The sequence below is a fragment of the Canis lupus genome, chromosome 33, assembly GCF_048164855.1.
Source record: "Canis lupus baileyi chromosome 33, mCanLup2.hap1, whole genome shotgun sequence".
NCBI classification, from domain to species: Eukaryota; Metazoa; Chordata; class Mammalia; order Carnivora; family Canidae; genus Canis; species Canis lupus.
In genome coordinates, this window is record NC_132870.1 from 1,861,942 (window position 1) to 2,150,299 (window position 288,358).

At 38.7% G+C, this 288,358-nt stretch overlaps 1 protein-coding gene and 2 long non-coding RNA genes across 4 annotated transcripts; 2 read left to right on the plus strand and 1 right to left on the minus strand.

Moving 5' to 3' along the window:
* Window positions 1–45,931: 45,931 nt before the first annotated feature.
* LOC140623511 (uncharacterized) lies at window positions 45,932–112,318 on the minus strand. Its single transcript, XR_012023126.1, has 4 exons — window positions 112,216–112,318; window positions 77,995–78,117; window positions 77,662–77,759; window positions 45,932–46,542 (listed from the first exon to the last, which is right to left on the minus strand). It is a non-coding gene; the product is annotated as an uncharacterized lncRNA (long non-coding RNA).
* On the plus strand, window positions 62,880–195,947 carry LOC140623510 (uncharacterized). 2 transcript variants are annotated; one of them, XR_012023124.1, is made up of 5 exons: window positions 62,880–63,039; window positions 68,381–68,425; window positions 107,350–107,441; window positions 130,655–130,749; window positions 195,729–195,947. It is a non-coding gene; the product is annotated as an uncharacterized lncRNA (long non-coding RNA). The 2 variants fall into 2 exon arrangements; XR_012023125.1 differs by lacking the exon at window positions 195,729–195,947 and adding an exon at window positions 147,538–147,677.
* A 30,659-nt stretch (window positions 195,948–226,606) lies between these two features.
* CXCL13 (C-X-C motif chemokine ligand 13) lies at window positions 226,607–232,631 on the plus strand. The gene is made up of 4 exons (XM_072809985.1): window positions 226,607–226,750; window positions 228,342–228,474; window positions 231,423–231,503; window positions 231,788–232,631. The coding sequence occupies exons 1-4, from the start codon at window positions 226,687–226,689 to the stop codon at window positions 231,840–231,842; spliced, it is 333 nt and encodes a 110-aa protein (XP_072666086.1). The 5' UTR covers window positions 226,607–226,686; the 3' UTR covers window positions 231,843–232,631.
* Window positions 232,632–288,358: the final 55,727 nt, after the last annotated feature.

Sequence of the window (288,358 nt, forward strand, 5' to 3'; positions counted from 1 at the left end):
TGTCAAGTGCATATGGAACTTTCTCCTGAATAGACCACATACTGGGTCACAAATCAGGTCTTAACCGATACCAACAGATTGGGATTGTCCCCTGCATATTTTCAGACCATAATGCTTTGAAACTTGAACTCAATCACAAGAAGAAATTTGGAAGAAACTCAAACACATGGAGGTTAAAGAGCATCCTGCTAAAAGATGAAAGGGTCAACCAGGAAATTAGAGAAGAATTAAAAAGATTCATGGAAACTAATGAGAATAAAGATACAACCGTCCAAAATCTTTGGGATACAGCAAAAGCATTCCTAGGAAGGAAATACATCTCAATACAAGCATCCCTCAAAAAACTGGAAAAAACTCAAACTAACCTCACACTTAAAGGAACTGGAGACAGAGCAATAAATAAAACGTACAACAAGCAGAAGAGGAGAGTTAATAAAGATTCGAGCAGAACTCCATGAAATAGAGACCAGAAGAATTATAGAACAGCTCAACAAAACCAGGAGCTAGTTCTTTGAAAGAATTAATGAGAAAGATAAACCATTAGCCAACCTTATTAAAAACAAAAAAGACTCAAATTAATAAAATCATGATCAAAAAGGAGAGATCACCACCAATACCAAGGAAATATAAACGATTTTAAAAACATATTATGAGCAGCTATACACCAATAAATTAGGCAATCTAGAAGAAATGGATGCATTTCTGGAAAACCAAAAACTATCAAAACTGGAACAGAAAGAAATAGAAAACGCGAACAGGCCAATAACCAGCGAGGATATTGAAGCAGTCATCAAAAACCTCCCAAGAGACAAAAGTCCAGGGCCAGATGGCTTCCCAGGGGAATTCTATCAAACATTTAAAGAAGAAATCAGGGATCCCTGGGTGGCGCAGCGGTTTAGGGCCTGCCTTTGGCCCAGGGCGCGATCCTGGAGACCCGGGATCAAATCCCACATCGGGCTCCCGGTGCATGGAGCCTGCTTCTCCCTCTGCCTGTGTCTCTGCCTCTCTCTCTCTCTCTGTGTGTGACTATCATAAATAAATTTAAAAAAATAAAGAAGAAATCATACCTATTCTACTAATGCTGTTCAGAAAGATAGAGAGGGATGGAATACTTCCAAACTCATTTTATGAGGCAAGCATCACCTTAATTCCTAAACCAAAGACCCCACCAAAAAGGAAATTTTTTTATAAATTTATTTTTTATTGGTGTTCAATTTGCCAACATACAGAATAACACCCAGTGCTCATCCCGTCAAGTGCCCCCCTCAGTGCCTGTCACCCATTCACCCCCAACCCCCACCCTCCTCCCCTTCGACCACCCCTAGTTCGTTTCCCAGGCTTAGGAGTCTTTATGTTCTGTCTCCCTTTCTGATACTTCCCACACATTTCTTCTCCCTTCCCTTATATTCCCTTTCACTATTATTTATATTCCCCAAATGAATGAGAACGTATAATGTTTGTCCTTCTCCGATTGACTCATTTCACTCAGCATAATACCCTCCAGTTCCATCCACGTTGAAGCAAATGGTGGGTATTTGTCATTTCTGATGGCTGAGGAATATTCCATTGTATACATAGACCACATCTTCTTTATCCATCCATTCAAACAGACACATAGATCAATGGAACAGAATAGAGAACCCAGAAGTGGACCCTCAACTTTATGGTCAACTAATATTCGATAAAGGAGGAAAGACTATCTACTGGAAGAAAGACAGTCTCTTCAATAAATGGTGCTGGGAAAATTGGACATTCACATGCAGAAGAATGAAACTAGACCACTCTCTTTCACCAGACACAAAGATAAACTCAAAATGGATGGAAAGATCTAAATGTGAGACAAGATGCCATCAAAATCCTAGAGGAGAACACAGGCAACACCCTTTTTGAACTCAGCCACAGTAACTTCTTGCAAGATACATCCACGAAGGCAAAAGAAACAAAAGCAAAAATGAACTATTGGGACTTCATCAAGATAAGAAGCTTTTGCACAGCAAAGGATAGAGTCAACAAAACTATAAGACAACCTACAGAATGGGAGAAGATATTTGCAAATAACGTATCAGATAAAGGGCTAGTTTCCAAGATCTATAAAGAACTTATTAAACTCAACAGCAAAGAAACAAACAATCCAATCATGAGATGGGCAAAAGACATGAACAGAAATCTCACAGAGGAAGACATAGACATGTCCACAAGCACATGAGAAAATGCTCTGCATCACTTGCCATCAGGGAAATACAAATCAAAACCACAATGAGATACCACCTCACACCAGTGAGAATGGGGAAAATTAACAAGGCAGGAAACCACAAATGTTGGAGAGGATGTGGAGAAAAGGGAACCCTCTTACACTGTTGGTGGGAATGTGAACTGGTGCAGCCACTCTGGAAAACTGTGTGGAGGTTCCTCAAAGAGTTAAAAATAGACCTGCCCTATGACCCAGCAATTGCACTGCTGGGGATTTACCCCAAAGATACAGATGCAATGAAACGCCGGGACACCTGCACCCCCATGTTTCTAGCAGCAATGTCCACAATAGCCAAACTGTGGAAGGAGCCTCAGTGTCCATCGAAGATGAATGGATAAAGAAGATGTGGTCTATGTATACAATGGAATATTCCTCAGCCATCAGAAATGACAAATACCCACCATTTGCTTCAACGTGGATGGAACTGGAGGGTATTATGCTGAGTGAAATGAGTCAATCAGAGAAGGACAAACATTATACGTTCTCATTCATTTGGGGGAATATAAATAATAGTGAAAGGGAATATAAGGGAAGGAAGAAGAAATGTGTGGGAAGTATCAGAAAGGGAGACAGAACATAAAGACTCCTAAGCCTGGGAAACGAACTAGGGGTGGTCGAAGGGGAGGAGGGTGGGGGTTGGGGGTGAATGGGTGACGGGCACTGAGGGGGGCACTTGACGGGATGAGCACTGGGTGTTATTCTGTATGTTGGCAAATTGAACACCAATAAAAAATAAATTTATTATTAAAAAACTAAAAGTCATTCAAATTGGCAAAGAAGAAGTCAAACCCTCCCTCTTTGCAGATGACTTGATAATGTACATAGAAACCCAAAACACTCCACCCCAAGATTGCTAGAACTCATATAGCAATTTGGCAGTGTGGCAGGATACAAAATCAATGCCCAGAAATCCGTGGCATTTCTATACACTCAATGAGACTGAAGAAAGAGAAATTAAGGAGTCAATTCCATTTACAATTGCACCCAAAAGCATAAGATACCTAGGCATAAACCTAACCAAAAAGGTAAAGGATATATACCTTAAAAACTACAGAACACTTCTGAAAGAAATTGAGGAAGACACAAAGAGATGGAAAAGTATTCCATGCTCATGGATTAGAAGAATTAATATTGTGAAAATGTCTAAGCTACCCAGGGCAATTTACACATTGGATGCAATCCCTATCAAAACACCAGGACTTTCTTCAGTGAGTTAGAACAAATTATTTTATGATTTGTGTGGATTCAGAAAAGGTCCCGAAGAGCCAGAGATATATTGAAAAAGAAAACCAGAGCTGGGGGCATCACAATGCCAGATTTCAAGTTGTACTACAAAGCTGTGATCATCAAGGCAATGAGGGTTTTTTTTTATTTTATTGGTGTTAAATTTGCCAACATATAGCATAACACACAGTGCTCATCCCACTAAGTGCCCCCATCAGTGCCCACCACCCAGTCTCCCCAACCCCCGGTCCACCTCCCTTTCCACTACCCCTTGTTCGTTTCCCAGCATTAGGTAAGACAGTGTGGTTCTGGCACAAAAACAGATACAGAGATCAATGGAACAGAATAGAGAATCCAGAAATGTGCCCTCAACTCTATGGTCAACTAATATTCGACAAAACAGAAAAGACTATCGACGAGAAAGGACAGTCTCTTCAATAAATGGTGCTGAGAAAATTGGACATCCACATGCAGAAGAATGAAACTAGACCATTCTCTTACACCATACATAAAGATAAACGCAAAATGGATGAAAGATCTAAATGTGAGACAAGTTTCCATCAAAATCCTGGAGGACAACCCAGACAACACCCTTTTGAACTTGGCCACAGGAACTTCTTGCAAGATACATCTATGAAGGCAAGAGAAACACAAGCAAAAATGAATTATTGGGACTTCATCAATATAAAAGCTTCTGCACAGCAAAAGAAACAGTCAACAAAACTAAAAGACAACCTACAGAATGGGAGAAGACATTTGCAAATGACATATCAGATAAAGGACTGTATCCAAGATCTATAAAGAACTTATTAAACTCAACAGCAAAGAAACAAACAATCCAATCATGAAATGGGCAAAAGACATGAACAGAAATCTCACAGAGGAAGACATAGACATGTCCACAAGCACATGCGAAAATGCTCCACATCACTGGCCTTCAGGGCAATACAAATCAAAACCACAATGAGATAGATACCACCTCACACCAGTGAGAATGGGGAAAATTAACAAGGCAGGAAACCACAAATGTTGGAGAGGATGCGGAGAAAGGGGAACCCTCTTGCACTGTTGATGGGAATATGAACTGGTGCAGCCACTCTGGAAAACTGTGTGGAGGTTCCTCAAAGAGTTAAAAATAGACCTGCCCTACGACCCAGCAATTGCACTGCTGGGGATTTACCCCAAAGATGCAGATGCAGTGAAACGCCGGGACACCTGCACCCCGATGTTTCTAGCAGCAATGTCCACAATAGCCAAACTGTGGAAGGAGCCTTGGTGTCCATCGAAAGATGAATGGATAAAGAAGATGTGGTCTATGTATACAGTGGATTATTACTGAAGCATTAGAAACAACAAATACCCAGCATTTGCTTCAATGTGGATTGAACTGGAGGGTATTATGCTGGGTGAAGTAAGTCAATCAGAGAAGGACAAAAATTATATGTTCTCATTCATTTGTGGAATGTAAAAAACAGTGAAAGGTAATAAAGGGGAAAGGAGAGAAAATGAGTGGGAAATATCTGTGATGGTAGAACTCATAGTCTCTTAGAAATTGTGAGACTCCTAACTCTGGGAAACGAACAAGTGGTGGTGGAAAGGGAGGTGGGCAGGGTGTTGCGGTGACTGGGTGATGGGCACTGAGGAGGGCACTTGATGGGATAAGCACTGGGTGTTATACTATATATTGGCTAATCGAACTCCAATAAAAAAATACAAAAAAAAAATCCCAAACCACAAAATGGATTAAGGACACCTAGTTGTGAGACCAGAAACCGTAAACCTCCTAGAAGAAAACATAGGTAGTAACCTCCTTGACATGACCATGGAAACATTTTTGTAGATATGTCGCAAGCAAGAGAAACAAAGCAAAATTAAACTTTGAGATTGCACTAAAAAGCTTTCACACAGTGAATGAAAGAAAAAAAAAACACAAAGACAACATACTGAATAGAAGTTATTTATAAATGAAATAGTTGATAAAAAATTAATATCCAAAATATAGTTCTTATACAACTCAGCACCAAAAATCCCAAATAATCCAATTAAAAGTGGGCGGGACCTGAATAGACATTTTCCCAAAGATGTACAGATATCTTTCAGGCACATGAAAAGCTGCTCAACATCACTCTCAGGGAAATACCTATCAAAATCATGAGATATCCCATTACACCTGTCCGAAGGGCTAAAATAATAAAGAAGTGTTGAGGATGTGAAGAAAACACAACCGTCATACACTGCAAGTGGGAATGCAAATTGGTGCAGCTATTGTGGAAGAGAGTATGGAGGGTCTTAAAAAACAAAAGCAAACTTAGAATTATCATATGATCCAGCAGTTCCACCACCAGGTATTTACCCAAAGAAAACAACACTGATTCAAAAAGATACATGCATCCTATGTTTATTGCAGCACTATTTACAATTGTCAAGATGTGGAAGCAAGCCAAGTAAGTGTCCATAGACAAAGAAAATTATCATATGGTTTCACTCATGTGGAATATAAGAAATAGTGAGAGGACCATAAAGGAAGGAGGGGAAACTGAATGGGGAACAATTGGGGAGACAAACCAGGAGAGACTCTTAACTCTGGGAAACAAACTGAGTGTTGCCAAAGGGGACATGGGTAGGGGGATGAGGTAACTGGGTGATGGGCATTAAGAAGGGCTGTGATGTGATGGGCGCTGGGTATTACACACAACTGATAAATTATTGAAAACTACATCAGAAAATAATGTACTATATGTTAGCAAACTGAATTTAAATTAAAAAATGGAGGAAAAAAGATGTGATATATGCAATAGAATATTACATAGCTGTAAAAAATGAGCTTTTGATATTTGCAACAATATGAATGGACCTAGAGAGTATAAGTGAAAGTCAGAAAAGGGCAAATACCATATAACTTACATTTGGAGCTCAAAAAATGAGCAAAGGATAAAACACACACAAAAAATATCTAAAATACAAAGAACAAAATGTTGGTTGCCAGAGGGTAGGTGAGTGGGAAATGGGTGAAATGGATAAAAGGGATTAAGAATACACTCATCTAGGTGAGTAATGTATATAATTGTTGAATCATATTGTATATCTGAAGCCCATATAACGCTGTATATGAATTATTCTTGAGTTAAAAAGTTTTATAAGGAAACTTAAAATAGTATAAAAACCACTGTGCCCACAGCTGCAATGGGTCCCTAGGATGTAATAGGTATTATTCATCTCCCTCATTACCCGTTCTAGATTGCTCTTTATCTTCTGCCAGCATCACTGTTGATCTAGATGCTTACTCATAGGAGGACCCAGTTGTTCCATATCCATGAAAGTCTGAACATATGATATGGTTCCCTTACTCTACTTAGATTGTAGTTGTGGCAGTATACGTATCTGTCACCACACAGTGTCACTAAGAAGTACCCAGCCAATTTCAAGTCTAGATGAAGTATCCCATTTTGTAGGATATTTCTTCACAATGCTCAGGGTCAATGACCCATGCTGTATTAGTAACTTCCCACTTGCCTATTGGCCAAAGGCATGAGATGCCTTGCATGACTAATTGTTTTAGGTTCTCTGGAGCTTATTTTGTATTTCCTGGTGGAAGTCTTTCCTCTCTGGGGGCCGCTAATCATGTCAGGCCTAAAGTCATGAGAACAGAAAGTACCCCATCTCCAATCTGATCACAAGGTGTATGGTGACATGAACCATATTACTTCTCTCTTGGTTATGATTACAAGTATTGTATCTCTTGGGAGACACAAAATACTAAGTCCTGGCTTCCTTCAACTTAGAGTAAATTGGGATATGATATTGGGGATATTTAAATGTTGGTTTGAAATCAGATGAAACATTTCATCAATCAACATTAGGCAAAAGCCCCAGGATCCTGGATAGCAACTCCAAACAGGAAAGACTATAGTAAAGTCTGCTGAGCTCAGTGGCCCAAGTTGTACTTGAGGTTAAGCTTCCTTCCTGCTAGTCTGGGGCTCCTCTTCATATGCTGTTGTGGTCAGGAAGTCACTTATCTTAAGGTCTTTCACTCCTTCAGGAAGTAGTTCTTCAGGAATTCATGAGGATGGACATAGTCATTGTTTTCAGCCCAAGGTATGTGGTTCCCATGGGGCCAGGTTCAGATATTTGTCCGTGTATCTGGGTGTGACCTCATTCATTCTGGGAAGAAGAGTGAAACTGATGGGTTCACGTAGTGACTTCAGAAATACTTGGGTTCCCTCACAACCTTCTTCTGTCAGGCCCCAGAGAACGTGGTTCATGCCCTCTAGGGCCACATCCTTGTCAAACTACACAAACTTTGTAAGTGGTAGGTAGATCGTGCTCAGATGCAAATTAACCAGGTGGTTGATAGCATCCTCTGTGCTGCTGGAGCTATTCATGGAAGTTTGTGGTGAGGGATTGATGCTGTCTGTGAAGGAATTAGCTCTGCCGAGGGGTTGTGGGTATAAAGAGTATGTATTCAGTTGGGTGCTCTGGAAGCAAACCCTAACATGAGATTTTGTGAGTGATAAGGACTTAAAACCAAGTAAAACTCCATTGGGTAGTAGAGAAGTAGGGTAGGCAAGAGGAGGCAAGGCAAGGGCATGATATAAAGCAGAATCCAATTGATGGTAAACAAAGGTCTTTATGGCAGAGGACCTCTGCAGGCAGTATGTTATACCTTAATTCTTTCAATAAAGGGAACAGAATTTAATTCCTTCTACTCCATTCATCATTGGTTAAAACTTGCCATTATAAGGTCTAAATTCCCAGGTTCTTTGAGTTCTTCCAAAGGCATAGTCACTGGCTGTTAGCAATCAGATCACCAGAAGCTTCTGTGCCAAATATGGAAGAAGGATCTAAGGATATAGGGGTTGAGCAGGGATAGACTCAGAGGATATTCTGAAATCTGGAGCTAGAAAGGAGAAGCTTTCCCCTAGTCTGCTCCTCCAGACACTGTTTAATCAAGGAGCAGATCCACAAAACTGAAAGTGTCATAAGTTTCCATGACTTTAAAATGAGAACAAGTCTGTTTAGTTTGGTTCCCTAGAAACAGACCATGAGAGATGTATGTGAAAGTAAGTGTTCACAAGGGAAACTAGTGAAGGACTAGGGAGGCAGACAGGAGTTGGTAGTGAGCCAAGCAAGGTTGTGATCTCTGGCAAAATTTTGTGTACTGGATTCTTCATCCAGATCCCACAGAGGAGCATTAGACTACATGTTAGTCGTGAGCGGGGCTTTCACACTCCTGTAATTGCTAGTGATTATTACTGGCTGCCCTTGGTTGGAGGAGAAGTATAAACTCTTGGGCATTCTGGATCCTTGGGTGTGCAAGCAAAACAAGTCCAATAATCCAAGGGCAATGCTCCAAAACAGTTGTAGGGGCTGGTCTTTGAAGATACATGACAGCCAGGTTGAGGGCCACAGAGTAAAGTTTAAAAGGATTTTTGAGGGTATTTAGGTATGGCCCCCACATGTTTCATTAATGATTTTGTGGTTAGAGGGTGGTAGAGACAAAACAGGTAATAATTATGGTTCTTTGGTCTATTCCTTCAAAAAGCACTTTGTTACATGCCTGTTGTAGAAATGTAACCCCCCATGGCTTGCAGTCTGGCCTTTAGCCTTTATCACAAGGACAAAGTTCTGTCAAATACTGTGGAATCCTTGTTCCCTTCTTTTAAGGCTAAATAAGATATTTTGGAAGATGGTGGTGTGAGAATTTGTAAGAGTTAAGGAACCTTCCAAAATAGCCCATATTTCTAGAGTTCTACATTTCAAATCATGATAACCTTCACCATCTATAAGCTGCAGACTTTGGCAATAGGGTCTATTTGTACTATTTGTATGGGGTTTAGGTGCCTTTCTCTTTAGTTTTAAACTCCTGGGCATGTGTTCTGAACATTTTTTGGGGGGAGCACTCAGTAAATCCACTTCTAGAAACGCAAGTAATAGATGTTCTGTATTTGGAAGATTTTTGATTATTGGTTCAATTTGCTATTATAATTATGTCCAGATTTTCTCCTTCCTGATGCAGCTTGGAAGCTTGTACATTTCTAGGAATTTTTCCATTTCTTCTTGGTTATGTAATTTGAAGGGCTGGAGATTTCTGTGCCTGGGCTACACCTTTGCTTCTATTCCATCTAAGAGCAGATTAGAGCATCATATTTATTTAATGGATGAACAAATCTTGTGTTCATGTAAGTGTCACAGGATAAGTGTCTAGGGTCCAGGGCAGACTTTCCACTGGAGATGAGAGGAATTCTCCTGGAGTCAACACCTTGAAAGGGAAGCAGAATTGGACATAGGGAGACATTGAATCTCAGTCCAGATCAGACGAAAGCCTGAGGTATCCCTGTGGGGAGTTGTCAGTCTGGGATGACCCTTGAAACTGCCTGAGTTGGGATAAGAGGTCTGGGTTTGTATTCTCTCAGATTGCTAAATCATTAGATGCCAGCCACCATGGAAGGGGTTGTGACCTTGAATGAGGGGGCTCTCTTCAGCTGATCTAAGGCCTGAAGGAGCTGATGGCTGAAGGCTACCTGTCCATGACATTCCCAGTGGCTGGGAGAAGTCCTTCATTACTGAATGAGGGGAAATGGGTACTACATCACAGTGTCTACCATGGCATTAAATGTTGTAGAGCAATAAAAACATCCTAAGACATACCTAAGAGTAATGAACCTGATACAGATAACAGACGATTTCCTATTAGACCTTTAAGAAAATTCAGAGGACTAGGAGAGCAGGCCATTGTATAAATACAGGTACATTCTGGTGCTTCAATTGTTTAAGTGTAGAGTCTGCCCACCTTGGAGGCTCTGGAATTCTAGTACTTCACTGGGCTAAGGGCTGTCTGCTTTGACATGAGGGGACTAAATGTTCTTGTTTTGAGCAGACAACTGGCTGTTAATTGTCCAGAGGGTACCCCATCCATGACTGGATCAGATGCTCCTAGGGAAGCTGCCTAGAGTCTCAGCTAGTCATCATAGTGGAGAGGTAGACAGATTGATATGGAAACACTCCCTCCTGTTTCTTGATGTATGCTCCACTTTCTTAACAATGTTTCCTGGCACAGGTACTAGTATAAATATTGATGTCCCACCAGTCATTTTTGGTTGTTTTGAAGTTTGTTCTTCAGTAGATTCCAAAGTAAGGGATCATTGGAACAGTATTCTGACTATTATATATTACCATCTTGTCCATTTATTCTTAAAAGCTCTGGGTTTTTTGGAATATATATATATATATATATAAAATTAAGTAGGCTCTATGCCCAATGTGGGGCTTGAAATCATCACCCTGAGATCAAGTCCCATGCTCTACTGACTGAGCCAGCCAGGCACCCCTATTTTCTTGATAATGTTCAAATTTGTCTTCTGGCTTAATATTGCTGTTGAAGCTATGAGTGACTTGGTGGTGGTGTTTAAATGCCCAGAAATTTTTGGTATACTCTGAAGTCCAGTGTGCCCCATGTGTTGGCCATTATGAGTAGAGTTTTCTTGGCGATCTTGCTGCCAATTGAGGAATCTATGTCATCTTGGTTCTGCCCAAGTGTGGCAACCATCTATGCAGGTAATCAATAGAAGACATAAGTTGAATATAATGGACTTAATACAAAAAGCAATGTCTTCTCTGCCATTTTGCTTTTGATACACTTTGGGGCTTGTTTTTTGTTTTTTATGGTAGTCAGACATCATGTACTGGGTAAAAGAAATTACTGTAAATAGAACTTTGGTATTGCAGTGAGGTTTGAGAAAAGCATTCCATGATCTTATGATAAAGTCTCAGTTGCTCTGTAACTTGAACCTTAGGACAATGAATTTCATAGGTATTCATGGCTGTTCTTCTCCCCCTGCAGTTAGGACAAATGGCTAGGGTAGGGTGCAGTTGAGTATATCCCTTCCAGATCAGTTAGGCTCTGATAAAACCTCTGCAGGTTAGGTTTGGTGTACTAGTTCCCCTTGAGGAAGGGAGGTCTTTTTTAGAAGAATAGAGTGCTTTGGCATATTTTCATTGGTTCCTCTTCTGTTTCTTGTAAATACAACAGTGAATTTCCTTAGGTTCTTATTGTGGAAACCTAGTCAAGTTACTGCAGATAAATCATAAAATACTTTGGGCAGGCTTCCTGGAGTCTTTATATCGCAGATGTACCTGCACTGAACTTCTCAAATTGGTCATATGCAGTGCAAGATTTCCTTTTCTAGAGAGAAAATGAGTGGGAAATATCAGAGAGGGAGACAGAACATGAGAGACTCCTAACTATGGGAAACGAACAAGGGGTGGTGGAAAGGGAGGTGGGTGGGGAGTGGGGGTGACTGGGCAACGGGCACTGAGGGAGGCACTTGATGGGATGAGCACTGGGTGTTATGTTATATGTTGGCAAATTGAACTCCAATAAAAAAAATTTTCCTTTCCTATTCTGGTTCTCCCTTGGGTCTCTGTGAATGTAAACAGGGACTCCCTGTTTTTGGCTGTCTCCAATCTAGGGGGAACAGTTTGCCCTGTGTGTTCCTGTCAGGAAGAATTTTACAGTCTGTTCAGTATTTTATTTGTTGGGACAGAGTGGCAACCTCCAAGCTCCATACATGTGGAACTAGAAATCCAAAGTCTCTTTGGCTGCAATTTTGAATAGCACCTGTTCAGTTTCTATTAGGAAAACAGATTTGGGTACCTTAGAGGAAATTGAACTTTGGTGTACAAAGAATGTGAAGAATGAAAAAAGCAATAGTTAGATCTCTCTTAAAACCATTGCTTTTGGCTGAGTAATAATCCATTGTATACATAAACCACATCTTCTTTATCCATTCATCTTTCGATGGACACCGAGGCTCCTTCCACAGTTTGGCTATTGTGGACATTGCTGCTAGAAACATCGGGGTGCAGGTGTCCCGGCGTTTCATTGCCTCTGTATCTTTGGGGTAAATCCCCAGCAGTGCAATTGCTGGGTCGTAGGGCAGGTCTATTTTTAACTCTTTGAGGAACCTCCACACAGTTTTCCAGAGTGGCTGCACCAGTTCACATTCTTAGGGACCATTCTTAACCCAGCAGGCAAAAGAATCCAGTTGGAACTCCATGTGAAGACAAGTCTGCATTTATTATCTTTATAGTTTTTTTTTTAGATACTCTCACCTGATTTTTTTTTTTAGCTAAATGGGTTAAACAAATTGTTCTATTTGAGCTAGTTTCCTCTGTAACCAAAATGGTAGTGGAGTCTAGAAATAAGTTTGAGTCCATAGGATATTGCTATTAACTGATTCTCTATCATATGTCTTCTAAGATGTGGATGTCCCTGAGTACCTCTCCCATTCCTGCTGGAAGTGCATGTGAGAGTATCAGACAAGGACCAATGGTGAACTGTGGGGTAGACATGCTGGGATTATGTTCAGCATTTTAACCAGGAGATGGTGACATTCGTACATGTGGTGGAGCTCTGTGTTCTCTGAGACTCCTTAGGTAAGGTAGAGCCTCAGCTGGGCTATTTTTGAAATGACTTCTGTGTGGAAGGACCAGCAGTGATTGACTAGTTGGTCTTAAGGGAAATCCTGAGTATACAGCACTGGATGGAGGCAGTTTTTGGTAAAGAGAATGAATTAAGTGAAAAGGAAGATGGATCTCTGAAGATGATGCAAAACAAAGCTCTCTAGCAGCAAGAAAACCTAAACAGATTCTTACGGCTAAAGCAGAAAAGAGTGCCCCAGAGAAGCAAGTTAGTTCTCATCATGTGTCAATGACATACGCATATATTAGTGGATTGTGTCATAGTAGTAGAGGATATCACATTTTTAAATGTACCTATGCTTGAACAACATGGTTCCTTTTCTATAAATACACTTGCATGTTTTTCTCTTGTGCATAGAGAAAATGGACCACCAGAAGCAGAAGCATATGGCTAAGAATGTCTTCTTTGGGTTCATCTTTTGGAGTGTGTTTTATCACATTCATCTCTTCCCTGAACATAGGAGCTTTCCTAGGCCTCCAGGGTCATCTAATTTTCCTCCTTACCTGGGGCTGATAAGGGACAAGACACTGTAAATTATACAATGTTAACATGAGGTGTGGATCTTGCCAGGGGAAAAAGCAGAGAAGACAAGCAGCTCATCACCATCTGCCTTTGCAGCATGTACAGCTGGATTTGTTGGTGTGCACCCACAGGTTCTTTAAGTGCATTTTCTTTTTTTTTTTTTTTTTTTTACAGTTTTATTTATTTTTTATTGGTGTTCAATTTACTAACATACAGAATAACACCCAGTGCCCGTCACCCATTCACTCCCACCCCCCGCCCTCCTCCCCTTCCAACACCCCTAGTTCGTTTCCCAGAGTTAGCAGTCTTTACGTTCTGTCTCCCTTTCTGATATTTCCCACACGTTTCTTCTCCCTTCCCTTGTTTTCCCTTTCACTATTATTTATATTCCCCAAATGAATGAGAACATATAATGTTTGTCCTTCTCCGACTGACTTACTTCACTCAGCTTTAAGTGCATTTTCAATTTGCATAGTGACTCCTGGGTAGAAAGACTGCCAAAAATAATAAAGTAAAAATGGTAAAATTGCAAGGAGTATCTCTGAATGTTGGTTCAAAAAATTCTGAAGTTACAACTCTTCCTGAGATCCTGGAAAATTGAGATAGAATGCTAAGGTGCTTGTTAAGGCAGTTCTTCTAACTCTACCTAATTTTTCCCACTTTGAGGCTGGGGCTGAATTTTACTTCTATAAAGTATAGATTAACAGTAAGGAAATAAACTTGGGTGTTAGGACTAGGTAAAAACAACAACAACAAAATAATTCTGACTTGGTCTAGCATATTTCACATTAAATTTACATGTGTGGAGAATGCATCTACATTTTTTTTTAGGTGTCATGGAAATTGTAGCAGTACAGCGTGTAGATTTCTCTGAGCATTCCAGTGGTGGAAACTTGCATGTCTGTTATCTTACCTTCTACTAATGGTCACTGTGTTGGGATCCTCCATGGAATTATAGAACATGTGGAGTCTATTCTTGATCTTTATTTAAACCATTGGCCCTCCGTGAGCTGGCTTTTCTCTAACCTTAGGCGGTAGAGCAGATTCAGCCTTTTATACATTTGTGTTTGGGCTTGATAAATGACAGACAACCAGATCCCCAGCTGAGGAGCTAATACTAGGTAGAAAATCAGGCCAGAGGATAAAAATTATTAGAATCTAGGGCCATAAAGATCAGTAAAAGTTTGCATGTAACCTGAAACTAAGTATGGAAATCCATGGTGTGTCCTAGAGGTGCCAGAACAATTCTTAACTCTGAAAGGTTTAGAATTGAGAAGGGCTGTGTTATGATGTTGAAAAGGCAATCCAGGCCGGAAAGAATGGAATCATGTTCCTTCATGTCCCTTTTGCTTAATGTTGCAGGTTGGGTTTTTCAGAATTAGATAGCAAGGTGGAGTTTGGCAGAAGGATTCCTGCTTAGATGAAATCCTATATAGGCAATGTGGAAGGATGCACGATTAGGTTGCAGTTAACTGCCGTGTAGACATAGTGTTTGGCTGGGTCCTGGGAGCACTGGCATGTGTTGACCCATCAGAATTCCTCCGTGGTGGCCTGAGATGACTGGCCTTTTTATGTTCTCTGTAATCAGTAACTGTAAGTGGGCTGCCAGAGGAAGGGCATGCCTTTGCAGCAGAGACAAACATTGAAGGAGGGGGCAGGGACTCCCAGGAATCAGAACAAAAAGCCCTTTCCTTAAAGGGCATAAGATGTTGCCTTTCCCAGTTCCCTATATCCGGTGACCTGTTAAACCTGACTATTATTTCTAATGTCTGGCATCCTTTTACAGAGGGCTGTGTGCTTAGCATAGCTTTACTCCTGAGGACCACTGACTTTACTACAGAGCCCCCAAAATGAAATCGATATTAATTACTGGATGTTTGGTAAGTGAGACAGAAACCATAGGGGACTAGCATTCTTTCCTTCTATTTTGAATGAGAGCCTTGCATGGTAAAGTATTCTTGGTTGCATATTTTTCTCATTTAGCACCCTGAATATATCATGCCAGTCCTTTCTGGCCTGCCAGGTCTGTGGAGAGGTTTGCTGCCAGTCTGATGTGTCTACCCTCATAGGTTACAGACCCCTTGCCCTGAGCTGCTTTCAGGATTTTCTCTTTGTGTCTGAGATTTGCAAGCTTCACTATTATATATTGAGGTGTTGGCCTATTTTTATTGATTTGTTTTTTGAGGGGAGGTTATCTGTGCCTCCTGGACTTGAATGCCTGGTTTCCTTCCCCAAATTAGGGAAGTTGTCAGCTATAATTTGCTCCAATACGGGGATCCCTGGGTGGCTCAGTGGTTTGGCACCTGCCTTTGGCCCAGGGCGCGATCCTGGAGACCCAGGATCGAATCCCACGTCGGGCTCCCGGCATGGAGCTTCTCCCTCCTCCTGTGTCTCTGCCTCTCTCTCTCTCTCTCTCTGTGTCTATCATAAATAAAAATAAATAACTAAATCTTTTTAAAAAATTTGCTCCAATATACTTTCTGCCTCCCTCTCTTTAATCTTCGTCTGGAATCCCAATTATTCTAATATTGTTTCACTTCATAGTATCACTTACTCAAATTCTCTCCTCATGATCCAGTAGTTATCTTTTTTTTCTCAGATTTTTTTATTCTCCATCACTGTCTTTTATCACTAATTCTCTTTTCTGCCTCATATATCCTAGCAGTTAGAGCCTCCATTTTGTATTGTTTCATTGATAGCTTTTTAAATTTGGACTTGATTATATTTTAGTTCTTTTATTTCTCCAGAAAGGGATTCTTTAGTGTCTTGTATGCTTTTTTTCAAGCCCAGCTAGTATCTTTATAATCATTCTGAACTCTAGTTTCAATATCTTACTTATATCCATACTGATTAGGTCCGTGGCAATCAGTACTGCCCCTTGCTCTCTGTTTTGAGGTAAGTTTTCTGTCTTATCATTCTGTCAAGAGAAGAATAGATGAATGAGAGAGAACAGTAAAGTGGCAACAACCACCCCAGAGAAATATATACTAAACAAATTAGAAGAGACTTGAAACAATATTTTTCTTAATCATTCAGGTGAATAGAACAGAGCAAATACACTAGATTGGATGTATTTTTATTTGTTAGAAAAGTAGATTCCAAAATTATAAAGAAAGAAAAACTTATATGTACAAAAGTAAAATTCAATGAAAGGATAGAATGTAACTGTAAAAACAAATTAAAAGGTAAAAACAAAACAAAACAAAGGCATATAAACAGGTGAAGAGAACAGAGCAATACACTATCTCTTGGGTTTATTTTGGTCTGTTTGTTAGAAGAAACTATATCACAAAGTTGTAAAGAGAAATTTCTTGTACTTAATATTTTTGTATGTTTTTCTTCTAACAAAGATCAAAATAGAGAATCTAGTGTTTTGCTAGAACGGAACACAATTCACCTGTCTGGTTACATTCTCTTTTTTAAAAAAAATCTTTAATTTCCATTTTTACAGTTACATTCTAATCTTTCCTATACATAAAAACAAATATATTGAAGGGATAAATGTAACTGTAATGATGAAAATTTAAAGACTTAAAGTTGATAAAATAAGAAATTGGTCAAAAAGGAAAGAGAACAAAAATTTAAACTGAAAGACTAAAGAATCATGAGAGAACCTATGAATTCCATATACTATTTCCCCTAGCACTGGAGTTTTGTAGTTCTGTGTGATGGATAAACTTGGTCTTGGCCAGGTGTAGTGCTGATCTTTTGGGGGAGGGGCCTATTGTGCTGATTCTCAGGTGTCTTTGCCCTTGTGGAATTGCACTGCCCTTGTTAGGGGGCCAGGCTCAGGGTAAGTGGCTGGAGATTGCTCTATGTATGTGGTTTTTGTTCCCCGAAGGCTTTCTGCTGCAGCTTTAGAGGATGAGAGTGAAAATGGCTGCATCCCAGTCTCCAACCTCAGAGCCGAAAGCTCTGGGCCCCTCTCCTCAGTGAGCCCTCAGAGAAAAGCAGTCCATCACTCCTCTCTCCCTCGTCCCCATCCACACTCTGCTCATCCAGCCTGTGACTGACTGAGCATTTTTATCTCAGGCACATGAGCCCTCTTAGTCTCCAAACTTTACAGATTTCTGCAGCTCCAACCCATGCTGCTCCTCCCAGGGGAGGGAGGGTCTTGCCAAGGTTTTGCCACTTACTAAGCCCCTGCTTGGAGAGGGCTCCCCTGAGCATACCGGGGTTTGAGGCTTTATGGCAACACTGAGCTGAAAGTCCACTCCAGGGTTCACTGATTGCAGCCAACTTCCCTGCTCTGATGCTTGGGGAACTCTGCTGCACTCAGGTGCCCCCTGTTCTTTCTGTCATCCTGGGGATCCTGACACCACACTGTCTCACCAGGGATTCCTCCCCACTGATTCACCACCTCAGTGCCTTTCTGGCAGGGACATCCTTCACCAGAGTAGACTTCTAAAAGTTCTGATTTTGTGTTCCGCTGCTATTTCACTTTCTGTTGCTGGCTTACTAAGGCTTCCTACCCACCTCCTCCCACAGTTTATCTTCCCACACATTGCCTTGGATTCACATCTCTGTGCCTCCTACCTGCAGAAAGTGATCACTTTTCTATTTGTCTAATTGCAGCAATTCTTTTCTTAGATCTCTAGTTGCATTTACAGGTGTTCAGAATGATTTGATAGCTAGCTAACTAAGGTCTCCTACTCCTCTGCCATCTCGGACTCTCCTTTTGGTCCCTGCACCTTCAAATTTACATTATCACAGGTAAAATGGGAGAAATCTGAATAGATCAGATTATATTGATGTCAATATCTAGATGTAATACCACGCCATTAGTTACAAAATTCATTCCTTCCTTAAATTAGTTTCTTAGAATTAAGTACATTTTTAAAAGCTTCATAGGTACTTGTTAAAATCTATGCCAGGCTTTTGAATCCTTACTTCTTAAGTGTTTTATTTGTAAGTTTTTTGAAGATTAGTGTTATGGGCCTCAGTCTATAACATGTTTTCTTTTTTTTTTGTATATATATTTTTATTGGAGTTCAATATGCCAACATATAGCATAACACCCAGTGCTCATCCAGTCTAGTGCCCTGCTCAGTGCCCATCACCCAGTCACCCCAACCCCTTGCCCACTTCCCTTTTCACCACCCCTTGTTCGTTTCCCAGAGTTAGGTGTCTCTTATGTTCTGTCACCCTCACTGATATTTCCCATTCATTTTATCTCCTTTCCCCTTTATTTCCTTTCTTTTTATTTATTTATTTTTTATTGGAGTTCAATTTGCCAACATATAGCATAAATTATATATATATATATATGGAAGATGGAAAGTTAGTTTCTTCTAGAAAGGGGAACTGGGTTGCTTGGGAAAAGGAAATTGTGAGATTAAGTTTATGTCCATGATGAATATAAGAAATAAGAAAATAAAAGACACAGGAAGATACATAGCCAAAATTAACATTAAAGTAAGCTGGGATAGAAAGCATGTTATAGGCAAAGAAGAAGTCAAACTCTCCCTCTTTGCAGATGACTTGATACTGTACATAGAAAACCCAAAACCCTCCACCCCAAGATTGCTAGAACTCATACAGCAATTTGGCAGTGTGGCAGGATACAAAATCAATACCCAGAAATCAGTGGCATTTCTATACACTAACAATGAGACTGAAGAAAGAGAAACTAAGGAGTCAATTCCATTTACAATTGCACCCCAAAGCATAAGATACCTAACCTAAGCATAAGAATAAACCTAACCAAAAAGGTAAAGGATCTATACCCTAAAAACTACAGAACACATTTTTTATTTTATTTATTTTTATTTTTATTTTTATTTTTTAAACATTTTTAAAAATTTATTTATTTACGATAGTCACACTCAGAGAGAGAGAGAGAGAGAGAGAGAGAGAGAGAGAGAGGCAGAGACACAGGCAGAGAGAGAAGCAGGCTCCATGCACCGGGAGCCCGACATGGGATTCGATCCCGGGTCTCCAGGATCGCGCCCTGGGCCAAAGGCAGGCGCCAAACCGCTGCGCCACCCAGGGATCCCCAGAACACATTTTTAAAATAAATTTATTTTGTATTGGTGTTCAATTTGCCAACATATAGAATAACACCCATTGCTCATCCCATCAAGTGCCCACCTCGGTGTCTGTCACCCAGTCACCCCCACCGCCTGCCCACCTCCCCTTCCACCACCCCTAGTTCATTTCCCAGAGTTAGGAGTCTTTCATGTTCTGTCTCCCTTTATAGAACACTTCTGAAAGAAATTGAGAAAGACACAAAGACATGGAAAAATATTCCATGCTCATGGATTGGCAGAATTAATATTGTGAAAATGTCAATGTTACCCAGGGCAATTTACACATTGGATGTAATCCCTCTGAAAATACCGTTGACTTTCTTCAGAGAGTTGGAACAAATCATCTTAAGATTTGTATGGAATCAGAAAAGATCCCGAATAGCCAGGGAAATATTGAAAAAGAAAACCAGAACCAGGGGCATCATAATGCCGGATTTCAAGTTGTACTACAAAGCTGTGATTATCAAGACAGTGTGGTTCTTTTTTTTTAAATTTTTTTATTGGAGTTCAATTTGCCAACATATAGCATAACACCCAATGCTCATCCTACCAAGTGCCCCCATTAGTGCCCATCACCCAGTCACCCCAACCCCCCGCCCACCTCCCTTTCCACTACCCCTTGTTCATTTCCCAGCATTAGGTAAGACAGTGTGGTTCTGGCACAAAAACAGACACAGAGATCAATGGAACAGAATAGAGAATCCAGAAATGGGGCCTCAACTCTATGGTCAACTAATATTCGACAAAACAGGAAAGACTAACCACGGGAAAAGGACAGTCTCTTCAATAAATGGTGCTGAGAAAATTGGACAGCCACATGCAGAAGAATGAAACTAGACCACTCTCTTACACCATACATAAAGATAAACGCAAAATGGTTGAAAGATCTAAATGTGAGACAAGTTTCCATCAAAATCCTAGAGGACAACCCAGACAACACCCTTTTTGAACTTGGCCACAGGAACTTCTTGCAAGATACATCTATGAAGGCAAGAGAAACACAAGCAAAAATGAATTATTGGGACTTCATCAAGATAAGAAGCTTCTGCACAGCAAAAGAAGCAGTCAACAAAACTAAAAGACAACCTACAGAATGGGAGAAGATATTTGCAAATGGTATATCAGATAAAGGGCTGCATCCAAGATCTATAAAGAACTTAACTAAGCTCAACAGCAAAGAAACAAACAATCCAATCACAAAATGGGCAAAAGACACGAACAGAAATTACAGAGGAAGACATAGACATGGCCAACACGAACATGAGAAAATGCTCTGCATCACTTGCCATCAGGGAAACACGAATCAAAACCACAATGAGATACCACCTCACACCAGTGAGAATGGGGAAAATTAACAAGGCAGGAAACCACAAATGTTGGAGAGGATGTGGAGAAAGGGGAACCCTCTTGCACTGTTGGTGGGAATGTGACCTGGTGCAGCCACTCTGGAAAACTGTGTGGAGGTTCCTCAAAGAGTTAAAAATAGATCTGCCCTATGACCCAGCAATTGCACTGCTGGGAATTTACCCCAAAGATTCAGATGCAATGAAATGCTGGGACACCTGCACCCTGATGTTTATAGCAGCCATATCCACAATAGCCAAACTGTGGAAGGAGCCTCGGTGTCCATCGAAAGATGAATGGATAAAGAAGATGTGGTCGATGTGCCATTAGAAATGACAAATACCCACCATTTGCTTTGATGTGGATGGAACTGGAGGGTATTATGCTGAGTGAAATGAGTCAATACAGGAGTTCGAAGTAAGTATTATGTTCAGTTCTCTAGAATCAGACCCTAGGATGAGAATTTGTGAATGGTTAGACTTATAACTAAGAATAATTCCATAGGATAGTAAAGAAGTAAGATAGGCAAAAGAAGGCAAAACAAGGGCATAATATGGAGAAGAGTCCTATGGATGGTATACAGGGGTCAATATGGCAGATTACCTCTGGAGACCATATAGGTTGTACTTCAGTTGTATCAATCGAGGCCAAGAGAAGGGAAGTAGTTATCTTCTCATCCCATCTGCCGTTAGTTGAAGCCTGCTGGTGGTGGGGACATAAATTCCAAGTCCTTTGAGTTCTATAGATAGCATCTCCAGCAAAGACACAAGTGCTGGTTATTAGCTGCCAAATCGCAAGGAGCTATTATGCCAAATATGGGAAAGAGATTTAAGGAGATATGGGCTAAACACTGACTGCTTCCGATATAGGGCTTCCCTGAGACCTGGAGCTAGAAGAAGAAAACCCTTCCCTAGTCTCTTCATTCCAAGCATTGTTAAATCAAGAAGCAGATCTGGAAAACTGAAAGTGCCATGACTTGTGATAAATTTAGAGTGAGACCAAATATGTGATGGGTTTTGTTTGATATTCCCACAAAATACTGAGAGAGATTCATATGAGCAATTAACGTACTCCAGAAGAAATAAGGCAGAGAGAGGCAGGATAGAGGTTGATAGGTAAGCCAAAGAAGACTGATCTCTGGCAAAATCCTGTGCACTGTACTCTTCATCCATTTTCTATAGGCGAGTATTAGACTATAATGCCCACTTGATTTTGAGTTGGACTTTCTTCTTTCTTTCTTTCTTTCTTTCTTTCTTTCTTTCTTTCTTTCTTCTTTCTTTCTTTCTTTCTTTCTTATTTATTCATGAGAGACACAGAGTGAGAGAGGCAGAGACACAGGCAGAGGGAGAAGCAGGGTCCCCATGGGAAGCCTGATGCAGGACCCCATTGCAGGACCCTGGGATCACACCCTGAGCTGAAGGCAGATGTTCAACCACTGAGCCACTCAGGCATCCTATGAGTTGGGCTTTCAAAGTCATGTATCTAACAATCACTAGTTAATAGCTTCCCTTATTTGGTGGAGGTGAGGAAGATTAAACCCTCAGGCACTTATGAATCTTCTGGTGAACAGGCAAAACAGGTACAATAATCCAAGGATGATGCTCTGAGACAGATGCATGAGGTGGTCTTGGAAGTCCCATGAAAACCAGAGCTGAGGGGATACAGAGAAATGGTAAAAAGGAATTTGAGGGAATATGGGCATGGCCTCAAGGTGGTTCATTAATGATTTTTTTTCATTAATGATTTCTACATGCAACCTATCCTAGGAATCTGACTGATTTATTTATTTATTTATTTATTTATTTATTTATTTATTTAGCAGACCTGCCTTTGAGCTTGATTATAAGAAAATTATTTCCAGGTAGACTTGTGAAGTCTCTTGCTCTGTTATTATAAGATATAATTAAGCATCTTCTAGAATGCTCCAGTGTTTCCATCAGGGCATGCTGAGAAGTTTTCAGAAGAAATGCTATAGCCAGATAAGCCACTGTCAGGGAGCCACCTGGAGGCTGATCTTAGGTCATAATGGAGGAGAAGTACACAATAAATCAATATAAACACTTTCTGTTCTCTGTATATTTTAGCACTGCTTTCTGGCCTGGACACTAGTCTTAATATTGGCAGATCACCAGTCATTTTGGTTGTTCCAAAGCTTGTTCTCTAGTGGATTTCAAAGGAAGGGATTGTTGGAGCAGTATTCTGAGTCTTGTTAACAGTATCCTTTAGACTCATTTGTGAAATGTTCGGTTTTAATTTTTTTTAATCTTTGGGTCATATTTTCTAGCTAAAGTTTCTACATTGTCTTCTGGCTTAGTATAATTGTTGAAGTTATGAGTGACTAGATCTCGTTGCTGAAAAGCTGATTTTGTTCTACTTTGAAGTTTAATGTACCCATGCACATGCTATTATGAGTAGATGTTTCTCAGGTGTTATTGGTACCTAATGAGGAATCAGTGTCATCTTGGTTCTGCCCAAGTGTGAGAATCATACCACAGAGGGTTCAGAGGAGATTACTGGTACCAGTGAAGGGTAGGAAAATGGAGGAAGAATCCTTGGCTGTGAGCTATATCTGTTCTGCAGCTCCCTTCATTTTTGCCTGAGCTACTATGCCTACCAGCCCTTAGTTACAGTCTTGGCCCTTATTTCCACTTCTGGGACTCTTCTGGTATAGACATGGTTCTACAGATAACAGAACAGGGCATGAAATGAAGTTGTTGGCATCTCCATCACTTTGGTCTAATGTCTCCTCATAACTAGTTTTAAAGGGAACCCTTACTGGGCTCTATATCCTTGGGGGAAAACTTACTGTGTTGGGGGAGATCCTAGGAGAAGCATATTCTACAGTAGAATTGAGTGTGCAATAACTCATTAGAAGAAACACCTGTGACGAAAGAGGCATCAGAGGCAGGAGAGACTTCATCCCACAACGGAAGTAAGGAGGAGGGTGGGTAGAAAGCTTCAGAGTTCAAGGAAGTCCTACATGTGTTTAGGTGGGCAGATAGAGGCTTTTGACTCAAAGTTGCTTGAGAGAAGTGCCCTGTGTCTTGCAGAAATGGACTTGCCTTAGACTGTCATGGGACATGAGCTGGGGATCTCACACCAGAATGATATGCCCAGCTCATGTCCCATGACAGTCTAAGGCAAACACTCAGTTTACCTGAATATATGGCATTTTTATAAAAACAAGGCAGTGCTTTAAAAATGGTATATTATGAATAATACAAGTCTAGACGATTTAGTAAGCTACCACCACTTTGGGAACTTCTACCTAGAAATGACTAAACTTAAAGCAAGGATTAGATGAGTGATATCATAGTTAAAAGCATCAGCCCTTATGCTGGCATTGATAGTATAGAGTCCACACAGGTACCCATCAGCCTGGATGCAGTGAGCCTAGAATCCAAAGGAACAGATCTGAGTCATCATGTCATCAGTCAGTCTGGTTCCCTTAGCCCTATACATTTCAGATGCTCAGTTTTTCAGCTTCTTGGGGGCAGGATGACAAGTGGGGTCAAAGATAAATATGCATATCTGGGATAGTGAGGAGTGCGTCAGGGTCAATACTGGAATGAAATAGCATATGGTAGAACATAAGACCAGAACAGAAGAATTCAAAGTAATTGCCCCAAGAAAGTATGAGGTGGAAACTTAGTTTCCATGCTTTCCTAATGTTTATACTTGACTAACTTTTGGGCATGTCTCAGGCATCCTATCACTATGGGATATAGTTAATATCCATAATGTTGAGGTAATTCAGAATCTGCATGTAGCTACCTCTCCTCTGCCTTGGATGATTCTCTTTGCTCCAAATGGAGTAGCCTTAGGATATCTATAGACCTATACAAACTTATTTTTACATCTAAATGGATTAAGTTGCTTAAATTTTTATCTGAGACCCAAATTTTTACACTATTGGTTTATATCCCTTGAGATGCAAATGCCAGGATGAGATTAATGTTCAAGAATTTTTTTGTGGTGGGAGAAAGATTTGTGAAGGAAATATAGAGGGATCTAGAGGATTCTTGGGAGAGGCATCAACCACAATGCAAGTCTGACTGGGTGCAGGAAAGAGAAGGATGAAATGTTGGGTAGGAAGTGGCTTAGGCGGTGGTGTAATGCTAAGATACTTGGCATCAAAGGAAAGTAACAGATCAGAAATCACCCTTCAGAGGATTCCAAGTCTCCCAAGGATGGGACTTCAATATTCTGTTGAACTCAGTCATTGGTTGGAATCTACCTATGGAAAGTGTGGCATCCTAATGGCTACCAGTCGGCCCTTTATGCTGACTCATCCATTTCTCTACCTGGGTCCTCAGAGCAACTCCATGGTTTCCACAGGCCTCTCTTCCAAAGGGGGAAAAGAAAATCAAAGGTTGTAAGTGAGATGAAGTACAGCTCCCCATGCTGGAGTTGATCTTGGGTTACAACTGATACCCATTTTGTCCCTCCTCTACTCTGCACTCTGAATTCTCTTTACTCTTGGCTATTACTTCACCTGAAGTTTGACTTACCTGGTGGTGTGAGTCAAACCATCATCTTAATGAGTCTGAACTCCCCCCCCCCCCTTTTTTTTTTTTTAAATATTTTATTTATATATTCATGAGAGAGAAGCAGGCTCCATGCAGGGAGCCCAACGTGGGACTGGTCGGATCAGGCCCTGGACTGAAGGCGGCGCTAAACTGCTGAGCCACCCGGGCTGCCCTGAACACTTTCTAATAAACCCTTTTCAAGCATGGGTTGCTGAATGTACCTTAAGGTAGGAAGTATGACGAGATAGTTAAATGGACTATATCTTGGGTTTCACACACTTTTTTACTTTCCCCCATCATGTAAGAGTAATCCAACCTCCTTTTGCTGATCAGACTGTTATCCCTGGAACTATGATGATTCACAAAATAACACAATATGTCATTTGGAGTGATGGAATGTGGGATGGTCCTAACTTTCACCTCCTGATTCTTGAATTTAGGAGTCTTCTTACTAGCAATAGAGTACCAGATGTAAAGACTGCATCATGATGGGAGGCATCTTAACCTTACAGTGTACCAGCTTTGAGTTAGTGCTTCTGCATGCTATCTTAAGGCTCTTTAAACCTGCTGCTGAAAGAAAGGTTAGCTGCTTTTGCTCATTGTTGCATGTTTTGGGATAGATCGGTAGATCCTAAGATCAGAGGTTTACTCTGCATCTTTCCTATAAGTGTATTATTGGTTAGGTGCTTTGATTGGGATTTCATGCCTGTGGCTGGAACATTGCAGAAGGCCCCAGAATGGTACTGTTTGAGGATCTCCAAACCCATACCAAGATTAGATATCTATTCCTGGAAGGTTGAATTTCTGGCTTTTCTAAAATGGGAAGGGCCTTAAGTAGTCGATGTAATCAACTTGCTACCAAGTGGTCCTTTACAAATAATGCTATAGTGGCCATTCAACATTCCTCTCTGTTAACAGTTGGGACATTCAGAGGCAACAGTAGCTAAATTGCCTCTGGAGTATGACATTCCATGTATTTGGTCACCTATGTAGCTTCCATGTGTGTGACCATGCCCATTGTGATCATTTGCCTATTGGCTGATTAAGGCTGGCTGCTGTCACCTGGCAGAGACATTTTGTCTGGTCATTCCACCCCTCTTCTGTAGTGGGTGCTTCGTAGTAGGTGTAACAGGAAATATGAAAATATGCGTATGTTGTATATCCATATGCCTTTTCCTGGATCTCTTTGTCTAACATTCCAGTCCTTTTCCATCTAGACCCTGACTAGATGGCCAGGCTCTTGGCCTCTGTCAAGGAATCAGTATATATTCTCCTTTTCTTTTCTTTTAAAGATTTTATTTGAGTGAGAGAGAGTAAGCGAGCATGAATGGGGGGAGGGTCAGAAGGAGAGGCAAAAGCAGACACCCCGCTGAGCAGGGAGCCAACATGGGGCTCAATCCCAGGACCTTGAGATCATGACCTGAGCCAAAGGCAGACACTTAACTGATTCAGCCACCCAGGTGCCCCTATAGTCTCCTTTTCTTTATACTTAAAGTTGACTTGCAGTGCTGCGGCTGGAACTGTTGTTAGTCAGCTATTATTCCCTAAGTAGGCAGTTCCAAAAGCATATTTTTAAGGCTGTTACAATCCTAGAGCAAGCTGTGATGCTCTAGTATTGGAACTAGTATTTAGCTACCGTTTGCAACATAATTCTATCTCTTCCCTATCGTCAAATCACTGTTAGTGATGCTGACAACTTTTTATGCCTGAAGAATGTATGCATGTGAATTAAGAACATAACTACCATTGGTATCTGGGCCATTATGACAAGGATTGTGAAATCTTTTGATTATTTCATAATGAGGAAGTTACTGAAATTGTCATTCTCATTTATTGGCAGAAGTTGAAAGATACAAGCTGGCCCTGGAGTATTGCAGGACCTGGTCAATACTAGCTAGGCTTGATGGCAGATCCTGTGTCCTAAGCAGGTTAGAAAATGAGAACTGAACGACATCTGTCAGTTTGGGGCAGGGTGGGTGGTGGTGATGGATATCTTGTCCAATTGGTACACCCTGACATCCAGGCCTGTTTAATTTGTCATTGTTCTTATCTTTCAGGACTCAGATGGAAATCAGTAGTGACAAATTACGTCAAAGGCCTAATATTCTCTTCTAGGACACTGTATGTTAGCTAACTGAAGGCTTATCTTCCACATTTCCTTACAGGTAAGAATTCTAATGCAAAGTAAACCTTAGAGGTGATAAAAGTATGTCTGGACTTAGTGGACATAGAATGTACCTGCCTTTCTAGCCCCGTGGGTCAGTGTGCCAAACTGTATCCAGAGTTGGGAACTCTGTGCATGGAAAATCCTAGATCACAGACAGGCAGGCTTATGATAGTGAGGCAGGGGCCTGGGCCCATTCAACTCCAGTAGGGGCAACTGGACATCCACAGGGGAGATGCTAAGAAGCCAATTCTGATGTCACTGGTTACAGAGTGGCATATTATTGGTGTTACTGCTGTGATAAAGCCATATTTTTGACATATGTTTCAAACTAAGCAATTATGTATTGTAAATCAGGCTGAAGACTTAGCCTTGGTTATAGATTCAGGAGAGAAGATCCTTGAGCCTTTGGTAGAAATGTTGCCTTTCATTTGTCAATTTGTCTTTGAGGGGACGCATGGGAAAACAAGAGTTCATCTACTCATGCAGCTCAATAAGGGTATACTCTGTATACTTCGACCAGTCCCATATAAATATATGAAGCTTTCTTAAGAAGTCTGGTTTCTACCTACTGTCACTCTGGAATTAACCTTACTCTCACTGGCAGCAGGAATCATGTCTTAAAATTCTATATGAAGGCAGATCTGCACTTAATAACCTGGATAGTTCTTCTGTAGATACCCTCACCTGGCTTATTTGACTAGATGGGTCAAAAACCAGGATAGGTGGGCACCTGGGTGGCTCAGTGGTTGAGTATCTGCCTTTGGCTCAGGGTGTGATCCCAGGGTTCTGGGATTGAGTCCCACATCAGGCTCCCTACATGGAGCCTGCTTCTCCCTCTGCCTGTGTCTCTGCCTCTCTCTGTGTGTCTCTCATGAATAGATAAATAAAATCTTTAAAACAAAACAAAATAGGCCATTTACGTTGGTCTTACTCTGTGAGTGAGGTGCTTGTAAAGTCCAGAAATGACGACATGTGAGTTCATAAGTCATTGTTATTGGCTGGTTTTCTAAGAACTATGCCTTCAAAGATGTGGAATTCCTGAGGTCTTCTCCCATCCTAGCTGGAGCATGGGTGGAAAATTAGAAAAGGCCCAAGGGTAAACCATGGGGTAGACATATGGGGATTACACTCAGTATTTTGGCCAGGAGATGGTAGCACTCAATCATACAATAGAGCTCCATGTTTCTTTTTTAAAATTTTATTTATTTATTTTTTATTTTTATTTTATTTTTTAATTTTTTTTTTGCGCTCCATGTTTCTTGAGACCCCCATCTGTTTGGCTGTTTTTGAGATGGCTTCTGTGTGGAAGGAACCAGCAGTGATGGACTAGTTGGTCCTAAGGGAGATCTTGGTATACAGCTCTGGATGAAGGCAGTTTTTGGTAAAGAGAATGAGTGAAAAGGAAAAGGGATCTCTGTAGATGAGGTAAAACAAATGCTGTTAAGCAGAAAGAAGGGGACCTAAACAGACTTTGAAGGCTAAGGCAGAGCAGAGTACTCCCAGAGAAGTAAGAATTATCTCTTGCCATGTTATCAGTGACACACACCTAGATGAATGGATTGTGTTGTCGTAGTAGGAGATATCGCATTTTTAAACCTACCTATGCTTGAACAGCGTGGTTCCTTTTCTACAAATACACATTTTTCTCTTGTGCATAGAGAAAATGGGCCACCAGAAGCAGTAAGTGTATGGCTAAGTATGTCTTTGGGTTCATCTTTCAGGATGTTTTATCACGTACTTCTTCCCTGAACACAGGAGCTTTTCTAGGCCTCTAGGGCTCATCTAATTTTCTTCCTTACATGGGGATTCAGGACAAGACACTGTAAATCCTACAATGAGAACATGAGGTGTGGACCTTGGGGGTTGGGGAAGCAGAGAAGACAGCAGCTCATCACCATCCACCCTTGACCATGCACAGCTGTGCATCTACAGGTTCTTTAGTGTGTTTTGAACTTGCATAGTGACTCCTGGGTAGAAAGACTTGCCAATCATAATAAATTACAGATGATAAATTCAGATTGCAGGGGATACCTCTGTTTGAACTTTGGTTCAATTTTTTTTTTTTTTTGTATTTTCCACTTTTTTGGAAAAGCTGTAAAATAAAAGATGGAATGCTAGTTAAAGGGCTGTATATTAGTCAAGGCAGTTCTTATATAGTTCCATAGGATTTTTTTCTTCTCTGGGGCTATGATCTGTGACTATCTCTGGAAGTTATAGGTAAAGATCTTCAGGTAATTCAGCTTGGTGTGAGACTAGGTATAAAACCCAGTTCTCTGTGTATTTTATAGACAATGTTAAATTTACATGAGCAGAGAATACATTTACATTTTCTCAAGTATTCTGGAAGATGTAGCAGTAGAGTTTTCAATTTCTGAGAACTTCAGTGGTGGGAACACGGATATTTGGTAACTCATTTCTCTTTGCTGGTGGTACTACCCTCCTTGACATTACAGAACATATGGAGTCAGTTCTTGAATTCTACCCAGACCACTGATGATCCTTAGTGGGTTATGCTCTCCCTTAACTCTAAAAGAAAGATTTAGCTTTTTAGACATTTGTCTATTTGGGCTGGATAGAGAAGATACAGAATCCTTAGATGAGGTGCTAACATGAGGCAGGAAAGCATAACAGAAAATAAAATTATTGGAATCTAGGGCTATAAACATCCATAAGAATTGGCATGTAACTAATAACTAGAGGAGTCTGGAAATCCTAGAAGTGCTAGGTCTGTGCCAATTTCTTAAATTAGAGGTTAGAGTTGAAGCACCTTGTAATGATAATGGGTAGGTATCCTGGAAAGACAGAGTGGAATCATGTTCCTCTAGACCCCTGTTGCCTAATGTTACAGGTTTTGGTTTTTCAGGATTAGATATTGAAGTGGAATTTAGCATAAAGAACTCTGTAAAAGGAATGAAAAAGAGAGCAGGATTGGGAAGTGGTTGCAGTTAACTGTAGTGTAGATACAACAGTGTTTGCCTCAGGAGCATGGGCATGTGTAGGGTCCATCAGAGTTGCTCCATAGTGGCCTGAAGTGGCCAGCTTTTGTATGCCCTTTGCAGTCAGTAATTGGTTATAGGCTGCTAGGGTAAGGGCGTGACCTTATAGCAGAAAAAAACCCTTTGGAGATGACACCTAACAGCACTCCCAGCAGCTGGAGCAATAAACCCTTTCTTGTGGGGAGGTTGTGTTCTTCCAAGTCCTCTGTATCAGTGACTTCATGAACTTTATCCTGTCTAGTGTCTGGCCTGTTATATACATGAATGTGCTCAGTGTAAGGTTTCCTCCTGAGGGCTACTGTCTTTCCTATAGAACCCCCCCCCCCACCCCACCCAAAGTGGGATCTGATTTTAATTACTAGATGCTTGGCAAATGAGACAGAAGCCACCGGGGACTAGGATTAGTTGTGTCCTTAGGAGAATGTGAAGATTTTTGGAGGGCAACTAATCTTTCAACTTCTTTCATCCTACATAGAATATAGTTTGTAGGAATCTAACTCTTCAGAACATATAAAGCACATATTTTAGGAATATTCTGCATATTTTAGGAATATTCACACTTCTCTTAAGTGTGGCCTCTGTAACTTATATAAAATAAGATAGTTCAACATATTTTCCAAGTGCCAGATGGTTTGGACTCAGTGCAAGACTTGTTTTCCCTGATCTGGTTTGAAAGTCCTAGGACCTTTGGCAGAAGGCAAATCTGCAATGGTTACCCCCTGTAGCCCCTCTCCAGTAAAATAAAGTCCAGAATTTGTCCTAGTGCCTGGACAGGAGCATTTTAGGCCACTTGCCCAGTCCTCAGTTTGGAGTATCATCCAGGGCATAGCAGCCTTATGCTAGTAGTCTCAGAGGCACAAGGAAAAGAGCAAACCAAAGTGGCTTTACCTGTGACAGTGACCAGAACTTTGTTTGCCTCATGATAACTTAAGTCATAAGCTTTGAACCTGAGCTTTCAGGACAAGAGAAAGAGCCCACAAAGACTCCTTATTGAAATAATTATCCTAGTGTAAACATGGGGGACTGATAGGGGCCATATGGGCTGGTTAGAGGTACCAGTGATCTCTTATGGGAGGATCTCCTAGATGAAGGCCAATGTATCAGCCTCACAAACATGAAAAACATCTCTTAGTTCATAGTGACATTGTAAAGGGCAGAGAGGTTATGTGTTAATGCAATATAGGAAAACCAACTCCTGGCCCACATTCTGGGAAGTGTCAGCCCATATCTTTATCCACACTGTTCCTTACTTTCAATTATCTAACTTTCCTTGTAGTTCATCAACAAGGTAAAGCCTATTTAAACCTAAATAGAATGGTTGCCTTAATATGCTTAGAAATCTTGGTATTGTCTTTTGAAAAAGGGATTGGAGGGAAGTGGGAATAACACAGAGTACCTTCCAGAGAGCAGAGCAGAACAAAAAGGAGCAGGCATACCAGGGCCTTGCCTAGAGCATCCACAGCCTGGATGGCCACCCTTTTGTACCACTATAGATATCGGCCTCCTGATACTTGGGAATTGTTTTCAGCACAGGGAACTACCTCTTAATTGCCTTCAGGGCAGCTCTGTCCAATAGAGAGATAATTTGAGCCACGTGTTATTTTAAATAGTTTTGTAAGCATAATAAAAAATAATCAGATGAAACTTAAAAATTATTGGTTGAATTCAGATTTACGTTCAAGTCTCAACTACTCCCATTTTTTAGTTGTACTTGTGATTTTCATTTAGAAACGTCTGGCCTGCAATTCCCTGTGTACTTAAAGGGAACTGCCCCCACAGGCTTTCTGAAGATCAGCTGATAAAATGCCATCCCTTCCTAAAATGTTCCAGCTTTTAGGGATCTTGGTAGATATTCTAAAAGGCACAGTGAAATCTAAGTGCCCCTATTTTTCAATGGGTTCGGGTGGGGGTTTGGCCCAGAAGAGTTAACTTTCAAGACTGAGAGTTGACAATTGTCAATTCTTATGCTGTTCAGTTGAGGATGGATAGTGACTCTCTAGAGAAAATGTGGTTTAGAGGTGGCAGCAGGGACTGGGTCAGCTGTGGTGGCAGCCAGTGTCCAAACAGTGAACAGAATATTGGCAGCATTCACCAATGTGAGGGCCACCTAGTTTTCTACCTAGGAGGAAAGTACGTTGGAATGGCATGCACTTGATTATTCACTTCCAAGTGAAAAAAGTGAAAAAAGCTAGCCTGCACCTCTGCAGGGTAAGGGTAGATGTGCCATGATGAAGTGTGCCAGTCTCACCATGGTAAGGTCTGTGCAGAACTTTTCAGAGAAGTCTTATTGTTTTGGATCTAGAGCTCAGATTTATGTGGCTTTGGAGTACGACGGAGGGATGCTTCACTAATGGTTAATTGTTGAACGACTCAGAAGAAACCTTATTCTCTGCTTTCAATTGGCAGGGAGATTTTGAATGAGAACTGATCTTGAGTTGATAGCTCATGGTGGACAATCCTAAAGTGGACCCACTCCTTTAGCCTGAACTCCCTACCTCCCTACCTCCTTGTGTCAGGTGTGAGCTATAGTCATGAAAGTTATATATTGTGTGCTTACAATGAGACAATTCTATAAACTAGGATTCTTTTTTTTTTAAGATTTTGTTTATTCATTCATGAGAGACACACAGAGAGAGGCAGAGACACAGGCAGAGGGAGAAGTAGGCTCCCCAAGGGGAGCCCGATCTGGAACTCCATCCCGGGGCCTGGGGACTATGACCTGAGCCAAAGGCAGACGCTCAACCACTGAGCCACCCAGGTGTTCCAAAACTAAGATTCTTGTACTAACCTCACACATTTGGCTGTCAGGACTTCTTATGCTTTACTTTTTAGAGTAGACCTAATGCCAGCCTAACATTTTTGTTTTGTTTTATCTTATTTGTTTAAACTAGACCTAGTAGCAACAGGTCAGGATGGCATAGTCTGGCTGGAAAGGGGGCAGAAGTACAGAAGTACTTTAAATACTAGCCCCTTGACCTTCCCTGATGCTCTGCCCTGACAGGCATATGACCACCTGAGCCATATGTCCTACTCAGCCTTGGGGGTGTCTGTGACAGAAAGAGAGATCTTCTTACTAGAAGAAGGGCACAGCTTATTTTGGTGCTTGGCTTTTGTTGTCTTGTGATACGTTCTGCTAGTTTCTAGTAAGAAGTATCTTGGAGCTAGGATATTGGATATTTGGGTGCTAGTCCAATGTTTACCACCAACCTATTCTGAGTCTTGGTGAATTCTACTGGATAATTAACAATTCAGAAAAGACCATACTGGTTTAGTTACCTCTTTACCTCCTCTACCTTTTCATTTCTTCCCAGGAACTTCTAGAGACTACTACCACATTTGTCCCTTAGCTTCTCCAATCTTCAACTTTACTTAATTCATATTGGGCCAGAAGCAAAAAGAGTCCAATTTGGGCAATTATTGATATGGTTCATGTGTATCTTCATCCTTCCTAGCCCAAAGGTTGAAGATGCTTTTTATCCAATAGATTTCAGCTGAAATGTTGCTGTCTCAGCTTTAGGTGCCTCAACTTCATTCCTTGTTTACCACCTTATTTGCTACTTCCCACTTATTTATGAACTAAATATATTCATTAATTTACTTTCTTCCATCAGACTGAGCATCTCAAGGATAGATCATGTCTCTTGGCAACACTCAAGTTTGTAATGTGTAGCTCCATGTTTTAAACACAGTTATTTGTTAAAATATCAGAAAGGAAGCTGGACATTAGATAACATGCTTGCTGGTCCTATGAAGGCTTTTGGACATTATCTTTTATATGTAATATGGAAGCTAATAAAAAGTTTTAAGTATAGTTGGTGATAGAAGGTACATTTATGACAAAACTTCTTTTTAAAATTATTCTTGGGATATTATAGAAAATAAAATTGGAGCAAGTTGTGGGCAACTGATATCCATTTTGACTGAGTCCTAGTGTGAATAGGTGGTGGCTTGGACCAGCATGGCAGGGTTGAAAATGGAGGAAATGGACTAGCAAGAAGAATGTTTAGGAAGTGTAATCAACTGGATTTGACAGCTGGTTATGAGAAAACATCTTTCATGGAATTCATGGGATTCTGAGCAGAGCTTCTTTGTGAATGGTGGTATCATTTACTAGGACATAAGGCATGATAGAAGGATCTGATGTTTACATTTAAAGGCAGCTATTCTTGGGGTGCCTGGGTGGCCTAGTGGGTTAAGTGACTCTTGATTTTGGCTCAGGTCATGATCTCAGGGTTGGGAGATTGAGCCCCCACATTGGGCTTTGCAGTCAGCGGGGAGTCTGCTTGAGATTCTCTGTCTTTCTCTCCCTCTGGCACTCCCTATATGCTCTTGCACTGTTGCGCTCATAAATCTTAAAAATAAATAAATAAATAAATAAATAAATAAATAAATAAATAAACAAACAAACAAACCAGCTATTCTCAAAACTAAATTCCTTGAGAATGGACAATGTATAGGGTGAGGGATTAGCTATATAATTCTTTATCAAGTAAATCATAAACTTCTATTGCATAAATCACCAGTATTTCATTCAGTTCCTCAGGGAAGCATTTCCCAACTCTTTAATGAGGTCAGCTCCTCTCATTTTTTAGGAACAACCTTTCATTACCTAGCAAGATTGTGACTAGTATGTTGTACAAACTTTGAATGACTTATATTTGTCTACTTCTGGGAGACTACCCTAAGGAATTAGGGCAACAGAGTCAAGATTTAGGTATACTTTCCAATTCTTTTATGTTAATTGCCCTTAGAGTTGCACTAGCAACAGGCAGGCCCACCTTCCTGCATCCTGTCCAATTCTAAGTGACATTTCCTAATCCTTGCTATCCTGAAAGTTGAAAAATGAGAAAGCACATTTCTTTGCTTGCTTGGGGAATTGAGTACAATTCATAATGCTTAATGCCTATTTGTTTCTCCCACAAGTTACCTATGCCTGTCCTGTACTCCTTACCTTTTGAATATTTTATTCGTAAGATTTTTGAGTATTGGAGATATTAGTCTTTTACCACACTTTTTTTTCACCAGCTTATCTTGACCTCATAATTTTTCATCTTTTGAATTTCATGATATTTATATGTAAATCAATTACTCACTGAAAAATTTTAGTCTCTTCCCAGTCTTTTCCCCTAGCAATCCGACTCCTCTTTCTAAAAGAAATCATTTTTATTTCCTTCTACAGGTTCTATGTGTATACTTAATTTTCTACAAAGTGGAATCCTAGTACAAACACTATTTCATACCTTAGCACACTAAAAATAATTTATAATTCTTTTCAACATATTGTAAAGATCTTTCTCTGTCAGTACATCCAAAGCTTTTTGGCTTACTTTGGATTCTCCAAAAACAGAACCTGATATCAGGGGTTTAGTAATTTTTCCATCATGGGTTCTATATAGGTGATAATGTATGATATAAAATGGTATGGTTCTTGGTAGCTCATCTGTCAAAAAATCTAGCCTGTTGGCTGTAGTTGACATCTATATACAAATTTTTAGCATTTGAGATTTTCCTTTCTTGTACAATCACTGTCACAACAAGAAGACCTTAGCTTACTGTGCCAGCTACCTCTATAGGAGTAGATCTTAGTTGCCTCTGTCCAGATCTAGCCCTTCAGGGTTAATCAGGTGCTCCTATGTTGTTAAACCAAGCTCAGTCTCTGGTGTGAAGTTAGACTAGTTTAGCCATAGGCCTAAATGTCCAAAAGCTTAAACTGTTAGCTTCGTAATTCTGTGGTATAAATGAAAATAATTACATACCTGGTTAAGTCAATTATCCAAATAAGGTAATATAATATAAGCAACCATTTTTGGAATTTATAAAAACTGTTACATAAGAAATGTAGCATTTCTAGATAAACTAAAGCTAAAGCAATTCAGATGTCTTCTATAACTGTAATTTCAGTTTGAAACCATGATATGGTGATTATTTGGGTGTAAATGGATCTGAGTTAAGAGTCCATCTTTATTTAACTGCTATGTGACTTTTTCTTTCCTAATCTATCAAGCATTATACTTAATCTACATGACCAGAGACTACCAGTGTAAAGTGATAAATAAAAATACAACCTAAATGCTTTTCTATGATAATGTAAAAAAAAAAAATCATTACAAGGAGCAAGAGAATGTGAAATCTGAACTACAGTTGACTCCTGAACAATGTGGGGGATAGGAGTGCTCCCTGGCTGTGTAAAAATCTCCCAAAACTTAACTACTAATAGTCTACTATTGACTGGAAACCTTACTAAGAACATAAACACTTAACATGTATTTTGTATGTTATATATATTACATGCCATGTTCTTTATGCTAGAGAAAAGAAAACATTACTAAGAAAATCATAAGAAAGAAAATACATTTGCAGTACTGTGTTGTTGATCAAAAAAATTCATGTATAAGTGGACCTGCATAGTTCACACCCATATTGCTCAAGGGTCAACTGTATATTCAACTCTCCAAAGTTGGATATGCTTTTAAAGGAAGAATGGCAGAAAAATTACACCTTTTATAGACCAAAACTTGCTGGATTCCTTCAATTAATTGGGGGTTCACTAGACCCTGTGGTTGGACAAAATAGATCTTTTTTTTTGTATTTTTTGTATATTTTTTTATTGGAGTTCAATTTGCCCACATACAGTATAACACCCAGTGCTCATCCCATCAAGTGCCCCCTCAGTGCCCGTCACCCAGTCACCCCGTCCACCTCCCCTTCCACTACCCCTTGTTCATTTCCCAGAGTTAGGAGTCTCTCATGTTCTGTCATCCTCACTGATATTTCCTACTCATTTTCTCTCCTTTCCCCCTATAATCCCTTTCACTATTTTTTATATTCCATGTATGAGTGAAACCATATGATATTTGGACAAAATAGATCTTAAAGTGAGGCAGGTCTCTGTTACATGCTGGAAGACCTTAAGCACCTAACAGTCTCAGACCACCCACTTTCTCACACCACAGTATGTGTGTTCTGTCACTTGCATTCTATAATGAAATAATAGTGGTAAAAGTCACCACCTTTTTATTTGGGCTTAGAGCTAAACCCAGACATGGAAACCATACAAATAACCAGATGTGTGCACAAAAGCTATTTGAGTGTGCCAAGTAAAAGAAGGGGAAGTGAAAATGACAGCAAATATTTCAAAACGTAATCGTTCAGTAATAGTCAATGCCAGACTCCAGTAATCTACATGTGCCTTTCTCATTGGCAACCTTATTTAATATAGCTTCCTTCCTCTCACTCCTCAGTCCATAACCTGTTGTCTCCTGTATAGTACTCACAGTACTACCTAATTGTCTCCACCATTACAGTTCAAACTCCATGAGGGCAGAGACTTACTGTTTATTGCTGTATCCCTCAGTGTCTACGATCACACCTGCCTGATACCCAGTAGAGCTTGATATATTGATTATTGGATGCAGTGGGCAGATAGGCTATTATACAGAATATTAGTCCTTTTTTGGGAGGGGGGGTCATTGCTTAGAAAATGAATTTTTGTGCTTCTGAGATTTTTTTTTTTTTAACCTATGTTCTCCTAGAAAAATCCTGTGACAAAACTTAGGTACATTAGTTTATTGGGAGAAGATGTGTGTGACCCTAGGGCAGAAAAGGGGGGATTGGGGATGCTTGGATGGCTCAATCAGTTAAGCATCTGCCTCAGCTCAGGTTATGATCCTGGAGTCCTGGGATCCATCTCCACGTTGGGCTCCCAGTGCTCAGTGCGGAGCCTGCTTCTCCCTCTCCCCACCGCTCATGCTCTTTCTTACTATCTCTGTCACTGTCTATCTCTCTCAAATAAAATCTTTAAGAAACAAAAGAACTGGGATTAAAAGTGAGGAAGGAGTAGAAGGAATGCACATAAAAGGTGTTGGGTGACTTGAGCTGATCATAGCTTTATAAGAATACATATGGCTGCTTATGTCATCCAGATGGAATGAAAAAATGAAAACATTTTGTGGGGTGGAGCATATTTAAAATTTTTGAAGATGGGATGCTTGGGTGGCTCAGTGGTTGAGCATCTGCCTTTGGCTCAGGGCATAATCCCGGTGTCCTGGGATAGAGTCCTGCATTAGGCTCCCTGTGGGGAGCCTGCTTCTCCCTCTGCCTATGTCTCTGCCTCTCTGTGTCTCTCATGAATAAATAAATAAAATTAAAAAAATAAAATTTCTGATGAAAAGTATAACATACAGGATATAGTCAATAAGATTGTAATGTTTGACAGATGACCACACTTACCATGGTAAATGTGGAGTTAAAAAAAATTCCAATAGTATTGGTAGATCGATCAATTTCTCAATTTTTCAACTAAAGTAAGTTGTAAACTTAAGCCTCTATGAATCTAATAAACTTAAAATTAATTTCTGGTGAAGTGAAACTTGTTCATATTAGGTAATGACCTTAAGATAAGTAATGATCTTGATTTTTAACTATATACTACTATTTTGTTACATTACCATTATCTAATTTTCCAACTTTTTGCTTTAAAAGTGACATACTTAACGCTTAAGGTATCAGACATTTGATTATCAAATGCAAGTATCCAAAGAATCCAAGCCTGGCAATTTTACTCTAACCAGAATTCTTAGAAATCACAGAGGTCAGCTTAACATTCTACTTTGTGCTTTCTGTTCTGCTTTTCTGCTCTAACTCTGATATCCCTGAGTTTCAGAAAAAGCAAAAAGGTGCTGTGTTACCAAACTGGTCATTCTCTCATTGATCCCATATGACCTCTCTCATGGCTTGGATTCTCTTGAAGTCATTGGTTTGAGGGACATTGGGTTCAAGAATGTCCACCTGTGAAAGGAAAGGAAAGGAGGTAGAGCTAGGCAGAGAGAAAATGAAATGTGATTCAGGCCAAAACCTTGACCAACAGGGTGGGGTGCTCTGGAGTTAATATTGCTCATCAGTGTCCTGTCAGGACTCAGTGGCCAGACACCAAATGCAGGCTTCCCTGGGAGAGTGCAACCTTAGGAAAAGGAGTTCTCTGCAGCTGTCACTTAGGGGCTGTCTGATAATAGTACTTCTCCAGCTTAGAATCAAGCCCTTACTTGAAGCAGAGTCTGGTTCAAGAATCTCCATATCTACCACCACATCTATTTCCAAAGTATGGTGGTTCCTTGTGGTTGGTATGGAGGAATGAAGGTGGGATAACATGCTGGATTCCACTTACCCTTATTTCCTATTGGTGTCAAATCTCCTGCATTTTGAGGTTGTCACTTGGCCTCTGCAGGAATGCTGGAAAAGCTAGATTGCATTCTCCACAGTGCATGGTGTTTTGCCCAAGTCCACAATGGTAAGTGAAACTACAGACTCTGGATCTTATCAGGTTGGGTTTGGGTTCTTGTGTCTCCTGCCACAGTAGATGCTATGGACACAGGGTCAGAGTCCAGTCTCTCTGGGGGGAATCAGGTGACTGATAGAGCTGGAGATGAGAAGATGATGGCAGTTGGGACTCTCCATTGCAGTCAAGCACCAAGAAGCAGGTAGGTGTGAGCAAATTTGAGAAGTGTATTCATTTGGTATTTGTGAAATGTAACTTCTTCTGTTTTAAAAGTTCACAGGGCATGGTTTAGGTAATATGTACAATAGTGGCCACAGTTGATATTATTCTAGGCCCCTTCTCATAAACAAAAACAAACTTGAATAGTCTTTTCAATATTAGCATATCTTAACAAGGAAAATTAATTTTTACTTTCATATTAAATATTACAAATAGGCATAATTATGATATTAACATAACATTTAAAAATAACTACAACTACAGCAAGGCAAATGACTGCTTATTTTCCATCTCTAAAATAATCTATCACTAGGATAGAAGACACATTGATTGCAGTAAAGTCTGAGTTCATAGAATAAGCAGTGAGAGAAACAAAGCAGTATGAGAATAAGAATCTCTAATGTTGCTCTCCAAGGTCACACATTATATAAATGGAGATTACTTGGAAAATAACTCCCCTCCCCAAAGAATTGCCTTCATATGCTGTTATAGGCAAAACTTGCTGCAGGAGTTAATCTATATTTCAGTTGGGTCAGATTTCAGTGAATGCTATGTCATTGGTAGAGATTGTTCACTATAGAACAAAAATCCCAGGGCAGAAAACATGAAGGGAAGAGAATCTTAAATTATTTCTTACCACTAAAATGTCAGAAACCTGATGAACAAGCCTTAGGAAATCTTTCAGTTAACCTTTCTCTCTCTTTTTTTTTACTTTTAAGATCTTATTTATTTGAGAACAGAGAGGGAGAAGCAGATTCCTGCTGAGCAGAGAGCCCAACTCAGAACTTGATCCCAGGACCCCAAGATTATGACTGAGCTAAAGGCAGACAGACACTTAACCAACTGAGCCACCCAGGCACCCTTTCAGTTTTCTCTTAGCTTATTGCATCAGGAATGAAATTTCCCATATGGACTATGAATTATATATGACAGATCAACTGGAAGCAAATTGTTGGGAGAAGCAATGGTCTCTCAGAGTTCGTTGCCACTCAGTTATGGGCCTTGAGTGTTCCTATATGTGTTTGAGTATTCCAAGAATGCAAAGCCCTGATCATTCTTGACCTGGACCAAGTCTGAGTTGTATTTTCAGTGAGCAACTCTGAAGGATGAGAATGTTCTCTTTCCAGGGAAAAGAACAGGTTTCTTTACCCTTTGCTCTAAAATAGTGGGTTTCTGAAATTGAGTGTTCTTTGGCTGCAATGCAAACCCACTGCCTGTGACCTATGCCTAGGTTCTGCCACATTTTTCTCATGGGATATAGGGAGGCGTAGGGACGTGGAACCAACATGCTTATGTTGCTTGTTTTACTATTAGTATAAAATTCTTGTCTCTCATGTCTCTTTTGTCTGTTACATTTAAATATTTTATTTATTCATAAGAGACACAGAGAGAGGCAGAGACATAGGCAGAGGGAGAAGCAGGCTTCCCGCAAGGAGCCCGATGTGGGACTCGATCCCAGATCCCGAGATCAGGACCTGAGCCAAAGGCTCATGCTCATGGATCAGGGGTCCTCTCGGCGTCACCTGGGAGATGCGTTCAAGCCGGACCCCAACAGCAGCAGCTTCAAGAAGCCCACTGGGGAGATGAATATTGCCTCTGGCTGCCCAGTGTTCGTGGCTCAAACTGTGCCATCTTGTGGTTGTAGTGGCAGGTGGGAGGTTATTAGCATCCCTGATAAGCAACGAGATGGAGCCCATGGCACTTTTTTTCTTCTCCGTCTCTCCTTCCTTTCTTTCTGTCTTCCCTTCCCCCTTTCCCAAGCAACAATAGTTTTGCTTGTGGTCTCACTGAGCATCCATAAAATGGTAACAAGCAAGCTTATTAGCTTGCAGGAAGGGTAAAATTCCAAACCCTGACCAACATGCCTGACTTTAGACAAATGTGATGTCCAACTGGAAATAGGCAATATATTGTAAAATAAGTAGTGGCATGAGAAAGTGGCATAGGTAGAATGATGTGAGAACTGATGTGATATTGGAAAAGGGAATGTCTCTTGCAGAAATGAAATGAGATGGTACAAAAATGAATCTTGGAGTTTATAAGCATTGTGCTTTGTGAAAGGGGATTTTTTAAAAAAAAGATTTATTTACTTAGAGCACAAGTGGGGAAGGAGCAGAGGAAGAGGGAGAGACAGAGACAGAAACAGAGATAGAGAATCTTCAAGCAGACTCGCTGCTGAGCACAAGGCTGACTCAGGGCTCAATCCCATGATCTTGAGATTATGACCTGAGCAAAGTCAAGAGTCTGACACTTAACTGATTAAGCCACCCAGGTGCTCCTGAAAGGGGAATTCTATGGATGTTTCTTGGCTGTACATAAGTTCAGTGGTGATAATTGAGGGAATCATCCAGAGAGAGTTACCTATAATCCAAGTTTGTGGTAACATCAGAATTATGGATAAAATGTCTGTTATAAATGGCCAACAGACACATGAAAAAATGCTTCACCATCACTCAGCATCAGGGAAATACAAATCAAAACCACAATGAAATGCTATCTCATACCAGTCAGGATGGCTAAAATTTCCAACTCAGGGAACAGATGTTGGCAAGGATGCAGAGAAAGGGGAACTCTTACACTGCTGGTAGGAATGCAAGCTGGTGCAGCCACTCTGGAAAACAGCATGGAGGTTCCTCAAAAAGTTAAAAATAGAGCTTCCCTAAAACCCAGCAATTGTACCACTAAGTAGTTACCCAAAGGATACAAACATAGTAATCCAAAGGGGCACATGCACCCTAATGTTTGACAGCAATGTCCACAGTAGCCAAACTATGGAAAGATCCCAGATGTCCATTGACAAATGAATTGATAAAGAAGATGTGAGATGTATATACTACTCAGCCATTAAAAAATTAAATCTTAGCATTTGCAATGACATGGATAGAACTAAAGGTTATGACGCTAAGCAAAATATGTCGGAGAAAGATATGATTTGATTTCACGCATCTGTGGAATTTAAGAAACAAGACAGGATTGTGGTAGGGAGGGAAAAACGAGACAAAATCAGCATGAACTTCTCAGTGGTAAGACTTTGGCCTGCAGGTCAATGTGGGTCAGAACCCTGATCATCACTGTAGTGGTACTGCCTCTCATAGTAATTATACCTACCTTTCTTCTGCCAGTTAAATGCTGACTTGTGGCTGCTGCTATTCTACAGCCCTATGCTATCCACGGAATACTCAGTGCTATAATAGTGCTCCTTTTTGTCATCAATGTTTTGGGCTGCATTGGACAGCCAACACTAAATCTCTCAAAGATTTCTATCTTCCCCTTGCTACCACAACTCACAATGAGCGAAACCATATGATAATTGTCTTTCTCTAGTTGATTTATTTGACTCAGCTTAATACCCTCTAGATTCCCCTTTGAGGAATCACTTCAAAATCCCAGCTACTAGGGGTATAATCTCCAGCTGTTTGTTTGCCCTTTCAAACTTTGCCTCACCCACAGAGACACTTTACTCAAAAGTGTGCTCTTCTAATCAAATGGTTGATTCTATTAGAAGTATAAAGACCCAGCCATTTTCATCCACCGTGGGATACGTCTAATGAATTGTACATTCTCCAGAACTCTCTCTGGATTTGGGTGAAGTTTGTTTCAGGTCTCCATTGCAATTCAACTTTTCCCTCTGACCAACTCCACTACCTACCCCTCCCTTACATACCTGTTCATTTCTTTCTTTCTTTTTTTTTTTTTTTCATTTCTAATAAATATCAAACTTTTCTCAATATCTGTCTGGAGAACCCAGCCTAAGACAGTTGGTACCAGGAGTGGTCCAAGAAAGCAGATGATATATTATACTCAGGCTAGATTTAGGATGGGTTGTTCACTGTCCAGATCATTTGGACTTTACCATTGTTTTTTTTTTTAATTTTTATTTATTTATGATAGTCACACACAGAGAGAGAGAGAGAGGCAGAGACATAGGCAGAGGGAGAAGCAGGCTCCATGCCCTGGGAGCCCGACGTGGGATTCGATCCCGGGTCTCCAGGATTGTGCCCTGGGCCAAAGGCAGGCACCAAACCGCTGCACCACCCAGGGATCCCTGAACTTTATCATTGTTAATACTTGCACAGACAGCCCTGCCACAAGCTAAGGTTCCAATTGTTAAATGGTCTCTCTGGTGGTGAATTAAGATGATGTACTGGTAGAGGGAAATGCATAAGCTGATACTTCTCAAACATACCATGTATTGTATCAGAGAAGTAGTCTTGATTCTTTTGGCTAAGCCCCATTGACATTAGAGATCCAGAGTGTCCTCATGGCTCCCCTGTTATGGTAGGGGCATTTTAGGGCCAGGTTATGAATGCAGTCCTGGCCAAAGGTCAGTTTATGGTGGGTCATTTTTTCTCTGGACCAGCCCAGTAATCATGTCTCTATTCCCTGCAAATAAGTGACAACTTATAGCACCCCTGCAATGAGTTCTTAGCCTTCTCCACCTATAGGCCAACTTGAAGATGCTGGAAATCCTTCCAAAGAAGGGATGGTAATATAAGTGCCACGGTTGAGATTAAAAATAATGCAGCATTGGTAGTTCTTATCATAACTCCATGGACTTCACAAGTCTGACCCCTTCAGAGCTCACATGAATACTGCAGGATAGTAGTAGACAAGTGTAAACTCAGGTAAGTACTAGTCTCAACTGTAGTCACTGTTCTAGATGGCTGTCTATCGTTGATAGACAAGATTAATATAGACTTAAGTGTGTGATATGGGCTGTTTCGGTAAATGCATATTTGTATTCTGATTAGAAAAGAACATCAGACAGTTGGCCATTCATATGCAATATAAAAGAACATTCAGGGACAGTTTTGCCTTTGGCCTATATTAACTCTACAATTTATTTGATAATATAGTCTGAAGAGATTTGGACCACTTGGTCATCCCACAGAACGTTACGCTGATCTATTACATCAAAACATCATGAGTGACTAACTAGGAAAAACAAGAGGTGGCTAGGATGCTGGAGGCCTTGGTAAAACACAAGTGCATCAGATGGTGAGGGAGAAACCCTATGAAGATTTAGGGACCTCCTCCTTCAGTGAAGATTTTGGGGTTCAATGGTTACGGGTGTTCCAGGATATCATTCCAACATAAACAACTGTTTCTTTTATCTCCTATTTTAGAGAAAGAAGCACAAAGCCTCTTAGGTTTCTTTGTGTTCTAGAGGTACCACATTCCAAACCTAAGAATACTGCTCTAGCCTCCTACTACTATTCTATGTTGTATCTAAATTTACAATTGACTCATAGTAACTGTGATGCAACAGTGTGCTAGGGTTATTACCCTGCTTTTTTACCAGCCTAGAGCCCCCTTTTTGCTACTTGACTAGCAAATAATTCACTTTTGGAATCCTTTTCTTAAATATCTCATTTTAAAGATCATTTCTGTAGCCGATTGGGTTAGTTTGGGCAGCCCCAGAAATAGAATCTGAAGCCAGTTTTCAAATATCTGTGGTTTGTTGATTACCTTCCCTTTGCTGTCTCAATCTCTCATCCCTTACTGGCATTTTCCTTATTTCAGAAATAGAGTGCATTATCAAGTTTGTTGCTATGAAAATGACTGAAGTTTAATTCTGCTGGGAAGCTCAGGTGCCACACGTGACTCAGAATCATTCCAACTTGAGCCAAGGGGATCTAAGATCTCTATATACTATTTCCCATCATTCATTGCTTGAGGGTTATTCCAAGGGGGTGTTGATTTCCTGACATTTTTCAGTCTCCCACGACTGCTTTGATTCTAAGTGGACTTTGGGCAAACAAAGATGCTGGATGATGTGCACAGAATTGGTAAGTGGGAGGTGACATAGATGGGGCACCAACAACATATGCTATAGCAAACTTGACCAAATTATTTACATAAATTTTTATGTTTAATAATTTTAGCTAATTCCTTTTATTTCTTTTCTTGCTCTCCATTGGGTAAGTCAAATTTTCTTTTGCTAGTTTTGGTAGTTATGCATTCTATTCATGTGCATTAAACCTACATTTTTATGGCTATAACAAGTGTCTTTCCCCCAAATAGAAGTGAAATGTTATGAAAGATTTTTTTGGTCCATCTTCCCTCCATCATGCCCTCCCATCCGGATTCAATACATACACAGTGTTATTGTCTTGAATTTTGGTTCTGAGTTGGTAATGCAGTACTGTTCATGCTTGCTTTTCTTTCCACAAAACTTTGTGGTGAAAATGTAACAAGTAATGAAGTTGGTTGAGGAATCCAGGAAGTATTTAGAGAGGTGGCAAGACAAGGGAGACAAGTAGAGCTGTCAGCTCCTGTCACTATTCAATGTGACCAGTTCATAACTTTGACCATACTTCATGGGGAAGGTTGACTCTAGAGAAAGAGCAGAGTAGAATATGGCTGGAGACTTGGTAGATGTAGCTCTGGAGTCAGGTGACTGTATCACAAGTCCCTTGAATAAGCTCAGTAGTCGCTCCCAGGAAGCCCCAAAAGGCTTCTATTCTTCATCTCTAACTTCTTCTCTTGACTTTTCATATGAGGAGCTAAAACAAGAGGGAAGAAGAGTGAACATGCTTAGTACCTCATTACCAGAAGTGAGTTCTTACATAGTTCTTACATATTCCCTTACATAGTTCTTACATATTCCCTTTCTTACCCTAACTGGACTCAGGTCACTTTAAGTTATTATGAAAGTTTGGGACCATCTGAGTAAAGAGAGTATTACTTTATTCCCTGACCTCTATCATGTTGTGTTCAATTTCCTATTTTGTACTTCACAGTACAGACGAGTTCAGTAAACTGGCTACAAAGGACTATATTTCTTTGCTCATCCTCTGCAACAGGTCCAAAACTCCACTTGCCATGCCGCCTCAATTTTTGTATCCCTTCTCCTTCGTCCCATCCTTTGTATAAAACTCAACTGCATCTGATTGTTCTTCCCTCTGATCTCAGGATATCCTGGGGTCAAGGCCAACTTTTCTAGTGTTTTAATGTTTTTAACATTTCCCACCTAACACTTAACTCATCAGTTATGCATTCTCTTCAGATCTCCAGCCCCACTTGTCTCTTTCTCAGCCCATAAATAAGTCTGTCTTTCTACTTATTTCTTTTTTTCCTTCTGACTTTTCATCCTCTGCAATCTGGCTCAGCACCATACCACAAATTATAGACCTTCAACTCCCCCAATCACAAATAAATGCATTTCATTAATGAGGTTTAAAAAAGTGCCTACTCCCTGTTATTCCTCTATGCTAATTTTTATATGCTAGCTAGCCTACAGTCCTCAATTATTCAAAGACTAATCTAGGTGTTGTTGGAAAGGTAATCAATAGGTGTGATTAAGTCCATAATTCATTGTTCAGGATAATATCACTTACTTAAAATCAATCTAATGAGCCTAATTCAATTAGTTAAATGGTCTTAAAAGCAGACCTGCGGCCTCTCTGATGAAGTAATTCTACTCATGGACAGAAGTTTCAGCTGTGCTTCAGTTCTATTCTGAGTTTCCTAAAAGCTTTTCCTATGGATTTGAAGTTGCATAGCCAGCCTTTGCAATGGGGTACTAGCACAGTTGGATACTAATAATCAAATACATATAGAAGGTGAGGTTCTAGATGACCATGTATTTGCTACTGTAACACATTTTTGTCAAATTAGGAAGTATAATGGGGTTGGCCAAATGCTTTTGACTGTCCTAAAGAAGTGAAAACTGCTCAAGGCTTTAAATTGCCAGCTAAAACTCTATATAAAATCCTGAAAATTTTCATATCTGTCCTTAAAGAAACCTTTGCCTACTGTAGCTATAGGGCCAAAACTTCTGAAAACCAAACCCAGAGTCTCATCCTATGAAGGGCCAAATCTCAATGCAAATTGAATTCCCAACCTCACAGGATATCTTCTGTTAATGTGAGTACATTGATAAAGAATGAGATTCCAAATATTGGAATGGAGACATTTGGGCAAATCCCAACAAACTGGAGATATCAAACCCCTAAATGAGTCTTCTTGACAGTAGAAGCTGCCTTTCTACCCGTCTGAGAAGGTTAGCACTTTGCTTGAGATACTTTCCTTTATAGGCACTGCTGATTCTCTTTAAGACCTGGCCCTGGAAAAAAAAAAAAAATAAGACCTGGCCCTGCCGCCTCTCCTGATTTCCAAATCTAGAAACAAACTAGACTCAGGTTCTAGAAACTCCCAAAGGATGAGATAAACAAGTGACCCATGAGGAGGTATACTACAAACATAACTGGATGATTTTTTTTCTGTCCAATTTCTACTCTAAGGAGATCTCTAAGGATCTCAGTGTGGGATGGTGATGGAAAGAATATAAAGTTGGATCAGTCTGAACCTATTGATATGGCTAAGCCTTAATTCCGGGTCCAATGTTTTAGGACTAGAAAGTTTCTAGTATTTTGTCTGAAACATAGACTGAAAGGTGGTGGCCTATACTAAATGAAATTGAAATGCCAGAATTGCCTTGATATACTATAGAAGATGGTATCCAAAGCCTTAAAGAAAATGGAATATTAGAATAGCTTTATAAGGTAGGACCTTCTCACTTACCCAAGAGGGTCTAGAGGACACAATTCTCAACTCAATTTTGAGAGCATCATTGAAGAGTTCTGTAGTCAACTTGTTGTAAATCAAATTACAATGGGAACTGCTGCCATACAACTAGTATCTCAAAATGCAATGGGAGATAATGGGATCCTGGGGTGGTAGGAGCTTACTGGCAACACTTAATCACCAAATACAGGGTAAGCATAGCTACCAAAGTAGACAGTAAAGCCAAGGCAGTAATCAGAATATTTTGACTTGCAAAGATGTGTGTTGTTGTTTAGTTGATCATGATATCCCCAGAGAAGAAACAAATGGGCAGCCTGGTAAATTTCTGTTCTATTAAAGTAGAGGGTCTACTTCTAAATGGTAAAGTTTAACTTGAATCTCACACACAAAAGTAATGGGCATTCAATTTCCAGGCTTGAGCCAGTGTACAGATCAAAAATTTCATGGAGTCTTGGTCCCTTTGAGAAATCACCTTCCTACACTGCCAGATTGAACACTTTTAATCTTTTCCCCAGCATTCCCTAAATAGACCACAGTGACGTTGAGGACCATTGTCTAATAATAATTCCTGAGAAGTCTGTTTCCTTTTCCTCAATGCACAGTCACACCGGGAAATGGCCACGGGTCCACCAGTCACAGTAGGGGCTAGTTGAGGTAATGTAATGGGATTTAGCTAAGGTATATCTCACAGTGGGTCCAGTGAATCCCAAACCCATCCTTTGGTTCTTTCCTCAGTTCTAGAATGTGTGATGGTAATAGATCTACTTAGTAATAGGCAAAATCTCCACATTAGTTCCCTGACCTATAGAGCAAAGCAACTTGTATTGCCTTTACTTACAAAAATAGTAAACCAAAAGCAATGCCACATTCTGGAGATAAGTACCACTATGAAGGACTTGAAAGACACAAGGATGGTAATTTCAACCATGTCGCTATTCAAGTTGCTTATTTGGCTTGCACATAAAACAGATGGATCTTGGAGAACCAGAATTGTTACAAACTTGGGTGGTGATTCCAAATTCAGCCAATGTTACAGATGTGACTTCTCTGTTTGAGCACATCCTCTGGTACCTAATATATAGCTATTGATTTGGCAAATGCATTTTACTCTGTACTTGTTAGTAAGAAAAGAAAAGAAAAACAACCAGAAGCAGTTTGCTTTCAGGTGGCAAGGCCAGTGATATACTTTCACTGTTCTACCTTAAGACCTCACTGTGTCATAATATGTCATAATTTAGTACAGAGGGATTAATCACCTTTTTCTTGAGACATTATGCTGGTTCTTTACATTAATGATATGCTGATTGGACCTGGTGGTCAGGAAGTAGTAACTACTTTAAAAATAATGGTAAGACATTTGCATATTAGAGGGTAGGAAGTAAATATTACAGAACTTTAAAATCCTTCCACTTAAGTGAAAATTCTAAGAATCCAGTGATATGGGGTGTGTGAGAATATTTACTAAGGTGAAAAAGAAGTGGTTGCACCTAGATTTCCTACCACTGAAAAAGCACAATGTTTAATGGGTCTTGTAGATTTTGGAAGCAATAAGTGTATTCTTCATTGGCACATGCTACTATAGCCCATTTACCAAATAACTTAAAAAGGTGCTAGCTTTGAGGGTTACCCAGAGCAAGAGAACCTTTTTCTATGCAAACTTCTCTGTCACTGGCCATTTGATCCGGCAGATGTAACGGTGCTTGAAGTGCCATTGATTGGAAGAGATCTCATTTAGAGCCTTTGGTAGGCCCCTAGAGGCGAATCACAGCACAAACACTTAGCATTTTGGGATGAAGCTCTATCATCCTCTGTGGATAGTTAATTTCATTCTGAGGAATAGCTCTTGATCTGCTACCAGGCCCTAGAAGAGACTGAATGCATAACCATGTGCCAACAAGTTATCATATGACCTGAGCTGCATCGTAAACTGGTGTTGACTGACCCAACAAACCATGAAACTGAGCATGCATAGCAACACTACGTTTACAACAGAAGTGGAACATACAAAATCAGGTTTAAGCAGACCCTGAAGGCACAATTAGCCTGAGGAATTAATTGGTCTAACTATCCAGGGCTCCCGCGGTTGCTATATTACCTTCTTTCTCCCATTCATACCTATAGTCTCATGGTGATTTCAGTTGACTGAAAACAAAATTCAGGCCTGATTGACAGATTGTTCTGCATGATATGCAGTCATTAAAAGTGACAGTGCAGCATTATAGCTCCTTTCTGGGACATTCTCAAAGGATAGTGGTGAAGAAAAATACTGCCAGTGGGCAGAACTTTATAAACAATGTACCTGGTTGTTCACTTTGCTTGGGGGAGAAATGTTTAGAGCTACGAGTCTAAACAAATCTATAAGCTGTGGCCCATGGTTTGACTGGATACAACCAAGGAAGTGAAAGACCTATACTCTGAATACTTTAAGACATTGATGAAAGAAATTGAATAAGACAAATACCATTTCTTTTATTTTTTTAGAATGATTTGGAAGAATAGGTATATTAACTATTTTTTAAATACTTGGTAGAATTTACCTGTAAAGCTATTTGGTCCTGAACTTGTGTTTGTGAGTTTTTGATTACCAATTCAACTTTGTTACTAGTAATTAGTCTGTTCAAATTTTCTATTTCTTTTCATTTCAGTTTCTTTTGTTTTTTTTTTTTTTTAAGTATAAAACATTATTTATTTTTTTTTAAAAAATGGTTTATTTAATTATTTTTATTGGAGTTCAATTTGCTAACATATATAGCATAACACCCAGTGCTCATCCTGCCAAGTGTCCCTCTCAGTGCCTATCACAAAGTCACCCCAACCCCCACCTACCTCCCCTACCACTACCCCTTGTTCATTTCCCAGAGTTGGGTGTCTCTCATGTTCTGTCATCCTCACTGATATTTTCACTCATTTTCTCTCCTTTCCCTTTATTCCCTTTCACTAATTTTTATATTCCCCAAATGAATGAGACCATATAATGTTTGTCCTTTTCCGATTGACTTATTTCACTCAGCATAATACCCTCCAGGTCCATCCACATCGAAGCAAATGGTGGGTATTTGTCATTTCTAATGGCTGAGGAATATTCCATTGTATACATAGACCACATCTTCTTTATCAATTCATCTTTCGATGGACACCGAGGCTCCTTCCACAGTTTGGTTATTGTGGACATTGCTGCTAGAAACATCGGGGTGCAGGTGTCCTGGCATTTCACTGCATCTGAATCTTTTGGGTAAATCCCCGACAGTGCAATTGCTGGGTCGTAGGGCAGGTCTATTTTTAACTCTTTGAGGAACCTCCACACAGTTTCCCAGAGTGGCTGCACCAGTTCACATTCCCACCAACAGTGTAAGAGGGTTCCCTTTTCTCCGCATCCTCTCCAACATTTATGGTTTCCTGCCTTGTTAATTTTCCCCATTCTCACTGGTGTGAGGTGGTATCTCATTGTGGTTTTGATTTGTATTGCCCTGAAGGCCCTTGATGTGGAGCATTTTCACATGTGCTTGTGGACATGTCTATGTCTTCTTTGGTGAAATTTCTGTTCATGTCTTTTGCCCATTTCATGACTGGATTGTTTGTTTCTTTGCTGTTGAGTTCAGTTCTTTATAGATCTTGGATACTAGCCCTTTATCTGGTAGGTCATTTGCAAATGTCTTCTCCCATTCTGTAGGTTGTCTTTTAGTTTTGTTGACTGTATCCTTTGCTGTGCAAAAGCATCTTATCTTGATGAAGTCCCAATAGTTCATTTTTGCTTTTGTTTCTCTTGCCTTCATGGATGTACCTTGCAAGAAGTTGCTGTGGCCAAGTTCAAAAAGGGTGTTGCCTGTGTTCTCCTCTAGGATTTTGATGGATTCTTCTCTCACATTTAGATCTTTCATACATTTTGAGTTTATCTTTGTGTATGGTGTAAGAGAATGGTCTAGTTTTATTCTTCTGCATGTGGTTGTCCAATTTTCTCAACACCATTTATTAAGGAGACTGTCTTTTTTCCAGTGGATAGTCTTTCCTGCTTTGTCGAATATTAGTTGACCCTAAAGTTGAGGGTCCACTTCTGGATTCTCTATTCTGTTCCATTGATCTATGTGTCTGTTTCTCTGCCAGTACCACACTGTCTTGTAGTACAACCTGAAATTTAGCATTGTGATGCCCCCAGCTATGGTTCTCCTTTTTAATATTCCCCTGGCTATTTGGGGTCTTTTCTGAATCCACACAAGTCTTTTTTTTTTTTTTAATCTACGATAGTCACACACACACACACACACACACACACACACAGAGGCAGAGACACAGGCAGAGGGAGAAGCAGGCTCCATGCACCGGAAGCCCAACGTGGGATTTGATCCCGGGTCTCCAGGATCACGCCCTGGGCCAAAGGCTGGCGCCAAACTGCTCCGCCACCCAGGGATCCCAATCCACACAAGTCTTAAGATGATTTGTTCCAACTCTCTGAAGAAAGTCCATGGTATTTGGAGAGGGATTGCATCCAATGTGTAAATTTCCCTGCGTAACATTGACATTTTCACAATATTAATTCTTTCAATTCATGAACATGGAATATTTTTCCATCTCTTTCTGTTGTCCTCAATTTCTTTCAGAAGTGTTCTGTAGTTTTTAGGGTATAGATCCTTTACCTCTTTGGTCAGGTTTATTCCTAGGTATCTTATGCTTTTGGGTGCAATTGTAAATGGGATTGACTCCTTAGTTTCTCTTTCTTCAGTCTCATTGTTAGTGTATAGAAATGCCACTGACTTCTGGGCATTGATTTTGTATCCTGCCATGCTGCCAAATTGGAGTATGAGCTCTAGCAATCTTGGGGTGGAGGCTTTTGGGTTTTCTATGTACAGGATCATGTTATCTGTGTAGAGGGAAATTTTGACTTCTTCTTTGCCAAATTGAATGCCTTTATTTCTTTTTGTTGCCTGATTTCTGAGGCTAGGACTTCCAGTACTATGTTGAATAGCAGTGGTGAGAGTGGACATCCCTGTCGTGTTCCTGATCTTAGGGGAAAGGCTCTCAGTGTTTCCCCATTGAGAATGATATTTGCTGTGGGCTTTTCGTAGATGGCTTTTAAGATGCTGAGGAATGTTAGCTCTAACCCTACACTCTGAAGAGTTTCGATTAGGAATGGATGCTGTACTTTGTCAAATGCTTTCTCTACATTTATTGAGAGGATCATATGGTTCTTGTTTTTTCTCTTGCTGATATGATCAGTCACACTGATTGTTTTACGAGTGTTGAACCAGCCTTGTGTCCCAGGGATAAATCCCACTTGGTCAAGGTGAATAATCTTCTTAATGTATTGTTGGATCCTATTGGCTAGTATCTTGTTGAGAATTTTTGCATCCATGTTCATCAGGGATATTGGTCTATAATTCTCCTTTTTGGTGGGGTCTTTGTCTGGTTTTGGAATTAAGGTGATGCTGGCCTCATAGAACGTATTTGGAAGTACTCCATCTCTTTCTATCTTTCCAAACAGCTTTAGTAGAATAGGTATGGTTTCTTCTTTAAACGTTTGATAGAATTCCCCAGGGAAGCCATCTGGCCCTGGACTTTTGTGTCTTGGGAGGTTTTTGATGACTGCTTCAATTTCCTCCCTGGTTATTGGCCTGTTCACATTTTCTATTTCTTCCTGTTCCAGTTTTGGTAGTTTTTGGTTTTCCAGAAATGCGTCCATTTCTTTAGATTGCCTAATTTATTGGTGTATAGCTGCTCATAATAAGTGTTTAAGATTGTTTGTATTTCCTTGGTATTGGTAGTGATCTCTCCTTTCTCATTCATGATTTTATTAATTTGAGTCTTTTCTCTCTTCTTTTTAATAAGGCTGGCTAATGGTTTATCTATCTTATTAATTCTTTCAAAGAACCAACTCCTGGTTTTGTTGATCTGTTCCACAGTTCTTCTGGTCTCTATTTCATTGAGTTCTGCTTGAATCTTTATTAACTTTCTTCTTCTGCTGGGTGTAGGATCTATTTGCTGTTTTTTCTCCAGCTCCTTTAGGTGCAAGGTTAGCTTTTGTATTTGAGTTCTTTCCAGTTTTTGGATGGATGCTTGTATTGGTGATGTATTTCCCCCTCAGGACTGCTTTTGCTGTATCCCAAAGATTTTGAACGGTTGTAGCTTCATTCTCATTAGTTTCCATGAATCTTTTAAATTCTTTTCTAATTTCCTGGTTGACCCTTTCATCTTTTAGCGGGTTGGTCCTTAAACTCCACGTGTTTGAAATCCTTCCAAACTTCTTCTTGGATTTAGTTCTAATTTCAAAGCATTATGATCTGAAAATACGCAGGGTATGATCCCAATCTTTTGGTATCAGTTAAGACCTGATTTGTGACCCAGTATATGGTCTATTCTGGAGAAAGCTCCTTGTGCACTTGAGAAGAATGTGTATTCAGTTGCGTTTGGATGTAAAATTCTGTAGATATCTGTGAAATCCATCTGGTCCAGTGTATCATTTAAAGCTCTTGTTTCTTTGGAGATGTGCTTAGAAGATCTGTCGATTGTAGAGAACACTGTGTTCAAGTCACCAAGTATAAGTGTATTATTATCTAAGTATGTCTTAACTTTGGTTATTAATTGATTGATATACTTGGCAGCTCCCACATTTGGGGCGTAAATATTCATGATTGTTAGGTCTTCTTGTTGGATAGATCCTTAAGTGTGATATAGTATCCCTCTATAGTAAAAGTGTTATTCAAACTACAAAAATGTTATTTTATGTTACTGTAAAATAATAACGTTATATTATGGGATATTGAGATATAAGCTCTAAACAAGGTGTAGATGGTTCTCTAGTTCAATACATTTTCATATTTCATCTACCTGGAAAATGTCTGTTCTGCATGTTTTCTATCACGTTTAACTTACAATATGGTGTCTATTATAATAGAAGTAGTTTTATCTGATTTTTGCTATTTATTATCCTTTCCTGCTTTTCAGGTTGAGGAGGCATTATATGTGTTCATAAGTGTTTTTCTTTCCTTCTGATATAAAATTCTTACTTTGTTCCCATTGAAGGCGCTTCTGCGCCCACAGATGGGAAGTGTGTGTGGATGCTTTGAAGGTCATAGGGATATTGCTGATTTTTTGTGTGTGTAATGTACTAAAACTCTGGATGATACTTATCTAGATCTACATCTACATCTACATCTTAGTTCACCTGATGTATTTGACCCGCACTTCTGTTTCTCAGCACCTGGTTAACTGAATATTTTTCCACTTGGAGAAGCAGACCCCTCACAGCTGAGGCCCCTCAGATGCCCTGATCATAAGGAAACCTTGAAAATACAAGGTCCACAAACTTTCCTCCCTGCATGTGTATGCATGCCCGTGTGCATACATGCGTGCACCTGCTGGAGGTTACTCGTGAAAAGTATCTTACTCGTGAAAAGATCTCTTACTACAGACTTTGGGATAAACTTTAATTTATCTGATATAAGGATGGCTACCCCAGCTTTCTTTTGAGGACAATTTGAATGGTAAATGGATCTCCAACCTTTATTTTCAGGCTGTAGGTGTCCTTATGTTTAAAATGAGTCTCTTGTAGACAGCAAATAGATGGGTCCTGCTTTTTTATCCAGTCTGAAACCCTGTGCCTTTTGATGGGGTCATTAAGCCCGTTCACGTTCAGAGTTACTATTGAAAAGTATGAATTTAGTGTCATCATGATACCTATTCAGTCCCTGTTTTTGTGGATTGTTTCCTTGCACTTCCTCTTTCTTTTACAGAATCCCCCTTAAAATTTCTTGCAGAGCTGGTTTGGAGGTCACATATTCTTTCAGTTACTGCCTATCTTGGAACCTCTTTATCTCTCCTTCTATTCTGAATGAGAGCCTTGCTGGATAAAGTATTCTTGGCTGCAGGTTCTTCTCATTTAGGACCCTGAATATATCCTGCCAGCCCTTTCTGGCCTGCCAGGTCTCTGTGGAGAGGTCTGCTGTTAACCTAATACTTCTCCCCACAAAGGTTAGATCCCTTGTTTCTTGCTGCTTTAAGGATCTTCTCTTTATCTTTGGAATTTACAAGTCACTATTAAATTTCGAGGTGTTGAACGATTTGTATTGATTTTAGGGAAGGATCTCTCTATCTCCTAGATCTGAATGCCTGTTTGCCTCCCCAAGTTAGGGAAGTTCTCAGCTATGATTTGTTCAAGTACACTTTCTGGTGTCTGTCCCTTTTGGCGCCCTCAGGAACCCCAATTAAATGTAGATTTTTTTCCTCTGAGGCTTTAATTTATTTCCCTTAACCTATACTCATGATTTTTTTTTATTTTTTATTTTTTTATTTTTATTTTTTTTACTCATGATCTTTTAATTGTTTGTCTCTTTTCTCTTCAGCTTCCTTCCTTGCCATCAACTTGTCTTCTATGTCACTCTCTCGTTCTTCAACCTTGTTAACTCTTGTCGTTAGTTCCTCCAGTTTGGATTGCATCTCATTTAATTGATTTTTAATTTCAGCCTGGTTAGATCTACATTCTGCAGTCGTGAAGTCTTTTGAATCATTTATGTATTTTTTCTAGAGCCACCAGTAGCTTTATAATTGTGGTTCTGAATTGGCTTTCTGACATTGAATTGTAATCCAAATTTTGCAACTCTGTGGGAGAGAGAGGGCTGTTTCTGATTATTTCTTTTGTGGTGAGTTTTTCTCTCTAGTCATTTTGCTCAGTGCCGAGTGGCTAAAAACAAGTTGTAGTGGAAAAAGGAGAAAGAGAGAGGGAAAAAAAGGGGGGGGGGAACAAACAGAAAACAAGGGGGGGGGGTTATCCCCTGATTCTATATACTATAAATCCCTCAACTTCCCCTGGAACTTTCCAGCACTTCTTGGTCAAGAACTTGTTCTTCTCCTGTCCTTCCAGTTGGTCTTCTGGGGCAGCGCGGGGGGGGGGGGGGGGGGGGCGGCTGCTGTGCTGATTTTCAGGTGTGTGCACCTGGGGGAGCTGCCCAGCCCCCTGCCAGGTGCACGACTCAGTGGGAGCTGTTTATCCCGAGGCTCCTTCTCCCTGGTGGCCCTGCTCAGTCTCAGGTACAAGGTGACACCAGGAGGGACAACAACACTGGCAGCGTCCAGCTCTCCAGCCCTGGAGTCAGCTCCCGCAGTCACTACTGCAGCTCACAGTCTGCTGGGGCCTGGATGCTCCGGGGGCGGGGGCGCTGATCTGCACAGCTCGGGGCCTCCGGGCAGCAGGAGCGTCCTCACTGTCCTGTGTCCTCCCGACCTCCGTCTGTCCCGAGGGGAGCGCCGGATCTTGGGCTGTGTCCCCTGGTGCCCTGGTCTCCGCAGGCCCCTCTGTGCGGAGCTGCCACCTGAGCCGCCGCCTGAGCTGCTCCCAGGCCGCGTATCCCCCTCCGCGCAGAGCTGCTGCCCCAGCAGAGGCTTGGCTCCTCCTGGGGTCCCCTGGGTGCCGCCAGCCCTTTCCGGTGCAGGTGGTGTGGCTGCTCTCCCCAGGGCGCAGGTGCTCTGTTAGTGCCCCTGGGAGCCTGAGGGCACCCCCGCCCTCCTGGGATCCTGCCTGAGCTCCCTGCAAGCACCTTTCCATCCGGGAAGATTGGTGAAGCTCCTGCTTCTCCAGGCGGGACTTTCCTGTCCTGGGGGCACCTGCCTTAGCCCGGCTCTTCGCGGGGCCCCTCCCACTTGGATGCTTTTTTTTTAAAAAAAGATTTTATTTATTTATTCATGAGAGAGGGAGGGGGAGAAGCAGAGACACAGGCAGAGGGAGAAGCAGGCTCCATGCAGGGAGCCCCATGCGGGACTCGATCCTGTGACCCCAGGATCACACCCTGGGCCAAAGGCAGGCGCTAAACCGCTGAGCCACCCAGGGATCCCCTGCTTTTTATTTCTTTATTTTTTTCCCCATCTTCTTACCTTTATAAAAGCGCGAACTCTTCTGTCTGTAGCATTCCAGCTGTTCTCTCTTTAAATCTCAGGTCGAATTCGCAGGTTTTCAGGATGATTTGAAAGTTATCTAGGTAAGTTGGTGGGGACAGGTGACTTGGGGGCCCTACTCTTCTGCCATCTTGCCTTGCCTCCTCTGATTTCAGTTTCTTTTGATTCAGAATGTAAATTCTAGGAATTTATCCATTTGTTCTAGGTTGCCCGATTTTTTGGCATGTAATTTTTCATAATCACCTCTAATTTCTTACATCTGTAGTGTTGGTTATTTTTCTCTCATTTCTGATTTTTGAGTCCTCTATTCTTTTTTTTCTGGATGATTCTGGCTAAAGATTTATCAATTTTGTTTATTTCTTTTCAAAGAATAAGCTCCAGTTTTATTGCTCCTTTTTCTTTGTCTCTCTTTCTGCTCCAATCTGTATTATCTTCCTCTTCCTCCCAGCTTTGGGCTTTGTTCTTTTTTTTCCCCTAGATTTTTCTTTTCTTTTCTTTTCTTTTCTTTTCTTTTCTTTTCTTTTCTTTTCTTTTCTCTTCTCTTCTTTTCTTTTCTTTTTTTCTTTCTTTTTTTCTTTCTTTTTTTCTTTCTTTTTTTCTTTCTTTTTTTCTTTCTTTCTTTCTTTCTTTCTTTCTTTCTTTCTTTCTTTCTTTCTTTCTTTCTTTCTTTCTCCTTTAGATGTTAGGTTGTTCACTTGAGATTTTTTGTTTGAGGCAGGCCTGTAACATCATAAATTTCCATCTTAGAGTTGCTTTTGCTGCTTCCCAAAGATTTTGGACTATTGTGTATTTTCTGGTTTCCTCTGATTTCTTGGTTGACTCATCACTCAGTAGCATGTTTAGCCTTCATGTATGTGTGTTCTTTCCAGATTTTTTTGTAATTTATTTCTAGTTTCATATTGTTGTAGACTAAAATTATATTAAGCATCTTTTCTATCTTAAATTTATTGAGACTAGATTTGTGTCCTAACATGTGATTGATTTTGGAGTGTGTTCCATGAGTGCTTTATCATTATGTAATGCCTTTCTATGTGTCTTGCTACAGTGTTTTTTAAGTCTGTTATGTCTCCTTTTTGAACTTGGCCACAGCAACTTCTTGCTAGACACATCTATGAAGGCAAGGGAAATAAAAGCAAAAATGAATTATTGGGACTTAATCAGGATAAAAATCTTCGGCACAGCAAAGGAAACAATCAACAAAACTAAAAGCAACCTACAGAATGGGAGGAGATATTTGGAAATGTATCAGATAAAGGGCTAGGATCCAAGATCCATGAAAAACTTATCAAACTCAACACCCAAGAAACAATCCAGTCATGAAATGGGCAGAAAACATGAACACACATGTCTCCGAAGAAGACATACATATGGCCAACAAGCACATGAAAAAATGTTCCACATCACTTGCCATCAGGGAAATACAAACAAAACCACAATGAGATACCACCTCACACCAGTAAGAATGGCAAAAATTAATAAGACAGCAAACGACAAATGTTGGAGAGGTTGTGGAGAAAGGGGAACCCTTTTCCACTGTTGGTGGGAATGCAAACTAGTACAGCCACTCTGGAAAACAGTATGGAGGCTCCTCAAGTTAAAAATAGAGCTACCCTATGACCCAGAAATTGCACTACTGGGTATTTACCCCCCAAATACTGATGTCGTGAAATGCCAGGACACCTACACCCCAATGTTCACAGCAACAAGATCCACAATAGCCAAATTGTGGAAGGAGCCATGATGTCCTTCCACCAATGAATGGATAAAGAAGATGTGGTCTATATATACAATGGAATATTACTCAGCCATCAGAAAGGACGAGTACCCACCATTTGCTTCGACATGGATGGAACTGGAGGGTATTATGCTGAGTGAAAAAGTCAATCAGAGAAAGACAATTATCATATAATTTCACTCATACATGGAATATAAGAAATAGTGAAAGGGATCTTAAAGGAAAGGAAGGGAACTGAGTGGGGAAAAATTAGAGAGGGAGACAAACCATGAGAAACTCCTAAGTCTGAGAAACAAAGAGTTGCAGAAGGGGAGGTGGGTGGGGGATAGGGTAACTGGAGGATGGGCAATGAGGAGGGCACTTGATGGGATGAGCACTGGGTGTTATACTATGTGTTGGCATATAGAATTTAAATAAAACAATTTAAAAAGTAAAGTCTGTTATATCTGATGTTAGTAATGATACCCTGGTTTTTAAAAATTATTTCATTATTCATGGAATATTTTTTCTATCCCTTCACTTTCATTTTATATGTATCTTTAAGTTTGAAGTGAGTCTGTTGCACACAGTGTACAGATAGATGGTGGTGGGGTTTTTAAATCCATTATCATCTTCCATCTTTTGATTGGAGCATTTAATCCATTTACATTTTCTTTGTCATTTTGTTCATTGTTATCTGGTTGTTTTTGTAGCTCTTCATTGTTTTTTCTCTTGTTCTCTTCCCTTGTGGTTTGATGGTTTTCTTTAGTTTTATCCTTGGATTTCTTTCTGTTTTGTGTTTCTGTTAGAGGTTTTTGATTTGTGGTTATCTTTGAATTTATTATAATATCCAATTTATGTAGAAGTCTCTATTAAGTTGGTAGTCATTTAAGGTTGAACATATTCTAAGAGCACTAAATTTTTATTCCTTTCTCCACGTTTTATGTATATGACATTTTACATTTTTATTTTGTGTATCTCTTGACTATTTTTAATAGAACTTATTTTACTACTTTTGTGTTATAAGTTCCATTCTGGGTTTATAAGTAATTAATCTACTACCTTTACTATATGGTTGCTTTTATCTGTGAAATTTTTTCTTTTATGATTTTTATTTTTTTTATTTTTTATTTTTTATTTAAAATTTTTTATTTACTTATTTATGATAGAGAGAGAGAGAGAGAGAGAGAGAGAGAGAGAGAGAGGCAGAGACACAGGCAGAGAGAGAAGCAGGCTCCATGCACCGGGAGCCCAATGTGGGATTTGATCCCGGGTCTCCAGGATCGCGCCCCGGGCCAAAGGCAGGCGCTAAACCGCTGCGCCACCCAGGGATCCCTGATTTTTATTTTTAGTTATGACCATTTTTTTTCCACTTAAAGAATTGTCTTTATTTCAAAGGCTGGTTTAGTGGTGATGAACTTCTTTAACTTTTGTATGTCTGGAAAACTCTTTCTCTTTCCTTCAACTGAAATGATAACCATGCCAGATATTCTTGGTTGTAGGTTTTTTTTTTTTTTTTTTTTTTTTTTAGTTGTAGGTTTTCTTCCTTTAGCTCTTTGAATGCATCATGTCACTCACTACCTTCTCTCATGCAAAGTTTCTGCTAAAAAGCCAGGTGATAGCCCTATGATGTTTCCCTTGTATGTATTTGTTTTCCTTCCTCTTGCTGCTTTTATTTTTATTTAAAGATTTGAGAGAGTGAGCAAATATGAACAGGAGAGGGGGTGCAGAAGAGAGACAGAAGCAGACTCCTCACTGAGCAGGGAGCCTGGCAGGGCTTAATCCCAGGACCCTAAATCATGACCTGAGCCAAAGGCAGACACTTAACCAACTGAGCCACCCAGGTGCCCCCATACCCCACTTGGTGCTTTTAAAATTCTCTTTATCATTACTTTTTGCCATTTTAATTATTATGAGTCTTGTTAATCTTTGGATTAATGCTGTTAGGGACTCTCTCTGTCCTCCTTCTGAGATGCCTATAACATAAATGTTATTACACTTGATGTCACAGTTTCCTTAACCTATTCTCACTTTTAATTTCTTTGCTCTTCAGCTTAGCTGATTTCCAAGATCACCATTGTCCAGTTAATTTCCCATTCTTCTGCATTCTCTAATCTGTTGGTTCTCTAGTGTATTTTTCATTTCAGTTATTGTATTCTTCAGCTCTGACTGGTTCTTTCTTACATTTTCTTTGTTGAAGTTGTTGTGCCCAGTTAACATCATTATGACCATTACTTTGAACTCTTCTAAAAAATTTTTATTGATTGATTCATGAGAGACACACAGAGAGAGAAGCAAAGACACAGGCAGAGGGAGAAGCAGGCTCCATGCAGGGAGCCTGATATGGGACTCGATCCCGGGTCTCCAGGATCAGGCCCTGGGCCGAAGGCGGCTCTAAACCACTGAACCACCCGGGCTGCCCTACTTTGAACTCTTCATCAGATTTATTGCTTATCTGTTTCATTTAGCTCTTTTTCCTTCATTTTTTTTTTTGTTTAATTTGGGACATATTCCACTGTATCGTCATTTTGTCTGTTTCTATGTATTAGATCACCTATGTCGTCTTGTCAAGAAAGACCAGAACCAGGGGTGTTTCCTTGAGTGTGCATGCACTCTCTTTTTGTGCCTAAGCCATGCTTGCTGTGGATGCACTGGCTAAAGGGGCTGGCCTTTAGCCCAGCCAGCTGCAATAACTCACATTGTCTGCTGCGGGAACACTAGGCAGGGTTCCCTGTAGTTTTGAGAGGCCTGGCTCATTGGTTGGCAGGGGTGGTACTATTTTGCTGTCTGAAATTAGCTTTTACTATAGCTATGGGCACAACAAATGGAAGAGCTTGCTCCTTGTGTAGTCAGCTAAGAGACTCAGCTGCAGAAACTACAGGTGTGTAAGTATGTGGACTTATCTCCCCTTATCTCCAAGGCAGTAATCACTTTGGGGTAGTAGTGGTCCTAGCTTGGGTTACCCACCAGGTGTTTGGGGCAGGACCTGCTTTGGAGCCATGTTTGCTGAGGCCATTACATTGGGTGGGACAGACCTGAAGGGGAATGCCAGGGCTGGTCACACAGTGCTATCTAGCCTGGGAGAGGGGAAGAAAAATGGCATCTGTCAGATTATCCAGAGAAATCTCCTACAGATTACTGCCCTCTGGCATATGTTCTAAGATTACTCATTTTATTCATATATATCACAAATGCTTTGACTTAACTGAGTTATTGATGTTACTGGCGCTTTGAGAGTGCAAACTCAGTTTCCTTCTGGCTTTCCTGGAGTTAATTCAGAGAGCTTTAAAAATCAGCAGGGCTTAAGTTCCATTGATTTTACATAGCTAAATATGAGGACTTGTCTTCTAGGATGGGTCCCCAAGGCTTGGGGTGCCTAGTGTGGGGTCTGATCTTGCTCCTCCATGCTTGTGTGGCCCTCCTGTTTGTGGTTAGTTGCACTTGGGTTTGGTTCCTGATAGCATCTCCTTATATATGTGGCCTGCTCTCAACAAATAGCTGTGGAAAATCTATTCTTCAAGTCTTTAGGTGATTTTCAGAGCTTATTGCATAGATGTAGGTATTGGCTCAGTGTGTCCATGGAACAAGGTGAGCTCAGGAACTGCCTACTCTACCATCGTCCCTAGTTCCCTCCCAAAATCAAATTTGTTATTGATTTGTACATATTCTTCAGGCTGTAGGTGTCCTTAAGTCTAAAATGAGTCCCTTGTAGGCAGCAAATAGATGAGTCTTGCTTTTTTATCCAGTCTGAAACCCTGAGTCTTTTGATGGGATCATTAAGCCCATTCACGTTCAGAGTTACTATTGAAAGATATGAATGTAGTGTCATCATAATACCTATTCAGTCCTGTTTTTGTGGATTGTTTCCTTGGACTTCCTCTTTCTTTTACAGAGTCCCCCCTTAATATTTCTTGCAGAGCTGGCTTGGTCATCACATATTCTTTCAGTTTCTGCCTATCTTGGAAGCTCTTTATCTCTCCTTCTATTCTGAATGAGAGCCTTGCTGGATAAAGTATTCCTGACTGCATGTTCTTCTCATTTAGGACCCTGAATATATCCTGCCAGCCCTTTCTAGCCTGCCAGGTCTCTGTGGAGAGGTCTGTTGTTAATCTAATGTCTCTCCCATATAAGTTAGGGATCTCTTGTCTCTTGCTGCTTTAAAGATTTTCTCTTTATCTTTGAAATTTGTAAGTTTCACTATTAAATGTCGAGGTGTTGAACGGTTTTTATTAATTTTGGGGGAGGGCACCTGTCTATCTCCTGGATCTGAATGTCTGTTTGCCTCCCCAAGTTAGGGAAGTTCTCAGCTATGATTCGTTCAAATATGCCTTCTGGCCCTCTGTCTCACTCGGTTCTCTCTGGAACCCCAATTATTTGAAGATTTTTCCTTCTGAGGCTATCATTTATTTCCCTTAACCTTTCCTTATGGTCTTTTAATTGTCTCTTTTTTCCTCATCTTCCTTCCTTGCCATCAACTTGTCTTCTATGCTGCTCACTCTTTACCTCATTAACCCTCATCGTTAGGATCTCCAGTTTGGATTGTGTCTCATTTAATTGATTTTTAATCTTGGCCTGATTAGATCTAAATTCTGCAGTCATGAAGTCTCTTGAATCCTTTATGCTTTTTTCCAGAGCTACCAGTAGCTTTATAACTGTACTTCTGAATTGGCTTTGTGACATCTAATTGTAATCCAAATTCTGTAACTGTGGCAGAGAGTAATGTGTCTGCTTCTTCTTCTTCTTTTTTTTTTGTGGTGAGTTTTCCTTCTAGTAATTTTGTTCAGTGCAGAGTGGCTGTAAGAGCAGGCTGAGTCAAGAATATCAACCATGACCTTAGTAAATTTCACCCTAGACGATTTTGCCGAGATCAGAGACCCGAAATTGAAAACAAAGATCAGAATGAAATAAAACAAAAGGACCACTAATGTGAAAAACAAATTTTAAAGCAAACTAATAAAAATAAAAGGCCAAGAATCTCAAAGAAGAAGAAAAAAAAGAGAGAAAAAAAGGAGAAAAAAGCAAAAGTAAAGAGGGAAAAAAAAGAAAAAAGAAAAAAGAGAAGAACAAAAAAAGCAGGGGGGGGGGTACTGGGAGATGGTGGTGGTGACTAAGTTGTAGTGGAGGGAGAATGTAGTCTATCTGAGGGTCCTGTAGGAGGGTGATCCTCTTGGTTCTGAGTATATTAAGTTCTGTATGTTAGAAGATGCTCAGTCCCAAATTTATATACCAGAAATACTTGTAGAAAGCTCCAACATTTACCTTCAAAACATAAATGAGATAAAAGAGGGGGGAAAACGGGAATGAGGAGAGAATATAATCTCACAGAATGAACCCGTATGGTATACCACTTGTTTCTGGGTGCATGCTGGTCATGTTTTAGAAGGTATTAACTTCTGCCATTATAGAACAAAATGAGGCAGAGAAAATAAAAAAACACAAAATAAAAAAAGCATATCTTGTATATCTCCCAAAATTAGGTTGAGTATGTTGAAGGGAATCTAGAAATGGAAAATATATCTAGGACCTTTAATAGTAGAAATGTGTAAGTCAAAAAGGAGGAAACTTAAAAATGAAGAGGTGGTAAAATATTGTAGTTAAGGTGGGAAAAGAGACAAAAAATTGGAAATTACAGTCTGATATAAAAAATGAGTTGTCCTGGAAAAAGAAAGAAAAAAATAAGAGGGCTACCCTCTGGTTCTATACACTGTAAATCCATCGACTTCCCCTGGAGCTTTCTAGCACTGCTCGGTCAAGAACTTGCTCTTCCCCTATTCTCCCAGCTGGTCTTCTGGGGGAGCAGCTGCTGTGCTGATTCTCAGGTGTGCGCACCTGGGGGAGATGCTCCCCCCACCCCCGCTGCTGGGAGCTGTTTACCCCATGAGGCCCTGTTCCCTGGCGGCCCGCTCCGTCCCAGGCACACGGCGACACCAGGAGGAACACCACTGGCGGCGGCCAGGTCCCCAGCCCTGGAGTCAGCTCCCGCAGTAACCACCCGCAGTCTCCCAGTCCGCACTGGCCTGGATGCTCCCGGGGCCGGGCGCTGAGCTGCACAGCTCGGGGGCGCCTGGTGGCAGGAGCGTCCTCACCGTCCTGTGCCCTCCCCGCCTCCGTCTGTCCCGGGGGAGCGCAGGATCCTGGGCTGTGTCCCCGGCGCCCCGGGACGGGGCCTGTGCTGCTGGAATCCTGCTCCTGGAATCCTGCAGGGCGCAGCCCCTCCGCCCGGAGCCCCCTGCCCCACCGGCTTCTCCCCGAGGCCCCGCCACGCTCCGGCCCTTTCCCGACATCGGCTGCGGGGTGGGTGGTGGGTGCGCTCTCCCCGGGTGCACCTCCTCTGCTGGTGACCCCGGGACACTGGAGGTGTCCCTGCCGCCCTGGGGATCTGCCCGGGTTCCCTGCTCAGCGCCTTTCTGTCTGGGAAGCCGGTGCGGGTTGTTAAAGTTCCCCGTCCCCGGGGCTGGGCTCTCCTGGCCCAGGCTCTCGCCGCCCCCCTTAGCCCTGCTCCTCGCGCCCCCCCCCCCGCCACTGGATTCTTTTTAATTTTTTTCCCGCCTTCCTGCCTTGTTAGAAGTGAAATCCCTCCTCTCTGTAGCGTTCCAGCTGTTCTCTCTTTAAATCTCAGGTAGGATCTGTGGGTGTTCAGGATGATTTGAAAGTTACCCAGGTGAGTTGGTGGGGCGTGAGCTGAGGACCCTACTCCTCCACCAGCTTGCCCCGCCTCTCGGCTTTTATGATATGGAGGTATGTTTCCTCTGTCCATACACTGTAGAGTTTTAACCAAGGAAGGATGCTGTATTTTGTTAAATACCTTTTCTGCATCAACTGAAAGGATCATATGGTTCTTGTTCTTTCTTTTATTAATGTGCTGTACCACATTGATTTTTTTGTGAATAATGAACTACTCTTGCCCAGGAATAAATCCCACTTGGTCTCAACGAGTAATCCTTTTAATGTACTGTTGGCTCCTATTGGCTGGTATCTTGGTGAGAACTTTTGCATCCATGTTCATCAAGGATATCGGTCTGTACTTCCCCTTCCCTTCGGTGGAGTCTTTGTCTGGTTCTAGGATTGAGGTAATGCTGGCCTCATAGGAGTTTGGAAGTTTTCTTTCCATTTCTATTGTTTGGTACAGCTTCAAAAGGATAAGTATTAGTTCTCTTTAAATGTTTGGTGGAAGCCATCTGGGCCTGGACTCTTGTTTTTTGGAAGACTTTGATTACTGTTTCCACTTCCTTGCTAGTTATGGAGCTGTTCAGATTTTCTCTTCCTATTTCAGTGGGTATCCTTATCTTGATCTTAGAGAAAAAGCTTTTTGCTTTTTACCCTTGAGTATAACATTAGTTGGGGGCTTATGTTACATAGCCTTTATTATATAAGGTACTTTTCATCTATACCTACTTTGTTGAGCAATTTTTAACCATAAATGAACATTGAATTTCATCAAATGCTTTTTCTCTACCTATTGAAATGATTATATGATTTTTATCTTTCATTTTGTTAATGTGGTGTATCATGATTTATTTGTGCATCTAGACCCATGTATTTCTGGAGTAAATCCCATTTGATAATAGCATATGATCCCTTTAATGTGTTGTTGACTTCAGTGGGCTAATGATGCAAAAATTCTCAACAAAAATGTTCATCAGGGATACTGGCCTGTGATTTTTTTTTCATTGTGTCCTTGTCTGGTTTTGGTGTGGAGGTAATACTGATCTTGTAAAATGAGTTTGGGAATGTTCCCTACTCTTTAATTTTTTGGAAGAGTTTGAGAAGGATACGTTTTGCATATTCTTCAAATGTCTGGTTAGTAATAAAGAGATTGACTTAGTAATCATAAAACTCCAAAAAATAAAACTCCAAGATCAGATGGCTTTACTGGTGAATTTTACCAGTCTAGACTTTTTATTTCTTCATGATTCATTCTTGGAAGATTTTGTTTCTAGCAATTTGCCTATTTCTTCCATGTTTTCCAATTTTTTGACTATAAGAGACTACTATATACAATTATATGTCTTTTCCATTTCTTTATCATTTGTAATTTCTAACTTTCAGTCATCTTTTTCTTAGAGCCTAAAGTGACAATATAAAAAAAATCAAACTAAGAATTGGTTCTTTGAAAAGATAAGATTGGCAAATCTTTGGTAACTCACCATTTCATTTGTTTCTGCTTTAATCTTTATTATTTCCATTCTTCTAATTTTTGGCTTCATTTCTTGTTCCTTTAGGTATAACATTTGATTGTGTATTTGAGATTTTTCTTCTTTCTTGAGGTAAGCTTGTATCATTATAGTCCTTCCCCTCAGAATTGCTATGCTACATTCCATAGATTTTTGGCATGCTATATTTTCATATTTATTTGTCTCAAAGTATTTTTAAATTTCTTCTTTGATTTCTTCATTGACCCACTGGTTGTTAAAGTAGCGTGTTGTTTAATCTCCATATATTCATGATTTTCCAGTTTTCTCTTTGTAATTGATAACTAGCTTTATATAATTATGGTTGGAAAAATGCTTGATATGATTTCAATCTTAAATTTATTGAGACTTGTTTTGTGGCCTAACATATAATCTATCCTGGAGACTGTTTTGTGTGCACTTAATGTATATTTTGTTGCCTTTGGGTGGAATTTTCCATATATATTTAATCCATCTGGCCTAACATGTCATTTAAGGCTGATGTTTCATTACTGATTTTATTTTCTTTTTTTAAAGATTTTATTTATTTATTTATTTATTTATTTATTTATTTATTTATTTATTTATGAGAGAGAGAGAGAGAGAAGAGAGAGAAGCAGAGACACAGGCAGAGAGAGAAGCAGGCCCCATGCAGAAGCCTGATGTTGGACTCAGTCCCGGAACTCCAGGATCACGCCCTGGGCCGAAGGCAGGCGCTAAACCGCTAAGCCACCCAGGGATCCCCATTACAGATTTTCCGTCTGAATGATCTATTTATTCATTGATTTAAGAGGGGGTATTATGGTCTCCTACTATCATTGTTTTGTTGTAAATTTCTCCCCTTAGATCTGTTAAATGTTCGCTTTATATAGTTAGATAATTCTATGTTGGGTAAGTAAATATTTACCAATGTCACATCTTCTTGTTTGACTTTTTAATTACAGTATTTGTTTGAAAGACAAAGAGGAACATTATCTAATGATAAGAGTCTATTTTCTAAGTATAGCTACTTTTGGTTTCCATTTTTTATGAAATACCTGTTCTATCCCTTAACTTTCAGCTTATGTCCTTACATTTGAGTTGAGTCTATTGTAAGCAGCATATAAATGAGTCTTCATCACTACTTTAAAAAGTATTCTTTTAATTTTTTTGAAGTGTAATTAACATGATGTTACATTAGTTTCAGGTGTACAAAATGATTCAGCAATTGTATACATTTCTTATTGCTCAACAAGGTAACTGTATTATTAATCCTCCTTATTTATTTCACCCATCCCTTTCACCCACCTCCCCTCTGGCAACCACCAGTCTGTTTTTTTGTATTTAAAAGTCTGATTTTTTTCTTTTCTTTTTTTCATTTGTTAAATGAAATAAATTTCATATAAGTGAAATCATATTGTATCTGTTTTTCCCTGACTGACAAATAACTTGACATTATAACCTACAGGTCTAGCCATATTGTCAAATGGTTAGCTCTCATTCTTTTTTACAGCTGAGTAATATTCCAGCATGCGCACACACATGTATGTATGTTCATCACATCTTTATTCATCTATTGCTGGACATGGGTTGCTTCCATATCTTGGCTTTTGTAAATAATGCTGGCAATAAAAATAGGAGTACATATATCTTTTACAAATTAGTGTTTTTTCTTTGGGTATATGCCCACTGGTGGAATTACTGGATCATATGGTAATTCATTTTTTAATTTTTTGAGTAAGAGCCATACTGTTTTCCACAATGGTTGCATCAATTTACATTCCCACCAATAATGCATGAGGGTTTCCTTTTCTCCACATCCTTATCTATACTTATTATTTCTTGTCCTTTTGATACTAGCCTATTCTGGCAAAACCTATAATGGTTTTGATATCTATTTCCCTGTAACTAGTGATATTGGGAATCTTGGACTATCTGTATATCTTCTTTAAAAAAATGTCTTTTCAGGTCCTCTACCTGTTTCTCCAATCAGGATTTCTTTCTCTCTCTCTTTTCTCTCTCATGTTGCATTGTATGAATTCTGTATTTATTTCAGGTATTAACACCTTATTGGATTTATCTGCAAATATCTTTTTTCATTCATCAAGTTGTCTTTTCATTTTGTTTGTTTCCTTTGTGGTGTAAAATTTATTTTATTTTATTTAGTCCTAATAGTTTATTTTTACTTTTCTTATGTGTGTGTGCCTGAAGATACATATTCATAAGAATGTTGCTAAGGCTGATGTCCAATTGAGTACTGCCTATGTTTTGAGTTTTATGGTTTCAGGTCTGACATTGAGGTCTTAAATCCATTTTGAGTTTATTTTTGTATATTGTTTTAAAAAGTGATCCAGTTTCATTCTTTTCCATGTAGCTGTGCAGTTTTCCCAATACCACTTATTGAAGAGACAGTCTTTTCCCCATTGTATATTCTTACTTCTGATGTCATAGATTAATTGATCATATATACATGGGTTTATTTATCTTCTTTTCCATTGACCTCTGTGTCTATTTTTATGCCAGCACCATACTGTTTTGATTACTATAGATGTTTATCTTGAAATCTGTGATTGTAATACCTACAGCTTTGTTCTTCTCCATCAAAATTGCTTTGGTAGTTCCAGGTATTCTGTGGTTTCATACCAATTTTGAGATTATTTTATCTATTTTGTGAAAAATACTTAGTATTTTGATGAGGATTGCATTGAATCTTTAGAGCTTTGGGTACTATGGACCTTTAACAATATTAATTTTTCTGATCCATAAACATGGGGTGTCTTTCACTATCTCTTGGTGTCATTTTCAATTTCTTTCATCAATGTCTTATAGTTTTCAGAGTGTAAATCTTTGACCTCCTTTGTTAAATTTATTCCTAGGTATTTTGGGGGTGTGTGTGTAATTATAAATAGGATTGTTTTCTTAATTCCTTTCTGCTACTTAATTATTAATGTATCGCAATGTAACAGATTTCTATCTATTTATTTTGTATTTATAAGTTTACTGAATTACTGGTTCTAATAATTTTGGGGTGGAGCCTTTCAGGTTTTGTATATATAGTGTGTCAGCTGCCAATAGGGATAGTTTTACTTCTTCCTTATTAATTTGGATGTTTTCATTTTTCTTATGTGGTTGCTGTGGCTAGGACTTCCAACACTATGTTGAATAAAATTGGTGAGAGTGGATATCCTTGTATTCCTTCTGATTTGAGAGGAAGACCTTTCAGTTTTTCACCACTGACTATGATGTTAGAAGTGGATTTGTCATATACAGCCTCAATCATGTTGAGGTATGTTTCCTTACTTTTTGAGCATTTTTATCATAAATGGATTTGAATTTTGTCCATTGTTTTTTCTGCATCAATTGAAATGCATCTATCCTTTTTGTTACTGTGGCGTATCATATTGATTGATTTGCAGATGTTAAACCATATTGTATTCCTGCATTAAATCACATTTGACTGTGGTGGGTCATCCTATTAATGCATTGTTGAATTCTGTTTATTTTCTTGAAGACTTTTGCATCTATGTTCATCAGAGATATTGGCCTACAGTGTTTGTTTTGTTGTAGTGTCTCTGTCCAGTTGCAATATCAAGGTAATGCTGGCTTCATTGAATTTGGAAGCATTCTTTCCTCCTCTCATTCTAACTATTCAAAAAAAAAGAAGAAGAAGGATAAGTATTAACTCTTCTTGAAATTTTAGTATATTGTACACTGGAACAATATTACACTGTATGTTCACTAGTTAGATTTTGAATAAACACTTTTAAAAAGTTTAGTAGAATTCACTTGTAAAGCTACTGAATTTTTGTTTTCATTGTTTTTCACTGATTTAATTTGTTAATAATTGGTCATCCATATCTTCTTGATTCAGTCTTAGAAGACTGTTTCTAGGAATTAATCCATTTCTTCTAGGTTCTTTATTTGTTGGCATATAATTTTGTGAGGTAGTCTCATAATCTGTTATATTTCTCTGGTGTTGGTGTAATTTATCTTCATTTCTGATTTTGAGTGTTTTTTCTTGATGAGCCTGGCTAAAGGTTTTTCAATGATCTTTTCAAAGAACCAGCTCTTAAAGATTAAAAGGAGAGAAAAGATCAACGATACTATTTCATTTACTTCCACTGTAATCTTTATTATTTCCTTCCTTCTACTAACTTCAAGCTTTATTGCTAATTAGTGTTCTTTTCTGCTTTCTTTAACATTTCCTATAGGGCAACTTTATTTTTTTTTTAATTTTTTTTTTTTAATTTTTATTTATTTATGATAGTCACAGAGAGACAGAGAGAGAGAGGCAGAGACATAGGCAGAGGGAGAAGCAGGCTCCATGCACCGGGAGCCTGATGTGGGATTTGATCCCGGGTCTCCAGGATCGTGCCCTGGGCCAAAGGCAGGCGCCAAACCGCTGCGCCACCCAGGGATCCCCCTATAGGGCAACTTTAGTGGTGAAGAACTCCTTTAGCATTTTCTTCTCTGGAAAACTCTTTATATTCTTTTCAAACCTGAATTATAACCTTGCTGGATAGAATAATAGTGGTTGGAAGTTTTTTTACTTCCAACGTTTTGAATTTGTCATGCCACTCACTATTGGTCTGCAAAATTTCTGAGAAATCTGGTGATAGTCTTATGTATTCATTTGTACATAGCAAGTTGTCAATAGTTAGACAAGAGAAAAATATTTTGTCTGAACCAAAGCTGAGGGCATCACAATGCTGGATTTCAAGCTGAACTGTAAGATTCTAATTAAAATGTATCTTGGTGTGGGTCTCTTTGGATTTATCATGTTTGGAAAGTTCTGGGCTTCCAGGACCTAGATGTGTTTTCTTCCCCATATTAGGGAAGTTTTCAAATAACTTTTCTGCCCCTTTGTTTTCCTCTCCTTTTAGGACCCCTATAATGTGAATGTTCTTCCCCTTGATATTGTCTCATAGGTTTCCTAAGCTATCTTACTTTTTAATTTTTCTTTTTGCTGCTCTGTTTGGGTGAGCTCTGCCATCTTATTTTTCATATCACTAATTCTTCTGCTTCATCTACTCTGCTGTTGAACACCTCTAGTGTATTTTTCTGTTCAGTGTTTCATTCTTTAGCTCTGCCATGTTTGCTACTTTATTTTCTTTTTCTTTGTTGAAGTTTTCACTGTGTTCATCGATCCTCCCAAATCTGATAAACATCTTTATGACCATTGCTTTGAAGTCTTTTTTTTTTTTTTTAAGTTTTTGTCAGGTAAATTACTTCTCTCTCTTTAAATATATTTTTTCCCCTGGGGCTTTGTCTTATTCTTTTGTTTATAACCTATCCCTGTTTCTTCATTTTGCTTGAATCTGTTTGGGAGAGGTAGCTGTTTCACCTAACACCTAGAAACAGTCTTGAGGGCTGACCCTATGTGGGCAATGAATCTTATCAATTAACCTTACCCTAATTTTTGTGTTTTTCTTAATTGTGCCTCCTAATGGCTGAGTAATATTCCGTTGTGTATATATATCACATCTTCTTTATCCATCCACCATTTGCTTCAACTGGATGGAACTGGAGGGTATTATGCTGAGTGAAGTAAGTCAATCGGAGAAGGACAAACATTATATGGTTTCACTCATACAGGGAATATAAGAAACAGTGAAAGGAGTTATAAGGGACAGGAGGGAAAATGACTGGAAAATATCAGAGAGGGTGACAAAACATAAGAGACTCCTAACTCTGGGAAACGAACAAGGGGTAGTGGAAGGGGAGGTGGGCTTGGGGATGGGGTGACTGGGTGACAGACACTGAGGGGGCACTTGATGGGTTGAGCACTGGGTGTTATACTATATGTTGGCAAATTGAACTCCAATAAAAAATATACAAAGATTGTGGGGGCACAGATCCCATTCCCCTCAGGGAGAAGTTCTGTATTTTTGAGACCCCTTCCCTCTGTTGGGTTGCCACCCTAGAGATGGGGTTTTTGATGAGACTGCATTTCTGCTTCTCTTACTCATTTTGATGTTGTTCTTTATCTTTTGCTGTGGAGTAACTGTTAAGCTAGTTTTCAGAAGAAATTGTTCTATATGTAGCTTTAAGTTTATTGTCTGTCAGAGAGGAGTTCAGGATCTTCCTACGCTTGAACATCTTGAACTGACTTTTATTTCTTAATGTAGGCATTTATTACTATAAACTTTTCTTAGAATTGCTTTTGTAGTATCTCCTAGATTTTGACATTTTTAAACAAATGGAAGCACAACATAGTTCTAGATTTTCTTTTGAATTTTTTGACACATTGGTTGTTCTGGTGTGTATTGTTTAATCTTGAGATGATTCCTAGTTTAATATCATTGTGGTTTGAAATCATACCAAGTATCTAATTTAAATTTGCCAAGACTTGTTTTGTAACCAATTATGTAACCTATCCTGGTGAATGTATCATGTGAACTTGAGAAAAATGTATATTCTGCTGCTGTTGAATGGACTGCTCTATTTATGTTGTTCTAATTGGTCTAAAGTTCAAGACCATTGTTCCCTGATTGGTAGTGAAATCCCCTACTTCTATTTTATTATTTTCTCCCCTCTGATCTGTTAGTATTTGCTTAATATAATCACATCTTCTGATGTTAGTCACAAATATATTTGATTTACCTTCTAGTCAAATTGATGCCCAGATCATTATATAATGACCATGGTTGGTTATTGTTTTGTTTTATAACTACCTCTGCTGTCTTTTGGTTTCTACTTTCATGGAATATGTTTTGCTCTCTCTTCAGTTTGAGTTTATGTGTGTCCTGAAAGCTGAAGTCTCTTCTAGGCAGCATATAACTAGGTCTTGTTTTTGTATCCATCCATCTCTTTGCCTTTTGATTGGATAATTCAGCCCATTAAGATTTAGATGACAGGAGTGAAGTGTCTTTACCTATCATTATTCTGTTTTCTGGCTGTATTATAATTCTGCTTTCCTAGTCCTCCTTTCTTGCTGCCTTCCTTTTATAAATTAATCATTTTTCACAGTGGTATGCTTTAATTCCCTTCTATTTATTTTCTGTGTAACTTGTCAATTTTTGCTTTGAAGTTTTATGTAAGCCTCAGGGAATCACAAATGATCAGTGTAAAATATAGTCATATACGTAACTTTAATGACATACAAAAATTCTTTTTACTCCCCCTTATATCACCATTTATATCTTTGTATATTGTGTATGCATTAACAATTTGTTAAAGCTATACCTATCTTTAATCTTTTGTCCCTTAATCTACTGATGTGTTAACTACTTAATTCTAATATACAGTATTACAGCATTAGGACATTCTGACTGTACTTTACCAGTGTAAGAAACATTATCTGTTTTCAATTTACTAGTTTGTATACTTTTATTTCAGATTGAAGAACTTCATTCAGCATTTCTTATAAGGCAGGTAAACTGGTGATAAACTCCTTAGCCTTTGTTAGGGAAGGTTTTACCTGGCAAATTTATCCTTTAGAAATGAAGGTCAGATAAAGTATTATTGGTTGGAGGTTTCTTTTTAACACCTTAAATATATTATCCCATTCTCTACCGGCCAGAAATATCTCTACTCATAAATCCACTGGTAGCCCCATGTGTATTCCTTTGTATTTCTTATCTCACTGCTTTAAAAATTATTTGTGATTGGCTTTAGATAGTTTTATTATGTGTCTTGGAGAAAATAGTTTTGGATTGAAATTTCACAGTGACCTATTAGGTTCAGAAAAAACAAAACAAAACAAAAAAAAACTTGGATATCCAAATTTCTCCCTAGGTTTGGGAGGGTCTCAGCCATTGTTTAATATTTATACTCTCTTCTCCCACTGGGACTCCAGTGATATGTATATTATTTTATGGGGGCAGGGCAAGTATCAAGGACTCACTCATAGTTGCAGGGGCCTTAGCTATTGGCTTTCTCCCTTGTGGTTGCACATTTAAGTGAGGAAGAGTGATAGGAGTTAGTGTAGGGATGTGCATGTGCACAACTGGAAGAAATAGCTACAGAATTGGTGTGGTGGTGCAGGCAGGGCCAGATCCAGACTCATAGCCAAATCCTCTGCAGGTGCTTATCAGTGTATTCACCTGTGGCTGCACAGCCCCTCCACCCTCACCATCGGGCATGTACAAAGCAGTGGAAGCTGATGACAGTAGTCAGGCTGGATGGCATGCAGGTACAGAGCTGGAGAGGTTAGCCCAGAGTACAGGCCCAGTGGTGGTAGTCAGCCTAAGAGACTTAGGTTGTCTTCTTGCATTCATACAACTACAGCAGCCTGAGCTGGCTTTGAGCACAGCTGCTGGGCTCCGGTGAGTACAGGAAAAAAACTTACGTGGCTGACATTTTATAATTTGGCCAGAGAGACCTTGGGTAGCTATAGTTATGGGTCCTGGACTCTCTTCGGGAAAAAGGAGTAGGGAAGGATTCAAGTGGCTGGTGTCCGTTAATTAGAATAACTATGGGGCATAAGTGGGTGAAATCTGAAAGGTGTCTGCAGTGGCTAGTGGTAGTAAGTCTACAGTGCAGGTCGCTAGGAACTGTGATTTCTCAGTTACAGGGCTCCTAGTGGTAGCTTCGTCTTTTCTTCTTTGTTCCTACCATTTCTCCCCATCCCAGAGAACTCTCTGAGAGCTATTTTTGTTCATGGATAGCTGCCTAATTGTTGATCATTGAGAAACTAGGGTCTCCTATATTGTTATTTTGGTGATATCATAGGATATTGAGTGGTTTAAAGTGATATATAAGTTGACAGGGAGTGGACTATGGTCTTTTGATGCATCAGTGTGGCCAGGCTACAGTCCTCAGTTATTCAAATATTAATTACATCTGCAAAATATCTTCACAGAAGCATGCAAAGCACATAATCAGTTAACTTTACAGGCGGGATTTTAATCTCCCTTACTTAAAGATACCTAAAATAATCAGTTTAAAGGACTTAAAAGCAGTGTTGAAGTTACCCACAGGCATAGTTTTATCTTCAAGTGAATTTCAGCCATGTCTAATAGTTCCAACTTACTCTTCCTGGCAGTCTGCCCTATAGATTTTGGATTTCCCTTATCAACCTCCAGAATTGAACCACCTAATTCGTTGAAACTGATATGTTACTTTGTCTCCTATTGGTTCTGTTTCTCTGATTAAACCTTGACACATTTTCTTAAGTATTTGATTAACTAGAGAGGGAGAAGAGTGCCTGGGTGTCTCTTCAGTTAAACATCTGCCTTCAGCTCAGATCATGATCTCAGATTCCTGTGATCACCCCATGTCAGGCTCCTTGCCCTGTGGGGAGTCGGCTTGTCTCTCTCCTTCTTTCTCTCAAATAAATAAATAAAATCTTAAACAACAACAACAACACAAAAGGAGAGAATGAGAATGACTTATACCATCTTATCCCTTACCCATCTGAGTCTTCAATGTCAGTTGTCCCATGATTTATCTTCTGCCATCTTGTGATGATACTTGGAAGTTTACAATCATGACTGCTCAAGGAATGCTCCTGAAAGTTTTTAAGAATTCTGTGAGTCACCATCTCATAAGAAAATAGGAAATCAGAGAAATGCATTTCACTTGGTTGTTATCTAAGCCTATTTCTTCAATAATTGGAGTTGAGTACCTAAATATGTAATGTGTTACCCTTGTAGCTGAAAATATACTTTAAAATGTAAACATTTTGTGGCAACACTCAGAATAAGTGTTCATTTCTTTAAAGTTTAAAAGTAGAAAAGTTATACCTTCTCTGCAGGAAAGCTTTATGTATTTATCTTGAGGTTCAAAGTCAAGTTCTTCCTTCCTTTCCCCATCCCACTCAATCAATGTCTCCTGTCAAAAGGTCCTAAGGTCATGCTTCAGAAAGGCTGAGCAAACAAAAGTGAACATAAAGGCTTGTAGAAGCACAAGAGTTATTTTGTAAAAACTTACAAAAAACATGTACATTATAATAAAGTTCCCTTTTATACTAAAAAGTCTTGGTCACTTTTCATTGAAAGTCTACATATTTCTTAATGCATGCCTAGTATTCTATACTATGAATGAACCATGATTTAATTTTCTCCTTATTGGTAAACATATAGGTTTGTCTAGCTTCTTGACAATTAAAAAATAATACACTGAACAAACTTACAACTCTAGCCTTGCTACGTGCCAATATTTCTGTAGGGTAGATTATTAGAACAGTAACAACCTCTTTTCAATACTGATGCTGAGTAACTCAGCATGCAAGAGGTAACAAATCTAGCCTAGGACAGTGCTTAAGTTTTCTCTTATATCTGTCTACCCTTCAGTTTGTACAGTTAAAGAAAAGTGTGACCATGGAAGTATTCTGTGTGAATCTCCAAGAAATGACTTTCCATTCAACTGCTATGAGTACAAATGGTGGGACAACTTCTAGCTGTGGTCCTTGAGCAAGCATGGTTTTCTTGGGTAGCCCCCAGCTGATGACAAAGCATTGCAGTTTTAACTCAGAGCAATTTCTGCCCAAATGTGTGACCCTGCTAATAGCAATCTTTAATGTGGAGGTTTCTCTTGGGTTGGCTGGAACTTTGGATCACAGTGAAGTCTTTCCCTTTCACACTAGCTAGATCTGCACAGCTGCTTGAAGGATTTCCTTCTCATGAACCTATGGCACAGGGGATTTTCAGATGTGATTATTGAGGATGATGAGATGGGGACATAGCATTGGGTCTACCCAGATAATCCAAGGTAATCACATGGGTTCTTGTAAGAAGGGAAATTGGTCAGAAGGAGAGGAGGTAGAGGTTAGAGTAAGTCAAGGCCACAAGCCAAGGAATATAAGCAGCCTCTTGGAAGATGGATAAAATAAGGAAAGTGGGTACAAAATACAAGCTGAGGTAGAACAGATTAAGCAGACTTTAAAATAAAGACTGCAATAAGAGACAAGGGCATTATATAATGATAAAGGGATCAATCCAAAAGGAAGATATAACAATTATAAATATCTATGAACCCAATATAGACCTAAATATAGTACCTAATATATACCTAGTACCAATATAGTACCTAAATGCATAAAGCAGGTATTAACAAAGAAGGAATTGATTATAATACAATAACAGGGGATTTTAATACCTCACTTATATCATTGGATAGATCACTCAGACAGAAAATCAGCAAAGAAAGTGGTTTTGAACAACACATTAGGCCAGATGATCCTAACAGATATATGCTGAACAACCCAGTCCAAAACAGCAGAAAACACATTCTAAGTGCACCTGGAACAGTCTCTAGGATCAATCACATGGTACGCCACAAAACAAAGCTTAATAAAATTTAAGAAGATTGCAATTATACCAAGCATCTTTTCTTTTTTTTTTTTTAAAAAAAATATTATTTATTTATTTATTTCATGAGAGACAGAGAGAGAGGCAGAGACACAGGAAGAGGGAGAGGCAGGCTCCATGCAGGGAGCCTGACGTGGGACTCGACCCCGGGTCTCCAGGATCAGGCCCTGGGCTGAAGGCGGTGCTAAACCACTGGGCCACTGGGGCTGCCCCCCCAAGCATCTTTTCTGACCACAATGTTATAAAGCTGGAATTACAAGAAAATAATTGGACAATACACAAAGTCATGAAGGCCTACATACTACTGAACAACCAGTGAGTCAATGAAGACCTTGAATAGGAAATCAAAATATCATAAAACAACAAAAATGGAAACATACCTCTTTTGCTGAATCCTATAGATTTTCAGAACACTGTAAGATGGAAGTTTGTTAGGCCCACTTCAAGAAATAAGATGGATCTTAATCTAAAACCTACATTTAGAGGAACTAGAAAAAGAACAAAGCCCAAAATAGGAGAAAAATAAGGAAGACTAGGGCAAAAATAAATACAAAAAAGGGATGAAAATCCAAGATCTGTTTTATTTTTTTAAGGTAAAACTTTGATAATGTTATACATACATATGGAATATTACTCAGCCATCAAAAGAATGAAATCTTGCCATTTGCAACAACATGGAACTAGATAGTATTATGCTAAGTGAAATAGTTTTGTCTAACTGCAGAGAAATATGATTTTACTCATATGTAGAATTTTAGAAACAAAACAAATGAGCAAAGGGGAGAAAACAGGCAAACCAAGACACAGATTCTTAACTATAGAGAACAAATTGATGGTTATCAGAATAGAGGTTGGTGGGAGGATGAATAAAACAGATGAAAGAGATTAAGGAATGCACTTGTGATGAGCACCATGTGTTGTATGGAAGTGTTGAATCACTATATAGTATACCTGGAACTAACATAACACTGTATGTTACCTGACTGGATTTTGAATAAAAACTTAATAGCTGAGAGGCATGTGGGTGGCTCAGTGGTTGAGCATCTGCCTTTGGCTCAGTGTGTGATTCTGGGATCCTGGGATGGAGTCCCACATCAGGATCCTCACAGGGAGCCTGCTTCTCCCTCTGCCTATGTCTCTGCTTCTCTCTCTGTGTCTCTTGTGAATAAATAAATTTAAAAACTTAATAACTGAAATGAAAAATACTCTAGGGGGAATCAACAGATTATCAGATACAGAAGAATGGATCAGTGACCTGAAGGGAGGGTAATGGAAAGAACCCAAATAGTAAATAGAAAAAAGAATTTTAAAAATGAGGAGTTAAGGAATCTCTTGGTCAACAACAAGAGAACAAACATTCACATTATAGGGATCCCAGGAGCAGATGAGAAAGATAAATGAGCAGAAAATTTATTTGAAGAAATAATAGTGAAAACTTACCTAACCTAGAAAACGAAGCAGATATCCAGACTCAGACTCAAAGCACAGAGTTCATCTGAACTGAAGGAGGTTTGCAACAAGACACATATTAATTAATTGAAATGGCTAAGGTTAAAATAAAAGAAATGTTTTAAAACATGGAAAAGAAAACACAATGGTCCCCAAACCTTTGAGATACAGCAAAAGTGTTTCTAAGAGGGAAATTTATAGTAATATAGGCCTATTTCCAGAAGCAAGAAACATCTCAGTCTTACCTTTCACCTGGAAGAGCTAGGAAAAGAACAACAAAACCAAAAAACCAGTAGAAAGAAGGAAATAACAAAGAGCAGAAATAAATGATATAGAAACTTAAAAAAAAAAAACCACACACAATAGAACAAATCAATGAGAACAGGAGTTGGTTCTTTGGAAAACAAAACAAAATTAAATCTCTAGCCAGAGTTATCAAGAAAAAAGAGAAAGGACTCAAAGTCACAAATGAGAGAGGAGAAATAAAAGCCAACACCACAAAAATATAATTATAAAAGAATATTATGAAAAATTGTATGCCAGCAAATTGGACATCCTAGAAGAAATGGATAAATTCCTAGAAAATACAACCTACCCAAACTGAAACAGGAGGAAATAGAAAAATCTAAACAAACCAATAACCAGCAAAGAAATTGAATCAGTAATTTAAAAACTACCAACAAACAAAAGTCCAGGACCAGATGACTTCACAGGTGAATTCTATCAAACATTTAAAGAGTTAATATCTATTCTTTTCAAACTGTTCCAAAAAATGGAAAAGAAAGAAAAACTTCCAAATTCATTCTATAAATCCAGCATTACCCTAATACCAAAATCAAATAAAGACTCCACTGAAAAAGAGAACTACAGGTCAATATCTCTGCTGAACACAGATGTCAAAGTCCTCAACCAATTACTAGCAAACCAAGTCAAATAATACATTTTATTTTATTAAAGTTCTGTGTTTTAAGATTTTATTTATTTGGTAGAGCACAAGCGGCGGGGGGGTGGGGGGGGAGAGGGACAAGCAGATTCCCTGCTGAGTGGGAAGACTGATATGGGGCTTGATCCCAGGATCCTAAGATCATCATGACTTGAATTGAAGTCAGATGCTTAAAAGAAACATACAGGCACCCTCAATAATAGATTTTTAAAAAATTCACCATAGTCTAGTGGGATTTATTTCTGGGTTGCAAGGGTGGTTCAATATTAGCAAATCCATCAACATGAAACATCACGTTAATGTGAAAAAGGATAAGAACCATATTATTTCAAGATGCAGGAAAAAGCATTTGATAAATTACAACGTTTATTCATGATAAAAAACCCTCAACAAAGTAGCTTTAGAAGGAACATAACATAATAAAGGCCAAGGATGAAAATCCCACTGCTAACATAATCCATAATGGGGAAAAATGGAGAACTTTTCCCCTAAGATCAGGAAAAAGACAAGAATGTTCACTCTCACCACTTTGGTTCAACATAGTGAATGCTATGGAAATCCTAGCCACAGCAATCAGACAACAAAAAGAAATAAAAGGGATCCAAATCAGGAAAGAAGAAGTAAAACTTTCACTATTTGCAGATGACATATATAGAAAATCTGAAAGACTCCACCAAGAAACTCCTAGAACTAACAAATGAATTCAGTAAATTCCTAAGATACAAAATCAGTGTACAAAAATCCATACACCAATAATGAAGCAGCAGAAAGAGAAAGTAAGAAAACAATCCCATTTACAGTTGTACCCAAAATAAGATATTTAGGAAATAACCAAAGAGGTGAAGGAACTGTACTCTGAAAACTATTAAAACACTGATGAAAGAAAATTAAGACGACATAAAGAAATGGAAAGAAATTCCATGCTCTTAGATTAGAAGAATAAATATTGTTAAAATGTCTATACTACCCAAAGCAACTCTCCTAATCAGTGCAATGCCATTAAAATACCAAGAGAGTTTTTCATGGAACTAGAGCAAACCTATCCTAAAATTTTACCCCAATAGCCAAAGCAACCTTGAAAAAGAAAAAGAAAGCTTGAGGCATCACAATTCTGGGCTTCAAGTTATATTGCAAAGCTGCAGTAATCAAAACAGTATGGTATTGGCACAAAAATAGATACATAGGTCATGGAACACAATAGAAAACCCAGATATGAACCCACAACTATACGGTCAATTAAAGTTGACAAAGTAGGAAAGACCATCTAATTGGAAAACAACTGTGTCTTCAACAAATGGTGTTGGGAAAACTGGCCAACTACCTGCAAAGAATGAAAGTAGACTACTTTCTCACCCCGTACACAACAATAAATTAAAAATGGATTGAAGACCTAAATGTGGGACTTGAAACCGTAAGCCATAGTTTTCTTCATTTATTTTTCAGTTATTTTGTTGTTAGTGTATAGTGACCTGTGTATGTTGATTGTATTCCTTGAAAATTTACTGAATTCATGATTAGTTCTAACAACTTTTTTTAGATTGAGTTTTTAGAGTTTTCCTTACATACAATTATACCATCTCCAAATAATGACAATTTTACTTTTTCCTTTCTGATTTGGATGTCTTTTATTTGTTTCTCTTGCTACAGTGTTCATTACTATGTTGAACAGAACTGAATAAAGTGATGGAGAGTGAGCACCTTTGTCTTATTCTTGATCCTAGAGGAAAAGCTTTCAACCTTCACTGTTGACCATAATGTTAGCTATAGCTTTGTCACATATGGTCTTTATTATGTTATGTTTATTTTATACCCAATTTGTTGAGTGTTTTTATCTTGAAAGGATATTGTATTTTGTTAAATACTTTTTCTACATCCTTTGAGGTGAGTATGATTTTTATCTCATTCTATTATATTTTATCACATTTATTGATTTACATACGTTGAATCATCCTTGCATCCTAAGGATAAATGTCACTTGGTCATGGTGTATGATTCTTTTAATGTGCTTTTGTATTAGGTTTGCAAATATTTTGTTGAGAGTTTTAAAATCTACTTTCTTCAGGCATATTGCTCTATAATTTTCTTGTAGTATTCTTATCTGGCTTTTGTAGCAGGACAATGCTGTTCTTGTAAAATGGGTTTGGAAGTATTCCCTCCTCCTCCTCAGCTTTTTGGAAGAATTTGAGAATTGGCATTAATTCTTCTTTAAGTGTTGGTTGAATTTACCTGTGAGGCCATCTGTTCCTGGGTTTTCCTGTGTTGGGAGGTTTTGGATTACTGGCTCAATCTTCTTGTTACTGGTCTGTTCATATATTCTATTTCTTTCTGACTTAGTTTTGGTTTGTTGTATATTTCTAAGAGTTTATCTAGGTTTTCTAGGTGATTTAGTTTGTTGGCCTATAATTGTTCATAGCATTCTTTCATAATCCTATGTATTCCTATAGTATCAGTTGTAATGTCTCTTATTTCTAATCCTGTTTATTTGAATTCTCTTTTTAAAAAATTTAGTGTAGGTAAAGATTTGTCAGTTTTATCTGTGTAAAAAAGTCACCTTTTGGTTCTGTGAGCATTTCTAATTTTTTGTCTCTATTTTTTTTTTTCTATTTCTTTAAGGCCCTGGTCTTTATTTCCCTCTTTCTGCTCACTTTGGGCTTAGTTTGTTGTTTCTCCTTGAAGTATAAAGTTATTTGAGATCTTTCTTTTTTTTCTTAATTTAGGCATTTATACCTATAAATTTCCTCCTGGAACTACTTTCACTGTATCCCATGTTTTGGTATATTGTGTTTCCATTTTTATTTGTTTCAAGATTTTCTTGAATTCCCATTGGATTTCTTCTTCGACCCATTGGTTATTTGGAAGCATGTTGTCTAATTTCCACATATTTGAATTTTCCAGTTTCCTCCCATTGTTGATTTTCAATTTTACACCATTGTGGTCAGAAAAGATACTTGGTATGATTTCACCCTTTTAAGATTTGCTGGGATTTCTTTTGTGACTGATCACATTATCTATTCTGGAGAATGTTTCCTGTGCACTTGAGAAGAATGTATATTCTGCTGCTGTTGGATGGAATGTTTTGTAAATGTCTGTTAGGTATATTTGATCTAAAGTATATTTCAATTCTAATGTTACTTGTTGATTTTCTGTTTGGATGGTCTATGCATTGTTGAGCATGGGGTATTAAAGTCCTTTACTACTATTTTAGTGTTGCCTGTTCCTCCCTTTATCTTTTAATGTTTGCTTAATATATTTAGGTGCTCTGATGTTGGATTGATAAATATTTATGATAGTTATATCCTCTTGATCAGTTGATCCTTTCATCATTTATATAATGGCGTTCTTTGTCTCATTAAAGTTTTGATTTAAAGTCTATTTTATCTAATATAAATATAGCTACCATTGCTCTTTTGGTTTCCACTTGCATGGAATGTATTTTTCTATTTCTTCAGTTTGAGCTTACATGTGTCCTTGGAACTAAAGTGAGTCTCTTGTAAGTAGCATATATTTAGGTCTTATTTATTTTTAATCCATCTAGTTACTCTGCCTTTTGATTGGAGAATTTAATCCATTACATTTAATGTAATTCTTGGTGAGGACTTCTACTGCCATCTTCTTGTTTTGCATGCTCTTGTACTTCTTTTGTTCATTTCTTCCTCCCTTGCTATTTTCCTTTATAAGTCGATAATTTTCTGCAGTGGTATGCTTTGATTCTTTTCATTTTGTGTCTATCTACTTTAGATTTGTTTTGTGATTGCCTTCTGGCTTACTTGAAGCATCTTATAGCATCTTATAATAGTCTGTTTTATGCTGATAACACCTTAGATTCAGTTGAACATAAAAATTCTACCCTTGGGATCCCTGGGTGGCACAGCGGTTTGGCGCCTGCCTTTGGCCCAGGGCGCGATCCTGGAGACCCTGGATCGAATCCCACGTCAGGCTCCTGGTGCATGGAGCCTGCTTCTCCCTCTGCCTATGTCTCTGCCTCTCTCTCTCTCTCTCTATGTGACTATCATAAATAAAAAAAATAAAAATAAAAAAAAATTCTACCCTTTTACTCTCCCGAATACATTTTGTTTTTGATGGTTAAAGGATACTTAATCAGCAGTTTCTATGTGACCATGCTGGCACCTGATCTTGGACTTCCCAGCTTCCAAAACTGTAAGAAATAAATTTCTGTTGTTTATAAACTACCCAGTTTGTAGAATTTATTACAGCAGCCCAAATGGACTGAGGCAATGTCTTTAAAATATTTAAATCATAGGGATCCCTGGGTGGCGCAGCGGTTTGGCGCCTGCCTTTGGCTCAGGGCGCGATCCTGGAGACCCGGGATCGAATCCCACATCGGGCTCCTGGTGCATGGAGCCTGCTTCTCCCTCTGCCTGTGTCTCTGCCTCTCTCTCTCTGTGACTATCATAAATAAATAAAAATTAAAAAAAAATCATAATAGAACTACAAATGAAATTCTTTTTAATATTTCCCCCACCCTATTTCATATATTAGACACTTCAGTTTTGGTGTATTCTACTGAAACCATTTTTATGCACAAATACACATATTTATGTACAGATTTTTAAAGTGTTCAATAGGATCATAAGTGCATTTGTTTAACATTTTCCCCCACCAAATGGGACATGACAGGTTTCCAAGCTAGTTCATATAGTTATGGTTCAGTATTTTTTAGATGATGTATAAAACTAGGTGGTACAGATATCACATGATTTTGTAAAACCTTTCCATGTAATGAAAATTTTGATTGTGTCCAGTTTTTAGCTTTTATATAGTATGTTCATTGGAAAAGTTACAAAATAGTGTTAGAATTTCTAAAGAAAGATTCCTAACAGTGCAACACAATCCTCTTAATTCAAGGAACTGAAATCTGGAGGACAAGAAATTTATCTAAGGCCAGATTCAAACCATGACTGATGCCAGGAATCATAAAATTTCCATGATACCCTGCCAGCCTTTCAACTTAGTTAAGAAGGAAGAAAGGATGTTTCCTTAATTAATGTGATTGATAGATTTCTTGAGAACCTAGTCATTAATTGTCATGCATTTTCATTTTGTCACTCTTTTTCTAAGTATGGTTCTTAAATGTCAGGGACATTTTTGTTGGCAAGATGAATATTACTTTTTTTTTTTTTTTAGAATAGAGATTTGAGCTTTTTTGTGACTTCAGATTTTTTTGGTTTTTGGTTTTACTATTCCTCCAAGGCTGTCTGTATTTATGATTTGAGTACTCTAGTGTAATAGCCTATGACATGAGGATATAAGAGAACTCTGAACAGTAGGAGAGACAACAAGATATCAATGCTCTATAGTAGAGATAGGGTTAAATATATAGCAGGGCTGCAAGATCAGGTAAATGGGCAATTTGGAGATTTATATAGTGGGTGATGCTTGAGTTGAGATTTGAAGGATGAGTAAATATTTATTAAGTGGGAAGTACATTCTAATCATAGGGAACAGTATGTGCAAGTACTTGGTGTTCTGAAAAAATTGGTATTATTGGGTACTTTCTATCTTGGGATTGGCAGGAGTTGTAGTGGGAAGTAAGCAGAAACCAAATCACAGAAGGCCTATCCCCTATTATAAACTTGGTCTTTCTGCCTCCAATTTTGTCCCAAGTTGTTGTGATTGTCTAGATGAGAGATGAGAGTCTAAACTATGAAATGAGACATGATATATTCAAGAGATTTAAAGATTGAACAGATGCCAGCTGAAACTTATCCAGGGTCCTAGTTCTGTTAAACCTCAAACTAATTGGGAGACAACTGGCAGCCAAGAGATGGAAAAATTGGTAGTTACCCAATTTCTTGCCTGATTCAAAATTTCCTGAGTTATTTGAGATCCATATACAAGATACTTTTTTAGGGCCTATAGAAGACATTTAAGCACACTGCTAATATTTGTGATCCTAAATTTATTTTCAAGACACTGTGAGAGCAGTCAAAACATATAAACTACATACCTAAGGAAGTAGTACATTAAGAATAGAATTCAAAAACTCGAATCCTGGTCATTTATTCATGAGAGACACACAGAGAGAGGCAAAGGCAGAATCTGGCTCCCTGTGGAGAGCCTGATGTGAGGGACTTGATTCAAGGTCCCCAGGACCACAACCTGAGCCAAAGGTAGATGTTCAACCACTGAGCCATGCAGGTGCCCCGAATCCTGGTTATTTCTAATATAAAAAGTTGTTAGGGCTTGAATCTTGATACAATTCATTTCCAATGCAAAGGCATACAATAAATTAGTTCTATTCTGTTTATACTTTGTCATCATAATAGAGATATATTGATCTCTTTTTGCTCATGCTTCAAAGACAAATACTGTAGAGGCACATTAGTACTAACTTTGCTCCTTTCTTTCCTTGTAACTTCACCAGTGTTATAGTTTGGAGTGTCCATACCAGAAGATCTCAGGCTAATCAATTTCAAAAATTGTCCAAATGAATGACATTCAACTTAACAACAAAATGGCCTGCCATTCCCTGTAAAGAGAAAATAAACTTAATTCCATAGCCTGCCCAATATCTTCTCATTATCAGAAGCAGGAAAATCAGTTAAAAAAAAAAAAAAAGACAGCTAAAAATTCAATGCAAGAAGTGACTGAAGATACAGACATCAGATCTAGGACCTCACACAGCTGGCAATGCCTCCCTCAATTAATCTGGAGCAAGCAACACTAAGAAACTAGGATACTGGAGAATTTTGACACTTTGATTAGCAGATGCACAGCACTCAAAATCCCATATGCCAGCTTTTGATTAATTGAATCTTGGTAATATGCCCATGTCCAGCTGCCAAGAGTACAAGGGAAAGTTGAATATACTTTTGGACTTCTAGGTTTATAGCAGTAGGCAAGCTCTGTTATAAACCAGGACTCACACAGGACCTAATAAATAGTTCATGCTGAGTATTTATTATCTATTGCCACACTAATGCTGCACTAAAAATCATCCCGAATTTAGGGGCTCACAAGACTGTGGGTTCATTGGGTGATTCTGCTGGTTTTAGCTGGGCAGTTCATTTAGTCTTTGCTGAGCTCACTCTGGTGGTTAGCTGTTAGCTAGTCTAGGATGGTCTCAGCTGGGATCACTGGCTCACTTCTATGTATTTCATCTTCCATCCAGATTTCCTGGGCACATTCTCTTGGCAATTGCAGATGTCTAATACCTAGGCTTGGAACTGGCACACCGCCAGTTCTACCACATTTAATTGGGCAAAGTCTGAATTCAAGCAATGGGGGAAATTATGATTTCTCCCATGAAAATGTAGAATCTACATTTTCCAAAATGTAGATTTTAGATTAGATTAATTTTGGAATTAGATTCCAAAAATAGAATTCTTCACCCCTCCTGAATCACCTCTCACTATGCCTTTAGAATGAGGAACAAAGTCTCTTGTCTACCCTTTCATCTAGCCATTCAGCTTCTTTTCTCTTAGACATTATCAGTAATTATAGGTGAATATGTATGCATGTTTCCTTTTTTATACAAATATTTACATATTTCACAGTTCTTCATTAAATTACCTTTCATGTAACTTGAAGATTACCCCCATATTCATAAATATATATCTGTAACATCAATTGTTAAAAGTAGAATTACTAGGTCAAAGGGTATACATATTTTAAAATTTAATAGTGACCAATCATCCTTCATAAGAAACCTTATATATGCCTTCTCGTCATGAAATCTATGTGATTACTTGTTTCTCCAACCCCTTGCCAAAATGCCAATCATCAAACCATTTTATATTATAAACATATGAATTTTTAAAAGGCATCTCAGTGGATTTTTAAGGTTTTACTTAAGTTTGAATTTTTTAATAAAGTTGTAAGAACAGAAAAGTACTACCATGTCCCCTTCACCAAAATTCTCCAATTATTAGTAATTTAACCTGTTTGCTCTGTAATCCTCTCTATATAAATAGCCATTGTCATCGTTTGTTTTCCAAACCACATGACAGCAAGTTGCTAATGTGATCCTCTTCATTCCTCAATACTGCAGTGTGTATTTTTGGAACACAAAGACCTTCTGTTACCTAAAAGGCCACAATACAACCATCCTAATCAGGATTTTAGTACTGATGAAACACTACTGTTTATAAATGATGCTGTGTTCTTCTCAGTGCATCACACCAGGAGACAACTAACAGTGATTTACCCCACCACTGTTGATGTTAACTTTGATCACCTGCTCAAGTTGGTGTCTGATGGATTTACAGGTGGCAAAGCCTGCCATTTCCCCCTTTGTAATTGAGAAGTATTCTGTGAGAAGATCTCTGGTGAGAAATCTCAAATTTCAACTCACCAGCCTTAGCATCCATTGATGACTTGACTAGAACCAATCAGCATTATAATGGTTGCCAAATGGTGGGTGCTTTCCCCCATTTCCTCTACATTAGTTAACATTCAATTTTAAGGGAAATTATTTCTTTCTCTCTCATATTTATGTCAGTATGTGACATACACATATACATACAATTTTATTTCATCATAATCCATTACTGCCCTTTATTTTGAGACTTGAATTGTCCCAGATCTGGCCATTGGGAGCCTCTGAAAGCTAACCCCAAGTAGTTGAGCATCTCCTGACTTTCTGGCACAAGATATCTCAGGTTCATCTTGTACTTTCCCTGACCTAGCCCTGGAATCATCCATTTCTCCAAGGGGTCCTGGTTTAAGTTAGAGTTCAGCATTTTCTGGAAAGGGCTGAATAGTAAATATTTTAGGCTTTGTGAGTCATTGGATTCTGTCACAACTACTTAATTCTGCTGTTATAGTGCAAAAACAGCCATAGATAATATGTAAATGAATGGCCACGGCTGTGTTCCAGTAAAAGTTTATAAAACCAGACAGTGGGCCCAATTTTGTCTAGAAGCCATAGGTCACTCTTTTTAGAGAAAGATTGTATTTATTTAATTTTTTAAAAATTGAGATATAATTTACATTTAACGTTGAGTTAGCTTTAGGCATACAGCATAATTATTTGATATGTTTATATTATAAAATAATCACCACAATAAGTCTAATTAACATTCACCACCTCACATAGTTATAAATTTATTTTTCTTGTGGTGATGAGAACTTTTAAGATTTACTTTTAGCAACTTTCCAACATACAATACAGTATTAACTATAGTAACCATGTGTATATTATATTCATAGGACTTATTTATCTTAAAACTGGAAGTTTGTACCTTTTGAGGATGGTATTTTGAAACCAATATCTGGGCATTTAGAATGCTCATTCTTACTGGGATATCTTTTAGGTTCTTGCAAGAAACAGAACTAGGAAATATATGTATGCACACACATATCCCTTCATCTATTTCTTTATGCTATAAAACCATAAATTCACACTGTTATCTACAACTCCAACATCTCAGGGTTCTTTCTAGCCTTCACCCCTTCCATATTTGTAAATCCCTTCTCTGGCTGTCATTATTATTTAGTTTCGTTTTATGCAACCAATTTCCAGACCATGCTGGGCACATTCTTGGCTTCATGCCAGGTCTCCAGCCCCACCTTCATGTTTCTGTCATCTTTTCAGCTACCTATTTGCCACTTCTAGGGAAAGAAAGAAGAGCTCAATGTAGTTTTAATTTACATTTATAAGTGAAGGTAATCATCTCACATGGTTAAGAGCCATTATTTTTTGTGAATTTTCTGTTCATAGTTCATACACTTTGCCCATTTTTTTTTCTCCTAGATTACTCTCATTTTACATATTTTGCCGATTTTTCCACTGGGTCATTGGTCTTTTTCTTATTACTCTATTGGAGTTTTGTTTTTTATGAATGCAGGGAACACAATCTGCTCCTAGGAAACAAAGAACGGTAAAAAAAAACCCCACAAAAATAGGCGGAAGGTGGGATCAAGATAGTAGAGTAGAAATATCCAGAGCTCATTTTTTCCCACAGACACACCAAAATCTAAATTTAGAATAGCATCTCTATATTGTTAAGACTGAATGAGTACTGAGAATGACAACTAGCAGAAAAGATCATACACAATTAAGGATATAAAGAAAAAGCCACATCAAGACAGGTAAAAGGGTGAAGATACACTTTAATCAGGACCCATGTATCCTCCAACCCAGAAACACACAAGTGGGAAGGATATCAGAACCACAGAGGCCTTCCCTGAGGAACAAGGTGTCTAAGCCCCACATCAGGCTGGGGGACCTGCATCAGGAAGATCAGCACCCACGCTGGTTTTTAAAACCAATTGTACTTCTGTCCAGGAGAGTTGAAGTTCATAGAAAACCAATACTCTTCTCTTAAAGGGCATGTGTGCTTTCTCATTTACTCCAAGTCCCAGTGCAGGGACAGCAGTTTGAAAAGTGTCTGAGTTATGCATGAATGAGATACACTGACTAATATTAGGACATGTGCCAGATGGGCAGGTTTCTACTGGAACATTCTATGGGGACAAAAGCACTATTGGGCTGCATTTTAAAAACTTCTCTTCTACTTGGGTGGCCCAGCACTGACAAGTATCATTTCTGACACTTTCCATCTACTATGCTGGTACAGCTAGCCTTACCACCCCCCTCAGCATTCCACTGGAACTTACCCCTCTCAACCCACCCACCCTGCCTTAGAGCCCCTGCCAAGTAGCTCCCTACTCCCACCACACCTGGATAGTGCGCTCAGCCAGTGCCAGAGCACCTTCCAAATGCTCCCACCTCAGGAGGGGATCAGCCCCACACAATATAATGTCTGTAATACTCATAGCTAGACCTTGCAGTAAGTCGTGCCAGAGGTCAACCCCACACACCAGCATGAGTACAACAGAGAGAAACTGACAGTAATATAATGATAGTAGGACTTTAACATCCCATTTACACCAATGGATAGATCATTTAGATAGAAAAATCAACAAGGAAATAATGACTTTAAATGACACATTAGACCAGATGGTCCTAACAGATATGTATAGAACTTTCCACACCAAAACAACAGAATATACATTCTTTTCAGTGCACGTGGAGTATTTTCCAGGATAGATCATGTCTTAGGATACAAAACAAGTCTCAATAAATTTAAGAAGATTGAAATCCTATCAAGCATCCTTTCTTTTTTTTTCAAGCATCCTTTCTGACTACAACAGTGTGAAGTTAGAAATCAACAGTAAGAAGAAAATTGGAAAATATACAAACACAGGGAAGCTAACAACATGCTACTCAACAACCAACAGGTTAATGAAGAAATCAACAAGGAAATCAGAAAGTACTGTGAGACAAATGAAAATAGACACAGCATTCTAAAATCTATAGAATGCAGCAAAAACAGTTCTAAAAGGGAAGTTTAAGCAATATAGAACCATCTTAAGAAACAAGAAAAATCTTAAACAATCTAACCTTACACCTAAAGGAACTAAAAAAGAACAAAAAAAGTCCCCTAAGTTAGTGTAAGAAATGAAATAATAAAGATTGGAGTGAAAATAAATGAATAGAAACTAAAGAAAAACATAGAAAAGATCAATGAAATGAAAAGCTGGTTATTTGAAAATACGAACTTGATAAACTTTTAGCCAGATTAATCAAGAAAAGGAGAGCCCAAATCAGAAATTAAAGAGGAGAAATTATAGCAGATACTACAGAAATACAATGGATTATAAAGTGACTACTATAAAAAATTATGTGCCAACAAATGGAACAACCTAGAATAAATGGAAAAAATCCTAGAAACATGCAGTTTTCCCAGAATGAATCAAGAAGAAATAGAAAATCCCCCAAGAGACCAACTACTGGTAATGAAATTGAAACAGAAATCAAATAATTCCTGAAAAATAAAAATCTAGGACCAGACAGCTTCCAGATAAATTCTACCAAACATTTAAAACATAGTTAAAGCTTTTTCTAATTATTCCAAAAAATTGACATAGAAAGGAGACTTCCAAAGTCATTCTATAAGGCCAGAATTGGCTTGATACCAAAACCAGACAAGACCACAAGACTGTGTGTGTGCACGCACACACACACACACACACACACACACACACAACGTAGGCCAATATCCTTGATTAATATTGTTGCTACAATCCTCAACATAATATAGCAAACTGAATTCAACAATACATTCAAAGGACCATATACCATGATCAAGTGGGATTAATTTCAAAATCCACAAATTAGCCAGTGTGATGTGCCACATTAACAAAAAGAATAAAAATCAATATGATCATCTCAACAGAGGCAGAAAAAGCATTTGACACAACATTCATTCATGATAAAAATTCTCAATAAAGTGTAGATGAAACATATCTTAACATAAAAAAGATCATATATGACAAATCCATAGCTAACATCATACTCAATGAAAAGCTGAAAGCTTTTTCTCTAATATCAGGAACAAGACGAAGATGCCTATCATTTCCACTTTTAGTCAACATAGTACTGGAAGTCCTAAGAATAGCAATTATGCAAGAAAAAGAAAAGGCATTCAAATTTGTGAGGAAGGTGTAAAACTGTCACTATTTGTATCAGATGGCATGATACAACGTTATAGAAATTCCTAAAGACTTCACCCAAAAACTATTAGAACTAATAAATGAATTCAGTAAAGTTGTAGTATACAAAATTAATATACAGAATCTGTTGCATTTCTATTATGAAATAGCAGAAAGAAAAATTATGAAAAAATCTCATTTACAATTTCATCAGAAAGAATATGGTATTTAGGAAGAAATTTAACCAAGGGGTGAAAGACCTGTACATTAAAACTATAAGACATTAAAAAATAATAATAAATAAATAAAATTATAAAATGATGATGAAAGAAATTGAAGACACAAACAAATGGGAAAATATTCCATGCCCATGGATTGGAAGAATTAATATTGTTAAAATGTCCACACTACCCAGAACAATCTACAGATTCAGTGCAATCCCTATCAAAATACCAATGGCATTTGTCACATAACTAACTAGAATAGTCCTAATATTTACATGGAATCACAAAAGACCCCAAACTGGCAAAGCAATCTTCAAAGGGAAAAACAAACCTGAATCACAGTCCTAGGCTTCAAGTTACAGAAAAAGCTAAAGTAATTGAAACAGTAAGTACTGGCATGAAAAAAACACAAAGATCAATGGAATATAATAGAGAGCCCAGCATTAAATCCATGCTTACATGGTCAGTTAATCTTTGACAAAGGAGGCAAGAACATACAATGGGGAGAAGATAGTCTCTTTAATAAATAGTGCTGGGACTGAGGGGGGCACCTGACGGGCGCGGGGTGAGCACTGGGTGTTATTCTATATGTTGGCAAATCAAACTCAATAAAAAATATATATATATAAAATAAATAGTGCTGGGAAAATTGGATAGCTGCATGCAATAGAATGAGACTGGACAAGTTTTTTATACCATTTACAAAAATACATTCAAAATGGATTAAAGACTTGAATGTAAGACCAGAATCCATAAAACTCCTAGAAGAAAGCCATAGGTAGTAAGCTCATGGACATTGGTATGAGCAATATTTTTTGAATCTGTCTCTTCAGGGAAGGGCAACAAAAGCAAAAATAAGACTATATCAAACCAGAAAGCTTATGCACAGCAAAGGAAACCAATAAAATAGAAATGGAACCTACTAAATTAGAGAAGATATTTACAAATAACATAATTTATATGAGGCTAATATCCAAAATACGTAAAAATATCATATAACTCAGTATCAAAACACCAATCAAATTTAAAGAAATGAGCAGAATACCTGAACAGACATCACTACAAAGAAGACATTCAAATGGCCAGTAGACTCTTAAAAAGATGCTTAATGTCACTAATCATCAAAAAATACAAATCAAAACCATAATGAGAGTTCACATCTGTTAGAATGGCTTTTATCAAAAAGGCAAGAAATAACAAATCTTAGTGAGGATGGGAAAGAAGAGAACCTCTTGTACTGTTGGTGAAAATGCAAAATGGTGCAGCCACTACGGAATATAGAAATGTGGGTGCCACCAATTCTACTTCTGGGTATTTGTCTGAAGAAAAATATCCCTTATGTTCGATGCAGTATTATACAACAGCCAAAATATAGAAGCAACCCAAGTGTTTCTTGATAGATAAATGGAAAAAAGATGGCATGTACATGTGCATACGCCCCCCCCACACACATATACACAATGGAATATTATTCAGCAATAAAAAGAATGAAATCTTGTCATTTGTGACAATGTAGATGGACCTAAGTGGTATTATGCTGAGTAAAATAAGTTGGAGACAAATACCATATGAGTTCGTTTATAAGTGGAATCTACAAAAATAAAACAAAACAGAAACAGACATAGAGAACAATCTGGTGTTTGCCAGAGGGGAAAGAGGAGTGAACTAAATAGGGAAAGGATATAAAAGGTGCATACTTCCAGTTATACAATAAATAAGACACAGAGATAGAATGTAGTGCATAGGGAATATAGTTAATAATCTGTAACCACTTTATATGGTGACTGACCATAGTCAGATTTATCATTGTGATTACTTTGCAATGTATAGAAATGCTGAATCACTGTGTTGTACTCCTAAAACGAATTTAACATTGTATGACAATTATACTTCAGTTAAAAAAAGAAAACTGTAAACTATGAACTAATACATTTACTCATTAACTGCCCTGAAAATGGCACTCAAATTTGTAATTATCAAGTTCCAAATTTCAAAATTCATTAAAAATTTTTACCTTGGGATCCCTGGTTGGCGCAGCGGTTTGGCGCCTGCCTTTGGCCCAGGGCGTGATCCTGGAGACCCGGGATCGAATCCCACATCGGGCTCCCGGTGCATGGAGCCTGCTTCTCCCTCTGCCTGTGTCTCTGCCTCTCTCTCTCTCTCTCTGTGACTATCATAAATAAATAAAAATTTAAAAAAAAAAAAAAAAAAAAAAAAAAAAAAAAATTTTTACCTTGTAATGAGCTTTCCTCTGACCACAAAATTTAAATGAGATTAAAGAAAGTAATGTTATAGCAGCTCCTCATAAAGGGAAAATTAGCCCTTCAGAAATGTATTTTTATGTAATCAAATTTATAAGCTCTTGCTGAATTTGCACCTTTTGTCAGCTTTGTCATGGAGGTTAGGTATATACCCCATGTGTTCTTGATACACAGGAAAACCAATTATACCAATATTTATTATGACAGAAACAACTTGGCCTTATAGCCAGCAGCTATACTGACCACTTAACAAATTAGTAGGCAATATCCAATCACAGCTTTTAAAATTTAAATTCAAACAGGCAACATATAGTACATCATTATTTTTTAATGTAATGTTCAATGATTTGTCAATTGTATATAACACACGGTGGTCATCACATCATGTGCTCCCCTTAATGCCCATCACCCAGTTACCCCATCTGCTCACCCACCTCCCCTTCAGGAACCTTCAGTTTGTTTACTATAGTTGAATCTCTCATGGTTTTTCTCCCCCTCTGATTTCTTCCCAGTTTTCCCTCCTTTCCCCTGTGATCCTCTGCACTGTTTCTTACATTCCACATATGGGTGAAATCATATGACAGTTGACATTCTCCAATTGACTTATTTCATTCAGCATAATACCCTCCAGTTGTATCCATGTCAATGTAAATGGTAGTTCACAGCTTTCTGATTATAACTGTTCATCTTCATTAGAGTCCAGAACAGATTGGGACATAGAGGTAGAAGTTGGTAATGTGAGGCTGATTAAGCTGTTGGGAGAAATGTGATTCAGAGTTTTGGTTAAAAAGACTTATGCACTCAAAATTAAGTGTACTCATCAAAGGTAGAGCTGGACACTGGCAGGTCTCCCCAGCAAGGTCCAGCCTCTGAAAAGTTTATGCCAGGACAGAGCAGAACAGATAAGAACATGCGCTTTCCTTATAGATGGGCGGATCAGAGAGAGAGGAGATGAAGCATCTCCCACATCCTTTCCCCAAACTCATCAGTCACCAGCATGGAATCTCCATCTCTCCAGTTTTCGGGTGGAGGAACTTCCACTTATGGGATGTTCCCTGTACCTTCCAAATTATACGTCTCCTAACTTCCCTTTAGTCATCTCAACCAACTAAACTATTTTTTCGGGGTTTCTTAAGCCCTTTTCCCCCTCTGAATTATTTTTCTGGGAATGAAAACAGTGGTCTGTCTGAACTATTTCAGTCTTATAAAAATAAGCTAATTTTCAGTTTTGATCAATGATAGGCATAGTGGATGATGTCTGTATCACACAGACATTTCTTTAGGAGTGAAGTATTTTTTCTTTACTGCTGAGTGCTTAGCTATAAATCTTCACATCTTGCCTAAAAGAGAGGCACCTTGCCTGAGGGCACAGCTCCTTCCTAAGATAGTCCACATTTAATGGTTGACTGAGGATTCATTATCCTCATTGAAGCCTCTGATTTTTTTTCATTTTTTAAAATTTAATTTGTCAACATACTGTACATCATTAGTTTTAGATGTAGTGTTCAATAATTCATCAGTTGTGTATAACACCCAGTGCTCATCACATCACGTGCCTTCTTTACTTCCCATTACCCAGTTATCCTGTCCCTCCACCCATATCCCCTTCAGCAACCCTCAATTTGCTTCCCAGAGTTAAGTCTCTCATGATTTGTCTTCCTCTTTGATTTTTCCCCATTCAGCTTCCCCTCCTTCCCTTATGGTCCTGCACTATTTCTTATATTCCACATATGAGTGAAACTAATGTTCATAGAAGCTTCTGCTTTCTTAACCCAATGCAGAATACTAAGGGATCATCTCAGCTTCAGAGATTCCTATGGGATCTGGCAAGGTCTGTTTAAACTGTATGGTATAGTCAACTCCCCCTTCTGTTGAATTCTGCTTTCTATCCAACCCTTGCATACGTGTTCAATTTAAGAGAAACATTTAATAGAGGCACTTGATCTCAGAGTTGTGAGTTCAAACCCCATGTTGGGCATAGAGTTTACTCAAAAAAAAATTTAATAAACTCCTAACATGCTATTATTGCCTCAGAGGTGGCTTCCTGGAACCCAACTTGCAACTGTTAGCATTGACTTTCCTGGGTCATTCCTGGTACTAAGATGGGACTCTGCAACTGGATTGTCAGCAGTTAGCTGGCAATAAGGACCCTGAAGTGAATTCAATAATGTCACTTAAAATTCATGCCTATCTAGAACCTCACAATGTGACCTTATTTGGAAAAAGCACTTTTGCAGATGTAATTATTTAAGGATTAAAAAGATGAGATTATATTAGGGTGAGTCCTAAATTCAATAAGTGATGTCTTTATAAGAAGACAATGCAGATGCACAGAGGAAAAGGCCATGTGAAGATGGAGATTAGTGGTCTCCTTGTTCATGACAATGTAGAACCCTCCACCCCTGCCGCCATATCTACACTTAGTCAATAACTAGATTTCAGTCACAACGTAACCCAGCTGGGGATGTGCTAGGCTGATTATGGAGGAAAGGGACTCTACCGCAAAGGAACTGTGGAGGTGTTTTGGGTGAGAAAGGTGACATGTGGAATTTATGCAAGCCTCAATGGGAGAATCGCAGTGCAGGCTGCTAGGGTTCTGAAGCAAGATCTTTTGTAGCAGAGAATTTCAAAACATTGTTTGGGTTTTTTTTTTTTTTGTACATTTTTTTATTGGAACTCAATTTGCCAACATATAGTATAACCCCAAGTGCTCATCCTGTCAAATGCCCCCCTCAGTGCCTGTCACCCAGTCACCCCATCCTCTCACCCACTTCCCCTTCCACTACCCCTTGTTTATTTCCCAGAGTTAGGAGTCTCTCATGTTCTGTCACCGTCTCTGATTTTTCCCACTCATTTTCTCAGCCATTAGAAACGATGAATACTCACCATTTGCTTCAACATGGATGGAACTGGAGGGGATTAGTCAATCGGAGAAGGACGATCATTATATGGTTTCACTCATATGGAGAATATAAAAATAGTGAAAGGGATTATAGGGGAAAGGACAAAACATTGTTTGAAAAGCAGCTTCTGACTTGCTTTTGGGTCTTGCTGCAGAAAAAGCATCTGAACATAGTACACCAAGTGACTACATGGCCAACATAATCCTTCATGATGTGGGTTAAATCAGAACCCACAAATCATTAGATTGGGTGGTCCCAGCAATAATCCTTTGGTGTATGGAATATAGTACATCCAGGGTCAAGCATGAGCAAGGCTGGAGGACAAAGCAGCAAAGCAGGTAGTCTGGACCTTGAGGTCATTTATCGCTGTGGCACTTGTGTCTTTCTTTAGGTCATAGGCAGTATCAGGGTACTTTCTAACTAAATGATGGAATGGAACAAAAAGGATGTCAATCTTTTGAAAGGCTCCAGCTGGCCTAAACTGCTCTGCAGGAAGGCACGTAGGAGACATTGTCTACCAAAGCAGTGAGTAATGTGCTGATGAGAGGGGCATCAGCATCACAAAGCAGTTTAAGTGGTGTCTATCTTCTCCAGGCCAGAGCTGACAGTAGGAGCTGCCATTGCAGAACTGGAGCCTCTGAGAGCAAAGGGAATTTCAGATTCTGAGACAGTAGAGGCAGGTGACAATGCATAACCAGTCAGAAGCCAGGTGGACACAATCATTATAATCAGTGGAAGATCAGAATGGCAGCCAGACAGTGGCAATCTTGTTCAGAGACCCGAACCATGAGGATGTCCTGCAATGTGACATGGGTCCATTATATCCATGATATCATGGTAATCTGACTAGATGAGGAAAAAATGTCTATGAAATGGAAAGGAAGTCAGATGAGGCTGTCAGGCTGCAATGTATGTCTAAACTCCGGTGGAAAAAAGTAAGGTTGCATGGAAGCTTCTTAGACTGGGTGCAATTCTGAGAAAAGTTTGGCAAAATCATCACAGAGTCCTTGAGCTACTTTGTTTCCCTGCTTATCCTGCCAGAGGGCCCAGTGTGAGAAAGACTGAGGGTTATTTGTCCTAGATGATAGTAGTAACAAAGTGATAGCTCCACTATTGATTTGGCTTTAGGGAGATTCCAATTCCATGCCCAGGTACATTTTGAGGGCAGATAAACTTTGTCGTCAATTCATTAGGTGATGGGGAATAGCTTTTAATAATCATCTGGCATCTCTTTAAATCTAGTGGCTTGTTTGGTACTTAATCAGGCAATAACAAAATGTTGATAAAAATTACATTCCAAGTTATTGTTTTATGTTACATAATTTGAGACGATAGAGTGATTCCAGATAAAGTTCAGTAGCATTCTTCTTTTGAATGAACTCTATGAATCAAATGTATTTTATAATTATTGTTTATTTGATTATTAAGTCCTAAGGGTAAGTTAAAGATTTTAATTTTCTGGGAAATGTATGCCAAAGCCTGACATGGAAGATTGCTGTAAAACACAAAGGATACCTAAATGATGGTGCTAACACAACTGGCCAGTTCATAAATAATATTTGCATGATTTTATAGGCTGGTTGCCAATAATTATGTTAGTCACTCCTGCTAAGGAAATATCTCATTCCAAGATATTAAAGTTAGGCCTGACTGCATAAAATCCAGAAATCTCATCATAAATTTACAGGATTTTAATAGAAGCTCATTAATCAAATTGTATGGACATGTAGAATGATACCTTCTGATGGAGGCAGGTCACGGTGGTCAAGATTATGAAGGAAATTGATGCTGTTTGTTCTTGTATTAGAATTTATTTACTATGTCAATGTACACATTTAAAAATTATGAGTGAAATCAAAGTTATAAATCATAGTTGGTATAATCATCTTTAAAATCACATGGTATTTGGATATTATGATATACTGACTATAGAAAGTATTAACTTAGATTTACATATGAACATATTTACATATAATGGGTTCTGTTCTGTTAAAACTCATGACCCTTTATAGGATGACAATCTGACAATAGCCAATATGGAATGACCCAGTTTTGGGGAAATACACCAAAGTACTACTAATACCATAAGACCACACTATAGTAATCTTATGAGATCATACCATGAGTCCTAGAAATTGAGGAAAGATATTTCCATATTAACTGTAGGATAAGAAATAACAGGTATTTTCAGACTAGGGAGAGTGAGGAGGCTTGGCATAGTTTTGCTGCTAAGCTCCATGTGGAGACAGACAGGAGTAAAAGGGAACATCCAATCTCTTCTTTGTGCAACAATGGCATTATAAAACCACTCCTTTCTGAGAAGCTGGGATTCAGAACAGCAGCTTCTAGGATGAGCCTCCAAACTCAAGGGGGCAGGCCTACATTCTAGCCCTGGCAATCCTGACATTTTGGAGGTATAGTGATCACAGTTTTGTCTTTCTGAATTTGTGAGGAGGATATCAGTTTGAGAGTCACCACTAGAAAGGACTGTGTTTGACAGAGTGACAAGTGATGAGCTCATTGGGATCAGTAACAGAAAGAAATAGCTTACAATGGCCAAGTGAGAAGCTTAGAGTAGGAAAATCTGAAACAGTCATTCCAGGGTACATGTGAAATTGTACCTATGTAAATAGCTAGAAGTCAGTGCTCCCTTCTCAACCCTATTTGACAGAACAAAACAAAACAGCCTTGTGGAGTTTAAAGGAAATGTAACAATAGCTAAAAGCTAGAGACCTCAATGGATTATCCTGTAGAAGCTGCAAGTTTAGTAACTTCAGAAGCTGGTAGAGAAAGCTTCATCCAAAAAAAAAAACAAAAACAAAAAACAAAAAAGAAGAAAAGAAAAAATTGATGCTGAGCACTTAGTGAGCACTTAGTTCAGAAGTCCCATGGACTGAGATTTCATTCTGGGCAGCTCTGGGTAGGTTGTTTTAGCATCATGGGCCTGGGGTCTCCACTCCCATCTAGGAAACAATTCCATCAGTGGTAGGTGAGCTATGTCCTCCCACTGGAGCCTGAATCTCTGACCTTTAAATATGGCTCTAAGTTCCTGATAGGCAAAGTACCAGAAGAGACAGTTACTATACTCTTATCGACTGAGAAAAAATTATGCTGTTTCTCAAGGGATATAAAGCCTTTCCTAGCAGCCAACTTCATCAGAAAATTTTCATGAGGGGCTTTCTAGAGCAAGAGCTGAAGGATGTAGTAGACCATGTCTCCCATGTTCCTAGAACAAAGAGAATAATAGATTTCATTAGCCTGTTTTTTTTTTTCCATAGCATTCCTTGATAAAAGCTGAAAGCATAACACCAAACATAGCACAGCAAATGTGATTGTGTGTGAGGCCAAAAAAATATTATCCAAATATGTGAGGGTCCTGTTCAATCTGAGGATGGAATGTGGATGTGCTTCATGACCTCAAATCAGCTTTTTACAAACATCACTTCTCTCAGTCTTTTGGAAAGAGGTAGCAGATGATTTATAATTATTTTTTTTTTTAATTTTTATTTATTTATGATAGTCACAGAGAGAGAGAGAGAGAGAGAGGTAGAGACACAGGCAGAGGGAGAAGCAGGCTCCATGCACCCGGAGCCTGATGTGGGATTCGATCCCGGGTCTCCAGGATCGCGCCCTGGGCCAAAGGCAGGCGCCAAACCACTGCGCCACCCAGGGATCCCGATGATTTATAATTAATCTCTATTAAGGGTTTAGAAAATTGGTTTGTAATTCAAACCCAATTGAATACTTTAAAAAAATCAAACGAGCATGGACTAAAGTTAATATCCAACATTATTGTAATAAAGCAATTTAACCAAGGCTTCTGATCCAGATGAATCTCCAGCTCTCTTTTGTTTGGAGGTAACCTTGGAGGTTCGCACAGGCAAAGCTGTTTTTAATGTCCCAAGTCTACTGAATACTTGGTTATAAGCTGGAGCCAAGTTTCTACATATTTAGACATTAGGCTGCAGGCCCTTTTTACCCACTTCTAGAAACCCACCTCTGACAGCTTCTTTTAACACTTGAAGGCCTGCCTGGTTTTGGGGACCTATACTTATCTGGGTACTTCTAGCCAGAGGAGCAGAGATTGTTACCTTTTGGCATCCTGAAGGAATTCCTAAAGTAAAGCTGGTGATTCTATAGGTCCTGGCAAATTTTTCAGGCAAAAGCCAGCCCTACCCAAGATGTTTCTGTGTGCCATTGGGGTCTGAGAATGAAGAACGGGAGAGAATACTACCTACAGGGTCAACTGGCTTAGGATTTAAGAACAGAATGGAAGGTCCCTCAGCTTTGAAAGAAATGTTAAATACATCATTTGGCCAGTTTCTCTTTTGAGAAAGTAGGCTCTTTATGTCTGCTAGAATCTATCTACCAAACAGATAAGCTTACAGGAGACTTTTATGGAGTAATTAATCAGAAATCTAACTCCAAAAGCTACTTTTTAGAAACCCAATCTAGTTTGGTTACTAGGTAACTGCTTAAGAAGTCCATGTAAAGACAAGTATGCATCTCAAATCAAGACAGTACTTTTAAAGATCTCTTTTAGATGACTCATTTGAATACATAAACCACATCTTCTTCATCCCTTCATCTTTTGATGGACACCGAGACTCCTTCCACAGTTTGGCTATTGTGGCCATTGCTGCTAGAAACATCGGGGTGCAGGTGTCCCGGCGTTTCATTGCATCTGTATCTTTGGTGTAAATCCCCAACAGTGCAATTGCTGGGTCGTAGGGCAGGTCTATTTTTAACTCTTTGAGGAACCTCCACACAGTATTCCAGAGTGGCTGCGCCAGTTCACATTCCCACCAACAGTGTAAGAGGGTTCCCCTTTCTCCACATCCTCTCCAACATTTGTGGTTTCCTGTCTTGTTAATTTTCCCCATTCTCACTGGTGTGAGGTGGTATCTCATTGTGGTTTTGATTTGTATTTCCCTGATGGCAAGTGATGCTGAGCATTTTCTCATGTGCGTGTTGGCCATGTCTATGTCTTCCTCTGTGAGATTTCTGTTCATGTCTTTTGCCCATTTCATGATTGGATTGTCTGTTTCTTTGGTGTTGATTTTAAGAAGTTCTTTATAGATCTTGGAAACTAGCCCTTTAACTGATACGTCATTTGCAAATATCTTCTCCCACTCTGTAGGTTGTCTTTTAGTTTTGTTGACTGTTTCTTTTGCTGTGCAGAAGAAACTTCTTATCTTGATGAAGTCCCAATAGTTCATTTTTGCTTTTGTTTCTCTTGCCTTCATGGATGTGTTTTGCAAGAAGTTACTGTGGCTGAGTTCAAAAAGGGTGTTGCCTGTATTCTTCTCTAGGATTTTGATGGAATCTTGTCTCACATTTAGATCTTTCATTCATTTTGAGTTTATCTTTGTGTATGGTGCAAGAGAGTGGTCTAGTTTCATTCTTCTGCATGTGGATGTCCAATTTTCCCAGCACCATTTATTGAAGAGACTGTCTTTTTTCCAGTGGATAGTCTTTCCTGCTTTGTCGAATATTAGTTGACAATGGAATATTCCTCAGCCATTAGAAATGACAAATACCCACCATTTGCTTCGACGTGGATGGAACTGGAGGGTATTATGCTGAGTGAAATAAGTCAATCAGAGAAGGACAACTATTATATGGTTTCACTCATACAGGGAATATAAGAAATAGTGACAGGGAATAAAGGGGAAAGGAGAAAAAATGAGTGGGAAATATCAGAAAGGGAGACAGAGGGATCCCTGGGTGGCGCAGCGGTTTGGCGCCTGCCTTTGGCCCAGGGCGCGATCCTGGAGACCCGGGATCGAATCCCACATCGGGCTCCCGGTGCATGGAGCCTGCTTCTCCCTCTGCCTATGTCTCTGCCTCTCTCTCTCTATCTCTGTGTGACTATCATAAATAAATAAAAATTAAAAAAAAAAAAAAAAAAAAAGAAAGGGAGACAGAACATGAGAGACTCCTAACTCTGGGAAACGAACTAGGGGTGGGGGAAGGGGAGGTGGGTGGGGGGTGGGTGTGACTGGGTGACCAGCACTGAGGGGGGCACTTGATGGGATGAGCACTGGGTGTTATTCTATATGTTGGCAAATTGAACACCAATAAAAAATAAATTTACAAAAAAAAAAAAAAAAAGATGACTCATTTGACCAGCTAGGTTGAAGACAAAATAATGAAGTTCAGGATATAGAGTGATTTCCCTCTGTGGAGAAGATGCATGTGGACTCTGGGGGAAATGTGACCTTTAGATGAGTCCACAGGGCAGTACTAGCAGTTAATTCTTTAAGTTCTGTGCTGTATAAGATGGGACGGACCACCTGGGGCCAAGTTCATTGCTTTGACCAGGAGATGTCAGTGTTGAATCATGTACCATAACTCACTGAACCTTGAGGCACCTTGGCTAGATGGAGCTACAACTGTATAGCTTCTGAGAGTGCTTTCTGGGAAGATATCAGCAGTGACTGATTCAAGCAGTCTTAGAGGGACATTTGGGTTCAACAATCGTGTGTAAAGATAGTTCTTGGGAGGAAAATGGCTAAGCTAACTGACTTAATCAGAGGCTGATTAGTAGAAAGAGAACCCCAGGAAGAAGAGATGCTGAACATCTAAAGTAGAGCAAAGACAAACCAGTGAAGAGCAAGAGTTGAACCAACAGCTATAGGTCTCAGAAGAGAACCAATTCTAGAGAGACCAGAGAAAAAAGACTGGTTCTGTTGGCAGAAGAATTGTGGAGATTGCCTTTCAAAGCACTAGTGCTTATGGCTCTGTTGATCTACTCTCCTTCACTAAACAAATAATACTTCAAACATGTATTGAGCTAACATAGCAGGCAGCAGGTGAGCAAGACAGATGGTCCCTGCCTCTCTTTGATCTCTGTTTTCTGGTTAAGGCACCTGACTCCTTTTGGCTGCCTTGGGAGGGGTGTACCTGACAATGGTTCAAGATCCCACCTGTGTGGGTCCCTCCTCTTTGGAGGCTGCTATCGTGGAGGAATGATAGCCCCCGACTTGTATGCACCACTTTAGAGTCTACTAGAATAGAAATGATGGTGATGGGGATAGGGCTTTTATCAGAAAAGAGATACTATGTGCCAGAGAAAGAAAATAATCTGTTAATTTAGAGCAACTTTGCCTCTAAAATATACCAGTGAACTTCAGTGATCTCTGGAAGCTAAAATATCTAAGAAAATAACCTAGTGGAATAGTGCTTTATACTTATGAAACAGTGGTTTTAAATACTTATTAAATATACTTTTACTTATTAAAAACTACTACTTTATGGCCTTGGGTTCCAATTATTTTATCCTATGGTCATACTAATATGTTACTGATGCTAATTCTTATTTAAGATAGTTGACTACTTATTAAAAAATTTACGTAATTCCATAATTATATAATCATTGACTTACTGGGGCCTGTTCTATTATTGGTAACTTCATATAGGGAACATATGAGTTAATTAATCGCCCAAGATAACTTGGCCCAGAATCCCAGGACTCCTAATTTAGTCAACTTTGTTCATGATAAAATCTAGTTTATGTAAACAGAAAATGCACCTATGTTCTCTTTTAGGTCCCATGGGTTCAAACATCAAGGTGTAGAAGTTTTGAACATTAGTTAATCCTCTGGGGCACTCCTGATAAGATGGTGATCAGGGAAACAAGGTAAACAGACTTGCTCTATCACATCCATATAAAACCTTGCTCAGGGGGATGGGGCCAGAGAAATTGGTGCTCCATCTCCCTCACCATCATGGTGGTTCTGTACCAAGAATCTTTCCAAACATCCAACTGCAGGACATGAATCATTTTTGAAGTCTGGCCAAAATATTGCAATGCCCACTGTGGGCACTGCTTTCTTCTAATGTCAAAATGCAAGGCCAACGTTGGCTTTCTTAGATATTTGTGTTTCAAAGCCTCATGGATGACAGACAAACAGAAAAACCCCTGGGGGAAAAGCCAGCAGCAGGTAGAGAGCCAGTTTCTGGGACAAAATAATCAGCCCCCAAGGCCATAAGGGACTTTTCAGTTGTCATGGAATTAGTGACTAGAGGGGTCTTTCAGGGGCATCCTGGTGGTAACCTTGGAAAGCCCTGTGATGGGGCCAGATCTGGGTAAACATGTTATCAAGGGTCTCGAATTTAGTGTTTTGCTTTCATGATACCCTGTTCTCAGATATTCCCTAACTTGCCAACCTGTTGAACCTCCTCTGATTCCTTAAGCCCTTGGAAAAGCACACATTCAGATCAGTGTGGCATCTCTTATGTGTACCATTGTGTTTTGTTTAAAAATGGCTCTAATCCAAAGGAATAACTTATTTTGAATACTTGGAATTTGGCTCAAATGGGCCATGGCACTCTCCAAATGCCATGGTATACCCCTCTCAGCCACCTATAGCTTCATTCACACCTATAGGGAACATTTAGATCTCATTCCTACTACTGTGTTCTCCAGGCTCACATTGGACCTCTTCTCTTTTTCTTAAATATTTATTCATAAGAGACACATAGAGAGAGGCAGAGACACAGGCAGAGGGAGCCTGATGCGGGACTCAATCCCAGGACCCCGGGATCACTACCTGAGCCAAAGGCAGACGCTCAACCACTGAGCCACTCAGGTGCCCCTGGACCTCTTCTGATGAGCTTGGCATTTAGTAATCCAGACCTTTGTATGTGCATCCTGGAAGAGTTTTTGTTCCTGGGGGCAAGTCTGAGAAGTCTACAAATCCATCCAGAAACATGGGAAGCTGTAGTGCAGACTTCAATACTTCATCTCCCTTAGCTTTTTCTCCTATCCCTTATCCTCTCTTATCTCAAGGTTCCCTTTTTCCACTCCTGTTACCTGGGTGCAAGCAGTTTAGGAGAAAATTCCAAGACCTTATTTCAGTCTCTGCTTTTAGGAAAACCCAAAATAAGACACAGGCCCTAGGTTCTGATTTGGGTCACTCAGAAAAATGCCTATAAGACAAAAAACTGAGTGAGAGAAAAGTACATTATAAGCTATAAAACCACAGTAAGTTACCATTCAGTAGTGAAAGAAGAGACCAGAGGTGAAGAGAATTTTTGACCTCATAGAACTTATATTTCATGTTTTAACTTTCTTCTATTCATGAAGGAATGGAAAAATTCAGCTGTAATATGCTTTACAAACTTTATGTTGTTTGAATCTTGCTGGGATTCCTCAATTCGTATTTTTTCTAATCTTTCTTTTCAATCTTGTCGGAGCCAGTGAATTCTGTTTCCTATTCTGTCTTTGCTGCCCTCTAGAATTGGTCTTTTCTCATTCCTTAAAAAGGTAACTTTTGCCCAAATTTTAAGGGAGATTTAAGATTATCTGGCAAATCTGGTTAAGAGGCTGAGGGAGACTACTTAAGGAACTGGCATCCTATGCAGAGTGTTCCAGTTTAAGATGGTGACATAGGAGGCTCCTGAACTTACCTCTTCCCATTGACACACTGAATTTATAGCTATACACAGAAGAATTTCCCATAAAAGAAATCCAGAAACTAGCTGAACAACTCCTACACATTAAGCATACAAGAAAAAAACTACATTTAAATGGGAAGTATAGGCCGAGATATACTTTCACCAGGTACCCCACCCTGGCATGGTATCATAAAATGAGACAGTAACTCCCAACTCCCAGCTGCTCCTGAGGACTTAAAAATTGGGACCCATCATGTAGTGCCCCAACTTTTAAACTTCCACCTGAGGGATGGGCCCCCAAAACACCAGACTCTGAAGGCCAATGGAGCTTGTATTCATAGGACCCATCAAACTATAGAAAATGAAGAAATAGTTCTTAACAGGCTCTCAAAGGCTCCTCATGGCTGCTCTTCCAGGGCTCAGCACAGAGGCAGAGGTTAGAAATGTCCATCTCAAGTCCTTCACTGAAAAAAAGATCTATTTGCTTATCTTAAAAGCTGAAGCCTAAGAATCAGTCCCTTAATTTAGCATGCAACTAGGAATGACTGCTACCTCTCCCAGAGATAAAAGGGGCTATTGGGAGCCAACTCCACATTCTCCCCCTATCTTGCTATGGGTTACTGGTATCCTCCTGAAAGGAGCTTGTGCACATGTCTGGAGAACAAGCTTTTGTGGCCGCTGCCCAAAGAATACACCCCTTGAACCAATAGCTCTGGTAGCCAACAGGGCTATTTGGAGGTGCCATAGAACAGTAGCAAGTAAAGAATCAGTTCTTAACTAGCTATCTCTTCAGGACTCAGTGCAGAGGGAGCAGACGGAAACATCTAGCTCCCAGACTTTCTCTGAAAGAGATATGCTTGCATACTTTAGTAGCTGCTGCCTTAGGGTCTGGTTTCCAATCAGCCAGCATCTAGGTGCTGAATGAGATTCTCCCCTTTGGGACACCAACATGTCTTGGCATGCCCTCAGCTACTGAGAGCCACTAAGACAAAGAAAATGGCTTGGAGTCACAAAGGTTTGAAATATTACCAAGATCTAAGGCCATTGTAAAGGCACTCCTGCATGAATCCACTCTTTCAAGACTGGGAGAAGTAGTTGTTTTCCCTCATTTGTAGAAACCAACATAAAGAGTCAAGAGAAAGGAAGAAACAGAGAAATATTCTCCAACAGAAGAATAAGATCAAACTCAAGGAATAGATCTTAATTAAATGGAGATAAGTGATTTACCTGAAAAAGAGTTCAAAATAATCATAAAGATACCAACATGAAGAGGATAATACATGAATAAAGGGAGAGTTTCAACAAAGAGATAAAAAATATAAGAAAGTACTAACCAGAAATCACAGAGCTGATGAATTCAATAACTGAACTGAAAAATTCAATACAGGGGTTCAACAACAAACTAGATAAAATGGAAGAAAGGATCAGAATACTCAAAAACAGGACAGAAGAATTCATCCAATCAGAACAACAAAAAGAAAAAGGAATATAAGAGTGACAGTGTAAGGGATTAAGCAGACCAACATTCACATTACAGGAGGCCTACAGGAGAAAGAGAAAGGAGCAGAAAGCTTACTTGAAGATAAATGGCTAAATTTCCCTAATCTGGGGAAGGAAATAGACATCTAGATCCAGGAAGCCTAGAGAATTTTTAAAGATGAAGCCAAAGAGATCCACACCAAGAAATAGAATTAAAGTGATGAAAGTAAAGTCAAGGAGAGAATCTTAACAATAGGAAGGAAAAAAAAATTGTTATATACAAGGAAAGACTATAAGCAGATAAGACTATCAGCAAACTTTCAACAGAAACTTTGTAGGCCAGAAGAAAGTGGCATGATATATTCAAAGTGCTAATAGGAAAGAAAAGTTCTAAACCAAGAATACTTTACATGATAAAATTGTCCTTTAGGATTGAAGGAGAGAGAGTTTTCCAGACAAGCAAAAACTGAAAAAATTTATCACCATTAAACCAGCTTTACAAGAAATATTAAAGGACTTCTTGAATTAAAATGAAAGGACACTATTAATAACAGGAAAACCCATGAAAGTATAAATCTCACTGATAAAGGTAAACACATAGTTAAATTCAGAATACTCTTAATATTGTAATGGTGAGGATAAATCACCTATGGATTTAACATAAAGATTAAAACACAAAAGTAACTTTGCAAAAGTAATTTTACAAAAGTAAAAATGACTTTAACTACAATACATTGCTCAAGGTAAAAATAAGTAAATTATGTCATAAAAACATAAAATATAGTGATGGGGAGGAAAATAAAAATAGTATGTATTTTACTTTATTCATATTTTACTTTAGAATGTATTTGAATCTAAGTTGTTATCAGCTTAAAATAGACTGTTATAAGTATAATTTATTTTATGTAAACCTTTGGTAACTACAAGCAAAAACCTACAGTAAATAAACAAAAGATAAAGAGAAAGGAATTTAAGTATTACAGAAAACCATCAAATTACAAAGGAAGGGACAAAACAAACAACAAACAAAAAAAACCAAGGGCATTACAAATAACCGGGAAACAATTAACAAAGTGACCATAGTAAGTCCATACCAATCAATAAGTATTTTAAATGTACTTCTTTCTAGTCATTTTGCTCAGTGCAGAGTGGCTAAAAACAAGTTGTATTGGAAAAAGGAAGAAAACAAAACAAAACAAAACAAAAAACCAAGGAGGGGTATCCTATGGTTCTATATACGTAAATCCCTCGACTTCCCCTGGAGCTTTCCAGTGCTGCTTGGTCCAGAACTTGCTCTTCCCCTGTCCTCCCAGCTGGTCTTCTGGGGAGGGGCTGCTGTGCTGATCCTCAGGCTGCTGTGCTGCCCCTCAGGAGGGGCAAAGCTTGGGGACGCCCGACGGCAGGAGCATCCTCGCTGTCCTGTGCCCTCCCCACCTCCGTTTGTCCCGGGAGGCTTTTGCCACCTGGCCTTAGCCCGGCTCCTCACGAGGCCCTTCCCTCAGTTGATTCTTTTTATTTTTTTTCCATCTTCCTACCTTGTTAGAAGCACAAACTCTTCTCTCCGTAGCGTTCCAGCTGTTCTCCCTTTAAATCTCAGGTCGAATTAGTAGGTTTTCAGGATGATTTGAAAGTTATCTAGGTAAGTTGGTGGGACAGGTGAGTTGGGGACCCTACTCCTCTGCCATCTTGCCCCACCCCTGTCAGTATTTTAAATGTAAAAGGAATAAATTGTCCAATGAAAAGACGCAGAACAGCTGAGTTGACAGTAAAAAGATCCAACTATGCTGTCTACAACAGACTCACTTTAAATGTAAGAATACACAAAGATTGAAAGTTAAGGAATGGGAAAATCTATTCCATGCTAGTGCAAACCAAAAGGAAGCAGGGGTAGCTATACTTGTGTCAGATAAAATAGATGTTATGATAAAGACTGTAAGAAGAGAAGGTCATTACATAATGATAAAAGAGTCAATCCAACAAAAGGATATAAAATTTATATTCATGCACCCAACATAGGAATACCTAAATATATAAGGAAATATTAGCAATCCTAAAGGGAAAAATAGACAGTAATATTTTAATAGCAGGACATGTCAATGTCCCGGTTGCAACAACACATAAAGTATTCAGAAAATCAAGAAGGAAACATTGGACATAAACGACATGTTAACTAGATGTCATTAACAAATATTTGTAGAACATTATATTGAAAGTAGAATACTTCTACCCTACGACCCAGCAATTGCACTACTGGAGATTTACCCAAAAGATACAGAGGCAGTGAAACACTGGGACACCTGCACCCCAGTATTCATAGCAGCAATGTCCACAATAGCCAAACTGTGGAAGGAGCCTCAATGTCCATCGAAAGATAAATAGATAAAGAAAATGTGGTATATATATATATATATATATATATATATATATATATACACAATGGAATATTACTTAGCCATCAGAAAGGATGAATAACCACCATTTGCTTCGACATGGATGGAACTGGAGGGTATTATGCTGAGTGAAGTAAGTCAATCAAAGGAGGACAATCATTATATGGTTTCACTCCTACGGGGAATATAAGAAATAGTGAAAGGGATTATAGGGAAAAGGAGAGAAAATGAGTGGGAAAAATCAGTGAGGGTAACAAAACATGAGAGACTCCTAACTCTGGGAAACTAACAAGGGGTAGTGGAAAGGGAGGTGGGCTGGGGGATGGCGTGACTGGGTGATGGGCACTGAGGGGGCACTTGACAGTCTGAACACTGGGTGTTATACTATATGTTGGCAAATTGATGTCCAATAAAAAATATACATATTAAAAAATAAAGATGATATCAGAGGCAAAAAAAAAATAAAATAAATAAAAATAAAATAAATAAAAAGACAGTAGAATACACGTTCTTCTCAAGCACATATGAAGTATTCTTCAGGATAGATCATATGTTAGGCCACAAAACAAGTCTGAATAAATTTAAGAAGGCTGAGTTGAGGGAGGCAAGATGGCAAATGAGTAGGGATCCTCGATACATCAGGTCCCCCAAACTTACCTAGATAACTTTCAAAACATCCTGAACACCTATGAATTCAACCTGAGATGTAAAGAGAGAACAGCTGGGCTGCTACAGAGAGAAAAGTGGTTGCTTCTGACAAGCCATTCTTCACTGGACAAAATGACTAGAAGAATTCACCACAAAAGAAAGAACTAGAAGTACTGCTCTCAGCCACAGACCTGCTAGATAAGGATTTAAGTATTATGTTAAAGATACAATTCAGAAGTACAATGATAAAATTACTGGTGGCTCTGGAGAAAAGCATAAAAGACTCTAGAGATTCTCATACTACAGAATTGAGATCTAATAAGGCATAAATTAAAAATACTTTAACTTAGATGAAGTCTAAACTGGATGCTCTAACTGCTAGGGTTAATGAGGTAGAAGAGATAGTGAGTGACACAGAAGATAAGTTGATGGGAAGGAAGACAGTTGAAGGAAAAAGAGAAAAACAACTAAGAATCCACGAGCAGAAGCTTCAGGAAATAAATGATAGCTTGAGAAGGAATAATATTCGTCTTATTGTGATTCCAGAAGATAGAGAGGACCACAACGTATATTTGAACAAATCATTGTTGAAAATTTCCTTAATCTGGGGAAAGAAACAGGCATTCATATCCAAGAGAGAAGAACCCCCCCAAATCAACAAAAACTGATCAACACTTCAACATTTAATAGTGAAGCTTGCACATTTCAAAGATCAAGAGAAAATTCTAAAAGCAGCCTGAGATAAGAGATTCTTTATTTTTAAAAATATTTTATTTAAAATAATATTTTATTAAAATGACACTAAATTCATATGTTTCAATAGTTACTCCGAACATGAATGATCCTATCAAAAGACGCAGGGTATTGGACTGGATAAAAAAGCAAGACCCATCTATATGCTATCTAGAAGAGACTCATTTTAGACCTAAGGACATCTCCAGCCTGAAAATGAAGTGGTGGAGAACCATTTGCCATTCAAAGGGTCCTCAAAAGAAAGCTGAGGTGGCAATCCTCATATCAGATAAATGAGAGTTTACACCAAATACTGTAATAAGAGATGAAGAGGAACACTATTTCATACTTAAAGGGCCCATCCAACAAGAAGACCTAACAATTATGAATATTTATGCCCCTAATGTGGGAGCAGCCAAGTATACCAATTAATAAAAGTGAAGAGATACATAGACAATAATACATTAATAATAGGAGACTCCAACACAGTGCTCTTAGCAAAGGACAGACTTCTAAGCAGAACATCACCAAAGAAACAAGGGCCTTGAATAACACACTGGACCAGATGGATTTCACAGATATATATAGAACATTCCATCCTAATGCAACTAAATACACATTCTTCACAACTGCGTATGAAACTTTCTCCAGAATAGGCTACATACTGGGTCACAAATCAGGTCTCAACTGATACCAAAAGATTAGGATTATCCCCTGCATATTTTCAGACCACAGTAATTTGAAAGTAGAACTCAATCATGAAGAAATTTGGAAGGAATTCAAACATATTGAGGTTAAAGAGCATCCTACTAAAAGATGAATGGGTCAACCAGGAAATTAGAGAAGAATTAAAAAGATTCATAGGAACAAATGAAAATGAAAGTACAAGTATTCGAAATCTTTGGGATACAGCAAAAGCAGTTCTTAGAGGAAATATATTGCAATACAAGCATCCCTCAAAAAATTGGAAAAATCTCAAATACACAAGCTAACCTCGCACCTAAAGGAAATAGAGAAAGAACAGCAAATAAAGTCTATGCCAAGCAGAAGAAGAGAGATAACAAAGATTCGAGCAGAACTCAATGAAATAGAGACTACAGGAACTGTAGAATGGATCAACAAAACCAGGAGTTGGTTCTTTGAAAGAATTATAAGATAGATAAACCCCTAGCAAGCCTTATTAAAAAGAAAAGAGACTCAATAAAATCACAAACAAAAGAAATCACAACCAATACCAAGGAAATACAAAGAATTTTTAAAACATCTTATGAGCAACTATATGCCAACAAATTATGCAATCTGGAAGAAATGGATGCATTTCTGGAAACCTACAAATTGCCAAAACTGAAACAGGCCAATAGAAAACCTGAACAGGCAAATAACCAGTGAGGAAATTGAAGCAGTAATCAAAAGCCTTCTAAGGAACAAAAGTCCAGGGCCAGATGGCTTCCCAGGGGAATTCTACCAAACGTTTAAAGTAGAAATAATACCAATTCTACTAAAGCTGTTGTGAAGGATAGAAATGGAGGGAATACTTCCAAATTTATTCTACGAGGTCAAAATTACCTTGAACCCAAAACCAGACTAAGACCCCACCAAAAAGGAGAATTATAGACCAATATCCCTGATGAACATGGATGCAAAAATTCTCACCAAGTTGCTAGTCAATAGGATCCAACAATACATTAAGAAGATTATTCACCATGACCAAGTGGGATTTATCCCTGGGATGCAAGGGTGGTTCAACACTCATAAAACAATCAATGTGATAGATCACACCAACAAGAGAAGAAAACAAGACCACATGATCCTCTCAGTAGATGCTGAGAAAGCATTTGACAAAATACAGCATCCATTCCTGATCAAAACTCTTCACAGTGTAGGGATAGAGGGCACATTACTCAATATCTTAAAAGCCATTTATGAAAAGCCCACAGCGAATATCATTCTCAATGGGGAAACACTAATTTCTTTTCATTTAAACCCCTTCACTCACCTAAAGTAAGCTCCAGCTCCATTGTGAGGTCACTTGAGTTGTGTCTAAGCAAGGAGAAGGACGTGGACACGGAGACACCCTGCTCAGATGTTTCATCAAGAAAGCAGCTGCAGGGAACATATTGACTGGCAACCTCAGCTGCTAACTTTTGGCTCCACTGTGGCACTGATTCAGAGGCCAATGGGACTGGGGTTATCCTAGCCAATGACTGAACATACTAGTTCTAGGCAAGTGAGTCCTGTCAGATGCAGTTTTCATCTAAGAGGCAACTTTGGCATAAGGACCCCCAGATTCCTGGTCACAACTTTATAAAAATTGCACTGCAGGGTGAGCTCTTTCTAATCAGCCCTTCTTTCTCATTCTCCTTTCACAGATGTCAGATTTGCACTGTGGTCCGAAAACTCTTCCTGCCTTCTTCTGCTCCTTTCTCCTTTATATAGGCCTCTCCTCCATATCTTGCATGTCTAATCCTTCCTGATATTTGACTCTTAAAGGACCTGAACTGACACAGGGAGTAACTGCCCAAAACAGACAAATGGGAGATAGTTCTTGCTCCTTCATGTTAGAGTCCTGCTTTAGGTGGCCTGTTTGTAAAGATGTACCAGAATCTGGCCCACTCTTCTCTTATTTGCAGGACTTTTCCATTTAATTGTTGCACATTTAATTTAAAAAAACTTTTTTTTTAATGTTTTAAAGGCCTAAATACCCCCCACCATGTCCCCAAGGGCCTCCTTTTCCTAGACATTTTCCTCCTGCACAGAAGCCCTGCAGCTTCTATTCTATAATACTTCTTTCAGCCATTTCCAACTGGGGTAGCACTAATTGCTATTTAAAAACAGGCCTTTTGTGAAATCAGTGCCAAACTTTCAGCTAACATTCTGTGAAAAAATTTGCTTCTACATTTATCAGGGATATTGGCTTATAATTTTCTTTTTGAGCAGTGCTCTTGTCTGGTTTTGCTATCAGGGTAATGTTGGCCTTATAAATGAGTTTGGAAGTGTTTGGTCTCTTTGTTTTGTGATAGTTTGAGAAGAATTGATAATACTTCTTTGATTATTTTGTAGAATTCCCTAGTAAAGCCATCTGTTCCTGGACTTTTCTTTGTTGGAATATTTTTGATTATGGATTCATTCTCTTTACTAGTTATTGGTCTTTTTTTCTGGTAAGTCTAGCTAAATGTGTCTATTTTGCTTAGCTTTTTGAAAAAAGCCTTTAGTTTCAACGGTCTTTTCATTTGTCCTTCATATCTCTACTTCATTTGTTTTTGCCTTTCTTTTACTAACTTCAGGCTTAGTTTGTACTTTTTCTAGTCGTTGAGATTAGATAGGTTGTTTATATGAGAGCTCCTTTGTTTCTTAACATAGTCATTTATCCACTGTGAATTTCCCTCTTAAACTGCTTTTGCTGTATCCCTTAAGTTATGGAATATTGTATTTCCGTTTTCATTTGCATGAAGATAGTGTTTTTGTAAATTCATTTTTTTGTTATTTGAATTTACTTTTTTATTTTTTGAATGCGACTTTGCATATTTGCAATATATATATATTGAAGTTTGATTTCCTAGCATATACTATAACACTCAGTGCTCATCCTGTCAAGTGCCCTCTTCAGTGCCCATCACCCAGTCACCCCATCCCCCTGCCCACTTCCCCTTCCACTACCCTTTGTTCATTTCCCAGAATTAGGAGTCTCTCATGTTTTGTAACCTGCTCTAGGTTTTTCCACTCATTTTCCCTCCTTTCCCCTATAATCCCTTTCACTATTTCTTATATTCCCTGTATGAGTGAAACCATATAATAGTTGTCCTTCTCTGATTGACTTACTTCACTCAGCATAATACCTTCCAGTTCCATCCATGTAGAAGCAAATGGTGGATATTGGTCCTTTCTGATGGCTGAGGAATATTCCATTGTATACATAGACCACATCTTCTTTATCCATTCATCTGCCGATGGACACCGAGGCTCCTTCCACAGTTTCGCTATTGTGGACATTGCTGCTAGAGACATCGGGGTGCAGATGATATAGCCACTCTGGAAAACAGTGTTAAGATTCCTCAAAGAGTTAAAAATAGAGCCACCCTATGATCCAGCAATTGCACTACTGGGTATTTATCCCAAAGATACAGATGCAGTGAAATGCCAGGACATCTGTAAATTCTTTTAATTTCTTCTTTGATTCAATTGTTGTTTAGTAGTATATAGTTTAATTTCCACATATTTGTGAAGTTTTCAGTGTTCTTCTTGTACTAGAAATTGATTTCTAGTTCATCTCACTATACCTGATATTATTTCAATATTCTTAAATTTTAAAAATGTTTTGTGGGGGTTTTTTATATTTATATATTTTTATATATATTTTTTATATTTGTCGACATATAACATTCAGTGTTATACCCATCATGTGCCCTCCTTAATAACCATCACCCAGTTACCCCATCCTCCCATTCTGCAACCCTTTGTTTGTTTTCCAGAGTTAGGAGTCTCTTATGGTTTGTCTTCCTCTCTATTTTTCCCCTCAGTTTGCCCCCTTCCCTATAGTCCCTTTCACTATTTCTTATATTCCACATATGAGTGAAACCATATGATGACTGTCTTTCTCAGATTGACTTACTTCACTCAGCATAACACCCTCCAGTTCTATCTATGTTGACCCAAATGGTAGTAGGAATTCATCCTTTCTGCAGACTAATATTCCATTATATATATATATATAACTGTCCTCAGGCCAGATGGAATATATATATATATATATATATACAAATGGTAGTAGGAATTCATCCTTTCTGCAGACTAATATTCCATTATATATATATATATAACTGTCCTCAGGCCAGATGGAATATATATATATATTAACTGTCCTCAGGCCAGATGGAATAAAAAAAAAGTATGGAGTCACTCTAGCTGGGAACCAAACTGACAAAGTAAGGCAGGGACACGGGAACAGTCACTGGATGAGGGGCTTGTTCATGGATGGAAAAACATCAGGAGGTCATGCTTGAGGTATCCTCCACAAGGGGCACCCTGCCTCTTAGGGCCTGGGTTGGGGGTTGGGGAAGGAGCTGTACTTTTGGCATCTCATCCACCTCCTCCCTCAGCTGTTCCACCATAGGGCTCTTGAGATTCTGGGAGCTTGCCCAGACCATCCCAGGTCACCTGTGTCCCAAGGCCATGGTTCCCCAGAATACTCAACTAGCATGGTAGTGGGGAGGGACTAAGTCTATCTGGACTTCCTTCTGTCTTGAACATGTCTTTACCCCTTGATTACTGAGCTGCTATGGAGTTGGAGATGCTTTGCAATATTCCAAGACAGGACCATGCATCTGTTAGATTAACAAAAGTCAAGGTGAGGAGACAATGCTCACTATTGCAAAGAGCTTCCTGCATGAACAGAACACGCATACCTATTTAGGAAGTTAAGGCAAATCCAGGGGGACATAGGGTCTCAGGAAGTCACAATATATATATGTGTGTATATATATATATATATATATATATATATATATATATATATATATACCATATCTTCTTTATCCATTCATCTGTCACAGGACATCAAGGCTTCTTCCATGGTTTGGCTATTGTCGACATTGTTGCTATAAATATTGGGGTTCAAGTGTCCCATTGTTTCACTACATCAGTGTCTTTGGGGTAAATACCCAGTAATGCAATTCCTGGGTCATAGGGTAGCTATACTTTTAACTTCTTGAAGAACCTCCACACTGTTTTCCAGAGTGGCTGTACCAACTTGCATTATCACCAACAATGCAAGAAGGTTACCCTTTCCCCCACATCCTCTCCAACATTTATGGTTTGCTGTCTTGCTAATTTTTGCCATTCTGACTGGTGTGAGGTGGTATCTCATTGTGGTTTTGATTTGTATTTCCCTGATGGCAAGTGACGTAAAGCATTTTCTCATGTGCTTGTTGGCCATGTCTGTCTTCTTTGGAGAAATGTCTGTTCATGTCTTTTGCCCATTTCATGATTGGATTGTTGGTTTCTTGGGTATTGAGTTTAATAAGTTCTTTATAGATCTTGGATACTAGCCCTTTATCTGATGTGTCATTTGCAAATATCTACTCCCATTCTGTAGGTTGTCTTTTAGTTTTGTTGATTGTTTTATTTGCTGTCCAGAAGTTTTTATCCTGACTAAGTCTCAATAGTTCATTTTTACTTTTGTTTCCCTTGTCTTAATAGATGTGTCTTGCAGGAAGTTGCTGTGGCCAAGTTCAGAAGGTTGTTGCCTGTGTTCTCCTCTAGGATTTGATGGATTCTTGTCTCATGTTTAGATATTTCATCCATTTTGAGTTTATCTTTGTGTCTGGTGTAAGAAAATGGTTCAGTTTCATTCTTCTGCATGTGGCTGTCCACTTTTCCCCACACCATTTATTGAAGAGACTGTCTTTTTTTCCAGTGGACAGTCTTTCCTGCTTTGTTGAAGATGAGATGACCATAGAGTTGAGGGCCTATTTCTGGGTTCTCTATTCTGTTCCATTGATCTGTGTGTCTGTTTTTGTGCCAGTACCATACTGTCTTGATGATCACAGCTTTGTAACACAGCTTGAAATCTGGCATTGTGATGCCCCCAGCTCTGGTTTTCTTTTTCAACATTCCTCTAGTTATTTGGGGTCTTTTCTGATTCCATAGAAATCTTAAGATTATTTGTTCCAACTGTGAAGAAATTCCACGGTATTTTGATAGGGATTGCATTAAACGTGTAGATTGCCCTGAGTAGCATAGACATTTTCACAATATTTATTCTTCCAATCCATGAGCATGGACTATTTTCCTGTCTCTTTACATCTTCCTCAATTTCTTTCAGAAGTGTTCTGTAATTTGTAGAGTATAGGTCATTTACCTATTCGGGTTAGGTTTATTTCTAGGTATTTTATGGTTTTGGGTGCAATTGTAAAATGGGATTGACTTTAATTTCTCTTTATCAGTCTCATTGTTAGTGTATAGAAATGACACTGATTTCTGGGCATTGATTTTGTATCCTGCCACATTGCCAAATTGCTGTATGAGTTCTAGCAATCTTGGGGTCAAGTCTTTTGGGTTTTCTATGTACAGTTTCACGTCATCTGAGAAGAGGGAGAGTTTGACTTCTTTACCAATTTGAATGCCTTTTCTTTCTATTGTCTGATTGCTGAGGCTAGGACTTCTAGCACTATGTTGAATAACAGTGTTGAGAGTGGACATCCCTGTCATGTTCCTGATCTTAGGGGAAAGGCTCCCAGTGTTTCCCCATTGAGAATGATATTCGCTGTGGGCTTTTCATAAATGCCTTTTAAGATATTGAGTAATGTGCCCTCTATCCCTACACTCTGAAGAGTTTTGATCAGGAATGGATGCTGTATTTTGTCAAATGCTTTCTCAGCATCTACTGAGAGGATCATGTGGTCTTGTTTTCTTCTCTTGTTGGTGTGATCTATCACATTGATTGTTTTATGAGTGTTGAACCACCCTTGCATCCCAGGGATAAATCCCACTTGGTCATGGTGAATAATCTTCTTAATGTACTGTTGGATCCTATTGACTAGCAACTTGGTGAGAATTTTTGCATCCATGTTCATCAGGGATATTGTTCTATAATTCTCCTTTTTGGTGGGGTCTTAGTCTGGTTTTGGGTTCAAGGTAATTTTGACCTCGTAGAATAAATTTGGAAGTATTCCCTCCATTTCTATCCTTCACAACAGCTTTAGTAGAATTGGTATTATTTCTACTTTAAACGTTTGGTAGAATTCCCCTGGGAAGCCATCTGGCCCTGGACTTTTGTTCCTTAGAAGGCTTTTGATTACTGCTTCAATTTCCTCACTGGTTATTTGCCTGTTCAGGTTTTCTATTGGCCTGTTTCAGTTTTGGCAATTTGTAGGTTTCCAGAAATGCATCCATTTCTTCCAGATTGCATAATTTGTTGGCATATAGTTGCTCATAAGATGTTTTAAAAATTCTTTGTATTTCCTTGGTATTGGTTGTGATTTCTTTTGTTTGTGATTTTATTGAGTCTCTTTTCTTTTTAATAAGGCTTGCTAGGGGTTTATCTATCTTATAATTCTTTCAAAGAACCAACTCCTGGTTTTGTTGATCCATTCTACAGTTCCTGTAGTCTCTATTTCATTGAGTTCTGCTCGAATCTTTGTTATCTCCCTTCTTCTGCTTGGCGTAGGTTTTATTTATTCTTTGTCTAGTTCCTTTAGGTGTGAGGTTAGCTATGTATTTGAGATTTTTCCAACTTTTTGAGGGATGCTTGTATTGCGATGTATTTTCCTCTAAGGACCACTTTTGCTGTATCCCAATGATTTTGAATGGCTGTATTTTCATTTTCATTAGTTTCCATGAAACTTTTTAATTTTTCTCTAATTTCCTGTTTGACCTATTCATCTTTTAGTAGGATGCTCTTTAACTTCCATTTGTTTGAGTTCTTTACAAATTTCTTCTTGTGATTGAGTTCTAGTTTCAAAGCATTTCAGACTACAATGCTTTCTAAGAGATATTCTTAATGCTGTTGGTGTTCCACTCAGATCCCTTTTACCATCTGTGGTAGTAATGCCACAGATGTTCTGAGTATTATCCAGTAACCATTCACAGCTGCTCCTTCTCCAGAGCATTAGCTCTGGGAAAACAGAAACCTATGGAAGGCTTCACCACTACACTTCTTCTCCCTCACCTGCTCACCTGGGCCAGACCTCGGCCAATGGCCTGTTCAGGGCATAAGGGGCAAGCCCCCTTGCTTTAAGGTGCAAGTATTTTATAGTACAATTTATGTTTTAGAATTATGGAATCAGACTAAAGTGAGACTCCACTGAGTACATTCTTGCTTAACTTTTTCATCTGCTCTATTCTGCTTCCCTTGTTCTCTTTTTCCTAAGAATACTCACCTAATTAACCACTTAAGAATCCCCATTTTGGGGGGATCCCTGGGTGGCTCAGCGGTTCAGCACCTGCTTTTGGCCCAGGGTGTGATCCTAGGGTCCCGGGATCGAGTCCCATGTCAGGCTCCCTGCATGGAGCCTGCTTCTCCCTCTGCCTATGTCTCTGCTTCTCTCTCTCTCTCTCTCTCTCTCTCTCTCTATATATATATATATATATATATACACACACACACATATATATGTATATATATTAATATATATGTATTAAAATATATATATATATAATGAATAAATAAAATCTTTGGGGAAAAAAGAAAAAAAAAAAAAAGAATCCCCATCTTGGGCCTGTCTCTAGGGAACTCAAAATAAGACCAAAGTTGGTAAAGAAAGTGTGCTTTAAGGATGGATTATGAAGTTAAATTGCTCACTAGCTGTGTGGCCATGAGTATGTAATGTAATAATAGCCCCTGGCATGCTGGAACAATGTGATTGCTAAAACTAACTGGAATGAGGTACAGGCGGAAGAGGAAGACTGCTATATTTCTATAGGATAATATATAGACCTCATCATAACCAAAACCCTGTAATAGACACTCAAAAAAATGATAAAGGAATCCAAACATTATACAAAATAAAATAATCAAATCACAAGGGAAGAGAGTGAAAGAAGAAAGGCACAGAGAAGAACTTCAAAAATAGCCAGGAGACAAGTAACAAAGTGACAATAAGTATATATCTATCAATAATTACTCTAAAAAGACTAAATATTCCAATCAAAAGACATCGAGCGACTGTATTAAAAATGACACATCTATATGATGCCTACATGACACTCACTTTAGATATAAAGACACAGGCTAAAAATGAAAGGATGGAAAAAGATATCCTATACAAATGGAAGCAAACATTAAGCTGGAGTGGCAATACTTATTCAGACAAAATAGACTTTTAAGAAAAGACTGTAATTAAACAAAGAAGGGCATACACAGTGATAAAGGGGCCAATCTAATAAAAGGATATAACAATTGAAAATATCTCTGTACCCAACATAGGAGCACCTAAATATATAAAGCATACATTAATAGATATAAAGGGAGAAATTGACAGTAATACAACAATCATAGCAGAATTTAACACTGTATTTACATCAATGAATAGATCATTCAAACAGAAACTGAGGGTTGCTGGAGGGGAGCGGAGTGGGGGGGCATCTGGTAACAGGATGATGGGCATTAAGGAGGGAACTTGATGTAATGAGCACTGGGTGTTATATGCAACTAATGAATCACTGAATTCTACCCCTGAAACTAATAATATACTATATGTTAACTAAATTGAATTTATTTATTTTTTTTAATTTTTTTTAAATTTTTATTTATTTATGATAGCCAGAGAGAGAGAGAGAGAGAGAGAGAGGCGCAGAGACACAGGCAGAGGGAGAAGCAGGCTCCATGCACCGGGAGCCCGACGTGGGATTCGATCCCGGGTCTCCAGGATCGCGCCCTGGGCCAAAGGCAGGCGCCAAACCGCTGTGCCACCCAGGGATCCCCTAAATTGAATTTAAACAAAAATTTTTAAAAAGTAAGTTTAATAAAGAAACAATGGCTTTGAACAAAACATTAGACTACATGGTCTTAACAGATATGTATAGAACATTACAACCAAAAATAATAGAATGTATGTTCTTTTCAAGTGCACATTGAACATCCTCCAGGTTATATCACATATCTTTATAAACTTAAGAAGATTGAAATCATATCAAGCAACTATTTTGACAACAGTATAAAACTACAAATCAATTACAGGAAGAAAAGTGGAAAAACTCAAATACATAGAAGCTAAACAACATGCTATTAAACAACCAATGGATCAACCAAGAAATCAAAGAGGAAATTTTAAAAATACCTTCTTAAGACAAATGAAAATGGAAACACAATTATCCAAAATTTGGGGGATGCAGGAGAAGTAGTTCTAAGAGGAAAGTTTATGGGATGCCTGGATGGCTCAGTGGTTGAGCGTCTGCCTTTGGCTTAGGTTGTGATCCCGGGTCCTGGGATCGAGTTCTGCATCAGGATCCCCACTGGAAGTCTGCTTCTCCCTCTGCCTATGGTCTCTGCTTCTCTCTGTGTGTCTCTCATGAATAAATAAATAAAATATTTTTTAAAAGAAGAGGAAATTTTACAATAATACAGACCTACCTCAAGAAATAAGGAAAATCTCAAGAATCTCAACCTAACCTTACACACCTAAAGGAACTAGAAAAAGAAGGGCAAACAAAGCCCAAAGTTAGTAGAAGTAAGGAAATAATAAATATTAGAGTGAATAAATAGAGACTAAAGAAAGAAAAGATCAATGACACTAAGAACTGCCTCTGAAAAGATAAGTAAAATTGAAACAAACAAACAAACATAACTTTAGCCAGACTCATTGAGAGGAAAGAGTGAGGGCTTAAAAAAATAAAATCAGAAATGAAAGAAGGGAAATTACAACCAACATCACAGAAACACAAAGTTTATAAGGGACTACTACAAAAGGATAATAACAAACTACCACAAAGAGGGACTAAGAAAACAATCCCATTTACAGTTGCATCACAAAGAAGAAAATACCTAAGAATAAGTTTAACCAATGAGATGAAAGACCAATACTCTGTACTATAAGACATTAATGAGGGAGACAGAACATGAGAGACACCTAACTCTGGGAAATGAACAAGGGGTGGTGGAAGGGGAGGTGGGCAGGGGGTTGGGGTGACTGGGTGAGGGCACTGAGGGGGTCACTTGATGGGATGAGCACTGGGTGTTATGCTATATGTTGGCAAATTGAACTCCAATAAAAAAAATATACAAACCCCCTCCCCCAAAAAAAACTAAAAAAAAAAAAAAAGATATCATTCCATTAAAAATAAGGCATTAGTGAAGGAAATTGAAGATGACACAGATAAATGGAATGACATACCATGCTCATTGATTGGAAGAATTAATATTGTTAAAATGACCATACTAGGGGATCCTTGGGAGGCTCAGCAATTTAGCACCTGCCTTCGGCCCAGGACATGATCCTGGAGTTCCGGGATTGAGTCCCACATCAGGCTCCCTGCATGGAGCCTGCTTCTCCCTCTGCCTGTGTCTCTGCATCTCTCTCTCTCTCTATGTCTATCATGAATAAATAAATAAAATCTTTAAAAAAATAAAATAAAATGACCATACTATCCAAAGCAATTTACATATTTAATCCAATCTCTACCATAATACCAATAGCAATTTTCACAGAACTAGAAGAAATAATCCTAAAATTTGTGAAGAACCACAAATAACCTTGAAGAACCAAAGCAAGCTTGAGAAAAAAGAATGAAATTGGAGGTATCATAATTCCAGGTTTCAAACTATACTACAAAGCTGTAGTAATCAAAACACTGTGGTATTGGCACAAAAATAGACAGTTCAATGAAACTGAATAAAGAGCCCAGAATTAAAGCCATACTTATATTGTCAATTAATCTATGAAAAAGGAGGGAAGAATATATAATGGGGAAAAGATGGTCTCTTTACAAATGGTTCTGGGAAAATTGGATAGCTGCCTGACATAGAATAAAACTAGACTGCTTTCTTATACCACATACAAAAATAAACTCAAAAGGGATTAAATACCTGAATGTGAGACCTGAATTCATAAAATTCCTAAAAGAAAACATAGGCAGTAAGCTCTTGGACATTGGTCTTAGCAATATTTTTTGGATCTGTCTCTTCAGGCAAGGGCAACAGAAGAAAAAGTAAATAATTAAGATTATATCAGACTAAATAGCTTTTTCACATTGAAGGAAACCATCAACAAAATCAAGTGCAACCAACTAAATGGGAGAAGATATTTTCAAATGATATATATCTGTTAAGGGGTTAACATCCAAAGTATATAAAGAACTCATACAGCTTAACATCAAAAAATCCCAACAATCTGATTAAAAACGAGCAGAGAATCTGAATAGACATTTTTCCAAAGAAGACATATAGATGGCTATCAGACAAATGAAAAGATGCTCAACATCATTAATCATCAGGTAAATGCAAATTAAAACCACAGAGAGGGATGCCTGGGTGGCTCAGCTGTTGAGCATCCGCCTTTGGCTGAGGGTGTGATCCTGGATTGCTGGGATTGAGTCCTACATCAGGCTCCCTGCATGGAGACTGCTTCTCCCTCTGTCTGTGTCTCTGCCTCTGTGTATGTGTGTCTCTCATGAATAAATAAATAAAATCTTTAAAAATACCCACAATGAGATATCATCTCACATATGTCAGAATGGCGAGTATTAAAATGAAAAAAAAAAGATGAGAAATAACACGTGTTGCCAAGGATGTGGTGAAAAAGGAACCTTTGTACACTATTGGTGGGAATTCAAATTGGTGCAGCCACTGTGGAAAACAGTATGGAAGTTCCTCAAAAAATTAACAGAACTACCATGCAATCCAGCAATTCCATTTTGGATATTCACCCAAAGAAAATAAAAACACTAATTTGAAAATAAAAATATGCACCCTTATGTTTATTGAAGCATTATTTACAATAGCCATAATATGGAAGCAACCTAAATGTCTTTTGATACATGAATGAAGATGAATGAAGAAGATGAAGATATATGTATCCATATGTATATCTTCATATATATATACACAATATAATATTATTCAGCCATAAAAAAGAATGACATCTTGCCATTTGCAATATGTATAGACAGCAGTTATTATGCTGAGTGAAATAAGTCAGAGTAAGATAAATACTGAATGATTATACTTATGTGTGGAATCTAAAAAACAAAACAGAAACCAACTCGTAAATACAGAGAACAACCTGGTGGTTTCCAGAGGGGTGAGGAAGAGGGGCCAAATAGGTGAAGGGAATTAAGAGGTACAAATTTCCAATTACAAAATTTAAAAATCACAGGGATGTAATACACTGCGTGGGGAATATAGTCAATAATATATCATAATTTTGCGTGGTGACAGGTGACAGCTACACTTACCATGGTAAGCATCTTATAATATATATGTGTCAAGTCACTATGTTGGACACCTGTAACTAATATAATATTGTATGTCAATTATACTTCAATGTTAAAAAATTAAAATAAAAGACTCCCTATCTTCTGCAGATGAAAGGCTGAACAGGGCCAGGGCTAGCATGAAACAAATGAAGCGCCTAGGGCACGAAATCTTAGGACACACTCTAATTTGTGGTTCTTCCAGTGCAAGGCCAATGTCTCAATGACCCTGAGAATAAGAACTTCCTTAAATTTTGTACCTTAGGTGCTTCATTTGTCTCACTCTAGTCTTTTTGTTTTTTTAAAGAATTTTTTTAAATTTTTATTTATTTATGATAGTCACAGAGAGAGAGAGGCAGAGACATAGGCAGAGGGAGAAGCAGGCTCCATGCACTGAGAGCCCGACGTGGGATTCGATCCCGGGTCTCCAGGATCGCACCCTGGGCTAAAGGCAGGCGCCAAACCACTGCGCCACCCAGGGATCCCTAACAGACAGAACTTCAGAGAAGGCTGAATTTCCAGCCTGGTAAAAAAAAAAAAAAAAAAAAAAAAAAAAATCCTACACCAAAGTTCTGGCCCTAATAGAAGAGAAGTAAGACCTTGAGATTTGGAATAGTGATATCTGGGGAGATGGACTTGAGATATTTGAATCTCCTGATCCTCTGAGCCCTCTGGGTTTGCAGAAATACTTCTCTCATCCCTTCTTAGAAGGCAGAGCTCCCTCTCTTCCTTGAATATTATGCAGAAACCTCAAATGAGACACGTGTCTAGTAAGTCACATGCTTTCTTCAGCATCTGTACCCCCACTTAATCTCCTGTCCACTAGACCTATAATTAGGGGGTCAAAACTTAGCAGAATCCTCCTGAGTAAGTGCTGGATCTGTCAAAATATATGGGAGATGTCAAATGAGTTGAAAGACTTGGCTAACATTCAGTCTGGAACTAGAAAATCCTACCTTGGAATGGATCCTGAGGGTGCTGGGCCTGCTTGGGGAGAACTATGAATCCAGATAAGAAAAAGTTGGTCATAATGAGGGCATTCTCCCTTGATATAGGACTTAGATCCTTGGAAAGGACCCTGATTAATAGTGCTGGGGTGGCTTTTGGAAGCTTAGTATTAGTGATGGCCCATGTTGAATGAAGTAGAGATGCCAGAATTGCCTAGATAGACTATTGAGGAAGGGATCATGCTAACGTGGATCTACTGCATAAGACTTGACCACAATCTACTCTATGAGAGCTAATCATGGACCTCAGTAGAGCCTATAGGACACTGTTTAACAAGATGTTAATGAATGCTCTGGTGAGAGGGCACTAGCATTGATGAAAAACTATACTCTGTGGCCTGGAACTGGCAGTAAGGGAAGTGATTATGGAATTAGGCTCCCTGAAAGCAATGGGGATGATAGAATCCCAGAAGAGCAGAGGCCAACTGGCCACATTTAACCCTCTTAACAAGGTGGGCATTATGGCCATGATGGGCAAAAAGTTTGGATGACCACTAGGGTGGCCTGACCTACAGTCATCTATGGAGATGGGCTCATTAAAAATGTCATTCCTAGAGCAACCCACAAGTAAACTTAATATAGATAATACAAAACAATCAAGAATGCATAATATGAGCAAAAGTATGATATCAGTTACCCCAGCGGGCAATTATGATCTCTTGCTACCATTTTCATAATTACACCCTGGTTAATTAGTAGTTAAGTTCGTTACCCCAAATGATATATCTTTTTCTTCCAGGTGGGACAGGGGCTTCTGTCCTTATATTAGGGATATACACCTGCTCATAGACGCACACTTTCATGTTTGCATGGGTCCACATGCCTACCACCATGTTTATGTAAATCCACTAAGGCTGTTTCCTTGCCTTGGTACTACCAATCAATTTTTCTTCACACACTTTCCCAGTCTGTGAAATTTACTCTAATTTACCACTAGATTGGAAGTGAATGTGTTTCTTTTCTGTTCTCCACAAGTCTCTGAGCAGACAGACAATACTCAGAGTGATGATATCAGATAGAAACTAAGGTTATGTTATGTTAATGTAAGTTTGAATGTTTAGATAGTTATTTAAACAAGATTTCTTTTAGGAATGTTTGGTCTGACTCTCACTGCATCTCCTTTTTGATGCTTAACACATTTATGTTTATGAGGATATACCCCCTTGATTGGCAAAGAGATGGCAATGATTGAGGCAGAAGTTCAAATGTACGACTAGCATTTGACAGACCATAATCTAAGCATGCTTGTATACTCCAAAATTTAGGGTCATTCCCTTTATTTTTCTTACCAGAAAGTGAATTAGGCTTCCTGCTAACGGGTACCTCCAAGAGTCCCATTCCTGCTGGCAGACAGAAGGCATCCAGGGCCTGATTCAGCACATTTGTGGTAAGAACTTTGAGCCAAATTAAGAGCCTCCTTTTGAAATGGGGGCCAGAGGGGACTTCCAAATGCTTTCCTTGAGGTTGCTCAGTGTCCTTAGCTAATTATACCGTCCTCCCAAATATGTAAAAGAGGAAGTAGATCCATGCAAAAAGAGTGGGATTCCCCTTTTGGTTCGCAGTGGTTTTTAAAAACTTTATTCTAAACATAATATTCATTCTTCCCCAATTCTTCTGCTTTAATCCTTCCTGACTCTTTCCTCTTTTGAAATAAACAAGGTATGATAGCATTTATGAGTCCTCCCTGTCCAGTGTTTAGATCATTCAGCAACCATCTTGGTGTGTACAGTATTTATCACCCATGCCCCTGCTGCTTGGGGTCTTGGAAGGGAGCTAAGATGGCAGGGGCTGGGGTAAGAGCTTTCTGAGGAATTTTGTGATGTGGCCCTATGGCACTTATTTTAACTGAATACTCTCAGAGAGGACAATATTTCTGGCTACTAGACTAATCAGAGAGCTGCAGGGATGTTCAGTTGGCCTGAAAAGTTCAACAGTTCAAGCTCTGTCTGCCCTAAATGTCTCACCTTTTAATCCAGGATCCTATATTCTTGACTATAAATACAAAATAAAAACTTAAGAAGGGTGGGTAGCTTGATCCTGAGAAGACTCAAAGGGCTTGCCTGATGAAACCAACCAGCTTCTACCAGAGTTGAAACTACCAAGCAGATTTCCTGCAAGACTATTTCTTGCAGAATGCAAGCCTCTTGGTGTTTAGATGTTCTTTTTGTGACCCTGCTGACCTCTAGATCAAATACACCCAAACAAAAAGTCCCCAAACACTTATTTCTAGAACATCACCCTCCCAACACAGACTTCCGAGCACAGTGGGTTCAGGGACACTGAGTAAGGGCTTTTCTGCTCCTTTCATCGACCCTCAAAGTCCAGTCTTTGGGACAGAATTCTCTATACCCAAAACCAACAGGCTGCTCTGTGAGGTCCTTAGACTTTGACCAAGTTGGCCCCATATCTACCACTCAAGTTTGCAAATGTTTCTACCTGGTTTTGTGCTTCCAAAAATCCTGCAAAGAGGCCTGCTTGATAATCAAAGAATGTATTTCTTATAAAGGAAAATTTCAGAGCTGTTATGTAGCCTGAATAAGACTGGCTCTGCACCTTCAGTACTCAGCATCTAGCTCCATTTCTCCAACCCCCAATGGATTCAGTTGCTATAGGAGTGACTATTAGCTAACAGGAGAGTCTTCCCCTTTCATCCATTATATGAATATTTCTCCTTCAATTTCTGCATCAATACTAACATTTGCATTGAGTTCACCTGTTTCCCACCTGCATTATTCTAATTAAATTGATTCCCACAACCATGTAAAGTTATAAGTCAGAAAGATGTTAATCTGTCATTAACTTCTTTATGAAAAAAAAAATAAGTACTTGCTCACAGTAACACAAGTTGTGCAGCTAGAATTCTAAGTCTGGCATACTCATTTCAAATTCAGGATTCTTCCCACTGTTTTGTGCTATTTTTTAAAAAGATTTTATTTATTTATTCATGAGAGACAGAGAGAGAGAGAGAGATTGAGAGAGAGAGGCAGAGACACAGGCAGAGGGAGAAGCAGGCTCCATGAAGGGAGGCCAACATGGGACTTGATCCTGGGTCTCCAGGACCTGGGCTGAAGGTGGTGCTAAACTGCTGAGCCACCCAGGCTGCCCCCCCCCCCCCACTGTTTTATGCTATTTTACCAGATCTAGAGGACCCCTTCCAAGGTGTTTTATCTTTTAAAAATAAATTTAAAGTTAGTTGTATGCAACTGATGAATTATTGAACTCTATATCTGAAACTAATGATGTACTATATGTTGGCTAACTGAATTTAAAATTTTTACAAAATTTAAAAACATTAAAAAAAAATAAAAGCTATTTTTTCCTATGGTACTTACAAAAGATACCTTTAGAATTATGGAGTCCACTCTTGGCCTCTTCCAAAACACCAGTTTCAGCCTTTATCATATTTTTTGATCCTTGAGATAAGATCCACATAGTCTTTTTCTGTCACAGGAAGACTGCTCAGTTATATATCTTTTTTGGTGAAGAAAACAATATCATCTCTGCTCTTGATGTCTATGAAGTTCTTCCCTTCCTTCCAACCCCTACCCTGCCTCTTCTACTAAAACATGTCTTCTACATAACATAGATGACAAACTTGTGGGAGTTGGACTTGCCTTTCCATGTTCTATTTCTCTTTCTAGATCACCCACTTGGACAAACTGAACTAAACATGAAATCCAATGTGAGGATAGGATACACTAGAGCTGTACTTGGAGACAAGAACCATACCAATTATACTATTTCTGGCTTCAGCATTGTAATAAATAGCTGGGATATCTTCACAGCATATAATGATCCCCTTTTCTCTCGAAACTATCTCTTCTTCCCAGTTTAGGGATGAGATCCTGGAAGCCATATTTATGTTACATAATTGAGTCTCCCTAGCATTAGTTGAGGTTGGGTAGACCCCATCTAATCCAAAAAGGATCAATCATATGCCCTCCAAGGACATGGAATTAAGTCAGCATGTTAGTGACTGGATAGAAATGTAACTCGTAGGCTTAAGTGTGGGGTGGCTGTATTCTATCAATAGCCTAGGAGAGCAGACAAAAATTATCTGAATACAAAGAAACAGAGATGGGATATTTCTGGCAGTTTACCAGACTTAGATTCCTGTCACCTTCTGAGGCCCAGCTGCCTTCTTAACCTTAGAGTCTGTTCAATATCCTCCTTCTTTTAAAAAAAAATAGTTAAGGTTGGTTTACTTACACTAGAGAGTCATAACTTACAGAGGGGTTACATTCAACCATAAGCTTCCTCTTTATCTTGATTTCTCATTCTCTTGAATTTCTGCCAGGATCTGGAGTAGGTAACTTACAGGAAATTGATTTTTGCCCATGTGTTTATCCCAGTTTCCTTCCTGCCTACTTCTCTTCCCCACCCTCCAAGCCACATCTTCTTTTTGACATTGTTCTTTCAACCACTCCCAGTGCCAGGTGTAACTCCCATTTTCCCTGTAAACTTTCCTTTAAAATTCATAGCAAATAGGCTACTTCCATAGTTTCTTCCTGTAATTAAAATCTGGAGATACTAATTTCTTGGTCATCCAATTGAGAAGAACCTGCCTATTCTCCCAGAAGACCTCCAAATTTGTCATGAAACTCCATGACAATGTCCTGGTTCTACCCTGTACAGACAGGATCTTCAGCCATCCCTATAGACTCCTTCAGGTACTTGTCATTATTGCTATTATCTTATGAAACCTCCCCCAAATTTTCAAATGTACACAACTCATTTAGGATTTGGGAACCTGGATATGGTCATACTCTTTGACTTGACTCCTATCATCTTTAGCATATTTACCATCCATATCACTATCCCATCCTCTGTTCTAGTCTGGTTTTGACTATGCAGGGCCTTTATTTAACACCCTGTTTTGGCAGACACTGTTGGTTGCCTGCCCAGTAGGCACCCACTTTCCTTATTGTTTCTTCTTTCAATTGAGTCTGAATATATCAGATCAATATTCAGTTATCCAGCCTCCTGGGCTACTAGCTATAGATGGCTAAGTGACCCAGTTATGGCCAAGGAGACATAAGGCAGTTTTTGGGAAATTATATCTTAACTGATAAAGGAAAGAGGCCAGTGAAGGGAACCTGAACCTCCTTTTCTACTTTTGACTTTGTCATGTGAAGATAACTGCAGTCATTTCATAGCTCTGACTAATAGCTCTGATGGACATCAGAGGATGGTAGAAAAGACAGAAAACTCTGTAGTTCTCAATGACATTCTTGAGCTTCCAAACCAGCATTGCAACCAGCTACTTCTGGATTTCTTATTACTTGAGAAAAGTACACTCCAAATATTTGTCACTTTTAGATCAGTATCTCTGATATTTGTAGTTGAAAGCAACTTGACGCACTACTGGGACACCAAGAAGCTTATTGGGAAACAAAGGAAAAGTATGAGTTCTTGCCTTTGAGAAGTTTAGTGAGGAGGTAGCCATACAAATTAAAGGTACATTATATTTGCTAGATAGTAGCGAACTATACTGTTAAGTTCTAACATAACAGAGTGTGTGTCTCTTGTTTGTTGTATCCATAAAGAATATAGTAGATGCTTAATAAAACTGAACAAAAGGAAACAAAAACTCAACTTGGGTGCCTACATGTATATAAACACGCATTGACTTTATGACTTATTTTGGGTGAGAGAAGGTATAAATTTGTGTTGAAATAGGAAGGCACTGAGGGGGGCACTCAATGGGATGAGCACTGGGTGTTATATGTTGGCAAATCAAACTTCAATTAAAAATACTAAAAAAAGAAATAGGAAGAATCTGCATTCTATGTTAGAACTCTTTAAGGAAGGCATGTGTATGAGTGATTGAGTGTGTGTGTGTGTGTGTGTGTGTGAGAGAGAGAGAGAGAGAGAGAGAGAGAAACAGACAGACAGATGGACAGACCAACCCAGTGCCCAATTTCCACTGAATGAAACTGGTTTTCCAGGTGTGATATAGTTTTCCAGTTGTTAATCAGGCCATATCATAAACTAATTAAAATTTTTTGTGTTAACAAACATAAGTATCTCTAACACAAAGTTTGAATTAAGTGAAAATGCTACATTCTAGTGACAATTTTTAGAAAGCATCCAGCTAGATAAAATTAATACGGCATATTCTTAGGTTCCCACATCTTAGCCAGATTAATATGCCAATGGTTTCAGTATGTGGTCTACTTTATTGCTGTAAAATTTTAGTGCTATTGACTTCACTTATGTTAGATAAAAATTTTTTAAAGGAGAAGATAAGAATTAGGCATTATTCATATTAAATATTGAAATACCATTCTTTTAACCTAATTATAAGGGGGAGAATATTTGTGTTGAGAAGATATATAAGTATTTAAAAATATATCCATAAGTACAACTGGAATCTCAAATGCCGGTCTGAGTAATAGTTCTATGCATTGCTCTCCAAACACCAAAATTTTCAATATGGATATAATACATAAGCTCTTTTAGTTCAGTGTGCCATGGAGCTCAAGTGTGGCACATGTATGGGGAAATAAAAGCATCAAGAACACTGAAGTCTTACAATAGAGGAGGTTAGAAATACAAATGTTAAAGTGCTAATTTCCCAAAGTAAAGGTTTCTTTAATTTATAAGAAAAACACTTAATTATATACAATCATAGTGATGTATAGTAACTTAATATATCTGCCTCTTTATCAGCTATTTGCAAATTATAAAGCACTGTAAAACAGTGGTTAACTAGGATGCACTAAGGGGCTGTGACACAGGCACCAGAAGTCTCTGCTACTGAACTTTGTCCTAGATTGTGCTGGGCTCTGGAGATATTTATTACTTGGTCTCAGGATTCTGTTACATTCTTATAAAGTATTGAGGACTCCAAAGAACTTTTATGTGGGTTGTATCTATTGACATTTCCTATACTGAAATTGAAACTGTACCTCTTGATAACAGGCATACATTTGTGAAAGAAGGGCAAATAAAGTTATATTTTCTTCCATTCAAATTTATCAGCCTCCCACAGGGCTTCCCTAAATGAGGCCTCTGCTCTTAATTTGTGGGAGGAAACCAATAGTGGCTACATTTCAAATGGATGGACCATATTGCATCCTGGAAGACAACACTGCACTCAAGCTACCAATCACATTTAGGATTTGAAAATCAGTGCCTTTGGAGATGTACTGGCTTTAACCAAGATCTAAATACCCAAGGGATTTGAACTATCCCTTCCCTAATTATGCACTGGGTATCCTCTCCATTTCTATCTTGAAGTGATTAAAAAGGTGATAACCAAAATAACTTCATTAGTAAATTGTATTTAGTTCAAACTTAAGGTGAACACAGAAAATATAAATGCCTTAGCCCTAAGAAACAGTCTGGAAAAAAAAAAAAAAACAGTCTGAGGCAAACCTTACACACAAATATATGGCTGGAGTTTGCAATCCTGGGTCAGTAAGAGAAAGGGAAGTGAAGCAGGACAATAGGGAAAGAAATATAATTCATTATGATACATTATGAAGCAAACTATAACTTCATAAAACACACAAAGGTTGCTTGGACACAACGGACATCTCTGAGAAGTTCATATGAAGGGTGCCACTGGGTCTTGGAAACTTCTGGTAGTAGATCAGGAGAGGGATGTTGAATTTGTTAGCTCCCTTCCATTTTCTGTCTCTTTTTCTATTAAGTATTTTTTAAAATTCCAATTAGTTAACATACAGTGTAATATTAATTTCAGGTGTAGAATTTAGTGATTCAACATTACATATAACACCTGGTGCTGAACTCCTAAATCCTCATTACTGATTCACCCAACCCCCCACACACCTCCCCTCCGGTAACCATTGGTTTGTTCTCTATAATTAACAGTCTGATTTTTGGTTTTCCTTTCTTTCTATTTAAAAAAAATTTTTTTTAAGATTTTATTTATTTATTCATGAGAGACACAGAGAGAGTCTGCCAATGCAGGGGCATTGGCAGAGGAAGAAGCAGGCTCCTCACATGGAGCCTGATGCAGGACTTGATCCTGGGACTCCAGGATCATGCCCTGAGCAGAAAGCAGACACTCAACCACTGAGCCACCCAGGCATCCCCCTTTCTTTCTATTTCTTTTTCTTTTTTTAGTAAAAAATTTCATATGGAACAATAATTAACCCACATACAGATTATGTTATTTGGGCACTTCAGGAACTTGCTGGGTAACCCAGAACTTCCATAGGCCAGCTTAAATCAAACTTTGCAGTGGAGCTGTCATAGCTGTGGCTATCATAGCACCAAAGAGGAGGACGTGCCTGGGAGTGATTGAGACAAGTGGTGGTATTTGGAGTTGAGGCTACTGTGGCAGTGGCCATTGAACAAGGTTGGAGTGGAGCTGGACAGATCTGGAAAGATGCAAAATCTAAGTGTAGTACAAAAAAAAAAAAAAAAAGAGGTTTCACATACACACCTGAAATTAGATTCGTTACTAGAACTACACAGGGACAGGCAGACTAGGATGAACCAGTAAGCTAACCAATATAACCATCTTTGCATCCCCCTTCAAAAGCTACCATACTTCATGCATTAAAAGACAACCTTGTTTATAAACTGTCTGAAGCTTATTTCTTGCCAAACAAGAGAGAAGCTTGCAATCAATTTTTTTTAGTTTCTTATTTTTTGAGTTCAGTGATAACTGGTACTATTTGGAACACTGTTGGGTTAAAAAATTAAAAATAGAATAAATACTAGTAATCACGACTAATGGTAAAGAGACCATTCACTCCTTAGTTGGTCCCTAGGGTACCTTTACTTTGATGAATGATTCTTAATAGTGTTACATTATGTGACTTAGAAACGGAGTTCAAAAATCCCCAAATGTCATAATACATCAGGATTTCAAGGCTTTTTCCATTTAGAGTTCAAAATATGGCAAATAAAACCACAAAATATGGATTTGGGACTCCAGGTAGCTGTGTGTTATCCTTGCCTTAAATAGAAGAGGCTTTTTAAAAAAGTTTATTTAAAATTTAGTGACATGCAAGTTAGGAGTTTTTCAAGAATGTCAATCACTTACCATTCAATTTCACTTTAGTGTATATCAGTTCTAAAGATCTGGTTTCTAAATATAGTTTAATCCCACCATCTGCCACTCCACATTCTTGAATAGCAAAGAAGAGAAATATATGGTCAAATGCCCTTTCCCACGAGGGTATTTTTATCAGAGCTTTTAGCGTGTGTCATTTATCTCATTCTATACAGCCACTGCCTCCACATTTCCTGTCCACCCACTGCTTGATCCAATCATGGCCCCCTCTGGAGGCTTCCAGAGGACATTTTATCGGATCATTCACCATGCATAATAGCACATCATCTGGCACATGTAAATGCCTAAATAGCACTCTTCAGCATTTTACTGGCTCAAAGCCTACTACTCATACACAGAGATGGCCAGCAGGCTCTGAGTCTGCAGGAGGAAGAGAAACTATCTGAGCACATGAACACTCAACAGCTCCAAGGCTGGCAATGATTGTCATTGGTGATTTTTGAGTTCCCAAGGGAAGACAACCTGCCCCCCAGCTATGCCTACCCCACTTCTACAGCATAATATTCCCTGACAAGGTAGCCTTGGTGACTGGTATCCTAATATCAGAGATGTCTTGTTTTGAGCTGAGTGGTTGCCCTTTTCAAAGTGGAGGTCTTCTGCAGAGCAGAGGCAACTATCATTGCCTAGTAGATTTATTAAGAATGGAAGATTTCTCTTATCAAAGTGTAAATAGATGAGAAACCTAGGTGCTCCTGGGTAAGACAGGGAAGGAGAAAATTGAGAGCAAGGAAAGTCAGCTCTAGTGCAGGGTGAAGTAGGTTATGATTTCTCAGAGTTATTACTGTTTGGTGTTGGAAGAAGAGACTCATGACCAATTTAACTTTACCACCTTTCCCAGAATCATCCTTGGAAACATGATTTATAAGACTTACATAAAGGGTAATACAGAAATACTGTGATCTTATCACTTCTTTCTCCTATGAAATCCCTTTAATGCCTTTCCACCAACTGTAAAGGTCTCACCTCAAATGCACACTCATAGTCTATGTTGTGAGCAACTATGTGATATAAATAATTTCTTAACAAGATAAATAATTAAAATCTCCAGCCATTTGTTCTTGCTTGGTTAATAACTTTAACAATGGCTTTGAACAGGATCTCGCCCTTCCCTGTTTCAAAAACATTTTTGGATAGAAGAGAAAGGAAGATTAATACCTAGCCTGCCTTAAGCTGCACATAAGCCACAGCCTATTTCACCCATGTGTATGAGATCACACCCAAGCTCCATAGCATGCCCATAAAGGCCTTTGGGGTCTGAGTTCAGTGATTTCTTCAACATTACTTCTTTTCACACCTCTATTTGTATTATTTGCTCCTGCCATACCAAAGGGCCTGCTCTTTTCCCAAATGTGCATTTCCTCTGACTAAAAAGCTACCCTTTTTCCTGTTCCTTAATTTTGGAATATTTGACTTTTTTTACTCTAATCAAGTGTTACTGTTCTTTAGAAAGCAAGACATCCCTGATAATCTCATCCCTATAACTACATCCTTACTCATAGAGACTCTTTCTCTTGGGGTTCTGCTTATATGTTTATCTCCCCTATTAGTTCCTTGAGTTTAGAAACTGTCTTATTGGGACATCTGGGTGGCTCAGCAGTTGAGTCCCTGCCTTTGAAGGCCCAGGTGTGATCCTGGAGTCCCGGGATCGAGTCCCACATCAGGCTCTCTGCATGGAGCCTGCTTCTCCCTCTGCCTGTCTCTCTCCCTGTCTGTCTGTGTCTCTCATGAATAAATAAATAAAATCTAAAAAAAAAAAAGAAACTGTCTTATTTGTTCTGTATGCCAAGTATCTACCACACACATATATGTTCTGATTTGCTAATTAAGGATGTATAAACAACTTATATTGCCTAAACATTTGTTTCTATAAGATGTTCAGCTTCCATTATCAAGAACTTAGTAGGAAACAAATTTAAATGGCAGAATGCAAATAATTGCGTGGTTGGACTGTTCCCACTTTTATTTTCTCTATTGTCTTTTCTTGGAATGACTATCTCAGTTAATTGACTGTAGTCAAGTGAGTTGTTTGGATGTCCCTGCTGCTGTAAATCAGAGGTACACTGAGTTTTCTCTGTGTTTTATAATTGAACACCTACTTCATTGGTAACAAGCAGTGGATTGTGAGTTGATAGAATTGCAGTGAGATATGTTGGTGTTGTGTGTATACACTTAGGCTGCCCAATTTGCTTAGATTCTGTTCCATGTCTGTCAAGTTTTACATTATTTTCTCTTAGTGCCAAGTGAAGAATTATTTCTGTCTGAATAGAGAGGGAAAATATTTTAGTTAAAAATAACTTTACCCAGGAGAAAGGATTCTGAGAATATAGGAGTAGAAAGCATCAGGAATCTGTCTCCCTACCTGGACAATAATTGCACTGGAAGAATCTGTCTGGATCTCTGGAGTCTGTTGAAGGTTTATAACTTCCAGCGGAAGTCTTGGAAGGTAAATTGTGATTAATGTCGTTCAATTTCAACTCTTAGCACAGTAGCAGCTGCTCATTCCCCACCCCTAACCCCGTGGCTGGCAGCTGTGTGTGCATTCCTGGAGCAGCTTGCATGAGCCAGGGTAAGCAAAGGGGATCTTGTCTTTCAAATATTGGGGATCTATGTTCTAATTTCTGCTTCTGATCACAGAAGTGCAGATAAAGTTCCTCCTTCTAAGTGACTACTTTAAACGTAAATGGATTAAACTCTGCAATCAGAAAACAGGGACTGGCAGAATGGATAAAAACATACGATTCAACTAGAGGCTCACTTGAAGTCCAAAGACACAAACAGCTTGAAAGTGAAAGGATACCAGACACCTGGGTGGCTCACTGGGCAAAGCAGCCAGCTCTTGATTTCAGTTCTGATTATGATCTCAGGGTCCTGGAATCAGCCCTGCCTCAGCCTCTGCACTCAGCAGGGAGTCTACTTGAGGATTCTTTCTCTCTCCCTCTCCCTTTGCCTCTCCCCCCACCAACTCATGTGCTCTCCCTCTCTCAAATAAATAAATAAATAAATCTTTTAAAAAGTGAAAAGATGAAAAAAGATATTGCATGCAAATAGTCACCAAAACAGATCAGGAGTGCCTATACTAATATCAGCCAAAATAGACTTTAAATGATAAAAGATTACAAGAGACAAAGAACAACATTATATAAAGTAGAAGTTTCAATACAGCAAGAAGATGTAACAATGATAAAGATTATGCACCTAGTGACAGACTTTCAAAAGATATGAAGCAAAACCTAACAGAATTGGAGAAATAGACGGTCTACAAAAATAGTTGGAAACTTCAATACCCCTTTCACAAAATGGATAGAATACCAAACAGAAGATAAGGAAATAGAGGACTTAATACAATAAGCCAACTAGATCTAAAATAGCATACACATCCTTTTTAAATGCACATGGGACATTTTCCAAGACAGACCATATTTTAGGCCACAAATTAAGTTTCAATAGATTTTAAGAGAGATAGATATTATACAAAACATCTTCTTTGAAAACAATGGGATACAGTTAGAAATCAATAACAAAGAAAACTGGAAAATTCACAAAATTGGACAAATTAAACATATACTTTAATTTCAGGTAGTTGACATACAATGAAATAGTGGTTTCTGCAGTAGAATTCAGTGATTCATCACTTACATATCACAACTAGTGTATAACAACCTCCTTCCTTAATACCCATCACTCATCTAGCCCATCCCCCACCTACTTCCCTCCATCAAACCTCACTTTGATCTCTGTTGTTATCTCTTACGGTTTGTTTCCCCACTCTCCTTTTTTTCTTTTCCCCCCCTCCCATATGTCATCCATTTTCTTTCTTAAATTCCATATATGAGTGAGATCATAGGGTATTTATTTTTCTCTGACTTATTTCACTTAGTGTAATACACTCTAGCTCCATCCATGTCATTGCAAATGGCAAGATTTCATTCTTTTTTATGACTTAGTAATATTGCATTGTACATATATACCACATCTTCTTTATCCAATCATCAGTCAGTGGACATTTAGGCTCTCTCCTTAGTTTGGCTATTGTTGAAAATGTTGCTATAAACATCTGGGTGCATGTATCACTTTGAATCTGTATTTTTGTATCCTTTGGGTAAATACTTAGTGAAATTGTTGGTTGGTAGGGTAGTTCTATTTTTAACTCTCTGTGGAAACTCCATACTTTTTTCCAGAGTGGCTGCCCCAGTTTGCATTCCCACCAACAGTGTAAGGTTTCCCTTTCTCCAGGTTCTCATCAACACCTGTTGTTACTTATGTTGTTAATTTTAGCTATTCAGATAGGTATGAGATGATATCTCATCATGATTTTGATTTGTATGTCCCTGATGAGAAGTGGCATTGAGCATCTTTTCATATGTCTGTTAGCCATCTGGATGTCTTTCTTGGAAAAGTGTCTGTGTCTTCTGCCCATTTCCTAACTGTTTTTTTTTTTTTTTTAAGATTTTATTCATTTATTCATGAGAATACACAGAGAGGAAAGAGAGAGAGGCAGAGACACAGGCAGAGGGAGAAGCAGGCTCCCTGCAGGGACCCCGATGTGGGACCTATCCCCGGTCTCCAGGATCAGGCCCTAGGCTGAAGGCAGCGCCAAACCGCTGAGCCACCCGGGCTGCCCCCAACTGGTTTGTTTTTTGAGTGTTGAGTTTGATAAGTTCTTTGTTGATTTTGGATACTAACACTATTAGATATGTTGTTTGCAAATATCTTCTCCCATTCTGTAGGCTGTCTTTTAGTTTTGTTGATTGTTTCCTTTGCTATGCAGAAGTTTTTATCTTTTTTTTAAAGATTTATTTATTTATTCATGAGAGACACAGACTGAGAGAGAGAGGCAGAGACACAGGCAGAGGGAGAAGCAGACTCCCCGCAGGGAGCCGGATGCGGGACTTGATTCTGGATCCCGGGATCATGACCTGAACCAAAGGCAGGCGCCCAACCGCTGAGACACCCAGGTGTCCCAGAAGTTTTTATCTTGATGAAATCCCAATGGTTAGTTTTTGCTTTTGTTTCCCTTGCCTGTGGGTGACGTGTTTAGTAAGAAGTTGCTATGGCTGAGGTCAAAAAGGTTTCTTTTTTAAATTTGAATTCAATTAGCCAACATATAGTACATCATTCATTTCAGATATAAAGTTCAATAATTCATCAGTTGCATATAATGCCCAGTGCTCACCACATCACCCAATTACCCTATCCCCTCACCCACCTCCCCTCCAGCAACACTCAGTTTGTTTTCTACGTCAACGTCTTTCATGGTTTGTCTCCCTCTCTAATTACTTCCCATTCAGTTTTCCCTCCCTTCCTCTATGATCCTTTGTGCTGTTTCTTATATTCCACATATGAGTGAAACCATATGATAATTATCTTTCCCTGATTGACTTATTTTACTCAACATAATGCCCTCTAGTTAGATCCATGTCAATGTAATGGTTAGTATTCATCCTTTCTGATGGCTGAGAAATATGAGAAATATTCCACATCTTCTTTATCCACTCATCTGTCAATGGACATCTTGGGACATCTTGGCCCTTTCCATAGTTTGGCTATTGTGGACATTGCTGTTATAAACATCGGGGTGCAGGTGTCCTTCAGATCATTATATTTGTATCTTTGGGGTAAATACCTCATAGTGCAATTGCTGGGTTGTAGGGTAGTTCTATTTTTAACTTCTTGAGGAATCTCCAGAGTAGCTGTACCAGCTTGTATTCCCACCAACAGTGTGAGAGGGTTCCCCTTTCTCCACATCCTCGCTAACATTTGTTTCCTGACTTGTTAGTTCTAGTCATTTTGATTAGTGTGAGGTAGTATCTCCTTGTGGTTTTGATTTGTATTTCCCTGATGGCAAGTGATGTGGAGCATATTCTCATGTGCTTGTTGGCCATGTGTATATCTTCTTTGGAGAAATGTCAGTTCATGTCTTCTGCCCATTTCTTGGTTGAATTGCTTTGGTTTTGGATGTTGAGTTTGATAAATTCTTTATAGATCTTGGATACTAGCCCTTTATCTGATATCTCATTTGCAACTATTTTCTCCCATTCCATACGTTACCTTTGAGTTTTGTTGACTGTTTCCTTTTTTTAGAAGCTTTTTATCTTGATGAAGTCCCAATAGTTCATTTTTACTTTTGTTTCCCTTGCCTTTGGAGAGATATCTAGCAAGAAGCTGCTGTGGCTTAGGTCAAAGAGGTTGCTGCCTGTGTTCTCCTTTAGGATTTAATGGATTCCCATCTCACATTTGGTATTTCATCCATATTGAATTTATTTTTGTGTATGGTGTAAGAAAGTGGTCCAGTTTTATTCTCTGCATGTGGCAGAAGAATGAAACACCATTTGTTGAAGAGACTCATTTTTTCCTTTGGAAATTCTTGCTTTTCAAGGATTAGCTGACCATACAGTTGTGAGTTCATTACTTTGAGCAACAGGATTTTCTAGTTTACTGAGAAGTGCATTACTTTTAAGTTCTGCCACAGATGCCACTTATCTATTTACTAGTAAATAGATATTGCTTTCTTGAGTTTCTCAGATCTAGCTCTTGAAGACAGTCAGCCAGAAGGATACATTGAATAAAACAAGGTCTTTTTGGGTTGAGGTATGAAGGGCTGGATGAAAGCTAAAGTAGAAGGGTCAGATCAGGATACTTGGATAGGAAGGGGAGTCAAACTCTGTTCTGCATTCCCACCTCCATGGCCAAGGCTGTTGTCTTGCTGCATTAACAAATCAATTAAAAGGTTACTTCAGGTTTTTTTTTGAGTGTTCTTTCATCAACCTATTGTATCTGGTCACTATTACAACCTCAACATTAATCGTATAAACTTAAATAATGCTATGGAAGAACAGCATTAGTTATTAGTTATTGAAATATCACCATCCTGTGCTGTATGGCAAATTTTAACTAGAAAGTTTGTCCTTTCTTGACATTGAAATAGCCTGTTTATTCTAGATTTTGACATAGAATAAACTGTTTCAGGCATGTTTTCTATTTGTCAGGGTGCCTGGTTTTAGAGGGATAAGCTGTGCTCAGCAGAGAACAAGAATTATACTGTAGAGGAGACTTCATCATGGAAAAAGTTACATGCATAATAACTTGATAGAGTACCAGACTTTGGCATTGTGTTATCTCCTTGGTTCAGTGAGTCCTTTTCAAATTATCTTTTTTTTGTGTGTGTCCACCATTCATTGTGAGATAGGAGAGAAGATATTATGGTCATTCCTTGGTTCTAAGCAAGTCCAGTTTGTACAATCAATGAAACATAGAAGTTACCTTTAACATCTTTTTTTAAAAAAGATCTTATTTATTTATTCATGAGAGACACAGACACACACACACACACACACACACACAGGCAGAGACACAGGCAGAGAGAGAAGCAGGCTCCATGCAGGGAGCCCAACGTGGGACTCAATCCTGGGTCTCCAGGATCACAACCTGGGCTGAAAGTGGGGCCAAACCGCTGAGCCACCCAGGCTGCCCACCTTTAACATCTTTTAAGAACTTTGACAGATACTGGAGTCTGACTTGAGTTTCCTAGAATCCTAGGGAATTGGTAAAGATGTTGTGATGGACACACACCTGTTCAATGAAAAATTTGTTGTTTCAGGTGCTGAAGTATTGGCAGACAGTAAGGTGACCAACCATTGTAGTTTGCCTGGGATTTTTCAGCACTAAACTCAGGACAATCCTAGAAACTCAGGGATAGCTGGTCACCTTATGAGGCAGTTGTTAGCTACTGGGAACTTTAGTGATTCCCAGCTGCAGTCATCGCATAACATCATGTCCTTTCCCAGCATGACTCACATCCAATGACTGATCTATGAGGGAGTATATAGGCCTAACCATCTGGGCCCAATCTCAAAACATCATTGAAGAACATTTTAGCTCCAGAGCTTCCCAGTGGGCCCAGCTGAGGCTGTTGCTGAACCTATATCACAGCCAGACTTCACCCTCCTCTCAATCTTACCTCACCCGCATCCATGCTTCTGGATCACAAGAGTGATTCTTAACAACCTAGATACCTAAACTCTGTCTTGTAGTCTGTATCCCAGGGACCTGAGCTGTACAGTTGTCCATGATCTAGGCTTTAAGCAAAAGAGTTTATACATTTATTAGCATTTTCAGCTTTTCCTAAGTAATCTCAAATATTTCTTTGCTTTTGTCTGGAATGATGGGAATGTTTTGATAACAGTGATTCTCCTGAGTTGACCAGAAGCCATGTTTAGTTATTTTATTTTATTTTATTTTATTATTTTTTAAAGATTTTATTCATTTATTCATGAGAGACAGAGGGAGAGGCAGAGACACAGGCAGAGGGAGAAGCAGGCCCCATGCAGGGAGCCCGACGTGGGACTTGATCCCGGGTCTCCAGGACCAGGCCCTGGACTGAAGGTGGTGCTAAACCGCTGAGCCACCCGGGCTGCCCCATGTTTAGTAATTTTAATACATATATATAATTATAGTAATTTAAATATATAATTATATATAATTATATATATTTCTCATTTATTTTCCATGTAAATGTGATTTGACATGCATATTTCAAAATCTATACTCCAAATGTAGGATGAATATACAATACAAGGAGTCCTTGAATTGTAGGGCACTTTTGGGTGGCATTTGGCCAGACAAGATGACGTGATATAATTAACTCAAGCTAGTTTCACTTTATGATTTTTGTGGGAAGTGGGGAGGGCTGGAGTAGTTTGTAGAAACCATATTTTAAAGCCATTTGCTTTAAGAATGGTTTTTCTTTTGGCTTTTCTGGCTGCTATAAAGTTATCTCAGGTGATAGGTTTGTAATATAGATAACAGTAAATTCCACCTTATGATCTTTCAGTGGCTGCCACTTCTATGTATCCTCTTCTCTTCATAGTAATTCCTAGTTCAAATTCCTGAGAAAGAGCATGACGTATAACATGGCCTGGCATGTAAAGATGAGCTGTATCAACATCTAGGTTTTGAATTAGTGGCCCTTTCATTGGGCATCCATTTTTTGTAGTGAGCTGATCATGTGATACCAAGCATGATCACCTACAGCTGCCTATTTACTGTGGGCTGTAAGTAGTGCAGGAACTGACGTGTCCAGTAGCAGTGGGCTAACCTTGTACATGATTTGAATTTTTATTCTAGGGACACTTGGGTGGCTCAGCAGTTGAGCATCTGCCTTCAACTCAGGGTGTGATCCCAGAATCCGGAATCGAGTCCCACATCGGGCTCCCTGCGAGGAGCCTGCTTCTTCCTCTGCCTATGTCTCTGCCTCTCTCTTTTTTTCTGTGTCTCTCATAAGTAAATAAATAAATCTTTTTAAAAAACATTTTTATTCAATCTTAAGTTTTAACTTGGAACATGGCCTGAATTTTAAAAGCATACCTCCATTTGGCTACATACCATGGCCAACTCAAAGATTTGGAAGATACTTTCAAATGAGAAATATAGCATATTTTGAAAGACACTAAGCATTATTCCAATGAAAGATGACATTGGTAACATGACCTCTATCCCCAGTTCAGTGCTAACATAGAAAGGGGAAGGAGACAAGACTTTTTTATTGTTTAAAGTCACAGAAACTTAGAAAATGTTACTTAACTCATGATACCCACAACACAAAGAAAGAAGGCAAATAGACTTTTGCTTCCCCTACCACAAAACAACCTACTGTATGTTAATGAAAGAAGTCAGAATATTCCCTACTGCTCTATGATTAGGGCCAAAATTGATTGTAAAATATTACCTAAAATTCATGTATCAGTTCCTTGAATTCTGTTTAAAAAATAAGATACTCAAGGCAGAAAGAAGCAGGAAAGAGCAGAAAATAGTCTAAAGCAACTGGTTAAAAATAATATGCAAATGTGTAACAATACGAAGTTCTTTTACCTTAAAGTAATAATATCATTTCCTAGGCAGAGAGTGAGAGAAAGGAAAGAAATAAAATTTCTGCCTTGAATCTTTTCCAGTTTTGCATATTTATTAGGTATCTTTAGGAATACTTTATAAGAGGTCTTTATAGCATTGGACCTCTGCAATATTAAATCATTAACACTGCTTAGTAAATTCTACTTCTCATAATTTTTAGTTGGTCTTTTTAGCTTTGGATATTTCTCATTTCACATAACAAATGTAGCCCAGCAAAGCTGACTGTACAAAAAAATCCATTTTGTTTGCTATAACAAATGACCCTAAAACAGGCAGTCTTCTTCCCATGAGGGAGGAAAAGAACCTCCAGAGTTTGAGTAAAACTTTGAAAAATGAATTAATGTAGATACATGGAAAAAGGAATACTTCTTCTTGTACTTTCCCTAAAACCAGGATCTTCCTTTATCTACCTCTTCTGTTTTTCTCTCCAGAGGCAAGTTTTTCTGTGCTTGTGGATTAATGGTCCCTAAGTTCAGCTTTAGTAATAATGTGGATAGGTTCTAACAATTGAACCTTGATTATCTTCTCTGGTCTTACTATTTACCTCTTTGAGTTTAAAATCATTTCTTACTTCAGCCTCTGCAAAGCTTCCTGATTAACCTCACTGCTATGGTCTGACATTCTTAGCATGGGAGAATGCCCTTCATGGTGTGGATCCTACCCACTTCAGCATTCTCAGCTCTCACTCACATTTATTTTAGCTGCATTAAACATCTTAGAGTTCAAATGTTTCATTCATGTTCCCCAGGGGCTGTAGGATATCCTGCCCTAACCTAGTGTTTCTCAATGTTGCTCATAGGCCTCCTGCATATCAGCCAAGTTCCCAGTGGAAACAGATGGGAATTTGAAAAGAATTGAGTAAAAGTACTATTTCTTAGGGTGTGGACAGGTATAGAGAAGCCACATGTATAAAGTAGTATTCTCGTGGGGCATTGGTACTGTCCCTAAACTGGAAGGGGTAAGGGGAAGGAACTCTTATCAGAACCAAAATACAGAAAGGGCCATGGAGAGAGCTAGCTAAATGAGTATGGCTCTTGGAGGAGGGAAGCAAAACCACAGGATGGCAATTCCACAGAGGGAGTTGAAAATGAAATTTCCTCTCCTCAGACTCCTCCCCTCCTTCCTTTCAGTTTCCATGAGTGCTCATCTTTGGTTGCACCCCACCAGAAGCCACAAAGCAAGGGAGCCCCTTGATGCAGTTTATGTTGGTCAGCTATGCATGGCACAGGGTGGGAAAGGGCAGGGCATGGCTTGGGAGAGTAAATGGAAGATATCCATGTGCCTTGTATCAGAAGCACCTGTGGGACTTGAAGCCAATTGTTGAGATCTGTTTCACATGCTAAATCAGAAGCTCTGTTTTTGGAGCCCAGGAAAAAGCAAGCACCAGAGACAATGATCCATCCATTGAGAAGCTTTCTTCCATTTTCACAATATAGAGTAGAGGTGGGATGTAGCTGTGTATTTGGGGACTACTTTGTATCATGATGAAGCCATAGAACAAGTTTTTGCTATTGGGATATCAGTGGAATTATGTAAATTTTACTATTCTTTTTCTCCTGTCCACCTTGACCCAGAGAACTCAGAAGCTTGATGGCACAGAGCCACAAAATTTAGAGTCAGGCTCCCTGGAGCATTATGAGGAGGAAAACATCCACCTGAGTAGAGTACTGTAGGAAAAAAAAATTGAAAAAAGTTATAAAACATTTTAGAGTACTTCTGGGGAAAATTGCAGAGTAGATGGATTCTAAGTTCAACTCATTTTATGAATATACCTGGATAACAGCCACATCAGTGTAAATAGCCCAGAAAACTACCTGAATATTGGCAGAACGGACTCTCCACAGTTAATCATAAAGAAGAATCCACATCAAATGTGGTAAGGACAAAGATGCAGTGGAGAACCAAATTGACCAATGAGACTGTCCACAGGTGGGAGGGATACCACAAGCATGGAGAAGAAAAAGGAGCAGATTGCACACTAGACATCTCAGGCACAGGGGACCTATCCTGAGAGGACAAATCCCCACAACATTTGGTTTGTTGTCAGGGGACAACACAGTGAGAACAATCTGCATTTTGGTGTGACTATAGCTCTGGCAAACACCTCCTCTGCCCCAACTCAATCCCCAGGTGGCCCTAGATGGACTATTAACAACAACATAGGAACAAATTCCTGCCAACAACAGGCAAAGAAAACCATTGCAGACAACTGGACTAAAGACAAATGTGGTTCGGCCACAATAAGGCACCCTCAACACATATAGGAGATACACTTGAAGCACTGGGTTCTGATGAACAGGGGATATTGCACTGCAAGGCACTGCATGATCTCTTTTTCATAAGACCACTACTTTCAAGAACAGGAGATATAGATGACTTTCCTAACAGAAACAGACAAAGAGAATTAGATAAAATGAGGAGGCAGAGGAATATGTTCCAATGAAAGAACAGGGCAAAAATTATATCAAGATGATAAAAGAAATGGAGATAAGCAATATGTCTGATTGAGAATTTAAAGTAATGGGCATAAAGATACTCACTGGGCTTGAGAAGAGTGGAGGATCTCCATGAGGCCTTCAACAAATACAAAACATACAAAAGAATGAATCAGAGATGATGAACTCAATTACTGAAATGAAAAATACACTAGATGGAATAAATAGTAGACTAGAGGAAATAAGAATGGATCAGTGACCTGGAGGATAGAGTAATGGAAATCAATCAAGCTGAAGAGGGAAAAGAAAAAATAATGAAAAATGAGAATAGATTAGGGGAACTCAGTGACACTATCAAGCATAATAACATTCACATTCTAGGGATCCAGAAGAAGAGAGAGTTCAGGAAATGTATTTGAAGAAATAATAGACAAAAACTTCCCTAATCTGGGGGAGGAACAGATACCTAGATCTAAGAGGCACAGAATCTCCCACAAAATCAACTCAAGACACATAATAATTAAAATGACAAAAGAGTTTTAGAGAATTTTCTAAGCAAGAGGAAGAGTTACATACAAGGGAAACCCCACAAGGCTATCAGTTGATTTTTTAGTATAAACTAGGCAGGCCAGAAAAGGATGGCATGATATATTCAGTGTGCTGCAAGGAAAATACTTGCAACCAAGAATACTCTATCCAGCTAGGCTATCATTCAGAATAGAAGAAGAGATAAAGACTTTCCTAGACTGGGACACCTGGGTGGCTCAGAGGTTGAGCATTTGCCTTTGGCTCAGGGTGTGATCCTGGGGTCCTGGGATTGAGTCCCACAGCGGGCTCCCTGTGTGGAGTCTGCTTTTCCCTTTGCCTGTGTATCTGCTTCTCTATCTCTCTCTCTCTCTCTCTCTGTCTCTCTTGAATACATAAATAAAATATTAAAAAGAAACATTCCTAGACAAAAAAAAAAGACCCAAAGAAGTTAAAAGAATTCATTACCACTACACCAGCCTTATGAGAAATGTTAAAGTGGATTATTTGAGTGGAAAGGAATGATCATAAGCAGGAGTAAGAAAAGTAAGAAGCACAAAAGCACTAAGATTAAATATATGTATAAAAATCAGTCAATTCACAAAATAAAAGGACATAATGTATGACACTATGAACCTAAAATGGGCAGGAGGGAGAGGGAGAGAAGTAAAAATTTAGTGCTTTTAGAATGGGTGAAATTTAAGCCACCATGAACTTAATACAAACTGCTATATTTGTAAGATGTTATACATAAAAAAACTTAATGGTAATCACATATAAGAAACCAGTAATAGATATGAAAAAAAGAGAAAGGAATCTGAGCATATCATTAAGAAAGTCAGCCGTTAAACAAGTAACAAAATGGCAATAACTACATACATATCAGTAATTACTTTGAATGTAAATAGACTGACTATATGCTCCAATCAAAAAACAGAATGACAAAATGGATAAAAAAGCAAGACCCGTCTATATGCTGACTATAAGTAATTCATTTCAGATTTAAAGACATGCAAATTAAAAGTGAAGGAATAGAAAAACATGCAAATGCAAGTGAAAAGAAAGCTCACGTAGCAATAAATATATCACACAAAATAGACTTTAAAATAAAGACTGAAACAAGAGACAAAGAAGGACACTCTAGGGCAGCCCAGGTGGCTCAGCAGTTTAGCGCGGCCTTCAGCCCAGGGTGTGATCCTGGAGACTCAGGATCGAGTCCCACGTCAGGCTCCCTGCGTGGAGCCTGCTTCTCCCTCTGCCTGTGTCTCTGCCTCCCTCTCTCTCTATGTGTCTCTCATGAATAAATAAATAAAATCTTTAAAAAAAAGATTTTTTAAAAATCTTTATAATCATTAAGGAAATAGTCTAACAAGAAGGTGGAACAAATGTAAACATTTATGCACCCATCATGGGAGCACCCAAGGACATAAAACACCTATTAACAAACATAAAGGAACTAATCAAGAGTAATAAAATAACAGTATGGGATGTTAACACCCCACTTACATCAGTGGATAGATAATTCAAATATAAAGTCAACAATGAAACAGTGGAGGAGGCGGGGCAAGATGGCGGAAGAGTAGGATCTCCAAGTCACCTGTCCCCACCAAGGTACCTAGAAAACTTTCAAATCATTCTGAAAACCTATGAATTCGATCTGAGATTTAAAGAGAGAACAGCTGGAATGCTTCAGTGAGAAGAGTTCGTGCTTCTATCAAAGTAGGAAGATGGGAAAAAAAAAAACAAATAAAAAAGCATCCAGTGGGGGAGGGGCTCTGCAAGGAGCTGGGCTAAGGCCCTGCGGTGAGTGTCCCCAGGGCAGGAAAGCCGGGTCTGGGAAGAAGCAGGAGCTTTACTAATCCTCCCGGACAGAAAGGCGCTGGCAGGGAGCTCGGGCAGGATCCCAGGAGGGGCAGTGGAGCCCCCAGGTTCCCGGGGGCACTAATACAGGACCTGCGCCCTGGGGGAGAGCGTGCCACACACCACGAGCCAAGCTCCCTAAATGTCTGCAGCCCGTGCCCGGCGGGGCCCTGGGAGCAGCTCAGGCAGTGGCTCAGGTGGTGGCTCTGCATGGAGGGGGCTGCGCGGCCCCAGGAGCGTGATTCTAGTGGCGAATGCCCCAGGGTGCTGGGGGGCACAGCCCAAGATTGGGTGCTCCCCTGGGGACAGGCGGAGGCTGGGAGGACACAGGTCAGTGAGGACACTCCTGCGGCTGGGCGCCCCGGAGCTGTGCAGACCAGCGCCCTCCCTCCCCGGAGCATCCAGGCCCCTGTGGACTGGGAGACTGTGGTACTTACTGTGGGAGCTGACTCCAGGACTGGAGAACTGGCCGCCGCCACTGTTGTTGTTCCTCCTGGTGTCACCTTGTGCCTGGGACTGACTGGGACCCCCAGGGAGCAGGGGCCTCACAAGAGAAACAGCTCGCACTGAACCATGCACCTGGCAGGGGGTGGGGCAACTCCACCAGGTGCACACACCTGAGAACCAGCACAGCAGGCCTCTACCCCCGAAGACGAGCTGGAAGGACAGGGGGAGACCAAGTTCTTGACTAGGCAGCACTGGAAAGCTCCAGGGAAAGTTGAGGGACTTACAGTATATAAAATCAGAGGAAAAAAAAAAATCAGAGGATACCCCTCCTTGTTTTTTGTTTTCTGTTTGTTCGCCCCCTTTTTTCCTCTCTTTTTCCAGTACAACTTGTTTTTATTTTTTATTTTTTTTATTTTTATTTTTTTATGATAGTCACAGAGAGAGAGAGAGAGAGAGAGAGAGAGGCAGAGACACAGGCAGAGGGAGAAGCAGGCTCCATGCACTGGGAGCCCGACGTGGGATTCGATCCTGGGTCTCCAGGATCGCGCCCTGGGCCAAAGGCAGGCGCCAAACAGCTGTGCCACCCAGGGATCCCTACAACTTGTTTTTAGCCACTCTGCACTGAGCAAAATGACTGGAAGGAAGAATCCACCACAAAGAGAGAATCAGAAGCAGTACTCTCATCCACAGAGTTACAGAATTTGGATTACAATTCAATGTCAGAAAATCACTTCAGAAGCACAATTACAAAGCTGCTGGTGGCTCTGGAAAAAAGCATAAAGGATTAAAGAGACTTCATGACTGCAGAGTTTAGATCTAATCAGGCCGAAATTAAAAATCAATTAAATGGGGGATCCCTGGGTGGCTCAGCGGTTTAGCGCCTGCCTTTGGCCCAGGGTGCGATCATGGAGTCCCGGGATTGAGTTCCGCATCGGGCTCCTGGCATGGAGCCTGCTTCCCCCTCTGCCTGTGTCTCTGCCTCTCTCTCTCTCTATGTCTATCATGAATAAATAAAAAATTAAAAAAATAAAGTTATAAAAAATCAATTAAATGGGATACAATCCAACTGGAGATCCTAACGATGAGGGTTAATGAGGTAGAAGAATGAGTGAGTGACATAGAAGACAAGTTGATGGCAAGGAAGGAAGCTGAGGAAAAAAGAGAAAAACAAGAGACCATGAGGAAAAGTTAAGGAAAATAAATTATAGCCTCAGAAGGAAAAATCTATGTTTAATTGGGGTTTCAGAAAGTGCCAAGAGGGCCAGAGGGCCAGAAAGCATATTTGAACAAATCATAACTGAGAACTTCCCTAACTTGGGGAGGCATGCAGGCATTCAGATCCAGGAGATAGAGAGATCCCCCCCTAAAATCAATAAAAAACATTCAACACCTCGACATTTAATAGTGAAACTTGCAAATTCCAAAGATAAAGAGAAGATCCTTAAAGCAGCAAGAGACAAGAAATCCCTAACCTTTATGGGGAGAAGTATTAGGTTAACAGCAGACCTCTCCACAGAGACCTGGCAGGCCAGAAAGGACTGGCAGGATATATTCAGAGTCCTAGATGAGAAGAACATACAGCCAAGAATACTTTATCCAGCAAGGCTCTCATTCAGAACAGAAGGAGAGACAAACAGCTTCCAAGATAGGCAGAAACTGAAAGAATATGTGACCACCAAACCAGCTCTGCAAGAAGTATTAAGGGGGATCCTGTAAAAGAAAGAGGAAGTCCAAGGAAACAATCTACAAAACAGGGACTGAATAAGTATTATGATGACACTAAATTCATATCTTTCAGTAGTAACTCAGCATGAATGGGCTTAATGATCCCATCAAAAGATGCAGGGTTTCTGGATAAAGAAGCAAGACCCATCTATTTGCTGTCTACAAGAGACTCATTTTAGACATAAGGACACCTACAGCCTGAAAATAAAAGGTTGGAGAACCATTTACCATTCAAATGGTCCTCAAAATAAAGCAGAGGTAGCTTTCTCATATCAGATAAATTAAAGTTTATCCCAAAGACTGTAGTAAGAGATGAAGAGGGACACTATATCATACTTAAAAGATCTATCCAACAAGAGGACTGAGCAATCATGAATATTCATTCCCCTAATGTGGGAGCTGCCAAATATATTAATCAATTAACAACCAAAGTAAACACATACTTAGATAGTAATACACTTATACTAGGAGACTTGAACACAGCACTTTCTGTAATTGACAGATATTCTAAGCACAACATCTCCAGAGAAACCCCAGCTTTAAAAGATACAATGGACCAGATGGATTTCACAGATTTTATAGAACTTTACATCCAAACCCAATTGAATACACATTCTTCTCAAGTACACATGGAACTTTCTCCAGAATGGACCACATACTGGGTCACAAATCAGGTTTCTCAGGTCTTTTGATAGCAAAAGATTGGGATTGTCCCCTGCATATTTTCACACCATAATGCTTTGAAACTAGAACTCAATCACAAGAAGAAATTTGGAAGAAATTCAAATACATGGAGGTTAAAGACCATCCTGCAAAAAGATGAAAGGGTCAACCAGGAAATTAGAGAAGAATTAAAAAGATTCATGAAAACTAACGAGAATAAAGATATAACCATTCAAAATCTTTGGGATACAGCAAAAGCAGTCCTGAGGGGGAAATCCATCGCAGTACAAGCATCCATCAAAAATCTGGATTATGCTGAGTGAAGTAAGTCAGTCAGAGAAGGACAAACATTATATGTTCTCATTCATTTGGGGAATATAAATAATAGTGAAAGGGAATATAAGGGAAGGGAGAAGAAATGTGTGGGAAATATCAGAAAGGGAGACAGAACGTAAAGACCGCTAACTCTGGGAAACGAACTAGGGGTGGTAGAAGGGGAGGAGGGCGGGGGGTGGGAGTGAATGGGTGACGGGCACTGGGGGTTATTCTGTATGTTAGTAAATTGAACACCAATAAAAAATAAATTTAAAAAAAACTGGAAAGAACTCAAATGCAAAAGCTAACCTTGCACTCAAAGTAGCTGAAGAAAGAACAGCAAAAAACCTACATCCAGCAGAAGAAGAGAGTTAATAAAAATTTGAGCAGAACTCAATGAAATAGAGACCAGAAGAACTGTGGAAAAGATCAACAAAACCAGGAGTTAGTTCTTTGAAAAAATTAATAAGATAGATAAATCCCTAACCAGCCTTATTAAAAAGAAGAGAGAAAAGACTCAAATTAATAAAATAATGAATGAAAAAGGAGAGATCACCACCAATACCAAGGAAATACAAACGATTTTAAAAACATTTATGAGCAGCTATATGCCAAAAATTAGACAATCTAGAAGAAATGGATGCATTTCTGGAAAACCACCAACTACCAAAACTGGAACAAGAAGAAATAGAAAACCTGAACAGGCCAATAACCAGCAAGGATATTGAAGCAGTCATCAAAAACCTCCCAAGAAAAAAAAAAAAAAATTAAAAAAAATTAAAAAAAATTAAAAAAAATTAAAAAAAAAAAACCTCCCAAGACACAAAAGTCCAGGGCCAGATGGCTTCCCTGGGGAATTCTATCAAACATTTAAAGAAGAAACCATACCTATTCTCCTAAAGCTGTTTGGAAAGATAGAAAGAGATGGAGTACTTCCAAATTCGTTCTATGAGGCCAGCATCACCCTAATTCCAAAACCAGACAAAGACCCCACCAAAAAGGAGAATTACAGACCAATATCCCTGAACATGGATGCAAAAATTCTCAACAAGATACTAGCCAATAGGATCCAACAGTACATTAAGAAAATTATTCACCATGACCAAGTAGGATTTATCCCCGGGACACAAGGCTGGTTCAACACTCGTAAAACAATCAATGTGATTCATCATATCAGCAAGAGAAAAACCAAGAACCATATGATCCTCTCATTAGATGCAGAGAAAGCATTTGACAAAATACAGCATCCATTCCTGATCAAAACTCTTCAGAGTGTAGGGATAGAGGGAACATTCCTCAGCATCTTAAAAGCCATCTACGAAAAGCCCACAGCAAATATCATTCTCAATGGGGAAGCACTGGGAGCCTTTCCCCTAAGATCAGGAACAAGACAGGGATGTCCACTCTCACCACTGCTATTCAACAGAGCACTGGAAGTCCTAGCCTCAGCAATCAGACAACAAAAAGACATTAAAGGCATTCAAATTGGCAAAGAAGTCATCAAACTCTCCCTCTTCGCTGATGACATGATACTCTACGTAGAAAACCCAAAAGCCTCCACCCCAAGATTGCTAGAACTCATACAGCAATTTGGCAGCGTGACAAGATACAAAATCAGTGCCCAGAAGTCAGTGGCATTTCTATACACTAACAATGAGAAAGAAGAACGAGAAATTAAGGAGTCAATCCCATTTACAATTGTACTCAAAATAAACGAACTAGGGGTGGTGGAAGGGGAGGAGGGTGGTGGTTGGGGATGAATGGGTGACAGGCACTGAGGGGGCACTTGACGGGATGAGCACTGGGTGTTATTCTGTATGTTGGCAAATTGAACACCAATAAAAAATAAATTTATTATTTAAAAAAAAAAAACAATTGCACCCAAAAGCATAAGGTACCTAGGAATAAACCTAACCAAAGAGGTAAAGGATCTATACCCTAAAAACTATAGAACTCTTCTGAAAGAAATTGAGGAAGACACAAAGAGATGGAAAATATTCCATGCTCATGGATTGGCAGAATTAATATTGTGAAAATGTCAATGTTATCCAGGGCAATTTACATGTTTAATGCAATCCCTCTCAAAATACCATGGACTTTCTTCAGAGAGTTACAACAAATCATCTTAAGAGTTGTGTGGATTCAGAAAAGACCCTGAATAGCCAGGGGAATATTAAAAAAGAAAACCATAACTGGGGGCATAACAATGCCAGATTTCAGGTTGTACTACAAAGCTGTGGTCATCAAGACAGTGTGGGACTGGCACAAAAACAGACACAGAGGTCAGTGGCACAGAATAGAGAATCCAGAAATGGCCCTCAACTGTATGTTCAACTAATATTCGACAAAGCAGAAAAGACTATCCACCGGAAAAAAGACAGTCTCTTCAATAAATGGCGCTGGGAAAATTGGACATCCACATGCAGAAGAATGAAACTAGACCATTCTCTTACACCATACACAAAGATAAATTCAAAATGGATGAAAGATCTAAATGTGAGACTAGAATCCATCAAATCCTAGAGGAGAACCCAGGCAACACCCTTTTTGAACTTGGCCACAGCAACTTCTTGCAAGATACATCCATGAATGCAAGGAAAACACAAGCAAAAATGAATTTGGGACTTCTTCAAGATAAGAAGCTTTTGCACAGTGAAAGAAACAGTCAACAAAACAAAAAAACAACCTACAGAATGGGAGAAGATACTTGCAAATGACATATCAGATAAAGGGCTAGTATACAAGATCTATAAAGAACTTATTAAGCTCAACAGCAAAGAAACAAACAATCCAATCATGAAATGGGCAAAAGACATGAAGAGAAATCTCACAGAGGAAGACATAGACATGGCCAACATGCACATGAGAAAATGCTCCGCATCACTTACCATCAGGGAAATACAAATCAAAACCACAATGAGATCCCACCTCACACCAGTGAGAATGGGGAAAATTAACAAGACAGGAAACAACAAATGTTGGAGAGGATGTGGAGAAAGGGGAACCCTCTTGCACTGTTGGTGGGAATGTGAACTGGTGCAGCCACTCTGGAAAACTGTGTGGAGGCTCCTCAAAGAGTTAAAAATAGACCTGCCCTATGACCCAGCAATTGCACTGCTGGGGATTTACCCCAAAGATTCAGATGCAGTGAAATGCCGGAACACCTGCACCCCAATGTTTCTAGCAGCAATGTCCACAATAGGCAAACTGTGGAAGGAGCCTCGGTGTCCATAGAAAGATGGATGGATAAAGAAGATGTGGTCTATTTATACAATGGAATATACTCAGCCATTAGAAATGACAAATACCTACCATTTGCTTCGATGTGGATAGAATTGGAGGGTATTATGCTGAGTGAAATAAGTCAATCAGAGAAGGACAAACATTATATGGTCTCATTCATTTGGGGAATATAGAAAATTGTGAAAGAGAATAAAGGGGAAAGGAGAGAAAATGAGTGAAAATATCAGTGAGGATGACAGAACATGCGAGACTCCTAACATAGGGAAACGAACAAGGGGTATTGGAAAGGGAGGTGGGCAGGGGTTGGGGTGACTTGGTGACGGCACTGAGGGGGGCATTTGGCAGGATGAGCACTGGGTGTTATATGTTGGCAAATTGAACTCCAATAATAAAAATATAATAAAGTGTAAAAAAATAAAAAGTAAATAAAACATCTCTCTAAGGAGAAAAAAAAAACAGCAATGAAACAGTGGCTTTGAATGAGACATTGGACCAGATGGATCTAACAGTTATATTGAGAATATTCCATTCTAAACAGCAGAATTCATAATATATTCAAGTGTACATGGAATGTTCTCCAGAATAGATCACATGTTAGGACATAAAACAAGTCTCAACAAATTCAAAAAGATCAAAGTCATACCATCCGTCTTTTCTGACTACAATACCATCAAACTACAAATCAACCCCAAGAAAAAACCTGGAAGAACACAAGTATGTGGAGGTTAAATAACATGCTACTAAATAATGAATGGGTCTACCAAGAAATAAAAAAAGGAATTCAAAGAATACAGAGAGCCAGATGAAAATGAAAACAGAATAGCCCAAAATCTTTGGGAGGTAGCAAAAGCTGTTCTAGGAGTGAAGTTTATAGCAATACAGGCTTACTTCAAGGAGCAAGAAAACTCTCAAATAAAAAACCCAACCCTAGATATAAAGGATCTAGAAAAAGAAAAAGAAAAACAAAACAAAACAAAACCCAAAACCAGTTGAAGGAAGAGAATAATAAAGATCAGAAATAAATGAAATAGAAACTAAGGAAAAATAGATCAATGAAACCAGGAAGTGGTACTTTGCAAAACCAATACAATTTTAGCCAGACTCATTGAAAGAGAGAGAGAGAGAGAGAAAGGACTGAAAAAAACAAAATCAGAAATGCTAGAGGTGATATAACAACCAAGATCACAAAAATAGAAATGTTTATAAAATAATATTATGAAAAATTGCATACCAATAAATTGGACAACCTAGAAGAAATGGAAAATTCCTAGAAACGTAATCTACAAAAACCAAATCAGAAACAGAAATTTTGAACAGATTGATTACCAGCAAATAAATTGAATTAGTAATAAAAAAAAAAACTCACAATAAACAAAAGTCTAGGACCAGATGGCTTCATAGTAAAATTCTACCAAACATTTTTTAAAATTTTTATTTATTTATGATAGTCACAGAGAGAGAGAGAGGTCCAGAGACAGGCAGAGGGAGAAGCAGGTTCCATGCACCGGGAGCCCGACATGGGATTCAATCCCGGGTCTCCAGGATCGCGCCCTGGGCCAAAGGCAGGGACCAAACCGCTGCGCCACCCAGGGATCCCTCCACCAAACATTTAAAGAAGAGTCAATACCTATTCTTCTCAAACTATTCTAAAGGTAGAAAAGGAAGGAAAGCTTCTAAACTCATTCTATGAGGCCAGTATTACTCTGATACCAAAACCAGAAAAATATACCGAGAGAGAGAGAGAGAGAACTACAGGCCAATATCTCTGATGCAAAAATCTTCAATTAGATACTAGCAAACCAAATCCAACAATATATTAAAAAAATCATTCACCACATCAAGTGAGATTTATTCCTGGTATGCAGGGATGATTTGATATTCACAAATCAATCAACATGATACATCACATTACCAAGAGAAAGAATAAAAAACACATAATCATTTCAAAAAGATGCAGAAAAAAGAATGAAATCTTGCCATCTGTAACATGGATGGATCTAAAAATATAATGCTAAGTGAAATAGTCAGTCTGAGAAAGGCAAATACCATATGATTTCATTCACATGTGGAATTTAAGAAACAAAACAAACAAGGAATAAATGGGATAAATAGAATAACAGATTCAAATATAGAGAACTGGTGGTTACCAGAGAGGAGGTGGAGAGGAAGAGATAGGTGAAATCAGTGAAGGGGATTAAGAATACATGTATCGTGATGAACACTAAGTAATATATAGAATTGTAGAATCATGATATTGTACACCTGAAATTAATATAACACTATGTTATACTGGAATTTAAAAAAATAAATTTAAAAAACATGTTGTAAACATGAATTAGAAAGAATAATGAATCACATTTACGCATCACCCAGATTCAACAATCAAGATTTTCCATATTAGCTTAACCATCCTTTTTATCTTTTTCTTTGCTAAAGTATTTCAAAGTAAATATGAGGCATTGTGTCCTATCACCCTTGCATACTTTATTGTATAGCTCTTAAAAAAAAAGATGTTCTTAACCACACTACCAGATCATACCTAATAAATAATTCTTTGGCATTATCTACAAGGTCCACATATTACATTTGATTGTTGTGTCTCTTGCATGTATAGTTGTCCCCCCCCCACCTTTTCCTCATCATTGTCTTGTTCTAAAAGACGAGTCAGTACCAACAAATGTTTCCCATTCTAGATTCGCCTCTTTGCTTCCTTGTATTGGTATCACTTAACTTGTTCCTTATTCCTAAATAAAAACTTGCACTAGAGACCCTAGATTTACATGTTGCCTAGAGCCAAAAAAGCAACCAACCCTGAGATCCAAAATGAGGTGCTGTATGCCTATGCAAAGGAGTTGGTTAGAGATAAGTTTTACCTCCTGTCAATATCCCAGCCATATAAGTGAGAATAGAATTTATTAAAAAGGAGCACCGGGGTGGCTCAATGTTTGAGTGCCTTTGGCTCAGGCCATGATGCTGGGGTCATGGGATCAAGTCCTGCATCAGGCTCCCACAGGCAGCCTGCTTCTCCCTCTGCCTATGTCTCTGCATCTCTCTTTGTGTCTCTCATTAATTAATTAATTAGTTAAAAGGAATTTAGTAAAAAAAAGAGATTTCTTTGGAGATGGTTATTAGTGTGCTGCCCTACATCATAAAAATGGCATAAAGGCCTTCTTCCCTTTGCTCAAGCTTCGTGATCAGGCTTTGATGAACTCAGCATTTGATCTATACACCTGTAGTTTGTGGAACAGAGTGAAACACTCCTGAAAGATCTAAAGGCAAGAAGCTGTGGTTAATTAGAGCAATAGAGCAAAGAGAGCTCAATCAAGCACTGGGAGCCAGCTACATTTTCCTTCACAGCTCAGTGTTTCTTGTGGTTCATGACTAAGAACTCCAGCTTAGAGCTATTTCAAACTCTGCCCAAAAGGACTGCCCTAGAAGGGTGGTTACTCCAACTGAGAGATGGAACATCCGATTTGGGGGATTTAAGTGAGGTGATATAAGCAGCTACTCAGAAGAAAATTTATCATCTATATCAGAAGAAGTTCCTTTGCAATTTCCAGGGATGGTCTCCTAACAACCCACAGAAGAGCCCGTCAACCAAACATCTGCCCTGGCCTGAGGAAACCTAAGTTAAATTAACTAAGTGCTAGCTAAATCCATTCCTGCCTCTAAGCGCATCCCAGGCCCCATCTTCACCTTAGTCTCTAGACTTATAGGAGCCTGAGGCATTTGAGTGAGTGGGACACGAGGGACAGTGAACTGGAGAGGGACAAACTGACTCTCTCAAAAGCTCATGCTGGAGGAAGAGGAATCTTTGACTTTAAAAGAAATTTCAGTTTTCACAAGGTATAAATACCAAAACTTGCCTTTATTTCTCTAAAAGTGACCACAGGACTTTATTATTTGAGATTTACCAGAGAAGTCATGAGAGATGTCCTAGATTTCTTCCAAGAGCCAAAGAAGAATTTGTTTTATAGAGCAAGTCAGAACAGGTAGTGGGGAGAGTAGAATAATATTCTTTGATCACAGCCTTGAGACCCCTTGTTCAACTCAGTGTCTCATGTGACTGATTCTTCCCTCAGAATGAACTCTCCTAAGGACAAGGACTACTATTCTATCCAATTTTCTTTCTTAAAAATTCTTAGTGCACAGGCATTTGGTAAAACTAGAGAATTAAAATATATAGAGTAGATATATATTATATATTAGTATATTTAATACTTTACATCTAGACCTTAAATCAGTTCCCTACTTTATCAGTTCCAAAGTGCTATAAAACAAATACCTGTATTTGTGCATGCTGAAAAGAGGAAATAATTTATCAAAAGAGTAATTACTAAACAATATTCACTGGTGAGATTGAGTTACTCTACATTTATAGTACCATTTTTTCCAACTGTTAATCAATCCCTTTATATTTTCCAGATGTAGTGCTGATAGGATTTTAACTTCTAGCCCAACGTTGTAAGATAAGCAATTAATTTTGGAACATCCCTCAAATGTATTTCCCTCTGAGATATTAGACAAGGCCTATCAAGGGAATCCAAAGTGCTGTCCATAGCATGAGAAATTTTAGTCTTGGTACCTCTCTGAGGATTCTTTATCTCTAACTTCAGACTGAGGTAGACTGCTATAAATATTCTGTATGCATATATGTATATACACACTACTCTAAGCATTTTGGGGTCTCAGTCATCTTCCTTGTGAGGATTGGCCCAGCCTATTAAAGTTTTCAGGTCCAATGGGTTTTATCTAATCATCTTTGGCTACTCTGGGTCTATTACGCTTATTCAAGGGAGTGAAAGAAGATGTATGAGCAAATTGATTCTGTTAATGATGTGAGGGGTTGGTTGTGTCAGGCCACAAACTCTAATACCTGATTAACATCCAGAGCATCATTCCTCTGGGCATGGGGCAGCCCTGGTTTGGAATTTGTTTCCAAGTAGTTGCTAAGGAACGTATGTGGTTTATCTGTTCTGTGAGTGTCAAACTAAGGGCTTGGAAGCCACATGTATAGTCCCTGGAGCACTGTGCCATGGAGCACACTGAAGATTCACTTCCAGGTAAGACGCAGGCCTTCTTGCCTGGATCACAATTTGTTCAGAGGATCAACCATTCAGTATATTTTTCTTTGACCAAGACTTTAAAAGTTCAACTTCATCTGTGAATTGTATTTTTATTTTTAGATTCTTCAATGTTAAGAAGGAGAATAATTAGCCAACTTGTTCTTTCTTCATTTATTATTTTCTCATTAGTTTTATCTCAAACCAGCTCCAAATCTATCAACTTAAGGCAGGGTAGTATTAAAGTAATTTTAGTGACAAAATTTGTAGATCATTTTATAGAAATTAGAAAATGCAGAGAATCAAACAGTAAATTCCTATAATTCTACCATCACGTATTGTTGCTGTTAGTGCTTGAATTAATTTGCTAGGACTGAAATAACAGAAATTTATTTTCTCACAGTTCTGGAGGCAAGAAGTCCAAGTACAAGGTGTTGGCAGGGTTGGGGTTTCTTCTGAACCTCTCTGATTGGTTTGTAAATAGTCATGCCCAGGTCTTTACATGGTCTTTCCTCTGTTTGTATCTGTGTCCCAATTTTCTCTTCTTATAAGGACAGCAGTCATATTAGATTAGGGCCCACCGGGATCCCCGGGTGGCGCAGCGGTTTGGCGCCTGGCTTTGGCCCGGGGCGTGATCCTGGAGACCCAGGATCGACTCCCACGTCGGGGTCCCGGTGCATGGAGCCTGCTTCTCCCTCTGCCTGTGTCTCTGCCTCTCTCTCTCTCTCCGTGACTATCATAAATAAATAAAAATTAAAAAAAAAAGATTAGGGCCCACCCTAATGACCTCATATATCCTTAAATATCTCTCTAAAGAACTTATCTCCAAATACAGTCACATTCTGAAGTCCTTGGAGTTAGGACTTCAACATATAAATTGAGAGGGAGAATACAATTTAGCCCATAACGCTACTTTAGTGCATGTTCTTATTTGCCTTAATAATATATAAACATTTTTACTTTATGAAGTTGGATTGTGCATCAGATAACGTATAAAAATACAATAAATAAAAATTTTTCTATGCTAAATATACACTTAATATGCTTAGTGGCTGAATGCCAACTCAGTCTAAAATGGAGCTTCATACTATTGAGCACCTCACATGGTAAATTATGATGCATGTCTTAACTTATTCCTAAGGATGGTGATAATGATGATAATAGATAAATTTAAAAAGGAGATGATAGAAAATACATTCAAGGGGTGGGGAGTCTGTGAAAATTTGAAACCTGGATAAAATGTCACAGAAATGGGCAGCCCCGGTGGTGCAGCGGTTTAGTGCCGCCTGCAGCCCAGGGCATGATCTGGAGACCCTGGATCGAGTCCCACGTCAGGCTCTCTGCATGGAGCCTGATTCTCCCTCTGCCTGTGTCTCTGCCTCTCTCTCTCCCTCTGCATCTCTATGAATAATAAAAAAAAATGTCACAGAAATGTTCCCATTCATTCACCAAATCAGGATTTATTACACACTTGGCATTTAGCCCAGATACCAGGACTTCAAGTGAGAAAAGATACAAGATCCCTGGCCTAATGCAGTTTACACAAAATGTAAGTGAAGACTGTGACAAGCAAACAAGTAAAACTGTAGATGAAGATAAAGAAGAAAGAAACCAGAGCTGCAAGGGAGACTGACAGAGAAAACCAACTAAAGAATTCAGGGGAAACTTTCCTGAAGAAGTTACCTTTAAGTAGAGATTCAAAGTTAAGAAGGGTGAGCCACATGGTCACAGAGCTATTGTGTTTTCTGGTCAAATATGAAAAGTTTGGAATGATTGAAATGCTGATAAGAAGCCCAGTGGGGCTGCAGTATGGTGGGTAAGTTGGTTTCCTTTTGTGAACATCAGGGACAAGAACTTTGGCAAACAAGTCCCCTTATGGTCAAAGTATGGGTGGGTAGATAAACTTCACTCATATTAAACAGTTAAAAATACACCCATAGCACACTTCATCAAAGAAGATATACAGATGGTAAGCATGTGAAAAGATGTCCAACATCATTAGTCAACAGGGAAATGCAAATTAAAATCACAAAGATAAGTATGGTTTCTTCTTGAAACGTTTGATAAAATTCCCCTGGGAGGCCATCTGGCCCTGGACTCTTGTGTCTTGGGAGGTTTTTGATGACTGCTTCAATTTCCTCCCTGGTTATCGGCCTGTTCAGGTTTTCTATTTCTTCCTGTTCCAGTTTTGGTAGTTTGTGGCTTTCCAGGAATGCGTCCATTTCTTCTAGATTCCCTAATTTATTGGCGTATAGCTGTTCATAATATGTTGTTAAAATCGTTTGTATTTCCTTGGTGTTGGTAGTGATCTCTCCTTTCTCATTCATGATTTTATTAATTTGAGTCTTCTCTCTCTTCTTTTTAATAAGGCTGGCTAATGGTTTATCTATCTTATTAATTCTTTCAAAGAACCAACTCCTGGTTCTGTTGATCTGTTCCACAGTTCTTCTGGGCTCGATTTGTTTGAGTTCTGCTCGAATCTTTATTAACTCCCTTCTTCTCCAGGGTGTAGGATCTATTTGCTGTTCTTTCTCTAGCTCCTTTATGTGTAAGGTTAGCTTTTGTATTTGAGTTCTTTCCAGTTTTTGAATGGATGCTTGTATTGCGATGTATTTCCCCCCTAGGACTGCTTTTGCTGCATCCCAAAGATTTTGAACGGTTGTATCTTCATTCTCATTAGTTTCCATGAATCTTTTTAATTCTTCCTTAATTTCCTGGTTGACCCTTTCATCTTTTAGCAGGATGGTCCTTAACCTCCACGTGTTTGAGGTCCTTCCAAACTTCTTGTTGTGATTCAGTTCTAATTTCAAGGCATTATGGTCTGAGAATATGCACGGGACGATTCCCATACCTATTCTCCTAAAGCTGTTTGGAAAGATAGAAAGAGATGGAGTACTTCCAAATTCGTTCTATGAGGCCAGCATCACCTTAATTCCAAAACCAGACAAAGACCTCACCAAAAAGGAGAATTACAGACCAATATCCCTGATGAACATGGATGCAAAAATTCTCAACAAGATACTGGCCAATAGGATCCAACAGTACATTAAGAAAATTATTCACCATGACCAAGTAGGATTTATCCCTGGGACACAAGGCTGGTTCAACACCCGTAAAACAATCAATGTGATTCATCATATCAGCAAGAGAAAAACCAAGAACCATATGATCCTCTCATTAGATGCAGAGATAGCATTTGACAAAATACAGCATCCATTTCTGATCAAAACTCTTCAGAGTGTAGAGATAGAGGGAACATTCCTCAACATCTTAAAAGCCATCTATGAAAAGCCCACAGCAAATATCATTCTCAATGGGGAAGCACTGGGAGCCTTTCCCCTAAGATCAGGAACAAGACAGGGATGTCCACTCTCACCACTGCTATTCAACATAGTACTGGAAGTCCTAGCCTCAGCAATCAGACAACAAAAAGACATTAAAGGCATTCAAATTGGCAAAGAAGAAGTCAAACTCTCCCTCTTCGCCGATGACATGATACTCTACATAGAAAACCCAAAAGCCTCCACCCCAAGATTGCTAGAACTCATACAGCAATTCGGTAGCATGGCAGGATACAAAATCAATGCCCAGAAATCAGTGGCATTTCTATACACTAACAATGAGACTGAAGAAAGAGAAATTAAGGAGTCAATCCCATTTACAATTGCACCCAAAAGCATAAGATACCTAGGAATAAACCTCACCAAAGAGGTAAAGGATCTATACCCTCAAAACTAAGAACACTTCTGAAAGAAATTGAGGAAGACACAAAGAGATGGAAAAATATTCCATGCTCATGGATTGGCAGAATTAATATTGTGAAAATGTCAATGTTACCCAGGGCAATGTACACGTTTAATGCAATCCCTATCAAAATACCATGGACATTCTTCAGAGAGTTAGAACAAATTATTTTAAGATTTGTGTGGAATCAGAAAAGACCCCGAATAGCCAGGGGAATTTTAAAAAAGAAAACCATATCTGGGGGCATCACAATGCCGGATTTCAGGTTGTACTACAAAGCTGTAGTCATCAAGACAGTGTGGTACTGGCACAAAAACAGACACATAGATCAGTGGAACAGAATAGAGAACCCAGAAGTGGACCCTGAACTTTATGGTCAACTAATATTCGATAAAGGAGGAAAGACTATCCATTGGAAGAAAGACAGTCTCTTCAATAAATGGTGCTGGGAAAATTGGACATCCACATGCAGAAGAATGAAACTAGACCACTCTCTTTCACCATATACAAAGATAAACTCAAATTGGATGAAATATCTAAATGTGAGACAAGATTCCATCAAAATCCTAGAGAAGAACACAGGCAACACTCTTTTTGAACTCGGCCACAGTAACTTCTTGCAAGATATATCCACGAAGGCAAAGGAAACAAAAGCAAAAATGAACTATTGGGACTTCATCAAGATAAGAAGCTTTTGCACAGCAAAGGATACAGTCAACAAAACTAAAAGACAACCTACAGAATGGGAGAAGAGATTTGCAAATGACATATCAGATAAAGGGCTAGTTTCCAAGATCTATAAAGAACTTATGAAACTCAACACCAAAGAAACAAACAATCCAATCATGAAATGGGCAAAAGACATGAAGAGAAATCTCACAGAGGAAGACATAGACATGGCCAACACGCACATGAGAAAATGCTCTGCATCACTGGCCATCAGGGAAACACAAATCAAAACCACAACGAGATCCCACCTCACACCAGTGAGAATGGGGCAAATTAACAAGGCAGGAAACCACAAATGTTGGAGAGGATGTGGAGAAAAGGGAACCCTCCTGCACTGTTGGTGGGAATGTGACCTGGTGCAGCCATTCTGGGAAACTGTGTGGAGGTTCCTCAAAGAGTTAAAAATAGACCTGCCCTACGACCCAGCAATTGCACTGCTGGGGATTTACCCCAAAGATTCAGATGCAATGAAACGCCGGGACACCTGCACCCCCATGTTTATAGCAGCAATGGCCACGATAGCCAAACTGTGGAAGGAGCCTCGGTGTCCATCGAAAGATGAATGGATAAAGAAGATGTGGTCTATGTATACAATGGAATATTCCTCAGCCATTAGAAATGACAAATACCCACCATTTGCTTCAACGTGGATGGAACTGGAGGGTATTATGCTGAGTGAAGTAAGTCAGTCGGAGAAGGACAAACATTATATGTTCTCATTCATTTGGGGAATATAAATAATAGTGAAAGGGAATATAAGGGAAGGGAGAAGAAATGTGTGGGAAATATCAGAAAGGGAGACAGAATGTAAAGACTGCTAACTCTGGGAAACGAACTAGGGATGGTAGAAGGGGAGGAGGACGGGGGGTGGGAGTGAATGGGTGACGGGCACTGGGGGTTATTCTGTATGTTAGTAAATTGAACACCAATAAAAAATAAATTAAAAAAATAAAAAAAAAATCACAAAGATATAGCACTACCTACCTATTAGTTCAGCTAAAATAAGAAATAGCAATGACTCCAAATGCTAGTGAAGATATGGAAAGATTGGATGACTCATACATTACTGGTAGGAATATAAAAAGATACAGCCAACAGGGAAAACAGTTTGGCAGGGTTTTTTTTTTTTTTTAAACCAAATATGCAACTACCATACAATGCAGCAGTTACATTCCAAGGTATTTATCCCAGACAAATGTTTGTATACAAAACTCTGAATATGATGTTTATAAAAGCTTTATTTATAATAGCACAAACTGAAAACAATCCAGTTGTTCTGCAATAGGGGAATGGTTAAATAGTGGTACATCCATACCATGGAGTACTACGCAGTAAGAAGAAGAACAAATTGATACATTTGACAACCTGGATGTGTCTCCAGAGAATTATGCTGTGTGAAAAAAGCAAATCCCAAAGCTTACATGCTATATGATTCCACTCATGTAACATTCCTGAAATGACTAAGTGAGAGAAAGGGAGAACAAATTAGTGGTTACCAAGGGTTCAGGTAGGAGTGGCATAGAAAAAAGTATGTGTGGCTATAAAAGGGCAATACAAGGGATCCTTGTGGCAAAGAAAGTGACATAGATATTGACTGTACCTATGTCAGCATCCTGGTTATACAATTGTACTATAGTTTTGCAAGATATTATCAATGAGAGAAACTGAAAGCATGTCCCTTAGAGTTGCATGTGAATCTGTAATTATCTCAAAATAAAAAATAATTTAAAATATACATCTCTGAAAATAATGGGGACTTTGACTTGGGACGTATTCCAAATTTTTCAGAATTGACAAGAGTCCAAGCAGTGTAGACCTTAAATGTGTCACTTCTCTTTTCCTGCAAAAATTTCCATGCCTGAAAAATAATGGACTTGGGCCATAAATAGGTTCTAAGGTTCCTTTTTGCTTCAATAATTCCATGACTACAGTGAGCTATACACATTTGTGGACCTTGTTTTTAGTGTTATCCTATTTATCTATGATCCTGTGAAAATGTTTATGGAAACAGTGCTAACGGCCTTTCTAACATCACTCCAGAATAATTAGATCCTGCCTTTCTACCCTCCTAAAAACTGCTTTGCATACTACAGCAAGATTAATGGAGTTTTAAAGGGGGAAACACTGAGTATTTTTTCCTGCCTAGAAAGATCTCCCCACCCATATTATCTCATGATATCCTCTTTCAGAGAAAGAGGGAGAGAGAGAGAGAGAGAGAGAGACAGGGGAAGAAGAAGGAAAGAAGTTCTTTGAAAGGACACACACACCGTGAGCAAAACCATACATTTACACAAGAGGAACTGGGGGTATTTTAGGAACTCTGTTCTGAGTCCAATAATTTATTTTCAAGCCCTGGGGTACTCTATATTGGTTGTATGACATACTCTTTCTTTCCACATTTTCATAAATTCTACAGTATATTTCTTTCCCTTTTAGCCATGGCTTTCCAATTGAGCCATACTTCTATAAACTTCGTCCTCTAACTTCAATCTTGTGACCCATTGTATTTTCCAAAGATGACTACAAGATCTCTCCCATCCATATGCTTTTCTTACACTGTGACCTTGACATTTCTCCTATCAAGTGTTGGCATCTTTATTACTTTCCCTCGATCTTGGCAGAGCTTTGTGATTATCGTGCCCAAGAGAGGATGATAGAAGTGGCACTATACAACTCCCAATGCTAAAACATAAAAAATCCATACACTTCCATCTGCTTTTTGGGGGACAATCAGTATGTGGAACTCAAGTGTTATACTGTGAAGAAACCAAACTCACCCTGGTGTAGAAGTTATATGGAGATATTTTGGCCAAGCATTCAGTTGAAGTCCCAGCCAATAAGTAACATCAGTTGCTAGACATGTCAATGAACAGATCTTTAGGTAACAAAGTCCAGGCTGTGATGCCACCTTTAGTGTTTGACTCCAAGATAAAATGCTAAACATAGGGGAGCAAGCACAAGCCATCCAACCATGTTCTGTTGAATTCCTAACCCACAAAATTTGTGAGCCTAATAAAGTGGTTATTTTAGGCCACTAAATTTGGGGTAGTTTGTTAAGCAGCAACAAACAATTATATAGCTCACTCTTCTCCTTCAACCTTCTGTTGGTACTTCCACTGATCCAACCCAACCGGAAAACAGAGAACAAGGGCACCCATTGATGTGACCCACATAAGTCATCTTCCCAGGGCAGGAAGCAGGATAAGAGTGTGAATCTGGAGAAACCAGCACATACCCAGTAGAGTTGGAATCTCATTTATATTCTGCCTTATTTCAGTGATCATTTAAGAAAACAGGATAAAGCTGGGATACGTAAATTTGGTACAGGATAGGACAAATAGTAAAAGCAATAATTTAACTATCCTTTTGTTGAATCCATAAAATGAGGGATTTGAAGGAATTTCTAAATTCCCTTTCAGCTCTGGTATTTATCATGAAGAAGTCCTAGAGCTTAATCATTAAAAGCACAGACTCTGGTTCCACGCTACCCAAAACCATCCACAGATTCAGTATAGTCCCTACCAAAATTCCAGTGGCATTTTTCTTAGGAAAAAATCCTAAAATTCATATGAAAACACAAAAGACCGTTAATAGCCAAAGCAATCCTGAGAAAGAACATAAAATTGGAGGCATCATACTATTTTCAACCTATAATACAAAGCTTTGATAATCAAAATAGTATAGCATTAGCATAAAATAGACACATAGACCGTTGAAACAGAATCAAGAAATCATAAATAAATCCTCACGAAAATGATCAACTAACATTTGACCGGGGAGCCAAGAATACTCAATGAGGAAATATAGTCCCTTCAATAAATAGTGTCAGGAAACTGGATAAGCATATGCAGAAAGAAGAAATTGGACCCCTGTCTTAACCCACTCACAAAAATTAACATGGATTAAAAATGTAAACATAGGATTTGAAACCATGAAACTCCTAGAAGAAAACATAGGGAAAAAGCTCCTCAATTTTGGTCTTGGCAATGACTTTTTTGGATAGGACATCAAAAGCATGAGCAACAAAAGCAAATATTAATAAGTAGGACTAGCAATGCAATTGCTGGGTAGTAGGGTAGCTCTATTTTTAACTCTTGAGGTTTATCCCAAAGACACAAATGTAGTGATCTGACAGGGCAACTGCACCCCAGTGTTTATAGCAGCAATGTCCACAGGAGCCACGCTATGGAAAGAGCCAAGATGTCCATCAACAGATGAATGGATAAAGAAGATGTGGTGTATATTTATATATATATTATATATATACTATACAATGGAATATTTCTCAGCCACCAGAAAGGATGAATACTAACCATTTGCAATGACCCAGGTGGAACTGAAGGGTATTATGCTGAGCAAAAGTCAGAGAAAGACAATTGTCATATAGTTTCACTCATATGTGGAATATAAGAAATAATGCAGAGGATCATAGGGGAAGGAAGGGAAAACTGAATGAGAAGTCATCAGAGAGGGAGAAAAACCAATGACAGACCCTTAACTATAAGAAACAAACTGAGGGTTGCTGGAGGGGAGGGGAGTGGAGAGATGGGGTATCTAACTGGGAGATGGGCATTAAGAAGGGCACGTGATGTGATGAGCCCTGGATGTTATATGCAACTGATGAATAATTGAACTCTACATCTAAAATGAATAGCATACAGTTTGTTGGCTAATTGAATTTAAATTGAAAAAAGAAAAAATAAGTAGGATTGTATAAAAAGAAAAAAATCAACAAATGAAAAGGCAACCTATGGGATGGGAGAAATATATTTGTAAATTATATATCTGATAAGGGATTTATATCCAAAATTTATAAAGAACTCATACAGCTCAATGATCAAAACCCAAATAATCTAAGTTTTAAATGAGCAAAGAATCTAATAGACATTTTTCCAATGAAGACATACAAATGGTACATGAAAAGGTACTTAACACCACTAATCATCTTGGAAATGCAAATCAAAATCACATGATAACACCTCACACTTGTTAGATAGTTGTCATCAAAAAGTCAAGAGATAACAAGTGCTGGTGAGGATGAGAAGAAAAGAGAACCCTTGTGCACTGCTGGTGGAAATGTAAACTGGTACAGCCATTATGGAAAACAATACGAGTTTTTCTCAAAAAAATAAAAAATGGAACTACCGTATAATCCACCAACCCTACTTATGGATAGCTATTCAAAGGAAATGCTAACAGGATCTTGAAGAAATATCTGTTTTCTCATATTCATTGCAACACATTATTCACAATAGCCAAGATATGGATACAATCTAAGTGCCAGTCAATGAATGAATGGATAAAGAAGATATGAGATAGATGTATATATTATTCAGTCATGTAACAATTTGGATGAACCTTGAGGGCATTATGCTAGGTGAAATAGGTCAGACAAATACTGTATATCACTCATATGTAGAATCTGAGAAAGGTTGAAATCATAGAAACAGAAAGTAGAATAGACTAGGAGGTGGTGCAAATGGAGAGATGCTAGTCAAAGAATGCAAACTTCCAGGTATAAGATGAATAAGGTCTGGGAATCTAATGTACAGCTTGGTGACTATCGTTAACAATACTGTATTATATACTTGAAAGTTGCTGAGTAGATTTTTTTTTTTTTTGCTGAGTAGATCTTAAATGTGCTTATCTCCACCTAACAAAAGTGGTAATTATATGATATGATGAAGATATTAACTAACACTGTGGTGGTAATCACTGTGCAGCATATATCAAATCATCACACTGTACATCTTAAATTCATCCAATGTTATATATCAATTACATCTCAATAAGACTGGGAAGAAAAGGAGCATAGACTTAGTTGCAAGTCTGCCTGGGCTCAAGTCACTGGCTCTGCCATTAACTAGGTGTGCAAATTTGGGTAACTCCCTTAGCCTTTTTGTACTTCAGTTTCATCATCTGTAAATGTGGATATAAATATTGCACATCTTATAAGCTTGTTGTTAAGAGTAAGTGAGCTAATCAAGGTAAAGCACTTAGTATGGTGCTAGCTGAGAATAAACACTCTAAGTGCTACCATTATTATAACAGAGGGAGAAAATTATAGGGTGCAAACTGTGAGAGGGAAACAAAGATGGAAAAGCAGCAACATTTCTTTCCTTTTATCTTAATTTTCTTCTGCTAAACAGCAATAACTGCTGCCATTGTCTCTGATCCTTAGGTTTCATTTAAAAGATGACTTTACCAGGATAAAAATGGTTAGAGTGACCACAGTAGATAAAAAGCTATCTAGAGTCACAGGGGTCATAGATTAAAAGGGGTCTTAGAAGGGTATCTAGCTTCACTGACTACCAGGTATCTTAGGAAAAACTAGCCCTCTAACTAGAGGCAAAAAGTCTTATGCTATATTTAGACATTTCCTCATTTTGTATTATATAACAGTCCTGTAGAGGATATTAGCTATGCAAAGTATTGCTCCACTTCCAGCAAATAGTTTTTAGCAGCAAAATTTCTGTTAAGGAGAATGATTTTTTTTTTTTCAATATCAACTATGGAACAGTTCTTGACTCATCCCTTTTAAATGTTTTTCCCCCCAGGAATATGATACCAAAACAGTTCATTGTTAAAACAGAGTGCTCAATCTCTTATAGCATATTCATTTTTAGGGAGTGAGCATAGCGCTAATGATGCTTGGTGGTCTGGTTTTTGCTCCAATTTCAAAAAGAGAGAATAAATTTGCATATGGAAAGGGAAAGCTGTTCTTTGTTTTTTTGTTTCAGTTTTGTTTTGTTTACATTGCTTTCATTCCCAAGATATTCCCTAGTCTACAGGACTTATAGCCCAATAGGAAAGAAAGACAAGGCGTTAGTGTAAAGCAGACTTTTACCTCAGCTATAATTTCTCCAAAAGGGTATGGGAGAGAGAGAGTAAAATAAAACTACAGGTTCACAGTATGTCCCTTTGCACACAGAAGTTCAACATTGCTTGAATGAGAATTGACAAGCATGAAGGATCCTCCTCACTGGTTCATTTTACCTCTGCCTGGACAAAAAGAGCTAACACTTGTTTTGCAGTTCTCTCCATGTTCTGTAAATTCTAGGATGTTCATTCTTTTTACGTTCTTCTACATTTAGATCTTAAACACAGGAGTTCAATGAAGCTGAATACCATTGAACACATAGTTCAGTCACTAAAGAAGAAAACAGAAAGAATTGGAGAATTACTCCTTCTAACTCATGAAGCCATTACTTGAATGGAAATGGGGAGAATTCCTCTAGATTTCAGCACTACTCTAACTACTCCTGGTCAGTAACCCAGTAATCCTGTAGTTCTTGGGTAGGGCACTTGCAGCTCAGTCATGGCTGACTTAGCCTGCTCTTTAAGCTTTCATAAAAATAGTTCTTTTCCTGTTCAGTCTTATTAAACATTTCTTTTAAACTAGCAGAATGACTCATGAAATGTTTAACTTAAGGGTGTAACAGTGAATTGTTGAAAGATTTATTTGGTATCATGTGCAGGGTGTTTTGTTTTGTTTTGTTTTTTGTGCACTATAGGCTCTTCCTGGAAGAAAGAAATCAGAAAACATCTCCTTTTCTTCACACTCATCCCCAATTTTCACCCCTGCAGAAGGGTGTAATTTTCACCTTCTGTAGAAGGCAAAATTAATTAGGCTGGCTTTGAAGAGAAAAGATGAAGAGGGCTCTGTTCTATAAAAGTAGAGGGAGGGAGCCAGTGGCTGGTGCAGCCTTCAGCCCGGGGTGTGATCCTGGAGACCCGGGTCGAGTCCCACATCAGGCTCTCTGCCTGGAGCCTGCTTCTCCCTCTGCCTGTGCCTCTGCCTCTCTCTCCTTCTGTGTCTTTCATGAATAAATAAATAAAATCTTAAAAAATAAAAGTAGAGGGAAATGGTCTGGTTCATCTGATGAAGCGCATTGGAGATAGTTGAATCACTGGTAGAGATGGTTGCCTGGATACTCAAGGAAAGCACTAATCATCTCAGCCTTCTAAGCTCCATGGAGGGCCCATGTCTGAGCTCAGCAACTGGAGAGAGGATAAATAAGTCTCACCAAAGTCAACAGCCTATCGTTGAACCCCATGTGGGCCTGGGCATGGACCATTGGCAATGGCATCCAAAAGTAACTAAGAACTAACAGTCTCAGGTTAAATGGATGATGAGTATTAAGGAGGGTACTTGCTGTGATAACCACTGGGTATTATATGTAAGTGATAAATCACTAAATTCTACTCCTAAAAATAATATTACACTATATGTTAACTAAGTGGAATTTAAATTAAAACTTGAAGCAAACAAACAAAAACAAAACAAAGTACTAACAGTTCACTATTTTCCTTAATTATTGGGTCAGAAGGGTAATAAAAACAGAGGTATTGACATTCTAAACATTGATATGAGAAGAAATTAACTTGTATAACTCTTTTTAGAAACATAGCAAATATTTCTTGCATTTTGTGTTATAGAACGATTGCTATCTTCCTCACTTTTGTGTCACTGATGTGTCAGGTGCTACTGTACTTAATAGATCAGGATACAAAAATAAGTGAAGGTGCAGCAAAACCAAACTATGTTATTTGTAAGAAACACACCATAAATAAATTTTAAACACTCAGGCAAGTTAAAATAAAAGGATAAAAAATTTATACTTTGCAAATATTTATCTTAATAAAACCAGAGTGATGCTTTGGATGAGACACTTTAGACCCTTTTCACTTTTGGACAAGAAATAATTCTAGAGATAAAGAGAAACATTTTATAATGTTAACTGAATGTTATCAAGAACACATAATCATAAATGTGTATGCACCTAATTACAGAGCTTCAGAAATACATGAAGCACAAACTGACAGAATTAAAACCAGAAATCAACTCACAATATTTGGAAGGTTTCAATTCTTTTCTCTCAGTAGTTGGCAGAATAGAGAGAATATAGAAGAATGAAACAGCAATGTTGACCAACCTGATCTAAGCATCCTTTATAGAACACTCTATGCAACAGAATACATATTATTTTCAGATGTACATGGAGCACTCACAAAGACCACACACTGTGCCATAAAAAGCCTAAAGAAATTTAAAGCACTAAAAATCATATAGTGTGTTCTCTGATCACAACAGAATAAATTAAAAATCAATAACAAAGGGATGTTGAAAATCCACAAATACTGTAAATTAAATAGCATACTTCTAAATAATGCATGCATCATAGAATATATCACAATAAATATTAGGATATATTTTACATAAATAATAATGAAAATGCAACACATCGTAATTTATAAGAATTACGCTACATCAGCTGAAGCTAAAGAACTGATTAGAGGAAATTTAGAGCTTCAAGTGCTTATATTAGAAAAGAATAGAAGTCTAAAAGTAGGGATACAAGATTCCACATTAAGCAGATTTCTTAGAAGAAAAGAAAAAATTGAACCAAAAGTAAGTAAATGTAGAAATAATAAAAATATGAATGGGATCGACATAATGGAAAACATAATTTATAGGGAAAAATGAATGACACCAGAAGCTGATTCTTTGAAAAAATTATTTAACTTCTAATTGGTCTAGTCAAAAAAGAGAGAGAAGATACAAATGATTAAAATCAGGAAGAAAAGAGGAAACATCAGTGTAAGACATTAAAAGCATAAAAGGGAATTATTATAAACAAATTTATACAATAAATTGGACAACTTAGATGATCTTATTTTTTGAAAGACATGGATACAAAGACATAAAAATAAATGGAAAATTTTAATAGCTCCATATTTATTTTTAAAATTGAATATGTCAAAGTAATTCAATGGAGGAAAGAATTTCTTTTCAATAAAGTATTTGAACAACAACTGAACAACCATATGAAAAAATATATATAAATCTCAATTCTTACCTCCCACCAAATGCAAAAGACAGCTCTACATGGAATATAAACTGAAATTTAAAAACAAAAATTGTAAAACTTATACAATAAAACAGAAAAGTCTTCATAAACTTGGAGTACAGGTTTCTTTGATATAACAAAAGCACAAACTATGAAAGAAAAGCTTAATAAATGAACTCCATTGATATTAAACACTTCTGTATTTCAAATATCACCTTTAAGAAAATAAAAAGACAAGCTAACTAGTAAAAAATATTTGCATTGTATATATCTGAGACTAAAGACTTGTATCCAGAAAATATAAAGGACTTTTACAACTTGATAATCATGAGACAAATAACCTAGTTTTAAAAATGGGCAAATAACTTGATCCTAAAAATATAAAAAGATATGATAATGGTACATATATTAAAAGATACTCATCATTTTTAGTCATCGGGGACATATACTACATATAACATACTAAATATAACAAATAGGCATGCCTGGGTGGCTCAGCAGTTGAGTGTCTGCCTTTGGCTCAGGGCGTGATCCTGGAGTTCCAGGATCAAGTCCCACATTGGGCTCCCTGCATGGAGCCTGCTTCTCCCTCTGCCTGTGTCTCTGTCTCTGTCTCTCTCTGTGTCTCTCATGAATAAATAAATAAAATCTTAAAGAAATAAATATAACAAATAAACCACACTAACATATTATTATATACCAAGAGAATGGCTATAAACAAAAACTGAGACTACCTGATGGCAAGAATATAGAGAATTAGAATTCTCATATATTGCTGGGGCAAATATAAAATAGTATAACCACTTTGAAAAACAAATTGGCAGTTTCTAATAAAGTTAAACTTACAGGATGGGGATTAATATGGCAAAGTGGGAAGATCCTGAGCTTACCCTTTCTCATGGACACACCAAAACTGTAACAACATATGGAACAACTCTCTTTTTAAATGTCCTCATGACTAGGATATTGCTTCTGCAACTAAAGATATAAAAACAAAGCCACATCAGAATGGGCAGGAGGAGGCAAAGATGTAGTTTAGACAGAACACACATCCCTAATGGGGCAACCCACAAGAGGAAGGGATATTACAAATGTGAAGGCCCTCTCTGAGGAGCAAGGAGTTCAAGCCCTACCATATCAGGCACTCCTGCCCTGGGGATCTGCACTGAGAAAACAAGCCCCCTAACATTTGCCTTTGAAAATTGGTTTTGCTTAACTCTGGGTGGGCCAGAGAGCTATAAGAAATTGAGACTGTTCTTAAAGGGCTCATGCACAGACTAACTCACTCCAAGTCTCAGCAAAGAAGCATAGTTTGAAAAACACCTGTGCCATACAGAGAGTTATTGACTAAATTATAGGGCATGAGCCAAAGGGGCCAAGATCTGTAAAAACTATCTCTGGGAATAGAGGTGCTAGAAAATACCATTTTTCTTATTCTTCTACCTAGCTGATCCAGTGCTGGCAAGTACCATTCCTGACACTCTCTGTTTACCTGACTACCACTGCTTACTCCACCCCAATGTTTCCCTGTGAGCTGGCCTCACCCAGCACTCCTCCAAAATAGTTACTGCTTGGCTACACTTGGCAGATGATTCCGGCCAAGACTGCATACCCTTCCCCATTGCCACCCAGAGTGGCTCCCACCCTGCCACACATTGTGGGTGGCCTTGGCTGGCACTAGTGTCCCCCCAAAAGAGTCTCCCACTCCTGGTGGTTGTGGATGAACCCCACTCACCAGTGTGCCACAGCAGTCATGGATAGATTTTGTAGTCAGTGAGCCTAGGGGCCAGCCCCACCCACCAGTGGCCCAACCACAATGGGAGGGCACAAATAGCCCATGCAGGTGACACCTCTGGACCATCTGGCTTAGGTGATCAGGGGTATTGCCCTTCTGGGTTACATATGACACCTACTATATAAGACCAGGAGACATAGCTGACCTACCTAATAGAGGGTAAGGCAAAAGTGAGGAGACTGAAAACAGTTCCAAATGAAAGAACAAGACAAGATGTCAGAAAAAGAACTAAATAACATGGAGATAAGCAATTTACCAGATAAAGTGTTCAAACTAATGGTCATAAAGATGCTCACCATCACTAATCTTGTGAGAAGAATGGAGGAACACAGTGAGAACTTCAACAAAGAGATGGAAGGTATAAAAAAGAACCAATCAGAACTAAAGAATACAATGACTGAAATAAAAAATACAATAGGGGGAAATCAACAGCAAACTACATGGTGCCAAAGGACATATCAGCCATCTGGAAGGCAGGGTAAATGGAAAACACCCAAACTGAATAGCTAAAAGTAAAATAATTTTTAAAAATGAAGGTAGTTCAAGGAACCTTTGGGAAAACATCATGCATACCAACATTCAAATTAGAAAGGAGAATAGAGAAAGGTAGCAAAAAACCCCAATTTTTTGTGTATTTTTTATTGGAGTTTAATTTGCCAACATATAGTATAACACCCAGTGCTCATCCCATCAAGTGCCTCACCCCAACCCCCTGCCCTCCTCCCCATCCACTACCCCTTGTTCGTTTCCCAGAGTTAGGAGTCTCTCATGTTCTGTCTCCCTCTCTGATATTTCCCATTCATTTTCTCTCTTTTCCCCTTTAAACCTTTCTCTATTTTTTATACTCCCCAAATGAATGAAACCATATGTTTGTCCTTCTCCGATTGACTTACTTCACTCAACATAATACCCTCCAGTTCCATCCACGTTGAAGCAAATGGTGGGTATTTGTCGTTTCTAATGGCTGAGGAATATTCCATTGTATACATAGACCACATCTTCTTTATCCATTCATCTTTCGATGGACACCGAGGCTCCTTCCACAGTTGGGCTATTGTGGACATTGCTGCTAGAAACATCGGGGTGCAGGTGTCCCGGCGTTTCATTGCATCTGTATCTTTGGGGTAAATTCCCAGCAGTGCAATTGCTGGGTCATAGGGCAGGTCTATTTTTAACTATTTGAGGAACATGCACAGTTTTCCAGAGTGGCTGCGCCAGTTCACATTCCCACCAACAGTGCAAGAGGGTTCCCTTTTCTCCACATCCTCTCCAACATTTGTGGTTTCCTGCCTTGTTAATTTGCCCCATTCTCACTGGTGTGAGGTGGTATCTCATTGTGGTTTTGATTTGTGTTTCTCTGATGGCAAGGGATGTGGAGCATTTTCTCATGTGCGTGTTGGCCATGTCTATGTCTTCCTCTGTGAGATTTCTCTTCATGTCTTTTGCCCATTTCATGATTGGATTGTTTGTTTCTTTGGTGTTGAGTTTCATAAGTTCTTTATAGATCTTGGATACTAGCCCTTTATCTGATGTGTCATTTGCAAATATCTTCTCCCATTCTGTAGGTTGTCTTTTTGTTTTGTTGACTGTTTCTTTTGCTGTGCAGAAGCTTTTTATCTTGAGTAAATCCCAATAATTCATTTTTGCTTTTGTTTCCCTTGCCTTCATGGATGTATCTTGCAAGAAATTGCTGTGACCAAGTTCAAAAAGGGTGTTGCCTGGGTTCTCCTCTAGGATTTTGATGGAATCTTGTCTCATATTTAGATATTTCATCCATTTTGAGTTTATCTTTGTGTATGGTGCAAGAAAATGATTGTTTCATTTTTTTGCAGGTTGCTGTCCAATTTTCCCAGCACCGCTTATTGAAGAGACTGTCCTTTTTCCAGTGAATAGTCTTTCCTGCTTTGTTGAATATTAGTTGACCTTAGAGTTGAAGGTCCATTTCTGGATTCTCTATTCTGTTCCACTGATCTCTGTGTCTGTTTTTGTGCCAGTACCACACTGTCTTGATGACCACAGCTTTGTAGTACAACCTAAACTCCAACCCTTGAGTACAAGGGTCTTTTGGAAACCTGAAGCCTACTGGAGAGAGAAAATATAAGCAATGAGGGCAGCATGATTTACTAGCACAGGAAGTCTGTGTTTTCCTCTCTCTAGACCTCTCCTTCCCTGATGCTGGACACTAAAACTCCTATTCTCCTCCTAGTGATGCCCCCAACTCTGGTTTTCTTTATCAAAATTCCCCTGGCTTATTGGTGTCTTTTCTGATTCCACACAAATCTTAAGATGATTTGTTCCAACTCTCTGAAGAAAGTCCATGGTATTTTGAGAGGGATTGCATTGAATGTGTAAATTGCCCTGGGTAGCATTGACATTTTCACAATATTAGTTCTGCCAATCCATGAGCATGGAGTATTTTTCCATCTCTTTGTGTCTTCCTCAATTTCTTTCAGAAGCGTTCTGTAATTTTTAGGGTATAGATCCTTTACCGCTTTGGTTAGGTTTATTCCTAGGTATCTTATGCTTTTGGGTGCAATTGTAAATGGGATTGACTCCTTAATTTCTCTTTCTTCAGTCTCATTGTTAGTGTATAGAAATGCCACTGATTTCTGGGCATTGATTTTGTATCCTGCCACACTACCAAATTGCTGTATGGGTTCTAGCAATCTTGGGGTGGAGGCTTTTGGGTTTTCTATGTAGAGTATCATGTCATCGGTGAAGAGGGAGAGTTTGACTTCTTCTTTGCCAATTTGAATGCCTTTTATTCCTTTTTGTTGTCTGATTGCTGAGGCTAGGACTTCCAGTACTATGTTGAATAGCAGTGTGGTGAGAGTGGACATCCCTGTCGTGTTCCTGATCTTAGGAGAAAGGCTCTCAGTGTTTCCCCATTGAGAATGATATTCGCTGTGGACTTTTCATGGATGGCTTTTAAGATGTCTAGGAATGTTCCCTGTGTCCCTACACTCTGAAGAGTTTTGATCAGGAATGGATGCTGTATTTTGTCAAATGCTTTCTCTGCATCTATTGAGAGGATCATATGTTTCCTGTTTTTTCTCTTGTTGATGTGATCTCTCACGTTGATTGTTTTATGAGTGTTGAACCAGCCTCGCATCTCAGGGGTAAATCCCACTTGGTCATGTGAATAATCTTCTTAATGTATTGTTGGATCCTATTGGCTGGTATCTTGTTGAGAATTTTGCATCTGTGTTCATCAGGGATATTGGTCTATAATTCTCCTTTTTGGTGGGGTCTTTGGTTTGGATTCAAGGTGATGCTGGCCTCATAAAATGAGTTTGGAAGTATTCCGTCCCTTTCTATGTTTTGGAACAGCTTTAGTAGAATAGGTATTGTTTCTCCTTTAAAAGTTTGGTAGAATTCCCCTGGGAGGCTATCTGACCCTGAACTTTTGTGTCTTGGGAGGTTTTTGATGACTGCTTCAATTTCCTCCCTGGTTATTAGCCTGTTCAGGTTTTCTCTTTCCTCCTGTTCTAGTTTTGGTAGTTGGTGTTTTTCCAGAAATGCATCCATTTCTTCTAGATTGCCTAATTTTTGGCATATAGCTGCTCATAATATGTTTTTAAAATCATTTGTATTTTCTTGGTATTGATGGTGATCTCTTCTCTTTCATTCATGATTTTATTTCTCTTTTCTTTTTAATAAGGCTGGCTAATGTTTTATCGATCTCATTAATTCTTTCAAAGAATCAACTCCTGGTTTTGTTGATCTGTTGTACAGTTCTTCTGGTCTCTATGTCATTGAGTTCTGCTCGATACTTTATTAACTCTTCTCTTCTGCTTGGTGTAGGTTTTATTTGCTGTTCTTTTTTTCAGTTCCTTTACGTGGGAGGTTAGCTTGTGTATTTGAGTTTTTTCCAATTTTTTGAAGGATGCTTGTATTGGCGATGTATTTCGCTCTCAGGATTGCTTTTGCTGTATTCCAAAAATTTGAACAGTTTTATTTTCCTTTTCATTAGTTTCCACGAATCTTTTTAATTCTATCTAATTTCCTGGCTAATCCAAATTCTGTAACTGTGGCAGAGAATACTGTTCCTGATTCTTTCTTTTGTGTTGAGTTCTTCTTTCTAGTCATTTTGCTCAGTGCAGAGTGGCTGTATAAGCGGGCTGAGTCAAGAATATCAACCACGACCTAAGTAAATTTCACCCTAAATGATTTTGCCGAGGTCAGAGACCAGAAATTGAAAACAAAGATCAGAACTATATAAACAAAAGGACCACTAAAGTGAAAAACAAATTTTAAAACGAAGTAGTAAAAAATAAAAGGCCAAGAATCCCAAAGAAGAAGAGAAAAGAAAAAAAAAGGAGAAGAGAAGAAAAAAAGCGGGGGGTGGGGAGACTGGGAGATGATGATGGTGTTAAAGTTGTCATGGAGGGAGAATGTAGTCTACCTGGGGTCCTAGAGGGTGATCCTCTTGGTTCTGAGTATATTAAGTTCTGTGTGTTAGAAGATGCTCAGTCCCAAATTTATATAAACCAGAAATACTTGTAGAGGACCCCAACATGACCACCAAAACATAAATGAGTTAAAAGAGGGGGCAGAATGGGAATGAGGAATCTCACAGAATGAACCAGCACGGTATACCACTGGGTCTGGGTGCATGCTGGTCATGTTTTAGAAGGTATTAACTTCCGCCATTGTAGAATAAAACGAGGCAGAGAAAACAAAAAACACAAAACAAAAAAACATATCTTGTTTATCTCTCAAAATTAAGTTGAGTATGTTGACGGGAATCTAGCAGTGGCAAATATATCTAGGATGTGTAATGGTAGAAATTTGAAAGTCGAAAAGGAAGAGTCTTAAAAATGAAGAGGTGGTAAAATATTGTATTTAAGGTGGGAAAAGAGACAAAAAATCAGAAATTTACAGTCTGATATAAAAATGAGTTGTACTGGAAAAAGGAAGAAAAAAAATAGAGGGCTACCCTCTGGTTCTATAAACTGTAAATCCCTTGACCTCCCCTGGAGCTTTCCAGTGCTGCTTGGTCAAGAACTTGCTCTTCCCCTGTCCTCCCAGCTGGTCTTCTGGGGGAGGGGCCTGCTGTGCTGATTCTCAGGTGTGTGCACCTGGGGGAGATGCCCCCCTCCGCCCCCGGGGCCAGGCTCAGTGGGAGCTGTTTACCCCATGAGGCCCCTGTTCCCTGGCAGCCCCGCTCCGTCCCAGGCACTAGGTGACACCAGGAAGAACAACACCACTGGCAGCAGCCAGCTTTCCAGCTCTGGAGTCCGCTCCCCCAGGAACCACCTGCAATCTTCAGTCCGCACTGGCCTGGATGCCCCCGGGGCTGCGGGAGGTGCTGACCTGCACAGTTTGGGGGTGCCGGGTGGCCGGCGTGTCCTCGCTGTCCTGTGCCCCCCCCACCTCCGCCTGTCTCCCAGGACCCACAGCAGGATCCTTGGCTGTGTCCCCCAACACACTGGGATCCGCGGCCTGAGATGCTGGAATCCTGTTCTGGGGGCCTCTGCTCCCAAAGGCAGCAGGGCGCAGACCCCTGTGCGGAGCCCCCCGACTCACCGGCTTCTCCCCGAGGCCCCGCCGGGTGCGCACCCCAGCCCTTTACCGAGATCGGCATGGTGTGAGGTGCACTCTCCTCCGGGGCACACTTCCTCTGTTAGTGACCCCGGGAGACTGGAGGTGTCCCTGCCCCTCCTGCGGTTCTGCCCGATTTCCCTGCTGAGCGCCTTTCTGTCTTTCTGTCAGGAAGAATCTGGTGTGGATTTTAAAAGTTCCTGCTTCTCCAGGGCTGGGCTTTCCTGTTCAAGAGGCTTTCATAGCCTGGCTTTAGCCCAGCCCCTCACAGGGCCCCTCCCCCACTTGATCCTTTTTTCTTTTTTTCAGCCTTCCTACTTTGTTAGAAGCAGAAAACCTTTCCCTCTGTAGCATTCCAGCTGTTCTCTCTTTAAATCTCAGGTCGAATTCATAGGTTTTCAGGATGGTTTGAAAGTAATCTAGGTAAGTTGGTGGGGCCAGGTGAGTTGAGGACCCTACTCCTCTGCCATCTTCTCAGCTCCAAAAAACATATTTGAAGAAATAATATCTGAAAACTTCCCTAACCTGGGAAAGGACACAGACATCCAGGTCTAGGAGGCACAGAGAACTCCAAACAAGATGAACCCAAAGAGGTCCAAAGAAGGATTATAATAAATTATCAAAAATTAAAGATAGAGAATCATAAAAGTAGTAAGGAAAAACATTACTAAAAAAATGTGTTAACTAACTGTTTATGTTACAATAAGTATTCCAGTCAACAGTAGATTTTGTTTGTAGCTAAGGGTTTAGTAGTTAAGGATTAAGTTACACACAGAGTTTAGAATACAGGGTCTTGGTGCCCCTAACCACTGCATTGTTCAAAGTCAACTGCATATAGAATATTTTATTCAAAAATAGCAGAATATAGATTTTTTTCAAGTGTACATGGAACATCATCCAAGATAGATCACATGTTAAGCCACAAGTCTCAATAAATTTAAGGAGATTCAAATTATTCTCAAGCATTTTTCTGACACATGGTATGAAATTAGAATTACAAAAAAAAAAAAAAAAAACCACTGAAAAAATCCCAACCAACATACTACTAAAAAACTGATGAGTCAACCAAGAAATAAAAAAAATAAAAAAAAAAACTTAAAAAATGCATAGAGACAGATGTACATGGAAACACAATGTTCCAAAATCTATGGGACTCATCAAAAGCAGTTCTAAGAGGCAAGATTATAGTGATACTACCTCAAGAAACAAGAAAAATCTTATATAAATAATCTAAACTTACATGCAAAGAAATAGAGAAAAAAGAAAGCTCAAAGTTAGTAGAAGGAAGAAAATAATAATAAAGATTGAGGTGGAAAAATATGAAATGGAGACAAAAAAAACCCCACAAAAAACAAACAAACAAACAAACAAAAACAACCCACCCCCACCAACAATAGAAAAGATCAATGAAACTAAGAGTTGGTCCATTTAATGAAGAATTAATAACTATTCTTCTGAAGCTGTTTCAAAGAATAAAAATGGAAGGAAAACTTCCAAACTTCTGTGAAACCAGCATTACCTCCATCCCAAAAACCAGACAAAGACCCCACCAAGATGGAGAATTAGAGACCAATATCACTGATGAACATGGGTGCTAAAATTATCACCAGGATACTGATGCACTGAGACAGAAGAAAGAGAAATTAAAGAATTGATCCCATTTACAATTGCACCAAACCCATAAGATATTTAGGAATAAACCTAACCAAAGAGTTAAAGGATCTGTACTCTAAAAGCTACAGAACCTTTATGAAAGAAACTGAAGAAGGCACAAATAAATAGAAAAATATTCTATGCACATGGATAGGAAGAAAAAATATTTTGAAAATGTCTATGCTACCTTGAGCAATCTAGACATTCAATGCAATCCCTATCAAAATACCAACAACATTTTTTCACAGAGATGGGACAAATAATCCTAAAATTTTTATGGGACCAGAAAAGACCCCAAATAGCCAAAGGATTGTTGAAAAAGAAAACCAAAGCTGGTGGCATCACAATGTTAGACCTCAAGCTCAATTACAAAGCTGGAGTCATCAAGACAGTGTGGTACTGGCACAAAAAACAAGACACATAGATTAATGGAACAGAAGAGAGAGTCCAAGAAATAGCCCCTTAATTCTATGGTCAACTAGTCTTTGACAAAGCAGGAAAGAATATCCAATGGAAAAAATTTTCTTCAACAAATAGTCTCGGGAAAATTGGTATGTAGAATGAATGAAACGAACATACATAGAAGAATGAAATGACCATTTTCTTACACCATACAGAAAAATAGACTCAAAATGAATGAAAGACCTAAATGTGAGATAGGAATCCATCTAAATTCACAGGAGAACACAAGCAGAAACCTCTGTGATCTCAACCACAGCAACTTCTTGCTAGACGTATCTCCAAAGGCAAGGTAAACAAAAGCAAAAATGAACTATTGGGGCTTCATCAAGATAAACAGCTTCTGCACAGCAAAGGAAACAGTTGACAAAACCAAAAGACAACTGACAGAATGGAGAAGATACTCGTAAATATCTTATCAGATAAAGGGTTAGCATCCAAAATCTATAGAGAACTTATCAAACTCAACACGCAAGAAGCAAAAAATCTAGTCAAGAAATGGGCGGAAGACATGAACAGACATTTCTCCAAAGATGATATACAATTGGCTAACAGACACATTAAAAAAAGCTCTATATCCTTTGGCATCAGGAAAATACAAATCAAAATCATGAGACACCACCTCACACCAGTCAGAATGGCTAAAATTAACAACTCATGAAACAAAAGATGTTGGTGAGAATGGAGAGAAAGGGAAACCTCACCATTGATGGGAATGCAAGCTGGTACAGCCACTCTGGAAAACAGTACAGAAGCTCCTCAAAACAAACAAACAAACAAACAAACAAAAAAAAAAGAAGCTCCTCAAAAAGTTGAAAATAGAGCTACCCTATGACCCAGCAATTGCACCACTAGGTATTTACCCCAAAAGATACAAATGTAGTTATCTGAAGGGGCACCTGCTCCCCACTATTTATAACAGCAATGTCCATAATAGCTAAACTATGGAAAGAGCTGAGATGTCCATCAACAGATGAATGGATAAAGATGATGTGGTATATCACATGTGGTATATATACACAATGGAATACTACTCAGCCATCAAAAAATTAAATCTTGCCATTTTCAATGACATGGATGGAACTAGAGGGTATCATTATAAGCAAAATAACTCAATTAAATGATTTCACTCATATGTGGAATTTAAGAAACAAAATAGAGGAGCATAGGGGAAGGTAGGGGAAAACAAAACAAGATGAAACCAGAGAGGGAGACATACCATAAGAGACTCTTAATTGTAATAAGCAAACTGAGGTTTGGTGTGGGGGAGTGCTAAAGGGGATACAGTAACTGGGTGACGGACATTAAGGAGGGCATGGGTTGTAATGAGCACTGGGTGTTATAGAAGAATGTTGAATCACTGAACTCTACCTCTGAAACTAATAATACATTTTATGTTAATTAATTGAATTTAAACTAAAAAAAAAAAAACCTAGGAGTTCGTTCTTTGAAAAGACAAGCAAAATTGGTAAACTTCTAGCCAGACTCATCAAGGAAAAAAGAGGACCCAAATACATAAAAACAGAAATGAAAGAGGAGCCATTGAAACTGACACCACAGAAATACATAGGAGTATGAAAGACTACTACAAACAATTATATATCAACAATTATTTATTTATTTATTTATTTATTTATTTATTTATTTATGATTTTATTTATTTATTAATGAGAGACAAACACACACAGAGGCAGAGACACAGGCAGAAGGAGAAGCAGGCTCCATGTAGGGAGCCTGACATGAGACTCGATCCTGGGTCTCCAGGATCAGGCCCTGGGCTGAAGGCAGGCGCTAAACTGCTGAGCCACCTGGGCTGCCCTATCAACAATTTAGACAACCTAGAAGAAATGAATAAATTCCTAGAAATGTATAATCTTCCAAAATCGAATCAGAAAGAAATAGAAAATGTGAATAGAATGATTACTGATAACAAAACTGAATCAGTAATCAAAAAATATGACAAATGAAAGTCCAGGACCAGATGACTTTGGAGGTGAATTCTACCAAACATTTAAAAAGAGCTAATACGTATTCTTCTCAAACTATTCCAAAAAACAGAAAAGGAAGAAAAACTCTCAATTTTTTTTATGAAGCCAGTATCACTCTGACACCAAAACCTGACAAGGACACTACAAAACCAGAAAACTATAGACCAACATTTCTGATTAGCATAGATGCAAAATTCTTCAATAAAATATTAGCAAATGGAATTCAATAATACATTTCAAAAATCACAATTAAGTATAATTTATTGCAGGGATGCAAGTATGATTGATATTCACAAATCAGTCATGATAAACCACATCAGTAAGAGAAAGGATAAAAGCCCATAATGATCATCTCAGCAAATGCAGAAAAGAATTTGAAAAAAACCCAACATCCATTCACAATATAAACTCTCAGCAAAGTGGGCTTACGAGGAAACATATCTCAACATAATAAAGGTCACCCACAGCCAGCATCATACTCAATGGTGAAAAACTGGAATCTTTTTCCACTAAGATTAGGAACAAGACAAGAATATCCACTCTCACCACTTTTATTCAGCATAGTGCTGGAAGTTCTAGCTAGTACCATTATATGATAAAAGAAATAGAAGGCATCCAAACTGGCAAAAGAGTAAGTAAAACTATATTTACAGATGACATTTTACTATATATTAAAAATAAATATATATGCCACCAAAAAACTATTAGAACTGATTGCAGAATACTAAATTAACATACAGAAATCAGTTGCATTTCTATACACTAACAGTGAATTAGCAGAAAGAGAAATTTTTAGGAAAACAATTCTATTTACAATTGTACCATAAAGAACAAAATACCTAGGAATTAACCAAAGAGGTAAAACACCTGTACTCTAAAAACTATGACCTGGATGAGAGAAATTGAAGATGACACAAACAAATGGAAAGATATTTCATGTTTATGGATTAAAAGAATTAGTATTGTTGAATATCCATGCTACCCAAAGCAATCTACAGATTTAATTCAATCTCTATCAAAATACCAATGGTATTTTCATAGAACTAGGAAAAATAATTTGGATGGAACCACAGAAGACCCTGAATCACCAAAGCAATCTTGAGAAGGAAGAATAGACCCAGAGGTATCACAATCTCAGATTTCAAACTAGGCTGCAAACTGTAGTAATCAAAACAGCACAGTACTGGCACAAAAATAGACACATAGATCAGTGGAACAAAATAGAGAGCCCAGAAATAAACCCATGCTTGTACGGTCAATTAATCTATGACAAATGAAGCAAGAACATACACTGGGGAAAAGATAGTCTTTTAAATAAATGGTTCTGGAAAACTGGACAGCTACATGCAAAACAATGAAACCCGACCACTTTCTCACACTATAAACAAAAATAAATTCAAAATGGATTAAAGATCTAAATGTGAGACCTAAAGCCATAAAACTCCTAAAAGAAAACTTAGGTGGTAATCTCTTTGACATCAGCCTTAGTAGCACTTTGTTAGATATGTCTCCCGAGGGAAGGGAAACAAAAGCAAAAAATAAACTAGTGGGATTACACCAAAATAAAAAGCATTTGCACAGTAAAGGAAACCTCAACAAAATGAAAAGCCAATCTACTGAATGGGAGAAGATATTTGCTAATGATATATCCAATAAGGAATATCCAAAATATATACAGAAGGGATACCAGGGTGGCTCAGTGGTTCAGCATCTGCCTTCAGCTCAGGGCATGCTCCCGGGGTTATAGGATGGAGTCCCACATTGGGTCCCTGCTTCTCCCTCTGCCTATGTCTCTGCCTCTTACTTTGTATCGCTCATGAATAAATAAATAAAATTATATATATATATATCTTATACAATTCAACACCCCCCAATAATCTAATTAAAAATGGGCAGAATACCTGAATAGACATTTTTCCATAGAAGACATATAGATAACAGACACATGAAATGATGCTTAACATCACGAATTGTCAAGGAAATGCAAGTCAAAACTACAGTGCGGTATCTCCTCAAACCTGTAAGAATCACTAGTATCAAAAAGACAAGAAATGACAAGTGCTGGAAGGCTGGAGAACCCTGTGCACTATTAGTGGGAATGTAAACTGGTGCAGCAGCTATGGGAAACAGTATGGGAATTCCTAAAAATTTTTAAAAAACTACTATAAAATTCAGTGTAATACTACTTTAGGGTATTTATCTAAAGAAAACAAAAACATAAATTTAGAAAGATAAACACATCCCCCATGTCCATTGCAGCCTTATTTACAACAGCCAAGATACGGAAGCAACGTAAGCATCCAACAACAGATGAGTTGGTAAAGGTATGGTATATGGTATACAAATAAAATATTACTCAACCATTAAAAAATAATGACGTTTTGCCATTTGTGAAACATGCATGGGTTTTAGAGGATATTATGCTAATTAAGTCAGATAGAGAAAAACAAATCCTGTATATGTAGAATCTACTTAACAAAACAAGCAGAAACAGACTCATAAACAAAAAGAACTAACTGTGGTAGGTAGAGGGGAAAGGGTGAGGATGGGCAAAATGGGTAAAGGGGATTAAGAGGTACAAAGTCCCAGTTATAAAATAAACAGTCATGGGGATTGGGAACATGGTCGATAATATAGTAATAACTTTGTATGGTGATGGATGGTAACTAGACTCACTGTAGCAATCATTTTATAATGTATATAAATGTTGCATTACTATGTTATACACCTGAAACTAATATAATATTGTATGTATATCACCTATACTTCAATAAAAAATAAATATATTTGTCATTTGACCCATCAAGTCTACTAAGTTTATACAATGAATACATCATACACACACAATGAAAACATACATTCACACAAAGGCACTTGTACATGAATATTCATAGCAGCTTTGTTCATAATAGCCTACAACTAGAAATAACATAAATTAACAAATGAAGGGTTAAACAGATCATGGTATATCTAGAAGTCTCTATTCTATACTCTATATACTCTAGTCTATACTCTAGAAGTCTATTTGATAATAAAAGTCAGCAAACTATTGATAAACACATTGTAGATCTCAAAAACATGCTGAGTGAAAGAAGCCAGAGACTCAAAAATATGTACCGTATGATTCCCTAAATCACATCTTAGAAGAGGAAAACTGATCTATAGTGACAGAAGAGATCAATAGTTACTTGTATCTGGTATAAGGGAGTAGGGTATTGATGACAAAGAGGCATTAAGGAACTTTTTTTGGAGTAATGGAAATGTTCCATACCTTGGTTGAGTGATAGTTATACAGATGTATAAGTGTGTCAAAACCCATCAAACTATACGATTATTTTTATATGCATTTAAAATCGATGCATTTATTCTATGTATATGAAGCTTCAACAAAGTTGGTTTTAAAGATAAAGGCAAAAATAAGCTTATAAAAATATTCAAATGCAAAGCTGAAGAAATATTTTATATTGTAAAGACATAAAATATGAGAAGAATTCAAAGCTGAATCCAGATTAGGCCCACCAACCAAGGAAATGGGAAATGGAAGAAAGAAAACAGGACTTTCCTGAGTATAAGGAAGACATAAGTCTTCAGTTTAAAATGTTGGTTTATCCCTGACTCCACTTATTACCTGTTCCCCTTATCCTTCCATTCTAATAGAGTCTCAGTGCTTACTGCAGATCTCTGGGCATCAGTGTTAATTCAGACCCTGTCCTATAGGCCTCTTTCTATGGTGTACACTTATTTATGTAAACTACCCTGGAGAAACACTGGGAGGAATCAACCCTGTATGCATCTGCCATACTATTGCAGAGTGCTTGGTACCTGGCCTTTTATCTCTGGGTTCCGGGCCTCAAAAATGGTTCATATTTGGAAACTGGACAATGAATCATGACTATATGTTAGAGCAACTGCTGTCAATCTTACAATCTTCCATCCTTGACTTCTTTTGATTACATAGATTGAGCAGCAGCCCTGTTGGTTACCCTTCTATTATTTTTTTCCTGAGAGACACTATTTTCTATAGTCAGCTCCTACTATCAATGAGCCCAGTTCTGTAATAGCATATCCTACTGTCAGCCCTGACCCACTAAGAAGTGGCAACAGTCAACTTCTTACTGATGCTAGAGGCTCTCTTACAAAGGAGATCCTTACTGCTTCAGTAAACGGTGTACACTCTGGAACACAGATGTCTGGTGGGTTTTCCAGCCTTCATATTGCACTCACTTAATTTTTTAATTTAAATTAAATTAATTAATATATAGTGTATTAGTTTCAGAGGTAGAGTTCAGTGATTTATCGGTCTTATATACACACCAGGTGCACCCACTTTAGAATGTGTACTTCTCTGAGCCTTTTATTTTCCTCTTCTACCATCTGCTATTGAAATTCTGGTATTTCTATTCCCACTTAGTATGAGCTATTACTTTATTCATGGATTTAAGAGCCACAGTAGGAGGTGCTTACACCATCTCTTGATGTCCTTGCCAAATTTTTAAACCATGTATCCTAGAAGAGTTTCTCAAATTGATAAGCTCTCTTTTCAAACAATATTTTCTGATCCTTTGATCCAGAACCCTCAGAAACCATCTATAATATTCCAGTTAGTGTTTATAAAAGACAGCTTGGTCCTGTATCTCCTTTGGGGTATAATCCCTTTTCTTCCTTATCATGCCCAGTATACCTCTGGTTATGTGTGCTGCAACTTAAAGATACAGTGACAAAATAGGTGGTGAGACCAGATCCTGAGGCAGGCACATGTTGTCTTGCATGGGAAAGGCTTCTGCATTGCCTTCAAGCAGAAAAAGAGTGCTAATCCTTAATAGGAAGGAGCAAACTATTTCTGTAGGATTCCTGGAAATCTGGAGATTCGAAATTTTGCAAAGGAAGAGGAGCAATCAACAATCAACCCAGGTGTCCCCATCCCACATGTTATATATAACCTTGGCATAGCAGATCTGTTTAGTTTGAAAGGTTAACCTCCTTTGATGTTCAACTACTCTTACATTCGCTCCTGGTCCTTAATATTTTCAGCTGTTCATGATGAGAGCTTATTTACATGCTATTAAGGAGAACCTCCTCTTTTCACCTCTGGCTTATCTTTTTTCCAAAGCCTCAACTGAGTTAGAAAAGGCACTCAATTCCCCTATCTTTATACTTAGTATTTCCCTATTTTGCCAGTGGCAGAAACCAGTACCAGCTAGTATATTGTCTTTTACTAGTATAGCATCCAACTTCATCACCTGTGATCATTTTAACACCTGAACTACCACCTTATGCCAATAGCTGTCTTCCACCTAACACCAGCAACACCACCTATCACAGGTTGGATTCTCTAGAAAACAGACTCTAAGGTGGAAATTATCATGCAGGAGGTTCAATAAATGCCGAAGGGAAGAGAAGTCTATAAGACTGGGCAGAAGGAGAAACGGGGATGTGACGCAGTTTGGGTGAAGCTTCAATTGACTCCATGGAGATTTCTGAGGATGAAGCAACCCTTCAGAGCTGTTCACAACTTAATAGAAGGCTGAACCTTTCCACTTCTATGCTTGCAGTCACTGGATATGGACCACCGAAAGGAGGGAGATAACTTTGGGTAAGGTGGCTCTCTTCAGCTAGAAGCACTCCCAGTAGTGGGGCGATAGCTTCTTTATTCCTGAGGGGGAATTTGGGAAGCGCATCAAAATAACCAATCACCTTTCTCTTTTATGGAAGGGCTAAAATTTACTCGGTGTATGTGTGTATCATTGACAGCATGAACAGAAACTATATAGTTATATATACACTTCTAGATGTATGCTACTAGATACAGCTCTAGATATAGATACTTCTATATGCACACACACTTCTGGATATCTTAGAGCTCCAGTCATTGTGATTCCCTTCACCTCTTGGAATTTTCTGGTCAGAAGCATTGCTGTGACCATATTGAGGTTTGTTTCATTCTCTCTCTCTCTCTTTGCAGGCCTTTTTCTTTTCTGTTTTGAATATGTTAATGCTTTCTATCTATCAAATACTTACTATGTACTGGACATATACTAAGAAATATACAATAAATTTCCTTTTATGAATTTTTTTGAAGATATATTCACTTATTTTAGAGAGAGGGAGAACACACATGTGGGGGTGGGAGAGGGGGAATCTTAAGCACACTTCTCACTGAGCAAGGAGCCCAACACAGGGCTCGGTCCCTGAGATCATGACCAGAGCTGAAAATCCAAAGTCTGGTGCTTAACTGACTAAGCCACCCAGGTGCCCCTCCTTTCATGAATTTTCTAATCATCACTTCATTCCTTTTTAGAAATCTCGAAATCATCATTTTACGCATAAGAAACTAGAGATTTAAGGTGAATGGTGTTTAAGTCCCACAGCTAGTTCTGGTTGATATCTGTGTGAACCCAGGTCTGACTCCACATTTCATAATTTTAATGACTATAATACTATTGGCCTCCTGCTTTTTTTTTTTTTTAAATCTCTATCTCCCTCAACTGAGACTTGATAAGTGCATTGTGTGTCACTGTTCTTAACCAAGCCCTGTTACTAACAGCACATGCTCCTAAACAGTACCCTTTTTGAGGCACATTTTATAAAAATCATTTCTCTAAAGTTATGACCATTTTCCTATACATTTCTACAGTATTCAGGGCAAGATTTACCTGTCTTCTAAAAACTCAGCTGAAATCCCCCCTTCCAACAGTATTTTCTCCAGGTATTCCAGACCAAAATAATCTCCCTATGCTTAGTAAAGCTCTCCCACTAAGGAGAATTATTTATTCACATTTTTACTGCTTAGTCTCTTCATTTATGGATCTGTTCTCCTCAACAAACTGTAAACACCACATACATGCTTTTACATTTCTACCCTTCATAATGTATTGCACATAGGGGACATCTCAAAGCACATCACATTAATTTTGTAATAGTGCCATTTGTCATGAATTGCTTAGAAATATGTTTTGGAAAAAAAATAGAAATATGTTTTGGGATCTCATCTTTTTCCTTATTCTCTAATAATGATGCAGCTTTTGTCTTTTCTTAGGTTTCCCATAATGCCAAAATCCTTATCTATTCTATATATTTTTCACTCTGCACTTTGTCTCTTGTGTAACTCTGCTCTGGGAACCCCAGGCAGTTAAGTTTATTAGCAGTGATTAACACAGCTGGTCATTTTCCATATAAGGCTAACATAAAAGGCTCTTATGGATGTGTTCAAACTTTTTTTTAAACTATGATTAAACTCAGCAGATCCAGGGAAAATGTCTTATGACTTATTATATATTGTGATTAAGGATGACTTTTAGAATAGTTTAAAATCTTGCTGTGTAAAGTATGGTCCATGGACCAACAGCATCAATATCACCTTGAAGCCTGTTAGAAACACAGAACCTCATTCCCCACCCAGGTATGTGGAGTCAGAATCTGTCTTCTAACAAAATTTCCAAATGATTGGTATAAATATTTAGGTTTCAGAAATATTGTTTTAAAAAAATTTAATGGTACTGTATATATAAATGGCTATGTCTGTTTTCTAATAATCTCAGCAATACTGAAGGTAGGGAAATGTTAGTATTTCTATGTTAATTTACCACAATACATGCTATTAATAATACAATTCTAATAATTCTAACAATATCAATTCTAATAGTCTCAACAACACTGAAGGTAGGGAAATGTTGGTATTTCTTTGTTAACTTACCCCAAATCATTCTTCTTTTAATCAGTTGCACTAATCTCAGAACCCAAAGCTGTTTGCTTTGAATGCATTCTTTCCAATATCCTAATGCAGGTATAGCAGACAATATCAGCATCTTCCCATCCCTGAGACCATACCATTGCAGAATAAACTGGCTGGATTTAGCCCTGCCCCCACCCCAGCAGTTCTAAAATCAGTGATTGATGGGAGTTGGCATCTAAGGTCCCCACCTCCTTGAGTCCCTAGGTGAGATAATTCTATGGTATGTGTTTTAATATCTCAGAGTTTCTTTGGAGAATTAATCTCCAATTGACCACTATGATAGAAGGCTTAATAATTCATCACTTTGGGCCACCTTTCCTACTTCCCTGCACTTCTCAACAAACTATTGATCACTAAATCCTTATTTCAGGTTCCAATTCTAGAGGGAATCAGTATTAAGATAGCAGAAAAGTCAGCTTGGTCTTAGGAAAGAGTCCTCACACAAGAAAAGAAGTACTAAGAAGTGAATAACTTCCTTTTACGTAGTGAATATAGCACCATTAGCAATAGTGAAATTTTTTATAAGACTGATGACAGCTGAAAGATGAGACTCTGTGATCTTTATTAAAATAAAAATGTCATTGGGGAATCCAAGCAAAAAGAGTCAACTTCTTCCCCAGTGGAAAGAGAGAGAGATGTGATTTTCTTCTAAAGGAATCTGTTACATGGATCTTTAGACAGAATCTCTTGTCTTTTGTTTACAACTATTATCTGTGGGAAGATTAAACCAATGTCTTTGGAACATACATACTTTCTGTCCCTAAAGCTTTCATACATAAAAGTAAGAGAAATTGTAACTGAACCAATGTGAGTCACTTGGTGAGTCACAGAAACTGCACCATCACACAAAGAAAACTTCATAGCAAATAAGGTCACAGGGATGGCTTCCAAAGCCATGACTCCTGAGAAAGGGTGAATGGGTGACCTGTTTAGGATGAGGATGAATATTTTATATAGGGAAGCCTTGTCATCCTGTGAAAATGCAGACATAAAATTGCACATGTGCCTCAAGAAAACATGTCTATACATACATTGTATGTCATATAAATGAGGCTGAGGCTTCTCCTTGGGTGGAGATTTTAGTATTACAATGAAATAAAGGCAATTGCCAGTCATGGGGGGTGGGATCATTCCACAGTCCATCTGTGGCAGGCCTTTGAGAGGAGGAGGAAGAGGGGGGTATCTCAAAGGGTCTGGGTGGTCTTGTCAGGGCAGTTGCCATCCTCTGAGATGTGGTTTCAGGATTCATTTGCCTGAGTTAAGAGGTAAGCCAGAAAGAAGAGCTTAAGGAAAAATGTAAGAAAAAAATTAGTGAGTACAAACAGGTAGGTAGTAAAAGTTAGATCTTGAGGTCTAGTGGGTGACAAAATCTCACTGTGTAAATTGAATATCTCATTGTGATTGTGGCATAAATAAACAGCGAAGGGAGCGAGCCATTTGAGCTAGTTGTTCTGTATCAGGCAAGCAAACAGACTGTGTTCCTAATGGCATCTTGTATTTACCATACGTTAACTGTGTCTGGCACTGGTCTAAGGGACTGACAGCCACTATCTTGTTTAACCCTTACAGCAACCCTGTGAAGCAAATGCTATCACTGTCCGTATATCACCAGTGAGGAAGTTGGGGACAAAATGGGAGTAAGTGACTGCCTAGTTCTTGCACCTAGCAAGTCCTGGAGCCTGGCTTTGAACCTTGGCAGTCAGACTCTAGAACCCAAATTCTTTTTTTTTTTTAAATAAATTTATTTTTTATTGGTGTTCAATTTACCAACATACAGAATAACACCCAGTGCTCATCCTGTCAAGTGCCCCCTCCAGTGCCCATCACCCATTCACCCCACCCCACCCCGCCCTCCTCCCCTTCCAGAACTCAAATTCTTAATTACAAAGGAGAGCCTCCTCCCCCGCTTTGTGCTCTCAGAAGTAGATGAAACAGATATTGGGCTGAAGGGCTCCCAGTGGAGAAGTGAAAGGGGAAAGGCCGAGTCCCCAGTGGTGCAATCCTTAGTGCAGCAAAGTTCCCCATTCCCCCAGGGGTGGGGGATGGGGTAGGGGCAGCAGAAAATAAACAGCCACAGACCGTGAAGAGCCCAAGCGGGATTTTCCTGGGTCCATTTTGCTTCACAAGCACATTTTCCATGGATTTTCACCAGGCCGAGTCAGGTTGTCAATGGTCTTCAAACTGTTGCACTGAGTTTGCTGGTCAGCTGACAGATTCAAAGATCTGGGGAGAGGACTCAGTGGAGGGGCTCAGGTTCCCACTGATTAAAACTTGGGTACCTGTACTTTCACTTGTTTTAGTCTGCATACAGGAATGATGAGTAAGAATCTGTTTGCAAAAAGAAAATTAGTTTCTACAGCTAAAATTAAAAATTTAAAAACCATTGCTCTGTCACTTCAAAACAACTGCAAGAAAATGAATTAGCTGTAAGTGGATCACATGTCCCTCCCCTTCCCAAATACAACTCCTGTTCAGCTGGGTCAACAGAGAAAAGATGATATTGGCATTTAGTGTTGGTGGAACCCTTGACAGAACATATTTGAATCTTCTCCATGCCAAAGGCTCACTGTGAGTTTGCTCTAGCTTAAGAAAGTTTCTTTTAGGGGTGCTGGGTGGCTCAGTTGGCTAAGAATCTGCCTTCGGCTCAGGTCATGATCTTGGGGTCCTGGGATGGAGCCCTGGGTTGGGCTCCTTGTTCAGTGGGGAGTCTGCTTCTCCCCCTGCCCCTCCCCCTGACTTGTGCCATCTCTGTTTCTTTCTCAAATGAATAAAATATTTTTAAAACTTATATATATATATATATATATATATATATATATATATCCATATAGGACCATCTCAGATACATTTACAAATGACATTCCTTTCATTCAACACCTGGAATTAACTGTTCCTTCCTCTGCTTTCCTTTCCTGAAGCATCCAACAATTATTTGACTATCTATTATGCATAAAACACAATAGAGCCTACTCTAAAAAGGATTTACAATCTTATTGATAACAGGACCTAAGCAATTGTAATTGTCACTTACACCTCCTGTTACAGAGAAAGGAGAGAATCCCATGGCTGTAAGAAATGAAAAAAAAAAAAAAAAAAAAAAAACAGAAAAGAAGGGCAGCTGGATTTGGCTTTAAATACTTTCAGTCCAGGAGCATCTGGGTGGCTCAGTCAGTTAAGCATCCAATTCATGATTTCAGCTCAGGTCATGATCTCAGGGTTGTGAGATGGAGCTCTGCACCAGGCCCTGTGCTGGGCATGGAGCCTTAAGATTCTCTCCCACTCCCTCTGCCCTTCCCCCATCTCTCTCCCTCTCTCTCTCTCTCTTTCCCCCACACACCGTGTCTTCTAAAAAGAGGAAAGAAAAAGAGAAAGAAAGAAAGAAAGAAAGAAAGAAAGAAAGAAAGAAAGAAAGAAAGAAAGAAAGAAAGAAAGAAAGAAAGAAAGAAAGAAAGAAAGAAAGAAAGAAAAAGAAAGAAAGAAAGAAAGAAAGAAAGAAAGAAAGAAAGAAGAAAGAAAGAAGAAAAAGAAAGAAAGAAAGAAAGAAAGAAAGAAAGAAAGAAAGAAAGAAAGAAAGAAAGAAAGAAAGAAAAAAGAAATGCAGTCTACTGAGTGGATATGTAATTAGTTTCCTAAGAGGAGATGAAATAACTGCTTCATAGAAACAGGAACAAATCCCATGTACTTTGAAAAGCCTTCTTTGAGGGCAAGAACTTGGTTTTTAAATATTTTCCTGGAAGACTCTCATATCCCACACACTCTTCAACATCTGGGCCTATGTGTCAAATTCCATAGACCTTTGTTTATGATTCAGATGGACTTTTTTTTTTTTTTAAGATTTTACTCATTTATTCATCACACACACACACACACACACACACACACACAGAGGCAGAGACACAGGTAGAGGGAGAAGCAGGCTCCACGCAGGGACCCCGATGCGGGACCTGATCCCGGGACTCCAGGATCACACCCTGGGCCGAAGGCAGGCGCTAAACCGCTGAGCCACCCAGGGATCCCCCAGACGGACTTCTGTATGATTCAGCTCATGTTTGACAATGACAGTACACCTTCTTTATTGATATGATTCTAATAAGAATGCATCAGCAAGCAGTGTTCATGGAAGAGTCCACTTGTATAGCCCTCTGGGATAATCCAATTATTTACTATGAAATGAATATATTTAAAATTTTCTAAAATACCCAGAGCTAGAGATGTATGTCCCTACCTCCTGTTTATCAGTCCATTCAGGGGGTTAAAAAAGTATACTTGTTGGACAACAAACTGGTGGTTGCTTGAAGGGAGCTGGGGGGATGGGCAAAATAGCTGAAGGGGATTCAGAGGTACAAAGTTCCAATTATTAAATAAATAAGTCACAGAGATGAAAAGTATATGAATATGACTATGAATATAATCAACAGTAGGGATGCCTGGGTGCCTCAGTTGTTGAGCGTCTGCCTTCGGCTCAGGGCATGATCCTGGAGTCTTGGAATCGAGTCCCACATCAGGCTGCCTGCATGGAGCCTGCTTCTCCCTCTGCCTATATCTCTGCCTCTCTCTCTCTGTGTCTCATGAATAAATAAATAAAATCTTTTTAAAAAAGAATACAGTCAATAATAGTGTAGTAACATGGTGACAGATGGTTATTACATGTATCATTGTAAGCACTGAGTAATGTAACAATTGTTGAATCACTATGTTGTACACCTGAAACTAATATAACATTGTATAGTAAATATGCTTCCATAAAAAAGATATACCTGTTATGAAAGCAAATCATTGCACAAAATTTTGATTTGCTATTTGGCACTGTTTCTTCAAATAATAGGGAGTAGAGAAGGGACCAAATGCAATTTAAGCCATGTCAGCTTTAAAACTATTGCTATTCCCTGGACTATACCTCCCCCCCCCCTTTTTTTAAAAAGATTTTATTTATTTATTCATGAGAGAGACAGACACAGGCAGAGGGAGAAGCAGGCTCCAAACCCACACCTACCAGAATATGCACATCGACACTCTTATTTTGCCCATCGAATCCTAACTGATATAGTTTCACTCATGTGTTTCACGAGTCTCTGCCTAGGTGTAATTTTGGAGAGCTAGAGTGGGGCCGCTTCCGTGATGAGGCAGGTATTGCTGGTGTTACCCCATCACAGAGGCGGGTCCTCTGCCCATCCAAGGTCAACCCTGGGTCCAAGCACAGCCTCAACACTGATGAAGCGACCATCATCAGACCTAATTATATTCTCACTAGAAAGTCATGGTGTGCTATACTGTTGGAAGCCCCCAGGAGTCTCGCAATCTTTATTAGCTATGTGTCCAACTCATGCCCCATATTTTAAACAGGCTTCTTTGCTCTTGTGGTTTTACTGAAAATTCCAGAGTCATGTTCCCTGGTAGGCTGTTGAGGAATAATTTTTTTTCCCCAATGAGTGCCAAGCCCTTGAAATTAGACCTGCTAGTTCCCTGAGAAATGATAGGCTCAGCTGCCTGAAAACTCTCCACTTCTTTGCAGAGGAGAATTTCTTCTTTGAATGATTGTCTTTATTATAAACAGATAACCCTAGAAGTCTTGGGGCTAGGCACCCAGGGCCTTAGATTATTCTCTCTCTCTCTCTCTCTCTCTTTTCTATGATTATTCTGAGCAATGCTAGTAATAGAACCAAGGATCACATCCTGAAGAACAGCTGTGCAACCCAGGGTGATCCTTACATCTTTCAGCAGCAAGCAGACCACAGGCACAATCTGGTCAGACCTCAGCTGTGCAAACTACTGATACAGCCACGCTTATGCATGCCAGCGACCTCTTGGCCCTGGGGCAGATGATCAAAATCAGTTTTCATACAGATTGGTCCTTGAGGTGTCCATACGTGCAGCTGCAGAATATCTTCAGGACTTTTTTCTGGCTTTGCCTTTCCTTCATTTCCAAAGGATATTTTTCAAACCTCAACATTCTCTTCCCTACTCACTTTAGTATTAGGACAACCTGGCTTTGCCTTTCACTGAGATTAAAAGCCTTATAAATTCTTCATATTTCTACTTCTTTACTTAAAAAAATATACCACCTCCAAATGAAAGAAGCCGGTCCCAAAAGGCCACGTAATATACAATTCCACTCAAATGAAATGTCCAGAATAGGCCAGTCTATAGCGACAGATTGCCTAGGGGTGAGGAAGTGGGCAGATAGAGGAGTGATAACTAAAGAGTCTAAGATTTCTTTTTTAATGATGAGAATGTGTTAAAACTGCCTGCAGTAATGGTTGCATGCCTGTGAATTTACTAAAAACAACTAAAAAGTTACTAAAATTTGCTCATGTTTTCATTACTCTACTGAAACTCTTCTATTAAAGGTCATTAGTGAATCACGCATTTTAAATGGGTGAACTGTATTTGTGAATCTTATCTCAGTAAAGGTGTTAAATGCCATGCCAGTAACTATGGTCTGAAAAACAGACACTAAAATATAAGTTTTTAAGTGGTTGCCACTTGATTAAATATTAGTGTTTTTCTTTGATTTCCGTTTAAATCAGTCATCAAAATTTTAAAATGAAGGGATCTCACATAAAATTCCAGTTTCTTGAGATCAAAATCTCCAGTATCAGTGGTTCCATATTCCTGCATGGGGACAAGTGCCTGACTCTTAGGTGCTTAGGACCCCTGAGATGAGACCTGAATTCTCCCAAGCACCTCATCCTGCTGACTTGTTTATTACATTATTATTTATTGAGTACATACTACATGTCACGTATCTTTTCTCTTCCCTCTTCTCTGAGACAAAAACCTCACACAAATCTCTATAATCTCTTTCTACCACCTTCTTCTCCTTAAGCCTATAGGCTTTTCCTGGTATCTACTAGCTAAAAAATTTCATGCAGCTAAATAATCTACTGTTGATCCTGCTACTTTCTCAGTCAGCTGTTTTCTCTTTCCCCTTTATTTTTACCTACAACTTGTAAAGTGTAATTTATATTCATTGCTGTTTCTTTACCCCCTACTTCTTTGCTGGCAATTTTTGTTTTCATTACCCTACTGAAACTCTTCTATTAAAGGTCATTAGAAAAAAGAGCAGTAAGTCATTAAATCTAATGTGCTTCTCTTAGTTCTCACGTTTTTTAGTGCTGGTAAAGCACTACCTGGAAAATATAAAAAAATTTAAAAGGGAAAAAATAATCATCTACTCCCCTAACATAGCAATTTTAAAATTCCAAGAAAACAATTTTCTTCAGAGATCTTCTGTCTGTATATATTGGGCTGTCCTACTCATTCAACAAATAATTAAGCTAAGGCATCATTTTCAGAGCAAGTTATGCTTAGATACTGAGATTGTCTTTGCCAATCGATACTTAATTAACAGGTTCACTGCAGGAATTATAATTTACAACAATAATATTTCATTAGCCAATAGCATACAGGATAATGTTTCTTAATAAGCTAATAAAGAAATAACATACTCCAAACCAATGATAGATTAATTACACTATTTTTCCAAATGAGGGGGAGATGAAAGAGACAAAGTCCAAATTTAGGTGACGTGTACCTTCCTACAAGTTGATTTTTGGGAGAATAGGCTTGGCCAACCAAGAGATGATGTCCTGCAGCCAGCACAAAGCCAAAGCCCCTTATTGCTAGAGCACGTTGCTAAGGGTATGAAGGCTCTGGTGTTGGCAGGCAAGATGATCTCTTATCATGACGCTGCATGGTTTTCACCACTGACAGCAAAGAGCCTCCTTGCAACAGCAGGAGCTCCTGCCTGGAGGTCTCTGGAGTTATTTTAGATCAGCAAAGGGTAACCTTGCCTGGACTAGGCACTCTTGGTAAGTCTCCACAAATTCTTGGCATTTAAAGTTAAGTGACTCTCACATCATACCCACTCTTCCATATGTTCTTACTAATAAGTTCCCAGAGGCACCTGACAACAGTTGAGTTACTGAGTGCTCATCAACAACCAACGACAATACCCTGACACAGCTTTTTCAACGTAAACACATTCACCTTTAGATCAAAACAACTCCACTTTTTTTTTTAAATTTTTTTTTTAATTTTTATTTATTTATGATAGTCACCGAGAGAGAAAGAGAGAGAGGCAGAGACACAGGCAGAGGGAGAAGCAGGCTCCATGCACCGGGAGCCCGATGTGGGATTCGATCCCGGGTCTCCAGGATCGCGCCCTGGGCCAAAGGCAGGCGCCAAACCGCTGCGCCACCCAGGGATCCCAAAACAACTCCACTTAAGTCACAAACAAGTGGACTTGAAATCATAACAAACCAATATACAACATAGGGCCTGGGAAAAACAAGACCTTGTCCTCATAGAGTTTATAGTCTGGTGGAATATCACATGAATGCATAATTTTCAACTGTACAGAATTCCAAAAGAAAGAGCATGGTTCTTAGAAGCCACACAACGCAAAGGAAGGTGACCTATTTAAGATGGGTGGTGGGATCAAGGAAGACATTCATGGGCAAGTTATGTTTGTCTGGTTAGCTTCACCTTGTCCTTTGTTTCTCCCATCATAGCAAATGAGGGACGTGGGGAGAGAGAGAGGGAGAGAGTAGGCATTCCAGCAGAAAGACAACAACCAGTATGCAGAAAAGACACAGAGAATACAAGGTGAGGCTAGAGAGATTAGATGGGATCTTCTAAGTCATGGTAAGAGTTCTGTTATTTATCCTAAAAGCAATAATAAGGCATTGAAAGTTATAAGCAAGGGAAATGACATTATCACATCAATTTTTTAAAAGTATTTCTGCTACATTTTGCAGAGAATTAGTATAAGAGCCAGAGAAGACAGAGGTTACAGTTAGTAGGCTCTTAGTGTAGGGTAGGTAAGAATTAATGGTTACCAGATTCCACAGAGATTTAAATAAACAGAAGGCATGTGGACTTTTGGGAAACCATCTAACCATCAGAAAATCTCAAGGCTTTGTCCCCATTCTCTCCAAATTCAAGAAGAAAGTACTCATAACTATATCATGGCTGAGGATACTGTTGCTCATGGTGTTGTCAGGGTTAGAGTTTTTTAATGTAAAGAACAAAGGCTTAAAACACTTTCAGTTAAATAGAGTAATCTGACTTTGACAAGCTCCCCCCCTTACCCCTTCCTAGGTCAGAAGACCATGAAAGACTATAGGTAGATTGAGGAGCCTGTTAGAAAAGCTACCTGAAACCTTGAGCTAAAAGAATAAAGGTTCTTTGTGGTTCACTCTTGGTCCATCTGGAGCACCTGGCTACGTTTATGCCCAAACCTCAGCCTTTTGGAAATTGAAAAGAGTTCAATGCCAATGCAACATCTCTCAGAGATACCTTTCCATTCTTTATCTGCTGACACATTTTTCTTTCTTGTTCCCTTGTTCCTGACACCCTTATGATTTGACAAACATTATTCAAGTGTCACCACTGCTGAAGACATTGTTTCAGATAGTGAAGAAAAGATAGGAGGGCAAAGGATGGGGAAATACTTTTCCCGCATGCACCCCTCAACCTTTTCAGAATAAACTACGCCTTCCCTTTCACTTCCCTTGCATTTCAATTAGAACCTTTTGGTACCTCACTCCTTCTGTGGTATTGAGCTGTCCTTTCTCTGGATCCCAGGTGCACTTGCAGTAAGGATATAAAAGGTTATAAGGCTTTGTTGTTACTTCACCCAATTAAAAACAGTGAAAATTATGATGTTGCACTGACTGGGCCCTCTGACTGGCAGAGAAAGCACTAGATGCTCATCTCTATCAAGGCCCTTTCTAGGCCATATGGGAAAGTACCTGGTAGAAGTAATGAAGACATTGAGGATAACTATTTATCTGAAATGTACTCTTCCAAGACTAGGTGGGTTTATTTGTTTTTTTGTTTTTATTGTTTATCTGCTTTGTCTTGTTAGTTTTGTTTAATAAGCCCACCTGAAGAATTACATGATACACCCTCTCCCTTCATTCCTATTTTCCTCTTTAAAATTAAATAAGTGGCAGTCATGGTAAGATTCAGGGAAAATAAGCCAAGGATCCCACTGAAACTGGTCTAGTTGAGGTCCTAAAATGGAGGGGCAAGGGGTCTTCAGGTTGGAGGTCCACCCCATGTCACTGATTTAGGATACTACATTCAAAGTTAAGGCCAACACACAGACAAATGGCATCATTCCGAGGCCTATGATAGTCTTTAAATATTATTCCTCAAAAACTGGTGTGTCCAAATAGATGGATACCCAGGATTTGTATCCAATCCACTGGTTAACATTTATCTATCTAGCTCTTCTTACCACCCAATTCTGTTCAAATCACCTTGGTCTACTTGCCATTCCACAAACATGCCCTATCTTCATTAGACAGTTGAAACCAGTGTGGGTTCAGAACGAGGAGGAAGGCCATTCGACACCTTTTATCATTTTATGCTGACATTGTTCCAATATGTAGAGAATAAGGAAAATATTCTTTCCTTAGTTGCTACCTGAAATCAAAATAATATCAGAATTTAACAGAAAAAAAGCCATTCCAGATCTTTCCAAAGCCTTCTAAAAATCTCAATTATCTTTGGAAGATATATATTTAACAGTGTGGAGAAATTCACTGAAGAGAAGCCAAAGCTGAGTTGAACTTTCTGGGGCACAAGATTGCCAAAGAATCAGCTGAGAGAGAAGGAGCATTATCATTGGCCCAGAATATCCAGCTCATTGACTATCTGAGAAAGTTATAGCAAGAAAATAATTGCCTGAAAAGAGATGGAAAATCCAGTCAAGGACTTCTACCCCTTAGGCAAGTGGTAGGAGACAAGTTGGCTACTCTGATCTGCTTGCTTTTACTCTAGGTTTTCCTTAATGGCAAAAGTAAGAAGATATAGCAAACATTGTAATTGAAGCATTTTAAATGAATGGATGAATTTTAAATTCAATTATCTTCAACCCTAAAGTTGCTTTAATGACAGCTATAACTTATAACTTTCCAGAACCTATTTTATGCTCTAAAGATTCTTCCTTCTTCAAACACTTCAAAATGAAAAGGCACACAGCTGGCTTAACACATTATGCTGCAATATGTCCAAGACTTCTTGCAAGCTTTTTAAAAAGAATTATCTTAATCACACATATTGGGCCACGATCCTACAGCATCATTGTATCTCAGAACCCCTGTCAAGCCACTGAAAGCAAAGGCTTTACCAAAGTTGGTGGTTTCTTTATTAATAAAAGTCTCAATATTAGTGTTTTGGTTATTTAAAATCTCTCTTGCTTATATGCAGCATCCAAAAGAAAAAACAGGGGTGGCTGGGGGGTCAGTCGGTTAAGCCTTTGGCTCAGGTCATGATCCCAGAGGCCTGGGATCCAGCTCCATGCTCAGTGGAGAGTCTGCTTCTCCTTCTCCTCCTCTCTCTGCCCCTCCCCCTGCTTGTGCTCTCTCTCTCTCTCTCTCAAATAAATAAATAAAATATTTTAAAAAATAAATAAAACAAAACAAAACAAATGAAAAAACAAAACAGATTTTTTTTTTTTAAGAGAGAGAGAATGCACGGAGGTGCTGGGGAGGGGGGTGGGTTGGACAGAGGGAGAGGGAGAGAGAGAGAGAGAGAATCTTAAGCAGGTTCCATGCTCAGTGCTGAGCTGACACAGGACTCAATCTTAGGATTCTGAGATCATGACCTCAGTCGAAATCAAGAGTTGGACACTTAACCAACTGAGCCACCCAGGTACCCCCAAAACACTCTTAAATACAGAGAACAGACTAGTGGTTGGGCAGAAGGGTGGGGGTGGGGTGGGAAAATGGGTGAAGAAGATTAAAAGGTAAAAACTTCCAGCTATAAAATAAGTAAATCATGGAGGTGAAAAGTGAAAAGTTCAGCACAGGGAATCTAGTCAGTAATATTATAATAACATTGTATAGTGACAGATGGCAACTACAATTATCATGGTGAGCACTGAGTAGTATATAGAATTGTCAAATTACAGGATGAGCACTGGGTGTTATTCGATAAGTTGGCAAATTGAACACCAATAAAAAATAAATTTATTATTAAAAAAAAGAATTGTCAAATTACTATGTTGTACAAATAAAACTAAGTTAACAGTGTACATCAACTATACTTCAACAACAACAACAAAAATTAAATAAATAAAATAATAAGATAAAATTTCTCTCCAAGTGTGGATGCTGAAGGGCAGGGGGACTCAGATGATACAGGTCAGGAACTTTTAACTTAAAGACAAACTGAGTTTCAAAAAATGTTTACTTAAATTGTGATAAATCTCAAGGTCTGCAGAGCAGTTTGGTGCTGATGCCATTGGCCACTGTTTACTGTCCAGGAAGCTACAGTACTGATTCCTAAACTTCCTCAGCCACATCCTATTAGCTTTACATAATACACACAAAAAAGGTAATTACACAGTCTGGTGAGCAGAGCCTTTGACACTCCATCTCCTTTCCACTCAAATACATGGGGTCAGGGAAAGAGAAGCTGCTTCATCCAGTGAATACCAAATCTGTGGCATTTTAAACCTAGTCCATGGGATCCCTGGGTGGCGCAACGGTTTAGCGCCTGCCTTTGGCCCAGGGCGTGATCCTGGAGACCCGGGATCGAATCCCACGTCGGGCTCCCGGTGCATGGAGCCTGCTTCTCCCTCTGCCTGTGTCTCTGCCTCTCTCTCTCTCTCTCCCCCCCCGCCCCCGTGTGTGTGACTATCATAAATAAATTAAAAAAAAAAAAAAAACCTAGTCCATAACTAATGATTCCTAGTTATTAGGTAACCATACTGGCTTGAAGAATATTTTTAGAACTAGACTTTTGTGGTAAAATAACTAGTCATGTATACTTTTGAGTGCTGAGAAACATTTGAGAAGCTCTAATAAATCCCTAGTTGACTGAGAACCTTTCCACCTCCATAAGGCACGCAGCAAGTATTATCATGAGAGATTCAGAGGTGAATCTACACCTGGTGGTTTTCCTGACATCTCAGATTCTCATATTCAGCACTTCCCAGAGTTTGAGACCCAGCATACTTAACAAGGTCCTGTCAAAACAAGGTTATAAAAATAGAGTGTATAAGTGTTTACATATAAACAATTAACACGTGTAAAATATATCAATTTAGCATAATTGTGCTATTGCAAAATAATTAATTCAGGCTGTTTAGTATTATAATGAGACAATTGTAGAGTTGAATGAAAAAAAGTCTTCTTTCACTCCTGCCTTGGGTCTCTGTGACAGCATGTAAAACCTAATTTAAGTTAAGGGTAAAATCTAAATTTGATGCATTTTCTGACATGAGGCCTGGGGCCTACACCGATGGCCATCCTGGGCTAGACTTTGCTCTTCTTCCTTCAAAGGGACACAACGAACTCATATTTTTGAATTTTTTAAAGGAATAAGATTATTAAGGTTGGGAAGAGAGGGCTATTCTTTAAACCAAGATGTTGGCAGGATTCTTTTCTTTTTTCACCTCTGATAAGGTTTGCAATATGTCTGGCCATGGAACAATATGGAATATCATGGTCTGTATTTTATACGTGGCTTACTACGTATCTCATGCCAAAGCAGCTGAATACGAGCTTCAAAGAATTTAACAGGTAATATACATAAGTGAGCTAAAATTCTGCTGTGTCCAAGCAAGACCAAGTGCCCTGAGCAAGAGATGTAAGCAATTACCCACACAAAGTGGCTCACCAGAGGTGCATATTCAGGAGAGGGACTCTGACAGCAGGGAAGTAGCTTTTTCACTCATTGCTTAGCAGCCATAATTTTCTGGTTTCAGAGAAATAATTCACTTTCCAACTGCAAATAGAGGACTGAGACATTAGTTCCATGTGAGCTTACCGTTGGTCAGGGATACTTTGAGGGATAATTTTATGGCAGAGGTGAAAGTCCAGGGGAAAAAAGGATCTAGACACAGAATGAAAATTGAGTGAGAATGAAGGATGGTTAGACACTACAACTCCCATGTACAAACTGCAGACCCTGCTGTAGGAGGCAGGGCTGAAATGTGAGAGGAGGAGGACTCTGCTCTCTCCAGCAGGTGACAGATAATGGGAAACCACACTGCGTCCTGGCAGCTTGACGTTTCTTCTTCTTAGTCACTCCTAAATCAGCAGCCTAGTATTGAAAGTCTGAGGAGGCTTCCCTGCATGCCTCTTTAAAAGTAAATATAGCTAGACTTCCTTTATTCACAGGCTAGTTAACAGTGCTCAGAATAAAATCCGGTAAATCTGCTGCCTTACTTGCTGAACCCGTCAAAACAAGAAAAGGATGCTATGTTGGAACATTCCCCTCTATTAATGAAAACCTCTGGTTTCATTTCCCCCTACCACCATCCTCCGACCCATTCATTCACTTATGTATTCAGTCAGCAGAGGAACCGGGGATCCCATGAACTTTCATTGAACATGTTCTACTTACGGTGTGAGGAATACAAAAACATAAGGATTAACCTTGTCTTGAAGGAACTCATAGTCTAGCTATACATTTTATACATTATCCTTATGTACAAAAAAATGGTTGCATTCCTTAGGGTTGAATGCAGGTGGGTACTTGGTACAACAGTGGCTCAAACAATGGAGATGAGGAATCTGCTTAATTGGAATCTTCACAAAGGCAGATAATCTGTGCCAGGTACTGTGTCCAATACTTTCTTCCTTCAGCTCATTTAATTCTCCAATGACCATCACTTTAAAGGTTAGAAAACTAAGGCTTCAAGAAAGCAAGTAACATCCCCAAGGCTATGGATCTAATGAGAGGCAGAGCCAGGATTCAAGTCCAGGTCCATCTTTTCTGGTCTCTGATCCTACTCAGCCAGTTATTGATTGCAAGGACAGTGAGCATGAAACGGTCCAAAACATTTGGCCAGGGGAATAGGGCCATGTAAGGGATGGCAGCAGTGCAAACAGGCTTAATCCAAATACTATCATGAACTCTTACCAGCATTCTTTACCTCTGCATCCTTTTCTGCTTCTTTCAAGGAAAGTATGTGCCCACCTTCTCAGCCTTATCACCATTCCTTAAAGGACTTTGGAACAATGCAGGGTGCTAGCATCAGTGGCCAAGGGGATTTCTGTTTTGCTTCCTTTGTAGGATCTTTATTTCCTCTTTTTACCCTTGGTAGATTAAGGAAAGAGAAAAAGGCTCTCTAGTTCAATGTTGTGACTCCTACATTAATTTTCCAAGAGGCCTGCTCCCTCTATATCCACCACTGTAGTTTTTGTAGAAAAAGTTCCAGTGAATAATCATATGTTACTGTGAATTTAGGTCATACTTTCTTCTACTGTTTCTTAACACCCCCACCCACCCTGGGGTTGAGGGGAGAGGTATAAGACAAATGTCAATCTGGAAAACCGGATCACTACAATCGGGGTGGATGAGGAAGATCGGTCCCACCCTCTAGGGATCCTGGTACCAAACCTGCTGCCCACCTCTGAGAATCACTGTTCTAGCAGCTAAGTATCATTAGTATCTTCGAACTCCAGTCAGTTTAGTTCAGCCTGATAGATGTTCAGCTGTCTTCATTACTGACAATGCTGATGCTAGCTGAGAGAACATACCAGAAGAATTATTTAAAACCTGTAATCTCTTCTTCTTTGTCCTTGGTATGTGTATACATCACCAGTGGGGTTTCTTCCCAAAACTACCTACCTGGATGTTCTGTCCTTTAAGTTATGAGTTCACTCCAGCCAGAGAGGGGATCTGACTGTCATCTCCATTCTCTTCATCTGCCTTCATGGTTTCTCTTTCTTCAGGCCTTTTCCTGGCTTAACTTTATAGGCTTTGCTCACCCCCAACCCACCCATCTCAAACATAGACAAATGAGAACGAAAATGTACACTCTCATAGAAATCACTGTTCACTACCCTGAAAACCACTAAGCGAAGTAATGTAGGTGAATTAAACCCAAGGAGATGAGGTTAGAAGGTTCCCTTTTACAACTACCAGAAATGAAAATTACCCCTCATGGTTGAAGCAATTTCCTCTGAGCCACTTCTATTTTCGGTCTGTTTCAGTAAGTTTCTATTTCAGGCTTCTGTGTCTGGAAAGGCTACAGATTATATGGACCATATACATATACATTTTGTAATTTACAGAAGTGCTTGCAGGAGTCTTGCTTTGATGGTAGGAAGAGTAGAGGAAATCGTTGAAAGTTTCATCAAAATTCATTTCCTGACCCCAGGGGCTAAACACCAAGCGCTTGGCATGGAGGTGACATTTGGCAAATACTTGGGAAAGATTGCTTGCTTTACTGGAGTTACAGAGAGACTTTGAAAGATGTTTGTGTTTTCAACTGAAAACTGTCTAAAGGCTCAAGCTATCTAATGTTCTGTTTCCATCAGTTTGACGTAAGAAGTTTGGAGGAGGTTATTCAATTCAATAGACAACACCCAGATGCACTGTGTGTGCCTGCATCAGAAGAGCGATACTGCTCCGCTTCACTTTTCCATCCCCTAAACCATCTACACAGACATTCCCCCCACTCACATCTCCTGTACACTAAAAGTTCGTAGTTCATGTAAATTTGCTCTATGATTGAAGTACATAAAAGACAGTTTTTATTAAAGTGTGATCACAGCCCCTTGGGGCTTGCAGGGAACTTCCAAGTCAGAGACCTTTGCATTGGGTGGCTCTAGGAGATGGTAAGATATATTTTTAATTCAGAAGAGAATAACCTTCCAAATTTATATATAATTTGCTATCCACTTACCCCACATGTCTGGAATGTCCTTTTAGAGAATGTATCTTCTTTATCTTTAGAATCCAGTTTCCACAGGAGAAAGGAACAGTCAAAGGTAAAGCAGAGTCTTTCCCTTCCATCAGAGCAACGTGTGGGCCAAGGTTAAAAGTGCTTATTTAAGTCACCATCCCACTTCAAAGAAGCTGATGGCTGTGGGGGAATCACAGAGGCAATTTACGGGAAGTTTGAACTCTTCACTAATTTCAGCCAATACAAGTATCATTCCTTTAAAACACACACACACACACACACACACACACATACACGTGCGCGCGCACCCGCGCATGCAGTTTTAAATAGAATTGCATTTGACATAATAATTTAAGAAAACTAAATACAGTATCAAAATGTCGATCATAAACTTACCTCCAAAAAGCCTAAAGAACATACTGTCCATGGATACAAGTCACATTTTAATTCCTTCCATTTCTGCTCCTGAGTTTAAAACCAAACAGCTAAGGGTTGCCTGGGTGGCTCAGTAGTTGAGCATCTGCCTTTGGCTTGGGTCGTGATCCCAGGGTCCTGGGATCAAGTACCTCATCAGGCTCCCTGCAGGGAGCCTGCTTCTCCCTCTGCCTATGTCTCTACCTCTCTCTGTGTGTCTCCTCATGAGTAAATAAATAAGATATTAAAAAAAAATAAAAACAAAACACCAAACAGCTAAGATGAGATCTGTTGGCAGGCCAGTTTACGTGTACAATGTGCTGATTTGATCCATTTATATATTTTAAAATGCTTACCACCATAGTATTAGATAACACTTCCAACATATCACATAATTATCATTTTCTTTTTTCAGTGGTGAGAATATTTAAGACTGAGTCTCTTAGCAGCTTTCAAGTATATAGTCCAATACCATTAACTATAATCACTGCTATGGATTAGTAGATTCCCAGAACCTGGGAAGCTTATTAATCATGTAGCTTTCCTAGTATGACCCCATAAATTTGGATCCAGTAAGTTGGACTCTGGAATCCACAGGTTTACAGGTGCCCCAAATGGTCCTGACACCCAGAGAATCCAGACCATACTCCACACAGCCCTGTCTTGGCTTTCTATTCATGTCACTCACCACAGTGTTCTTCATGACAGCAAAATGCCTGACACTTACTGTCCCCCAAGACACACAATAGGATACTTCTCCAAAACAAGGAATTTTAATGTTGAGCAGCTAAATGTACATTATGGTATGATTAACTCCATTTAACTAGAGAGGTTAATAATTTATAAACAAGTGGGCAAAGTTGTAATTTTAACTCAGATCTTTCTTTCTTCTCTCTGGATCCCTCTCTTAGGATCTATTCCTTCATCATTCCCTTGAATTTGACTGGTCTCAGGCACTCTTCTTCAAACCAACAAGATACATTTTTGACCAGAGATTAGTAAAAACTGAAAGCCTGCTCCATTTCCCTGACTATGCACTGTTATGAATCATTGATGATAAAACAAAACTAAGTACAAATTCAACATTTTAGGAGCCAATTAGGCTTAAAGAGTGGAGAGAATCACCTCCAATTTACAGTAAGAAGAAGCAATAACCATTGCCTCACATCATCTCCTGTATGTGCCCCCTGTTGGGAGTCATACCAGAATTGGATATTTGTCACTGGTGCTGTCATGAGGACAGAATGGACATTCCCCCTGAGACCTAGCTCTCCAAAGTCAAGCTGATACATTCATGTGGCTTTGACGAAACTGATCTCAGTAACTAAAATCAATGGAATTATGTAAGTGGAGTAATGAAGAGATAGTAAAATACCTTGAACTTCAAAATCGTTTTATATATATATTTTAAAGATTTTATGTATTCATAGAGACAGAGAGAGGGGCAGAAACACAGGCAGAGGGAGAAGCAGGCTCCATGCAGGGAGCCCGACGTGGGACTCGATCCTGGGTCTCCAGGATCACACCCCAGGCTGCAGGCAGCGCTAAACCGCTGTGCCACCGGGGCTGCCCAAAATCGTTTTATATTTTATGAAGCATTTTCACATACATTAATTTCTTATATCACCCACATGTAGACAGATTTTATTCCCTTTCTGCAATGAGAAAATCTGGAGCTCAGAGTTTAAATAGCTTCAGAACAATGAGCTTCCAAATCTAGGTCTCCTGATTCCAGTGAAAATGTTGGAGTGTTTCAAGGCAAAAATTGTTCTTGTACAAAGGAATACATGCCACAATGGTATGATCAGTTGAGCAAAAAGCTCTGATCTCAACTAGAAGAGGGGAGGAGAGGACAAGTGCTACCTCAGACATGGAAGCAGAGAGAGGTCCCCTTGAGGGAAGGAGGACAAAGGCTTTTCTAACTGTTATCAGGGACTGAACCTAGAGATTAAGCTGGCTGACGGGATAAAGAAGGGTAGTGCCACTCTGAATACTAGCAAAAGAGCAGCATTGCTCCTGTATGGTGTGGGATTCACGCGGGGAGCCATGTCATAGCAGGCAAGGCTGCTTTTCCTTCAGAAGTGGCATCTGCCTGCTGGCAACACTTACTGCAGTGTCAAGTGCTTGGGGCTCAACTTAATGGTAAGAGTACTGGATTTGGGGCAGCCCGGGTGGCCCAGCAGTTTAGCGCCGCCGTCAGCCCAGGGTGTGATCCTGGAGACCCGGGATCGAGTCCCACATCAGGCTTCCTGCAGGGAACCTGCTTCTCCCTCTGCCTGTGTTTCTGCCTCTCTCTCTCTCTCTCTCTCTCTCTCTGTCTGTGTGTGTTTCTCATGAACAAATAAATAAAATCTTTAAAAAAAAAAAAGAGTGCTGGATTTTGAATCTAAAGGGCTAGATTTGAGTATCTCAGAGGAGCCTACCAGAGTAAGCCAAAGAAGGGAAAGGGGTGAGCTCTTAGACAAGTGGCTTCAGGTCCAGAGGCAAAGCTTCTCCTTCTGCCTAGAAACCCTGATATGTAGAGCTACTTCCAATGCCTTAAACCCAGGGCAAAGGCCCTGGTAGCATTATTTCTATGAAGGACAAGATCATTAATGCCAGTTTGTCTTCTCCACAAACTGGGATGACAGTCAAAATGTTGAGACAGGGGCCTGGTCAAGGATTCCACTGATATTTATACTGATGATCAAAGTCATCCATTTTGTCAGCTTTGTCATTAAAGCATAGCTCAAAAACTTCCTTCTGGACATCCACCTGTAGAGAGCAGCACAGCTCACCCAGACTTCTGCTAAGATGAGTGTCCAGGCACAGAATAAACACTTCATGTCATGGGTCCCAGGGACAGTGCTCTGGCTCTGTTGACAAGCAGCTGGGCAGGTCCGTAGTGTGCTAGTGCTGGTGAGCTCCAGTTGCTCCTCAATACCCAACTCCACGTTCACTGACCTTATGTGGGTGGCAAAAGCCACAAGTCAGAACTTATTATTTCCAGAAAGCTGGTTTAAAAGCATTTACCAGCATATTTTTAAACCAATGAAACAAACCCTTTTTGCATATCATTGAGGCAGATAGGTCTATGGACATGACTCAAATTTCTGTTCACTCAATTTATTCTGAGCAGCAGCTGCTTTTGAGTTCTCTAAGATATCCTATACTTCATAATTGACACACACACACAAAATGTTGTACTAGAATATTTCAATCATTCTGAGTAAAAGTCATGCTGGTTAGAGGCACCTGGGTGGCTCGGTCAGTTAAGCATCAGCCTTCAGCTCAGGGCCCTGGGATTGAGCCCCATGTTGGGCTGCCTGCTCAGCGGGGAATCTGCTTCTCCCTCTCCCTCTGCCTCCTCTCTGCCCCCTGCTTGTATACTCTCTCCCAAATAAATAAATAAAATCTCTAAAAAAGAAGTAATGTTAGTTTGTGCTTTTAAACTCTGGGCCAACATGTGTTGCACTTAGAAACCCAAGTGTATGCAGTAAAGGTAATAATTTTTTTTTTTTTTTTTTTTTTTTTAGGTAATAAATTTTTGGCTGATTTTCACAGGGCATGGGCCATACCTTTTTTTAAAATGCACATTGCATAATGCCTGACATGTGGTAGATACCCAGTTGTTTGTTCATTTGAAAGCAATAACAGAGCAATGATAGTGATTTAGTTGACACAGGGATTTTAAATAAAACGAACCATATAAGGAGATTTAATAAGCTTTTCTTTGTTCATGACTCACAGAGGAATGTAACATAAAAGTGTGAAAGCCACAGCCTTTGATATAAATGTAGCCTTGTATGTATTGATATTACACTTCCAAAACTTTGACCTGCTTGTCTATAGGACTTCCACCCACCACCCCCAAAAAGCATGCTACTGGTTTCTGCGAGATATGTAACAAGACTGTCAGTGATTTTTGCTCTAGCTCCCTTGCCAGGACCCATCACAGCTGCCCTGCAAGGGCCTTCTGAGGAGGTGCTCTGTCACCCTGAGTGTTCATAGTCTCAGGCCTTTTCCCTATCTGCAGCACAGTAAGGAAAATGGCCTCTATCCAGTTCTCTGTTCTACTTCCTAAGACAATGTCTTTTGGACTCCAAACAAGCCAGAGATGTTATCACAAAAGGGTCCTCAACTTGGTACTCTAACCATCTATTAATGGTCCCAAATAGTTTTTTTAGCTTGGATGGGGATGGGGAATTGACTATTCCATGCTACTTCTTTATGGACTTTGTCATATTAAAAAAAAATGTTGCTTTCCCAGATTTCAACAGATACTACCAAGCTATGGTAGTGGCATAAAAATATACACATAGGTCAACAGAACTGAAATATTCCATTGGGTAGAGAGCCCAGAAATAAACCCATGCTTACATGGTCAACTAATATATAACAAAAGAAGCAAGAATATACAATGGGGAAAAGATAGTCTCTTCAATTAATGGTTCTGGGAAAACTGGACAGCTACATCCAAAAGAATGAAACTTTCTCACATAATATACAAAAACAAACTCAAAATGGATTAAAGACCTAAGTGTGAGATCTAAAACCATAAAACTCTTTTTAAAATATTTTTAAATTGAGGTTTGATTTGCCAACATATAGTATAACACCCAGTGCTCATCCCATCAAGTGCCCTCCTCAGTGCCCGTCACCCAATCACCCCATCCCCCGACCTGCCTCCCCTTCCACTTCTCCTTGTTCATTTCCCAGAGTTAGGAGTCTCTCATGGTTCGTCTCTCTCTCTAATTTTCACACTCATTTTCCTTCTTTTCCCCTATAATCCCTTTCACTATTTCTTATATTCCCCATATGAGTGAAATCATATAATGATTGTCCTTCTCCGATTGACTTACCATGAAACTCTTGAATGAAAACCTAGGCAGTAATCTCTATGACATTGGCCTTAGCAGCATTTTTCTAGATATATATTCTGAAGGAAGGGAAACAAAAGCAAAATTAAACTAGTGGGATTACACCAAAACAAAAAGCTTTTGCACAGCGAAGAAAAACATCAGCAAAATGAAAAGGCCACCCACTAAATAGGAGAAGATATTCCAAATGATATATCTGACAAGGGATTAATATCCAAAATACGTAAAGAACTTATAAAACTCAACACCAAAAAACAAGCAATCAACTTAAAAATGGGCAGAGGATCTGAAAAGACATTTTTCTATACAAAGAGGGCACAGACACTTGAAAAGATGCTTAACGTCATTAATCATTAGGGAGATGCAAATCAAAACTACAGTGAGCTATCACCTCACACCTGTCCAAATGGCTAGTATCCAAAAGAGAAGAAATAATAAGTGTCAACAAGGATGTAGAAAAAAGGGAAAGCTAGAGCTCTATTGGTGGGAATGCAAACTTGTACAGCTACTGTGGAAAACAGTATGGAGATTCCACGCAAAAAGTGAAAATGGAAATAATATATGATCCAACAATTCAACTACTGGGTATTTACCCAAAGAAAATGAAATTACAAATCAAAAGGCTATATATATCCCTATTTTATTGCAGCATTATTTACAATAGGCAATATATAGAAGTAATCCAAGTGTCCATCCACAGATGGTTAAAGATACACACACAAACACACACACACACACACACACACACACTGGAATATTACTCAGCCATAAAAAGAATGAGATCTTGCCATTTGCAACAACATGGATGTATCCAGAGGATATTATGCTAGGTGAAAGATGTCCTACAAACCAGGAAAGTGAGTGTCAATATAGTAGAGTCAAGATTATTGGGGATATTTTTCTTCATTATATACCAATAAGTTGAGAATCCACAGTAAATATGTTCTACTCAGGAGGAGGTAGGGTATTGCCCAATTCTAAGCTTCAAAAAATATTCACGTTCCATCTCTAGCCCATCTATTTCTATTTACTAAGAATAAATAGAAATAGTGCCATAGTAGTAGAGCTAAAGAAAAACATAGAAAATATTCAGGGACTGCTAATGAGAAAGGGAATATTCATTTAGAATCCAAAACTGGAGTCCTTGCATAAAATAGGATGGGAAGAGAGCAGTTAGCAGGCTATTGTAATAGGCCTAACAACAGACAATGGTGGCTTAGAATAGGGAGTAGCAATGACAGTGGAGAAAAGTGGACAAAGCCAAGACACTTTAACGGATACAAATGGCAGCTTTGGAGAACAAGATTAAGATAAATGAAGGAAAGATGATTCACTGGCTTCTGTGCAACTGGGTGGATGATAATACCATTTACTAAGACTGAGAATACTGGAGGTAGAGCAGATTTTGGAGAAACTAAGTTCAGTTTTGAATATGATGGGCTGGAGAGATCTTAGAGATCTCCATGAAGAAATGGCCAGTAGGCTATTGGATAGATACCAATGTGAGTGGAGTTGCATCTAAATTTGAAGCAGGGAAAAGACATGCTTGCCTAAGGAGAGTGTGTCCAGTGAGAAGAGGACCTTAATGTCTGGTTAGAAAAAGGGAAGATACTGACAAAGAGGAATGTGAGGCCAAGGGGATTGCCTGGGGGCACCTGAGGTCTCAGGACCAGTGGTTATTAAAAGAACAGAGATATGTTGAAAACTTTCAAAAATAAATAGGGGAGCTCTTGCTGGAAAATTCAACCACTGAATTTTATTTATAACATCAAGGACTCAATACATAGTTCTAACATAGAGATATGCTCAGTGGAAAGGGCAGATGATGAAATAATATGTATATTATGGAATCTGAATGAAAGAAAGAAGCGGACTATTTGTTAATGTTCACTGTGCTGTGCTTTAAGAGGCTGAAAAACTTAACTACACTTTGACACTGGTGTGTGGTAGCCTCACTATTCTCTAAAAACTTCCTAACTGCAGAAAGTTTGCACCCAGCTCTACTGAGGTCTAATGTGATTGCCTGCCAGGGAACTGATGCATCTGATTTTGCAAACTTTGGGGCCAGGAAGTTGGATTTGGCTCAGAATTTGTTAGATTACTTCAGATTTTTAGGGGTTTTTCTCTCCTCTTTGATTAACATTTCAACCTACTCAAAAAATCTCAAACCTCAATATATTTTTAAAAAGCAATAAACCAAATCAAATATCTAATTTGAATGTTGAAATAATATGTAACACAGCCCTCTTATCAGCAATGAATGGTCTTTACCTGAAGATAGGCCTTTCCCTTCCAGCAAGCTGTTTTTGTAAGTAATGCTGCCACCTAGCAATCTTCTGGCAAATCATCATCCTAATAGGAGGAAAAGAGTTTTGGGCTCATTTTAGCTTTGTCCGGGATTCACTATTTTTGAGCTGAACTCGACCAAAACTTGAAATGGTAATTTAACTACGTTTGAAAAATACCTTTTCTACAGATACAGGTCTTAAAGTCATTATCTGGTGAACAACAGACTGTTGTAGGCAATTCAGTTGAGATCAAATTGATGATGAAAGGTAAGACGCCTTCTTTGTAAGACTTCAGTACATTTGTAACTAATACAAACTTTCATGGGTACCTCCTTAGGGAAAATAGATCAATATTTTTGTTGAAAGTGGGTAAAAAAGAAAGTGTGGGTGACCAGTTTCAAAGAGGAACAGCTTTTTGACCGGGGGACCTTTAAATTCAAGGTATCATAAATGTCCAACGGAAACCTAAATGACATTTTAATTCATATCAGGAGCTTGACATACAAACTAAGTCAAAGTTACTTCATAAAAAATATATATATATATAAATAAGATCCAAAGATCTGCTGTACATTGTACTTATAGTCAACCATACTGTATGGTACACTTAAAAATTTGTTAAAAGAGTAGATCTCATGCTGCATTCTTACCACGATAAAATAAACTTAAATTAAATTAAAATAGAAAAATTTAAAACTAATACATTTTTGTATTTTCATAAAGGTAAAAAAAAACTAGCATTTATTAGTGTTTGCTATTTGCCCAAATACTGAGCAAAGCACTTTCCTGGCAGTATGTTCCTTATAGAACTCTCTAAGAAGATATTATAATAATTAATACAATTAATGCAGGAAGAACTGAGCCTTGAGTATTATAATAGGGCAAGTAAGTGCAGGGGGATACAAACCCAGATAGTCTGATTTCAGAACCTGCCAGCAATCTGTTGGAAGCAAATAGATATCAGATTTTCAGCAGGATAAAACATTCGTTAATGGAATGAATTAAGTTACTGTTTTTAATTTGAGTTGCTTTTTTAATAATGATTTTAATGGCAAGAAAATGTTCTCAATTTGATCAGAGTGGCCTTTGTCTTATCTTCTATTATATTACAAACTACTTAAAATTATAAGAATTTTATCCTTTAATCATTTTTAACTTTAAGATAGGTCCTCTGTTCAATGCCTATTGGCTAGCTAGAATGGTAGATATTTTGGCCAGTTTTGCTACCTCTCTATTTTAGTGACATTTCATTTTTTGATATCCTGAGAATGTCTTTCTTATGGATATCACTGGTCTACAGCTAGCTGTCCATGGGCACGTTTGTCCTGTACACTCTGAGGGATTTGTACATCAAAACCCTGAGAAGATGACTTGGGCAAACATTTCTCTGCATACAATTTGAATATGCATGTGACTCATGCTCTGCTACCTACCAGTGCTTCTCAGACTAAGGTGCATTTAAATCACCTAGGGATCCTGTTAAAATGGCCTGATATTCTGCATTTTTAACAACCTCTCAGGTGAAGCTGATGGTGCTAGTCCATGGACCATGAGTACCAAGATGCTCAAGACTACTCAGTTTTTCTTGGTGTGGGGAGAAAATCCAGTTTATTTCCAAAGTCAGGGTGAAAAGCCCTCCTCATAATTTTCTCATTTTCCCTGTTTTCATATATCTGATCATAAAAATCAGGTTATAAATCAAGGCATATGTTTTTATGTTTTTTTACTTTGATTTTATTTTTTATTTAAATTCATTTAGCCAACACATAGTACATCAGTAGTTTCAGGTGTAGTATTCAATAATTCATCAGTTGTGTATAACAATCAGTGCTCATCACATTTGTGGGGTTTTTTTTAAGATTTTATTTATTTATTTGAGAGAGAGCAGTAAGCAGGAGGAGCAGGAGCAGTGGGAGCAGGAGCAGGAAGAGGGAAAGGGGCAAAATGAGAGGGGGAAGGACAGAGAAAGAGGGAGAAGATTCCCCCCTGAGTGGGGAGCCCCACTTGGGGACTCATCCCAGGACCCTGGGATCATAACTTGAGCCAAAGGCAGACGTTAAACCTACTAAGCCACCCAGGCACCACATAGTTTTTGTTTTTAAACAAAAGTATCTATAAGAGCTATTTTAAAAATAAAATCCCTTTGGGCCCTAAATCCATTGGTTCAAATATTTTTCTTGGATTCAGACTCTTTGCAATTTTTGCCCCCTGCTATAAATGAGATCATGGAGAGTCATACTTGAAGCTTCTAGAATCATCTGGCTATCAGAAATCTGCCCAACCTCCAGTCCCATCTTGGGCAGGCAGATATAAGACTCCTTTAGTCAGTATAAGCTAGATCCGGAATTCTGGGCATTAAAAGGACCAAAATCAAACTTTAGAATTGCTCTAGAATTAGCTCCTTGACCCACTGATCCTATTTTAACAAGATCCAACTGTAGAATTTCCTAGATTTATTCAGAGTCCTCTTCAGGACCTTTGTTGCTATGTTCTTCCTGTTATTGTCAGCATTACTCATTTTTGCTCTAACAGGGAGATATATGGTACATATAACAGAGGCAAATGTAAAACTGCTATACTTGCATCCCAAGATCAAATTGTACAAGGGTAAAATGAATGAGACATGGTCAGAAATTGGCTGTTTTCAAAAGAAACAAATTTTGGTGTATTACGGTGTTTAGATGTGTGTGTACACAAGTACATGTGTTTGTGTCTGTGAGTCAGCAAAAGTATGGGAAGGCAAAGAAGAGCAGTCGTGATTTAGGAGAAACAATGAAGAAGACCAAGCAGATTTTGAAAAGATAAACCAGATGGTGGTTTATCCTAGGGATATTTACCTTTGAAGTGTGTACATGTGGGTTTTAGAGTAGAAATTAGTCAAGACCTAATTGATAATGGATGGATAGATGGATGAATGCACAAAAAGGCTATCTATTGAATATATTACATGTGTCAGGCACACTACCAAGAACTCTACATGTACTGTATGATTTCATTCTCCAAACAATCCTTTAAAATTAGTATTATCCCCAAGTGAAAACTGGTAAATAGGAGCCATAGATAAATTAAGTGACCTGTCCAAAGTCATTGACTGGGTGACTCCATAGTTTGTGCTCTTAACCTCTAGTTAATGGCCCTGTGTGACAGCCCCGGAGGATCATTGATCAGATCTCCTTTAAAGAAACTTGCTGGCCAGCTGTGAGAAGTACGGTTAGCTGACAGCCTGCAGCTGCTAACATCCCCAGGATCTGCTTGAGCATTCTACCAGAGACCATGATGTTTCTGAGAAGCTCCAATGACTGAGCATGGCAGGGGTGGTAGGACCTGGATACTTCTGCCCATGGTGGGGCTCTTCGAGTAGACATTCTTTTCTCAAGATATCCCCATTAATTTGTGGCAGACTGCTTTGGATCAGCCCGGCAGTCTGAGGCTCTCCCTGCCTACCTACGCTCCCGCTTTTATCTATCACAGGAGTCATTTTGAAAACAACAACAAAAGAAACTTCTTTTACTCTAACATCCATCTTAGCATCAGCTTCCCAAGGGACCAACCCACATATTGACTTTAGCATCTGATGAAATTTTAATGACACCCTCCATTGACACCTGGCTTTCAAACTCGAGAACCTGCATACCAGAGACAGAAAGATTCTCTTCCTCAAAGCTGTTGCCTCCTTTCCTTCATCAAGACACAGGCACACCAATGAGGAGACACATACCCTGTCCAGGATTTCCACAATGGTCAAATTACACAAGTAATTATATATTTCAGATAAATTATATATTTCAGATAATGAAATAAAAGGTGGGAAAGTCCGGTAGAAAAACTGTAACCTAGTCAGCATAGAAATCTATACATAAGGAAACATTCATTAGATCTGCAAATATTTATTGAGCATCTGCCAAAGGATAGACTTTCTTACAAGGGACAGGGGCACAAGGATGTGCTTGACAGAGTCCCTAATTTCCTGGCGCACTTATTCAAATTCATTGAGAAAGCCTTCTGACCCTTCACTGAAAGTAGCAATCAAAACTACGATCACAGAGAAGGATCCTAAAGAGTGTGTTGTGCAAATGCCAGTCTTTTCCCTCTTCCCACCCTCAAATTTTTGCAGCATCCCTGCCATTTATAGTCTACATTATCAAGAAATATTTCATTACGCTTATAGTGCTCTGAAGCCAATTCATAAAATTTGCAAGGGGAGTTCAAAAAAAGCAAACTCAGCAATATTTGGGGACTTTTAAAAATGATGACACAGCTGACCTATTGGAGACAAAGGCGGTGGGAGGGCCCTCACTGGCATAAATAAATAGAAGTCCCTGTGCTCAGAGCCCACAGTTTAGACCCAGAGCTGAAGTCTGAACTCCACCTTGAGGCAGAATGAGGTTCACCCTGGGATCTCTGCTTCTCATGCTGCTGGTCTGCAGCCTCCCTGCTGTCCATGGTGAGAACTTTCACTTACCTTGTCATTGTGCTTTGTGCAGAAATAGTCTTCAACCATTTCTTTCTTTTTCTTTTTTAATTAGAAAATGGGGAGCAATATGACTGGGGGGGGGATACTACTCAACTGCTCCTAGGTTTCTAAAAGTAAGGTGCTTAGAGATTTAACTCTTAGAGGCTAGAAGCATGTAACATTAAGATTCTTATCCATAGAGGGAAATACTGAAATCCAGTGTCCATGAGACTTATACTTGGTTTATCTATTCCTGGTCTTTTTCAGATTCAGCTCTGCTACAACTAATTCTTTCTGTGTATATCTTCTTTGCTCTGCCTTTCAATGCTACCCCTGACTAAACCATTTATAAGGTTTAAAGATAATTGACCTCAACTGGTTGGTCTCCTGCAGGGAATGTTTGGCACAATTCTATACCGCTAGGCTTTGACATGAGCCATTGTAAGCACAACACGGGTACTTCAGTCCATGCTTTCTGCAAAGAAGCAAACTTCTAAGTCTAAATTGGGTGACTGTGTTTGCATAAATAGATAAATATCTAATTGAAATTGTATGTTTTTATATAGCTGAAGAAATCCGAGGCATGTACAGAATGATATACTCTGCTCAGGTGTAAAAGACCAATTTTTGTTCTTAAGGTACAAGGAATTGTTTTTCAATTTTAATTTGCTTCACATGCTATTTTTATTCTTCAAGACCTTTGTCTTCCTTTACTCCATAAAGCTTTCCCATTACCCTGGCAAGTTCCTCTATTATGCATCCCATCTTGGGTGTAAAATACAATGTTCTGTGACATTTCAGTCTTTGTTCATTGGTTTTCTCCTCCAAACTATAAATGCCTTGGGAGCCAGGTCTCTTTTATTTGGGGTGAAGCATGTCAAGCATGGTGGTAGGCAGTAAGTTTAAAGAGGGTGGAATTCATTAAAATACCTGAAATAGATTACTTATGAAAGTATCTAGTACTAATGACCTAGATTACTTATAAAAGTATCTAGTACTAATGACCTGTGTTGTGAATAAAAATAATCTTGAATTTTTATTATTGGCCTTTGGTTGGTAATGATTTGCAACATATGGAGGACCAGCATATTATACAAAAACAAAAAATATCTTCCATGTAAGTTCCTCAGAGAGATGGGGGAGAGGGGTTGGTTTGAACATGATAAGAACAAGAACTCTGTTACAGCTTCTTATTGCTCTGGGGACACTGTAAGGAATTCATATCTTTGGTTTTTATGTGTTTGGAGGGAAGATCAGTTGACTTTACACTGTATTAATTAAACTGAGTTGTAAGTCCCCGTAGTGGTGGTTCTTAAATTTTATTATTTAGATAATTACCTGAGCACCAGTAAACACTACTAATTTCAATAAGTGTTATGTTTTTAGAAAGCTGATTTTATTTTTAAGATTTTGGTAGACAATATTTGAAAATAAACCAAGACAGGCAGAAATACACAAACTAAAAGCATCTGGGTGAAAGCGCTGACTTAAAATTTTTAAATCTTCAAATGCTCTGTATGAAAGATTAGTAATTAAATTCAAATTATACCAAAGGGATTAAAATATCTGATTGTGTTTGCAGGTGTTCTGGAGGCCTACAACACAAATTTAAAGTGTAAATGCATCCAAGAGATCTCAGGCATTATCCCCATCCAGCTCATTGAAAGGCTTCAGATCTTCCCTCCTGGGAATGGGTGCCCAAAAAGAGAAATCATGTAAGTTGCAGGAGAAAAATGTATGTTATTCTATTCTCCCCATGAAAATCAGAGCAAATCTGGGAAACGAACAAAGGGTTATGGAAGGGGAGGCGGGCGGGGGGGGGATGGGGTGACCGGGTGACGGACACTGAGGAGGGCACTTGATGGAATGAGCACTGGGTGTTATACTATATGTTGGCAAATCAAACTTAAATAAAAAAAAAGACACACACACACAAAAGAAAATCAGATCAAATGTTTCCATATAGTACTTTTTAAAAGATTTTATTTATTTATTCATGACAGACACAGAGAGAAAAAGAGAGAGAGGCAGAGGGAGAAGCAGGCTCCATGCAGGGAGCCTGATGTGGGACTCCATCCCGGGTCTCCAGGATCACACCCCGGGCTGAAGGTGACACGAAACCGCTGGGCCTCCCAGGCTGCCCAACCATATAGTATTTTTTAAGTACTGTTGACACACAATATTGCATTAGTTTCAGGTATACAGCATAGTATTCTTACGCAAGAATCTCAAAGTGATTTACTTTGAGAGTTGCTAACAATTCTCAAGATAATAATAAGACTCAGTAATATTAAGTACCTACTTTGCAGGGGTCCTGAGCTAAGTGCTTTGTGCACATTCACCCATCTTAGTCCTTTAACAGCCCAATTAAGTTATGTCTACTGTTATCGCTCCTCTATAGAAGCAGAAACTGAGACTTAGGGAGGTTAACTAAGGCATATCACTAGAAAGGGACAGAACCAGGACTCTGCCAGGTGTTATCCCATCAAGCCTCTTCTCTCTACCAAATTCAATTGCCAGCAGAAGTAAACACTTTGTTCCCCAGAAGTTAAAGAGCAAGAAAATAAGTATCCACAATCGTTCTTAGTCCAAACATCTGTTTTATGGAAGTGTCCTTTAGCTTTAAGATCATCTTTGATTGAAGAGTTAGGCTAAGGGGACAGTAATGATTGCAAGAAATTCAGTAGGTATTTTCTCTTACTGAAATGTTGTTTCTGTGACCCTTCCTTTTCAGTACTTTAGAGCAATCTGTTGATACTTCTATCATAGCACTTGGCACATCAAATGAGAATTTACACATTGCATATAAGGCCCCTAGTAAAATGTCCAGCACAGTAATAAATCACAGTAATAAATGTAATAAATGTTTAGTAAATGTTAGCCGTGATTATTATAGCATCACCATATTGAAATAATCAGGTTTGTGGTTCTCTCTCTCTCTCTCTCTCTCCTTTCACTCCCACCACAAAATAAGTTCTCTATAGACAGGGATCAGATTTATTTGTTTCTCTCCTCCCAGTGCTTTATCCCTTACCTAGCATAGAATAGAGGTACAAGCAATGCTGGATTGTTACACTTAATATTTTAAATAAAGCCTATAGATCTTTTGTGTATCACTACTTGGAACTTTGATTTCTCCTTCCTATATCTATCATGAACCATATTGTCACCACCTGTGACAATACCTTGAAGTATTAGTTAAAGCATCTTTCTTAGGGCATCCCTGACTTCATTTTCATTAACAGCTCTTCCTTTGGACTTCTTTAGACTTTTGATACATTTGTAAGCAACTGCTTTTTGTTTGTCCCATTTTGCTATGGGTCTTTCTTGCACTAGTTGTATTCAACTTATAAAAAAGAAATGTGGGATATTAAAAATATGTATGAAAATTTGTCATTAAAAAGGCATTATACTTTTCCTAATGTCTTCACCAATAAAGGTTCTAACTAAATTTGATTTTAAATCTTCTCACCAAATTTGTTTCTGAATTTTAATCAGATATGGAAACAAAACCTGGAAATTATGAGAAACTCATAACAATCGGATAAAAATATTGTGAGTTCAGATGGTCAGAAATCTATTTTCAATCATAAACTTAGAAACTGAATTGGAAGGTTCAGCTCAAGAATCTAACAGTGCTATGATCTCTGACCTCTCTAAGATCCATTTACTAGGGTAGAGTTTCAAAGCTAGATGGGTGGATCCTTGCTATCTGTTATTTCATAACTAAGGTAAATATGAAGAAATTGTTTTGTTCAAAGTCCATCCTGTTAGAGAGTTGAGTGTCCCAGATTGCTATACCTGGGAGACCTCATGTCTTCCACTGCAGATAAAACATTTGGCACCGTGTCCAGCACTGATAACCATTCAGATTCTGCCTATGTAGATTGGTGGCTAAAAGTGTGGGTTCTGGAGGCAGGTAACCTTCATTTGGATGCTGCTCTACCATTGCATTTGTTGTGTAGTTTTGGAAAAGTTATTTAAATTCTCTAAACCTCAAGTTTCTGATATGAATGCAAGGAAATAATAGTTCTTTTGTACAGGATTTGTGTGAAATTGGGATAATTTATGTTACCTGCTGAGCATAGCAATTGACACACTATAAGCACCTGATCAATATTAGCTATTAATTATTGTTGTTGTTTTCGTTGTTGTTGAATCTCTTACAGCAGTGAAAGACTCACTAACTAGAGGTTCAACAAAATGCAAATGTCGCTCTCCTACATTAAATTTCATTGAATTTTTTTTCAAATAAAATTTTCTCAAGAGAGTGTTTTCTATAATTTATTTTGTTCTCCCAAGCTCAATGGACAAATACATTTTGAAGATATTGTGATATAGATTTCAAAGTGAGCCAATCTTGGAGTCAGCTATTTGGTCCACCTCCAATTCATGTAAAGACTGTCAGCAAAGCATTAACCCCTGACATGTGAGATTCTATAAACTTCATCTTCAGCTCCACTGGCTCACACACGACCATTCTGCAAATGGTGTTTTCCTCATTCCTCAGATTTCACACTGTAAATCACATACTTCAGATGCTAAACTGCCCACCTCCAATTTCACTTCATCCAGGAATATTTTTATACTTAACTCTCTTTAAGTGTAGGATTGACTAAAATATAACAATGCTTTATTTTTATTTTTGTTTCTTTTCCCCCAGAGTTTGGAAGAAGAATAAGTCAGTTGTATGCTTGAACCCTCCCATCAAATGGACACAAAAACTAAACAAAATATTACAGAAGTAAGTCAGGCATAACATGGGCTTTCAGATTCCAATATGTACTGAAGGTTTTCCCTTTAATGGGCAAAGTGGAGGCAATTTTATATTTATGAGAAATTCCTAAGGCAAATACCGTTTTTCACTATTACTTTTCAAATGAGTAAGGGTAACCGATTTCAGTAGCTCAATAAACTAAATTGGGAGCCAATAGGTACAATATTCCTTTTTTGACATCTTTAAGGAAAAGCCAGTTTCTAGTAAGACTTTCTCTAAACATAAGTCTCTTGTTTTTGTTTTTTTTACAGAAAAAATGCTACTTCAACTCAACCAGCTCCAGTGCTGAAGAAAAGAATCAACTGATGCCAATATCCTCACTAAGGACACCTGTATTCCACCCTGAACCTGCTCTAGGTTTTAGTTTTGTATTTTGATGAATCTTTCCAAGAAAAAGAACTTCCCCATATAAGCAAGCATGAAAATGCATGTAAAAATAGCCCTACAGAAGCTGATGGGGTCAAGTTGGGATTTTTAAAAAATATAGTACCCTGTATACTTGGGCTTTGCATTCTTATTCATCATGGAGGAAAGTTTCTTTGAGGATAGTTGCTTAGTAATAAGTCACATAGGTTTCTTTTAATAGTTTACCTATTGTTTAGTGCTAAATTCTCCTAGAAGATGAGGGAATAAAAAATTAAACCTCAAATCTGAAGATGTGGCTTGAGTTAAGAAGGACATGATGGAATTCACTTCAATCATTTTACAAGAAAAGTAGACATCCATCGGGGACTTGAAACTTGCCTAGGAAACCCATAGAACTTTATGAGACAGAGGTCTCTCATAGCAGAGATCTTCCATTTGAAAGCTCACTATTGAGAGAAATGGGGTCCTACCTTTAAAGAGTTCTTTTATGAAATTTACTGCCATAGACAAAAATAAATAACACTCAATTGATCCCCAGAGTTAAGTTCACAGAATATTCATGAACAGCATTTAAAAGCTGATATTCAGGTGTACTCATACATTTGCTTTGATGAACTTTTTTTACTCACATCTTTTGCAAAAACTTTTTTTCTTAGTCTCTGGTACCTGATTCTTTAATGCTTATTAATCTAATGCTATTCAATAAACTTGAGTAAACATTTTACTTAATTATGAGCAACTCATTCTTAATGGAGCATTTGCTCAAATTTAGATATTCTCTGACTCATCACAATGAAAAGTAGGATTTCATCATATTAGTTTTCATTTGCATGATGCTTGTCTTTTACAGATGATCTAAATTATGTGGCGACAGATAAGTAAAGTTATTCCTGATATAACACAGTGGGAAAATGCTTGACTATGAGAGCCTCTTTTCCTTGATATACTTATCATTATTTCCACGAGAAATTTCCAAACTTACCAAAACCTACTTTCACTGTCTTATAATATTGATTCTCAAAATCTCCAATGTTTCCTTTGACAATGTTTTGCACTGGATTTGATGAACAGAAGAAGCAGATCCTTAAACCCCCAACCTCCATCCTCTCCTTCCCTGGATGCAGCCTGTCTGTCCCATCAGGGCTGGGCTCTCCCAGTGGGCTGAGCTCTGCTGTCCTAGTACCCCTCATTCCCTTTGCCACTTTAGGGGGTCCATTCCAGCACACCCAGGCTTGAAGCTATACCTGGCTCCCACTTTTATTTTTCTTTTTATTTATTTATTTTTATTAAATAGATTTCTTGGATGGGAGTAAAGAGAACCTATTAATCCTACATTATCTGTTATCTACAATTCAGTGTTTATTTCTTTTTTTTTTTAATTTATTTTTTTATTGGTGTTCAATTTACTAACATACAGAATAACACACACACATACAAGGGATTATTTTTGCCATCAAAATCCTGCATTCTAGCTCTTTTTGGATTTCTCCTTTTAGAGTCAGGAATCACATCCCTCTTTAGTTTTATTTTGGTCTTCTCCGAGAATGCAGCTAAATGAATATTCAGGATCCTCAAATAAGAAATAATACCATTTCATATGAGACAGGTACTATTATTTTGATAGCCATTAAGAACCCTAATTTTACAGAGATATAGAAGTTGGCCATTACACAGGGGTTAAGTAACTTCCCCAAGGCCGAATGGCAAACCAAAATCCAAACCCAGGCACAGTTCATGCTTCTAGTCACCACACTATGCTAACTCTATATGGAGTAGACATTACCAGATGCATTTTACAAAAGCAGAAGCTGAGGCAATAAGACATTTACTTATCTCAGATCACATAACTAGCAAGAGGCAAAACCAGAAATCAAACCCTGTACTCCTAAGCAAATGATCCTAATCCCGACACTATACTGCCTAAAGTTGGCTTATCCCTAAATGTATTTCTTACCTCATCCCCTAGTCCACCATTTTTTCAGTGCCAATAAAAGCTCCATAAGTTTCAAGCCACTCTTGGGTTGAGAGGGCAGCATGGAGGCAGTGGGCAAATGTGAGATGAGAAGCAAAACAACAGAGCCAGGAAGGGTTCCCAAACTTGCTTTTCTTGCCATACAAGTACCTACTTCTCAAAATCACAGTAGATTTAGAGATATTCAGCCTGATTTGGGACAGGGATCTTAACCCACAGTTAAATACAGGGTGACATGTTGAGCTAGTTAATGGAGTGTCTGAGGAAAAGTGATCTTTAGCTGATCTGAGTTCAGAAAGGGAAAATAGTGAAATAATAAGATAGACTTAGGTAATTCAGTGGCCCCATACATACAAATCTACACATAAAAATTAATTAAAATCCAAAGTAAAGTAGAGTCAAAGAGAACACAAGGTAATGCTGACCAAAGCAGGATGTTTAACTCTGGGAAATGGAATGCAGGAGCAGAAGGCCAAGCTACACAGGGAGCTCTTAGTAATGGAATATATAGGGAACCTCTAACAAGTGAATTGAGCTTCAGTTGCTCTATTTACACCTATCTGACCAAAGAGGCCCTGGAAGGAAAGGATTGTTTCTCAAAGATAATCCCGTTTATGAGGGCTCCACCATTATGAACCCGTCTGATGCTAATTATCTCCCAAAGGCCACACCTTCTAATACATTGAAGGGCAGTTTCAACATATGAATTTTGAGGAGACACAAACATACAGTTCATTGTAACCCCAGCGCCTGTTACATTCCTATAATTTTGTCTTTTCTGGAATGTTATATAAATGGAATTATGCAGTATGCATTCTTTTTGTCTGGCTATTTTCATTTTACAATAGATTTTGATAACATAATTCATCATGCTACTGAATGTATCAATGACTTATTTTTTGTTGTTGCTGACTCCTATTCCATTGTATAGATACACTATAGTTGATTCATTCACCAGTTGATGGACATTTGAGTTGTTTCTGGTTTTTGAGTAACATGAATTTGTTTTAACATGCATGCATGATTTTGTTTCTCTTTTTTTATTTTTTTATTTTTTTATTTTTATTTTTTATTGGAGTTCAATTTGCCAACATATAGCATAACACCCAGTGCTCATCCTATCAAGTGCCCCCCTCAGTGCCCCTCACCCAGTCACCCCCACCACCTCCGCCCACCTCGCTTTCCACCACCCATTGTTCATTTCCCAGAGTTAGAAGTCTCTCATGTTCTATCTCCCTCTCTGATATTTCCCACTCATTTTTCTCCTTTCCCCTTTATTCCTTTTCACTATTTTTCATATTCCCCAAATGAATGAGACCATATGTTTGTCCTTCTCCGATTGACTTATTTCACTCAGCATAATACCCTCCAGTTCCATCCACATTGAAGCAAATGGTGGGTATTTGTCATTTCTAATGGCTGAGGAATATTCCATTGTATACATAGACCACATCTTCTTTATCCATTCATCTTTCGATGGACACCGAGGCTCCTTCCACAGTTGGGCTATTGTGGACATTGCTGCTAGAAACATCGGGGTGCATCTGTATCTTTGGGGTAAATCCCCAGAAGTGCAATTGCTGGGTCGTAGGGCAGGTCTATTTTTAACTCTTTGAGGAACCTCCACACAGTTTTCCAGAGTGGCTGCACCAGGTCACATTCCCACCAACAGTGCAAGAGGGTTCCCCTTTCTCCACATCCTCTCCAACATTTGTGGTTTCCTGCCTTGTTAATTTTCCCCATTCTCACTGGTGTGAGGTGGGATCTCATTGTGGTTTTGATTTGTATTTCCCTGATGGCAAGTGATGTGGAGCATTTTCTCATGTGCGTGTTGGCCATGTCTATGTCTTCCTCTGTGAAATTTCTGTTCATGTCTTTTGCCCATTTCATGATTGGATTGTTTGTTTCTTTGCTGTTGAGTTTAATAAGTTCTTTATAGATCTTGGATACTAGCCCTTTATCTGATATGTCATTTGCAAGTATCTTCTCCCATTCTGTAGGTTGTCTTTTAGTTTTGTTGACTGTATCCTTTGCTGTGCAAAAGCTTCTTACCTTGAAGAAGTCCCAATAATTCATTTTTGCTTCTGTTTCTCTTGCTTTCATGGATGTATCTTGCAAGAAGTTTCTGTGGCTGAGTTCAAAAAGGGTGTTGCCTGTGTTCTCCTCTAGGATTTGGATGGATTCTTGTCTCACATTTAGATCTTTCATCCATTTTGAGCTTATCTTTAGTATGGTGTGAGAGAATGGTCCAGTTTCTTTCTTCTGCATGTGGATGTCCAATTTTCCTAGCACCATTTATTGAAGAGACTGTCTTTTTTCCGGTGGATAGTCTTTCCTGCTTTGTCGAATATTAGTTGACCATAAAGTTGAGGGTCCACTTCTGGATTCTCTATTCTGTTCCATTGATCTCTGTGTCTGTTTTTGTGCCAGTCCCACACTGTCTTGATGACCACAGCTTTGTAGTACAACCTGAAATCTGGCATTGTGATGCCCCCAGCTATGGTTTTCTTTTTTAATATTCCCTGGCTATTCGGGTCTTTTCTGATTCCACACAAATCTTAAGATGATTTGTTCCAACTCTCTGAAGAAAGTCCATGGTATTTTGATAGGGATTGCATTAAATGTGCAAATTGCCCCGGGTAACATTGTATTTTCACAATATTAATTCTTCCAATCCATGAGCATGGAATATTTTTCCATCTCTTTGTGTCTTCCTCAATTTCTTTCAAAAGTGTTCTGTAGTTTTTAGGGTATAGACCCTTTACCTCTTTGGTTAGGTTTATTCCTAGGTATCTTATTCTTTTGGGTGCAGTTGTAAATGGGATTGACTCCTTAGTTTCTCTTTCTTCAGTCTCATTGTTAGTGTATAGAAATGCCACTGATTTCTGGGCATTGATTTTGTATCCTGCCACACTGCCAAATTGCTGTATGAGTTCTAGCAATCTTGGGGTGGTGTCTTTTCGGTTTTCTATGCACAGGATCATGTCACCTGTGAAGAGGGAGAGTTTGACTTCTTCTTTGACAATTTGAATGCCTTTAATGTCTTTTTGTTGTCTGATTGCTGAGGCTAGGACTTCCAGTACTATGTTGAATAGCAGTGGTTAAAAAAAAAATAATAAGAAAAAAAATAGCAGTGGTTGAGAGTGGACATCCCTGTCTCGTTCCTGACCTTAGGGTAAAGGCTCCCAGTGCTTCCCCATTGAGAATGATATTCGCTGTGGGCTTTTCAGAGATGGCTTCTAAGATGCTGAGATCCCTCTATTCCTACACTCTGAAGAGTTTTGATCAGGAATGGATGCTGTCTTTTGTCAAATGCTTTCTCTGCATCTATTGAGAGGATACATGGTTCTTCTTTTTTTCTCTTGCTGATATGATGAATCACGTTGATTGCTCTATGAGTGTTGAACCAGCCTTGCATCCAAGGCATAAATCCCACGTGGTCATGATGAATAATCTTCTTAATGTATTGTTGGATCCTATTGGCTAGTATCTTGTTGAGAATTTTTGCATCCGTGTTCATCAGGGATATTGGTCTGTAATTCTCCTTTTTGGTGGAGTCTTTGCCTGGTTTTGGAATTAAGGTGATGCTGGCCTCATAGAATGACTTAGGAAGTATTTCATCTCTTTCTATCTTTCCAAACAGCTTTAGTAGAATAGGTATGGTTTCTTCTTTAAACCTTTGATAGAATTCCCCTGGGAAGCCATCTGGCCCTGGACTTTTGTCTCTTGGTTGGTTTTTGATGACTGCTTCAATTTCCTCCCTGGTTATCGGCCTGTTCGGGTTTTCTATTTCTTCCTGTTCCAGTTTTGGTAGTTTATGGTTTTCCAGAAATGTGTCCATTTCTTCTAGATTGCCTAATTTATTGGCGTAAAGCTGTTCATAATATGTTTTTAAAAATCGTTTGTATTTCCTTGGTGTTGGTGGTGATCTCTCCTTTCTCATTCATGAATTTATTAATTTGAGTCTTTTCTCTTTTGTTTTTAATAAGGCTGGCTAATGGTTTATCTATCTTACTAATTCTTTCAAAGAACCAACTCCTGGTTTTGTTGATCTGTTCCACAGTTCTTCTGGTCTCTATTTCATTGAGTTCTGCTCGAATCTTTATTAACTCTCTTCTTCTGCTGTGTGTAGGATCTATTTGCTGTTTTTTCTCCAGCTCCTTTAGGTGCAAGGTTAGCTTTTGTATTTGAGTTCTTTCCAGTTTTTGGATGGATGCTGGTATTGGTGATGTAGTTCCCCCTCAGAACTGCTTTTGCTGTATCCCAAAGATTTTGAATGGTTGTATCTTCATTCTCATTAGTTTCCATGAATCTTTTTAATTCTTCTCTAATTTCCTGGTTGACCATTTCATCTTTTAGTGGGATGGTCCTTAACCTCCACGTGTTTGAGGTCCTTCCAAACTTCTTCTTGTGATTTCGTTCTAATTTCAAAGCATTTTGGTCTGAAAATATGCAGGGTATGATCCCAATCTTTTGGTATCGGTTAAGACCTGATTTGTGACCCAGTATGTGGTCTATTCTGGAGGAAGTTCCATGTGCACTTGAGAAGAATGTGTATTCAGTTGTGTTTGGATGTAAAGTTCTGTAAATATCTGTGAAATCCATCTGGTCTAGTGTATCATTTAAAGCTCTTGTTTCTTTGGAGATGTTGTGCTTAGAAGATCCTTTGATTGTAGAAAGCACTGTGTTCAAGTCACCAAGTATAAGTGTATTATTATCTAAGTATGTCTTAGCTTTGGTTATTAATTGATATACTTGGCAGCTCCCACATTCGGTGCATAAATATTGATGATTGTTAAGTCCTCTTGTTGGATAGATCTTTTTAGGATGATATAGTGTCCCTCTTCATCTCTTACTACAGTCTTTGGGATAAACTTTATCTGATATAAGGATGGCTACCCCTGCTTTCTTTTGAGGACCTTTTGAATGGTAAATGGTTCTCCAACCTTTCATTCTCAGGCTGTAGGTGTCCTTATGTCTAAAATGAGTCTCTTGTAGACAGCAAATAGATGGGTCCTGCTTTTTTATCCAGTCTGAAACCCTGCGTCTTTTGATGGGGTCATTAAGCCCATTCACATTCAGAGTTACTATTGAAAGATATGAGTTTAGTGTCATCATAATACCTATTCAGTCCCTGTTTTTGTGGATTGTCCTTGGACTTCCTCTTTCTTTTACAGTGTCCCCCTTAATATTTCTTGCAGAGCTGGTTTGGTGGTCACATATTCTTTCAGTTTCTGCCTATCTTGGAAGCTCTTTATTTCTCCTTCTATTCTGAATGAGAGCCTTGCTGGATAAAGTATTCTTGGCTGCAGGTTCTTCTCATTTAGTACCTGAATATATCCTGCCAGCCCTTCCTGGCCTGCCAGGTCTCTGTGGAGAGGTCTGCTATTATCCTAATGCTTCTCCCCATAAAAGTTAGGGATTTCTTGTCTTTTGCTGCTTTAAGGATCTTCTCTTTATCTTTGGAATTTGCAAGTTTCACTATTAAATGTTGAGGTGTTGAACGGTTTTTATTGATTGGGGGGGGGGTGATCTCTCTATCTCCTGGATCTGAATGCCTGTTTCTCTTCCCAAGTTAGGGAAGTTCTCAGCTATGATTTGTTCAAATACACATTCTGGACCTTTGTCCCTTTCGGCGCCCTTGGGAACTCTAATTAGACATAGATTTTTCCTTCTGAGGTGTCATTAATTTCCCTTAGCCTAGCCTCATGATCTTTTGGTTTTCTCTTTTTTCCTCAGTTTCCCTCCTTGCCCTCAACTTGTCTTCTATGTCACTCACTTGTTCTTCTACCTCGTTAACCCTCGTTGTTAGGACCTCCAGTTTGGATTGCATCTCATTTAATTGATTTTTAATTTCTGCCTGATTAGATCTACATGCTGCAGTCATGAAGTCTCTTGAATCCTTTATGCTTTTTTCTAGAGCCACCAGTAGCTTTATAATTGTGCTTCTGAATTGGCTTTCTGACGCTGAATTGTGCTCCAAATGTTGTAACTCTGTGCGAGAGAGGGCTGTTTCTGATGCTTTCTTTTGAGGTGAGTTTTTCCTTCTAGTCATTTTGCTCAGTGCAAGAGTGGGTAAAACCAAGTTGTACTGGAAAAAAGGAGAAAAAGGAAAAAAAAAAAGAAAAAAGGGGGAAACAGAAAAAAATACAAGGGGGATTATCCTCTGATTCTATATACTGTAAATCCCTTGACTTCCCCTGGAACTTTCCAGTGCTCTTGGTCAATAACTTGCTTTTCCCCTGTCCTTCCAGCTAGTCTTCTGGGCGGAGGGGCCTGCTGTGCCGATTCTCAGGTGTGTGGACCTGGGGGAGCTGCCCCGCCCCCTGCCAGGTGCCTGGCTCAGTGGGAGCTGTTTATCCTGTGAGGCCCCTGCTCAGTCTCAGGTACAAGGTGACCCCAGGGGGACAACAACTGTGGCGGCGGCCAACTCTCCAGCCCTGGAGTCAGCTCCCGCAGTCACTACCGCTGCTCCCAGTCCGCAGGGGCCTGGATGCTCCGCGCGGGGGGGCACTGGTCTGCACAGCTTGGGGCCGCCTGGCAGCAGGAGCGTCGTCAGTGTCCTGTGTCCTCTCGGCCTCCGTCTGTCCGGGGGGGAGGGCAGATCTTGGGCTGTATCCCCTAGTGCCCTGGGCTCCAGGGTCTGCGCCACTGGAATCACGCTCCCGGTGCTGCGCAGCACCCTCTGTGCGGAGCTGCCACCTGAGCCACTGCCTGAGCTGCTCTCAGGCTGCGTATCCCCCTCCGCGCGGGGCTGCTGCCCCAGCCGAGGCTTGGCTCCTCCCGGGGTCCCCTGGGTGCTGCCAGCCCTTTCTGGTGCAGGTGGTGTGGCCACTCTCCCCGGGGCGCAGTTGCTCTGTTAATGCGTCTGGGAGCCTGAGGGCATCCCCGCCCTCCTGGGATCCTGCCCGAGCTCCCTGCGAGCACCTTTCTGCCCGGGAAGGTTGGTGCAGCTCCTGCTTCTCCAGGACGGGGCTCTCCTGTCTTGGGGGCACCTGCCGTGGCCTTAGCCCGGGTCCTCGTGGGGCCCCTCCCCCTTGGAATCCTTTTTATTTCTTTTATTTCCCCGTCTTCTTACCTTAATAGAAGCGCAAACTCTTCTCACTGTAGCATTCCAGCTGTTCTTTCTTTAAATCTCAGATCGAATTCGTAGCTTTTCAGGATGATTTGAAATTTATCTAGGTAAGTTGGTGGGGACAGGTGACTTGGGGGCCCTACTCTTCCGCCATCTTCCCCGCCTCCCATATATTTTCATCATATATTCCACTATTGAAAAGAATTGCTCATTCCTATAGTAGATAACCAATCGGACTTGCAAGCATGTTTTCTTTTTCATCTGAATGATAGCCTCTTCCTTTGAAATATGAAAATCAAATAAATAAATAGATAGTTTATATTTCTAAATTTAGGGGGCTAGAAACTCCAGGGGAAAAAAAATCTTTGATTTAACACTCTCTACTAAGCAGATAATGGGACTAACCTCCTTTTCCCTCAAAGGTAGGTGATGAAGAGGGCCACCTCTCCATCAGTGCCTCCTTGGCCTGATCCTTTCTGTTGATCTCTGGGCAAAGCTCCCAGAAGGGGCTCCAGCTCTGTTTCTGAAATTCCCTCTGGTCTGGAGGCCCTTCTGTTTTTTATCCACTCCTGGACAACCCTCCCTACCAATCCAGAACTAGACAAGGACCCTCTGAGAGCACTTGGATAACCTCACTGAGCTCTGTAGCTCTTTCAAGGAGGGTCTTTAGCATCCCTTGATGGTTAGCTCCCCAAGTACCATGATTAAACTGAAGATAGGCCATGAGTGAGGTATCATTAGCTCTGGGCACAAATTCCCTGATTCCTTCTCCATTCAGAGTGAGACCCCTTAGAGTATTTCCCAGGGATCACAGACATAGTCCTCCAACCAGCAACATCAGCATCGTTTGGGAGCATATTAGAAGTGCAGAATCAGAGTCAGAACCTGCATTTTAACAAGATTCTCAGATGATTTATATGCAACTAATGCTGACAAGCTCTTTCTTTTGCATTTCTCCCTGCCTTCTCACTGCAGAAAGATAATATGTAATCAAATCTAAGGGCTGAACCATAATTCTTTCAAGCTAGGCCTGCAACCAGGCTAAGAAGAATGAAAAGAAGTAAAGACAGAAGATCAAAATTTATCCTACTATTGATTAACGGAAATATACTTAAATTCTGAGTCTCACTAGTCTAAATGTTCAGATTAAAATAATATCTACCCTTTAGGGAACTAAGAATAAAAACATTTTCAGATCAGCTACATGTATGTAACTTGGGGTCATTTCTGGGATTTGTAAATTCCAGGAAGTTGGGATTATTCTTCCATTTAGAATGTTATTCCATGGGCCTCCTAGAAATAAGCACATTTAGCTCTTTGAATTTAAGCTACAGTCCTCTACTGGCATCTGGTGGCAGATAGTATAATGTGGCAACATCAAACTCACCAAATATGGTAATTTAGTGCAGCCTAAACTGACTCAGGAAGATGAGGCCTAACACCAGCATAGGACTCATCATATGACCTCCAAAAGAGAAACTAAAGAAAGAAATAGAAAAAATGTGCTTGTAAGTCCAGTGTCAGAAGGGACCTGTGGCAGATTTGGACTTACTGATCTGAGCAAGACAATACATACCAGGTCACTATCAGTTGCCAGGTGCCAAGCTAAAGAAACATGTGCTCAACATCTTATTATGCATCATCTCAAATTAGATGTAAAATAATTGCTGAGAGTTCAGTCAAACTGAGACCCATTATTCAGTACCAACATACTTCATCAATATGAAAAGCTTCTGCACAGCAAAAGAAACAATCAACAAAGCTAAAAGGTGACAATTTGGAATAGGAGAAGATATTTGCAAATGACATATCTAATAAAAAGCTAGTATGCAAAATATATAAAGAACTTGTCAACCTCAATACCTCAAAAAACAATTAATCCAGTTAAAAAAGAGGCAGAAGATGCAAACAGACATTTTTCCAAAGAAGACATGCAGATAGCTAACAGGCACATGAAAAGATGTTCAACATCACTCATCATCACGAAAATACAAATCAAAACCAGGATGAGATACCACCTCATACCAGTCAGAATGGCTGAAATTAACAACACAGGAAATAATCGAATTTTGGTGAGGATGCATAGAAAGAGGAACCCTCTTACACTGTTGGTAGCCATGCAAACTGGTGCAGGCACTCTGGAAGACAGTATGGGGGTTCCTCAAAAAATTAAAAATAGATCTATCCTATGATCCAGCAATTGCACTATTGGATATATATACTGGATATATCCAAAGGATACAAAAATACAGATTCAAAGAGATACATGCTATTATCAACAATAGCCAAGTTATGGAAACAGCCCAAGTATCCATCAACAGATGAATGGATGAATGGATAAAGAAGAGGTGATATTTATTTATTATTTATTTATTTATTTATTTCACTCAGCCATAAAAAACAATGAAAATCTTGCCATTTGCAATGATGTAGATAGAGCTAGAAAATATTATGCTAAGCAAAATAAATCAGTCCGAGAAATACAAACACCATATGATTTCACTCATATATGGAGTTTAAGAAATGTAACAGATTAAAATGGGGGGAAAGAGAGGCAAACCAAGAAAAAGTCTCTTAACTATAAAGAACACACTGAGGGTTGCTGGAGGGGAGGTTGGTGGGAATGGGGATGGGATAAATGGGTGATGGGTATTAAGGAGGGTGTATGTTGTGAAGAACACTGGGTATTATATGTAAGTGATGAATCACTAAATCCTACACCTGAAGCTAATATTACACTATGTTACTTAGCTGGAATTTAAACAAAAGCTTGGAAGAAAAAAAAAACATTTCTAAAATACCTTGTGACAAATGGCAGGTTAATTCACTGAACTTCCTTACCTAAATCATGCTTTGTGTCTTTCTATCTGCTTTCTTTACATGTTCTGCCCTTTCTGCCTCCAAACTTCTGAAAGTAAAAAATGAGGATAAGCAAAAAAAGGCACACTGATTCTTACTTTCAATAAAGGAGATATTCCATTTATTAGATATCCAATATCTATGGATGGAATTCCACAGATATTCCATTTCTATCATGGTCAATGTCCCTGATACATTATCATGGTGTCCAAGAAGACAGAAAACATTTTTTAAAATTTTGCCTGACATCTAGTTTTAAAAGTCATAGTGTGCTTTATTGTTACTTGTAATGTGTAGACTCTCTCTGCTTAAGGAGCAACTTCAAAGAAATCCATTTTGGAAATATCATCATATCATTTTTAAGAATTAAAGCATCCCCCCACATTCTGTCATTTAGGATAATCTCACAAGCAGATATACTTTTCATTAAAGTCAATGAGAATCCGAAAATCTCAGTTGCAGTGAGGGCATCTATGGGCCTTTGTTTAACAGGACTCACTATGCCACAATCACTCTAATTGGGATTTTAGTCTATGGAGGGTTTTTTCCCTACTTGTTAAAAGTTAAAAATTTTTAAACCTTCCCTATTCATGCTCCTTTTTATTATCCAACTACCCTTATATGATTAATGAAAGTGAGAATTTTTTTCCCAAGTACTTCTTAGAGAGACTCTTGGATGTCTGCCCACCACAGGCCACTCTTGAAGAAACCCACCTGGTGGCTGGGTGGGGCAAATGGTCATGTCCACCTCCAGGTGTGGTACTGTTGTGTGAAAGGCAGGTAGGGTGGTTCCATGTTCCATGAATGCCTGTGATTCCTGGAAATGCCAGTCAGTTCTAAACTCTACTGGCCAGAAGAACTTTTTTTTTTTCAAGCAACAGCTAAAATTCCAAAGAAGATTAAAATTGAGGAAGTCTCCTGTTTTTTTGGCCCCTTCAATTGTCCATGTGCTCCAGCTCTACATTCTTGAGTTCCTCAGAACAAAAAGGGAACCTCGGTGTTAGCCTATGACTAATAAGATCACCCAGCCAATTCAAATTGAAAAATTTATGTAACTTTGGGAAAACCTTGGCCAAAGTCTGACGTTGGCTTTTGGCAATGCTAAAGTCAACATATATTGACAACACAATGCTTCTTTGTGTTCTGCAACCTTAGGACAAGCTAGCATTCACCTTCATATCCAACCTATGGAGTTGCTGGCAGAGTGTGGCATCTTATCAAAGGCAAAATAACAACTTTCTTGTACATACACTGTACATGCTTGACTTACGGGGTTTTTTAAGTCCTTATTTTGTATCATATCAAATTGTGAGTGGAGTCTTAGAAGCAACTTTTCTACTATCTTCTTTGTCCATAATCCAGTGCTTACAAAGCAAAGAACAATTTCTCCAGAATTACACCTCATCCTGTCCATTTTTGAGACAGAAATACTAAAATGAGAAACATGTGTGTCACTATACATTGAAAAAGTTTTCTTTTTTGGAAAAGTTTTCTTATTGAAAAAGAAATCACTAAAGACTTCCAGGGAAGATGGGCAGCCTGGGTGGCTCATCGGTTTAGCGCCAACTTCAGCCTGGGACTCCTGGAGTCCCGGGATCGAGTCTCGCATCAGGCTCCCTGCATTCTCCCTCTGCCTGTGTCTCTGCCTCTCTCTCTCTCTCTCTCTCTCTCTGTATCTGTCATGAATAAATAAATAAAATCTTTACAAAAAAGACTTTCAGGGAAGAATGGCAGAATAGGAGGATCCTGGCTCGCCTCATTCCATAGATAAAACTGGATAACACACACATCAGTGTAAATAATCCAGAAAACAACCTAAAGACTAGCAGAATAATCTCTCCACAGCCAAATGTAGAGAAGAGGCCCTATTAAGGCACCTAAAGAAGGTGATGATGTGATCAGAAGCCAAATGGACCCATGGGACTGTCTATGGGAGGGAGGGATACTATGGCTGTGGAAAAGAGAGAGGAACAGACCCCACACCAGGCACCCAAATTCATGGGGGACCTGCACTGGGAAGATGAATCCCTATAATATTTGGCTTTGAAAACTAGAGGGGCCTGGCTTTGTGAGTTTTTACAATCAGTGGGGCTTAGCACTTGGAATTTAAAAAAATAAAATAAATAAAATAAAATAAAATAAAATAAAATAAAATAAAATAAAATAAAAAGAAGGCTTGGTTCTGAGAGATGCAGGAGGGTGAAAGGAAACCAAGTCCCTTCCTTTAAAGAGAGCACAACAAATAGGCCTGTGGAGACACGACATAGAAGCAGCGGTTTGAAAAATGTCTGGGATATATGGGAAGGAGACTTATATACTAATCTCAGAGTGTGTGCTAGAGGGAACTCTTTGAGAGATTTCTCCAAAGGCAAAGGAGCTGGCAGGGGCTATTTTCCTCCCCCAGTCCCCAGCCTAGATACACAGACATCTGTGGGAATGAGCACAAACTCTTTGCAACTAGTTTGCTAACAGTGCTCCCATCCTCATGTGCTTCTATGGATCTGCCCCCTCCAACGAGCCATCCTCAGCAAGAGTTTTACCATGTAGCTGCAGGTCCCTGCCTGAAGTGGATATGCGCAGAACTCACTGACTCCACATGTGTTGCTCCTACCCTTCAATACACCCTTGGCAGGAATCCATCCCAAGTGATGCACGAACCTGGCAGTATGCAAGCAGCCTCAATAGGGGCCAGCACCAGTCCAAAGTGACTACTGCCCCAAGGAGAGGGGGAGACAACCACAGAGATCAGTCTGATTTTGGCCCCAGCAATAGGCTAGGGGCAGACATATGGTCTGACTGTAAGCCCCAACCACCAACAAAATCCTCTCAGGGACAACACAGGGAGAGCACCCTAAAGCTCTAGCAAACATCTGGTCTGACCCAACTTAAACCCAAGATAGCCCCAGACTGGATGACTAAAAGCACAGGGCCCAAACTCTGCCTATAAGAAGCAAGTAGAGCCTTTGCAGATGACTGGACTAAAGGCAAAGTGGTTCAGCCATAACAGTGGGGCACAAGCAACACTCATAGGAGACACACCTAAAGTACCAGGTTATGATGAACAGGGAGCATGCAGTGCAGGGCACTACAAGATTTCTTCATTATAAGACTACTATTCTCAAGAGGAGGAGATATAGCTGACTTTCCTAACACAGAAAAACCGACACAAAGAGTTAGATGAAATAGGACAGAGGAATATGTCCCAAATGAAATAAAGGGGAAAAAAATCACAGCAAGAGACCTAAATAAAACAGATATAAGTAATATGTCTAATAGAGAATTTTAAGTAATGGGCATAAAGATACTTATTGGGCATAAGAAAAGAGTGGGACATCACAGTGAGATCCTTTATAATAAGAAAGGATAGAAAACATAAAAAAAGATCCAGTCAGAGATGAAGAACTTAGTAACAAATTAAAAATACACTAGATGGAATAAATAGTACACTAGAGGAAGTATAATTGATCAGTGCCTTGGAGGACAGAGTAATAGAAAGCAATAGAGCTGAACAGGAGAGAAAAAGACCAATAATATAAAATGAAAATAAATTAAGGGAACTCAGTCACACCATCAAGCATAATAATATTTGATTATAGGAATCCCAGGAGAAGAGAGAAGAGAGGTAGAAAATTTATTTGAAGAAATAATAGCTGAGAACTTCCCCAAATCTGGAGAAGGAAACATAAATCCAGATCTAGGAGGCAACAGAGAGGCCCCCAAAAATCAACTCAAGGAGGTTCAAACCGGGATACACAGTAATTAAATTGCAAGAAGTGGTAATAATGAGAGAACTTTAAAAGCAGCAAGAGATTATTTTTGCTTTTGTTTCCTTTGCCTCAGGAGACATATCTAGTAAGAAGTTGCTATGGCCAATGTCAAAGAGTTTACTGCCTGTGTTTTCCTCTAGGATTTGATGGTTTCTTGTCTCCGATTTAGGCCTTTAATCCATGTTGAATTAATTTTTGCATATGGTGTAAAGAATGGTCCAGTTTCATTCTCTTGCATGTTGCTGTCTAATTTTCTATTGTAACTTCATCAAAATAAGTGAGGGAAACATCACTTCTGCACAGTGAGGGAAACATCAACAAAACTAAAAGGCAACCTTGGGAATGGGAGAAGATATCTGCAAATGACATATCTGATAAAAAGCTAGTATACAAAATATATAAAGAATTTATTAAATTCAATACCCGAAAAACAAACAATCCAGTTTAAAAGGGGGCAGAAGACACAAACAGACATTTTTTCAAAGAAGACATACCAATGGCTAACAGGCACATGAAAGGATGTTCAACATCACTCATCATCACAGAAATACAAATCAAAACCAGGATGAGATACCACCTCATACCAGCCAGAATGGCTGGAATTAACAACACAGGAAACAACTGAATGTTGGTGAGGTTGCAGAGAAAGAACCCTCTTACACTGTTGGTAGCCATGCAAACTGGTGCAGGCACTCTGGAAAACAGTATGGAGTTTCCTCAAAAACTTAAAAATAGAACTACGCTATTATCTAGCATTGCACTACTAGGTATTTATCCAAAGGACACAAAAATACTTATTCGAAGGGATACAGGTGCCCTCATGTTTACAACCACATTATCAACAACAGCCAAATTTATGGAAACATCCCAAATGTCCATCAACAGATGAATGGATAAAGAAGAAGTGACATATTATTCAGCCATAAAAAGGAATGAAATCTTGCCATTTGCAATGACATGGATGGAGCTAGAGAGTATTATGCTGGGCAAAATAAGTCAGTCAGAGAAAGACAAACACCATATGTTTTCACTCACATGTAGATTTTAAGAAACAAAACAAATGAACACAAAGATTAGGGAAAGAGAGACAAACCAAGAAACAGACTCTTAACTATAGAGAACAAACTGAGCTTTGTTGGAGGGGAAGTGGATGGAGAGATGGGTTAAGTAGGTGATGGGGATTAAGGAGTGTATTTGTTATTATGAACACCGGGTGTTGTATGTAAGTGATAAATCACTATATACTACATCTGAAACTAACATTGCACTGTATGTTAACTAGCTGAATTTTAAATAGAAACTTGAGGGGGGGGGGATAAAAACAGCAAACAAAAAGAAAATAGCTACGTACAAGAGAAATCGCCAAAATCTATTGGCTGATTTTTCATCAACAAACTTGGCAGGCCAAAAGAAAGTAGCATTATATAGTCAAAGTGCTAAAAGAAAAAAAAAAAAAAAAGCCTGTAACAAAGAATATCCTATCCACCAACGCTATCATTCAGGATAGAGTAAGAGATAAAGTATTTTCAGACAAACAAATATTAACTGAAATTCACCACCAGTAAATCAGCCCTACAAAAAATGTTAATGAGGACTCTGTGAGTGGAAAGAAAAGACCATAAGTAGGAGTAAGAAAAGTAAGAAGCACAGATGCAGTAGCATTAAGTCTATGTATAAAACATTCAAAATGGGCCACCTGGGTGGCTCAGTCAGTTAGGCATCTGGGATTAAACCCTACATCAGGCTCCCTGCTCAGTGAGAAACCTGCTTCTCCCTCTCCCCTTGCTTGTGTTCTCTCCAACTTGCTCACTCTCTCTTTCTTTCAAATAAATAAAATCTTTCAAAAAAAAAAAAAAAACCACACACACACACAGTCAAGGAATTCACACAATAAAATGATGTAAAATATGACATCATATACCTGAAACAGATGAAAGGGGGAGGGAGAGAAGTAAAAATTCAGTTTTTATAATGGGTTACACTTAAGTGACCATCAAGTTAATTTAGACTGCTACCTGTTTAAGATGCTATACAAACCTAACAGTAACCACAAATCAAAAACCCGTAATAGAGGAGTACCTGGGTAGCTCAGTTGGTTAAGTGTCTGCCTTTGGCTCAGACCATGATTTCAGAGTCCTGGAATCAAGCCTGACTTGAGCTCCCTGCTCAATGATGAGTCTGCTTCTCCTTCTCTTTCTCTCCCTCTTCCCCACTTGTGCTCTCTCTCTCTCTTCCTCTCTCAAGTAAATAAATAAAATCTTTTAAAAAGAATAACAGATACACAAAAAATAAGGAGAAATGGAGGAGTTAAGACGGCAGAGTAGTAGGAGGACGCTGAGCTTGCCTCATCCCTCAAATACAACTAAATCAACATCAAATTATTTTGAACAACTACAAAATTGATCTGAGGATTAACAAAACAACCTGCATAATGGGAGGGAGAGAACATGGCAGTTGCAAGGTTCAGAGCTGTGAATTAGGGGAGAGGAAAGCTGTGGGGCCAGAAAGGGGAGGGAGACTTTTTCATGGAGTGAAGTCAGGAAGAGAGTGAGAAAGAGGGAGAAAGAACAGCACATAGGATTTGCACAACATGTTATGGTGAGGTGATCCCCTGGGTTGCACTGGGAGAGATTGCTCCCCTTTCTGGAGTACATTTGGAAGATGGTGTTTTGCCTCTCCAAAGAGGCCTGCTGGGAGCCATTGAATTGCTGTTTGGCAGCAGAGGATAGAGGCATGTGCAGAGGACAGATAATCTAGTTACAGTTTGTCGCTGTGCATCACAATAGGCTCCGGGCTCCAAGTATGTGTTGTATGACTTCTTTTCTGGTACAAAATGTTGCTGGGCACACCTCGAGTCTCTCTGCTAGGTGAGGGGAGCAGGTCCTTGCTTTGCCAGGCCCTTTAAGATTAGGAATTTTGAATTGCAGCCACCAGCAAGAGATAAAACAAAAGAACTATGGCTCCAGGTGTGCCAATGGCTGAGGTTGAAGGCAGTAATCTCACAAAAGGCTGGGACACAGATTCTTCACTTCACTTCACTTTTCTGTGAGGGCCTCCTAAATAACAGTAGCCATGAATCATTATCTCCAGGGATGAGAGGGTATGGTGATGTCATCTTCCATGCTGCCCCCAACCCCCAGCATAGTCACACCTTTGAGAGAAACACAGCACCTCCAAAGCAACTTAGTAGTTACTTACACCAAACCTTGCTCCCAATGTGCCCAGCAGGGGCATCTTTGCAAGAGCAGGTCTGACTGTGAGCCATCACAGGTGCCCTCCCATACCTCACCCCCAACATATACCAGGTCTGCTGATCATAGAGTGCTCCAAAGCGTAAGCTTCAGTTCTACTGTAAACAGAACAAAGATTTCTTTTTTTCCCCCTTTTTTCCCATATTTTAAATTTAATTTAATTTTCTTCTCCTTTTTTTTTCTTCTTTTCTTTGGTATCAGGCTTATAGTTTCTTGTTTGTTGATTGGTTGATTGGTTTTATTTTCTTGATTTTTAGATCAGACTTCTTTTTACTCATTCTTCTTCTTTTCTTTTTTCCTTCTATCTTTCTTATTCCTTGAAATTAGGCTTATAGTATTTTGTCTATGGTGTCTATGGTCTTGTCTGTCTGATCGATTCTCTGTTCCTTCTCCTTTTCTCTTTTCTCATATAAAGTCTTTTTTTAAAAAATCAGGCTTATCTGAACAAACAAATCAAAGCACACAGAGTTAAATGTCTAAACACTCCCCACTGTGAGCAAGGAGGAACTCTGCAGAGGACTGACCTGTGGGAAAGAGCAGTCAAAACACAACAGCAGAGTGCACACAGAATACAACAGAAACACTCCTTAAAGAGCCAGGCCCTGGACAGTATAGGATTGCTTCTTAATATAGCCATTATTCCCAAGAACAGGAAACATAACAAACTTTCATAATACACAAAAGACATAAACCTAGACATAATGACAAGATAGAGGAATTCACCCTAAAAGAAAGGCCAGGAAGAAATCATAGCCAGGGATTTGCTCAAAACAGATATAAGCAATATATATGAACAAGAATTTAGAACAACAGTCATAAGAATACTAGCTGGGCTTGGAAGAAACAGAAGACACCAGAAAAAACCCTGGCTGCAGAGATAAAAGGCCCAAAAACTAGCCAGGCCAAAATAAAAAATGCTATAACTGAAATGCAACCAACTGGGTGTTATCACAACAAAGATGGAAGAAGCAGAGGATCAAATAGGTGACATATAAGATAAAATTATAGACATAATGAAGCTGAAAAGAAGAGGAAAAAAACTATTAGATCACAAATATAGACTTCAGGAACTCAGCAATTCCACAAAGTAAAATAATATCTGTATCATAGGAGTCTCAGAAGAAGAAGAGTGGGGAAAAGCTGAGATCTTCCCTAATCTAGGGAAAGAAGCAGGCTTTCAAGTCCAAAAATCACTGAGAACTCCCCCCAAATCAGGTCAAAACAAAGACATATCATGGTGAAACTTGCAAAATACAAAGACAAGAGAGACTTCTGAAAGCAACTAAGAACATAAAGGCCTTAACCACAAGGGTAGACACATAAGGTTAGCAGCAGACTTGTCCATAGAAATTTGACAGGTTAGAAAAAAGCGGAATGATATATTCAACGTGCTAAATGTGAAAAATATGCAGCCATGGATACTTTATCCAATAAGGCTGTCATTCAGAATGAAAGAAGAGATAAAGAATTTCCAAAACAACAAAAACTAAAGGAGTTCATGAACACTAAGCTCTGCAAGACACACTAAAGAGAATGATGATGAAAAGCAACAAAGACTAGAAAGCAACAGAGACTACTTTGCTATAGTAGGAATAGCTACTTTACAAGTAATACAATGGTACTAAATTCATACCTATCAATAATTACTCCAGGGATCCCTGGGTGGCGCAGCAGTTTGGTGCCTGCCTTTGGCCCAGGGCGCGATCCCGGAGACCCGGGATCGAATCCCACGTCCGGTTCCCGGTGCATGGAGCCTGCTTCTCCCTCTGCCTGTGTCTCGGCCTCTCTCTTTCTGTGTGTGACTATCATAAATAAATAAAAATTTAAAAAAATTACTCCAAATGTAAATGGACGCAATATTCCAAACAAAAGATATAGGGTATCAGCATGGATATATAAAACACAAGTTTCATTAATATACTCCTTACAAGAGACTCATTTTAGACCCAAAGACACCTCCATATTGAAAGTAGGGTGGAGGGATCCCTGGGTGGCGCAGCGGTTTGGCGCCTGCCTTTGGCCCAGGGCGCGATCCTGGAGACCCGGGATCGAATCCCACGTCGGGCTCCCGGTGCATGGAGCCTGTTTCTCCCTCTGCCTATATCTCTGCCTCTCTCACTCTCTCTCTGACTATCATAAATAGATAAAAATTTAAAAAAAAAAAAAAAGAAAGTAGGGTGGAGAACCATCTATCATATTAAAGGACATCAAAAGAAAGCTGGAGTAACCGTACTTATATCAGACAATCCAGATTTTAAACCAAATAATGTAATAAGAGATGAAGAAGGGCACTATATCATAATAAAGGGTTCTATCCAACAAGATCTAACAGTTGTAAATATTTATGCCTCCAACTTAGAAGCAGTCAAAAATAGAAATCAATTAATGAACATGAGAGACTCCTAACTCTGGGAAAGGAACAAGGGGTAGTGCAAAGGGAGGTGGGGGGGTTGGGGTGACTCAGTGATGGGCACTGAGGGGGGCACTTGATGGGATGAGCACTAGGTATTATGCTATATGTTGGCAAATTGAACTGCAATAAAAAAAATAAAATTTTAAAAAATGAGGGACAATATGTCATCGTGGAGAGATATGTCATATGAAGAGAATAAATCATGCATAACTTCAAAAAAAGAGAAATCAATTAATGACAAACATAAAGAAACTCATTGATAATACAATAGTAGTAGGGAACTTTAACATCTCACTCACTGCAATGGACAGAACATCCAAGCAAAAGATCAACAAGGAAAGAAGGGCTGTGAATGACATACTGGACCAGATGGATTTGATAGACATATTCAGGGTATTTCATCCTAAAACAACAGAATACATATTTTTTGCAAGTTCACATAGAACAGTCTCCAGAATAGATCACATACTGGGTAACAAATCAGATCTCAACAAGTACAAAAAGATTGAGATCATAGTATGCATATTTTCAGAGCATAATACTATGAAACTTGAAGTCAATCACAAAGAAATTTGGAAAAACTACAAATTTGTAATTTGGAAAGACTACAAATACATGGAGGTTAAAAAACATCCTACTAAAGAATGAATGGGTCAACCAGGAAACTAAAGAAGAAATATTTTTTAAAAAAACCATGGAAGCAAATTAAAACAAAACACAACAGTCCAAAACCTTTGGGATGTACCACAGGCATTTGTAAGAAGGAAGTATATAGCAACACACCCTTCCTCAAGAAGCAAGGAAAGTCTCAAATATATAACCTATCTTTATACCTATAGGAGTGGGAAGAATAACATCAAATAAAGCCTAAAAACAGAAGAAGGGAAATAATTAAGATTAGAGCAGAAATTAATGATGTAGAAATTTTTAAAAAGTAGAACAGATCAGCAAAACTAGGAGCTAGTTCTTTGAATGAGTTAACAATACTGAAACCCCCTAGCCAGATGAATCAAAAAGGAAAGAGAAAGGAACCAATTAAATAAAATCACAAATAAAAGAGCAGATATCACAACCCACAGCACAAAAATACAAACAATTATAAGAGAATATTATGAGCAATTTTATATCAACAAACTGGGAAATCTGTAAGAAATGGATAAATTCCTAGAAACATATAAACTACCAAAACTGAAACAGGAAGAAATAGAAAACCTGAACAGACCCATAACCAGCAAATAAATTGAACCAGTAATCAAAAATCTCCCAACAAATAAGAGTCTAGGGCCAAATAGCTTCCCAGGAGAATTCTACCAAACATTTAAAGAATTAATACAAAAAAAATTTTTTTAAAAATTAAAAAAAAATAAAAATAAAGAATTAATACCTATTCTCAAGTTACTCCATGAAATAGAAATGGAAGGAAAATTTTCAAACTCATTCTATGAGGCCAGCATTACCTTGATTCCAAAACCAAATAAAGACCCCACCAAAAAGGAGAATTATAGACCAATATTGATCATGAATATGGATGCAAAAATTTTCAACAATATACTGTTAATCAAATCCACAGCACATTAAAAGGATTATTCACCATGATCAAGTGAGATATATTCCTGCAATACAAGAGTGGTTTAATATCTGTAAATCAATCAATGTGACACACCACATTAATAAAAGAAAGGATAAGAACTACATAATCCTCTTAATCGATGCAGAAAAAGCATTTAACAAAATATAACATCCTTTCTTGATAAAAACCCTCAAGAAAATAAGTATAGAAGGAACATACCTCAACATCATAAAGACCATATACAAAAGACCCACAGCTAAAATCCTCAATGGGGGAAAACTGAGGTCTGGAACAAAACAGGGATGTCTGCTCTGACCACTATGTTGTTTAACATGGTACTAGAAGTCCAAGCCTCAGCAATCAGACAACAACAAAAATAAAAACCATCCAAATCATCAAGGGAATCAAAATTTACTATTTCAAACAACATGATAATCTATGTAGAAAACCCAAAGACTCCACCAAAAAAAATTTCTAGAACTGATACAGGAATTCAGCAAATTTGCAAGATAAAAAAAAAATCAACATATAGAAATCTATTGTGTGTCTATACATCAATAATGGAGCAGTAGAAAGAGAAATCAAGGAAATGATCTCCTTTACAATTGCACCAAAACCCATAAGATATCTAGGATGAAACCTAACCAGAGAGGTGATGGATATGTACACTGAAAAGTTTAGAACACTTATGAAAGAAATTGAGGAAGACACAAAGAAATCGAAAAACATTCCAAGCTCATGGATTGGAAGAACAAATATTGTGAAAATGTCTATACTGTCCAAAGCAATATACATTTAATGCAATACCTATCAAAATACCATCAACATTTTTACAGAGCTAGAACAAACAGTCCTAAAATTTGCACGGAACTGGAAAAGATCCCAAATAGCCAAAGGAATGTTGAAAAAAAAAAAAGTGGTGGGTATCACAATTCCAGACTTCATGCTGTATTACAGAGCTGTAATCATCAAGACACTGTGGTACTGGCACAAAAACAGACACAGATCAATGGAACAGAATAGAGAACCCAGAAATGGGCCTTCAACTCTATGGTCAACTAATCTTTCACAAATCAAGAAAATGGAAAAAAAGATAATCTCTTCCACAAACGGTGTTGGGATAATTGGAGAGTGATATGCAGAAGAATGAAACTGCGCAACTTTCTTACACCATACACAAAAATAAATTCCAAGTGGATTAAAGACCTAAATGTAAGAAAGGAAATCATCAAAACCCTAGAGGAGAAAGCAGGCTGCAATCTTAACTTCAGGTGCAGCAACTCTTTCACTGGCCATGTCTCCAGAAGAAGTCCCAGTAGTTCCTTTCTTTCCCTTGCTTAAAAGGAAAAAAAGGAACTATTGGGACTTCATCAAGATAAAAACTTCTGCATAGCAAAAGAAACAACCAACAAAACTAAAAGGTAACCTACAGAATGGGAGAGAATATTTGCAAATGACATATTGGATAAAGGGGGCTGTATCCAAAATCTATAAAAGTCTTATCACATTCAACACCCAAAAACAAACCAGTTAAGTAATGGGTGGAAGACATGAATAGACACTTTTCCAAAGAAGATATCCTGATGGCTTTAGACACATGTAAAAATACTCAACATCACTTGGCATCAGGGAAATACAAATCAAAACCACAATGAGATATCACCTCACATGGCTAAAATTAACAATTCAGGAAACAATGGGTATTGGTGAGGATGCAGAGAAATGGGAACCCTTTTGCACTGTTGGTGGGAATACAAACTGGTGCAGCCACTCTGGAAAATAGTATGAAGGTTCCTCAAAAAGTTAAAAATAGAACTACCTTACAACCCTGGGACAACTAGGTGGCTTAGTCGGTTAAGCCTCCAACTCCTGATTTTGGCTCAGGTCATGATCTCAGAGTTATGAGTTTAAGCCCCATGTCCAGCTCTCTGCTCAGTAAGGAGTGTGCTTAAGGTTCTCTCCTTATCTATCTGTCCTCCCCCACCCTTCAAATCTCTCTGAAATAAATCAATAAATCTTTTTTTTTGTTTTGTTTTGTTTTTTAATAAATCTTTTTTAAAAATAAAAAAAACTACCCAGCAATTGCACTACTAGGTGTTTATCCAAAGGATATAAAAATTCTGATTCAAAGGGGCACATTCACTCCAATATTTATAGCTGCACTATCAATAATAGCCAAATTATTGAAAGAACACAAATGTTTATCAACCGATGAATGAATAGAGAAAATGTGGGAGATATATATATATATATATATATATATATATATATATCATACACATATATAATGGAATATTATTCATAGATCAAAAAGAATGAAATCTTGCCATTTGCAACAGCATGGATGGAACTAGAGTGTATTACACTAAGCAAAGTAAGTCACTCAGAGAAAGACAAATATATGATTTCATTCATATGTGGAACTTAAGAAACAAAACAGATGAACAGAGGGGAAGGGAAGGAAAACCAAGATAAAAAGAGAGAAGGAAGCAAACCATAAGAGACTCTTAAATATAGAGAATAAATTGAGGGTTGCCAGAGGGTGAAAGATGGCTAAAGATGGGGGAAAAGATTGGGGAGATGGGGAAAGATTGGCTAAATGGGTGATAGGCATTAAGGAGGGCACATTAGATGAGCACTGGATATAGTATGTGGGTGACAAATCACTGGATTCTGAAGCCAGTCCTGCACTGTATGTTAACTAATTCGAATTTAAGTAAAAAAATAATAAAGAGAATGGAATCCAAGTATATCATTAATAAATCCAATAAACCATGAGGCAATGGAAGAAAGGAACAGAGAACTACAAAAACAACCATAAAACAAACAATAAAATGGCAATAAATACAAATCTATCAATGATTAATTTGTATGTAAATGTACCATACATTTCAATCAAAAGACATAGCATGAACGGATAAAAAAGCAAGACTCATCTCTATGTTCCCTACATGTAACTCATTTCAGACCTAAAGACACACAGATTAAAAGTGATGAGGTAGAAAAACATTTATCATGCAAATGGAAGTGAAAATGAAGCTTAGGTAGCAATATTTATATCAGACAAAATAGAATTTTTTTTTTTATGATAGTCACAGAGAGAGAGAGAGGCAGAGACACAGGCAGAGGAAGAAGCAGGCTCCATGCACCGGGAGCCCGACGTGGGACTCGATCCCGGGTCTCCAGGATCGCGCCCTGGGCCAAAGGCAGGCGCTAAACCGCTGTGCCACCCAGGGATCCCCCAAAATAGAATTTAAAATAGAATGTAAAAGAGACAAAAAAGGACACTACATAATCATAGAGGGAATAATAAAACAAGAAGAAATAACAATTGTAAATAATTATGCACCTACAATGGAAGCACCCACACACATAAAGCACCTTTTAACAATCATAGAGGAATGAATCAATAGTAATAAAATAACAGTAGGGGACTTTACCATCCCACTTAATTCAGTGAATATATCAACCAAACAAAATCAACAACAAAACAGTGGCCTTGAATGATACATTGGACCAGATGGCTCTATCAGAGATATTCAGAACACTCCATCCTAAACAGCAGAATGCACATTCTTTTCAAGTGCACATGGAACATTCTCCAGAATAGATCACATGTTCGTGCACAAAACAATTCTCAACAAATTAACAAAGATTGAAGCCATACCATGTACCTTTTTTGACCATAACACTATGAAACTAGAAATCAACCACAAGAAAAAAATCTGGAAAGAACACAAAATGCATGGGTGTTAAATAACATGCTACTAAACAATAAATGGGTCAATCAAGAAATAAAAGAGAAAATCAAAGAATACCAGGAGCCAAATGAAAATGAAAACACAATGGTCCAAAGTTTGGGGAAAAAGCTGTTCTAAGATGAAAGTTTATAGCAGTATAGGCCTACCACAAGAAGAAGAAAAAATTTTCAAGCAACCTAACCCTATACCTAAAGGAGCTAGAAAAAGAACAAATAAAATCCAAAACCAGTAGAAGAAAGGATCAGAGCATAACTATATGAAATAGAAACTAAGAAACAATTGAAAAGATCAATGAAACCAGGAATGGTTCTTTGAGAAATCAACAAAACTGATAAACCTATAGCCAGACTGATCAAAGAGAGAGAGGACTCAAATAAGTAAAATCAGAAATGCAAGAGGAGAAATCACAAGTGACACCACAGAAATGCAAAGGATTTTAAGAGAATATTATGAAAAACTATATGCAACAAATTGGACAATCTAGAAGAAATGGATATATCACTAGAAACATATAACCTCTGAAAATTGAATTGGAAAGAAATAGGACAGACCAATTATCAGTAACAAAATTGAATCAATTATCAAAAAAATTCCCAACAAACAAAAGTCCAGGACCAGAAGCCTTCACAGATGAATACTACTAACCATTTTAAAAGGAGTTAATAAAAAAAAGGAGTTAATAGCTGTTCTTCTCAAACTGTTCAAAAAAAGAGAAGCTTTCAAATTCATTCTAGGAGGCCAGCATTACCCTGATACCAAAACTAGATAAAGACTCTATGAAAAAATGAGAACTACAGGTAAATATCTCAGATAAACATAGATGCAAAAATCCTCAACAAAATTTAGCAAATCGAATCCAACAATACATTTAAAAACTCATTCATCACAATCAAGTGGGATTTATCCCCATGATACAGGGATGGTTCAGTATTAACAAATCAACCAAGATGATACATCACATTAACTACAGAAAGGATAAAAGCCATATGATCATTTCATAGTTGTAGAAAAAGCATTTGACAAAGTACAACATCCATTCATGATTTTTAAAAAAACCATCAACAAAGTAGGTTTAGAAGGAAAACACCTCAACATAATAAAGGCTATATATGACAAACCCACAGCTAAAATCAAACTCAAAACGTATTAAGGGCCTAAATGTGAGACCTAAAAGCAATCCTAGAAGAGAGCACAGAAAGTAATTTCTCTGACATTGGACATAGCAACACCTTTCTATTGTTTTTAATTTGAATTCAATTAGCCAACATATCATTACAACATCATTAGTTTCAGACATAGAGTTCAAGAATTCATGAGTTGTGTATAACACCCAGTGCTCACCATATCACATGCCCTCCTTAATGCCTGTTAACCAGTTACCCCAATCCCACTGACCCACCTCCTCTCCAGCAATCCTGCTTGTTTCTTATAGTTAAGTGTCTCTCCTGGTTTTCTCCCTTTCTGATGACTTCACATTCAGTTTTCCCTCCCTTCTCCTATGATCCTCTGCACTGTTTCTTACATTCCACATATGAGTGAAACTATATGACAATTGTCTTTCTCTGATTGACTTATTTCATTCAGCATAATACTCCACTTCCATCCATGTTGATGTAAGTAATAAGTATTTATCTTTCTAATGGCTGAGTAATATTCCATTGTGTGTGTGTGTGTGTGTGTGTATATATATATATACACACACACTTCATACAGCTTCATATATATACACACACACACATACACACAGCTTCTCATATATATGTATATATGTATATGTATATATACATACATATACCACATCTTCTTTGTCCATTCATCTGTCAAAAGACATACACATCTTGACTCTTTCCAAACTTTGGCTATTGTGGACATTGCTGCTATAAACATTCAGGTGTAGATGCCCCTTCTGATCAATACATGTATCTTTGGGGGAAATACCTACTAGTGCAATTGCTGGGTTGTAGGATAGCTCTATTTTTAACTTCTTGAAGAATGTCCATACTATTTTCCAGAGTGGTGACACCAGTTTGCTTTCCCACCAAGAGTACAAGAGAGTTCCCATTTCTCCACATCCTTACCAACATCTGTTATTTCCTAAATTGTTCGTTTTAACCATTCCAGTAAGTGTGAGGTGGTATCTCATTGTGGTTTTGATTTGTATTTCTCTAATGCTGTCATGGAGCATTTTTTCATGTGTCTGCTGGCCATTTGTAGGTCTTTGTAGAAATGTCTGTTCATGTCTTCTGCCCATTTCTTGACTGGATTATTTGGGTTTTGGGTGTTGAGTTTGATAATTTCTTTATAAATTTTGGATACTAGCCCTCTATCTGATATGTCATTTGCAAATATCTCCTCCCATTCTGTAGGTTGTCTTTTAGTTTTGTTGACTGTATCCTTTGCTGTGCAAAAGCTTCTTATCTTGATGAAGTCCCAATAGTTCAGTTTTGCTTTTGTTTCTTTTGCCTTCGTGGATGTATCTTGCAAGAAGTTACTGTGGCTGAGTTTCAAAAGGGTGTTGCCTGTGTTCTTCTCTAGGATTTTGATGGAATCTTGTCTCACATTTAGATCTTTCATCCATTTTGAGTTTATCTTTGTGTCTGGTGAAAGAGAGTGGTCTAGTTTCATTCTTCTGCATGTGGATGTCCAATTTTCCCAGCATCATTTATTGAAGAGACTGTCTTTCTTCCAATGGATAGTCTTTCCTCCTTTATCGAATATTAGTTGCCCATAAAGTTCAGGGTCCACTTCTGGGTTCTCTATTCTGTTCCATTGATCTATGTGTCTGTTTTTGTGCCAGTACCACACTGCCTTGATGACCACAGCTTTGTAGTAGAGCCTGAAGTCTGGCATTGTGATGCCACCAGCTTTAGTTTTCTTTTTCAACATTCCTCTGGCTCTTTGGGGTCTTTGCTAGTTTCATACAAATTTTAGGATTATTTGCTCTAGCTCTGTGAAAAAATGTTGATGGTATTTTGATAGAGATTACATTGAATGTGTAGATTGCTCTGGACATTTTCCAGAAAATGTCTATGTTACATAGACATTTTCACAGTATTTGTTCTTCGAATCCATGAGCATGCAGTGTTTTCCCATTTTTGTGTGTGTCTTCTTCAATTTCCTTCATAAGTGTTCTGAAGTTTTTAGAGTACATATCCTTTACCTTTTTGGTTAGGTTTATTACTAGATATCTTTATGGGTTTTAGTGCAATCTTAAATTTGATTGATTCCTTAATTTCTCTTTCTTCTGTATCATTGTTAGTGTAAAGAAGTGCAACTGATTTATGCACATTGATTTTATATCCTGCCATGTTGCTGAATTCCTGTATAAGTTCTGGCAATTTTGGGGTGGAGTCTTTGGGTTTTCCACATATAGAGTATCATGTCATCTGTGAAGATAGAGTTTGACTTCTTCTTTGCTAATTTTAATGTCTTTCATTTCTTTTTGTTGTCTGATTGCTGAGGCTAGGATTCTAGTACTGTGTTGAACACAACAGTGAGAGTGGACATCCCTGTCGTGTTCCTGACCTTAGGGGAAAAGCTCTCAGCTTTTCCCCATTGATAATATTTGCTCTTAGCTTTTTCATGTATGACTTTCATGATACTGAGGTTTGTTCCCTCTATCCCTACACTATGGAGAGTTTTAATCAGGGAAGGAAGCTGTATCTTGTCAAATGCTTTTTCTGCATCTATTGAGAGGTCCTTTGTCCTTTCTTTTATTAATGTAGTGTATTACATTGACTGATCTGTGAATGTTGAACTTATCTTGCAGCCAAGGAATAAATCCTACTTGGTCATGGTGAATAATCTTTTTAATGTACTATTGTTTCCTATTGGCTAGGATCTTTGTGAGAATTTTGGCATCCATGTTGATCAGGGATGTTGGTCCATAATTCTCCTTTTTGGTGGGGTCTTTGGTTCTAGGATTGAGGTAATGCTGGACTCATAGAACGAATTTGAAAGTTTTCCTTCCATTTCTACTGTTTGAAATAGCTTCAGAAAAATAGGTCTTAGTTCTTCTTTAAATGTTTGATAGAATCTCCCAGGGAAGCCATCTGGCCCTGGACTCCTGTTTGTTGGAAGATTTTTGATAACTGCTTCAATTCCTTGCTGGTTATGGGTCCGTTCATATTTTCTATTTCTTCCTGTTTCAGTTTTGATAGTTTATAAGTTTCTAGGAATGCATCCGTTTCTTTCAGATTCCCTAATTTGTTGGCATATAGTTGCTCATAACAGTTCTTAAAATCGTTTGTATTTCCTTGTTTTTGGTTGTGATCTCTCCTCTTTCATTCATGATTTTATTAATTTGGGTCCTTTCTCTTTTCTGTTTGATAAGTCTGGCCAGGAGTTTATCAGTCTTACTAATTATCTTAAAGAACTAGCTTCTAGTTTTGTTGATCTGTTCTACTGTTCTTTTGGTTTCTATTGCATTGATTTTTGCTCTAATCTTCATTATTTCTCTTCTCCTGCTAGGTTTAGGCTTTATTTGCTGTTCTTTCTCCAGCTCCTTTAGATGTAAGGCTAACTTGTGTATTTGAGACTTTACTTGTTTCTTGAGAAAGGCTTGTATTGCTATATACTTCCCTCTTAGGACCATCTTTGTTGTATCCTAATGGTTTTGAACAGTTGTGTTTTCATTTTTATTTATTTCCATGACTTTTTTAATTCTTTAATTTCCTGGTTGATCCATCCATTCTTTAGTAGGATGCTCTTTAAGCAACAAATATTTGAGTTCCTTCCAAATTTCCTCTTGTGATTGATTTCAAGTTTCAAAGCATTGTGGTCTGAAAACATGCAGGGAATTATCCCAATCTTGTGGTACCATTTGAGACCTGATTTGTGATCCAGTATGTGGTCTATTCTGGAGAATGTTCCACATGCACTCCAGAAGAATGTGTATTATGTTGCTGGAGGATGGAATTCTCTGTATATATTTGTGAATTCCATCTGGTCCAGTGTGTCATTCAAATCCCTGGTTTCCTTGATCTTCTGCTTAGATGATCTGTCCATTGCAGTGGATGAGGTGTTAAAATCCCCTACTATTTTTGTATTATTATCAGTGTGTTTCTTTAAGTAGTTATTAATTGGTTTATATAATTAGCTACCCCCAAGCTGGGAGCATAAATATTTATAATTTTTAGATCTTGTTGGATCGATCCTTTAAGGATGATATAGTGTCCCTCTTTGTCCCTTACTACAGAATTTGGTTTTAAAATCGAATTTGTCTGCAATAATAAGAGTCTCCTAAGCCTGAGAAACAAATAAAGGTTGCAGAAGGGGAGGCAGGTGGGGGGATGGGGTAACTGAGTGACAGACACCAAGGAGGACACTTATCCAAAGAGGATAGGATGAGCACTGGGTATTAGCTAAATTCAAGGGATCAAATGAAAACATGAGTCCCCTACTCTTTTGCCATCTTCCCTCTACTTAGAAACATCTTTCTAGATATGTCTTCTGAGGCAAGGGAAGCAAAAGCAAAAATAAACTACTGGAACTATATAAAGATAAAAATCCTCTGCAGGCAAAGGAAACCATCAACAAAACTAAAAAACAACCTATGGAATGGGAGAAGTATTTGCAAAGAACATGTCTGATAAAGGTTTAGTATCCAAAATATATAAAGAACTATACAACTCAACAAACACACAAAATAATGTAAATAAAAATGGACAGAGGACCCAAATAGACATTTTTCTAAAGAAGACATACAGATGGCCAACAGGCACATGAAGAAGATGCTCAACATCACTAATCATCAGAGAAATGTAAATCAAACCACAATGAGATATCACCTCACACTTGATAGAATGGCTAAAATTGAAAACACAAGAAACAAGTGTTGGTGAAGATGTGAAGAAAAAGGAACCCTCACAGACTGTTGCTAGGGATGCAAACTGGTGCAACCACTATGGAAAATAATATGGAGAGTCCTCAAAAAATTAAATGAAAATACTACATAATTCAATAATTACATGACTATTTACCCAAAGAATACAAAAACACTAATTCAAAGGGATATATGCACCTCTATTTATAGGAGCATTATTCATAATAGCCAAATTATGGAAGCAACCTAAGTATTCTCTAATAGATGAATGGATAAAGATGCAGTACACACACACACACACACACACACACACACACACACAATGGAATATTACTCAGCCATATAAAAGAATGATGAGCATTGGGTGTTATGCACAACTGATGAATTATTGAACACTACATCTGAAACTAATGATGTACTATATGTTGCCTAAATGAATTTAAATTTAAAAATGAAATCTTGCCATTTGCAATAACAAGAATAAACTAGAGAGTATAATGCTAAGCGAATAAGCCAGAGAAAGACAAATACTGTAATTCACTCATATGTGGAATTTAAGGAAAAAAATGAAGAGAGAGAGAGAGAGAGAGAGAGAGACAAACCAAAAAACAGACTCTTAACTATAGAGAACAAGCTGATGGTTACCATGGAGAGGCGGGAGGATCAGTGAAATAGGTGGAGGGGCTTAAGAGTATACTTACACAATGAGCATTGGATGATGTAGAAAATTGTTGAATTGCTATATTGTACACCTGAAACTAATATAACACTATATATTAATTATACTGGAATTAAATTTTTTTAAAAAAGAAATCTCTTCATTTCTGAGTCTGCTTCCTTACCTGTAAATTAGAAGAGTGATTTAGATAACTACTAAGGCATCGGTCTGTCCGAAAATTCATACTGCTACCCCTCCCACTTCTTGTCCTCCTGATACTACTTATCTCAGTAAATTTTGGTACTACTATACACTAAAATTAAACTTGTCACCTTTGACCCTTCTCTCTCCTAACTTTCCTCTTTTTAAACCATTCAAGAGCCAATTGTCCCCACCTCTATAACATCTCTGGGATAAATCTATTTTATTTCTACCACTGCATTTGGCTATGTGAATGAGCTCTCCTTATTTGGGGAAGTGATTTTATAAGCCAGGAAGGTTGAGAATTACATTTTTGGAGACGACAGAATAAATCAAACACATGTACTTATAAAGTAAAAGAATCTGGCCTCTCAGGGAAATATGACTTAAATTTGAAATATATAACTAATTTAAGTCTGTGAGTTTATGCTGCATTTATTTAATATCAATTTTAAGCATATTAGAGTATGTAAGAAAATTCAATATGCAAAAAACTATAATTTTATATATTTTATTAACAAGATTTTCTTAAATAGTCAAGAAGACTTGTTAAGGTTGTGATTTTGCCTTGCCAAGTATTTTTTTTTTTTGCCAAGCATTTTAAATACTTGGGAAAAAATTAAATATATTACATTATGATGTTTATTATAAAATTTTTAAAGGATTGAATTCAACCAAGTTTGTAAATAAGGTAAGTTTTGTTTGCTGGACTGGAATCAAGCATTACTTAAAGTGATTATTAATATTTATATAAATATTAGAATAAGATTTATAGGCAAACTTGATAAAAATATAAATTTGAAAACAACATTAATTTTAAATGGAAGCAACTACTAATAGTCCTTTCTGGGCTCAAAATTCCCCTCCAAACATTAGCTTTGCTGACTATGGTAAAAAAGATTTCCTTTGTATCATGGTACTGCTAACATGATATAGGGATTTAGTCTGGAACACCTTAACCTGTGTCTTGTTTCTCAATTAAATACTTGAATGCAAAGTCAAACGAAGTTCAAGAGCATACAGCAATTTAAATACTTTGATTTTAGTATCAAATTTTAGTGATTTACTAATCACTTTTTGTGATTAGTTAGAGAAAAGGCACATGGTATCTTTTAGGGTCTTACTTAAATACTGCATCCCAAATGTTTTTCAAAAACAGAGAAAATGTCTTAGCAACTTGATTTTCTCCAAACTATGGCCCAGTCTTTTTTTTCCCTGCTATGTTGCCATTTAAAAAAAAATTTTTTTATTGGAGTTCAATTTGTATGACCCAGTCGTGACTAGAAATTTGTCATTTCTTCTACATAACTAGACCAGCATCTCAGCCCCTTCTTTCTCTGGCTTGGATTTGTTATCAGTTGGATGATAATTCTTTTAAAAATAGCTCTTACAGGTTGATAAAATCTGAAAATACAAAACTATATTACCGTATAAGAAAGAAGTTCCCCCAAGTCTCTGACATCATAAAGATGTTTCTCTGTACTCACTTTGCTAATATCTCCATCCACATCATCAAAGTTTACTTTCCTTCCAGCTAATGTACTTTATTATTTTAAACTCAAATAAGCAGTAAGAACTGAATGAAGGGCTTTTCTACTTTACAGATCATCTCTTCCTTTGCCTGAAGACATTTGGAAAGAATCCAGCTTGCTTCATTATGACTCAAAGCTGTGCACAACCTTATGGAGAAGGGAAAGTTTGTGGGGAGATTTCTAGAGCCAAGTATTCACTTGGCCCAGTGTCCTCTATATGCGGAACTGAATGTGAATAAACCAAGCATGAGTCTACATATACAGAAATCCATATGGTGGATCATTGCTACTTCCATCTCTCCACCCCCACAACCTCCCTAATAGCTGATTGTATGTATCTGCAATGCTTTTCCACTAGAGGAGGTAGAAAATGAAGACTCATAGATTATCTTCCCATGGCTTTTCAACAGGAGCACGGTTAGCATTTTCACTCCTGCACATTAGTAGAAACTTCTCATCTCTAGCCCCAAGTCACAAATACCACTAATCATTGGAAATTTGTAGGATCATATTTTTCACCAACATCCCACCTGTAAGGCACTCCTCCCTACTCCCCCAAGAACTACTAGACCTCAGTAGAACAGAGAAGACTTCCACTATTGTTTTCAGCCCCTTGAACTCTGTGAGGTGGGGGTGGGGGTGTCCAGCTTTTTGCCATGTCTCTGCTTTAACAGAATGAATGACCTCATAAACAAATGAAACTATGAAGCCAATGTATGTGAATGTCTTCACCGACATTTAAAAAAAAGATTTTATTTATTCATTGGCACAGAGAGAGAGCGTGCACATGTGCACAAGCAGGGTGAGTGGCACAGAGAAAAGAACAGGGACTTTGACACGGAGCTCCATCCCAGGACCCTGGGATCATGACCTGAACTGATGGCAGATGCTTAACTGGCTGAGCCACCCAGGTGTTCCTTCAGACATTTTCTATCCCATCTTTCTGCCATTAGGCCCAGAAGCCCAGGAGTGATGAGAAGCAGGAGTTATGTTGTGATATCAGTTTGAGCAGAAGAGGAGATAGTAGAACATTTGAGTTGGAAGGTATCTTAATAATCACCTAATCAAACACCATCACTTTAGAGATGAAGAAAATGGGGTTGTAAATCATTACCTGTAAAATATACTCCAATGTGAGTTATTGCTATGATGATTAGTGATTTTTATATTTGCTACTACCATATCTGTCTTAAAATTGCTTAACCTCATAAGAGGCCACTTTAGTTCAAGTGTTCACCAGAAACAGCCTGATCCAAACATTTGGGTGAAAGATTCTAGCAGTGACCCAGGCAGTGTGGTGATGACTGGGGAAGTGAATCTATGTGGAGGCTGCACTGGACCAGTGTGTCCATTTTCAGATTCCCAACTCCCAGATGTTGGGCCTGCAGCTGGCAGTCTCTGGAAATTGATTTTATTCACAGTCATGTTCCCTTCCTAGGAGCAGCCTATATCCAGGAACTGGTTGATGCAAGGAAGTCTATGTGTGCCACCCCCACTTCTCTAATTCCCAGCAAATCTGAATGGTCATCCCAGCTTCAGAGCCTCCTGTTGGGTCATGGACTCCTTTGCTACAACTGCCTCCTGTTCAAATTTTCCCTCTGCTCATTCTGCTCACTTCTCTTTCCCTGCAGGTGTTAATCTCCAAACAGTACCAAATAAATATTCTGCTTGCTAATCTCTTTATCAGTATACTTGACCAGGGATCCTCACCTGCAAAGGGTAGGTACCAGGAGTTGTTAGAAGCAGAGGCTAAAAGGGAATTCTAGAGTTGAACCATGTGCCAGCCAGCTGACAACAAAGACCACGTTACTGGTCACACAGGGAGTCTACTAGCCCCTACATAAGGTAGCAGTGAAACTGAATACTTCTACTGGTCATGAACAAAAATAGATGGCAAATTGATTAAAGCAAATGTACTAGGAGATGTAATGCATCAGGTGTTTAAGAAATATGGGGGATTAGTAGTTCTAAGACAAATGGAATCTGATGGCTATTGCTGAAAGCATTAGATGATTTGGGAAAAGTAACTGAAGGACTAAACAATTGCCAGAAATAAAGACTAGATAAGAAAGCCAGAAAGCCTCTTTGGAGCACATTAAGAGATTTTCTTCCCCTGCTGGCAAAGATAAGGAAATCTGAGGACCCAGTCTATGACTTAATCATAATAGTAGAACTCAAAGAAAGTTCAACTCTCAGTCTGGCAATATGGGACCAGCAATAATGGGACCCTAAAACTGAGTTAGGAACTTTGAGGTTGATGCATGTGAAACATTAAATCTTCAGAATCCACTGGGGTCTTGAACCTGCAGAAATGAACAGCACTGTTGGAATCAGTACATTCTCCCCGGCCTGGAATTTTTTTAAAGATTTATTTATTTATTTATTCATGAGAGACACAGACTGAGAGAGAGAGGCAGAGACATAGGCAGAGAGAAGCAGGCTCCACGCAGGGAGCCTGATGAGGGACTCGATCCTGGATCCCAGGATAACAACCTGAGCTGAAGGCAGCTGCCCAACCACTGATCCACCCAGGTGTCCCTCCCACCAGCCTTGAAAGATAATGTGAGCCTCTTTCAGTTTCTGCCCTAACACTTTTCCTTCCACCAGACCAGTAAGTAGAGTAGATCACACACAAACATGAGGCCTACTAAGGGAGAAAAGGGACTATACCTCAGAGACCTGCAGAACCTAGGTAACATGTGCCAGTTAAGATCTGAGAGAGCACATGTGAAAGTAAATTCTAAGAGTGCCAAGTCAGGGGCCTGATAGGACATAAAGTGGCATAAGGCAGAGTTATCCATATTCCCAATATGGGAATTCTTTCTTGGGGTAAAGGGTTTAATCCCAAGGCAGACACATTCCTGGGTAGTTCTTAGTCTGGGCTGTCACTTTCTCAAGCTCCTAAATGAAATAGAACTTCTAAATTTGCTGTGGCAGACAGTGCAAGAAGGGATCAAATATTTCAGAAAAGTAGGCATGCTAGAGTGGAAGCACTATGATATAGGAAACCCCAGCATACAATTATGTCTGGTGAGAGGGATGGAAGTTTAATAAAACAGCAAGTAATGCTACTGAGAAGGCTTCTAGCATCCCTGAGATACTCTACTCTGTAGCAGAAGCCATGACAGAACTGGGCTCCCTGATTTAAAAAAAGTAATAGGGACGACAGCTTCTGGAAATAATAGAAGTGAAGTGGCAGCACTTAACCATCAGAAACAAGGAGTATACAGTTATAATAGCAACAAGGACCACTAGTATTGTATCATTGGGACTAAATTATAGGAGCTAACCAGATGGTTAGTTGAATATGTCACTCATATGGGCAAGATAGATGGGCTGCCAATAAGGGTATCGTTAAATCTATATTACAACAAGTAGAAATTGATATACACAGACAGGAAGCTAAGATCAGATGTCACAATAAAGAGTTAAGGTCTCTTGCCTGGTTTTTGGACCTGAGCCCATTTTTGGTCCCATAAATTGTTGACTGAAGACATCCAGTTCCCCAGGGAAAAGACTCAGCAAAATCATAAGTTGTGCATATGGAAATGATTCTCCCAAGATGACTCCAAACAGACCATTTACTAAGAAAACTATATGTGGGAAGAACAATACCCACATATTTGGGGAACTCTTAGACACCAGGAGTAAGCAGGCATGTGAAACAGCATTATAGCCCAGATCCAGTTCACAGTGAGTTCACTGAGTTTATAGACCTACCAAGTAGTTATTTCCCCAATCACTAAATGTGTAATTGAAACAGACATACTTGGATATTGGCAAAATCCCCACATTTGTTCCCTGGCCTGTTGTACAGGAGCTATCACAGCATGAAAGATCAAGTGGAAACTCCCTTCACCACCCCCACCTGAATCCAGCAACACAGTAAATCAAAAAGTACAGCATAATGAGGGAAAATGGTAAAGATTAGTACCACTCTTAAAGACCTCAAGGATGCAGGAGTGATAGTCCTATCACATCTCCATTTCATTCACCAGTCTGGCCTATACAAAAAAGCCAGTTGGATCCTGAAAATATCCTTCTTCAAACATACTCAAATATTTACATTAATTGTACACTGGGCCAGGTGTGGTATCTCTGATGGCAGATTAACAAGTCCTCAACCATATGGTATACAGTCATTAATCTGATGAATAGTTTCTTTTCCATTCCCATCAGAAAAGAGATTCAGAAACAGTTTTCATTCTTGGAACAGACTACAATATACTATAAATACTATATTTATAGTTTAGCCTCAGGACTAAGTTTACTTTCCCATAATCTGTTATAATATAATCTAACATTCCCCTAGAATTTCACTCTGGCCCACTATATTAATGACAGCATGCTGATCCAACTAGATAAGTAACAAATGGTAAGCATGTCAAAAACTAAGGCACATGTGCTCCAGAGAGGGTAAGACAAAAGGAGAGGTAGGAGTCAATCTTAACAAAGAAATGTTTAGGGATCCAGTGGTCTTATAATGCTAGTGCCTGATTTGAGTTTTGATTGCCAGGCATCCATTTCAAAGAGGTATCTGCCATAACCATGGTTATCTCCAGTAAATATACTGCCACATGACTAAATAAAGACCAGGCTACCTCCTCCAACTCAGTTTCCTTTGTTTTAGAAATCCTGGTTGATTCTGATAACTGACTATATGGGGCATTTGTTTTCTCTCTTCCCAGGCTTTAAATTCCTACTCTTAAGCTTAAAATTCACCAGTAAGGAATAAGCCCAAGAAACCCTAAGTCTGCTACCTTCCACTCCAGTAAAAGTAGAACACCAGTCCCCTGCAGCACTCACATATGCTCACTTTATCCTCTCTCTACCTGCAACCTCACATTATAGCCCCAGGTGTGCTGTGTAGTTTCCAGGTCCTATAATAAACCTTTATTTTTTTCAGTCTCCTAAAAGATATTGCTGAAGGGTGACTTGCAATCCTAATAAGAACTACCAGGGACCAACTTACACAGATAGCTTTCAAAACATCCTGAACACCTATGAATTTGCCCTGAGATTTAAAGAGAGAACACACGGAATGCTACAGAGAGAAGGGTCTTGTAAGAATAATCTAGGGTGAAATTAACTTAGGTCATGGTTGATATTCTTGACTCAACCCACTCATACAGCCACTCTGCACTGAGCAAAATGACTAGAAGGAAAAATTCACTACCAAAAAAAAAAAAAAAGAATCAGAAACAGTACTCTGTGCCAGCGAGTTACAGAGTATGGATTACATTTTGATGTCAGAAAGCCAATTCAGAAGCACAATTATAAAGCTGTTGGTGGCTCTGGAAAAAAGCATAAAGGAGTCTAGAGACTTTGTTACTGCTGCATTTAGATCTAATCAGGCCGAAATTAGAAATCAATTAAATGAGATGCAATCCAAACTAGAGGTCCTAACAATGAGGGTTAACGAGGTGGAAGAAAGAGTGAGTGAATAGAGACAAGTTGATGGCAAGGAAGGAAGCTGAGGAAAAAAGAGAAAAGCATTAAGAGACCATGAGGAAAAGTTAAGGAAAATAAATTATAGCCTCAGAAGGAAAAATCTATGTTTAATTGGGGTTTCAGAGAGCGCCAAGAGGGCCAGAGGGCCAGAAAGCATATTTGAACAAATCATAGCTGAGAACTTCCCTAACTTGGGGAGGGAAACAGGCATTCAGATCCAGGAGATAGAGAGGTTCCCCCCGAAATCAATAAAAACCTTTCAACACCTCGACATTTAATAGTGAAACTTGCAAATCCCAAAGATAAAGAGAAGATCCTTAAAGCAGCAAGAGACAAGAGATTCTTAACTTATATGGGTAAAAATATCAGATTAAAGCAGACCTCTAGACAGAGACCTGGCAGGCCAGAAAGGGCTGGCAGGATATATTCAGGTACTAAATGAGAAGAACATGCAGCCAAGAATACTCTATCCAGCAAGGCTCTCATTCAGAATAGAAGGAGGGAATAAGAGCTTCCAAGATAGGCAGAAACTGAAAGAATATGTGACCACTAAACAAGCTCTGCAAGAAGTATTAAGGGAGACCCTGTAAAAGAAAGAGGAAGCCCAAAGAAATAATCCACAAAAACAGGGACTGAATAGGTATTATGATAACACTAAATTCCTATCTTTCAATAGTAACTCTGAACATGAATGAGCTAAATGATCCCATCAAAAGATGCAAGGTTTCAGACTGGATAAAAAAGCAAGACCCCTCTATTTGCTGTATACAGAGACCCATTTTAGACTTAAGGATACCTACACCCTGAAAATGAAAGGTTGGAGAACCATTTACCATTCAAATCATCCTCCAAAGAAAGCTGGGGTACCTATCCTCATATAAGATAAGTTAAAGTGTATTCCAAAGACTGTAGTAAGTGAAGAAGAGGGACACTATATCATACTTAAAGGGTCTATCCAACAAGAAGATCTAACAATCATGAATATTTATGCCCCGAATGTGGGAGCTGCCAAGTATATCAATCAATTAATAACCAAAGTAAAGACATACTTAAATAATAATATAATAATAGTAGGAGACTTCAACATGGCACTTACTGCAAATAACAGATCTTCTAAGCACAACATCACCAAAGAAACAAGGGCCTTAAATGATACACTGGATCAGATGGGTTTCACAGATACATACAGAACTTTCCATCCCAACACAACTGAATACACATTCTTCTCAAGTGCACATGGAACTTTGTCCAAAATAGACCACATACTGGGTCACAAATCAGATCTTAACCGATACCAAAAGATTGGGATTGTCCCCTGCATAGTTTCATACCACAATGCCTTGAAACTAGAACACAATCACAAGAAGAAATTTGGAAGAAACTCAACACATGGAGGTTAAAGACCATCCTACTAAAAGATGAATGGGTCAGCCAGGAAATTAGAGTAGAACTAAAAAGATTCATGGAAACTAATGAGAATGAAGATACAACCGTTCAAAATTTTTGGGATACAGCAAAAGCAGTCCTAAGATGGAAATACATCATGATATAAGCCTCCCTCAAAAAATGGGAAAGAAGTCGAATACACAAGATAACCCCACACCTAAAGTAACTGTGGAGAAAGAACAGCAAATAAAGTCTACACAAAGCAGAAGAGGAGAGTTAATAAAGTTTCGAGCAGAACTCGATGAAATAGGGCCAGAAAACTGTAGAACAGATCAACAAACCAGGAGCTGGTTCCTTGAAAGAATTGATAAGACAGATAAACCATTAGCCAGCCTTATTAAAAAGAAAAGAGAAAAGACTCAAATTAAAATCATGAATGAAAGAGGAGAGATGACAACCAATACCAAGGAAATACAAACGATTTTGAAAACATATTATGAGCAGCTCTACGCCAATAAATTAGACAATCTAGAAAAAATGGATGCATTTCTGGAAAACCACAAATTACCAAAACTGGAACAGGAAGAAATAGAAAACCTGAACAGGCCAATAACCAGTGAAAACTGAAGCAGTCACCAAAAACCTCCCAAGACACAAAAGTCCAGGGTCAGATGGCCTCCCAGGGGAATTCTATCAAACATTTAAAGAAGAAGTAATACCTATTCTACTAAAGCTGTTCCAAAAGATAGAAAGGGGGAGAATACTTCCAAACTCCTTTTATGAGGCCAGCATCACCTTGATTCCAAACCAAAGACCCCACCAAAAAGGAGAATTTTAGACCAATATCCCTGATGAACACAGATGCAAGAATTCTCACCAAGATACTAGCCAATAGGATTCAACAGTACATTAAGAAGATTATTCATTGGCAGTCTGAGTGGCTCAGCAGTTTAGTGCCGCCTTCAGCCCAGGCCCTGATCCTGGAGACCTGGGATCGAGTCCCATGTTGGGCTCCCTGCAGAGACCCTGCTTCTCTCTCTGCCTCTTGCACTCTCTCTCTCTTCGTGTGTCTCTCATTAATAAATAAATAAAATCTTAAAAAAAAGCTTATTCACCATGACTAAGTGGGATTTATCCCCAGGATGCAAGGTTAGTTCAACACTCATAAAACAATCAACGTGATAGATCATATCAACAAGAAAAAAACAAGAACCATATGATCCTCTCAATAGATGCAGAGATAGCATTTGACAAAATACAGCATCCATTCCTGATCAAAACTCTTCAGAGTGTAGGGATAAAGGGAACATTCCTCAATATCTTAAAAGCCATTTATGAAAACCCACAGCAAATATCATTCCCTTTTTTTAATAATAAATTTATTTTTTATTGGTGTTCAATTTGCCATCATACAGAATAACACCCAGTGCTCATCCCGTCAAGTGCCCCCCTCAGTGTCCATCACCCATTCACCCCCAACCCCCACTCTCCTCCCCTTCCACCACCTCTAGTTTGTTTCCCAGAGTTAGGAGTCTTCGTCTCTATGGGGAAACACTGAGAGCCTTTCTCCTAAGATCAGAAACACAACAGGGATATCCGAAGTCCTGGCCTCAGCAATCAAACAATAAAAAGATATAAAAGGCATTTAAATTGGCAAAGAAGAAGTCAAACTCTCCCTCTTCACAGATGACATGATACTGTACATAGAAAACCCAAAAGACTCCACCCTAAGAATGCTAGAACTCATACAGCAATTTGGCAGTGTGGAAGGATACAAAAATCAATGCCCAGAAATCAGTGGCATTTCTATACACTAACAATGAGACTGAAGAAAGAGAAATTAAGGAATCAATCCCATTTACAACTGCACCCAAAACATAAGATACCTAGGATAAAAACTAACCAAGGAGGTAAAGGATTTGTACTCTAAAACCTATAGAACGCTTCTGAAAGAAATTGAGGAAGACACAAGGAGATGGAAACATATTCCATGCTCATGGATTGGAAGAATTAATATTGTGAAAATGTCAATGCTACCCAGGGCAATGTACACATTCAATGCAATCCCTATCAAAATACCATGGACTTTCTTCAGAGAGTTGAAACAAATCATCTTAAGATTTGTGTGGAATCAGAAAAGACCCAGAATAGCCAGGGGAATATTGAAAAGAAAACCAGAGCCAGGGGCATCATAATGCCAGATTTCAGGTTGTACTACAAAGCTGTGGTCATCAAGACAGTGCGGTACTGGCACAAAAGCAGACACAGAGATCAAAGGAACAGAATAGAGAACCTAGAAATGAGCCCTCAACTCTATACCAACTGATATTCGACAAAGCAGGAAAGACTATCCACTGGAAAAAGGACAGTCTCTTGAATAAATGTTGGGAAAATTGGACAGCCACGTGTAGAAGAATGAAACTAGACCACTCTTTCACCATACACAAAGATAAGCTCAATATGGATGAAAGATCTAAATGTGAGACAAGAATCCATTCAAATCCTAGAGGAGAGCACAGGCAACAACCTTTTGAACTTGGCCACAGCAATTTCTTGCAAGACACATCTATGAATGCAACGGAAGCAAAAGTAAAAATGAACTATTGGGACTTGATCAGGATTAAAGCTTCTGCACAGAAAAAGAAACAGTCAACAAAACTAAAAGACAACCTACAGAATGGGAGAAGATATTTGCAAATGACACATCAGATAAAGGGCTAGTATCCAAGATCTATGAAGAACTTATTAAACTCAACAGCAAGGAAAAAAGCAATCCAATCATGAAATGGGCAGGAGACATGAACAGAAATTTCTCCAAAGGAGACCTACACATGGCCAAGAAGCACAAAATGCTCCTCTTCACTTGCCATCAGGGAAATACAGATCGAAACCACAATGAGATCCCACCTCACACCAGTGAGAATGGGGAAAATTAACAAGACAGGAACCAACAAATGTTGGAGAGGATGCGGAGAAAGGGGAACCCTCTTGCACTGTTGGTGGGACTGTGAACTGGTGCAGCCACTCTGGAAAGCTGTGTCGAGGTTCCTCAAGAAGTTAAAAGTAGAGCTACCCTATGACCCAGCAGTTGCACTACTGGGAATTTACGCCAAAGATACTGATGCAGTGAAACAGCAGGACACCTGCACCTCAATGCTCACAGCAGCAATGTCCACAATAGCCAAACTGTGGAAGGAGCCTCAGAGTCCATTGACAGATGGATAAAGAAGATGTGGTCTATGTATACAAGGGAATATTACTCAACCATCAGAAAGGATAAATACCTACCTTATGCTTCAATGTGGATGGACCTGGAGGGTATTATGCTGAGTGAAGTAAATCAACTAGAGAAAGACAATCATCATATGCTCCATTCATATGAGGAATATAAGAAATAGTGAAAGGGACTATAAGGGAAAGGAGGGAAACTGAGTGGGGATAAATTAGAGACAAACCATGAGAGACTCCTAACTCTGGGAAACTAACAAGAAGTAGTGGAAGGGGAGGTAAGTGCGGGGAGATGGGGTGACTGGGTGATGGGCACTGAGGGGGGAGCACTTGAGGGGATGAGCACTGGGTATTATACTATATATTGGAAAATTAACTCCAATTAAAAAATATACACATATTAAAATAAAAAGAAGCACAAGGGCTGGAAGAACCACAACTTTGGTTATCAGTAGGCTGAGACTGGCACACAAGGTAATGAGGGTGGGGCCCTCTTGATGGGATGAATGCCCTTACAAAAAGAGGAAAGAGACACAAGATCTCTCTCCCTCAACATGCATGCATTAAAGAAAGATCTTGTGTCAAGAAAACAGACATCTTTGAACCAGGCAGAGGGACTTCACTGCATACCAAATCTGCTAGCACCTTAATCTTGAACTTCCTAGCCTCCAGAACTGTGAGAAATAAATGTTTGTTGTTTAAGCCACCCAATCTAAAGTATTTTGTTATAGCAGCCTGAACTATGACATGCATTCTTGATAGCAGGTTTAACAGTGGGCCAGAGGCTTGGAAGGAGAAAAGTATAAGAATGGAAACAAAAAAGTTTAGGTTCAAAGTATGAAGATCTGTGGGAGTGGTCACACAGTGAAGACCTCTGCACTGCATGTTAACATCCATTAAAGCATATCCACTAAAGAAGAGGCACTAAACAACCAAGAACATAGAATGATTTAGTCAGATGACATCATCCATCTTCGTTACTGGCCACTTGAGTGCTGACATAGTGAGTATATGAAGAAACTAGCATAATCTCCATGGGATCAATGGCATGGTCTCCCATCCAACAATGCTGATCTAGATATTGCTGCTACCAAATGACCATCCCAATATCACCAAAAATAAATCCTGAACTCCCGATTTAACACCATCCCTTCAGAAGCCGCATGGTGCCAAAATAATTGCATTTGACCCTTTCTAACCAAGAAGGGATGGAAATTCATTTTGACTGGAGTCAATATGTATTTTTTTAAGATTTTATTTATTTATTCACAAGAGACACACAGAGAGAGGCAGAGACACACGCAGAGGGAGAAGCAGGCTCCATGCAGGGAGTCCGATGTTGGACTCAATCCCGGGACTCCAGGATCATGCCCTGGGCCAAAGGCAGGCTCCAAACTGCTGAGCCACCCCGGGATCCCCGTCAATATGTATTTTTGATGAGGCTTCTCCTTTCCTGCCCATGGGGCCTTAGCCCCATTAACAAGGACTTACAGTATTTGATCCACATAACACTGCATCAGAACAAGGAAACTCCTTTAAAGAAAAAGATATGGTGTCGAATGCAGGATCTATAGATTTGCTGGTACAATTCTGTATCATGCCACCTAGATGCTCCTAGTCTAATACAGTGATAGAAGGCCTTTGAGGGCACAACTGATGTGCTGCTTGGAGATAACAGACTGAGAATGAGGCACGGTCAAGAGCTCAATACAGTCTAAGTTAATGATCACTATATGGTGTTGTGTCTACAACATGAAGAATATATAGTTCTAGAAACTAACAGGTAGGAATAGTAGGGTACTATTTATCATTATTTTCAGTGATCCTCTTTGGGATTTTTAGCTTTATATCCTCGCATCTCTTTGCCTTATACGTTTAGGTATACTAGTTCCCCAAAGAAAAATGTTTCTGCTTGGGCATAAAGCAGAAATGGCATTAGATTTAAGCTACAGCAACCTCTGGCAACTTTGGACTACTTATTTCAAAGGACAAACAATCAAAAAGAGTCACTGTCTTAAGGAGGTAAGGGTGAAGGGAGTCAGAGAAGTTAGGCTTCATTTACACATGCAAAGAGGCATATTAGGAATATGTTTGACACCCCAGCAATTCATATTAGGAATATTGTTTGAGGGATCCCTGGGTGGCGCAGCGGTTTAGCGCCTGCCTTTGGCCCAGGGCGCGATCCTGGAGACCCGGGATCGAATCCCACGTCAGGCTCCCGGTGCATGGAGCCTGCTTCTCCCTCTGCCTGTGTCTCTGCCTCTCTCTCTCTCTGTGTGACTATCATAAATAAATAAAAATTTAAAAAAAAAAAGGAATATTGTTTGACTCTTATATTGGTCTTACTTGCCCAATTCTGCCTATAAATGAACAACTTCAATAGCTACAGCTTGAGAAGGGAATGGCAACCAGGTTAAGAGCCCTCAAAAATGAGATAAACCACAATGGAGAATAAAGGAAGAAGACAATGGATATCATTCACAGCCTTGATGTTAGCACTCTAGAGGTTGTCGTTCATCCCTCCAAATTTCTTCTTATAAGTTTGCCACAGGAAAAGAGGTCCATCAGAATCCTAGAAATACTGCTCTATAACTTATATGAAGTGAATCTGAGTGGAACAAGGGGTGGAGCAAGCCATTAGCCTACAAAGGGACTTCATCCCCAGGGTAAGTGAGTGAATGCTGTGATGAACTGCTTAGATCCCCCTGCATGGCTGAAGGAACTGCTAGGAGTGCTGCTGAGCACTGCAACCTCCCACCAGCCTCTCCCTTAACCTTCTCCAGATATTGCCTTCAGTGTCAGATCTATCTCATAAAATCATTCCTCTTTCCCAGGGACAGGTTACATTTGATAATAACTTGTCAATTCAGGGATATTATGGCCTGGCCCCTCATCCCAGTTCAGATAACTGTGAAGAGCCATCCCAACTTCAGATCTCCCTGTGGGGTCAGTTGATGATTTTTGAACATTGCTGTTCAGCTTCTCCCTTGGTTCAATCTTCCTTACTTCCCTTCCCTTCTTAGTAATTAATCAAGTAGAGCATCTCAGGGAGCCATTTGCCTAGAAGGGACCTGCCCCCAGTGTAGAGGTTATAAGAGAAACATTGGGATCACTAGCAACAGAGGTCATGTGGAGTCACGTAGGTCATTTCTATTGATGGGAAAAGGCTAAATTATGTTTGCAAATGATAACAGAAATGAACTCAAGAAGATTGTTGGAATAAAGCAACATAGTTTTAGGCTATGAGGAGGGTAAACATCTAATGATTCTTTGTTATCATCTATTTTTGGCATGGAGTGTCTGAGACAGCCCTGGAAAAGCAGGGGTAGGTGCAATAGGGTTGCTGTGGGGGAAAGGTCCGTCCTGACCATATTTTAAAAACCTACAAGCATTGCACTGGTTTCTGAGTTTAAGGAGAGACAAAGCTCTTCAGGAAAGGAATTGTCTTGCTCATCTTTGATGTTGCAGAATGTTGTGGGTTTGGGGGCCACCTTGCCTTTCCATGCCAGGCACCATGACTAATATGACAGAAAAACTGGGCCTCAGGTATCAGTTCTGCCACTCAACAGCTCGAGGACCTTAACTATATTACTGAAACTCTCTACATCACCATTCCATCACTTAGAAAATGAAGATAATAGTACTATGCATCTTGTGCATTTTGTGGGGTTGTCGAGAGCAGTCAAGGGACACAAAACACCTGGCACAACTCTCAGCAGGAAGGGATTGCAATGAATGTCCATTGCCCTCTCCTCAAAAAGTATCTTCAGGGTGAATAAATGAATCTAAACCTACCTGAAAAATCCAGGAACATAAATCGAAAAGTTATCATGAAGGCATTAATTGTCATATTGTCATAAAAGGTTGCTTTTGTCACCTGTTGTGAAGGATTACAGTGTTAGAAGACAAATTGGGTTGTGAGTTCTCATTTCAGTGAAATCATCAGAGAAAGCTTCTAAAAGGCTCCAATACGAATAATATTTAAATTTAGCTTCAAACTACAATATGTTTAAATGGAAACAAGTGACAGTCACAGTGGTGATTGACTGGAATCACTTGGATCACTTGGAGTCTGCTTATTAATAGTGTCTTTAAAATGCCTTTTGAACCAAGGCCACTCTACTCTACTTAATCTTTTTATGACAGTTTAGTATTTAAGAGTATGCTCCATTTATCCAGAGCTGTTTTTTTTCGTATATTTTTTATTAGAGTTCTATTTGCCAACATAGAGTATAACACCCAGTGCTCATCCCGTCAAGTGCCCCCCTCAGTGCCCGTCACCCAGTCACCCCATCCCTCCTCCCACCTCCCCTTCCACTACCCCTTGTCCATTTCCCAGAGTTAGGAGTCTCTCATGTTCTGTCATCCTCTCTGATATTGCCCACTCATTTTCTCTCCTTTCCCTATAATGCTTTTCACTATCAGAGCTGTTTTTTAAAATAATTTTTTAAAATGCATTATATCCTGAGTGGGAGAGTAAATAAAAAACAGTACTTAATCCCACTAATTCCTCTTCTTCTGAGTATTATCCATCTTTCCAATCATTCCCCATTCATTTTACTCAGTCCTTGAAATGCAATGTTGGAAAGAATAAAATAACTTACTCAAGACTACTGGGGGAGAGTTTCAGGATTTGTTTTTGGGATTTTCATTCATTTTCAAATCCTTGCAGTTGTTGATTATTACCCCAAATCCCTGAATATGTCATCCTCAGATTTTTAATAGAAATTGTAGAATGACTTTATGCTTTATGGATTGAAAAAAAGTCTCAGCTGAAGGAAATCTTGAGAAAGTCACACACATACAAAAAGAAACAGAAAGAGTCCATTCCTAGAAGGCTGCTGAGAAAGCAGAGGACAAGGCAAGTAGAGATTATTTATGTTGAGAAATATAGGGGGGTGGGAATTGGGCTTTGTAATCTGCTAATCACTATTTCAAATTAATTTTTAGTCAGCAGTGGCCCAAAGCTATCTTAATTTATTTGCTGCAGGCAACCAATAATAATGATAATAATAATAGCTAATATTTACTGAATTAACATCCATTAAAGTACTTTGCATTAATACTCAGTATTAATACATTGTAATATTAATATGTTTGTATTAGTACTCAGTAAAGTACTTTCTATTAAGTGTATACTACTGAATATTAAGTACAGTTAAGTGTCTACCATATATTAAGTACTTTGTAAGTATTATCTCAATTAACCCTCATTCCTGCCCAGTGAAATGGATTCTTTTATTAAACCCATATTACAACAGATGAGATAAGTGAGGCTTATAAGGATTTATATCAATCAGAGTTCTGGCAGGAAAAAGCAAATGACTTCCTTCAAGCATTTAAATAGTGTTTAATGAAGAATCCCTTTGGCCTCCTTTATATAACTTGAATGGAACTAAAAGGAACAACAAAGGGAACAAGCAAAAGCTGGAGTTGTGGAGAGGAGCACTGCCAAAATCATGGCCCTGCAGCCAAGGCATGGGGCCCAACTCTCTGCCCTCAGATCTCCTGCCAATTTCTCCCATTGGCTAACCCAATCAGATACCAGAGGAAAGGTAGCCCAGTTGCCGTATTTGGTGGAGGTAAGCAGGGCAAAGAAAGATGGAGAATGTATCTGGAATGGAAAGAAGTGAATGGTCTGTTACATGGCTACTTGGTCATCCATCAAGAATGACTTGAAAACTCATATTGGCACTTGACAGGATGAGCACTGGAAGTTATGCTATATGTTGGCAAATCAAACTCCAATAAAAAAATAAAATAAAAAATAACATAAAAGCTCATACTATGTGGCATATGAAGGCCTAAGGGACCTTCATTATCATTCCCAACACAGGATCTAGAAATGAAATAGAATATCTTACCTATCCATAGCTTACCTGTCGCAAGTTCAACCTTCAACTTGATGAGCCTGAAGAGAAAGTGGAGACCAGAGATGGGTAAAGCTAGCTTACTCTTACAGCTGTCTTAAAATAATGGTAGTAAGTGGAGCTGGCCTTATTCAGGGATTATGACCTTAGGGGCTGAAGAAAACTACACAAAGCAAAAGTGATCACCATCCTATTTTCTTCCAAGGCAGTGATACCTCAGTTTCAATAGAGAAGACAAAGTCATTCTATTAGTTTCACTATCATCCTCACTTAAACTTTGATCCCTCTTTACACCCAGAGATCCAAGGGAATATGGTTATGGATCCCATAATTGGCTAACCCAATTGGAAAGTATATTTTTACTTTTACTTGGAAAGTATATTTTTATGATAATAGTAATAATAATATTACCATTCAACTAAGCAAAGACTCATATAGCCTTTTTAGCCTATTGACATATTTAAATGAATTAACTCAAGGAACTTTTAAAGCTTTCCTGTGAAGTGGGCAAACAGATGTTGTAAGCTTCATATACAGATGGCCCATAAGTAACAGAGATGGGATAAGATCTATAAAATCACTTTTTAAAAAAAATTGAGTGTAATTAACACACAATGTTACATTAGTTTCAGGTGTACAACTTAATGATTTGACAAGTTTATACGTTATGCTATGTTCACCACACATATAGCTGCCATCTGTTCCATTACATTGCTATTACAATATTATTGACTATATTACTTATGCTCTGCTTTTTATTCCCTGGACTTATTCATTCTATAACTGGAGGCCTCCTCTTCACCTATTTTGCCCAACCCCATCACCACCATCTCCTTTGGCAACCATCAGTTTGTACTCTGTGTTTATATTTCTGATTCTGCTTTTTGTTTATTCACTTTTACATTCCATTTATGAGTGTAATCATATAGTATTTGTCTTTCTCAGTCTGACTTATTTTGCTTAGCATAATACCCTCTAGGTCCATCCATGTTATCTCAAATGGCATGATGTCATCCTTTTTCATGGCAGTGTAATATTTCATATCTGTGTGTGTGTGTGTGTGTGTGTGTGTGTGTGTGTACACACATGCATTTTCTTTATCCATTCATCTATTGATGGACACTTAGGTTGCTTCCATGTCTTGTCTATTGTAAGTAATGCTGCAGTAAACATAGGAGTGCATATATCTTTTCAAGTTACTGTTTTTGTTTTCTCCAGGTAATATCCAATAGTGAAATTATTGGATTAGATGGTATTTCTATTTTTTAATTTTTTGTAGAATCTCCATACTGTTTTCCACAGTGGTTGTGCCAATTTGCAAAACTGCAAGAGGGTTCCTTGTTCTGCACATCCTCACAACATTTGTTTCTTGTTGTTGTTGTTTTGTTTTGTTTTTTAATTTTTATTTATTTATGATAGTCACAGAGAGAGAGAGGCAGATATAGGCAGAGGGAGAAACAGGCTCCATGCACCGGGAGCCCGACGTGGGATTCGATCCCGGGTCTCCAGGATCGCGCCCTGGGCCAAAGGCAGGCGCCAAACCGCTGTGCCACCCAGGGATCCCTGTTGTTGTTGTTTTAACCATTCTGACAGGAGTGAGGTAATATCTCATTGTGGTTTTGATTTGCATTTCCCTGATAGCAAGTGATGTTCAGCATCTTTTTATATGTCTGTTGACCATCTGCATGTCTTCTTTGGAAAAATGCCTATTCAGGCCCCCTGCCCATGTTTTAATAACATTGTAAAACTACTTTTGTTGAAATAAAGCTTTCTCTCTCTGCCTCTCAAGATTATATTATATATGAAATGTCTTTAAACATATAACCTCTTTATATATGTAATCTTTAGGGACTCAAATAGGTGTGTATATGTGTGTGTTGTGTGTATGTATATAGTGTGCATTGTGCATATGTATGTTGTGTGTGTGTATAAAAACCTGAGGATTAGACTCTGTCCTCGAAAATGCATAAGATGCAGGTACCTTCTATAACAATCAATGCCAGATTACAACTACAGCAGTCAGGTAAAAATTTTTGTACACCAACCCTGGAGGAGGCAGAGAAGACATTATAAGGAGAGGACAAGTTTCAGAAGAAAGATACTACAAAAGCTGCCTATGTCCTTTCCTGACTATACATTTTTCACTTAAGACAAGCCTGAGCTAATAAGAAACTTTAATTTGGATTATCCAGTCCCATCTAATGTAAACATTTTAATCTCCAAAAAAATACATTCTTTATTAATCCTTGAGAATAACCACAAAAACTATGATATTTGCCCAAGATTTTGTCCATGTCCTAAAGAGACAAATGATAACAAAGAAGAAAGTTGCTTTCTTCTCACCCCAAAATGTCCTGACACTGAGGTCAATGGTAACATGAGGAGGGCATGGTCTGATGGCAGGGCCAGATGGGCTGGATTGAGGAATGAGAGAGGTTGAAGAAATAGAGACAGCAAGAGTAGACACTTGGTCTTTTTAGTTAAGAAATTCCCTTTTAAGAAGTTTGACTGTGAAGGTAATAGAAGAGTTTGGAGGCGTGCTAGAGATGATTGTAAGATCAATGGAGAAGTTTCCTTTTTTAAAGAGAGAAAAAATGGAAATGTGTTTAAATACTAGGGGGATGACCTACTGGAGAGTCAAGAGTTGATGACAAAGAAAAGAGACAAAACACGGAATACAGGTACAGAAAGGAGTGGGGGAGGGGAAGACCTAGGTACATGGGGAGGTATTAGACTTGAATGTGGATGGAGGACAGTTATTTCATTCAACAGAAAGAAAGGAGGAAAGAATAGGTAAAAACAGGATCTGGGAATAGGAAAGTAAGATATTTTTTCTAGAATAGTTGCAATTTTCCTTATGAAATTGGAAATAATATAATAGAAAATAAAAAATTGATCCATCTTCTCATTGATTTTATCTTGCATATTAATTGCCAATTGATATTCGAGAATCCAATAAATGGGTAAACTTTTACATTCTTTATGTCTTTAGTGGTTGGTAATGTTTTTAGTAACATTGCTGAAAAGGTTTTAAAAATTCCAAATGATCACTTCCAGCTAGCTTTTTGGACCATTTATATTAAATCATCCCACAGCTGCCACAGTGGAGTTTTGGAAGTTCCCTACTCAGATGTAAACAGAACACTCTCTCCAATTCACTTTTCTCTTTCTTTTTCCTTTTTTATTTTAAACCTCAGTCAGCAGGGCTCAAAAGTTCCTTCAGTGTGAAAATTAGAGGAAGCAGTAGCTGTGTAAATCCCTGTGGATGGATATTACTTTGAGTTATAGTCTCTGATCTTTACTGAGCTCATAATTATTGCCCATAGTCTCTTTGCTTCTTGCAGGAAAATAAATGTTAATATAAAGGGTAAAGAATAATAAATTCCCATGTACCCACCACCAGAATCAAGAAATCTGAATATATTTACTTCAGATCTTTTTTCTTTTTACTAAAAGAAATAAAGCATAACTGATAAAATTGAAGTCTCTTTGAGTGTGGAAAAGCCTATAGAGAGAATGAGAGAGAGAGAGAGATTGAAGATACAGCAGAGTGAAGGTATAATCAATTGACCAAGATCCCTAAGATGGCAATTGACAGTTCAAGGCAATTCTGAGAATGCAGTAATATAACGTAGGCAGAGATATTAGGCTCCAACAGTAGGGGACCTCCTCTTGCCTTTCACAGGAGAAAGGGGGCAAAAAGTGGCTGTCAATTCAGAGCTGGTAGCAAGAAGTGGAGAAATTTTTTGTCTTACAGTTTCTATTTTTTCTGTGAGCTGGAAACCCATTCATTTGTTGAGAGTGAAAGGGACATTGGCATGATCAGAAGCTTGGGAAAAATAGAGATTTGAAACAATCCTTGGTGCAAGAGGCAAAATGAGACATGATAATAAGCTCTAGCTTAGCAGGTTGCTTCCTATAGGACTTTATGTTATAGTCAAGTCTCCTGAGTCTCTTCCGTCTCAGATTCTTCTGTAAAATGAAAGAATTCAAGTAGATGATTTATAAGGTCTTTTCAAGTTGTGTATCATAAGACCTACCCTCAAATTGCTCCAAACCATTGGAATGGCTTCCGAAGACTTTTAGCAGAATTCTCAGATTAGGAGTGCCCCAAGTCTTTATCCTCAGATGGCAGTTTGCCTGGCATCATCCCCACCTCAAGTGACCCCATCATGAGTTCCCTATCCCCTCCTCATTGCATCCTTTCTCACTTCAAAGGTGGCATAACCAATTTTTCATTGGATAGCTAATATTATTACTTGAAGGACTTAGATATTTTAAATTAACATTCAGTGCACTTATACTCCACAGCCTTGGTGTTTATGCCGTTGGTGAAAAGTGGTGTCTCTTCCCTGAGAAGTAGCTATTAAAAACAAGAACAATATAGTCTTAGATGGGACTTGTCTCGAAAAACATATTTTTAATTTGTATGCTTATTGTTTGAGAAACAAAACAAAATAAGCTACTGTCTGAATCTTAAGATTTGACCATCATATATTTGGTTCGTGTTCAGCAGTAATTATTAACATTTCACTCCCGTTTGCCAGTGAGTATTGATCCTAGTTTCCCTATGAAGAACAAAAGAAACCCCCGAAGTCCTCTCTTTGCCATGAAGGAATTTGCATGACAACATAATATTGTTCTGGATTATTGAAACAATGGCCAAATAGCTCTCTAATCAGACCTTTTTCCTTTAAGTTTCAACATAAGCTATATGAACAGCTAGCACTGTTTGTTCAAGATAGGATTTTTTTTTTTCACTAGAGCCCTTCCTTGTATGAGGGAGAAACATGAAAGTCAACATGCTGCAGCGTGCTCAGGGATGTGTGACTTCAAACAAGGTATTGTTTTTTGTACTGAGCACCCTATTCTGAGAAATGTTTTCTTCCCCTTATTAACCTTTCTCATTAGAAACTGAAGTGTCTAATCTTAAGTGTGGTAAAGAAAAGATGATGGAATCACAGACTTTCAGAGTCAGAACAAATAGCAGAAGTCCTCTAACTAAATTATCCCACTTTCTAGATGAAGAAAGAGTAAAATCCAAGCTGGGTAAATAGCTTTGCCAAGGTCATGTCCTAGTAGATGTAAGAGTAAAGATAGGGCCAAAAATAGTTTATGGTGTCTTCCTCATTCAATGTTCTTTCTGTCATCTGATCCTAATGTTGGAATGGAAAACAAAGAGGAAGACACACAACTCTTAATTAATTAATTAAATTTGAGGATCTAGTCCTTGAAGTGTCTCCATCATTCCCACTTTGCTCACTGGTTGTCTACAGATTACAAAATAGTGAGAGAGAAGTTCCAAGAAAGTTTAATTCAAAAAATAAATATTGGAGACAATACAGAATGAATTACATATTTCAGGCACCACAGTGATTGCACCATTACTTCAAGGCAGAGAAATCACAACATTTTGTTTGCATCTCATTTCTTAGATGAGAACCGAGGCCTAAAAAAGCTTAGCCCACAGAATATTCTTGGCACAGCCAAAAGGAAGACCCCAGCCCTCTGACTACTTGCCAGCTTACCATCTTAAGCAAGTAATCTCTCCATATCTCGGTTACCTAATCCGTAAAATGGGTGCAATAATAGCACTATCCTCATAAGGTTGTTATGAGGACCCAAAGCATAATATATA

Excerpts from the sequence above, each read along its gene's own strand:
- CXCL13 (XM_072809985.1), top strand. The coding sequence starts at position 226,687 with ATGAGGTTCACCCTGGGATCTCTGCTTCTCATGCTGCTGGTCTGCAGC. Across the intron at positions 228,475-231,422 it reads TGCCCAAAAAGAGAAATCAT|AGTTTGGAAGAAGAATAAGT; the intron begins GTAAGTTGCAGG and ends CTTTTCCCCCAG. Across the intron at positions 231,504-231,787 it reads CTAAACAAAATATTACAGAA|AAAAAATGCTACTTCAACTC; the intron begins GTAAGTCAGGCA and ends TTTTTTTTACAG.